We start from the raw sequence: 288,358 nt of genomic DNA, 5'->3' as shown, positions 1-288,358 counted from the left end.
ACGAGCAGCTTAACTTCTAAGTTTTTCGAAGAAAAATGAGATCGGCAGTGTTTTTGGAAATTTGGTCGTGTTTGGTCCTCTGTATCTTAGCAACGGATGAGATCTATGAGAAATGAGTCATTGTTTCATGATTATCAATTATTTTTGAGCATATACGTTAAGTTTCAAGTCTCTGCCTCAAAAAACGCTATTTTGGACTTTTGTCCGGCTTTTTCCGATTTCGGACCTCAGAGCATTGTTTCAAGTGCATGAAGAGGAAGTAGTTGCTAGGTGCAACGTAAGGACTGTAAGGTTGGTGGCCAAAGAGTTCCCAACGAAAATATTGAATTTTCTCATTGATTTTGACAGCCGTGTGAGCCGATGGCTTAGTCCAATTGGTTCGACTTTCAGGCGGCGAGCTTCTATGCAGAGGGGTTAAAAAAGCTAGTGCGGCGGTACGACAAATGCTTGGAAGTGAACGGCGATTGTGTAGAGAAGTAAATTAGGTTTGTAGACAACTAAAAGTGCCATTAAAGAAGTTTTTAAAAATCAAGATGGTATAAATATGAACAAATAGTCCTTTAAGTGATAAAAAAAATAAATACCTACATCTACAAATTAGATTTATTTGACTTAATATTTTAAAAAAAGTTCATTCCTTCCTTTTCAGGAGAAAACCAAACGATATACGAGTCATGTAGTAGCACGAAAGGTTTACTTTTATCAACAGAGAGATCTCCACTAAGTTAAAAGAGTCCTGCCACGAAATCAGTTTAAAATGAATACGTACGTAAGTAAAACGTGCTAAATGAATAAATGATATTTCTGACCAGTTACACTTTGAATAAAAGGTTGGAGTTTATCTTTGAGTTTTTAATGGGCTCATTAGAGTTTTAAAGGATACTAGAAGTTTTTTTTTTTTTTTTTAATTTCCATAGAATTTTTAATGAAATTACTTGATCTAAAATCCAACTGGTACCTCAAAAATACGTGAAAATATAAAATTAATATGTCGACGGTTGAAATCGTTTCATCAATTCACCAATTTCCCGATTATTCTCGGATATATTTGGTTCATTAATATTAAAAAACGCACCATGCATATTCCTGCTTCAGAAAATTTAACATTATATGACACTTAATTTGGAAGCTACGCGCAAATTTAAAGGGAATAAGAATGCCGAGGATAAAACTCTCCGAGGGCTCGTCTTTTCTTTCATTTCTTAGAGCATTATGTAACAATGAAGGAGCTTTTACGTAACACTGGAGATGGCATTACGTAACGATGAGTAAGTAAATTCAGCTGCGACACCATCGCTTTATGAAATATAATAGTTTGAAGACACGTTAAGGAAACTTAAGGAAAAATTCCCACTCCAATGGTAAAACAGAATGAGCCCACGATCCTTCTAGAAGACGATACTGCCAAATATTTCTCATGAACTCGAGATCCTAAAGGATCACATATCCTGGAAATTCAAGCATAAAATTTTTCATTCAACTAGTTTTCTCTAGTTTGCACAAAATCTGAATAACAAGAGCATACATATGGAACGCTTCAATTTTGCAACTTAACCATGTAATTATTTTGAGGAGTACGGCATGCCTTTTCCAAAATATTTCACATATATATAACCGTACGAACATTGCAAGGGAGAGAATAAAAACTGAGATGAACACTGGGGAAAATCTTCTGAGGGTAATCACCTAATCGCCAATTGAAAAGTAAAAGGCATTGAGTATATTTCACAGTTCACGAGTAGAGGGTCATAGGAGATATTAGGCCCAGAAGCCGCAGGCATCGAATTCTTAATGTCGCAGCACATATGTGCATCCCAATGAAGGGTAAAAGCTTTCTTGCTCGGATACATCTTTGGTGCCGAGCGAGTTGTCCCCAAATCAAAACATGCGAGGAAAAAATTGCAGTGGCCAATCACCTCACTGCCGATTAAAAACTAAAAGGCATTGGGTACATTTCACAGTTCACGAGAAGAGGGTAATTGCTGGAGGGATAATTAAAAAACGACATAAACGACAGGGTGATAAGCTAAGGGTCATCGTATCGCAGTGGAAAGCTACAGATAAAAAGTTGAGGCTTCACTCGCAATTCAATCACGTAAACGAACGGATAAACGACCCTTTTATGTCAAGGCCGAAGACATGCGCGGCGTGCCTGGGGGAACATCCGGATTCGGGGAAAAAACAATTTCCCACCCTCTGAGATGATTTCCAGTTCGGTGTTTGCGTAGCCCAGTCAGCGGGTTACGAGGCTATCGCTCGAACGCTCGTCGGAAAAGCGGAACTGCGCGGAACAAATGACACCGTGTGGCAAGGTCGTAGCGAGCGGGGGGAGTCTATGGGGTTCAACCCATTCACCCGAAAGTTTTGGGTAGCACAGTCTTAAGAGGAATCATCACTGCCACTACAAGTCTCATTTTGTTCTTTGTCGCGACGATTTTCTCCTTTAAAACAAGCTATAATCTGAAATGGTACGGTGGTATGATACTTGGAAGAAGCAATTTAAGAAGAAGCTTAAACGAAGTGGAGGTGTTCTTCGAGTAAGATAAGTAAATTTATTTGCAGTGTAATGTAATGTTTTTGCAACTGGACATTCATATTCAGACTAGTTTCAAAACTTCAGTTCACGAGGGCAGCATTGAGTTACCACGGTTTTGTTAATGCACGTCGGTTCTTACTTAGGTCAAATAATGGTACGGTATTTGGAGGTGACCGACAGCTATGATCATTTGCACCATCAGGGAAAGGTATGGAAGGAAGGGTGGAGAGAACCCTTCGTCGGATTTGCCTGCTCTTAACGAAAGGCGCCAAGGGGACCACGGTTTATTGTCCCATCCGACGGACGGAGTGTTGCGCTTGAAATATCCTCCACATATTACCCAAGCAGGGATTAGACAGTTTCTGAAAATTCTCTGCCTCCGCCAGGATTTGAACCCGAGCCCACAGGGTGGGAAACCAACTCATTCCCATCACCTGAAAATGTTCAGAACATGTACAGAAAATCTTCTTCAATATTCTCCGCTATTTCAAGTATTAAAATTTAACAACTGAGAAAATAATTAGGTCAATTTTTCAAATTTCAGATGAAGGTAAATTTTGACGAGGCTCTACTCTATGTAGGGCAGGGTGGTGTACCTAGGGCATAGTATACCTAGGAACATTTACAACTACCGGCAAGTTCTTTGACCTAGCGGCTTTAAACTAAGCTATTATGTGAAAGATGCGCTAGAGTACAAAACAGGTCAATTATGAGTCCATTTGGGTTATCCTTACAAAGAAGACGCTAGTTAGTTTTTTTCGCTGAAAAGTACACGTTTTTAGTTGCATATCCAAGTCTTTTACCGAAAATCGATCGCATCAACAGTGGTTACCGCAGCACAGGTGAAATTGACATATAATTGCGAGTGATATTAGCTACTTATTTGGTATTTTAGACGTGATATTAACCAGACAAATCAGCCGAAATTAAAAATGGCTACCTGCTGTACCAAGGAACACAAGCCCATGATGTACGTAGGAACATGTTCCTATGCTTGTGATTCTTGTAGTCAGCCGTAATTTATGGTATAATATTATAAAATTTACTTTTTTGTGTTACATTCATTACATAATTGGACTTAAGATAATGATATTACTTTTGGAGGGTTTAACTTAAGTTTATTTTTACTTGAAAGGAGTTATATTTTAAAATTGAGTTTTAACCTAAGCTACATTTATTTTCTTTATGTAACACTTTCATGTACTTTTAAATTTAATAAAAAACTACGTATTCATTTCCATTTTTCGCGTTTTTAATTACTGTTACCAAAAATATAACCTGTGTTCCCTGGTACGATAGGTAGTGTTCCTAGGTACATGAACATGATTTACCTAGGAACAATTACAAACATTATTAGAAGTTTAAATTAGATCCATTAATAGAAAACGTACAAGTCTAAAACTTAAAAATTATGTTAAGTAATCCTGATGGATTAAATTGTTACTATTAGACTGAATCTTAAGTAAATATAATTTGCTTTATCTAAAAAACTTGAAAAAGTGTTCCTTCGTACAACACTCTCCCCTACTTTAAAAATTTCAAAATGATAGCATTAGTTTTAAACAAGAATATCTTCGTTAAAAAAGGCCGATCATGAGTGAGAGTCCTTTTGACTAAATCTTCCTCAAATAAAGAGCCAAACCCGAAATGCACCACCATAACAAGTGAACATCCCCACCCCGCGTATTATCAGATTTCTGAGCATAGAATTGTATTATTAGGAATAGAGATTATCTAAAAAGGAATTGAAATCATAGCTTGATACTTCTCAGGCGTGATCTCTATTCAATGGTAATAAATTTTCACTCGAAATAAAAAATAACTTAACTATACGAATCGCCCAACCAGCCATTTTCTACGTTAAGGGAAGATAGAAGGGTCACATAAGACACGTAATAAGAGGTGTAGGGAGGCATTTGGAGGAGGCGACTAGCAGCTTATACCATTTTTTTCCTCCGGGAGAGGAAGGGTGAAGAAGAACCCGACGTCGGATTTCACCAGCCTGCTTCTAAAAACGGGCCACGACCTAACTTCTGATCCGAAAGTCGGAGGGCTACACTCAAGTACTCTCCACAAAGAATTCAAAGAAGCAACGGGCCAGGATTGAAGAAAGCAAATTGCCAGGATTTAATCCCGGCCCCCTAAACACTTCGGCCACCGCACTAACCCCGTCCACGTCACATGATAACGGACAGTAGCGGAACCAGAGAGTGTTAGAGAGGCTATAGCCCCTCCTCCCCACCTGCGGCATACAATTTATAACAGATAAAATGGTAATGGTCCATGGATAATACGTTATAAAAACGTAATGCATTATAGACACTTGCCATGAGGTTAAATTACAAAATATGTACATAAATATGTGTTTTAAAAACTGAATTCTTTGAAAAATTAGTGCTGAGACCATTGAAGTCTCGAGATTCTTTAAAAAATTTCGTAACCTCCAGGATCCCCACTGCTGCTGGGAGGTAACTCCCCAGTCTCCTCAAACCCCTCCCCCCCAAGACGCTTTACAATAGACAAGATTTTTAATACGGTTATCATTACGTTCGTTTCATTTTGTGTATTACGGAGCCTCAATCATTTTATTTCACATTAATAGCTTTCTATTAAAATAAATATAATATTTCGTACAATAATTGTTACATGTTGTTTTTAATCTGAAATATGAGAAGTCCGTTTGCCTGCCAGACCCTGATGCCCCTCCCCCCAGAAAAATCTGGATCCGCCCTTGATTCTAGCGGCGGAATTGAGAATCATACAATGTAATATTCGTGTGCAATGGTTTGAAGGCTTTACCGTGGTGTGGAATATGCGTCGCACTGAAAATAAAAAAAAGAGCGCCGATAACTTCGAAATGGACGAGACAGATGGGATGGGTGAGGTCGGTTGGCGGAGCTATTGGCCTTACGCAATGAAGAGAGGGGAGAGAAGAATCGAGAAAGAGTGATAAATGTGGCAGCGAACGCCAGGCCTAGGGTGAAGGGAATAGGACCATGATCTCCGTCAAGGACGATGCCTCCGGCGGGCGCGGGATGACACACGCTTCCATGATTGAGGTCCCCGAGCGGTGGCTGTGGAGAACGAACCCGCCGAAAGACCCGGCAATAAATTTGAAACTCAACCCCTCGACATTTCGCGTCAATTGATTTCATACCGACGTTTTGCAGGCGACGCAAAATATTCATTACGTCGCGAAATCCACTTGCGGCGGACGTTCAAATTTCCACTCGCAAATTATTACTCTTTAGAACTTTTTCATAACGAATTGCGTCATTTTCGTGGAGTTTTGGCCTATAAATTTTATCCACAGCACGTTTCGCTTAGTAAATGGAAACTTCATCAGATTAAACTGAAAGCAGTAGCGTGCATAAAACATGCATCTGGGTGGGGCATGAGGAGAGGCAAAAGTCAACATGAGACAAGAACAAGTAATTTTAAAATAAATGCAATCCATTATATTTTATATTCAATATATATGTGACATTATAAACGATAGCAAAGAAGGTAGACAGGGAATACTACTCTAGGCGGCTGGCGGTAAACGTCTTGAACGCTAAGAAATACCCTCATCTCGAGGGGGAGGGGAGGACCGGTCACCTGGAAACCCTCGCTAAAACACTCCCCTAAACGAGAGGCTTATAAATTATACATTCTTATACTAATTATTAATACTTGTAAACAGGAAAATAAATGAACAGAAAATTAAGCACACCAGTTTAGTTTTTATCGACCAAAGATCCATCAAAAAAGCCCAATCCGTTCAAATTTCCGAGTGGTCGAAATCTTTCCGATACTACCTGGAGTGCTGTATGGAGGGCACTTGGGGGCACCCCTTCCGTCAAATGGGACGTCTAGTCGTGGTCGACTTGGTGTCTTTCTGATAGGGCAGGCAAAAGCTAAGGGTTTCTCTTTCGAGTATTTTTTCCTTCACGGCGCAAGCTAATAGCCTCCTCCAAACACCAATACCATGTATCTCTTGTTCGACGGCTTAACCTCCCAACAACCTAAACTTGACGACTATTATTAAAGTACTGTACCGATTAAGGCAGGTTTTCATGGATTACTTAAGAATTATTCTATCAGTCTCCCCTTCATTCATAATAAGCCCTACTCCCTATCATTATATCTAAATTCCTATATTCTCTTCCTTCCTCTCCCTCCTTTACCCAAAATTCTACTCTTTCGGTTTTCAGCATCCCCTCCTCGCTCAGTACACGCTCCAATGGCTCTTTCTGCATGCATGCTCCAGCCATGTCTCCTCCGTATCTCGTCCAGAAGCTGTCTCTCCCTACCCACCATGCCCAGCACTTCGTCGCTCTTCCTTATTTCCGTCCACTTTAATATCCATTCTTCTCAACACCCACATCTCGAACGCCTCCATTTTTCTTTCGTACTCCTTCCTTTGTGTCCACGTTTCCGCACCGTAAAAGCGCTAAACTCAAGACCTGACGATTTACACCTCGAACATTGATTACACACCCCCGTCCACACACATTTTTTGCTTATTTCTATATAATACTTCTTTCAGCGGGTGGAAATCTTCGTCCATTATAATTGAATTTTGAATTCAATATCTAAATTGCTTTCGGGCTGCCGACTAGCTTCGTGGGCCAATTCAATTCAATGGTACACAGGGCCAATTCAATTCAATGGTACACAGGGCCAATTCAACTCAATCAAATTTCAATGGTACACTGTACGCCATCAATGCCACTGTTTATCCCCCTATCAGATCACCCCTGCAGATGGTGTCATTGAATTTTATATGCAGTAGAACCTCGTTTATCCGTACCTCAATGATCCAGCTCTCCGGTTTATCCAGATCAAAGATCTGAGACAATATTCTACGAAAAGTAACGTAAAATATCACACATTTCGATGAAAAAATAAAGAACAATCATAGTTGCAACATTTACAATGAAACTTAAATATGTACGTTAAGTAAAGACCTGATAATTCCAATTCATAATAAATTTGCGTTTTTGTATTGTGCTGTGTTTGTTTGATGTCAAATTGGGACCTGAGTTCCAGCCGGTCTGTTTTTGATGACTCACCGTGGGTCCGCGACTGCGCCGAGACTTCCTTGGAGCGGCAGCCTGACACTGCACCGGCTCTACTTTTGGTAGTCAATAATTACGCGATCGTACAGCGGCTAAACGTCCCACAAAATTAAAACAAGGAAAGATAGACAATTTTTTAAAACAAAAACTAAATATCATTTTTGTGTGCAGTTCATTGTGCAGTGAGTTGTGCTTATGATCGATATCATGATAAATAAGTAAGTAAGTGGGTAAGTTTTTCTATTACTGTACATTACTTCTTGTTTTATTTATAATCCTATAGCTAAATTCCAATTAATCTGGATAAATGACATTTTATTGTACAAAAGATTAGCTACAGAATACTACTTGTGGCAAGTAGAACTCTTCGCCACTTTTATTTAATTTTTAATTTAATGAATAACTTTCTTTTACTCTTGGGATCGCCCAAAACAATGGTTTTACCACTCAACACAATAATTTCAATAGTGCACTGTGTGCCATCAAACACCATCACTGGGCACCTCTCCAAATGCTGTGATTAAATTTCCCATGCATAGGCTTCTCAGGCTGGCGCAAGTTCTATTCCATACCGAAGAATAAAAACTAAGGCTACCCCTAAAAACTTGACAATTATCACGCAAAGAGTGGATCACCTTGCAACGGTTCGCATTTGGCAAGCATTATGGACCCTAGAGCAAAGGCGATTACATTATGGTCTAAGATAACTTCCTTCGTACAACAGCGATAGCGCCACAGGAAGTGGAACCAGAGCGTTTAGTGTGTAAATAAATGGTCGCGTTGCAGTCTATTTGGGACTCCTAGAAACTCTACTGCAGCTCATTTTAGATTGGAAAAATATTAGAATAGGAGCTATGTACACGGTAAGAGGTCGAAAGTAATCGATATCTGCCGAAAACCAAGGGAATGAAAAACAAAATACATATTCACTGGGCTTAAGTTACAGATTCTCTATCGTACGTACTACACAAATAAAAACTAACTTACTTCAGGCAACAGTCAAACTGAAAACTGAGCAACAATATTTACAACGAGCAAAAATTGAGAATAGATAAACTGAATGATTTCAACATTGTATGGCACATTTTCACACCCTATGAAAATAGCTGTTTATTTTTTCTACGTTGCCCACATCTTCGCTTCCTTTCAAATACCTAAATTTAAACATAAGGGGTTAAAATATTGATATCTATTTTATGAAATTCATTCTAAAATCACTGCAGAAATTATATTGTAGCAAAGTTTATAAAAAGATTACCATCACTGGTGGATTGATTGAGCTAGTAATGCCAATATAAAGTCCAAAAATTAGCAAAAATAAGTCCAAAAATTATTAAGCACCAAATCCATAATACAGCTAACACACGCCACACGAACAAAAACATACAACATCGAAAACAAGAAGGACCACCTCAACACAAATTGCTCCCTACGATAGCCTCGCATGAATAGCGAATACTAGGGGCAGATACTGAGAACTCTTATCTTAATGGCAACAATCTGAAGTTTTGACTTGCACAAACATCCACGGAAAGATAAGGAATTTGATTAAATAGACGGGAGAAATACATACCAATTGTGTCCCAGCGCGTCTTACGCTGTGGGAAGAAACTTATTCATAGCAGGCATTTCCTTATTATCGGCTGAAAAGCACAGGTTTCCACTCCACTCTTTGCCATCACACAGCCATTAGCATGGACTCGCACAATCCACAAGGAAATAAATTTTCAGAGAACGACACTGAAAAGTAGAATAGGTTCAAAATTTCAATTCAAGATAAATAGCTTAAAACATGGAGCCGATTAAAGACATTAAATTGACTTCAAAATTGAGCCTTCAGAAAATGATATTAGCGAAGAAAGACTACCTTGAACAGTAGATAAATTGAAGGAGCAATTGCTGCAGGCCATTAGAAATGGCAACTAAGGATATGCCATAAATATCTTGTAATGCTGGAAAGTAGTAAATACTCGCTAAGTGAAAAAATATTGATTATAGGAAAGATTGATTTCAAGCCTTACTTCCAAGTTGATCGCTCTCTAATACAATGGGCCCGTATAAAAAGCGAGTCCTGAGGTTACCTACTAACCGAGTATCTTTATTTGAAATGCAACAGAAGTTCCGGCAAGTGCATACACGCAGAAAAAGGCAAGATACTAGCCCATATGAATGACAAAACTACTTACCAATCATGTCCCAAAGCGCCATTTGCAGAGGCTGGTCTCAGGTTCATAGAATTAGTAATTCTGTGCACGCAGTCCAGAGGCTATAGGTGAAAGCGACGGGAGGCCAAGGATTTTGAGTATCTCAAAATTATCTGGATGCACCCTCTGCAACCAATTGCAAGCACTTGCACCTACCATAAACAAAACAAATTTTCAGGCAGAAAAATGAGACGCACAGCCTATACTTTTTTTTAAATACATGGAAAATCTATTGAAAATCAATAGAATAATGAATGAAATTTAAATAATAAATTTAATTTCAACAATAAAAATTCAAGCAGAAGAACTTTTGATGATTTATATTTTATGAAATGGGAACATAGTTAAGCATAATTGAAATCGTTGGCTTTCACAGCGACAGTTCTAAGCTCGGACCAAGAGGGGGCAAATGGAGAGGGTCTGAGGCGTACTCCCCAACCAGAGGGGGTTTTGGGGAGTTTTCCCAAGTATTTTACATTTTCAAGGCTCATAAACAGAGGTTTTAGGCTAAATAATGGTAAAATTTAAAGTAATTCTTATGGAAAAAATAGGCTGAGGGAATTCGTGCCTTATTGCAAAGCGCCCAGCCTTGGCGGTATTTCGGTAGTCCCAGATTACTGGCAATCTAATATTGGTCCCTCCTGCAGAGCTGCAAAATGGAAATACCAAGCACAATTCCATTTTTTCTTTCATTTTATTTCTTTTTTTACCACCTAAATTCCTAGAACTGATCACGATGGATTTTCCCACCCATCAACAAGAAAAAAATTCTAATTTTCCATATTCTTATACGTTTATTTTAGCTGCCAACCCCTACAGAGACATTTTCAGCACGAGGACACTTCCGAACCCGGCCAGCATATTTTTTCGGCCAATTTTTTATTCTCTTCTCCCTTAAATGAATGACTCTAAAGCCCAAAAAGCCTCAATTGAATCCGCCATGACCGTTGGAATTCAGCACTTAAAGATACGACGGTATCAGTTATTTCACACTCCTTACCCTTTTAATATGATCTCAATTGTTCACATGCAAGAACTCAGTCCCCGTAAACTCTACGTTGAGCAATAGCTTGTGGCATTTATAATAGAAAACTCACACGAATTTTAAGTTGTTTGAGATTAGCTCCCTGAAAAGGAGTAAAAATAAAGAGCTATAAAAACCAATGAAGCTATCGTTATCTCAAAATTACACCAAATGCGCCTGCAGCTACTTAATCTGAGAGATTTCTAAAGATATCTGAAAACTGCCGTTCCTTGAGAAGCATATGTTTGCGTTCCTGTGTCTAGATAATGGCAAATAATCTTGGCAATTTACATCCCATTAATTGAATGTCGACCATTTTCGATAGAAAACAGTCATTTTATAATTTTGCATCGAGTACAAACAACTTATGGCATAATTTTGTATCACCCCAGGGTGTGAGCTCTAACTTACTTCATTAATTACTTATTGTTGGAACGACGGCCACAGTAAATTTTAATTCAACTGAAAAATCCATCTCAAGTGTATCTGGCCAACAACATTCAGGAAGCCAGAGGAGGTAACGGCTGTTTATTGGAAAATGGTTTAAACTATGCATTTTGATTTGAAGGCATTTTGAAATAATAAAATACGTCTAAAATTTATTTTTGTCACAAAATAGAAAATACTTTTTAAAATATGTACTACCGATACAAAATATAAATTACAGAAGCATCGAAAATGCTTAGTTCAAATACATTTTTATTACTGCCCACCTCTCACCGGGCGCAAACGCACCGACCATTAACATATCGGTATTCATCCCTCACTACTCGCGGCCATTTATGAGAATTCAACATAAGACGATGGTGTGGCCCTCACGATCCATCAACATGGCAACAAAAGGAATAGCGAGGGCAGAACCCGTGAAATGAATCCCATATCAGCGCATAAGCCACGCTAAGCTGTGTTAACACTTCTTCGCCAGAATTTTGATCGATATGAGACACATTCAGCATGAATGGCACTTCTCTGGGCAATCTGGATTGCCACATACCACCCACGTAGATAAAATAAAAATTACACCGACAACACAACAGAAATACTAGCATAAATAACAATCATATAATTTTCGTCAAGATGCATTTCGAAATATATCTTATGCTATAAAACCCGAGATGCATTAACGATAAGCGAAAGTACTTCTGCAGTTCATTTGCAAGAGTTAAAAATTTTGTGACAGAAAAATAAATATTCCCTATCGTATACTAATTATACTTATTATTACTCTAATTGAAACACTGGTATGTCGTGATTCCACTTGAATTTGGAGTGGAACTGATATATTTTAAATAATTTTCAAAAACACATGGCTACGATATAAATTACTAAACTAACATTTGATGGAAAGTTCGAAATTTTACACATCGAAAAAATTTATAATGTAAAAAAAAGCCTTTGCTCACCTTTTTTATAATACCATACTTCGTAGACAACATCAACTGGCATTCCAGATAAGCGAGCCATCCTTCATCTCAAGTCGCAGCTCCACAATATCAAGGACGCGAGGTTCTTGCCCGACGCCCGTAGTGACCGCGGGGTTACACGCCTCCGAAAGGGACACATCGGGAGGCCTTGATATGTCACCGTATCACTTAATTCGTCACTTTCCTCGCAGATTTGCCCGCACTACCATTCCGCAGACATCTTCTCCTCGCACAAAAAATCAATTCACTTTCAGCGGAAGAGATCTCAATGGCATTCCAGGGATTGATACAATACCACGCATGCCATTAGCCGCACACCCACGCGGAAATGAATTTATGGTCGATGATAAAATCATTTTTACACTCCGATGTATATTTCCGTGCGCGGATTTCAGCAGATAAATTCAAATGAACCCCCTTGGTCTCTGGAATCTCAACAAACCCATTTGACAACGGATATAAAAGCGATAACATACGCACGGCAGATTTAACACCAGAACCTTAAAAATACCGATTAAAACCACTATTTAATGACAGCCCATTAGGCAATGAAAATTTTTGATGAACACACGCTAAATATTTACGATAAAACTTGATAGCACATTTATGCAACATTGCATGAATATTTTATGACCTATTTAAAATATTGTTACACTTTAAGTATTTTTAATGCCTAGTATCCACCTTTGATTGAGAATCTTTATGTTTTTTCTGCACAAGGAACTAAAAACGATCTTAAATTATCGCCACCCAAGAACAATATCAATAAGGTTAGCACTCTTCGCATTCATCGAAAATTCACTGGTGTCTCTCCCGGGTTTAGGTTTGAAGTTTAGGTCTGGTTAACATTTCAGAACGTTATTATCCCTTCACCGGAGCTAAAAACAAATTATTTTCGCATACTGAAATATTTTTTAAAACACTTTTAATAGAATGATAAAATCATACGTTTACGAAACTTTAACAAAGAGATTATGTTTAAGCTATGAGCTCCAGAAGAAAGTCAACAAACAAAAAATAATAATAATAACTCCATTCCTTTAAAATATGTCCTCACAACGGTGATTCTTCCCGATAAGATTTAGTATATTTTGGAAAATGGATAGAAATTGCTCGAAAGACCAAAAACGATTGGACCAAGAGATGAGAAAGATATGGACAAAAAATGTTAAGGTTTTCTTTTTTAATCGAGAATCGCAACAACTGCACAAAAAGAGACATTATTCTAGAATGATTTCCGTATTTACTAAGAAAAAACATAATACTCCATTTAAAGTGCAATTTAGTACCTAAATTCACTTTAAATCGAAATAGAGCTGTTTGTATGCAAATATAATGTAGTCTTTGTACGTTAAATGGGCGATGAGAAAAGTAAATTGGAAAACATAACGGCTTTATTTGAAAATGCAGCTCTCATTGTTCACATTGTATCCTTGCCGTACACTGCTTTCTACTCAAAATATTTAAGTAAATGAATTATACCTACTATGCATAGAAGTGTACCCATTCAATACAAAGTGTTCTGTGATTCGAATAATGCCAATTTACACTCCATAAAAAATGACAGGTCGTGAGTGCTATTCGTGATAACATATTCAAGAAAATAAAATTAAGACTATCTACACCCATGCTATTGATTATTAAGCCGTTTAAATTGTTAAAAGGAGAAAATGAATATCAAACTATTTTTAAACTTTTATTTTCCAATTGCAAAACGTGAAAAAAAGTCTCCAATAGGGAAGTGCACTAATTTTTTTTATTGCCGAATTTGAAAGTTTACCCTAAAAAAGAAACATTGGTATGGTCACTTTTATTTCCTGCATCTGGGGTATGCACTTTAAAACGTTTTAAAAGTCGGAAATTTTCATGTTGCGCTGAAACACAGTGCCTCCATCTTGATTGAGATGTGACGTCACAAGGCAGTAGTCACCAGTGGAGTATCGTTGTATTCCGTCGCCTTCTTTAGCAAGGCGAGAGTTTCCGGGATTCGGTGGAGTTTTCTTCCTAAAAATGTCGGCTAGTACGGAAAACATGAATTCAAGAAAGAATTATAAATGATTTTTTGTTCCAAATTGCATCTCGCCGTCGAAACGAAAGCCTGGAGAAGATATTCATTCCCGTGCCTAAAGCACAAGCCATTCGGAATAAACGGTTCAAGGCTACTCCTGACTCTTACCTATCGATGATATTTTGTTTTGAAGATCATTTAAAGGTATTGTAAGATCAAATTGATATTTATATTATAATAATTTACTTAATAGGTACCTCATTCATATCAGAAAGTGTGTTGAGTCAAAATATAGCATCTTCCGCGTAGACCTACGTAATGTATAAACTGAAAATAGTTTGGTTAAAGAATTATGGCGCGACTGTTATTTTACACGACCGGGCAAAATGCACACTTTGCCCATGATATGTGCATATATGATAACAAACGATTTTTGTTAAAGTTAATCTTTATTTGTTGAAATTAGTACATTTATAGGTGATACAGATATAAAGGTACACGGCAGGTCGCGCGGCGTAATTTATACTCAACTGGTGACGGGTTCCTCTTGCTGATCTAAAACATTAGCTACAATACCTCAAACTTTGAAAACTCGCTATATAGGTAGTCATAGTACATTGTAGGAATACACGAGACCATTCTAGCCCAGAATGTACGTATAAGGTTGAAATCCTTGGTTTTCAAAGATTGACGTATTTTATACGCCAGCGCGCCCGGGCCAGGGTTATCAACTTTCATTTCATCCTATTTGTTAATTGAAATTATATTTCGGAATGGTTCTTTTAGCACATAGGTACTGTGTAAGTAAACTCCCTTTGGAGTAATGTGAATAACAAGCGTTCGAGAGATATGGCATTTTATATTCGTTTTGTGTTCATATTAATTATGTATGTACGCATATTTTTGCTCGCCGCAAGCCTTTAATGGTATGTGCTCCTGCAAGAGTGGTTTTCATTTTTAATGTGGAAGTTGGTCAGTATAAGCAAAGAAAAAACTGTCATTTCAGCGCACGCCAACCCTTGTTGTCGTCTTATCTCCGCGTTTGAAATGACACTGCTTAAATACCTAAACGCCATTATGATGATAAAAAAATTGTCTCATGTCAATGATTGCTGCAATTAAAATTAATGATAAATCTGACGCCGTATGATCAAAATGAAAACAACAAAACATACTGCCATGACGAAGTCTCGAACTCCGGCCCTCAGGGCAGAAGTCGCTAACGCTACCACTACCCCACCTGACTATTTTGGACTTATATATTACTTGTGAAAAGTACCGCATGAAAATTAATTAATTACAGCCTAACTAAGGCCCATACAACGGAACCACTACAAGTTCAGAGATGTGTTCACCATTCCGAAGGCCATAAAAAAATACGCCATTGAAAAAGGCGTAGCAAGGTACGTGGTCTCCCCTTGTTAGCCTTAACGCCTCGCATTTCTATGGAGCGCTGAACCTGTCCTCCTTTTTAAAAAATTCAGTGACCATAAATACATCGAAGTTTGGTGTACCATTTATAAATCGTTGGAATTTTCCTTCTCCCAACCAAGATTAACTTTTCTTGAACCCATCCTGGACAGCGAACCACTCCAACAACCAGCCAGCACGGAAATAAGGCTAACATCCCATGATTCTAGTTGCGAAGGGCGAACGTTCCGGCCGGCGTGAATACATACGCAACGAATAAGTCTGAAATCTGAAATAGGTTTAGTAGTTTGACTCTGTTCTTACAAAAAAAGTTTTGGCATGATAAACGGCATTGTGCCAAAATGCACCCAGCGAAAAATAACTACCATCACCTATTTATTAAAGATTCAATGTGCTATTCGCACAACTCTTTCCAAACATAAAGTTGACACGTAAATGAATATTAATATATTACGCAATGATGAAGTCATGTACTGAAAAGAGAAGCAGCCACATATATATTCTAAAGATATTTTATGACAGCAAAAAACGGATATCTTCAAATTCAGTAATTTTTCTAAGCAATGATAGTAGTAGAACTAAACGGCGTAGAAGCTGCCTTCTGCTACTGCCTTGTGACGTCACGGCCAATATTCAACATGGACACCCGTTTTAGCGGCCTTTGAAATTTTCCATATTTCGGACGGTTATCTCGAATCAAGTATCGACTATAAGGATTTAAACTGTGGTTTTACGGCATTATATTATTCTGAACTCTAATTTAAAAAATGTCTTTGGCGCATTTGAAACACTAGTGTACTTCCCTATTGCAAGCCAGATTCCATAAATAAGAATCAATTCTTCTTCTTGAGGCAGCCTATCACCATTCAAATATCAGCTAATAGTCACATCACTATTAAATAATGAGCTTTTACTGTCTAAAACTACTGAAAACATGCTATACAATAATAAATTTGTTTCTGTAAATAAATGCCCCAAGTAAATGGTCTTATCTGTAAGTATTGCGGTTAGCTAAATATTAGACTAACGAGGTAATTACGAAAATAAACTTGGCTGTTTTTTCAAACTAAACCGGAGATGCATTTATACCATACCCACCTAGAAACACAGCCACCTCTCAAGGTGACTGTGTTTCCTTACACCCTTAAAATCCAAGATCTCTTATTGTTTAAAAAAATCAAACAGAATCGTAAACGAGGCATACAGTCTTAATTAAATTCCATCCAATAAAAACCTTGATTATTATTCACAAGCATTCACGAATCGTATGATAGCTAACTAGCCTGATGATAGCATGATATGCAGAAACCCGGGTCGTACCATTTGAAATGAAGGGCGGAATATAACAAAGTATTTTTATTTTTGACAAATAAAACTTTTTAATGGAATAAATACGTTTAAAAAATTTATTCCACAGCTACTATTTGACGAAATCAAAAACTGCACCAAAAAGATTAGCTATCCATTTTCTATTTCCATATAAGAATGGAAGTCCCTTTTAATCCCTTAAAGATCCCCTTTAAAGTACATCCGTCACACGTAAGATCGCGAAGATTATCGGCAATGGGTCAAATAAAGAACAGTACTTCCCACATTGAAAACAGTGCACATAGTACTGTAATCTGCCTGAAAAATAGAGAGGAAGGGTCTAGGGCGATAACCTACAGTCACTTTAATTTGATCCTCATGCAGCAACGTAATCTGGGAACAGAACGGTCCCAGATGAAAGCAAACGAGAATTTTTGCGTCCTTCGCAAACGTTAACCCGAAAGCAACCGAGAAAGACATGGGCAAGTAATAAAGGAGCCACAATTTTTTTAAGTACCTGTGGTCGCCCACCATTCCCTCGCCTCCTAACCTTCCCCCAGTAGCCTGTCAATCACTCCGCCAGACCAGCAAAGCAAACGATCCAAGTGGAATCAACCATTTGAGAGTGAAGGCCTGGCCTCAAGTGGATAATTTGGGTGGAAACGCGGCTCACATACACAACAAATGGCGCCCGTCGAGCTTCCCATGCATATGCTTCTTGCGCACACGGCCGACCATTCGTACTCGAATCTAAGCGACATAGCACTTTGTACACTTGCGTAATTTGCGGTCGACGTATCTCATTGTCAGTTGGAATATGTAGTTTCGCTTGCCCTAAATATTCATGCTAAGCTTCATAATTAATACTAGGTTGCGAACTAAGTTCCCGCCGTTTTTTTTCATGAACTAATCAATAATGTATTCTTTACAATGTTTATAATTTTTTTCGACGTTTTCAACACCTCGTTGGCAGAAATCATCTGTTTTAATGGCCTGCTTAATCGATGCATCAACACGTCCGAGTTAATGACGGTTTGCGTGAACGATGTTGGTGGACCGGAATGGAGCATGTACGAATGCATTAAACAAATTATAACCGGAATTAGTAAGCTCTGTGATTAAAACACGTTCTATTTTCTATAAATACATTCGCACAAGCTGGGTGTTTACACGGTGCACTTTCGTGTTCATTCACGCGATCATAAATTTAGACAGTAACACGTACGGGTTAATGTATCATGTAAACTGACCTTTAAACTCGCTCTTCAAAGAACCCGACTGGATGGCAAGAAGGAAAGTCTGTGTGGTCAAAAATTCCTTTTATGAATTCGGCAGACCAATTACGAACGGTTCTTTCATCGATAGCACCAACTCCAAACACAGCATAGATGCTGCGAGAAGCTTCTCCGGCCTTATAACTATGATTAAAAGGAATAGAGTCTTGAGCCGAAAATGCTTATTTTTCCCAACTTGACGTTCCATTTTAACGATGTGAAAAGTAACAGAAATTCATCTTTAAAAATATTCATCTGATAGATACACCACATAAAATAAAACTCTAGTCTCATTTATTCTGATTAAAGTATGGTCTTGCTTAATATTCATTTATATAGACTTCACTTTAAAGATAATAAGAAACACACCCGTTCCCTCTTGGAATGGAACAGTTAAAGAAATTTTAAGATTACAATATCTAGCTAAAATCCATGCCGTATTCATGACATTTGCTTATCTTTCACTCCCCAGAGATAGAAACAGACAATATCATTACAAATGACCGATATGCGTCCAGTAAAGTTGAATAGTAAATATTTTGCAGTAATATGGGGCCAAATTTGATTAAGAACTCAAACAAATCTGCATGTTCTGTGAGCGCAACGTTCAAACGGAAGAGATAACACTTCTAAAACGGGATTGTTTATTCAGACCCGAAATTCCTATTCATTAGATTGTAAATGGAAGGGGCAGGTCAGTTACAACGAAAAAAACCTTCTTGATCCAGCCTTTCTCTTATAAGTTTAACATAAAAAAAGCGAAATTTGCCGCCCAATTTTCATTAGTTGGTGACGTCATTACAGTTACGGTTCGTTCACTCGTTTACGTAGAAACCCTTACTGACGGAGGGAATCGCTCACAATACTATAAACAACAATGAATCATCAGTGTCCGATATGCGACGCCGAGGAACAATGTAGAAGTAATGATCCGCTCAGCATGAGTCAGTGACGTTATCAACTTATTTGCGACAGGGTTATTTTTTTCTTTAAAATTAAGTCTACAAAAATGAAAATCAAACAAGGCCACACTGTAATCAGAATGAAAGAGATTATAATTTTTAAAGTGATCTATTTATCATAAATTTCATAAAGAGCAGTCGATTTCCGCCGCGAATTGCTCGAGAAGATAGGAAACGGATCGAGAAACGGAAAATACGGATGTTGTTATATTTTAGTCTCTTAAATTATCGTTACTTTAAAAAAAAAAGGTAGTGAAAAAGCCACCATCCCTTTGCTGATATTTTGGTTATCAAGGTGTTCTGTCTGCTCCAGAATAACAAAAACGCGTTAGATGCCATAAATATCACTACAAACACTCCGTTTGTAACATGATGTTATATGGCGGCTCATTGAGTTAGTGAAGACCGAATCAAAAGTTAAAAGTGAGAAAAGTTTTAAACCTTTGCACACGCAGACAAATGACCAATTAACGGCATTAATTTTCCCCCACGTAAGGTTCTTTAGTTCCCCTTCAATTCGAATGGTGACTGATTTCAAAGGTCTAAAGACGCATCGAAAGATCTCAAAGTAATAAAGGGCTATGGCATTGTACTTTTATTGATAGAATTTTCAATTATAAAAGGGATTTTCACTGATCCAACTGCCATCATTTTGGAAAAAAGTAACAACCTGAAGTTTACCAAACTTTTATATGACTTGAGAGTAGATCGAGAGGCGCTTATTACACCGCATCAAAATTGAATAGGGTAGTTCATTAACACCCGAAAGTGCAATTCATTAAATGAATTAGGTGGAAGGTAAAGAGAAGTTACGAGGAAATACAAATCTTACCCGTTCAGCCATTTACTCTTAAGTTAAAGATGAGAAAACTCAAAAGTAGTTGCCCACTTTTCATGAGTTGGTGACGTTATTAGAGTTCTAGTTCATTTATTCGTTCCGAGAGAACCTTTTTTTTTTTGATGGACGGAATCGCTCACAGTAATGCAAACTACAATCAACCATATGAGGCCCATTCAAATGGTCAAGGAGTAGCGGAGAATCTGCCATCCGCTCGATATGAGTTCGTTACGTCGTCATATTCCCTGTGAATATGCTGAGGCCGTCAATTTTTCGTCGCGGATAGCTCGAGATGTAAGCGACGGAAAATATGATTCTGTTTTTACGTCCAACTCTATCACAATCGACAGACAAATAAATTTGATAATAAAGCCTATTACAAACATAAGTCTATTTGTAGTGGGATGTTTTAATTTTCCGTGGAAATGGCTACTTTCAGAAAAAAGATAAATTTTTCTAACACTTCGGAGGGATGCATGTTTTTCAAGTTCATTCATCGAATTTTCTCTACCGGGTGAGGTGGAACCGATTTCACCACAATTATTTATTCCATGAAAGTGCGATACTAATGCATTAGTCTCAAGATTACCAATGCTGACTAGGTTCTTTAAAAGTTTGTTCGAGCGACGATTACATTGTTAATCCCATTTCTAAAATCTGATATTTATTTTAATATAACCCTCAGAAACTATTAACGTTATTTTGAGACAATACCTTCTTGAGGACATACAAGGAAACAAAACTCTGACGTATTTTGAAAGGAAGATAACCCAACACACACCACTTAAAAACATACAAATGAACCCCTTAACACAAAGGCCCGTTTCACATGGACGCGGACGGTACGCGCTACGCGCGCGGGGCGCGGAGAGCGGTCGCCGCTGTTCACATCGGCGCGGACAAAATCTGTCCGCTTCCGGCACAATATCAGCTGATGCAGCTTGCCGAGGTAGAAGACCGCCATACTGACAAGTGCTTTTCAAGCAATTGCTGTATACCAGGTTAGAAAAAACGGAAGAAAGGTGCCCGTATTAGGAGGTTTAGGGTGCACCCTATTGCGGCACAAAAAAATTAAAAGCAACTTTCGAGACCACTTTTACTGAAGTTCGTCGTGATGAAATTTTTTCAATTATTTTCGTATGACCACTTTCACCATACATGGTGAAAAGACGCACTCGCACTGTTGCCTACAAGCTCGCTCTATTTCCAATGATAAATCTGCTTGGTCCACATCAGCGGTCCGCGGTCATGTGCAAGTACAAACCTGTCTCTGTGCCATGACCCTTACGCGCGCGGAGGGGCCACGCTGATGGCTCCTCCGCTTGCGGACAGTCCGTACTCATAGGTAAGCTTCCATTAACGTCAATCGAACCTTATCCGCGCGCGTAGCACTGACCGTCCGCGTCCATGTGGAACGGGCCTAAATTTTATTTTATTATGATTTTTTCCATTAAAAACCACAACCTTAGCGAGTGTAAGGTGCTGTCAAAGTGCTCAAATCCCACCGAAATTGTTGGGGGAGACATTTTTAAGCGTAAAATCGAACTCAATAACCCCCAGAATTGTAACCTTACACAAAAGAATTCCCGAGAAAAATTTTATTCTGACTGCATCACTGTAAGCAACCTACACATCTATGTACCATATATATTTCACATTACAAGCCATGTAGCCTTCGGCTACAAAACAATTAGAACTTATGCATTAAAAGAATGCTGACATCTGTGGACTAAAGTACGAACTACGAAAACCTATTGCCTCTCACCCTTCGGAATGAAATGCTGTCAAAGCAGCCTCTGACCAGTGACCCCACTGATAGCATATCTCGTTCTGAGAAAACACGCTGCACATGGGTCAAATTGGTCAATATATGATAAAATGTAGCTCCTCTTTAATGTTCAAACATTTCACGACGGAGGATGAAAGAGAAACGACCTTTATAACAGGACGAATGAGCTCACCGTCTTTATTGCTTTTGTTAAAACAAAAGTCGGCAGAGGCCAAATTTTCCACCGACACGATCACAGTCTGTTACCGTGGAACAACAACGAAAACATAATTTCCATTTTATTCATTTGAAGTTACGAGTTTACCATACTCCCTATCACAGAAAAAGGAAAAAATAATGAGGATCTTTATCATATCCTGAATGTGCGCAATTGACTTAAAACGTTTTATTACCTTTTTTCCTGATTATGCTTCCAAAGACAATAGAATATTTGATTGGAAAAATATGCATAACTGCGACCTGATTATGCAAGAAGTAAAAAAAGTATAATTTGATTAAAGGAGTGCAGAAATACTAATATTCAGGAGGAGCCAAAAATATGATAACTCCAGTTTGAGATTTCCAAAAGAATGAAAACGACTAAATATGTCGCACTTTCTCCGAGTACGGAAAATAATTGTTAATCGCAAAAAGTAAACGTAATAATACATACTAGGTAGCCCTTACGAAATTTATGCGCTTTCACGCTTTCAGGGAATAAGTGTGTAAAAGAAACGGTGTAATTTGGTTTTTCAAATGGAGAATGTGTTTCATAAAGTACTTTCTTTACACTAGTTTTCTTGCAAAAATATACAAAACATATGAATACAATACAGGAGGGAGAGTGGTACCGGCAGGAACAATAATTACGTCTGTTACTAAATAAAGACATGCATTTTACAGAACTTTTTAAAAGATAATGTTAGAAGTAATCATGTTGTCGGCTGCAACTTTTTGGCAATGAGTTTCTTTAACACAAACTTAGAATCCTCGAAGCACATGACACCACGATAAACAGGCCCCTCGGCGGAGCCGCATTTTTAAGGATATATGCTGATTTCGCCCACAAATTCCTCACTTTTTACGCGCGTAGTTCACGGCTGAGGGCAAAAACACGTAGGAACACCTCGTAAAAACAAGCCCGGTTGATTAAAAAAGAGTTGAAGATTAAATGTTGTAGAACACGGGCTGATGAGGTTGATAAATGTAGACGCCAGCAGCAGTGGTGTAGCGAGGGGGGTTCTGGTCCCCACTACCCCCCCCCCCCCCCGCCCCGAAATATAAAAACCCCAATTACTTTGCTTCATAAGAAAAGAAAACAAAATTTTATAAGATCATGAATTTACAAAATCCTTTGAAAATGAAGTATTTTCGACAGTGAAAAAAATTAGTTTAAAACCCTCTACTTAATACCATATTTTTCAAAAAATTCCCCCAAGATTTGGACCCCCTGAACTAAATTCCTTGCTACGCCACTGGTCAGCAGAGATGAATAGCGTAAAGAAGTAAAACAAACAACATTAAAATCTCAGAAACAAAACCATGAAAAATCGTCGTAAACAGTATGCGAAACTTAAAATCCGTCCATCGTGGCGGCATCAATTCCCAACTCACGATCTCAACTCCTTCCAACCTCTTCCATCTCCCTTCCCAACCAACACGCAACTGACACAGGCTCAAAGAATTCATTAATAATAACACATTTTGTAGTCCTCTAGCTTTTTTTAAAATTTCCTAATAGTTTAGCTGTCTTGCAGCATCATCAGGATACTACATGAAACTTTTTGGGGGATCCATTCAACAAGTAAAAGTTACACTGCATCATCTAAGTTGAGTGAAAAGAGAGTGGCATTTTTATAACATCACGATTCATGCAACACCCTGATGATGACGCCAGGTTGCGAAACGTGTAGGACATATGTAAAAATTGTAGAAGAATTTATAATATATTCTATTATGCGCGTTATTCATTTCTATGAAGTGAAGTCAGAAAATTCTTAAAGGCTAAGAGAAGTTCTCGGGAAACCTTACACACCCCATGGAAAGAAATGCCCTTTAAAAAATTATACATCATTTAGGTATAATAGGAGTTTCCAGAGAAGGATCTCTATTTCCAGTAACTCCATTCATTGTGGAGTTAGGAATCTGATTATTACTTTCTCTTTGACAGGATACCCTTAACTACAACACGTGCTCTAACCAATTGTCCTGGATGGATATCCTAGATCAGATAGATACAGGTCATGGTTCAATAATTTTCAACTACTGAATTAATACGATAAAAGAAGTCCAAGTGGTAGACTAGGATGAATAGAACATGGTTTATACGGTCACCAGTATCCCACAGAGGGACAGAAAATATATTAAATCCATTCCTTACAACAAGCAAACTATACTTTTTATATCCCTTACACCTAAAAACACCTACACCTGAGAAGAGGATGTGTTACATATGTTCGGCAGAATCCCACAGAAAGAAAGATAAAGAACATGAAAATCATTCAAAACCAAAAACATTACGCTATAAACCAACAATTTACAGTAGACTCTCGTTCATACGAACAACGTTATTACGAATTCCTCTTTTTTACGAAGTAAATCGTTGGTCCCGATGAAAAAGGTAATCCAATCTGTTCTAAGAGAAACGTCATTAGGAAATTTTCGCTATTGTGAAATTACGAACTTTAGCCACGGCCCCGGCCTTTGGAGTTGATCGATGCGACGTGGTGTAGCCTAAAGGAGCTCGCACTTTGAGTACAGTCTGAAAGAAGAATCAATTAATTCGTTATGCAGTCAGGAACTATTCAGCGTTTCGCCCGTTCTTCCTTTTCGCGGACAGAAATTTATTTCGGCTCCAGCCGCGTCGCCGGCGTGGGCAGATCAGTTCGTCACGATCGTGAGTTAACGCGTTGTAATGCAGTGTTGCATTCAGCAAGATACCACTCTTTTTTATGCCTCGATTAGGTTTATCATCTTACGAACAAGGTCTTGGAACGCAACTTGTTCGTATATGAAGGATTTACTCAATTTGTTCAACATTTAATCGCGTACATCATACACATGACGCCGAAGCTATTCCACAGCGCGACTATCAGTACGGGAGATTAAAGAGGCAAGGAATTTTGGGAAGGTATGTTTTTTTTTGCAATGATTCCTAAAAGAAACGCTCTTACAAAGCTCGTTATTATGAACCTCCGGCTTTTCGGGCGCCTCTTCGTAATAACGAGTTTATGAGTGAAAACTACGGTGATCCTTTAATGGATAGTAGTGATATTTTGAAAGGAATCTAGACGTAACAGCAAAAGGAGGAAGAAGCAATATACACACACATCTCATAAAAACATGAATATGTTGGAATGTAAGAAAAGCCACCAGAGGTGCAGACCTGAACACCTTTAGAGCAATTCCACATGACGGACACTTAAGATACTACATTGACTAATATGAACATGATTTGTGAATGAAAAACTTTGCTGTTTCTACAATTTGGAAATTTAGTTTCCTGACTAGTTTCGATACACTGTATCATATTCATAGGACTAGCTATGCAAGGACTAGCAAATATGATACAGTGTATCGAAACTAGTCAGGAAACTAAATTTCCAAATTGTAGAAACAGCAAAGTTTTTCATTCACAAATCAGTAAGATGGATTTCTACAACGTGAAGGCCTCTACTATTCAGTGCAATATGAACATGCTCAACAATCTGAATCTCAAGAATAATTCAACCTATTACTGACTTTGGCTGACAGTCAAGCCAAACGCACCACGTGGAACCCTTTTCAATTATGTCTGCATCGTTTAAGTGATACCAATTTGAGCTGTCTCCAATACAGCCAATCAATGGAACCCATGTCATAAGAGAGACAAGGGAAAAGCTGACCACCTATCAGCTCTGAGCCACTACATGGTCATCATTGAGTTCTCAAGACAAACTGAAATACTGATTTTCACTACTTAGCACAAAATCTGAGCCTATGAAAAGACTTTTTACTTTTAAGGCAATGAAACTATTATTATTTTGGGTAATGTACCATGTACATAATTCTAAAGCTTTTAACAGTGTCCATTCAGATGTTGTCAAAAGCAAAAAAGGTTCTATGTAGGTACTAGGAGTGTGTACACACATAAAAGTAGGCTTATCAACCTTTTTGTCTAAACTTCAAGCTCATTGTATGAAATCCACCTCAAGATTTTTTTCATTATTTTTCCATTACTCAGTCATTATTCAACTATTAAGCGGAATCACGATCCAACCCTCAAAGAACTGATTTTTCCCACCCATAGAATGAGAGACCACTTAAGATGTATCAACCCAACTCTTTTAATGTTTGATAGTCCTGTGTATCATGTGATCATCAGAGAAAATTCCCAGGATCTTGAAGAAACACATCATGGATTTGAGATTTAACTTTTTCATCAAGAGCAATAACTTTTTGCCTTGAACATAGGACCACATCTCATACAAGTTAGACGAAGGGATATACCAAATGCCATGATAATGTGAGACCTTAGACTATATTGGTGAAACTCACATACCTATGAGCATGTGAATAAAAGACCACAAAAAGACACCAATAATAATTCATTTTTTCTGCTATTTAGGAATAACCATGGAGTGAGCCAGGATATTATTATACTTTGGAAAGGAAAAACAATGTAAGCTAAGGAGAGTTGCCTCACAAATCAGTGAAACCTAAGAAACCAGTTAAAAACTTCAATATCAACTAAGCCTATCACCTCAGTAACAAGAAGATAAGAGTTCTGGTCCATTATTGCACAGTAGCAACACAGCCGTACTATAAAAAGGCAGAGGAAATTTATTCTTCTGACATTCCACCAGAAGGGAGAAGTCTTGTCAAGTAGAAGAGGCTTTCAGAAGTCTTGTTTCCCAAAATTAATTAACAATGTTGTAGAAACTGGAATCCTACAACAGTCATGCACTATTTCACTAAAACCAATGCAAGAATTTCACTTATAGCTCCTGATATTACCACATGAAATAGCAAAAAGGGTTTAAGACCTGAGAGTTGAGCGTATCATATGAACAAAGCTAGGACTAAAATATTCTCTATTATAAAAAAAGTGCAGCACTACTGAATACTAGCCTGCAACTTCACATTTTCAAAATAAAATAAAAAATTGAAAGTCAGTAAAATAAGCTATATTTCACAATTTCCATTCATTATAACAACACATACAGACAAGACACATTCTATCTGAATTAGACTTAAAATCATAAGATATTCTACATAGTTCAAAACATTTTCCTCCGGTAGAACTTGTGCTCTGGAGTTGGAGGTGAAGGTGGAGGACCCCACCGCTGTTTAGGATTTGTGAACAAATTTAAGAGAATAAGGCACCATATTAGTAAAAGATACCAGAAGATATAATAGGCAATTGCAAAACATAATTAGCATTGGAAACAATGCAAAATATGTTTGCGTTATTGATGGCAGGACAAAATATTGTTCAGATATTTACATTTCACATTATTTACAATATTATGTGCATTTCAACTAGAATGCTTCAAATAAAAATAATAATTGTTATAATTTGCACTGTCCACGTATATAAGAAATTGGCTACAGGACAAAAAGTGGTATTATTCACTGAAGGATGCAAATTGTATCACTTGAAATTAGATACTGTACATTTATTTTCTAATCAAAATACCGTGAAACACAATTGCCAAGAAAATTAATGAGAAAAGCATCTAACTCACATGGACTTCGATAATTGTTTCTACCATGAATCTAACAGAGAACAATGACCAAGAGCATACCACAAGGTGAAGTGTTTGCTTAAAAAAATCACTTAGAATCACAATGCAAAACATTTTGCCAAATATATCCTCATTAGTAGGTGAGAGTCAATCCTACAACTATAATGTGCATAGCAGAATGCCACCAAATCACTAATACGTGAGCCACTTTCTGACAAAAAATTAAGAGGTTATGACACCTTTCAAATATCTATCCCTAATATATGCTACTAGATCAATGCAAATGGATGTTAGGCAATAAGTGTAAATTATTTTTACCAGGCATTGAACATAAATCTTAACCAACCAAACCAACTTAAGGATTGCCTGATAGCAGCAAGCACATATTTAATTTGCTGATTGTATGTGTAAAAAGTTGTATGAGTGGCAAAAGAAACATGATGACTATCTTGATACGTAAAATTAAGTTGAGGATTAGAGACAGAGAACAATTCAATTCCAAATTGACCATTTTTTGGATGCTGCTCAACTTATCTTAAGATAAATATACATTTTTCACAGTAGCTAATATATGGTGCAAGTTGGTGTAGGAGGTTGAAGGGAATTGCTTAGAAAAAGATGGGGAAATAGGAGAGAAGGGGAAAGAGGAACATATGAAAAATATGATAAAAGACAGGGAAGGACAAGTTGTATGTACACCCATGACATTGCCCAGCGATGTACCAGGTGGTAATGTCAAGGTCAGGGAAAGCAGTGGGTGAAAAATCAGCATTGGAATTCAGGAGAAATAGGTCTTGCTAAAGAGGGAAGCAATACTAGCACAATAGTTGGTTCAAAATATCATGCTTTGGAACTGACTGAGGATGATATTTCTATTCCTTATTTCCAAGGAGAGAATCATACCTGAAAATTGAAGCAAATACATAGGGTATGCAACCTAAAAGGAAATTGATGACGAGAAGCATAAAAGAAAGCTCAATGAACGAGAAAGAACCAGAATACTTTTAGGGTTAAAAATTATAAACATTATTACTTTTTCAGAGACAGTAATTTAGAAAAACTATAGAAGAAATAGAGTGAAGAGCTGCATCAAACCAATCTCAGGATAGTTGATCAGTGATGATGATGATAGAAGAAATATCTGTATTGGTTAACGCTTTCTCATTCTCATCCACAATCTATCAGTCATTAAGAGCAAAGACAATTTTCATAATTTATACGCAGTACGCAAATATGTATTCACATGCACAATTTTACACCTATGGACATTAATATCTTACCTTAGCTGAGGTGATGGGTCTCCTGAGATCTCTTCTAGACACCACACTTGAATGATCTCTTGGGTCACAAGTAATGGCATCTAGTTCATCAAGAAGATCATTTGGATTATGTGAATTATCACTTGAATGTCCTATTTCTGCCTGAAAAAGAGTGAATAACAACCTTCATAGACTAAAGGCATTACACGGTTTTACCACCTATAGCAAAATGGGCAATACTATTGTCATGGAACTCTCACTATCTCATGTAGGTCACAGAAATCTTTATTTTATATGGTAATCACATAAAAATAATATGGATATTGAAAGTTTAAAATGGTCAAATTCTCTGACTTTATTATCTTCGGCAAAATTTCATGAAAAGAATTTTGGCTATGTGAGTGGTCTAATATGAGTGTCGAAACCAAGATAAATGTATGAATTACCTAATATCTAGAACAATAAAAACGACTAAAACACACCCCACTGGAGAGCGTCACCTGTGGCGAGTTGGGGGAACTAGAACCAGACTACTGTTCAGCGGAAGGAAGTGGTGGACAGGGGAGGTGTCGAGAGGAGAGGGGTGGTGGAGAAGAAGGAGTGTGTTCTTTTGATCTTCTTAGCAGCGAGGGTCTGGAGAGGTTACAAACAAGAGAGTTAAGGGAAAAACACGTTCAATCTGGCAATTTTGTGATTTCGTTGCTTTCAAGGCAAAAATGGGCGAGCTCAGTGATTTATGCAGACTTAAGCAGCTTCTTTCTCTTTTTGTGATGAAAAAATGTCTTTCAAATCTCACTTCTGTGTCACTGCACACTGTAATAAACATAACACCAACCAAATGCTGTAAAAGTACAATGCAACTGTGCGATACAAAAAAATTAACGTCCATGGTTGAGTGATGAGAATACATTGTAACCTATGCCATCAGAAAAATCACTTTAAAGCTTAGATATTTCTATTGTCCTTGCGTAACTTGATATTTTCTTTCAAAACAAATGATTGATGGTCTTCATAATATGAACCCTGTGTGACCTGAGATGTCTGGGGGCTGTTTGGTGGTGTCGGAGAGGAGGAAAGCATCACAGAGGTGGGCCAAGGGTTGATAGGAGGCGGATAGTGAATTTTAGGAAGAGTGCGACATATAAAATATCCTAAGGAACTGAAATTCCACCAATGGTAGTTCCATCTCTTGAGAAAGATTCACACTATGCGCCTGTCGTATTAAACCTAAAGCCACCAGACAAGTAAAAACGTCTGCACAAAGTTTCAATTCAACAGCTGTTTTATTATAACAGACATTGATTCCACTAGACTTAAAACATAATTAAATACTCGATGAAATAGCCAAAAACAATACTTACAATATCCATCATATACTGAAGTCCAGATACATCATGCTCAGTATTTATTACTGAAGGTATCCTCTGAAAGGGATTATTATTTTTTAATCTGATATCCAAGTCATCGTAAAGAAGATTAGTATTAACACTGGTGTGGGCACATTGATTTCCAGGAAATTCAAAATTTCCATCTCTCACTTTAAAAGCTTGAGGAGAATCAATGAAGCTTCTATTTGAGTGCTGATACAATAAATTGTCACCAATACTTTGGGATTGTGCACAACATTCATTAGGTTCTAAAGAATACTGTAACAGATCGCTCTTCTGTAAGTCATTCGAAAAATTTGATTCCCCTTGTGACTTACTCAGACTTGATCCATGGCTCTGACCTAAAAATATAAGGGTTCAATTGAAACAACACATACATTGATTCACACATTTAAAAATATATACTTGAACATCCTCTTATGATTTGACTTACCTGATCCATGACCACTGTCAAAAAAAGTTCTCTCTTTCTGCTTATTTGCCTGTTCAACTCTCTTGAGATATTCAATGGGATTTAGTATTGTCGTCTTAGGAGATAGAATACAGGGATAAGGAGAAAATTCATCTAAATCAAGCTGGTTCCTTATTGGAGACATCTCACTTTCCATGCCATTTCCCTGACTAACCACTGGTGATGTCCTTGACTGAGCTAAATCAATGAAATGTTTACAAATTTAGGGTGACTCTGGGCTAGTATTAGACTGTGTAATGAAAATATTATAATTTGGCACTTACATTATTAAATTTTGTTTAACCCAAGTTACGAGGGTTGTACCAAAAGTAAGGTTCCCATATTATTTACAAAGAGAAAACTTTGTTAACTGTTATTAATTTTCACATCGTTGATAAGCTTACACTTTTGCCTATTTTTCTACGTAGTTTCCATGTTCTTTGACACACTTTTGAAGACAATGCTCCAGCTTTTCTATCCCTAAGTTGAAGAAGGCTCCCACCAACCCGTGACGAAGCATGTGACCTCTGCTCTGACTTCATCTCCACTCATAAAGCGTTTGCCACCTTAGTGTTTTGTTTCGTGGCTGTAGTGAACATCCACATTTCGTCTCCCATGACGATTGAGTCCAACAACTTCTCCTTGCCTTCGTTGCCTCCCCCTACATATTGCTGAAGAAATTTGTGAGCACATTCAAGGCATTGCTCCTTATGTACGTCAGTGGGGGACCCAGTGAACATGCACTTTGCGATAACCCAACGTTTCTGTTAAAGCTCTTTCAATTGAGCCGTGGAAAGCTTCAGGAATGCATTCAACAAGTTTACGGACAGTGAACCTCCGATCTTTGAGCAGCTCACTGTTGATCTTCTGGACAATCACATCCGAAACCAGCAGTCTTCCACTCCATTCTTCATTGGAAACTTCCACATGACCCTCAGCAAAAGCCCAGCACCATTTGCGGACATGCTGAACGGACGCGCACTCTTCACCATAAACTTCAGTCAGTTGCCTATAATCTCTATAAGCGGTAACTTCCTTGCATGGAGAAATCCGATTACTGCTCCAACCTCACATTTGGCGGGAACGGGGATCAACACTTCCATTGTTGACAGTTACGAAGCCAATACTGACATAGTGAATCGCGGATGGGCGGACTCGAGAGTAGGGGAACCATTGCCCATGGCACTGTTGTGGGATTTAGCCTTGCACCTTCCCTCAACATAGTAGCTCCTTGGGAACCTTACTTTTGGTACAATCCTCATACAAAACTTACTGCTGAGGCATTAACAAAAATTTGAAAATTTACATTGTCACCTATGTGTTTGTTATTGTTTACACTACCTAAATGAATATGATTTATTGTTACTTCATTTATTCAATCAGCAGGAAATATAAATACATTATGACCCTGTTTTTGCATTTTCCTATGACCCCTCAATTAATAAAGATGGAGAATTTACCATACATAGGAAAGCACAAAAGGAATCACGACAAGTAGAACTTGCAAAAACAGCACAAAGGCTGAAATTTGACATGAAAATATCATTTGGGTTTACCAGTAATAATTAAACCCAGATCTACTGAGTGTCCGTCAGGTATTCAAACAGTTACACCACATAGCCAGTGGGGGATCTATTGGGGGGGGGGGGGGGGGTTTGGAGGCTACAGCCCCTCCTCTTGGGTACTCGATTTACTCCAAATAGAATTTTAATTTTGTTTGGACCACCGCTACTGCTGGGAGGTCAATCCCCACTTAGCCCCCCCTTTTCCCTATCCCAGATCTGCCATTGCACATAGCCATATTCTTCCAGGGAAAATTTCAGGTTTTGGGTTTACCAAACTAAGTGGACATGTCTCAAAGTGGCACTGTGGCACAGGAGATTGAGGAAATGCTTATGATGCAAATTTTGCAGAGAAAACTTAGTCAATATTCCACGACAGACATTCTTCAAGGTATTGCATTTGACAAGTAACTTTGGATAAAGTCATGCACATAGATACAAATTTGAAACAAGGATGAAATTTGCCATGAAAAAATCATTTGGCGTAGATGGGATTGAAACCACGAGAAGATGGCTAGGTGGAGTGACTGGTAGCATACCAGAACGGCATTTGGGAAATCTACATCGACTACTTACACTGGTTTGACCACGACTGACACCCCTGCATGTGATTGCATACAAATTACTGGTCAGATGTAGTGCTTTGGAAAAACAGTTAAAGAGGAAGAAACATTTTTTTTGTAATATTTTTATCCACATTTCATACTGAATCTATAACAATTTCTTTAGCAATTGAGACCTTAAATTATTGGTTGGTTGTAATATGTATTTCATACTGAGCTTCATATACATATCTTTTTGTCACATGCCATAAATGTATAAAATAGTTTCTTCAGTATCATATCTATTCATGGTGAACAAATAAATTATTACCACTTTTATAATAAAGAAATTTCCCCCAATAACTATGGAAACCAAAAACAATGCAATTATAAATTGTACATATATCCTCATGTAATCAGGAACTATAATGGGTTAAAATATTGATGCCCATATCTAAGATCAAGTAGTGAAAATAGGTATAAGCTGGACAACTCAGATTGTTATAAGCTTTTTGGTTAAATGGTAGCAACACCGAAACACTTTTCTTTACCATCAGCAAAATTCCCTTAAAATGACATATTATGTTTTCTTTACATACATGTAAGTCAATACATGAGGATATGCACGAATTGAATCTCCTCCTAAACCAATTGAACAATTTTGATGGAACCCAGAACACAAATTTGTAATGGTGCACATCATATCATACAGAGTCAAAAAAAAACCTTTCAAAGAGTTAGAATGTAATGTACAATCATCAGCATATTAATATACCCTACCCCATTACTGAATATGAATTTAGTGTTCAATCACTTTCTTGTTATGATCACGTATTTGTTTAACAGAAAATTGCCCAAAATATCTTAATGCAAAGAATACATATGTGCTTGCTTGGCAGTTGAAATGTAAGATAAAAAACTTGAATTCTCTCCCTACATAGAGGTATTTTTAATTATTAACTGAAAGTTGGTTTAGGGCACAGTATTGTTGTTTTGGATTCATATAGGACCAATTTACCTGGAAAACATCAACAAAAATCTGACATATGAGAAAATCCTACTTGACATACTTAAGGGCACTTCAAATTTTGTTAAACACACCTTAGTTTAGGTAAGGTCTACATGTTAATCAATTGGAGTAGAGTGATGAGTAGTATACCTACTTAATACATTAATCTTCAAAATTATTTTCTGGATAAAAATCCACCAACCTTGGGAATTTCCAACTTGGTGGATTTTAATTTATGTAATTGACAGCATTAGACATATTTCATCAAGCTACTTCCACCTAGTAAAATTCACTAAACTGAAAAAAAGAACTATTTTTTTGGCGACAATTTTCAAAATAATTACCATCAAATAGAGCCTTTACCTTCAAATGGCATTCTGCTTTCCTGAATGGCAGCATCAGAAGTACCAGATCGGTGGGTGTTTTTACTTTTTAGACCATAAACAGAGAAGAGAATAAAAATATCCAATCAATTTATGAAACCCAAATTAAAATTATTATATTTAGTAAAACTAACAAGAACTGATATGAATGCTTACAAAGTCTAGCCAACTGCAGAACTGATTGCACCCCAATGATAATAGCTACGTACTTACTCTACTCGGTAACCTCTAAAATGGAAGTCAGAGCAGATACAATAAAACAGACTCCACACTAGATGAAAATCTAAAAACTATTGTTAGCAAAACATGTGTGTAAAAAGTGTAAAATTCATCGCAGTAGAATATTACTTTTGTTATACTTTGGAAATACATTTCATAGCTATATTAATTTTCTGAGGGAGAATCTTCTGAAGGTCTGAGGAATATTGTACACCCCATCACCTCAAAAAGTAGTGAACTCAAAAAATGGCCTAAATCAACCCCAGTCAGTACATTCTCTTCATAAAGGGATATCCCAAGCCAACGAACAGCTGCTCTGGTTGAGGATTTTCATCCTGACAAACTCTGCAACCCACATAGCAGAAGTGTATTTCACTACAAACCGAAGAGCCATGCTAACATGTTTTATAATAAAAAACAGATTTGATTAATTTTTTCTCAATCCATAGCATTTGCTAATTGGTGGATTTCAATGGAGTATTTCCATTAATATTTGCTTACACTTATCTTTTCCTTTCCTTCCAAAACCAATACATAATTAAGAAGTCCTCTTGTCACATCTAAGCTTCAAACTTTGAAATATTTCATTCAAAAGGGGATGAGAGAAAAAGGAGAATGCAATACTGACTACATTGGTAACAGAAAATAAATAGAGTTGGGCATTTACAAAGAGGGAAGGGGACAATTATTATATTTCTTGAAGGATTTGTAAAGGACAATACGAGGAAGGACAATGCTAAAACTATAGATAGATAGATTAGAAGAGAATATATGTAGACCAAGGGTAAGGTGACACGCAGAGAAAGATAAACATTAAAATAATAAATAAAATATACCACACAATACCAAATAATGATGATGATGTAACTATGAATGTCTTATCATTTCTTAAATCTATTTAAAAGATAGGAAAAGGCAAATTGAGCATGTAAATGTGCAAATTAGCCATCAAAATCAATATTGAGGGGAAGGGGAAAAGGAAACTTCATATGCACTAATTGTAAGCCCAAATCTTACTGCTTTCAGCTCAGGTCATGCCATTACATGAAATGAATGAGAATAAAATTGAAAGAACCATGTACTCAGAAACATGATTTCTCAATGTCAACATTCAAAAGGTGGATGACCTTAGAAACTATGCATGTAAAAACATTTTAGTAAAATAACAGATAACAGATGAAATCAAGTTAGAACTTTAAAATTCCCTTGACTGGGTCTATTGTCGGAGGCATTCCCAGATACAGTAAAACCTCTTTACATCGTAATGGAGGGGACCAAAATTTGGGCAATTTGATGTATGGAGGTTCACTATAGAGAGGTTTTAGTGGTAGGCACCATTTTTTCATATCCTTGGGAAATGAAAGGTGCTACTGTCTTTAAAGCCATTATATTAATATATTTAAATATATAGGTATGCATAAATGAACATATATTTACAATTTAATGATTACACAAAGGTAAAAGTAAATTGTTCAAGAGGCCTTTTTAGAAAATAAACTAGTTAATGGGTTGGCTTAAAATTTTTTTCAAACTCTTTCGAAATAATGTTTTCAATTCCACGAGCACTTTTTAATGCCATTTTCACTGTAAATAAATCACTAGCTGTTTTCGTTAATGCCCTTTGACCTAAGAAATAATTCCCTGGTCTAAGGGTTGTAATTTACTACTACTGTTCGGAGGAAAGAACAATAGTTTTATATTTCTAGACATAATTTCTTCATCCTCGTATTAACTGCCTGAGTTTTTTTTAGTAGTGCATCCTTGCCAGTTTCTTCTGTTTTTCCTCGCTTGTTTAAAATAGATGTGAGGGTGAATGATGGTATTCCAAAGGTCACTGCCTTCTGCCTGTCCTCGTTGATGGCTAGGAAAATTGCTAATAATGTGGTAATGTCAAGCAGTCGCCTTCTTTTATTTCTCGAATCCATCATCAGCCTATGATTAATTAAGTAATTTTCATATTTTATGGCAAATAATTTAAAATACTCCTTATTATATCTTTTAGAATTGAATTATCATTCTTATAATATGTGACTTGTTAAAGATTATAAAAAAATAAACACATGACTACCGCAAAAAATAGACAAAAAATTAAGCGTAATTTTGAAAATTTTGTTGAATTCCCTCTCTCCAAAATACAATACACGTATCGTTCCGAAGAAAAACTCAGTCGAGGGCACACAGAAACGCTAGGTCTGCGAAACGACGTGGTTTCCCGGTGAGAATGCTGGGCGAACTACTTCAGAATGCGGCGGCGACGATAAAAAAATTTCATTGCCCTACCGCGTATCAGCTAATCAGCTGCCTCCTTCACCTAACACTGCCGCGCATGGATTGATGTTCGTTCAGTATTGCTAGAAATTGACGTCCCGGACTCCCGATGGAATAGTCAGATTTCGCGGCAAAAATACGCAGGCAAGACATATGACTGTCGCTAAGCGCAATAAATTTTAAACTACGATTGTTCACGAACGCATCGAAAAAATTACCAAGGCGGTAGTAAGAAAGTGCTACACCGGGAAATATGGGAATAAAATAATTGCGAAACTATTTGATTTATTTCAAGTCGCGGAAAATTCTTGAAATTTAGAAGCGGAAGTAGCAATGCGGTCGAGTAATTCTGACTCCATGGATGGGAGTGAAGATAGTTGAAATATTTCCGTCAGCAAGTGATTTTAGGCTGCGCTGGTCGCTTCTTTTATTAACTGAACATAGTATGGATAGTATGTAGGCACTACAAGAAAATAATGCCATCAGTAAAGTAAAGCGAATGCTATCGCGCGATTTTGACCGTGATTCGAGAGAAAACGATGTGTTCTGTCTTCATTTACCGTCACTTAATATTATTAGGATAGTTGGATGCCCTAACTAATGGTTAACGTGAACATTATTGAAGGTGTATAAGAAAAAAATAAGCGTGAAACATTTATCGCTGAAAATGTCATTCCATGTAGGTAATCGCGGCTGCATTGGGTGCTTTCCATTCATTGACACACGTCGACACAAGTCGACTTGCGTCGCAGTTTTCGTGTTCCATTCTGTGTGTGTCGCCCACTGTTGTGACACAAGTCAACAAACGGTAACTCACAGGAATAGGAGAGTTATAAACAGTTACCGCGAGGCGACACAAGTCGACGCGTGAGTCGCATGAATGGAAAGCACCCATTAATGGTCTCTAGTTGTCTCGGTATGATTTGCGGAGGTAGTTAGGCCGTCTCGGGGCTGTCTTGTTGGTACGATATATGGAGGTTTTACGAGATAAAGAGGTTCACTATAGAGAGGTTTGCCTACAAATTTACATGTAAATCGGACGGGACCAGAGGGTTGGTACGAAGTATGGAGGTTTAGGATGTAAAGAGGTTCACTACATAGAGGTTTTACTGTATTCATCTAATATAGTAAAAATTAAAAAAAAATTAATCTCAAAATCACAAGATAAGAGAGTTGCAGCAATTTCACCTTTAGACACTGGCCTTCATCAATACATAAGATGATTATAGAATAACCTTAGGTGTGTATGCACTTGTCAAGTAATAATGAAAATAAAAAGAAATCTCACTTTTGAATAATCATTGTCTTGATCTTCCCCCTAACTTCTTCGAGATAATCTGAAAAAACAGAATTAATAAATTAGACCCCAATATATGAATGATTTTCCATTCAGCAACAATAATACACACAATGCAGTTTTATATAAATGCTAGGGTTGTCACCATCCTGCCTGCTACCATAATCAATGTTACCTTATGCACAATCTTCCAATGATAACACATGGGCATAAATCATAGGAAAGACATTTCAACTAAAAAAAACACTGATCATTTCATTCATGCACAAACAATATTAAGTGTTGGTATAAGTACAGAGAAAAAGTAATTGGGCTCAATTACAGTTACTTCGAACAAATAGTAATCAATTATGGGAACAAATTACTGATTTTAAAAAGTGATCAGTAAAATTATGGTTACAATTACAATTACAGTTGAGGACCTCAAATCCGGAAAGTTTGGGACCAAAGGGTGTCCAGATTTCTGGTTCTTCCGGATTTCTGGGCTTCAGTACGCCGAAAAAGAGGTACACTTTTTTTTAAGAATTGTAATGCAATAAAACCATAACTCAGAAATTACACATGAGAGGGATTTCAACATAAATTAGCATAAACCTTCTAGAAGTATTTCAATTAATTCATACAACTTTGCTTTAAAATGATTGCGTGAGCACGCAGACTCAGCATTCCTTTTATTTCTGCATTCATTCACTGATTGAGGTCATAATGTACAGTTGTCACGCAAGACATGCCGCCGATGCTTGAATTAACCAGCACTCGTAAGCCAGCACCAAACATGCATCATTCAATGAATGGATCACCAATCAATCAATTATTGGCATAGCAAAGCTCATCTTCTGATTTCAGACATGTGGATGCTGCCGTACATCAGTCATAAACTGTGATATTCACTGTACACCTCGCAACTTAAGTACACAACCGATGGACAGCAAATACAGTCTCAATCCTCTCAGCTGTGTAAAAAGAGCAGAGGTGTAGCTACATGTGAATATGTGGACAGTCTGTCGAACAACCCCTAGGAAGAACCTTAGATGGATTCAAGTACACTACATTGAAGGAGGCAAAAAACTTGCCGAATAAGTCGTCAAATCGCGACCATAGGTTCCGCAGCATAAACTATATGTGCTTAATACTGGATGAGAACGAGCAATAAATACATCAGAGTAAATTACAAATAAATATTACATTTAATAATAAGTAATTGTTACAAGTAAAAATTACTGCATAAGTAATCATTACAAGTAATCCTATAACTTTTACTTGATTACTTGCTAACATTGTAAATACTTATGTAGTGCTGTGTACCATATTCTTATGTTGAGTTAATATTTGGTGTGCTAGGGTACTGGCTAAAGCACTATACATGGATGTTTCACATATTTCCCTAGTGTGTTGATAACCAAAGTGCAAGAGGCTGGACCCGTAAACTCTGTGATTGAGTATGGTCCTTCAAAAACTGGGAAGGAAGGTCATGGATCACCTCTTCCCCATTTCCGAATACCCTACATACACATATGAAAAACCTATCTGAAACCCGATACAGTAGACTCTCATTATAACGAAGTTCACGGGACCGAAAAAGCGAAGGTTCGTAATAACGTTTCTTTTAGGAATCGACGAAAAAAACAGTAAATAATACACGCGATTAAATTATGCGCAAATATGTAAAAAACAAGAAAATTCGTTTCCGTTTCTCAATAGAAGAATGCGGCATAACGTAATTGAGGGTTCATATATTCCCGAACACAGTCCGATATACGAGCTAGATGCGTTCTGAGACCTTGTTCGTAAGTTGATAAACCTACAGCCCGGCCGCCGAGGGTTGCCCGAAAACAGGCAAAATGGTCTAGTCCAGAGTAGGACGTAAGGTTGCCAGGTAAGAGAGCGAAACGCCTACGTCACTTGTAAACAAAAGGGATCCCTGAAGAAAGGAGATGGAAGGGACTATGAGCGTAGGACCCAAAGGATGAATCCTTTTTTTTTTTGGTGATTCGAAGAAAGGGCTTGTTTTGGTGGTTCAGGCTTATTTCGGTGCTCCATATGCGTGCGACGTTATATGACTAGGTGAGGGTGTGAGGTGCGTTTGGGGGACTGCGCAAAGCGTGGCTGCAAACCGTGCTGGAGCAGGCTTTTCCGCCCCTCCTTTTGTGCTATCATCGGACAACTCTCGCCGGCCAGATTGTATGTAAGGCATCTAGGAGTACAGTTATCCTGCAGAATGCAACACTGCATCACATTGTGCGCTAACTCACGATTGTGACGAACAGATCTAGCTGGGCGTACGACGCAGCCGGAGCCGAAAAAATCGCTATCCGCAGTAAGGAAGAACGGGCGAAACGCTGAACAGTTCCTAACTTCACACCGGATTCAATGATGTTTTGTACAGATTATGCCCAAAGTGCGAGTTACTCTACGTCACACCGCGCCGTATCGGCCAAATAGAAAGGCGTCAAATTCGAGATTTGAAATTTTTGAATTCCGGTATCTCTGAAAGTTTGTAAATCGAATGTGCGTAGGGAGAGCACTAACTGTAAGCCCAATTTACGAGTGGTTGTGAGTGTATTGGACTATTTGCTTCATAATAACGAGGACTTCGTAATGAAGTTGTTCGTATTAACGAGTCTACTGTACTGAATTTTCTCCCGGATTGCTTTCTATGGTCCTTCCCATTCTACAACACCCCTTTTTGAAGATGATTTTCTTAATTCATTCAAAAATATCCAGTCTTGGTTGTTTAGAATGCAAGGTATGGAGGATATTTTTCTTTGATATAATACCATGTAATACATGTACGTGCTTACTTCAATTCAAATGTTGTGCTTAAAATGTCTATATGTCAGCATGACCCTATGTAAATGATGGTAGCCAAAAAACAGGTTGTCCTTAATGGCTACCTAAAGTTACTCCGTTTTATGTAATTAATTCTATTCTGTACTTTTTATTTTTTGGAGTAATAAACAATTATTATTATTATTAGTTCTCTCCTTTTCTATATTGAACTTCACATTCCTTTCAATAATATTATATCTATGTCCACAACGTCATTATGCATTCTTCATCAGCTTTAATTATCTCCATTACTAATTTGTTTTCCCAAAGTTTATCTATGTTAACAATGCTTCTTTCCAATCTATGTGCAGGATTTTGCTCTCTTCTGCACAAAGTGCTTTTTCTCCAAAAGCATTCTTTTGATTTTCATATATCTCCAATTTTGTCCAGGTATTTTTAGCCAGTCTGTTGTATTGCCTGATGATGGTCTGCTGGTGTGATCAATTTCGATCTTAATTTCTTGGCATTCTATTTCCTCTGGAATGTCCTTCTCTCCCTCCAACAAGAAATCCTTTGGTGACTCGAGTACATTTAGCACCCTCTTGTCCACTCAATCTCTTCTTTTTTGTCCCTATTCTCCCCATCTTTGGCTTTGGGACTATGCATGTTCCTAGCCGCCCTTACTTTTCTGATTCCAATCTCCTGCTGTTCTCTAGCAACAGCGTGTTCACCAGCAGCTTTTGCTCTGGCCTAACTTCTACCCCTAGGCTGTTACATCCTCCTTTTCGGGTTCCCTGATGTTTGCCTCCCTCCTCTTCAGAAATAACTACAGGAATCACTTCCTTCTAAGGGATCATTGTGACATTTATAAAAGGATATTTTTTTAACATGAAAATTTCCAGGAATTCCACTTCCAAAAGGTAAAATGTGAAGTGATGCCACAAGAGGGTGGTCCTCACTTTTAAGTTTTCAAGTTTCTTTTGGGATGCCCCCCAGATTTTTTCCATTTGAAATAAATCGTGAAAATTATTTATGCCATCAGATACCGGGAAAACATGCTGCATCGCACTTAAATCATTTAATCTGATTTTGGAAAAAAATTTCAATTGAGAACTCAAATATCAGCACACACCTTTCCGGCTCATTTTTGGCTCACCCTAGCATGTATTCTAAGATTTATCAAGCAAAAAACAAGCATGTGAAAGTACAGTTGATGATTATAGCTAAATACATAAATTTTTTTATTTATTTATTTATTAAATTATTCAAACACAGCCAAAATGGCCTTTACATTGAATACAAAACATAAAATCTGCAGCTTTAACAAATGTAAACTATAAAAAAACTATAAAAAGGATATAAAAAGAAAAAAAAGGGATTCAGTAGATGGCTTTTCGAAGCTGCCTCTTGAATAATCTTATGGGCATTGAAAGATCCAGGGAAGGGTGAGTACTCAAAATGGCATTGAAGGAGGTAGGGAGTCTGTAAAAAAGTGATCTCTGAGAGAGAGAAAGACGGAATTTAGGTTGGTGTAGAAGGTGTTTATTACGGAAGGAGCGGGTGGGAATGTGGAGTGAAAAGAAAGGCATCATATCTGAGGATCGGAACTTGCCATTTAAGGCATTGTAAATGAAGGAAATATCATGGAAATTCCTACGGGAGGATAGTGGGACCAATGACAGGGCAGACATTACTTCAGAGCGAGAAGAATTACGGAGGTGGGGAACACGGTGTCGGACTACTGAAATAAAGAAATTAACTGGGCGTTCAAGAATTTTAAGGTTGGAAGGACTGGCAGTGGGGTAAATAACGGAGCAGTACTCGAGGATTGGGAGAACGCAACCGGTGAAAATAGCTCTCATGGCAATTGGATCGGTAACAGAAGTGAGTCGATAAAGAACTCCCACGACTGACATGGCCTTGGATTTCATTAGGTTGAGGTGCGGAAGAAAAGTTAGTATGGGGTCGAAAGTAACACCCAGGTCATTGATGGAGGAGGCAATTGGAACAATTTCATTAAAAATAGTATATTTATGAGGAGTGAGGGTGCGTTTTAAAGAAAAAGGTATGTATTTTGATTTACTTGTATTAATTTTGAGTTGCCACTGAAGGCACCAGGCCTCGAGGGAATGAAGGGAAGATTGCAAAGACTGAGAGTCAGAAGTATTCTCAACTCTTTTGAATATTTTGCAGTCGTCTGCAAAGAGGAGAATTCAGCATGAGTTAAAAAGTGCACAGCTCGTAATATCGTCAATGAAAAGGGAAAAGAGAAGAGGTCCGAGAACGCTGCCTTGGGAGACGCCTGAAAGGATGGGGATGCTCGGAGAAGACGCTCCGTCAAGAACAACTCGCTGAGTGCGGTCGGTTAGGAAATTCGATAGTATAGATAGGAAAGATCCGTGGATATTGTAGCGATGAGACAGTTTGTGGATAAGAAGGGTGTGATTGACGGAGTCGAAGGCTTTAGTAAAGTCAATGTAGCAAACGTCTAGTTGAGAAGAGGCTTCGAAAGCAGCGGTGATATGCTGATGTAGGATAGATAGGTTCGTAACAGTGGAGCTAGCAGGAAGGAAGCCATGCTGCTGGGGTGAGATGTAAGCGATAGTAAATGATAGAAGTCTGTCATGAATAACACGTTCAAATAAAATAGAAAGAATAGGGAGGATAGACACAGGACGATAGTTACTTACATCATCTTTTTTGCCGGATTTTAAAATGGGAGTAACAAGTGCTGTTTTCCAAGATGAAGGAAATGATCCCGCTGAAAAGAATCGGTTGAATAATTTACAGAGGGGGATGTGGAGAGTATCAGCTGTTCGGTGCAGAAAGAGTGATCCGAGGCCGTCGGCTCCAGTGGCTTTGTTGGGAGGCAAAGATTTAAGGAGGCGTAGAGTCTCCTCAGGCGTAATAGAGACCATGGTAAGTGAGTGAGAGCAAGCTGGATTAAGTGTTGGAAGTTCGAATTGTGGAGTGGGAGGGGTGAAGTTTGAGGAAAAGTATTTGTTAAAAGCCGAAGGTCGCTCAACCCCCGAGAAAGACCCTTTGTCTGATTTAACGATGGATGGTATTCGGGTTGATTTCCGTTTCGAGTTAAATAATGACCAGAAGCGTTTAGGGTTAGAAGCCATGTCATCTGTAATTGATTTGATGCTATTACTATAATCACGGCGTAAGAGATTCCGCGACACTCTACGAAGGGAAGAAAATGAGGCATATGTGTGAGGATTGGGAAAAGACTTCCAAAGCTTCCAAGCAGCTCTTTTGTTTTGAAGAACTCGGGAGGTTTCAGCTGTGAGCCACATGGGTTTTTTCTTCGATATTCTTCGGGAGGGAACGAAGTCATTGGTGACACCGTGCACAAAGTCATAAAACACTTCCGTAGCGTCATCCGGGGACCCGCTCTCCAGGAGACTCCAGGGCAGGAGGGAGAGGGTGTAGTTGATGGCTTCCCAGTCGGCCTTCTTCCAAGATTTCATTGACCGCGCTGGTGGCGAAGTTTGGGCAGAAGTGCGGTGGGGGAGGGATATGGGCAATGAGAACTCGAGCGAGGAGTGGTCGGAGTTGAAAATATTCCTGCATGTGGTGGGAGAGTTTACACTGAATGAGGAAAGGATGAGATCCAAGGTTGCCAAATTTCTGGTGGGGAAAGGGTTGCACTGGAAAAGGCCCATGCCGTCTAAAAAATGATCTATAAGAAACGTGCCATTGTAGTCGGCACTGATGCCGCTGGTCTGGGAATCCCATGTGATCGGGAAGTTGAAATCCCCAAGTAGGATTAGGTCACCAAGGGTGTGAACGCGGAGGACCGACTCAAGGCATGCCTCTAACACTGATATGTCACTTGATGGGGGACGATAGAAGCAGCCAATGAAGAGTTTTTTCTTCCGGATTCCACAACCATCCTCGAGCCGAATTTCTACCCACACTATTTCACACTCAGTTTCGAGATCGAAACGTCGAGTGGCCGGGATGGTGGAGTTAATCGCCAAAAGTACACCCCCACCGCAAGAGCTCCGATCACGTCGAAATAACTGGTGACTGTGTGCTAATTCCAGTTCACTATCGCCCACTCTATCGCTGAGCCAGGTTTCACACAGGGCTATCACGTCAAAAAAGCAGAGGTCGGAATAGTGGGAGGAAAGTATGGAGAGTTTGTTCTGAAGACTCCGAACGTTCTGGTAATATAATTGAATATCAGGGCCAGGGTTGAGGCTGACGTCCCCGGCTAAGAGAAGAAGCAGGGCGAGTAGGTTCCACACAGAGAATGACTTACTCGAGGCAGCCCGACGGGAGCGTCGTCTCAGCGGGCTGCCCAGCGGCTGCCGGCATAGTTGGAGATGGCGGACGTTGAAGCCACATGCGTAGAAAGCGTTGAAATGAAAATCACCATATCTGACACAGTTGTTGGAAAAACCAATCGTTTCGGAAATATACTGGAATGGGCTGCGTACACAAGACGATACACACACTGAGAGCACCACAACAGAGAGAATTACCACTGAAAACACCACTATTATATTAGACCTAGGAGTACGTGGGTGGATACCGGCGGCCATCTTGTTCCGGCTCCATTCTTAACAGGAACGAGATTAACTAGAATTCCAATGAAGCCTAATTTTGTAAAATGCCTGCACTGACTTATCAGTAATGAGTAACGGAACAGTATGTTTAATAGAAAGGTACTTCATTTCTATAATCAACTATCACAGAAAAAAGTAGAAGAGTCACCAGTAATTTTGGCACTAATTTACCTTTTCCAGGAAAGAGCAGAAGCTTTTTTGAGTTCAATGGTAAAATAGCAGCAGATGCAAATTTCTCATATTCAGCCTGAAAATGCAACATAATATGTACCATTAAATCAATGAAAGATACATAAAATCCATTATTCACACCAAATAAAAATTATATCATAAATAAGAAACAAACATTTACTTGTCTTAAAAAGAGAAAGATAACTGTAACATTTCCATCAAATAATACAGACCGTTACATTTAACATGCAGGCAAAACTGCCAATTCCAACTTCAAAATTCAACCATTTAAGGACATACACATGGGCTAGTTGATAGCATTAAACTAAAAAGTAAAGTTTAGTTGTCTTTAAAATGTCACCTTGAAGAGCACAAAAGGCACAAAAATTTCTTCATCATCATTATCACTGGTCAACAATCCTAAGATTGGTTTGATGCAGCTCTCCACTCAATTATCCAATCAGCTAATCTTTTTACGCATACATACTACTTCTCTTTCACATCCTTCTTAAACTGTTCCATATGCTTTGTTTGAGGTCTTTCTTTTTCCCTTTCTGACATCCACTTGTCCCTCGATGATTGTCTTCATCAGGCCATCAGGTCTCAAGATGTGGCCTATAAGGTTGTTCCATCTTCTAATTAAGGTTTTCATGAGGCTTCTCTTCTCTCCTACTCTTCTAATGACTTCCTCATTACTAACTCGGTCAATCCATTCGATCTTCATCATTCTTCGGTAGCACCACATTTCATAGGCCTCTATCCTTGCTCTCTCCACTGCTGTCATTGTCCATGCCTCACTTCCATATAGGAACATACTACAGTTGTAAGTTCTCATTAATTATTTCTTTACTTCCATATTTAAGTTTCCCATTGTAAGCAGGTTTCTCTTACCATGGAATGCTCTCTTTGCTTGGGCCATTCTGCTAGAAATTTCTTTCTTGCTTCTTCCATCGCTAGTTAACCTGCTTCCCAAACAACAGAATTAATTCATCTACACCAGTTTTTGCTTCCCTATTTAAATGTTAGCTTTTACTTCTTCTCTTCTACTGCATACAAATATCTATTTTTTTTTGTCTTTATTTTCAGTTGATATTTTCCCTCCCTTTATTAACCGAAATATTTTTCACATCCTTCATTGTTTCTGCTATGACAGCTATGCCATTGACAAATCTTAGCATGCTAATTATTTCTCCATTGATTTCACTCCCAAGGCCTTTTCTTTGATTTCATTAATGACTTTCCTGATGAAAACGTTGCAAAATATGGGTGACAAAACACAGCCTTGTCTAACTCCTTTCTTAATTCTTTCTTCTTCACTGCTGGGTCCTGCTTCTATCATTGCTACTTGGCTTTTGTATATACTGTGGATGATTCACCTACCATAGTAAAGAACTTCCATTTCTTTCAGGATTCCAAGCATTGTGTTCTAATCCACTTTGTCAAATGCCTTCTTTAAGTCCATTAACGCAACAAACATTGGCTTCTTTTCCATTCTCTTCTCTATGAGCAGCCTATGGGCCAATATTGCTTCCATAGTGCCTCTGCTTTTTCTGAATCTAAACTAGTCCTCATCCAAATACTCCTCTGCTCTTTGTTCCTTTGTTCTATAGTTGATCCTCATCAGTATCTTCGACGCCTATTTTGTCAGGCTTATGGCCCTAAAATCTTCACAGTTCTTCACTAAGTTTCTCTAAGAAATTGGGATTAGGTATAATGTTCCTCCCAAATTGCTTTGGTATCTCACCTGTCAAATATATTTCACTACAGTAGACTCTCGTTATTAAGAAGTTTACAGGACCAAAAAACCGAAGGTTAGTAATAACGAAGTTCATGTGAACATTTCTTTCAGGAATCGCAAAAAAACCTACTTTGTCAAAATTTCCCGTCTCTTTAATCTCTCATACTTATAGTCGCACTGCGGAATAGCTTCTGAGTTGTGTATATATGTGGTTGAACTACATGCAAATATATAAAAACAAGTAAATACGTTTGATTTCAACAATAGAACCATGCGATATAACGCATCCTTCCCAAATACACAAAGTCCTCAATACACGAACAAGATGCGTTCCTTGAGACCTTATTCATTAGTGAATAAACCTATGCAAGGCATCGAGGAGTACAGTTATCCTGCTGAATGCAACACTGTATAACAATTTGCGTTAACTCACTATTATGACGAACTGATCTGGTTGGGCGAAAGGAGCCGAAAAGCTGAACAGTTCCTGACTTCACAAAGGATGGATTTGTACTTCGTTCAGATTATGTCCAAAGTGCGAATTCCTCTATGCCAAACTGCACCGCATCAGCCAACTTGAAATGCGCCAAATTTGAAATTTCGGGCACGCTTGAATTCTTTGAATGTTTGTATCTCTGAAAGTTCATAAATCGAATCTTCGCAAGAAGAGGACTTCCTGCACGTTCAATTGATGAGCGGTAATGCGTGAGTCATCATTATTCCACAAGAAGATTGTTATATGATGTTGCGCGCATACTGAATTATCTCCTACTGAAGAAATAACCAAAATTGACGCTCTTGGGCACAATGCACGAGAAGAACTTAAACCTAGCGCAGTGATAATAACGTATCGTAGTTTATATCCACCTAAATGCCGTTGCTTATTCGTGGAAGTCCGTAATAAAATTCTTTTGTAACCGCCGCGTCCGTGACTGAGGTTCGTAATAGCGAAAATTTCGTAATAACGTTTCTTTTTCTATAGATTGGATTGGCCTTTTCATCGGGACCAAAGATTTGCTTCGTAATAAGGTTGTTCGTAATAACTAGGGTCTACTGTAATAATTTTGTACACCTGGTTCAACGTCCTTTCTCCTGATTTCTAATATGCTCAGCAGGAATGTAATCAATTCCAAGTGCTTTATTTATCTGCAGGTTTTTTACAGCCGCATCATATTCTGACCTTAATATTGGGGCTCCCAGTTCAGCTTCATCCACTTCCCTCCTGTTTTCGATAGGATTCATTCTTAGACTGCTACCTTTACACAAATCTTCTAGCTTTTCCTTCCATCTATTCCCTTTGTCTTCATTTTCAATCATTACTGCTCCATTTTTGTCCCTATGGGTATTACATAATACTCCCCTTTCTTTTAAGTGGTTCCTCACTATCCTGTAGATGGCCTCTATTTTTCCATGCACAAGATTGTTTTGTATGTCTTCACAGACATTTTTCACCCACTCTTCTGGAGCTTTCCTGGCCTTACGTTATATCTTGTTCCTTGTTCTCTTTTAAAAATTCTGCTCTTCTTCTGTTTCCGCAGTCTTGTATTTTCTTCTATCTTCAATGACATATAATACTTCTAACATGATCCACAGTTTTTTCATAATAACTTCTCTTTTACCAAGATCTTCTTCAGCTGCTGCCTGCACGCCACTTCTTATGGTTTTCCACTGATTTATTGGTTGCATCCTCCCCTATTCTTTTTTCTTCAGCTTCTTTAAAAGCCAGTTGATGCTTACCTCCCTTCAATTTGTCAACCTTCCATACATTTTTCACAGCTTTCTACAATGTTTTTAGTTTTGGCATTGGCATATCATCATAACTAAGTTATGGTCAATGTCAATATCTGCCCTGGGTAGCTTTCGCAGGCCTTCACCTGGTTCCTGAATCTTTGTTTCATTAAATAATGACATATGAAAAATAATTTTCCTTGACCAGTTGGTGTGCATATCTCTCAAACTCATATCAAATGCCATACCACTAATACTACTAAGGAGTTTTCTATCCCCAGTATATTTTTGCAGGATTTTGAGAAATCTGTCGGGGGGAAAGACATTTCCGCTTTAGGGGAATGCATCGTCAAGACATATGCCTTGCAGCTCAAATCGTAGACACATAGCACAAATTTTGGGGAATCTGAGTCCACCGTCATCTAAAAAAGGCAGGAGCCCTTCTTTACCTTTTCATTTAAGTCCTAACCCCATCCCCAGTACCACTGGGCAAGACAATACATTGAAAAAGGAGGTATACCAACACTTCAGCCACTACTACAAACACCTAATAATTCCCAAGGACCAAAGGCTTTCCCAATTTTTTCCAAGGCCACCAACCCATCAAGCAGACCCCCTCCCCCAATTCAACAATTAAATTATGAAAACTCCCAACAACGAAGTCTACACTTAGGTCCAAAACATACGAAGTGACCCTCTAGAATACTTTTATTCAAGTCATAATTTTTCCCGGTCCCAACAAATTCATTTTATGGAGGTTGTACTGCAGCACCGATACAAAAGAAAAGCAGAAAGCAAAGGTGAATATGGAAATTAAGGAGTTTCCTTTTCACCTTCAGATAGAACGAGCATCCGATATAGCAAGGTATTTTTCCAGGGATTTTAAGCACTTGTTAAAGTGAACTTCCACTGCACATATGTGTTATGTATTCTTCAAATTCTTTTTTTACCAAATAGAAACAGGATAGAAGGGTTACAGTATATATACCAATGTTGGAGGTGAGTATTTCATAGTGGAGCAACTAGGTGAGTCAGTTGATACAGTTGAAGCAGATGAGAGAGCGCATCCCTTTTTCTTCTCAGGCGATCTCTCTTTTATTGAGTCTGTTTCCATTTCTTCATGGCCAGAGGTAGTTGAATGCTTCAGCTTATCACAGAACATTCTGGAACTGGAAAGGAATTACCAGTCACATAAAAAGATAGATAATAAGACCTTGCCAACACTTGAAATTTGTCTCCTATAGATTTAAAATTTATTAATGAAAGCGGTATAAAATTTAGACAGACATATTGGACTAATTGAATGCGTATAAAAATATTTCAAAGCCAGTTCAAATGACAGCCCAACCTTCTCTATATTTTTCCAAAACTATGATCAGTAAATGACAACTGATGCATTCCTAGTCTACTAAGGAAAATTCAATTTACATAGTCCTAGCTATCTGACAATTATGCACTTGCAAAAAAAGCCTAATACAATGTCTGGCCATGACAAACCCCCTTTAAGGACAGGGGTAAAAAAAACATTTAAAAGTTAGACGCCAAGCTATTGCAAACAGGAAGAAGAGCATAGAGAGAACTGGAAAAATAAATGTGAAAAAAACATGGAAAACATCTTCATCAAGCAAAAAAAGCCATTTGAATGCAAGTTTCAATTGTGAGTCATAGTATCAGACCTCGTCTACTTCCATCAGCAGTGGCACAGCGAGGGGGGGGGTTTGGGGATAACACCCCCCCCCCCCCCCCCAGAGCTTGGAGAAAGTTTTAAGTTTAATACATTTTGCTTAATCAGATTGATATTAATAATACAATAGTGCAAGGATGATTAAAATATCCCTCAGAAAGCCGTAAAAGTCATTGTTTTGCATCATTTATCTTTATAATTCCTCAATTTATTAATCTTGCACCTACTACTTATCCTGGTGGGTATGCCATACCCACACACACCCCGGTGTTAGTTGCACCTAACCCCCCCCCCAGCATTAATTCCTAGCTGCGCCCCTGTCCATCAGCACCTTGATTTAGAATTTTTGTCTTATGGCTAACATCTCCCATCGGAGATGTATGTCCAATGTCTTATGGATTGCATATTATAATATCCGTCTTTTCAGCTTAAGCTTAATTACGTCCCATTCTAGACCAGGCATTAGAGAGCCAAATTTCACACATCGCTGACCAAGCCGTGAAGAGATTCCTTTACAGAAACTCCATAAGTAATTGTTTAAATTGAAAATATACCTAAGGACTGTCGACAAGAGGATGTTGAAAATGATTAATAGTCAAGTATTTCACCAGATTTAATGTCAACAATATTAATAAAATTATAAAATCTTACCTGGGAACATAAACCCAAATAATGTTGTAAAAAGCAAAACTAAATACTCAAAATTTCAAAATATTTCTAATTTGAAAATATCTAATAGTGTACTACCTGATAGGACCTGCTTTAGATAGGAACTCATAATCATTACCTAACAAGTCATACCTTGAGACCTTGTCCTTCTCTCTGTTATCCTGACTATCACCCCATGGAATATTCTCACAGGCGTGACTAGATTCCTCACACACTTCTACACTTTCTGTTCTGCTGCAACAGCCACGAGGAATGACATTACAGTCAATATTGCCATGCTTTTTGGACACATTTACATACTTCTCATCTTCAACAGGTACACCATTAGCCAACTGAATAATCCGATGAAGATCTTCATCCATGCGAGCTTTCTTCGTAGGTGAAAAACATAGTGCTGGAAAGATATAGGCGACGCTAGAAGTCAACTCACGAGGCAAAAATAGGTCATTCCGCAGATATCCACAAGGTACTAACCTCTATGAACGAACGAGGTACACTTCCCTTGATTGAATAGGCCAGGGCGTGTCTACAGGAAAGTAGGAAAGCAAATTTAAGATCCATAACCTAATGTGTATTACAGCTACGTACGGCTTTCAATAGAAACAAATATTTTAGTAAAAAAACATTTCTAGTCATACTCACAGTAATCCTTCCCTGGGTCAAGTGCTTCCTCGGAATTTGCCTTTCCTAAAGAAATTTTTTCGGTCATTAAAATGAAAACAGTACTTAAAACACAAAAGTTGTCTTATAAAATATCTACGCTTGAAGATGCTTACAAATGACTTTTCTGTATTACTTAAGCATGATAGCACACTTGCAGCGGCATGACGAGATGAATTTTTGGCCTGAACGAATAAGAGGAGGTTGAAAATATAATTCAAATTACACTTAAGTTAAATTTGGGAAATTAAGGCAATGAAATCTTGAACGTATACGTACAGGTGGCAGTTCCCTCTTGCTGTAGCACGTTTCTCTTCGATACTTTCTCCGGTGCTTCTTTGATCGAATATCTTCCATAGAAAATTAAATCTTCAAAATCCCGATGTATATGACGATATCTACGCGAATTTTCGACCGTACCTTATCATTGGCAACAAAGTAACTTGACCAGCACAAAGCCACCGAGATAAACACAAATCAAAGATGTGCCAGTTATTAATAAAAATAATGTAAAAAATAGCTCAGCTATTTAATGGCAAATATTTGGCCATCCTGTCTTACAAATTATTTAATATTAGTAAAACACGGAAGAGCATAAACAAAAGAAGACATCCACACCTCAAACTGCCGCCCAATATGGACGAATGGCCAACTTAACAAATTTCACGTTCAATAAATATGCACACTTCCATTTCATTTTATATGAATTCAACGGTTATAAAAAGATGAAATATAATAAAAAAAACGATTATTAACATGGTTACGGGCTTTTGATATTTAGCTTTCAAAATATAATCTGTTTCTGCAAACTTTCGTTGCAAATTTGTCATGTTCGTGACTGACACGAGGCAGTCGAGTCCTTTGGTCCATTGCAGACGAGCGTCCGCTATGGTCCGCTAGCATTCATGGGTTCATGGTCAACTTTGTTAGCTCGATAGCTAATTGTGGCTAATTGAGCATGGCGACAAGACCAACCGCTCCAACAGCATTTCATTTCACTGGTGTCATCACTCAACATCCAGTGCCGTCAATGGTACCCTCGGCATTTAAAATTTATAGGGTCTAACGATTCTACCCTTTGAAGGAAATAAAGAACCTTGGAAGGAAATAATGTGAGAGACGACGAGGCAAAGCGCCTTGTAAGTCTGTGCTTCCGTGGATTTGGCTTCGTTGCCTCTCATTCTTTGTGATTTGTTTTCATAGAGTCAGGAATGCTTTCCGCGCGGAGGCATTCTCAGTGCAGAGCTTTCACTCAGCTAGGAACATCTCACTTATGTTTCCTCAACTTGTTCCTGGGCCCAGTGGGATGCCAGACCCTTTTCTTAGTTAAGGATAAAAGTTAATTTTGGTCCCTTTTCATGCTTAAGATCCTCCATTTGCAAATAATTGAAAAACCTATGTATTTATCATTTCACTGCATTCACCAGCACCCAATGGATCCAGAGAGGAGAGAGGGAGGCCCTTGGGTACCAAATTTACACTGGTTTTATGGCAATGGACTCCCACTACTGGTGGGAGGTACCCCCGATACCTAGCCCCCCCTTGTCCCTATCCTGGATCCTCTACTGCCAGCACCTAATAGTGTTAAGCTATGCTAAAAATGGGGCTTGCTGTAAGATAAAGGTTGAGATTACCTTCAGCCGCAGTCTCAGATACGTTACAACAAACCAAGAATAAAGTCTTTCATCACATACAAGGCAGCGATAACTACCATAAGCTGGCACAGACCATCAAATTTCTCGTTGGCAGCTGGATACCATCCAGATGCAAAGAGTAAGTGTGCATCCTTTCTTATGGATGCCATCCATATACCCAACCATGGGAGCAGCCAAAAATTAAGACTAGGGGGGGTTTTAGGCACAACTAATACTTTGGGGTGTTGGGTACCCGCCAGGGTAAGTGGTAGTTGCAGGGGCCTTCCTCCAGAAAATTTTTAAGAGTAATGGTTCCAAATACATAGCAAGTTTTACGGCTTTATGAGGGATATTTGATTAATCCTAAGGCTTTTATGTAAGTAATACCAATCCATTAAGTAAAACGGATTAAATTTAAAAATTTCTCTGAGCTCTGGGGGGGGGGAAGGTTTTAACCCCCAAAACCCCCCTTCGCTGCGTCACTGTACCCGACTGCTGCCTAGAGGATGCGGAAGAGCGATACAACCGCGCATAGAGGGATGCGGGGAGGAATCTGGGCAGCTTTCGCATGTGCTGCCATGTAACGGCTAAAATCTGAACTTAGAATGGTATAGCTATCTATTGGAGTCAAAAACAAAGGCAGGGGTCAAATTCCAGGAGAGTAGAGGCCCATGAGTAAGCAGGGGTCAATACCGTGAGATAAGTAAAAATCGGTGCAAGGGTCAGAATTAAAAATGGTCACAATAAATCCAAAACTAACGGAACGATCAATCCACGAGTCTCCAACAATAAATCGAGGATGGAAAGATGGCTACCAAGCAAACGGCAAGTCCATGCCTACAACTGTAGCCAGTGGCAGTTCCGTATGTCTGTGAAAATCTTGTATACAGTGAATAGTTCTAAAAATAATAATTCTTAATATTTTATAATAATTAATGTGAGATTTTCAGATTTCAACATGAAAAGATGACAAAGGTGAACCTATCAAAAGATGGCAAAGAGGTATATATGTATATATAAAGGGATACCAAATACATGTATATAAAGGGATACTAAATACTTATATATAAAGGGATACCAAATACATATATATATAAAAAGGGATACCAAATACATATATATAAAGGAATATATATATGTATTTAGTACTTAACGCATCCTGTCACACATTGCATCCACTACACATGTAGTATGGGCTGTGCTGGCTGGGTACACATGGCTGTTCATTTGCTGGTTTAGAAAAATTTTATCTTGACATTTTGTTCATACTATAAGTGTTAATTGACTCAAGTGAAGGATTAAATGGCAGGGATTGATCAGGAATCAGGACAACTGGGTGGGGAGTCTGGCCCCTTACATCCCTGTCACCAGCGGCACAGCGAGGGGAGTTTCAGGGGATAAACCCCCCCCCAGAGCTCAGAGAAATTTTTAAGTGTAATCCATTTTACTTAATTGGATAAATATTACTATTAGAATACTGTTAGGATTATTCAAATATCCCTCAGAAAGCCATAAAACTCGCCTAATTTTAAAATATTTCAGGGGGAGGGCCCGCGCACCTTCCATTTACCCTGGCAGGTATTCTATACCCCCCAGACCCCTCAGTATTAGTTGCGCCTTAAAACCCCCCACTTGCCTTAATTCTTAGCTGTACCCCTGCCTATCACTGCCAGTATAAGCCATTGTTTAGATTCCGAGAGGAAATTATGACAATGCTTCCTCGTTACTTGTTTTGCTGTTAACCCCTTGTAGGGGGCTTCCCCACAATCAACAACTCCATAGCCAAGGCAGCATGCATTTGAGCCCAAGTTTCTAATGAGACCTAACACCCCTGACAAATTTTGAAACATAAAACGCCATTTTTATACCATAAGAATGAAAAGTTATCTAAATTGAGAAGTATCTCATAATTTTTTAAGGCATTTTGTTTAGAAAAACCTAAGAAATACTCTCACAAATTCAGCTAAACCTTTGAACTGCCACAGACCAAACAATTTTTAAAACACTCATTAGCCACATTAGCTAAACATACTAATTACATTCTCCTTTCAAGATATGTACCTTTTCATATTTTTCAAAAGATGCCTTCTTTCACAAAACGACAAAATCTTAACGAAAAAAGTGTAATTCACAGTACAGTAGGCTCCGCACACATTAAAATAGCACTTACTTATACACCAATGAAGTGTGTACCAACCATCACTTTATACTGTGAGATAAAATGGAATGGCTAAGGCAGACAAAGCCTTCTACTTATTCTTAATCCTATGTACTTTGTTCCAACCACCCAATGAGCCATTTGGTCTTAAATTAAAGGTTATTAATGGGTATTTCCAAGAGGAGTGTAAGAAAACAGAACGTTAAGGTACAAATTTGATATATTTATTTTATATAATATATATTTTTTCAATATACAAGAATTTTCTAACAAACAATGAAAAATGGGAATATAATTAACAATGGAAATGCAATTCACATCATCATAATTATACATCAGTCATAATTATAATTCAATATAATGCACATAAACTGAAAATACTTTAGTTTCCAATAAATTGAAAAAATAATAATTTGACTTTAAATACCAACAAATATATTTTCTATGATAATGGAATAATTTTTATAAGCCTTCATTGTAAACATTTAACTTATATGTACAACATTACAATATAATATATACAAGAAGTGGAGATCAGTTTTTATCGCTACTGATAACTTAATGCTCCTCTTTCAGCACAGCCAGGACATTTTTAAATAACTGAACCTGAGCCTATAATTAAAAGAAAACGTAGATAATGAAACAACTTACAATAACAATGCATTTATTATGCTACACACTTAATGGCATATCTACCTTCGCATGCTTGAGCTCCAATTCAGCCAGATCTACTAGATTCTTTCGGAATAATGCAACTCTTCTTGCTCTGAAGTCAGATAATTCTGAAATGGGATACATAAAAGAGTTCATTTTTGTTTCAATTTTTCAATAGAAGGAGTGCAATAAAATCTTGATAACATGAATTCAAAAGGATTGTAAAAATTACCACACTATCAATTCTGAATAAGATAATTTTGAGTAGATTTAGAGAAAGATAATGTGGACATCCTAACCAAGCCATTGAAGACCACATCCTTCCATGGTATTGGCCCTAAGAAAACTCCCAGGGGCTTCAACTGAGGGAGGGTGTTGAAGACAATTGAAGAATGTGGTCATGAGAACTGTTTATATTTATTTTGTGTTAACTGATAACTATTATGGTACAGAAATCTGACTATATCTTCATTGATTTTGTCTTTTAATAAAAAGAGGTAACTTTAACACCTTTTAACAATTCCCATCTATATTCTTGCATTTCATTAGACAGCTAAAAACAATGAGGATATTCAGGGTTTGCCCATCAGTAAACCACTGAACTGTACATAAAGATTCCTGGTATGTGTGTGAAATGAATTTTTCTTGAGATTTCGCTCACTTTAAAAACTCAATTGTCACCAATGCTTCGAAGAGCACATTGCTCAATGTCTTCAGGGCAGTTCTTAAGGTGATGAGCAACTCACCCTTCAAACGTTGGATTGTGGACATTGAGTTGTTCATCGTCTTCCAAACTGCTCTGAAGACGATGAGCAATGTGCTCTTCAAAACATTGATGACTATGGAGGTTTTAACCTGAATGAAATCCAGAGAAAAATTCATTATTCACTGAATTGTAAACAATGGAATGCTGATGTTTATCATATTTTCTGAATGTTAAAAAACCCTAACGTATTAATTTCTAATAAATCACATAATAATTTAATAAAAAATAGCAGAAATTACTAATAAGGGGTGTCCGAAAACCAGGTCTCAGATTTTAATCAAACTTGGTAATGTAGTAATATTAAGACCAATCGCCTCAAGATGATAATTGCTGATAATTTTCATATTTATCAACACTACTTAAGATTCGCTGTTTCATCTGTAACCATTTCTTTTTGGGTGCTACTTTTGATGACTTTTCCCAAACTTAGCTCTATAATTTGGATTTCTGCATCAGCTTGTTCCATCTGAAATTCCTTTAGAGCTGAATATGAATAAATCGGGGAGGTTTTTACCAAGTACCGGGTGAAACAAGTTTTACCAACCCTCGCTTATGTTTTTGGTTTTATGCTGCACTCTTTTCCATTAAAAAAAATACATCAGGGAAATATGCAATTAGGGAAAATGGTCATTTGAGTGAAATGCCTAGGAAAAAAAGTATTTAGTCAAAAGTCTATAAAGGAAAATGACCCTTGTGGAATTGGGATTGGGGAAAAATGTCTGGGAGTCAGGGAATTTATTCACACTACACTTAGTAGGACAGCAATGCATCTAAGTGCCATATCTACACTAGGGCGTACTTTATTTTCCAGCATAGAAAATTTTGAGCTCTGGCCCACCAATTTTGTGACAATGTCTTTAAAATATGCTTATGCAAGATTTTCATGAAATCGGAGTATTCCTATGTTGGCCGAATCGAACACAAAGTGGTGTGACAGACACACCCAGAAATATACTAAATCACACTTGGACCTGCTGGTGTAGGAAGTCTACTTGGCCATTATTCAGGTAGGTGTTTCATATATGTTACTGGGTAGCTAATACCATATAGTAAGAAGGAATTTTCTCTGTGTGGCATGTAACTAGATAATTTATTTAAGAGAGAGCTTAGTGACATGCAGTTGCCTGCATTGAGTTTTGGAGAGAATTAGCAGAATAGAAGAAAAATACTTTTCTGGGAGCAAAGTAAGTACATATTTGGAATTGCACTTCAATGAATAAAAAATTAGTGGTCTCCTCCAAGCCCCCAGGAGGATGCATTTAATTGAGATGCAGGAAATATAGGTAAACATGCCATAAACATTTAAGTGACATTATCTTTTTTCATAATATGTATTAGGGAGAAGAATCAAAAAGTGATGCATAGGTAGGTTTGAGAGCCCTCCAATTCATAAGCATGCAATGGACAAACCTAATACAATAGGTCGGCCCCTAACACCTCTCTGGCCAGCTCACCTACGGAGTTGACTTTCGGTAGTCCTTAGAGTATAGATTTAACTAATATTGTGAATAAGCAGTAAAATATACGAAACAAAATATTTTAATCCACATTCTCTCTTCATCCTTTGAACAATTGAACTTCTGAATAAACCATTCAAGTGTTCATTAGAAGTAAACAGGAGACTAGGCCACCAGCTGAAATAATTTTTTGGCGAATAAAGTGTAGAATGATTACATTTACATGTAAAGCTCACCTTCCTTTCCTTTTTGTGACATTTGTTCAAATTTCGCACATGCTTGCTGCTGAGCCAATTCCGCCTGAAACAGAAGGCGTAGAATGTTATTCATAGCTGGCAACTTTCTCAGCCAATTACATCTACTTTCTTGGAAGATAGAACTAAAAGGTGAAATAAAGCTTTGCAGTTGGTAATACATACTTGAAAGCTACCATGCAATTTCTAAATCTACAAATGCAAAATGCAAGTGAGTACTTACATCAGCCACTTCCAAGGCCTTTGAGGGTTGGCAAAAAACCACAAAATGTTAAAAATGACAAATGATTCATATTTAGCAATGGAAATGTGTTAATAGTGGAAAAAGCAACTAAAATATTTCTGCTTATAGCTAATTTCATTGATTCACAAGCTGAAGGATATGAAATTTGAATTGAAGCATTTTCCTAAGTCAGTGTGGAAAGAAAACTTACTACACCATGCTTCAGCAAGTGTCCAATGGGCTATCATTTACTACTTACAGCATGGACATCCTTGTTTTTTGTTCTTGCTTTCTCCAAATTTTTATTTGCATTTTCATAATTAGCCAAGCAACGCAATCTTCTATACAACAATTTCTTTGCAGCCATGGAATCTCTCATGTAATACCGAAGCGTATCAGATAATTTCAGATCTTCATCACTAGCTACTCTCCCTTCAAGATTCTGGAATAAAGGATGTTGAAATAACATTTAAACTCTACCAAATTATACATTAAAATGGGCTAATTGATTAAATTTCCAGGATATTTTGATCAAGGAGGATGTTTATATCCTGCCACTTAATCTGAATTGTATATAGCCTCATGCAAATATCTCTGGGGCATTTATGGTGGACTCTTGTTAACACACACACTATCTAATAATATTTTTCTCATCAGTAAGTTGATTTCCTCATATACAAGTCTTTGACTCAGGTTCGCATTACAATGCAATGTGAGCCTGATTTCCCTGAAAGATGTGACTCTCAATTTTTATGTAACTCTTCACATGGAAGGCGTAGCCTGTTTTCCAGGGTAACATGTAAAAACTTTCTCATCTACTCCATGAAGAGTCAACAGGAGTCAAAAGTAGACATCATACAATTCGTGAAGTAGGGTATTCAACTGGACTTTATGATAAAATTATAAGGGATAGTCAACAATATAATGCATTTAAGCAATGATAATTGAGGCAGTTCTAAAGTGCTTGCAAAATTAATACGAATGGCATCATAAAGGAACATTTATGACCTCTGCATGTAAGAATGCAAGCCATTCTCATCATAATGCAAAGAGCCACCTAAAAGGAAGAACTAGTTTTTTCCGCACCAGAATTTTATTATCAGGAGGTTTAACCGTGCATTTACAGGATGCACTACAAATCCCATTTGTAAAAATTGAATTTAATTGATTATGACTTCTGACAAGATACATACATAAAAGCCCCACAAGTGCTAACATCCACCAAATTTCAAATAATTAAACTACACTAGCATTAAATATTGACCTATTGCTGGTCTACTTAAATACAAAAAAGCTGTAATTAATAACTATGAAAATCGCTAGCTGAGAACTTACCCTAGCCTTTTCTAAGGTATCTGCTACTTTGGCAAGGAATTTTTCCAGTGGTCCTTTGTCAATCGTGGACAATAATATCAAACCTGATGAAATCTTAATATAACAGTCAGCAACATCTATAATGAAAATTGAGAAGACCTCAGACTTGAGAGAGAAATTTCACTTAACACTTAAGATAACCAGAAACTGATATTAAGGAGTTGGCCATAATGTTTATTCATTTATCCAGAGTTTTTCTGATTGAAGGAGGTTGCCATATTTTAAATGAAATACTCTTAGCATTTGATAATTAAGTACAAAAAAATCATTAATTTTTTTAATCACACCAAGCATGATGATTTATTAAAACATTCAGTTTGTATTTTGGAACTCCATTATCATGAAGTTGAGATTCATTAACAATAGATTTTCGACTTCAGTTGAGTTTGAGTCGATCATTGCTAAAATCTGGATTTTAAATTGTAGTCTGAAATTCAATGCTAAGCTTTATGTTTTTAAGAAAACTAAATTCATTTCTCCTCTCAGAGTAACATGTTTGCTGCAGAGCTGAATATCCCTTCCTAGGCAGTGGGACAAGGGCAGAGTATGGAAAGTTACAAAAAAATTAAATGGTTAAAGTTAATCTAGATAAAAAGTAACTAGATAAAATTAAAAGCTACCAAGCTGAAAAAGAAAGTTATTGAATTTAAAAATTAGTTTATTTCCTTCTCTTCTCATAAGTCTCAGCCAAAAAACAATGCACTATCCTTCCAGGACAAGGTCTTGGTATTGTTCCTAGTTTTTTGTCTGAGAGTGCATTCCGAAAGTCTTATGGATACTCCAATTAACCGTGCTGACAATGGGATGTTGCGGAGTGTGTAAACTGCCACATTTTACAGATACAATACTTTGACTTTACCCTATCCTCTCATCGCAAGCCAAGTTTTTGGTGACCCGCTCCTTCATTTTCAACACTCTGATATGAATAACACGATGTTGCTGAGGTGGCATTTGCGCCACAGCAAACATTGTGTTCAAGTAGTTTTGCGCGTTCTTGTCTGAGGATGCGTTCCAAAACTTTGGTGGCCAATTTACTCAACCCCTCTATTGTTTGGATGTGTTAGTCTGGGCCTATTCACTGCATACTAGTACAGATACCCTGCTATATTGTATTCTTAGACACCATTTCATTTTCATCTTTGCCAGTCAAACAAGCTTCATGTCAAAATTTTAACAGATTGACATTCACTAAAATTTAATGAATAAAATTAACTCAAGCTAGCTTTGAATCAGTTAATGAAAAATTTAAAGGAATAAAATTTGAATATTAACCATTATAAAGTAACAATTAAATTAAATAGGTAACTTAATTTTTAACAATTACTTGAAATCGCTATTTTTTTAAGGCATTCATCCTGACTATGATCACAGGCATACTCCATTCTGTGGATTGCGGTCCACCGAGTGGTTGAGGCCAGCAAGAAAACACAAAACCTGAACTCACCCAGTTCAGGCTCCTTGGCTGTCTGACAATGAGTTTGTGTCCGCAGACAACCGGATTAAGAAGGTGGCCGACCACAGCCTATCATAATTTCTAGCAGGCATTTAGCTTTCCAACTTAACCACCTCAAACAGCCTCTTTGGAAAGAAGGGTAGGGGCAGCAGTGGGTATAAGTGCCTGCAAAAGGGTTTTCCCAAGTGCTAAAGCTACTCTGCCATTGGACTCCTAGGAGGTCGCATGGCAGGCCACCTCATTTCCCCCCCTGACTGCCTGCATTCGGTCTCTGAGACAGTAATGCTTGTTAAAGACCTACAGAAATATTCGTAATATACCATGGGGAAAATATGGGTTATGCCCACTCTCTCTATCTCTTGCACACACTGACAAAGGCAGCCACGGAGAGATTCATGACTGCTTGCAGGCTTCTGCCGCTGGGTGACTCATTTTCATAACCCGAGGTAATTGTTAAAAGACATTTCTTTTCAACTTATCAACAGAGTCTATAAGTACATATATCTGCCAGTGGACATACAATAATGAACTTTAAGAGCACAGATAAGAAAATAATGACTTTTTACTTTTTTAACTACATAAGTTTAATATCCTGAAACTCTGTACGATTATTGTGAAAGCTTCTACCAACAACTGTGCAAAGGATATTTTGATATCTCAATCCACTAAGTTCCTATAGAGCCATAAATGCATTGCCTCTGTGCTGTAATCCCTAAAATGCACTACAATTCTGTTTCTGAGCACATAATGAAATAGTTATTGAAATAAAAATAAGATGCATGTCATCAGTTAAGGGAGAAATAAAATAGCTACAACATTACATACTTAGTTTTAAAATCAAATGAGTGGTCTTAGAGATACTGGTCTCCAAACTTGGGTTATAGGATTCACGATGCATAGTAGAGGTTGTGCAGCATGGGGACCTTCAGCCGATTGGAGCTGGTAAAGAGGATGTGGATGAACAAGGAGCAGCCACCGTCCAGGCCCACTGCAGGCATGGAGTACACTCGAGGCCCTCCTAGTATATTGCCTCAAGAATGTGGCATGGGCCCATTCCTCGGACTAGGGACTGCTAATTTCAGAGCTTTTGCAACCAGAGAGAGACTGTGGTCAGTTTTCAATGAAGCCACCTGGGAGCACCCGGGTGGAACCAATTTCTTTAATTCATTAGCATACTGAAACCTCCACTCATGGACACCTCTGACTTAAGGATAGTATGTATTCAATTCCCTGGCAGAAGGATATACATTTGTGTAAGGATAGAACCTCTATTATACTTACTCTCCCACTTACAGGCAGACACTTTAAGCCACAGTTTTAATATTAATGGAAACCATTGCTATGGGTTTTCTGACCGATCTCTAAAAAATAGAAAGTATTTTAAATAAAAGAATTTTATTAAGCTGGCTTAATTTGCTACACTATACTACTTTCAGGGTAATATTAAGCATAAAAATGAGGTCACCTCCAACTTACGGACGCCTTTCACTTACAGACACATTTTTGAGGACCGTTTGTGCCGGGAAATGATAGATTTCACTGTACAGTAAGTCCGTGACATACGAGCAAGATGCGTTCCGAGACCTAGCTCGTCCGTTGAATTTGCTAGTTAGTTAGCAAACCTAAGTAAGGCATCGAAAACGGTGTTTATCCTGCAGAATGCAACACTGCAGTGCAATTTTGCACTCCTCCTAGGTGAGCAACTGATCTAGCTATGCACGCAATGCAGCCAGTTCCAAACAAATTTCATAATCCACGGAAAGTAAGAACGGATGAAACAATGAACAGTGCCTGGTCACACAGCAGTTCCATGGATACTATGTTCAGCAGGGGCGCAGCTAAGAATTAAAGCTAGGGGGGGTTTTAGGCGCAAATAATACTTCGGGGTTTGGGGGTATTGCATACCCGCCAGGGTAAGCAGGAGTTGCGGTGTCGTCCTCCAGAAAAATTTCAAGAATAATGGTTCAAAATGGCGAGTATTACTGCTTTAAGAGGGATATTTGATTTATCCTAACACTATGCTATAAGTAATACTGATCCAATTACGTAAAATGGATTAAACTTAAAAATTTCTCTGAGCTCTGGGGGAGGTTTTAACCCCCAAAACGCTGCACCACTGATGTTCAGATAGTGCCCTAAGTGTTAGTTCTTCTATGCCATACTGCGTAGCAATGGCCAACTCCGAAGGCACCAAATTTGAAATTTTGGGAATTGAATTATTTGAATGTGTGCATCTCTGAATGTTCATAAGTAGAGGTCTTACCGCACTAAAATTCCACTCTGAAGAGGCATAAGAGAGTGGGGTCAAGTAATACACAATGTATGAATTTCACACAAAATTGCAAGTCTTCTCTGATCATATGTGGTGGGCCAAGCCACTGATGGTAGGCCAGTTTGTATGGCACTACCCAGTCACTAGCTGTGGGTAACACATTGTAGTGTGTTACACACAGCTACAGGGGGGAAATGTAGCACACTGGTGTGTCACACTTCCCTGAGTTAAATGACTTTTGTCTTGGACAACATGACCCATCAGTGGTTCTTAACTGGCGCTCGCATAGATTACCACATGAGTATAGGTAGACAAACCAAGTTTTATGCCTCTTAATTATTACCATACCTAATACCATAGCTATAAAAACTGATCCAGAGATAAATGACATGTATTGACTAGCAAATTAAAAAGATGCAGTGATTGTCCTTTTCTTAAAGGAGATAAATTATATAACCCCCTTCCTAGAAATATAAGGAATATTAATTACCTGGGTCTTTTAAAAATCAAATTGAAACACTTATTTCTCAGCAAAGTCTGCTATACTGTGGATGAGTTTGCTCTTTCTCTAACCAAAATGAATTATAAATTGAAAAAATAATGTAAAGCATCTTCAAGTTTGTATCATGCATATTGTAGTTTTTATAATATATTTCTTATTTTATGTTCAGGTGTGACTCCCTGGCAGACTATATCACGTACAGCTAACTTTTTGAGGCATGACATCCTAATTATCTCCGTGAAAAATGAAAAGAACTTAATAACTTTACTCACATAATACTTACTAATAAATTTAAAATAGCATGATGATATGATATGAGAACATATTTATACTCATGGCCATATGATATGGACTGATTGGCGCCATAAATTAAAAACAGCAATTGACTACATAGTGGGTGAGGGTAGGTGGGATGATTTTTATAAGAATCACAAAAGAACACTTGGGCTAATCTTACACACAAACTACACCAAAAATTTAAACAGTACCTATTAAAATTTTTGCGAAAATATATTAAAAATTTACCTTTGTGTTTCTTAGTCATTCGATCAGCCTTTGCAGTAGCATCTTTAAGATGGGAATGGTAATCGACCAAAAAGTTTTTCTGTTGCTCAAAAAATTTGTCTTCATCCTTCTGCGTTGTAGATAAAACAAATCCATCAGTGGAACTAGAAAATGATCTAACAAGTCCACCCAAAAATTCCATTTTGTTTTTTCCCCTAACACACAACTGAAAAATTGAACACAATAGGCGTGTTAAAATAAAGAAAATTGGTTAACAAGCAAATCCTCACCACATAATATCAAATTCTTACATCTTGGTCATACTCCAAGAAAACCCTAAACTTGTGATCATTCCTAAACACAGGATGATTGGCGAGACGGCATAGAAATACCTCGTGCATTGCAACTGTTTTCTTGAAAGTGGCCAGATATTCACTGTGAATAAAAAAATAATTTCACTTAAAAATAAAAATGAACTTCGATAAAAAATAACATGAAAATGAACTTTTCGTTCGTATTCCTTAGCACTAGAACATCTGAATTTGTCTGCCTACCTAAAAAGCCTAATTCCCTAGTTCCAGGAAAAACTTTACTAAAACTGTATTTTCTCTCTCCTAGTATTTGCTTTGGATCATTTAACTTTTTGCTCATTTGAAGATTTTTTTACAGTTAAAGTAAGTTAAATTGGTTTTCTGTCATTATTTATTATTTTTAATCTTTAAAAATTGCCAAATAAAATATTTAAACATTTACATTTAATCTGGGACGGAGGGTTAGCTACTCCATTCGTCAGAATTAAAATTCTATGAATTCATTCTCTGCAGAGCCTTTTGACAGGATATAACAGTTTTTAAGATAAATTGCCAATTATGATGTTTATATCATTAGATTTGTCAGATTTATGCATGGGGTGAACTAAATTCTAAAAATACATCAAAATTGCAATATATTATTTAAACATAACCACTTTTTAAAATAAAGGATCAATGCATCAACTCATGGGTTTCCCCAGCTTAGATCCATTCACTTACTTCAACATTTCACCATATTGTTCTCGAGATGATGACAGTTATGTGGGCATTACAGGGACTAAATCATCAGCTCATGAAGTCTACATAGTGCCATATTAGTGTAGAAAATATAAAAGTTATAAAAAATAAACATAAATTAAAGGAAATAATATCGGAGTGATGGTGCTTCAGAGAAGTTTTCCCAAGATTTATATCTATTGCATGTGGTCCTTTGTTTTTTTTTATTGGCCCACCTTGTCATTATTTTGCATGGTTCTTGCAGCACCACTAATTCTCGGTTTTAAAAACCAAAGCTTGTTTTTTTCTATATTTCTCTCCACTATTACTTATGAACTTTCCACACTTCACATGAAATTATATTAAGTAGGCACTAGCAGTAAATGCCACTGATGCTCCACCCAAGCAGTGATTATAGCATTTGCCAATGACTATACTTGGCAAACATAGCTGGCTGATATCCTTCAGTCAAACAATAATTATGCCAGTAACATTGAATGCAACTTTAATTTGCCAGTGAAAGCAACTTTCATTTGCCATGGAAAGCAGATACGTATATACTTAGTCAGTAGCGTAACTAGGAATATTTTTGGGGGGGGGGGGGGGGGGGAATGAGGGGTCGACTCCCCTCCGCCCCCAAGCAATCGGGGTTTGAGAAAATTTTTTGAAAAATGACATGCCTGGAAATGCACTCTACATCATTTTGGTACTTTAAATTTAACCTTAAGTAGATGCAGTTATTATACATCAAAACTAGGTAATAGTTTTATAATAACTTTTTTCTATGAGGCTTCGGGAGGGAGGGATCTATCCTCTCCCATACATATGCCACTGTACTTTGTCTGAAAAAGTAGTTTTAATTTTCCTCGACATTTTTTATAAATCGGTAACTGCACGTGTCACTGTTTCAAAGGTGACTTAGGAGCATCAAAATCTAACCAAATTTATTTTCTTTATTATTTATCTCACGATTCTATCAATGGCCCATTTTGCCTCTGGAATTCTTTGGATTAAAATATCCGCTGAAATTAATAAACATGACTCACGCTTCTAACTCCTGCTTCATTTTAGTAAATTCTTCCTTTGTCATGGTACCTTCACCCTCTCCCAGTTTCAGCAGTTTTTCCCTGGAGGCATCGAAGTCGGGTTTAGGAGGCGCCGGAGGTATCTATTAAACAAATCAGAGCACGGGGGTATGAGTCAATCGAAATTTACAAATTCTGAAATAAGTATTCACATCGCACAAAAATTTGGTGGAAATGGAAACATGCTTCTTTCGCATGATAAGACAAGACAACTTACGATGTAAGCAGCATAATCCTCGTTTTCCTCGAACCTATCCTGGAGCCAGACAAATTCTTCGTGTTGACGAACAACTTGCAATTCTGACTTTTTAAATTCAGGTAGTGTTGTCTGAAAATTCACATGGAAAAGTTGTAATAAGAACTATCGAGTAAGAAAATGCATCCCTTATTAACACCAATCCTACCTTAGTATGAACCGTAAATTTAACTTTGTCCTTCTCACTCAAAGCATCGGCTATGTCGACCACAAGTGAATTGTCGGTCAGGTCAACTGTCTCCGACCTTCCAGACTGTAAAGATAAAGATATGCAGGTAACGCAATGTAATTCAGGTGACATAAAACGAGATTGAGTTTCAAGCTTCGAAATAGTGTTGCTACCTTTCTGTTATCCTCGTTTAGAAGCTCAGGTCCATCGTCCAATCCGTCCTAAGTTCGAAAAATATCATTAATAGCATGCATTCGCTCCCAAAAGCTTTAAATACAACAGGAATACACACTCACCATCATGATTTAAACGGATTAGGTAACGAATAATCTTCAGCAATAAAATCACAGAGGTATTGCCACTAAAGCGAACTATAACTTTTCACTGATTATAGAAAATTACACCCTCTCCGGCTCTCAAGAAAACTGGAATGATGCGTTATGGGTTAGTTCTGGCAAAATGTATCAGTAAATGCCAACTCGTGCCCTCCCCCATAAAAAAGACATATGAGAAGCGTATTGAGATGATTCAGATCGAAGAGATAACGAGCAACGCCCATCTGTATTCACGTTAACATACTTTGGATGGCCTAAAATTATCAGAGGGTGACAATTCCAGGCTAAGATTATAAGAAATCCATATCAATATATGCTAAAATAAAGCAAAGTTGGAAATAATAAACGGAATTGTGGTCACATCTTTGGGACAATCGATTTAACGAAATCACCTCATCCGCTGCCTTTTGGCAATCAATTTGGTATTAAAAACGTAATTTACCGATTTAGAGTTTGAGACAGACGGTCAATTGCCAAGTATATATACTAGGGATACTAGGCATAAATATAATTCACGTTCTATTAATTGTAAACATCATCTCCCACGAACCAGCATGACCGAGCATGACCTGATATCGGTCATAGTTTGTGGAGTCAGTGCCTTGTAGGCCTACCGATTGTTTTTAAAATATCCATTAGGAAAAAAACAGACCGGACTAGTAATTCGCTCTCATTACCGTCTCTATAAATAGTGCGTGCAGTATGGTGTGCTACAAGAAGGTACTTTACGTCACTGCTTTCTTGAATTCCCTGAGGAAATCTACAATGGATTGATAAAAAAGATTGCCATTTACTGAAAAATCATACAGGAGACAGAAATATACTCTTCTTGCTTTGCTCTGCAAAAAAGACTATTATATTTCCCGACAGACCACTTGCCACGTTAGCCCACACTTCCTTTTCTTCAAAAGTTGGTAAGGATTTTGGATTAACTCTATGCATTTGGTATACTTACAAGTAGCGCTTTACGGCTACTTTCGTAAACGAAAGACATCTGATTCGAGAGTTCGTTCGATTTCGATCATTGCGATAGTGAACTCCTTCGATAGTTGAAACTTCAATAACATCAGAAAATCGGAAATCTGAGTTGAAACGATATTGGCAGGTGAAATACGTGACCAACAGTAATGTAGAAATGTGCCTATTTTAATTATTATTGCAAAATTACGCATGTAATGGCTCATGGAACGGGTATGCTATCTTCGGATATTAGTAGGAGAAATCCTCAGGATGAATACGAACTAATCCAGAGGATTGGGAGTGGAACGTACGGTGATGTTTACAAGGTTTGTTAAACTCACGTCGTAGCCAGTAAAATCAAGTTATTTTACTAGATAGTATGTTTAATATCATAATTAACTTACAGGCCAAAAGGATATCCAACAATGATTTAGCCGCCATCAAAGTTATCAAGCTAGAACCAGGTTGGTGTTTTCTTTATTGACGACCGAAGAATTGATTTTCTTATTGAGTGATCTTTTTTGGAAAATATGACTATTTGCATTCACAAACTCGGTATTGATTGTTTAAGGTGACGATTTTGCCATCATCCAGCAAGAGATATTGATGATGAAAGATTGCCGACATCCTAATATCATTGCTTACTATGGAAGTTATTTACGTCGTGACAAATTGTGGATATGTATGGAATATTGCGGTGGGGGTTCTCTGCAGGATATATACCACAGTAAGTATTTATTTTACCCGATTTAAGTGAATTAAGGATAGAGATTCTGGTATTTACGATTATTTTGTACAGTTACAGGTCCGCTGACCGAGCCACAAATTGCTTACATGTGCCGTGAAACATTATATGGATTAGCGTACCTTCACGGCATGGGTAAAATGCACAGGGATATTAAGGTAAGTTGTATATAAGCAATATTCCCAATTAAATATCTAAATTGTAATTATAAGCCGTAGTAAGTCTCTGCCATTGTAATTTGTATTGCCACCCGTCATTGTGCATTATTTGTGAAGCATTGAATTGCTTTTTTATTTCTCTCCCTTTCGATTCCCCCGATATAAGTGTTTTTAACGAGTGAGAATCAATTTTTCCCAAATTGTCAACGATTTGGTAATTAACTACATTGCCACATTTGAAGATTCTTGTACTTGATGTTGATGGTATACCTCGCATGTTGTGAAGTGTTATTGAAGGAATAATGTGAAAATTTAAAATCTGAAAGTAGTATTAATTTGTCCGTTTTAGTCCTCCCTTTTTAATTTACTTCGTTATTGAAACTATTTCAAGTTGTGCTTACCGTGTGTTCGATCCTTCTTTAGTGCTACTTTGTGTAGGTATGCCCTTATGCTCAACGTTTACTTTGCGATATTGTAGGTTTTAAGAGAGACGGCGATACTTAAGTCTGCTACTTTCATTTTTTGTGAATTCTCCTTATCGAAAATTGTTCCTCATATTTTTCGGAATTCAGAAGTACAGAAAGAGCTATGTTTTGATAAAGCTGTATCGTGTTACTCTTGCCAAGAAGATTATTTTCATTAGTTGTGATCGGTTTTAGTGTTAAAATTTTCTTACTTAGCTTAGAATAAATGCTGTCATTATGTGTCAAACTAGTCATGCGCTTCCAAATATGTAAATTTCATGAAATGAAATAGTTTGGAATGAATGGTTTGCAAGTACGCCAAATGTACGTATTAGACGGCTATAGTAGTTGTGACTTGCCTCGAATCTGAATTTCCTCTCTTTGAAAAGTTTTGTTGTGTTTGTAATGATGGTGTTTTGTAATTTGGGTGGATGCAGTTTCAAATCATTCTTAACTCGTGTTATCCTGAAGAATCATGTCTTATGAAAGCAAAGGCTTGTTTGAAGTAATGAAATTCGAAGGCAATAGCTACACTGATGAATCTATGACTGATAAAACGATCAGAAACCTGTTTGGGATCAATCAGATTAATGATCTCTAAAACCGTTATCTCAGGATACCCACTGGATCTGGAACACTGAAAATTAATTCTTAAAAGCATTTTAATTCACATTTTTTCAATGAAGCGAAGGAAAATCCAAATTAATAATACAAGGGAATATTTAAAGATATTATTCTTTTTCTTTGTTCACATAATGCATATTGGACTCCAAATAACACTGAAAATTTGGCAAAAAATTTGAAAAATGTGTTCATAGTATTTAAAAATTTAGGGTAGATGGGAATGGGTAGGGTAGAATTTAGTTAGGTAGGTAAGCCATAGGACCCCATAAAATTCCTTTGGGCATCCTAAAAACATAGTGTTCAACTGGACTCTATTCTTAGCTGATTTATTTAGTCGGGAAAGTGCTTTATGTGCTTCAGGATATTTTCACTTTTGCTGCAAAGAAGGAAGGCATATGGGAGACTTGGTCCCCAAAAAAATTAATTTATGGCTATGTTCTTGGTGATACAATTATAAACTGTTGATTTTGTTGAAATGACACATTGCAATATTTCCACTTATAGATTTATTTTACACTACGCATTTCGTCGTTACAACAACATTTTCAAGTGTCTTAATTTATTTTGAATCACATAATTGTTTGTACCTTAGAATGTAGGGAGGGATCATTTAAGTTACCATTTTCAGTTATATGTAATAAATAATAGCTTTAGCCATCATTTTCCATGTCATAAGGCCTATTGTGTTGTAATTGGTATCATCATTTCTGGAGATGCGATTCAATTACTTACTCTTTTCATTGATTTGTGACAAAACCATCTACAGTGTTACTGCTCTGAACTGGCTTTGGGGATTTAGTGTATCCAGGATGGAGATTGGTGTGTGCACAAATGATGGGAAAGGGATCATGGTTCCTGTCATGTCTTCTATTCCTGAATTAGTGTACTGTCATTTTATTAGTATTGAAAATCTTAATTAAGTCTCCTCTAGAGAAATTTTATGTTAGTATATGATGAAAAGGTTAATATTTAACCATCAAGAAAGAAATGTGTATGATTCAAGAGAATGCATACTTGGGATATTTTGGAGGTAATGCTTCAGTTATTCTAATTCAATGTGAAAGCCCTAGGTGAAAGAAACCCTGTGTGTCCTTACTATGTACACATATTGATTTCACAAGGAAAAGTATGCATACGAATGGACTTTCAGCCGAAACCACGTAAGGTGCATTATAATACTACATTACATGAAGGGTACAACTTTTCCTCTTACCACTCCATTTCTCCACTGTGTAGATTTTTTAGGCAACCCCATCATTCCTTTAACTGTTAATGTTGTTCATGTATAAGTGAAGTAGCCCTCAGTTAAATTTCAAAATCAAGAATATTTATACAGGTGATTCTGTTATCTGCCACTCTCGATGCATTTAAATGGGTTTAGAAACTTTATTAAACCCATTACTAAACCTCAGAATTAAATTAAACTTATTTTAAAGTCTACCATTTTTACAGAAACTGAGTTCCTTTCGCTTTAAAATAAGACCAGCAGGCAGATTATGCCAGAATTATTAGCCAAGTGATAATTTATTTTTATACAGCATGTGAGGGTAAATTTTCCTTTTTTTTGTAGTATTTGCAACCGTGCTGTATGAATTTTGTGTATAACTGAGGGCTAAAATTTTGTGTATGGGTACAATTTCATGTGCTGCAACTTCCTTCCAAATTTCAAGAAAATCTGAGATGGTCATGTTGGGAGCTGTGATGATTTGACATGGAATGACCCCAAGTACCATTCATGATGCTGATGGAAAACCAATCCAAATTTCACTTCACACAATCTCTTGCTAGTGTTGATGATAGATGAATTGCTGTGCACTCATCACCTTCCTGTGGACCGTTTTTCAAACCGATTAGAATGCACACTATGTGCAACATTTACTTCCATGGGCTCCGCCTATGCCTCCTCTATACAGTCCCCTTGGTCAAAGTTAATTCTACTGTAGACTAATTTTTGACCTGATTTACCTATAATGAACCCTGCAGCACTAGATTAGGTACTCTACATTTCCTTAAATTACAAGGTAATAGTGAATTTTACCCAGAAAGATTGTCTCGCTATATGATGTCATGTTTCGTTAGAGGTCACTTCACTGCTATTGGCTACTGAGTGAAGTGTGTGGTGAATATTTCTTGCAGTGTTTTCAATTCTAACATTAGGGTGAGAATGAAGCTTTAAGCATATTAACCTATCATTGAGATGTCATATTTTACGATTTTTGATGGATCACAATTTCTTGAGAATAGACAAAGTAAAGTGAATGGTGAAGAAAGGGAATGATAGAGTGCTAGACATGGTTGGTGATCAGAGGATATTTTAGAGAATGTGAGGTAATGGGGAAGATAGAAAATATGGTTTACTGATAGGGTGAAAGGGAATAGGTCGTTTTGTGTATTTAAAGGTGAATTTCAGTGTGGGAGGGAACAGATCCTCAGTTCATTATGCAACATTTATTTTGTGGGCAAGTTGCCATGTACGAGGGTTGCCCAGAAAGTAATGCACCATATTTGTTTTCTTCGACATTTACTCATTGCATATCATGAGAACTAAACAAACGAAAGAGTGATTTTTTCAACTACACATCCAATTTTTCCACGTAATCTCCGTCCTGTTCTATGGCCTTCCTCCAGTGCGAAATGAAGGCGTGCTTGCCCTGTTGGTTCCAATTCTTGTCCTGGTCCCCGATCGCTACAAATATTGGAGCGCCATCGAATCGCCTTCTGATGCCCTCGTACTCTGAGCCCAGCGACTAACTGTACTCCTATTGTACACCTACAGGAGACACTTAATAGACTTGGTACAAACATTTTTGCATATTCCCAAAAGTTTCTATCCTTACAGTGAGAAATTCAATGACGGCACAATGCTTACTGATATACCACTTACTGATTCCATTTTGAAATGGTCCTGCAGCTAAGATAAATGTAGCAAAAGCCAGAAATTTTGCATGTGCACCCATGAAACTTCAGATGATGCCTACGTGATGTTTTGTATTTGCTCAATTGTTGTCAGCTAAGAAAACTATTAAATTTTGAAAATTTGAGCTACAGTTTTGTGGGCCAGAAAGTTTGCACTTGGTGTGACAGCAAAAGTGTGATTTACATTTTTTATAATTCATCAGCATTGACCATAGAACTGAGTGGAGATGGCCATGAAAGTAAAAACCATATGTATTAAACTCTTATTCACATGTTTCCTTTCCATGTTGTACAGTTTTGCTAATCTGCTATTATTCCTTATGTAATTTTTACTCCAGGGAGCCAATATTTTACTGACAGAAGCCGGAGATGTTAAACTTGCTGACTTTGGCGTGTCTGCACAAATTACTGCCACCATCAACAAACGGAAATCATTCATCGGAACTCCCTACTGGATGGCTCCCGAGGTATCACGATTTATTTTTAATGGTCAACTGTTTTTTGTTCTTTCCTTTCTCTAAAGGTACTTTCTTTAAAGTATGGTTAGACTCTAAAGGCATATTTTTTGTAGTGGATTATTAATGGATTTTAAAGCAAAATGTGAGCTTAGATTTTTCTGTAAAAAATAGGGGTTCATTTGGAATAAAATGGTAATGAATTGTCTGATATTATATTTGAAATGTTGAAAATCAACTAATATGTGGTATACCTATAAAAATTTTAGCTACATCAATTGACTATGGACTCATCACTTAAGCCATTAGATTGTGTAAATGGTTCAAGGGTTGTATGAATTTAGTGTGAAAATACTTGATATTGATTTTATGGTTTACCCTTACAATAGATTTTTCCGTCATCTGAAGCCAAGGTATAACTAGTGACATTTGTCCTCCTGTCTTCTAGGTTGCTGCAGTTGAAAGGAAAGGTGGATACAATCAACTGTGCGATATATGGGCCGTGGGAGTCACTGCTATTGAGTTGGCTGAACTTCAGCCACCTATGTTTGACCTTCACCCAATGAGAGCTCTCTTCTTGATGTCTAAAAGTGGATTCAAGCCACCAGCATTAAAAGATCGGGACAAATGGTAAGATTGATTTATTGCTCTATATGTTTTAATTTAAAGTGATAAAAGTGGTGGAATGCAAGTGAGCATATATGTACATTTTGTGGTAATTGCTGTCTGAGAATTCCTAAAATTTGCACCTCATCGAAAAAAATTATAACAATTTAGTTTCATTTCTGTTAGGTTTTAACAACGTTTTTTAATGGTTTTAAACAATTTTTAATCATCAAAGTGGATACCCGGGTTGGTATTGTTAGAATTGAGAATAGAAGGGATTACACTACCAAATGTTATGTTTGATTTATTATGCAATAGGTGTGAAAAAGGCTCTCATCAAATTTTACCAATGAGTGCTGAATAATTTTGCCCCTAGAGTAGTTTGAAGTTTCAACTTGAATTCCGCGCCAAAAACTCATTTCTCGGGCGACACCATGTTGATGACGTGTGAACCTCATGATATCTGCATTGCTTGCATAAGGAGTGCATTGTTGTCTAAGTTAATTAGAGTATAAATGAGTAGTAGATAAAACGGAGAATTTTAAATGAGTGGAAGAAAACCTTACACACACTGTTGTGTGCAGAGATGTGAATCGACCTTTCGTTAAGCACCAAAAAAGTATTTTTTGTTATGCCAAATGACCCCGACCGAAGAAGGCGGTGGAACTATGCTGCACGTTGACAGCATATTCCTTCAGTAATAGGCTGTTATAGAATTTGTGAGGACCATTTCAATGTAAGTCACTTTGTGACGGAAACGGAATATGATACTTTGTAATTGCATTCTGCTTCATTGGATTTAATGATTATTTTGTGTGCATTTACTGCATATTTTCCCCGATTTTCACGCTTTGTTTCTATCTTGCGCATTAAAAGCCAACCACTGCAACGGAAAAGGTCTTCGACGTTGGCCCAAGGAAATGTTAAATAGTAGAAAGTAACGCATGAATACCTCAAATTTGTACTCTACGAAATACTACGATATCATAATACTCAAAAGAAAGGAAATAGGCGCAGTAAACACCGGGAGGCAATTGCAGGTTGATAGAAGCACCAATAGTAAATAATGAACACGTAACTTACCAGGTAACACGATAACTTTGCAGGTCGTACAACAAAACAGAGAAACTGGAGGCAAGTGTGCACTGAATGAACACTAGCAAATAGATTGAACTATCATTAATTGAAACAGAATAAGTGTCAAATAATACAGTGAAATGAGTGACTCCTTTCACCAGACTTTAAACTGTGGGTTGACACCAGCGCCGGGATTTATCCACTATTTACTGATGGGTTAACCACTCTCGCCAATCCCTAAAATGTAGCCATGGAGATAAAGGCTACCTAAACTCTTACCCTATTCCTAATTTTGAAAAGCCGCATTACTATTCATACGCTCTTATAAAGCAATGACAGCAAAATTACTATGATACAAGGCCTGTAAATAGGTAAAAAATGAGAGGATGAGCCAAAAAATTATACATACAGTCCCAGACTCTCAACCTGCATTACCCGAGCACCAAACGTTGGCCACTAGGCCACTGCAGTCACACAATAAGCATTATAGCTATTGAGGATGAAAACCGGTGCAAGTATGCTGTACATCTACACAAAATAATCATTACATACTACATAAATAGAAGCAGAATGATAAATTTACATTTATAAAGTAATTTATTCCTATCAGTGCATATATTTCCACTTACAAGTGGAATATTTGCGAAGTGGAGCCAACAACTATGAAAGGTGTGGAGGATACTAAATTTCCTGAAGAAGCGGTAGTGGTGCCACTAAATTTGTCCTAAGACTTTTGAAAGTGACTGTATGTGCAACTCTGACATAAATATTAGTGAACATATGGATATTTTAATGTAAATATCCCCGTCCCGGAGTTACTCTTTCATTCTGAGGACACTTGATTATCATTTTTTTAGTACAAAATTGACTTAAAGAATTGTTGGGAACATAGGTTGACCAAAGTGAGACCTCTGCTTAAACAAATGCTGTGCCAACAAAATTTGAATGCCAATCCTGAAAGAAATGGAGAAAACCCTGAATTTCTTCCCTTCAGACATCAAGAAAACCACTAGTAGGGGAAAGATATTGATTGTGATGATTTGTTCTTTTTTTTAATTTACATCACTAAAACGCTGTAACAACTAAAGGATTATATAATGGTATGTTCACAAATTGAAGCATTTGGATAATTTTCGTGATTACTCTTTCACTCAAAACTGTAAGCATTTCATCTCATAAAACTGTAATTTCAATGAAATGATTTGTTTTGAGACAAAAAATTATTCAGAGTTTCTGTTGATAATGTCAGTGAATTTCTGGAATCAGCCATAACAAAATTAATGCTTTGTTTCGCCATGATGGTAAACTTATGGCCACCATTTCAAGGAACCCATTGTGTGTACGACTTCTTCAAGCATTACTCATATGACATTCATGAGATTCTCACGTCACGCATCGTCAGCCAATAGAAATATGATTTGCGTCGTGGGCGTGGCCGAAGCTCCTTGCAGAATTTTAAAGCTACTTATTGCGGGTAAAAGTTGAATTTGAGCTCTGAAAAATGGTCTGTGTGTTTTTCATTTATATCTTTTTGGATTTAAATAACATAAACCAATTTTTAATCTTGAGTTTTCCCTCCTATTACTCTCCAGTATGGTATATCTTGGTTAAACCTCTTTCTTGGATTTATCATGAAAATAGAAGCTATTTTGCACAATTTATGGCTTGAATTGGTTATTTAATTATTCTTGAATCAAATATTTGAGCAATAGTGCTACAACGTGTTGGGCACTCAGGTGCAATTTTGTTATCATACACCTTTTGCAGTCCCCAGGGTAGGAAATAGGACACATCTTCGACATTGATGACATTAACTTAAGGAGAAGATGATTATGTTGTTTTTGTCTTCTTTAACGATAACATTCCTTTTTGAAGCGTATGTGTATCTGAATTGGGCTTACCACCAGTGTGTAGTGTAAACTAATTTAAGTTTAGTGCATGGTTACCCAATGAGAGTTATGCATTCCAGGTAACATTGGTGGCAAAATGAGCTTGTTTAATCCCTAGGGCAAAAATAAACACTTAATGTATTTATTCAATATGCATTTATCCATGGGCAGAAAGAAATGAGCACAAGAAAATTGGATGCTCTAGCACCACACTTGAAATAGGCCTTACCCGTTATGACGGACTCGTACTGTATGAGAAAAATGTCAACCCTTGACATTACTCTAAAGGGCATTACAAAAAACAATCAGAAAATTTGGACATTATTACTACATCCACCGCGGTTGTGGGCTTAAATGACACATAAAAAGAGGAATTTTTGTATTTTGTACAATCATGGATCTCTTCCAAAACAGCATATTTGGGAACAAATTTAGGGATAATGTACTTATGAAGGTTTCTTGGGCTTCAGTCAACTACATTAAATGTTGCTTTTTGCCTTGAAGATGTTGGCATCGACATAGTGCTGTACGCAAGATAACTTAATTTATACCAGGAAAGTATTAGATCATATAGAAAATATATTTCAGTGAACTAGTGTCTTACCTACTACCGTTTTCTCTGTGCATAAAATCCTGTCTCAGGATCTGCAAGCTATTTGGGACAGACATTGACGTGGTGTATTTATCATAATATATATCTTACTTACTAGCTTTCTTAGTTATTTTTCTTATTATTATTATTGTAAATGTTTTTGTAGCCTAGAATTCATTGCAATATCATTAATTTATTCTGCTTGCTCTTATTGATTATGGAATAGTGTGAAAATAGTTCTGTGTAGAGCCCAGTTTTTATTTTCTTTTTCCATTTCTTTTTAGGAGTCCTACATTTCACAACTTTGTCAAAGTAGCACTCACAAAAAATCCCAAAAAGAGGCCAACTGCTGAAAGGCTATTAATGGTAAGTACTTTATAATATTTTATTTTCGTTGGGTTGTGATGGGACAGAATACCTGCGCCTCTGCATTTACACTGCTAGGATGGATTTCTGTCTGATGTATACATTTTTATCTACCAAACGCCATTTCAGCGGCACGCCCATATGATACTCGGCTTCATCCAACTTCTTATTTTCAACAGGTAGCTCGCTTTACCCCCACTCCTACTGTCAAGTGCTAGCGGACAATCCGAGTCGTTTTGCAAAATACGCGCCGGATTTTATTCCTCCACCTCCACCAGATTTTCTTCTTCAATTATTTTCAGTCCATCTTTAGAAGTTCTCACGAGATAAGAAGATGAATTCGAATTGCTATCAGGGAGAAACCAAATATCTTGAGAAAATATCCAGTCGTCTGTGACTGTTACAGTAGAGATGTATAGCGAAACTTGTAAAATGTAACTTGATATGTGTTTTCAGAAAAAAATACCGCATCAACTTCCGAGAAGCTCAGCTGCGAGGATATCGAGTTTTGCCGAAATGCTAAGTCTCCATCGCATTTCTTCGACTTTCCAACATTTATTTCCTTGCATAAAATGCTCAAATAAAGTCAGAAATATGTCGTGTTTGGTCTTATTCTTTTTTAAATTACGCGCACATTACTAATATTTCAATCCAATAAAGGTGTAATATCAATTGCCGAAAGTCATTGTTAGACACCTTTTGGGATAGTGGATGACTCATGCAGCAGTTGACCTCCAGAAATGGGGAACTTCGGAGCAGGTAGGCAGAAAAAGGTTGGAGGGTGAGAAAAGAAGGGTGAGAAAAGAAGAAGTGAAACATGTTTTTATTGTTCTCGTGTAACTTGATATTTTTTTCGAAGCTAAGGTCTTTGTAATAGGATCCCTGCGCGAGCTGGGACCTTTTGTTTGATTTCGGAGAAGAGGAAAGCGTCAGAGTGGTTGAGGCGAGTGCTGAATGGAGGGGGATAGCGGATCGTGGGAAATGCCCTAATGTTGCTATCCCACGGCACTGAGTTTCTCCCTATGGTAGTTTCATCTCATGGGGAAGATTCAAACTAAGTGCCTGTCGTTATTAGCCATAAATGCCGAATGGTAAACACTTCCTCTCATTTTTGTCAAACGATGGATGGATGCGGGAAAATGGTCAGTGGGGGAGAAAGAGGGAAGGGTGAAACACGATTCTATTATTTTCCTGTAACTTGATATTTTCTTTTGAAGCTTTTGATTTATGGTCTTTGTAATACAAACCTTGCGCTAGCTAGGGCCTTTTGTTTGATTTCGAAGAGGAGCAAAGCTTTGGAGGAGGGGCCGAGGGCTGATGGATGGAGGGGGTAGCGGATTTTGGGAATTGTGCTACGTAGTTACTATCACACGGCACTGAGGTTCTCCTGGTGGGGGAAACCTGGGATTTTCGAATTTTTTCACCTGATCAATTTTGGTTCCCCACGTCGAACTCTTTTCACCGCTCTAACCCACAAATTTGATGTAGTTCGTCAACTTGCCTAAAACGGCGCTGCATGCACTGAAAGACTAGATTTCTCTACATTTTTCCGAGTCAACTACCAACGACTTGCGTGTGACAGTGTATGATGCAAAATTCAAAGTATTCGAGGTATTCGAGATAGTACCTTTAGCATAATTATTCGAGATCTGGAATATTGAATACTTTCTAGGGGGTATTCGAGTATTTGTGGATACTATTTGCACATCTCTACTTGAAATCATATGGAAGTAAAACAAACTGTTGGAAGTTATTGGTTATCACCTAAGAGCACAGTTGGTGACTCATGCTAGCAGTCTGGTAAATAAAATGGGAACAGGAGGGCAGGTAATGTGATAAGAGTGGTACGGGTGAGAAGGGGAGAGGCTCTTCCAAAAAAACTTCCTATTGTTCTCCAGTAACTTGAAAATTTCTCTCAATGTCAGTGTACCTTTCTTGAGCTAAGGAGCTCTGATACTGTTATACACTTTTTGGCCGAATAGGTGACTTATGTAGCCGTTGTCATCTCTGAACAGGGAGTTTTGAATCAAGTTTGCTAAACCAATTGGTGAGTAAGGGGGATGAGTGAAATACGTTTTTGTTGATCTTGTGTAATTTGATATTTTCTTTCAAAGCTTATGATTAATGGAATTCGCAACATGAACTCTGTCTTACCCATGACCTGCAGGGTTATTCCACTAATCGTATGGCCGGGCCATAAGTCGAAATCGACCATAACTACGGCCTCGAGACATACGTATGGCTTCGAGCGATTCTACTCTGAGCGAAAGGCCATAAGTCGGGCGGTAGCTATGGCCTAAAGGCCGTAATATTATGGCCTGCCTAGGAGGCGGTCATAACACGGGCCATACGAAATAACATTGCTCGCCTAAGGTGTTATAAAAGAAATTTACGAAGTGTCATCGATTACATAGCGATTGTTTCAAGAAATATATGAATATTGTGGGTGAGCACATACGGATTCAACGGGCATTGGCTAGATATATTTTAAAAAGACGTCGATTTCATAAGGAGGATACGGGATACGTGTAGGTAATCCGTTCGCATACGATGACGATATTTTCATTAACTATTTCCGTGCGTCAAAAGTTGTTACTTAATTTTTAAGTACATATAGCGGATGAGCTAAAAGTTCGCTTGTAGTTAAGAAGTTAGGAATACTTTAAACGGATGCTCTGCTAAAGTGAACGGAGGAACGGGCCCGTTCCTCTTCCCGGAGCCGGCTTTTATTTGCTTTCTGTGCTACATTTGCTAGCAGATTCCTTACTTGTTTCGAAAAGCTGTAGGTAGTTTGAAATATCCGCTATTAAATGTTTTATATTTTAAGATTCTCGTAGCATAACGGTTCATGAGGGAGGATATCTAAGAAACATAGGGCAAGAAATATTTTTTGGCAGTAAGGCAATCTTCAGTAAGTCGATGCGTAAAGGACAAATGTCGTCCACAAATCAAGGAAAGAATGATAGTCTCATATTGATGTTTTAACTTTATACAGCTACCGAAACATAAGCCTCTGATAATAAAATTAATGAAACTTAAAGTTTCAATTTCATGTTTAGATTTCGTGCATTGGCTGGATTTATAAGGCTTTTGGGGGCAAATGATAGCAGCCATGAGACAATAGTTACACCATTGGAAGGAGAGGAAGGAAAGAGGGGGTTAGAACTACAATAGGATGTCATGTTCTAACTCTATCCATTACATGCACAATTCACGAATATTATAACACTGCACGGTACAAATTTCTTCTGCTTCTTCTCGCCCGTGATTTGCGTTCTTCACTTGTTTTAAAGATCTTCAGCGTCTGCCGCTAGATTAGTGTTTAAAGAAAATCCAAATTTATCCTTTAATAAGAGTCCATTTCGGTTAAGGAACATGTAATTAATTTTTTATTCACGTTGGAACAAACTTCCTTCTCAAAAAAATGACTAGTATATAAAAAAGTGAACCAAACTTATAGTACCAATTATAATTCTCATACTCGCCTGCAGAAAGGGCGTTAAGACTTTTGGCCGGGCCATACGATATGGCCCCTCGAGAGTGGAATCGGTTTAGGCCGTAATTTCGGGTCAGACCATAAGAAACTTACAGCCGGCCATACGTATGGCCCCGTTTGGTAGAATAGCCCTGCTGGAGTGATTGGGGCCTATTGGGTGGTCTTGGAGGGTAGGAGGGCATCAGAGAGGTTGGCTGAGTGCTGATGGGAAGGGGACAGTGGATTTTGGGAAATGTGTGATGTAGTAACTATCCTATGGCGCTGAGCTTCTCCTGGTGATAGTTCAATATCTTGGGAAATATCCACTCAATGTGCCTGTAGTATCAAGACTTTGCATACTACTATTACAAGTATATTTCTGTTACTTTCTTCGGCGTCTACTCGGATGTTGGGGCTAATTTGATTTGATTGACTTACGTAGTTCATTCGATTTTGATCAGTGCTCATTGTTTCTTCACATGCTATATGTATGCAATCCCATTGTATTTGAAAGAAAATCACGTGTATATCTAAGGGAAAATGTAGTTGATAGAAGGAATGGAATTGATAGGTAAAATAGATTTGCAAGGTGAAACATGATTAGAAAAAGGATTGGTGGGAAATTTTATGTCCACCTTAGTGTAGTTATTTATTAGTTTACGGTAGCTATCTCTTGAAACTAAAAATGTATGTTGAGATTTATGTCATGTTGGCCTTTGAATGCTTTCATGTTTTATTTTCAATACTAAGGGACGTAAATAATTTGTATACGTATGTTCATTTTCTTTCAGCACCCATTTTTTCAAGGAGATTTGACCAAAAGACTGCCATTAGAATTGCTTCAAAAAGTTAGCAACCCTTCACATATGTTTGCTGATCTTGAACCTGATGAGGAAGGGGTAAGTTCTGTGCTTTATAATAATTTTATAAACCCTGTTAGTAAATCATTGTATTTTTTGCTACAATTGATATTTCTTTATGATTTTATTAACTTAAGATGTTCATGTTATCAGGTTCATCGTTAAAGGACATAATCAATAATCTGTGTCATAACTTTGTATTCACGTTATTAAATCATGGTTGTTTTGATGATATTATTGTTGCAATTTCCATCCTCTATGCAACATAATCTTGCACTCTAGGTGCTTCCTGCTTTAAGTATGTCAGTGTAGAGTAATGACTAATGTGAGAACTATCGTATTTTTGCTTGTCCATTTATTCTACTATTATTTATTAGTTCCAATATATTTTAAGCATTGCAAAATTATTTTTTTAAGATTTTTGATTTTAAGTTTTTATTCAAGTCATTTTACAATTATTTTCTGCAGAATGACATGGTTTATTTAAAATGCATTCAGGATTTTATTTAAAAAATGTATTATTGAATCATTTTTCCAATTGCTAGTAGCATATGGAATAGTGATGTTAGAATGTTAAAAAAAATTGTTTTAGAATGTTAAAGGATTTCATTTTAAAAAATGATTCTTCATTCTTTCATTGAAAATATCATTTTAATTATAAATTGTCGTGTTAATTGTTAGAGCGTAGTGATGTTTTACTCTTGCCTTTGTGTGTTCATTCTCCACCCACTCTATACTTCCCCTGCTGATTCCTCTGTATATGCCTTGTAGTTCCTAATTTAATTTTTTTCAATATCTTTTAATTAGGCTGTTCCCAATGTTCCCCAAAGGATAGCTTCCAAACATACTGCCCAGCACAGGCCAAGGTCTGCTCGAGAACCAAGCTGTAAGTAATACAGTAAAACCTCGATAATATGAAGTAGGATAGTAATAACAATAAGTTTTGATAATTTGTAGCAAATTTGTTTGTCCTGAAGAGAAGTCTATGCCAAAATTGATTTTTTCCTTTGGATCCTGTGAGAAAATAATATTCATTTATACAAACAGGGACAAAAAAAACTCTGCAGCTAAACTTTTTATGGCGTCATGTTTTTATAATTTTGTGCTCATAACAGTTTTTCATAATGGATGAGTACATTGAAAGGTGTATACAGTAGACTCTTGTTATTACAAAGTTCACGGGGCCAAAAAACCGGAGGTTTGTAATAACAAAGTTCATATGTACGTTTCCTTTCAGTTGGGGCTGGTCCGTCTAAGCTCAGGGTTCTTGGCAATTGCAAACCAGCCGATCTGGCAGGACCACCCATGATGTTTCCCCTTAATTAATATCTTCCACATAAAATTTATAATCTCCACAATATTTTTTATTAATGGCTGTGTAATGTTCTCTTTTTAGCCGAGAGTACAGATACTGACCAGACCTTGCAAAGGGATGCCGCTGCGGACCAGCAGTCACCTCATTATTCAGATGTATCTCAGGCTTGGGAAATCATGGATATAATAAACAATATAAAGGTATTGAAAAATTAATAATTGAATAAATTTAAAATAACTCAATATAAAGGTATTTGCATATAGTGATGGGCACTGTGAGTGAGTCAGTTCAAATGTGCAACTCAGCAGATAGAGCTGTGAGGCGATAGAGTCTTATTTGGTGAGTTGCCACTCCCTCCCCTACGCAGACCGCACACGACTCCCTCTGCACACTCTGTGCGGGTTGGAGTGGTGAGTGGTAGAAGTCAGCTCATGCGTACGCGTCAAGACTCCTGGTGCTCACGACTCCCTCAGTGCATTATGTGCACGTTGGAGTCATGTGCGGTTGGAGTCGGACTCCATGGGCACACGACTCCTTTCATGCACACTGTGCGTGCTGGAGTCGTGAGCGGTGGAAGTCAGACGTCAGGCGCTCACGACTCCTTCTACGAACATTTTCTGTGTGAGGGTCATCGCCTGTTTAGTGGGTCAAAAAGAGCACATGACACTTTTCACGGGTAGCCCACTGCTCACCTTTTCACGCCGATTGCAAAAATTCTGTTTACTGAACACTCAGTCAAAAGTGTTGAAGATGGCGAGATATCTTTGAGCTGGATCAGAAGTTCGATCACTGAAATCATTTGAGAAATCCATAGAGAGAAAATCACTCCCCTTGACAGGGATTCGAACCCAGATCCCCTGATTTCTGGTCGATTGGTTTAGCCAATTAAGCTTCCGAGGCATCTTTCCTCTCTCTGGAAATTTGTTTACTATAGAGGACAAGATGGTTTGGAGTGCTGAGCATATGATGCGATTGGCAGTCCAAGTTGTGCACATTGGACCACAGCTGAAGAGCAAAGCTGGATAGAAATCATGTGACACAATCCTTACTGTTATTCTAGGTCTAAGTTATCATGTAAAGATCTATTCTTAACTTAAGCAATTGTGCTAACATGTTAGAAGTGGCCTACGTTCGTTTGAGCAAATTTTGTGAGTCCATTGTTAGTAAGCCCTATGCTGAAGCTAGCCTCTGCTAACTTCTCGATCCTAGGCGTAGAACTTAGAGATTTCTTGATATTTTGTAGCATGGCATTATGAAATTGTCCCAATAATTTAAGGCAATCTATATTACATGCTTTACTATATCGCATGATATTGCAAAGCCCAGAAAAATTACTTCGACTAAGATGCAATCTTTAACCAGCTCGAGACTCATGTTTTTTTAGTGTATTAATTTTTAAATTGAACAGGAGTTGAGCAGTACTTTTATCTCTCTCCAATTTCGAAAAAGCCAAGACTTGCACTTGCCAATTTTTCTAAGCCCTTTTTTTTATATTCACTGCTGTGATGGCTGTACACTGGGTGATTAGTCAATAATTTATCATCAGAAAAGAAGCAGACATTTGATAAAATTCATTGTAATAGACTGTGATTCAAATAGACTGTGAAATTTGCAACTTTTTTCAGGTTTGCATTCTCACTATTACTGCTATTGTGTACTGATGGCTATTTTACAGGCGGCTGTAAATCGAAACTTTCCTTAAAATTTCAGATTTTGATGAAATGTGGTGGGATGCTGGTGTTAGGTAAAGAAAACTCATGTTAAATTTCCTGTATCATCATGCATATTGATCTGAGATATTGGGTTCCATAGTTTCCTGCCAACCTCTAATTTTCCTCCGACGTGCCCTTCTTATATCAGCCTATGGCAAGTTGACTGGTGGCAGCGATAGTTTGGGCAGTTTGGGGCTCTAAGCCCAATTTATTCTTCATAAAATAAATAAAAGGACCCTCTTCCAACGTCTGATCATGATGGTAAAAATTTCAGCCAAACTTCCAACAGCCAAAATTGACCACCTTTTTATGCTTATCACCTGATTTTCAGTTTGGCATAGTTACATGGTATAGGAATTGGAGTATTTTCTCTTATTTTTCCCAGTAAATCATTGGTGTTGTAACTTAGTTATGCTTACAATCATTCAGCTTTAAATTATTAATTTATATTCAGTGCTTTTGCTAACTGATAGAGACTATCTTGGGGTTGATGTAGTCCATGGGGCACAGAAGTCCCCTTCCCTAAATTATATGCTTATCATAACAGAGTAATAACTCATGAAAATCTTATTGTTATTTCCAGACTGTACATAGCTGTGATGGTAATCCAGAGTGGTTGAAGAAAAAATCATGTGAAGCACCATATGAAAAGTAAGTCTCATTTTTTTGTTTTGATCAGTTGTTTTTAATGTTATTAGATTTTCTCATTTCAAGTATATGTTCACTCTGTCACTTCCTCACTTCTGTTGGGTATTCTTTGCACCTGTTATTTTCCTTTGCTGACTGCAGCTTGATGCTGCACCGTTACTTCTGTGTTAGTCATTTTGGAAAATATTCCAGGGTAGTAAATTTTGAGCACACATTTAGGCAGGATGTCTCCTTCTCAGCCCTTTGTACATTCTATGCTTTTTAAAGCGCTTGGGCCTCCATGTAAATAGTGTGTGCACCATTTGAGAACATGAAATGCCTTCATCAGTTGACTGTTGCTATATTGTCTTGGTATCTATCATTTGCTGTGGTTGTCTTATGTTACCCTAGTGCTCAGGACTCTACAAATGGTGGTAATGCCCACTTAGATTTTCAAAAGGAGTGGGTAAAGAAGAAAATACCTCAACGTCGCCCTCTGACTGGCACCCAAGTGTTACGAATGCCTTTGAGGTAATGTGTTCTTCAGGATTGTGTTCCATTTTTACGTTCATTTTTGAGAGGCTCTTTCAAGTCAGTGACAGTTATTTCAATTCTTTTGGTGTTGTGGATAGCTTTTCTCCTACTTGATCCCCCTCTGACTCATCATCAGAAAATTCACCATTAACATTTTTAAGTTGCTGTTTCTTCAGATCTTATTCATCCACATTGTATTATTAACTGCTCCGTATTAAAACACATTAAATTGCATATGGTATGAGTGGTATTATTTTGGGGTTTATTTTATTTAATTGCATGTTACGTATTGAATTTTGATTATTAATGTAATTGTACCTTTTATTTTTTTTTCTTCTAAAGCTGTTTTCATGGTAGAAACTCGTTCAAATCTACTCCAGTGTACTGGAAAGTCAGTACTGCACATTAAACAGACATGTAAGAAACTTTTGTAGATTTCATTTATGGCATATGTTAATTATTGTGTGCATGGAACCTGTTGTGAAAAACATGTCCTAAATATGTGATGGTTCTTCTTGATTTCATTTTTAAATATGTGTTATAGGTAAATTAATAACTCCCTATAATTTAAATTTCTAATTGCCAGAGAAAAAATACATGGCTATTTAGTGAATGGATGTATTTCTTGGCTATTTGTGGCTGGATATTTTGTTGTAATTGGAAAGAATAATTATATTGATGTATGTATTTATTGAATGAGGAATTATGCATTTTACTGATATTTACTGTAGACTCTAGTTATTACGAAGTTCATGGGGCATGGGAAATGAAACCTTAAATTCTGAGCCTTAAATGGAGAAACATTATAAAAAATCTTTTTTATATTAGTCATCAAATACTCAGTAGCAATAATTACTAGATACTATCATACCTCCATCATTGAACTAACAGACACTAAACTAGTAAAATGGAGGCAGGAAATGAAGACTTGTTATTCTAAAAATTATTTTAAACTATTAAATATAAACAATTATTCATATTCTAAAGTAAATTAAATCAAGAGTTACAGTCCGTACCTCTGACTAGCTTCGTTAATAATCACTACATGCCAGCTTGGCTAATATGTGTTTCATGCATTCTTTAAGAAAGTCATAAAGTTCATGGTTAAATAAAAAACACAGTACTATTCCACAACCTTATATTTTTGCAGTCTACTAGTTTCAACGTTACAACGTCATTATCAAGACTAACTTGATAATGACGTTGTAACGTTGAAACTAGTAGACTGCAAAAATATAAGGTTGTGGAATAGTACTGTGTTTTTTATTTAACCATGAATATCTCATCGTTCCACCAAGTAACGCCTAAATCTGTTGATTATAAGTCATAAAGTGTTAACAAAAAACTATTACTGGCTGCTATACGTCGTTGATTTTGCCTGTTGCCCTTATATTTTAGCCACTTTTTTTACAAGTTTAAAGGTGACTTTTTAAAAACATTGCCTCTTGTGTTTATACCAAATAATCATTTTTTCAATCTTTGTTATTGCTTCATATCAAGCTCACTTTTTTCTTATACCACTTTCCATAGCTATATACAGTGGAACCTCGTTAAAGCGATTATGGGCTATAGCGACACCCCCGCTATTACGAGGGATAGCGGATGCACCGTCAATTGACCCTATAATAAGCGTGTTAAAAAATTCGTTTTTACGAGACCCTTTCGGTGTTGGCTCTCGCCATAGCGAGGGTTTCACCGCCGGAAGACTTTCATCAAGACTCCTTAACCTCTGTAATTGCTAGTGATCTGTTAGAAATGAAGTAAATGGAGTGCTCAGTCTCAAATTTATGTGGTAAACTGTCGTTCGATAAATATAATGATTGACGAAACAATGCTTTGCATGATTTTTATTCAGTGCGGCGCTTATAAATTGTTTGAATAGTTAGTCGTTATTTGAGTAAGGAAATTTAGTGATGCAAAAAAACATCGCCTTTCGCCTGGATTTATGCTTACGTTTATCGGATAGATGTTTATCTGTCGCCGCACCACTCCTGTTCCTGTATATCTGTTCGCAACAGGTATATTGGCTATTATTTGCTCCACCTCCGGTAAAGCGACAATTCGCTATAGCGAGTGTTTATTAGTGCACCGTGGGGTGTCGTTATATCGAGGTTGCACTGTATAGAAGTTGACACGGATTTGTAATGATTTGCGAGTCATCAATTGAAACATGTGCCGTTGTTTCCTGAAAATGTAATCAGAATCCATGATGGTCCAGTAGAGTCCAGTTGAAATGAAATGACCCATGATGAAACTTACGTGAAAATTTTTTTTTTTAATGGCGAAATCTAGTGGCTCGACCTTTGAGTCAGTGTACATAATTATAGTTTCCAGTCTTCATTACCTTTGTAAGATACTCCCTGTGAGTGATGCTTGCAGGGGTACTTCCCGGTCGCCGAAGTAAGATCATCTTCCCTCTCCCAAATTCTGCATTTGGCGTTGGAGAGTTTTGTGCTGAATGTTTGTTGGCACAAAAATGTTCTGTGTTGGTGAAATTAAATTGAATTCATTTATTTATGTAAAACCTATAAAAAAAGATGGTAATGCGTTGATTAGGCACATTTCTCCCATCTATACCATGGGCATTTCAGTGTGTAAAGAATACAGAATAAAAATAAACGAGTTTCTACTGTTTACACTCTTACATTCTTCTAGGAGAAGAAGCTTAAATGTTTGCATGAAGAAATAATCCTGTATGTCTCTTATTCATGTAGGAAGTTGTAAATAATCTACTGGATATTTAGCTGATTTTTGTTTCTTAATTGCATACCTCATGCATAATAATTAATCAAACCCTTGTTTGTGGCTGAATATGTTTGAAATTATTTTATATCAGCACAATTTTTAAAATGTCAACATCTTAGTGCATTTGGTTGTGTAATATAATGTGTTATGTGGATATATGAAAATGAACTTTGAATTTTTAATGTGATGTGTGTGTTTATAATAATTATTCTGATGCCATTCTAATTTTTCATTACTTTAGAGTATGTAATAGATATTTTAGAGTAAAATGGAATGTGCCTATATGAGTTCTTGATGCATTGAATTGTAGAACTCCTTTTGGAAACTGAAGTAATGTATGAAAATACGGAATGAACCTTCCTTGTTTCTATTCAAATCCTAATTTGGGAAAATATAGTACATTATAATTTTTCCATGATTTCTTTTATTTGAAGCAGTTCTTGATTTGACTGTTTTATTGATATACCTAAAGTCAGTAATTTTTTTGTTGATTTTGATCCTATTATATTCATGCATTCTTATTATTATATTATTTAGTATTTAAAAAATTTATTTTCAATCACACATTCTGGTTCATTTTTTACCTACAGGAGTCTATTGCAGTATATTGATGAAGAACTTGTTTTAAGGTAATTTGTCGTAGCATATCTTCTACCTTAATGAACACAGAGGTATGCATGTGTGGCTGTTAATAGACTGCAAGCTCGTAATAATTAGCTTTGGTCAAACCTAGGATGTATTTATTAATAATTTGCATGAATGCATGTTTAGACTAAGGAATTTCAAACTATCAGTAGTTGTGGAAATAATTGTCATTTTATCTCAGAAAAACATATTTAGCTCGAAATTTCATAACAGAGTTAGAAACAGTAATGATTAATTTCAATTAAATTAATTATTTGAACCTTTCTCTTATATTTTTCTTATCATTTTTCTGGATTAAATTCGAGCTATATCTTGGTAACAATGCAAGAATTCATTCATTTTTCCCAGTTTTTGTGACGAGCAGGATCCCAAAGCATAGAGAGTATCTTACTTTTGACTTTTTAAATCTTCCTGAAACTCTGAGTGGGATTTGTATGGTGTCAGGCTAAGTGACCTAGCCTTTGCAGAAATCTACTGAAACTAAGTGAACTCATACATTTCTCTCTGAAACTTTAAAAGACCGGATGATTTTGTGAACATCAGAGTAAAGGCATTTGTTGCCTCGTCAAAATAATTTTTATGACACTGAATTTTTGAAATTTACTTTTCGGATTGGAAATATATATATTATCCTACTATTCAGACTTATCAGCTAACATTTACATTATTTGTGTCTACATTTAGAAGGATATTTTTTTTTATATTTTATTCCATAGTGTTTCTCCCCCTTTCTTGTTTACTTGCAACTATTTTTTTTGTGAAATTGTTAATGCAGAGATAGCGGTCCTCAGTAGCATTGATGGAACAGCTTTGTCCTTCTATTCCTCAATATAATGAATTTATTTTATAGGTATTGTCCTATTCACGTCAAAGAAGTGCAATTATGTGAAAAGAAAAAGTCAAAAATATTTCATAATTTGTATTCTGCCGCATTATATATGTTAAAAGCAGTAAATCTAGATAATTTATGACCAATAGCTGAAGCATTTATGAATTTAAAATTTATTTAGAATTTTCCTTGCTCTTATTGAATAGCATGACAGGGAGGGCATGCTTACTAAGAAGTTCTTGAATTGGTGAAAGCCAAATCATGTTGTTTAAACTGGGCTCCTTCATACTTTCATATTTTGATCATGTGAAAATCGAACATAAGTTCGGAAATCTAGGCCAAGTCTCTCCGGGAAGATTCATGTCCGTGACTGCATTTAGGAAAAGTTGCCACGGAGGTAAAAGATTTTTTAATTTTTTCTATATCCCATCTCAAAAATATGAGAAAGATAGGCGTTTCACATTCGATACCAAAGTCTTGGTCATTCATTTGTGTTTATATTTTCTATGATTCTTCATCCCTACTCTTTTATTATCCATACTGTATTTCTCCGATTATACTCCCCCTCTGAATATAGCCCCCCCCCCCCCTAATTTTGAGGCTTCAGTTTCGGGAAAAGTAATAAAAATGCGTTTGAATATAGTCCCCCCCCTTTACTTTTACCATGGGCATTTTTGGAAAAAAAGGGGGGACCATATTCAGACATATACGGCAATTGAATCTAATTGTTTTTGTTATTATTAAGGTTAAGTGCTTGTATAGTTTCATTTGCTTTGTTAGCATGCTTAAGGAGACCAAAGGCAGGGTTCCCACTCAACCGTGAAAACCGTAAAACTGTGAATAAGCTGTGAATTTAGTCTTCCAGGAAAAAATCTGGAAAAAGCTGTGAATTTCATCATAAAACCTTTAAAAAGTCTGTCATACTTGATTACAGAACTACGATTGACAGATCAAAAGAAAAATCGATTTGTCGATTATGTTTCAAGGTCAGTCACGCGCAGACACTGTCCACACATTCATATGCACATGTGTATTCAAAGTGCAATTATTGGTCCGCATGCCATGATGACACATCATTGATCTTGAGTCTGTGATTGGAAGACCGGTAAACAAAGTGTTCGTTAACTCTGATGAAAAATCAGACACTTCTTAACTTCCCTACCACCCTGCTCCCTCCATTTTCCCACTCAAAAACCTTTTGCCTGAATGTTGATATTGATAGGTGACGTCATGAGATATAGAGACTCATTGCTGCATTTGCATTCATGGTGTCTGTTGCGATTGATAAATTTTTAGTTAAGGTGCGGCCGGTGATTATTACATCATCAATGTTTCTGCCCTAAAATGGCCTATCAACAGACCGTGAATTTGATGACATTTAGGGCCGTATTCTTAGTCGACCCTACATATCCGTCCCTACGTAACAAAAGGCCCCTACATGCGTTTCTCAGTCGACCCTACATAAGTGGTGGGGGGTAATTCCGTCGTCAAGTTCTCTGAGATGACGTAAATGAAGGCGCATCGCCAATTTTCCACTCTTCTGGTGGCGTAATGGGAACTAACTATGAAACTAAGAAAATACGTCTGATAATTTTCGGGCGTATTGTTAGGGCAACGGCTCAAAGTAAATAAACAATCGGTGTCGTCCGCCAGGTCGTGTCAGTACATTAATTATCGTTACAAATACTCTCATATCGAGCCAAAAGTAGAACCTTATTGTCTTTAAATTACTTCAAAAGGGGTATGTACAAGATAGTAATATGTACGGAGCATATATGATCATTGATGTGTGAACTTAGGTTGCATCACCAAGGTTCGATATTTGGCCGCCATGTTTTTGTAGTGTGTAGGGTTGGTTCAGGTACCCTACATCAAGTAGGGCTCGTTTAGTTCCAAAAACGGCCATATGTAGGGCTTGATTTGGCGTATGTAGGGCGAGATCGGTTTATGTAGGGGCTGATGACGTATCCAGGGTCAGTTGACCCTACAGGGTCGACTAAGAATACGACCATAAAAACCTGGAAAAAAACGTGAAATTTATACAGGGATCCTACTCAACCGTGAAAACCTTAAAACCATGAATAAGCCGTGAATTTTTTCTAGCAGTGAAAAACCTGGGAAATCCGTGAATTTCGCCACAAAACCTTAAAAATCTCTCAAACTTGATTGAAAAACTACGATTGACACATCAAAAGAAAAATCGATTTGTCGATCATGCTTCAAGGTCAGTTACTCGCAGACACTCTCCATGCATTTATCTACACATATGTATTCAAAGTGCAATTACTGGTCCCTGAGTCATGACGGCACATTGATCTTAAATATGTGATTGGAAGACTGTTAACCGGTAAAGTTTTCATTAACCCTGGCGAAAAATCAGACACTTACTCACTTCCCTGCCACCTTACTCCCTCCATTTTCCCAGTCACAACCTTTAGTTGGCCCTGAATTTTGCCAATGATAGGCGACGCCATTAGAGCACTTTCATTGCTGCATTTGCGTTCACGGCATCTGTCGCGTCTGTTAAGTTTTTAGTTCACGTGCAGCCGATGATTTTTATGTGATCAATATTTCTGACTAATGTGGCCAGGGCCGGCCCTAGCAGGTGCGGGGCTAGGGGCGAACCTTCAGTGCAGGGCCCTTCACTTAAAATATTAAACTCTATACCCCATCTACAAACTCGAGCATTTTGAATCCCTACCACTCTCTGGCTAAGTATGTGTTCCCTCCCAAATTCAGACTTCGTAATTATGCCGTTATGATACCATCACGCAGTTGAGTTCAAAATAGTATAATACAAATAAAGCGTCCGCTCTCACTCATGTCAAGTTCTCTCACTCGTTGTTATCACTCACACGACACAATACTGTACTGACAAACGCAATTGCACAATAAAAATTACTGCATTATTATTCCTTTTTCATTATATTATTTTTTGTCTAGCACGGACTTAACAATACAGTAATAGTTGAAATTGCGTTTTCAAAACTATCGTATATTTTAATTTTTTTTTCACGAACTCCCCCCAAAGCGGTCGCCCTGCTCTAAGGCCGGCCCTGAATTTGGCTCATCAACGGACCGTGAATTTGGAGACATTTAGACTGTGAAAACCTAGAAAAAACCATGAATTTTATAATTTAGTTAGAGTGGGAACCCTGAAAGGGCTGGTGCATATTGAAAGTTCTGGTTTCCTATGCTGAATATCCCAGTTGAAGTTGTAAACTTTGTAATAAAATATTTGTTTAAATCTTATCACCTTAGGGTTTAGTTTTATAATTCTTCTATTGCCAAATAGTGCTCAGCTTTATTTTAATTCTAGTTTCAGGATCTACCTCTTAAATTTTTGTTGCTTCATATTATGTATTATATGCAATGATTTTTTGGAATAGATATTACCTTGTGATTGCATGTCTTTACAGCCCATTTAGCTGTGTTATTCTATGATCAGCAGTTGCTTTGTATGTTACTCCTTACATTTGGATATTTTTTTGTGTTAGGCAGACCGATGGATATTACATTTGCATGGTAGAATTGATGATGAGGCAGTTGATTGATCTGTGACTCTGTGCTTTTGCATTGATATAATCTTATCTCCAATGATGTAAACATGGGATATGCGAGTAATCGGAAATTCAAGTCAAGTAATTGGTACCCGACTGGAGTGTTTCCATCACTATGGTGAATGTCAATTCGTGTCGAGTTGTTTCGATTTCCGAGCTGTGGATGCCAGTTGGCTCAGAAATCTGCTGACAGGAAGCTCTACCATCAAACTCATGCATATTAATGATCACATTTTTATTTGAGCTTTTTTGCTAAAATGAGGATACCTTGTTAGTCTTAATTTCATTGCCCAATTTTTCAATTTTCCGACTAAATCTTCTAACTTTGCTTAAGATAGGAGACAGGGATTATTCTGAACTTACCCATCTTCATGCTCGTATTACTGGAGTTTTTAAAATTCCATTTCTCTAGTCTCAACATAATTTGCTATTCAGTAACACAAGTTTTATTTTCAAATGTTATGGAGCCTCTTAATAATGGTTTAAAAAAATGCTATATACAGTAAAACCTCTTTACATCGTAATGGAGGGGACCAAATTTTGGGCAATTTGATGTATGGAGGTTCACTATAGAGAGGTTTTAGTGGTAGGCACCATTTTTTCATATCCTTGGGAAATGAAAGGTGCTACTGTCTTTTAAGCCATTATATTAATATATTTAAATATATAGGTATGCATAAGTGAACATATATTTACAATTTAATGGTTACACAAAGGTAAAAGTAAATTGTTCAAGAGGCTTTTTTAGAAAATAAATTAGTTAATGGATTTGCTTAAAATTTTTTTCAAACTCTTTCGAAATAATGTTTTCAATTCCACGAGCACTTTTTAATGCAATTTTCACTGTAAATAAATCACTGGCTGTTTTTGTTAATGCCTTTTGACCTAAGAAATAATTCCCTGGTCTAAGGGTTGTAATTTACTAATAGTGTTCGGAGGAAAGAACAATAGTTTTATATTTCGAAACATAATTTCTTCATCCTCGTATTTAACTGCCTAAGTTTATTTATTTGTGCAGCCTAGGTATACAGTTTCTTCTGTTTTTCCTCGGTTTTTTAAAATAGATGCGAGGGTGAATGATGGTATTCCAAAGGTCACTGCCTTCTGCCTGTCCTCGTTGATGGCTTGGAAAATTGCTAATTATGTGGTAAAGTCAAGCAGTCGCCTTCTTTTATTTCTCGAATCCATCATCAGCCTATGATTAATTAAGTAATTTTCATATTTTTTTCATATTTATGGCAAATAATTGAAAATATTCCTTATTATATCTTTTAGAATTGATTTATCATTCTTATAACATGTGACTTGTTAAAGATTATAAAAAAATAAATAAACACGTGACTACCGCAAAAAAATAGACAAAAAATTGAGCGTAATTTTGAAAATTTTGTTGAATTCCCTCTCTCCAAAATACAATGCACGTAGCGTTCCGAAGAAAAACTCTGTCGAGGGCACACAGAAACGCTAGGTCTGCCAAAGGACGTGATTTCCCGGTGAGAATGCTGGGCGAACCACTTCAGAATGCGGCGGCGACGGTAAAAAATTTCATTGCCCTAGCGCATATCAGCTAATTAGCTGCCTCCTTCACCTAAAACTGCCGCGCATGGATTGATGTTCGTTCAGTATTGCTAGAAATTGACGTCCCGGACTCCCGATGGAAGAGTCAGATTTCGCGGTATAAATACGCAGGCAAGACATATGACTGTCGCTAAGCGCAATAAATTTTAAACTACGATCGTTCACGAAAGCATCGAAAAAATTACCTAGGCAGTAGTAAGAAAGTGCTACACCGGGAAATATGGGAATAAAATAATTGCAAAACTGTATTTGATTTATTTTAAGTCGCGGAAAATTCATGAAATGTTTTCATTTCAGAAGCGGAAGTAGCAATGCGGTCGAGTAATTCTGTCTCCATGGATGGGAGTGAAGTTAGTTGAAATATTTCCGTCAGTATATAAGTGATTATAAGCTGCGCTGGTCGCCTCTTTTATTAACTGAACATAGTATGTAGGCACTTACAAGAAAATAAAGCCATCAGTAAAAGAAAGCGAGTGCTATCGCGCGATTTTGACCATGATTCGAGAGAAAACGATGTATTCTGTCTTCATTTACCGTCACTTAATATATGATTAGGGTAGTTGGATGCCCTACCTAATGGTGAACGTGAAAATTATTAAAGGTGTATAAGAAAAAAATAAGCGTGAAACATTTATCGCTGAAAATGTCATTCCATGTAGGTAATCGCGGCTGCAGCTGGTCTCTAGTTGTCTCGGTACGATTTGCGGAGGTAGTTAGGCCGCCTCGGGGCTGTCTTGTTGGTACGATGTATGGAGGTTTTACGAGATAAAGAGGTTCACTATATAGAGGTTTTCCTTTAAATTTACATGTAAATCTGACGGGACCAGAGGGTTGGTACGAAGTATGGAGGTTTACGATGTAAAGAGGTTCACTACATAGAGGTTTTACTGTATCTACCTTGATTATTTTACCTATTTATGTTTGTGATGAGAAATGAAGAATTTAGAGGTAGAATGAAAAAGTGCAGGTTCTGGGCATAAAAAAATATTTTAGCAAGTAAAACTACTGGAAATATTTTATGATGGAAATATTAAATGAGATTTTCAGAAAAAATTTAATGGATGAAGTATTGTTTGAAATCATTTTTTGATGGCATTAATGGTTTTCTGGTCATTGCTTGGCTTTTGAGGTTTTTTGGGGCATTTTTTCTGCTATAGGAAGGTTTTTTTCTTTACTTATAATAGATATTAAATATGCTACATTTAATTACTTATGAATGAAATTTCTACTTGCTTTATTGCTGAAATTTAAGTGGTAAAAAATGTGAATCATTTAATTGAATGAGATGTAGCTATTTCTAACTTTCAATTTGCATGCCATATAAGGAGTTTGGATGAAGTCTGGAATTTATCTAGAGTTTCCTGTGGTTTGTGTGAGAATCGCTCTTTGCTGTGGCTACAATATGTCCATCTGTATTATTTTTTTCCTAAAATGTCACAATTAGGGAAGCAACATTCAATCAAGTCTTAACTCTTACAAAAAAAGGTGTGAAAATAAAATTGGGTTGCATTCATACTTTCATTCACGTGTTACAATAATTTTTTATTCCTTTTGTATAGAAATTTCCAAATACATATAGGTATTTTTAAGATGATAACTTTAATGTGACCAGCTCATTTTTTCATTGGGGATAATGGCAATTGGAAAGATTGGTTTCAATTTTTTGTTCATTGAGGATATACCTCTTTTCATTTCGTTCGTTAGGTGATTAGATTGAATATGAGCATTGTAAACTTTGAAAACTCTCAATAGTAACATAAAAATGGATGCAAGTAGGTCTGAGTGGTGAATTAATTTGTGATTAAATATTTGTGTACAGTATGGTGATGAGAGGTATTTACAAAACTTTTCTACTTTGAGGCTTTGAGGGAGCTTTTTACTTGCACAGGCAGTGCATCAGTCATGATACATGCTGTTTCTTTATTTCTTAAACTTTATGAATGATATTATAACAAAGCAGTCTCTAAGCTTAAGGAATAAAGGTTGTTATAGTTTGGCAACCTTAATGCAGAAAACTTAATCAGGTTAATCAACGTTGAGTGAGCTTACATAATATTTCGATACCTCCACTGCAAAAATGCTCAAAAAATGCCCACTGAATCAAATCCGCTCATCTAGTGGCCCTAAAATACAAATCCGCTCAGCTGGCAGTGTCCAGAGTCTGCTGCAGTCAGGAGCTGAGCATAAATGCTCACCTCCAAGCTTGGAGAATAGGAGATGAGCATTTATGCTCGGGACACTGCCAGCTGAGCGGATTCGTATTATTGGGCTTCTAGATGAGCGGATTTGATTTGGTGGGCATATCAATTTTACTGCAGGAATGGTAGGTATAATGCATTTTTATTCATATTTAAAGTGCAGGACAAAGTTGCCAGTAGTTTCCATGGAGAATCTCACTTTGCCATAGCCACTGTCGGTTTTCGTTAATGTTGTTAATTTGTTTATAAAAAAATTAACTTTTTGCGTTAACTATGTTAAAAGCATTATTTTTCCATTGTCTATGTTTTTGATTCTGTGTACCATACTATGTATTTATTAGAATGGATAAGCATAAGTTCATGGTGATTACATCATCATCATTTAGTATTCCGTCTTTAATGCTCAGCTTCCAAAGTCCAAAACTCTTAACCAATATCTTGGTAGGTGAACACCTTTTCTCTTTCTTATTGATGATTGTCTTAGGCAGTTGAAAAACGAGTTTCTGATATATTTTCCATCCACTTTCCATCATTCCAACTTCTATTGGCATTTGGTTTTCCTGTCTTTTGATGTTTTTACAATTGCAATTAGTAGCAGCTCAACTTAATTATTCTAAATATTTATCCAATATGCCCTATCCTAGGCCTCTTCCTTGGTCTCTCCTCTCTTCTATCCATCTATCATTTGAACACTGGAACGATGGAATGAGCCAGTTGAATTCATTCCTTTACTATTTTCACCAATTTCCTTTTATGAATTTGGCCTTTTGTAACTCTTTATCCACTTCAAAGATCTTTAGGTCATTACAGTCAAGTATCTGCCGTGCAAATTTTTTTAGGAAATAGATGATATTTTGCCTAGAACGACGACATGCTGTAGCCAAAGTGGCTCAATCTGTACTTCTAGTGTTAAGTTTCCTTTAGCTCTTGTCTTCCTTCACTACTTCCTCAATTACTTTTTAAGTATCCAATTGTCCTATAAAAATTGGCCTGATACAGTTTTCCTTTCTCTCATGAATTGTTAGCAGGAGTGCTCCTTTCTCCCCAATTCTCTCTTCAGTGGCTATTGATTTCTCTCTGCGTCCACTCATTCCATTCTCTCCTGCCTCCACCATACTCTTATATCAATAGCATTTATTCTTTATATGTATGTTTCTTCCTCTCAGTACAGTAAGTCCTTGACACACAAACAAGATGCGTTGCGAGACCTTGTTCTTTTTATGAAAAACCCAAGCATGGCAACAAAAAGTGTAGTAATCCTGCATAATGCAACACTGCTTTACAATATAATGTTAACTTGCGATGGTGACAACTGATCTTGCTGTGCATGCGATACGACATGAGACGAAAAAAGTTTTCTGCCCGCAGGCAGGAAAAACGCTGAACAGTTCTTGACTTCACAGCAGTTAAATTGATACTTCTTTTAGACTGCTTAAAAAGTGAGTTCCACTTTGCCACACCGCTTTGCATCGGCCAACCTCAAAGGTGCCGAATTTTGAAATTTTTTGGCACGCTTCAATTTTTTGCATGTTTGTATCCCGTAAAGTTTGTAAGTCAAATGTTCGTAAGCAGAGGAATTACGGTATACATAATAAAATCAACAGATTTAGGCGTTACTTGGTGGAACGATGAGATATTCATGGTTAAATAAAAACACAGTACTATTCCACAACCTAGGTTGTGGAATAGTACTGTGTTTTTATTTAACCATGAATACTGTATACATGTTTTGCACTCCTGCAAAATAATAATCCACAATTGACATTTCACCAGATTTTTTTCCTCAGTTGCAGATTCTTGCCACTGCTGAACACATTTCTTTCTTTGCCAAAATGTTCATTTCCTGATTCTCTTCTGGACACAATTTCAACAATTTTTTTGTATACTAATACTCTGCAAATAATTCTGCCCTCTGATCTATTTTTCATTAATTTGTCGTAATATTTGTATTTGCTTCTTATTATTTATTCTAATTATTCTCTCTCATACACTTTGTTTTCCCAGAATTTTTTATTCTTTGTCTTTGATTCCTCTCCTCAATCTTGTCATAATTTCTTTAAGTATATGGTCTGGACTGTGAAGTACATAGAGATAAATATGTTCCTCTTGTCAGGGTCCCACCATGTCAGGGGTTATAGTAATACAGGAACACCAGAAGGAGATTATCAGAGATATATTCTCAAATATACAAGAAGACCAGTAGTTGACCACAATGTACCTGCTCTAATAACTCTAGTGAAAAATTATGGTGAAATCTGTCAGTGAATGGTCAATTTCCACCTACTTAAAAGTCAATCCATCTACAATGTGCCTTAACCAGTTACTGGTGAATGTGCAAATAAACTGATTAGCTCTCTTCTTGTGTCTTACCAATTAATTTGTTGTTTTTTTCTCAGTTTCATTAATAATTAAGCAGTAACTCGTGCAAAGTGACATGTAATTGATAGAATATGGCAGTGAGTGATGGAAATTGACCAGTTACTGATTGATTGCTCCATTCCTATTCCTGAAAACTGCCCAAGAAGCCAAGATAAGCAGAACGATTTAAACTTGCCAAAAACTCTCGCCTCGTGAGGAAAAATTTCAGAGAGTATTTGCATGTAAATCTGTTTGTATTAATCTCCATGAACTGGGTTTAATGGGTATTGTGGATGTATTCTAAATTTTCACAACCTACTACCCATCTGCAGCTTTCCATGTTACATTTCTTCTTTTCATGCAAAATTCATCCTATTTTTTTCCATATGGTATAAGTGTTCATTTATTTCTATGATGAATACTAAGTTCCCATTGTAATAGTGCGAAAAATCCACAGAGGAAAAATCATTCACCTTGACCGGGATTCGAACCCGGATCCCTCGATTTCCGGCCGAGTGCTTCAGCCAGTTAAGCTACCGAGGCGTCATTCTCCCCTGTGGATATTTGTGGACTATACCGGACAAGGTGGTATGGACTGCTGAGCATATGATGCGACTAGCAGTCCAGGTCGTGCGCATGGCGCCACAGCCGGAGAGCAAAGCCCGAACTTAGAACACTAGAGGTGTTCGCTCTGGACTTATTTCAAAAAGTCCACAAATATCCGCAGGGGAGAATGACGCCTCGGTAGCTTAACTGGCTAAAGCACTCGGCCGGAAATCGAGGGATCCGGGTTCAAATCCCGGTCATGGCAAATGATTTTTCCTCTGTGGATTTTTCGCACTATTTGTGCATTGCGGGTGACTCCGTAAAAAATTATCACCATGGCTAGTCCCGGTATACTTAAATATTCCCATTGTAAAATAAGTGTTAGGGCTGTCTTCTTATGTTACTTCATTTTATTTAAGCTGGAACTAGGGAAATGACCGCTTCTTAATGAATATTTTGTCTGTAATACACTTGCATGAAATATCTTCCCACTATTTTCTTTTACAATACTGTTACAATGCTGTAAATACTTCAATGTAAGATATTACGCTTATTGTTTGTAATTTATAAAATCTCATATGAATAAACTGTAAGTCTCATAGGAACTGCATAAAAATTACTAGCCAAATAGGAATAAGTAGGAATTGCCAGGAAGCCTTCTGAAAAGAGCGAGTGTATTATTTCCACATCAAAAATCTAATGCAAGCCATTGTAATACTCTCTTCTGTATCGATAACCTGGTTTCATGTGTAATTGTTTTAGGATATTTGAACTATTCCATGTTTTAATCCTTTTGATGGAAGTTTCTTTTTTAAATTCACAAAAAAATTTTGAATATGTATCAGTGTTGTTTCTTTCTCTTTAATTTTTGATTTGTTGTTTTTGACTGGAAAAAAACTTACCTAATGACTACTACTCTCAATCATATCCACAAATAAATATTATAAGTCATTTGTAATTATAAATTACTTGAAATGTGAATATGATTAATTAAGTGATAGCTTCATTTTTACTGGGGTAAATAACGATGGTTGTGTTATGGCATTCATTAATTTATGAAGTACTGATGCTATCAAGAAGTAGCATTGATGTGTTTCAGAAAAGAGGTCAAATACTTTTTTCAATGGACACATTTTGGATTTAAGTGCCTATTTTTTTAATAATTGAGGTTTGGGTGTTCAAATAGATTTTTTTCGACTTTGGTTGAATTTAATTGGCCCAAGATGCAATAATGTGACGAAATATTTTCAGCAATGCATTCTACCTTGAGAGGTGCTAAATTCCTCAAAAAAATCATTTGCTGAAAATTTGCACCTGGTGCTCCATTACTTCAGCTGCCAAAGGCATCTAATTTCCTCGTTGATAATTCTTAAAATAATGTATTTGGGGAAAGCCTTGGCATTTAAATAGCTGGCTTAAGCCTTGGGAATGTGGTTTTCTGCCTACAAGCATGCATCTTGTGTTATTGCTTGTTTGGCTATGTGTCCATGTTTGAGTCTTTGTCAAAGTAAATGATTTTTTACCTGTGAATTTCTTCTCATGTGCATTTGGGGGTGACTTTGTTAAGGTGCACCGTTGGCTAGCCCACGGTTGATTCCTTGAATAATTGTATCTGAAGTACAGCTCTGAAGGCATGTACTTGAAATAGACCCGTAATGGTTTTGGGCTGCTGGTTTTTTTTAAAACATAACACGGAGGTTATATTGCACAGTAAAGCTACAATGTGTACTCAGTTGACCATCAAGAGTTGTTGGCACTCCATATTCTTTCTTCCTCACCCCCAGGGGTAGCCGACATCGACACTTGGCTGATCAGGATCATGTTTATTCCCAACAGTAAGTAGTAAGACTGTGCAATTAACCATTGAGCAATGAGGGTGTGTATTCTCACTTCATAGATACTTTTAAGTTGGCTTGCCATATTGTTGTCTAGCTTCAGTGCAAGGGTGGATCCATTCCTAGCTATCTACTTCTACGTAAAAGAAATTTAATAGGGAGTCATCTGATCGAGGCATACCTTTCTGCTATAGTTAACTGCCAACTAATGAATCTTTTATCAACATCTCACATATTTGTGACATCAATCATGGTAGACCCACCCTTGACTGAAATTGAATGATATTTTTATACTACATGCCTTCCTTTTTTGTTTATAAATCAACTGACATTATAGGTGATTAACTCCTCTTTCTGGAACACACCTTGTTGTATGTACTGGGCTCCTTCCCTGCACCTTCATGTTTTTGTGGGCTGAGAATGTTGTTAAGAGTATTCGCCAAACTAGTTTTTGGTTACTATTTTTTTGTTTTTGTAGAGGTATGGTAGTGACTCACCTGACGTTCATGGTTCACTTTGCTAATTTGCCTTTTAGCTTTGGTGGTGGTTTTCTATTTTGTGGTAGTTGTGACTAATATTTGTCTATTTGTTTGTTCTAAAGAATATAATTAACATTTATAGTGAATGTTAACTTATGAGAGATAAAGAGACTTTTTAGTGTGGGAGGAAAAGGTTTCATGATAACAAAGCCTATTATTGCATTGGGAAATGAGTGTATATTTAAGTACTTAATTTCTCTGCTGGGAAGAGCCACTGTGAACAGCAAAAAATTAAGGATTAAATTCTTAGTCATTACTATACTCAAAGGCATTTGAATAGTTTTCTTTTTTTTTCAAATCTTCAATTAATGCATCAGAAAGTGGAGGAGTGCACAATTTTCCATTTTGAATGTACTAAAAGAACTTGATATTTTCTGCTATTTGATCACTTTTCAATTTCTATACTCACTTGTACAATATTTGCGAATGTGTGTTCATTAACTTCACAAATTTGTGTGTCTGTATTTTTTTATAATTGGTAGGTAAAGGTTCTGACAATTTCGATGTTAAAATGTTGACACTTATTACCTCATATCCTTTTCAGAGCCACATTACCTGTTGGTGAGTCTTCTAGTCCTACTAGTCATGATGGAGAATGTAATGTTCACCGGGGAATGAACTGTATCAGTCACATTTCAGGTAGGCATCATGATAGGCTGGCCTAGTATTTAGTAAATTGCTTAAGAATTATGAGTTTTGAGTCTTTGAGCTCTAGTTCATTTTTATGCATTTTGGCAGCCTCTTTGTGTTCTTTCAATAGCAAGAATTGTCTTTGAAACTCAGGCTTATAGCTGAATCTTCTAGTCATTTTCGTGCATTTGTTTCAGTTTAGATGTATTATTAATCTTTACGAAACAAATATTTTATCAATAGATTTTTTTATTTATAGCCATAGTCACATTTAACTGTTTATGGATGAAATTATTTTGGCCTTGAATCTGCTTTGATGTGGCTTTTTTGCTGTCATATCTTGAACATGAGAAAAATCATTCAAGCAGTATAAATGGTGTGTGAATTTACATTAATTTCATCTTCACATGCTAATTAAAGTGATGGCACTATAAAACATTTTTAAAGGAAATAGGTGGTTCATATTATTATCACTCATATCAGCATTATTGTATTAACTGTATTTTGGAATTAGGGAACTTATTAGATTTACACTTAATCTCAATGAGAAGAGGCTTTCCTTTTCCCTTGCATCAATAAGAAGAGTTTAGCATCTCAGTGGTTTTGAAGCCAATATACAGTGATCAGCTCAATAAGCACGCATACATGGGTATCTGTTTTTCTGTTAACACATACCTTGAAATGATGAAGTGAGAAAATGTGAGATAACTCGGGATCATGTTATTCAATGTCAAGCATTGGCCCAAGTGTATATTTCTATTGATATGCATGTAACTTCTTTTAGAAGTTACTTTAGGGGTAGTTGTAATAGTAATCAGTGGAGAGTGACACTTAATGCTCTATTTTGATGCCTCCAAATAGTGATTTTAAGGACAAGTATTTTAAATAGCAGTTTTGAATGCAAAAAGATTATAATTATAGATGTAACTTTTTAGTTGCATATTTTTAATGCTGACAGTTTTTAAATCAGGTCCACTTATTGCCTATTAAAACCAAGAATGTGAACCCACACAAAGAATGTTTTCATGTTTTACAGTACCTTAGCGTTTATTTAAAAAATTCTATTTCTCAGCGGGTAGCTTTCCTTTTAGATCTAATGATAGATGAGAGGAAAATTAGAGGACTTGTTTAATCATTTTGCTCAAGTTAGTTTTGACTCCTAAGTTTAGTGATATTAAGTTACAGGCAATAAGAAAGTGATCCAAATTGTTGTGCATTGTTGTACATTCTATTTTTGAATCGATACCTCCACTGCATAAACGCTCAACAATCGCCCATCGAATGAAATCCGCTCATCTATATAGCCCTTGTAGTACTAGATGAGCAGATTTGACTTGGTGGGCGATTGTTGAGCGTTTATGCAATGGAGGTATCGGAATGTAGTACTTAATTTTTCTAATGATTGAAGAGTAAATGATGTATATTATTTACATACTTCTCTGGAATGTGATGTTTTTGGTATTAAAAAAGCTGTCATACTGTAGTTGCTGAGAGGAAAAATCATTCTTAGATGTCTTATTTTTGGTTGCTGTTCTCAACCAAATCGGATGCCACCTTGGAGAGTGATAATTTTGAATATTTATATTGAATTTTGATAATTTCTTCAGTACAGTTCCATACCATATCACACAGCCAAAGGGTCAAATTATACTTTCGTTGTACTATTTATTTATTATTTTATACCTACTTTCCCCTCAGATTAAACGTGACCTAAAATGTGGCAGAGATAGGATGGGGCAGTCATACAGACTCAAGCTTGTCCTGACAAGTAGTAGTATATATCAAGCTTGTGACGAATTTGAAATATTCAGGTGATGTGGAGTAAACTTTCAACATAATGAGGCTAAAGAAGAAAGAACCATTTCTCATGAGTTAATTTGACTTGCCATGGATTTACCTATTGATCTGTCTTCAGATTTATTGGTGGAAACAATGTCGTTAAAATAGTAACCAGGTCCAAACCACATTAGGGTTATTATTCATCGGTAGTATTAATACCACCTACTTGGTTTTTAGAATTATTGACTTATATTTTGTGACTCCAGGGTGGTTTCAGGAGTTAGCAGAAATTGCGTAATTCCTAGGTTAATTGTAAAACTCTTTTAGGTTAGTATTCCATCTCAGTGAAGGCTCCAGATTTTGCCGATAGGAGATTATTTGATATATAGTGAAATCTATGCTCATAGTTCCTCCTATTATTGTACACCATTCATCATCATTCTTGATATCCTCATGGTCCTTCCAAAAATCATTCATCTAATACATGGATATCCCTTCGTACGGTACCCCTTAATATCATATAACCTCACCATTGGCACTGAAAATATTTCGATTGGTTACAAACCTGCACCCATCGAAAATGATACTTAGTGGTCTGCACTCATTTTCCTGTCATATTGTTTCTCCTCCTGTGACCATTGAAATCCGTCATTTTAACCTAGTCTAACTAATTATTGACAGCATTCAAATGAATTCTTTCACACTAACAAGCTATATGTGATCATTTAAATCTACATACTTCCATGATAGCCACCTCAATAGGTATATGGCAGGTGCTTAAACACCTGCTGTTAACCCTAAAAAATTTAGGTGTGCATTTTTAGGGAATTGACTACCTGAGTTTATGTTACTCTAATGACAGCGCTGGAATTTCCTCCTCGTTACCCCAGAGGCATTTGCAGGTTGGTAATAGTGGCGGTGCCTCTCCGTTTTCCTTCCCCTCTAAACCCATCCAGTTAAGGTACTGAGTCCCGGCCCCAGTGGCTGTAACCTCGTAAGGTTACAATGCAAGGTTACAGCCACTGTTGAGAACCAGCGGATGAGGACTCACCCTGGGTCCTCATCCGCTACATGAGTTTGACAATTCCTATCTTTTAGGCAAAATATATCTGTAATTTCATCACTTCTATCAGACGTGGAGGTATAATGAGGCTCTTAGATCTTTGTTGCTCATAAAGATTTCTTTTCTCGATTACTTAAAGTCTAAACTTAGCAGCCTTTGAGTCTCTAGCAGCTCCCCACTTAATTTAAGTAAAAACCAGTTCACTGCCCTTGTAGCAGTTTTTGATGAATCGTGTTGCTTTCCTTCTCATATTATTTAGTTTGTGGATCATATCTTTCCGTGTAATTTTCTAATTTGTTTTCAAAAGGGGCTGAGGAGAGGGTGAAGGTTTGAAAGAGGCAGTTTACAGTTCAATTTTTATGTTATTTCGTAACTTTTTGTTGGCCCTCAGTCGGAATCGAGTGATTAGCACATGTGGCCCAAAATGAAGCTAGATGTTGACACTTTCAGGTTTTGTCTGCACTGCAGAAAATGGTGAATTATGTCCTGCTGCAATCACTTGTCTCCAGTCAAGTTTTATTCCGAATATATTATTGCGGATCATATATTGATAATATATATTGTTAATATATTGCGGATTCAAATATGTTGTTCAAATGATGTAGATATTTAGGAAATTACGTCTTTGAAGCATAAGTTTCTACTTATTAATCATTTTGCCATTTGCTGTGGAGGGAATTAGTATTTTTTTCAATGTATTCAGCTATTTTCTAAGCTGGTGTTAATTGCGTGAACCCGAAGCTTAATATTCTCCCTGAAGTGTTATGCAGTTGCATGATTTATAAGTATTTCCTTTTATCATGTTCACCATTTGACCATCCATAACCCTATCGCTGTTAGGTGAATATCGGTGGGAATTCTGAAGCTTTTGTAAGAATGCATTTTGTGCAACTCTAGGGACCTGCAGTTTTTTATTTACGGTAATCATCAAAATAGTTCGGTGTACTTCACCTACTATTTCAGAATAAATGAAATTATTGCCACTACACTTTTCATTATCATCTACCCAGGTTTTTTTATTCTTCAGGATGTATCTACTAAATTGTATACATTTCACTTATAGTATTCTTATCAACTATAGGTGTAAAAAATATTGTGTATCTTTAGAGTTCTGGTCCAGGAATGAAGTTTAGAATGAAGTCAACATTTCGGCAAATTTATTTTTCATCATTAAGGCTAACAAAGCAAAAACCACTGGATTATACAATTAAATGTGTCTATCCAGAACAATTTGGATATCCTTCAATGCTTGATAATATAATTAAAAGAAAAACATAATTTGTTGTATTATCACTTTAATTAATAATTTTGTTAGCCTGTGGCTTTGAATTGTAAGCTGTGAAGATGTCATATAAATTTGCTCTACTGTTTACTCAGAAGTTAAGCTTCATTCCTGGACCTAAACTCCATAAAGATACACTATAATTGTATCCATTTCAGGTAGTAAGATTTCTCAAATACCATGTGGTGTATTACTTTTTCGCTCATTTGGTTAACTTTTCTGGGAAGATTTATCTTGAATAATAAGATGGTGAAAATGTAGGAATATATTATAAGGTTTTAAAATGGTCAGCTTGAATTGACTGGCAGCAGTTTTTGCACTAGCACTGAAAGCTGATAGAGAGTGGCCCACTGATTGTAAAAGGATTTCATACATTTGTAGGACTTCAATCCTAAGTGTTGTTGTGCAGTCCTATCCATCCATTTCTTCAGTATTTGCCACCTACACAAATTCTTTCCCTAATTCAGTTGACTCATAAGTTGAACTTCATTCCTGGACCTAAACTCCATAAAGATACACTATAATTTTATCCATTTCGTGTAATAGGATTTCACTGATGCCTAATTCCATTTGATGTACAGTAAAACCTCTTTACATCGTAATGAAGGGGACCAAAATTGGGCAATTTGATGAATGGAGGTTCACTATAGAGAGGTTTCAGTGATAGGCACCATTTTTTCATATCCTTCAGAAATGAGAGGCACTACTGTCTTTAAAATCATTATATTTTTGTCTTTTAACAAACATGCATGCATTAGTGAGCATATATTTATTATTAACAGAAAGCGAGCGCTATCGCATGACTTTTACCATGATTCGAGAGAAAACAATGTGATCTCTTTTAATTCAACAGTCAATTAAAATGATTAAGATAGTTGGATACCTTTTTTCTTATTTACTGTTAGGTATCCTCTCATATGGAAAAAATGGCCACAACTAATGATTAACGTGAAAATTACAGCTAATTGAAGGTGTATTAGAAAAAAAATAAGGGTGAAACATTTATTGTTGAAAATATCATTCCACGTATGTAATCGCAGCTGCATTAATGGTCTCTAGTTGTCTCTGTACAATTAGCGGTGGTAGTTAGGAGGTCTTGGGGGTATCTCCTTGGTATGATAAGTGGAGGTTTTACGATATAAAGAGGTTCACTACAAAGAGGTTTGCCTATAAATTTACATGTAAATCTGACGGGACTGTAAGGGTGGTATGAAGTAAGGAGGTTTATGATGTAAAGAGGTTCACTACATAGAGGTTTTACTATATTACTTTGTCTCACATTTGGTTAACTTTTTTGGGTATTGCATAGTGAAAAATATTGCATTTATTTAGTATAAGAAGGTGGTGTAAATGGAGGAACTTGTTATCGTGTATTAAAAAAAGTCAGCTGATAGCAGTTCTTGCAATAGCACTAAAAATCGAAAGATTTTTACCAATTAATCATGCATCTCGAAGACTTCCGGATGTTTTGGTCAACTATTACGATTATCCTAGTCTGATCGGTAAAGTGCCAAGGGGCACATGAATGTTTTCACACACTGTCCCCATATCTCCATTCTAAATCATGTAAAAGGGTTAATCAATGATAATTGCATCCCAGGTCAGGGAAATAGAAGCTCTCCATCACCACATGGTGGAGTGAGTGGAAGTGGAAGTCGTAGGCATAGCACAAGTGGTACGTCATTGGATGAAGCGCTCACAACATTGCTCACTGTGAATGGAGCAGAAGGGGATAGGAGTGGAGAGTCTGGGTCAGGAGTAGCCTTTCCAGGAGGTCTTCAACAGCCTTCAACAAGGCAACGTTCGCTCAGTGACAGTGGGCCAAATGACTTGAGGTCCAATGGTAATTTGGATAACCTATCATTTTCAGTGAGAAAAAATGTGCATGTGGATAATCGTGCATGTGACTGTGCTGTGCATGCTTTGGTACCAATTTGTTTCTGAGCTGCCTCAGCTATGTGCTTGCATCCATGTATGTCACCTGTGCTCCTGCATTTTGCTAGCATTCATGAGAGAGTAGGATATCATCAAGATTCGTTAACAGATTTTCCCATGTTTAATTGTTGTCATTCGCAAATGAGAACAACCCATGACTGGGTTGTTTTTCAAAAGAGATCAGTGAGAACAAGAAGAAGTATTGTTGGTATTCAATTTTAATATGTAGTATGCAACTTTTTGCATCTGCAAAATGAGTTTAACACGTAATGTTTAGCTAAATAATGTCCATTATTATTCCTATTAACTTCGAATGCTATCAATATGTTCACTATTTTTTCTCTCATTCTTACAGTAATGAGTTTTAATTGGGGAAAATGTTTTATTTTCTCTAAAAGTTGTTTGAAGAGGTTTTTATGTAGTCTGTTTTGTAAACTTTGTTGGCGTTATAGAAGAGGATATAATTTTTTTATTTTTAGGAATTTTATTACTAATTTTGCACCATAATATTGTTTCAAAAATGAGAAACAATTAAAAATTAATTCAAAATTTTCTGTAAAATGTTTCATAGAATTTAAATGCAGATATATCAAGTTTCACACCATAAGCTATGACGTGGGTAAATAGGAAAAAGTTCAAATTGTTACTTAATCACTTGCAAAAGTCTTTTCACTTAGATTTCTGGTTAGTTTCTGAAATATTTGTAAAAGTGATTTTTTTGGTTGCCTTTCTATACCCCATATTCAGCAGTGGAAGCAAGGTAGGTAGCTATTAGATACAATACAAACTGTAATTGATTTCAGCTGATGTCAATCAGTTGAGAGAGGCAGTGATAGAAACTCAGCATTATACAATGGAAACAAAAATTGGAACTGGGTGTGAATCAAGGTGAATTTATGTATTCATTTATCCATTGTATTTCAATAAAATGGAGCGCTTATTGTCTGATGATCAGTCCCCAAGTGTGTAGAAGTGTTTCCCCTCTTCCCGTTACTGTTCCTTTCTCCTCCCCATACCTGTAGGAAATTTTGTTCCAAGCCATCAGTAATGTTGAATACAACGAAACTAATTCTAAGGGAGCCTCACACATTGTTGAAGGTGATGAGCATAGGGAAAAATACGTAGTCACTAAATTCTAGGACGTTTTCATTAAAAAAGAAAGATTTAAAATTTTATAGGGTTTTGTTTTGTTTTTGTTAGGCTGTGAAGGACTCGTTCTCAATTTTTTGGTTGATTTTAATGGTGTGAAAAATGGAGAGATACATATTTTTTCAGTTTTTTAATTCATCATCTACTTGTCAAGCTATTAATGGTGAAAAAGTTATGGCCTAAATGGTATTGCAGATAAGTTTTCTCTTTAATCAATGTTGAGAAATAAACGGTAATGTAGATAAGTCAGACACTTTGCCCAATGGATCACCACTTCTCAGCTTCTCCTTGGCTTTGTCCATCAACATTGCATGGTTCATTGTTTACACTATTAAGACCTATGCTTTCCTTCATTGTGGTTCTGCTTGAGCAAGTTGAACCAGAACAAGCTAATGACATCACCAACTCAAGAAAATTGGGTGGCAACTAATACATTTTTTTATTTTAAAATTATGAGAGGACTAAATGGGGAAAATTTTCTTCATCTTAGCTTATCTTTCTCTTCTATCAGCCGAATAATTTCGTTGAATATCATTAGGGATTTTAAAATGCTCTTGGCATATTTCAGAAAAGTCATCTGTTTTGCGAGAATTTAATTTTGCGGTAGTGAGAATTTTCATACTTCGTAAAATTTTAAAGTCAAGTGGAACACATAGGGGATAGTTTAAGTGGTAAAAGAAACAAACAATGAGTTTGCCAGGTATTTATCTACATCTGTTTGGAGTTCACTGCGGTAAATGGGGGAGTGTAAAAGCAATATCATGGTAGGTGTTGCTTATTAGATTAGCATGTGTTGTGGTGAAGACAGTTGTGGAAGAATCACCAAGGAAATTTGAAATAACATATAAAAGACTATTTTGCAAAAATATTTGATAGGCTGAATGGTTGGGGGGTTTAAGATAGATGCCCTGTCATTTTAAACTTTCTTCATTCATCATTCCAATTCAGTATTCAACCTGTCTGTCACTGTTAGACATAGAACAAGAGCACTTTAGTTAATTACGAATGGTGGGCCATGGCTTAACTTTGGTGATCGTATGGGAATTGGGTGCCAATCAATGTGGCTGGAATCATGCCTCACTGTGCAGAAATAATGACAAAATATTGTTGTAGAAATGTGAAGAGCAAGTAGAAGTTTTGATTACGTGCATTTCCCAATTATTCATGCATCCTTTCCCCATCATTTGCTTAGTTTTGAGTTCATCCCAATTGTTAATTATGCTCTTTGCTGTTTATTGTTACATTGTGATGTAAACCCTCTTTCTCAGGGATGCATAATTAATCAGATTTTTAATTGTAAAGCTAATGCTCAGGGGTGCAGTTACTGTCAGGCCATTTTTATTGCTTGTCGTCCATAATAGCATAGCTTTTGTTTTACTGTGGCACTAACATATCTTGAAGAGCAGTCACAAATTCAAACTTTCTGAAGATTAGGTTGGTCAAAATATTCTTTATTGGGCTGTCCATATTATAAAATCGAATGTATAAAAGGATCTAACAATAAAACATTATTTTAATTCGATATTAAGGAGTATACATCTCCTTCCTGGTGTAGGGGAGTGTTAAGGGTTCTAGAGAAGCCTAACTGACACAGGGAAAATCTAAATTGGCAGCTCAATAGATGAATGGAAAATCCTTGATACATAATTGTATGAGTAAATTTCAGGTTATATCCTGGATTAATGGAAAGAAGAAACTGAATTACATATGTTTGAGAATTGCCAATCCATTATTTCTTATGCAGAGTACCGCTGCTATTTGATATGCAGATAGAGAATATAAAGATGGAAACAATGGCATACATACCTATGAAAAGGGACTTTTCTAGCCTTGTGCATGTAATTACTGTGGTACTCACCCGGAGAATGCCCTATGGGATACTAATATTTAAAGCTACTCTATCAAAGCGAATTACAATGCTTACGTTTTTAATCTAACTGCATTATTTTTGTCAATATGTATTGCCTCTGCAGAGGAAAAAAGCTTCACTCACTAAAGAGTGCACAACCTAGGTGTTTTTATTTTAGCCGTTCAAATTTCAATATTTTGCCCTGTCAGAGCTTTGAGACAAACTACTTACGATTAAATATGTATATTGAAAGAGAAGTTGCAAGCTCTTTAGCTATATTTCCTTTCCTGTTCCATTTTCATTCGTTACCTCACCTACTTGCTTAACTGATGAATCGGCCCTTGTTACCTCTTTATGTGTGAATGTAAAAATTAGTTGAACCAAGTATTGGACATTTTGTTTTTTGTTCTTTGTTGTATTTCCCATTAAAAGTGAATTCAGTAGAGATGAATGTATAATTGTTTTTATTCCAAGGAGAAGAAAGGGAAGGAGTGACGGCAGCTGCTCGATCAGCCGAAGATGAGGATAGATTGAGTGGTCGAGGTACACCTTCTGATGGTCCCGATCTTCTTTCCGACACCCCACCTGTGCCACCGAGGAGAAGAGAAAGAGGTGGCGTTGGCAGGAGGCACACACCCCCAAGGCCTGTCAGTAATGGCCTCCCACCTACTCCAAAGGTATTGCACCATTTTGTTACTTTTAATCCGTTGAGTGCCATGTAAAATTGCATCATTTCCTGCCCAAATTATTATATTGTCAAGACTGATCTTATAAATACTTGCCTTTTTGCCTTTGAAAGTGCCTGCATATTGCCCTAATCCTAATGCCAAAGTATAATAGCTTAATTTTGATATCTTGCCTTTCTTTCTATGGTGTATTTGTATTTCAACAGTCTTATGTCTTTTAAATGATGTGGCATCCCCTGGTGGGAGTGATGGGGAAGTGTATGCTTGGCTGCATGGGCCGGATGTATGATATCGTGTGATGTTGAATAAATATAGTTAAATCCGGAGACATCCACATGTTTTTTGGAACGTACCTACTGCAGATGAAAACGTAACCATTTCGTTAAAAAAATACTATTGTGAAAAAATTATATGACAGTTGGGATTATAACTCTTACAGGAACATATCCCAGAAACAAATGGTGTAGATTACTTAAATGGAAAGACTTATTTCCATTGTAAGATTTAATACATTTCCAACTTATAGATAAACTTCTCCTATTATTTTCATTTCCGCATGTTTTCTTTTTAATTGCTTCTCTCATTTTTTAAAGCTGGTGAAAATCAGTCCATAAGTTTTTAAAGAAACACTAGTACGAAAGTTAATATCCTTAGTTTTTGTTTAATATGTTGAGAGCTAAGTTGTCATTTCATGATATGCATTTAAGTAACAATCTCTGCCTTTAGCAATTGTGGAATAGCATCCAACAACTTGTCTTAGCATATGTCTATTTCCTTCATTTCTGTCTAATATATTTTCAGGTACATATGGGCGCTTGCTTCTCCAAAGTATTCAATGGCTGCCCCCTGCGAATACACTGCACAGCATCTTGGATTCATCCAGAGACAAGAGACGAGCACATTCTAATAGCTGCAGAGGAAGGCATTTATCATCTTAATCTCAATGAACTGCATGAGACAACTATTGACCAACTTTATCCTAGGCGAACACTGTGGATTTACGTCATCAAAGACATATTAATGTCGCTTTCAGGTGAGATGTGTTTAAAAAATAATGAATTCTCATGTAAATGTTTGTTTAGCATGCAAAACTGTGTTTTCCCATAGGATTAATTCCTTGTGGCATCATTTTTCTGCTGGCTAATGGCACCTTGTCCTGTGGGACCTTTAAAAATATCCACCTATAAAAATATCGATGATGCATGGGAAGCTTAGTTAAAGCAGGGTTGTTACAGCTCAGGGATATCATGTATTTGGAGAATTTAAAATGGGTAGGGAAATCGGGGAAAAGGCTATAGATCTTGTTCATGGGATGAGAGTTTTACTTTCAGAATTATTGACCTAGAGTTCCTTTTACTTTGAATACTGCTTGATTAAAATTGTATGGTATTAATTCAAAGAAGTCGCCATGATTGTTTGCAGAAAGTTTCAGAGAAATTAAAGAATTTCAAAAGAAATTCAGTATTTAGAATAACTGCCTCCATTTGCCCTTCAAACAAGGCAGATTTAGATGCTAGAGTCTGTAGGCTGTTAAAGTATTTTTTCAATAGATTTTTCCTCAATAGAATGTATGCACTGAAAGTGCATGCTGGAGTGACTCTGTGAGTGTACGCTGGTGTCTTGTACTGGATAGTGTCTATGGTTAACATTGTGGAGTTCCAATTTCTGGCCTTAGCCTAACATTGGCACTGGGCACACAAATATCTGCCTTATGGCATTTTATGTCTGGCAGCATAGAATATCTTGTCCACTATAAAGCCAACTAAACTGCAAAGGAAGAAGCCGAGTTGTTAATTGAAGTGGTAGAACACCAGGCGTGAATGCAGTACAGCTGGATTTGAATCCTGGAATATAATTTTTCCGTTGTGGAATATTCACACTTCAAGAATGAGGATGAAAAGTGGAGGGAAAATGTATTCCGATGGGCCATATATTCAAACTCTTACCACTTATTCCCTAGTATTCCGGAATATGTTTGGTATTTGGTGCCCCTGCTTATTTATTAAGAGTAATGATTTAATTTTAACTAATGTGCATTTTTTTTATGGAATTTTATTTGTTGTTTATTTCATCTCAAATGCTAAATAGTTCCAATTTTTGTCACAGGGAAAACTCCTCAGTTATACAGGCATGATCTTCCTGGATTAGTGGGGAAACAAAGTCATAGGTTTTCACTCCATGTAAATCGAATACCTGAAAGGTTGGTTCCGAGAAAATTTGCCTTGACCACCAAGGTTCCAGACACCAAGGGATGTTCCAAGGCTTGTGTTGGGCGTAATCCATACAATGGCTACAAGTACCTCTGTGGTGCCACTCCCCAAGGAATCTTTTTAATGCAGTGGTATGATCCACTGAATAAGTTTATGCTGCTCAAGGTATGGCCTTTTCTGTATACATATCTATTTTGCAAAATGTGAAGAAAAATATTTTCTACTTTATATGATAAGTGAATTTAATTTGCCAGCTAAAAGTGACCTACGGCCGTATTCTTAGATTTCCGCTAAAACACGCTAGTAGGGCAACTAACTTAGTCGGCTACTAAGACCTTTTAGTCGCCTACTAAGATATGGTATTCATGGATTCTATTAAGTGAGCTACTAAATTAGTATGCTATTAGCCAGCTCGGCAGCCGATACTCGGTAGCGATTTGGGTTCAACCCGCTGGGCTACGCTTGACAACACTGCATCTGACTCCTCCGCGGCGCAGAAAATTCGTAAAACTATCAAACAAAAGAAATTGATACAGCAAAATGCATTGAAATTTTTACTTCATAATGGATGATTCGATGTGATATCGCATTGCAGACATATTTTTTGATTGCTGTACACAAAAATTATGCAATACCATTGGGAAAGGGTAGGTTTATGAGTAATACCGAAGCATTTGTATGCTTTAGATGCAGTTATTGTTGTACAAACGGCCGTGTATTCATTGATCATTTACATTGCATATTTTTTGCACTTACGATATTTGTTTCCATTAGTGTATGCGTGATTAGTATTGAAAAGTATAACTAGCAACGTCAATATTATACACATTTGTATTCGGAAAGCAGAGATACACCTCAATATCGGAGTAGAAACGAAAAGCTTTGCAATGCAGAAATGAATCGTTAAGAAAATAGTGTTAAGATAAATGTGTGAATGATACACATTTATTACATTACAAACACCTACGTGCGAGCAATTAGTAACATATGTTTGCAACTCCTAAAACGTTAGTCAAGGAAACAACAATCTGCTTTGCAACATTTAAATATTTCAAATATTGACAGCGAGCGGAAATATACGGCATACAGTTTACTAGAGGTGGTTAATGTAAAAATAAAGCATAATTAACCTAACTTGTTTTACTTATTTATTGCTGATCATATCACAAATAGCACTACAACGCACACAACATTTCACTTCACATTTCACGAGCTGTCTTTATGACACTTATAATCCGTACATTCCGAATCAACTGGTTCGATGAAAAACTTGACTCATACTTACTTTAAAACACTATAATTAGTGATGGGTCGATTCCAAAATTTTATCGATTCCGATCCCGATTCCGATTCTGACATTTCGATTCCGATTCTACCGATACCGATTCCATCGATTCCGACGACATAGGCTCCAAGAAAAAGACCACTTATAACTACAAGGGAGAGCCCTGAGTAAAGTCATATTCACAGTTATAATTAAGATTAAATACTACTTGTATAAATCATGTAATATTTGGCCCTATCAAATTCTCAAGCAGAAAAACCTATTATTCCAGCCAGCAGGTTTTGACGTCTCCATGTTACAGTATTACTGCCTGCAGGAAATTGCCTTTTGCTACATAATTGTGTGACTGGGAAAGTACTTTCCTCCCAAAATTGCAAGTTATCGGAAACTTGAAGTATATCATCGATCTTCATGGATCTTGAATCCTCATGGAACTCAAGATGCCCAAGCAAATGGACTAAAGAACTTAGCTTTAGTTTTGTGGAGCCAAAAATATCCATACTTCTCACGTCGTTTAATCAACCTTAAAAACTCTTGTTTTTTGAAGTTCAAGAAAGAAACTAAATGCTACCAATGAATATCATATCGGACGGACGCAGCAATAAAAATGTCTAAAAGATGCCTTGTGATGTGAAAACTCTGCTTTCCGCGCGACTCACCTCTGCGAAGGTGGAGAGGGAAAAAGGGTATCGGTTGTTGCCTTTCGAGGAAACAGTTCATTTTCCTCTCTCTTAAGCATGCCGACTTAATCTCTTCACTTCACTTCAATACCCGAGCCATATTTCTTATGCGTGGGATGGTTCCGTAAAATATCCAATCCTTAGTATTTTCACTCGAGTAATGCGTTAAATGGTCTAGTCGATCTATACATAATCCTTTTTAACATCCTCAGTTTAATTTTTAAGTCAATGAAGACGATTATCCGGGCTTTAAATGACGATTTTCAAGACTTAAATTTTAAAAAAGCTTGAAAAATCGGCCTCAGTTACCGAGTTCCGCGGCGTGTAGCTCAGCCTTGGCGCGCGATTGAAAAATCACTCTATTTTCCTTTTTCGCATAAGTTTTTTTCCAAGATTTCTGCTTAGTACCCTTTAGAAATCTCTACTTTATATTGTGGTTCAAATTTTCCGAGTTATATTTTTCGTAAACGAAAGATAGTTTCTACTTTATGTCAAATTTCAAGTGAAAAACGGGTCAACCATTTCGCGTTGTAAACCAGACAGATGAAAGCCAAAATCCCCAAAAGTCATTGGAAGTATAGAAAAAGCACCAAGTGATAGAAATATTGCGTTTTTTTTCCATAAAAATCATATTAACGCAACACCACCTGGATAAATTTAAAAATTTTTGAGGATTAACGAGATCGCGTGTGGTTTTGAAAAGTTGGTCATGTTTGGGGCACTGCATCATCACTAAAGCGTCGTATTTAGGTAAAATGGCATTGAAGTATATATCTGGTAATGATTTATCAGTATTAATGCTAAGTTTCAAGTCTCTATCCCCAAAAAGGTGATTTTGGACTTTATTCCAGCTTTCTCCGATTTCGGACCGGTGTGCGCCGGGTCGGTAGACGATCGGACGCCGCGGCTGGCATAAAGATATTCGGCGCCCAAATCGACAACTATAGTGTATTCGGCAAGGTGAAACTACCAAGCTAAGGCATTGGAATGACTTATCGGATTTAAAATCAGTATTATTACATGAGTTTTATGATAGCGCTTCCTGTCGGCAGATTACTGAACCTACTACCCTCGAAAGCCATGTAACCGTAACTTACTCGACTCGACATTTGCAATGCTACTCGAAATACTCGAGTCGAGTACCAACTACTCGATTCTACTCGAACTTTCGAGTACTCGCAAATCCCTAGAAGATAATGTGTTTTGTTGTTACGATAACGTGGCGCGAAAATTCAAATGACTGTTGGAAACGCAGTCATATTTAAATTTGTGGTTTGAAATACTACTGGAATCGGAATCGATTTTTCACATTGGCAAGTACTCATTTTCGATTCCGATTCTTGGCCGAGAATCGAGGAATCGAAGAATCGAGGAATCGAACCGACCCATCACTAACTATAATGTAACTCTAGTAAAGCATGATAATTAGTTTTCCAATCACTCTGCACACACCAAAAGAATTTGCACTCGTTGACGTTCGAAAGAATTCTTCACATCTCACTTCCCACTCATCACTAATGATTTAGAATCAGTTGATGTTATTTCACATTACCATTACGTAGACAATGAAATAAATAGGCTGAAACAAATTTCTTAACCAGAAATTGTAACATCAACAAACTTCCAATCTCACTCTCCACTATCACTCGTACCGTAACCAAAACAAAAACAACAGCGCAACGAAATATGCAAAATGTAAACACTGGCGAAAGCTCACGATGAAGTGACTAGAATAAGTAATAATATCAAACACAACTTATAAGCGTACAAACGAATGAAAATTTATAAGCGTTTGCTGTATCTCTAAAGAACAACTGCTTCAAATATGAAACATATCCCCTTGGCAACAGCTAGTAGATACCTTTGATCGAAATGATTAAACCAGTATGCAAGAAATAAATAATTTTGTCGAAGCTCATACATTCACAAATCACTTCACTTGCCGCTTCACTCTATACTTCATCATCTATATGCAATCAATTCACTTAGGGGCGTATTGAATGCTCAAATTGTGTTCACTTACACTAGAGGCACAAGTTCACTGCAAGTCGTAGCTTCCTCGCAGCTACAAAAAACTTTCAATTCCTGTCAACAATTACACTACATACGTTGCCTGCCTTACTTGAAGAATGGATTCTCGTATTCCATTTTGGCACAAATGCGTAAAAACTCTATAACAGTATACAAATAAAACCGGAGTTCGATCATCCACAACGGTCCGCCATATTTAGTAGCTCCCTTAGACAAGGCCGGAGGGCGACTAAGAGCCAGCTACTAATATAGTAGCATCCTAAGCTTAGTAGCCCTTACTAACGATCTATGAATACCATTGTGCTAGTATGCTACTACTTAGAACGCTACTTAGGCGTTAGTAGCTTACTAAGGAAACTATGAATACGGCCGCTAGAGTTTTTGGTATTCACCACTCTTAAATCTTGAATACTTTTGCTGCAGTAATGGGTATCAATGTTTTGTGGAAAAATGTTGAAACCCAAGATAAATAAGTTGGTCCTTTGAGTATTTATTCCATGTTTATTTGAATTATGCTGCACAGATAAATTTTTTATCACTATCGTAGTGTTAATTTGAATACTATAGTCATCTTGTGGAATAAAATACTTGAATTTATCTTAATGCTGCTGCAAAAGAATTACTTAATATGAGAAGATTTTTTGAGAAGAGAGAATGCTCTTTGCTCTTGGGTTCCTTGCCATCAAAACTAGCATTGCTGATATAGAATTTTACTAGTGGAAGTGTTTTTTTTTTTTTAGAGATATTTCATTTCAAAAAGGGTAGGTGGCAGTAGTGCAAGTCTTGGAATATAGTGACTCGATTTGAGTAGGAACTGAATTTATCAACTGTGGAGTATAGTCTGAGCTATCTTTGGGACTCAAATGAGGTCTTATAATACCAGTGTGGTAACCGAGATTGAAAAGATCAAGGCTTGCATAATGTTGTGGAATACGACTCTTAGTACCTTGAAATTTTTGCTAATCAATAGTACCTCTGATCTTAGTTTCAGCAATAGAGTAAGGTTACAGCTAAACTAAAGTTTCTTAACTCAAGTAATTTACAATTTTAATATAATAGTCAATCCAATTGTTTATTTGGAGTATATAGTTGCACTTCATTGTATTTGTTTGATTTGATATCAGTTTTCAAGGATTTTTTTCTTTTTTTCAAAAGGATTTTCCATGTTTCAGATGTTTTTGCTTTTTTCTAAGGCAGCTACAGCCATTATTGTGACCCATGAGTAGGTATAGCATATATAGTAGAGATGTGCGAATAGTATCCGCGAATACTCGAATACCTCGAATATTAGAAAGTATTCGATATTCGAGGTTTCGAATAGTTATGCGAAAAGTACCCCCTCGAATACTTTGAATTTCGCGTCATACACTGTCGCATGCACGTCGTTGGTAGTTGACTCGGAAAAATGTAGAGAACTGTAGTCATTTAGTGCTCGCAGCGCCGTTTTACGCAAGTTGACGAATTACATCAAATTCGTGGATTTTAGCGGTGAAAAGAGTTCTACGAGGGGAACCGAAAATGGTCGGGTGAAAAAATCCGAAAATCCCCGATTCCCCCCACTAGGAGAACCTCAGTGCCGTGGGATAGCAACCTTAGGGCATTTCCCACGATCCGCTATCCCCCTCCATTCAGCACTCGCCTCACCCACTCTGACCCTTTCCTCTTCTCCGAAATCAAACAAAAGGTCCCAGCTCGCACAGGGATCGCATTAGGAAGACCCCTGCTTCGAAAAAAATATCGAGTTACGAGAACAATAAAAACATGTTTCACGCCCTCCCCCCTTTTCTCACCCACTGACCTTTTTCTGGCTACCTGCTTTGAAGTTCCCCATTTCTGGAGGTCGACTGCTGTGTGAGTACTGTGGGATACTTACATTAGCGCATTTCCCAAGATCCGGTATCCCTCTCCATTCAGCACTAGCTCCCCCCCCCTCTGAGGCTTTCCTCTTCTTCGAAATAAAAAAAGGTCACAGCTCGCGCAGGGATCATATTACGAAGACCTTAGCTTCGAAAAAATACCAAGTTACACGAGAACAATAGAAACGTGTTTCGGGCCCTCCCTTTTCTCCCCCACTGACCTTTTTTTTCCTACCAGCTTGGAAGTTCCCCATTTCTGTGGAGGTCAACCGCTGCATGAGTCACCTATTAGCACAAAAGGTGTCTAAGAATGACTTTCGTCAATTGATGTTACACCTTTATTGAATTGAAATATTAGTAATGTGCGCGTAATTTCAAAAAGAATAAGACCAAACACGACGTATTTCTGAGTTTATTTAAGCATTTTACGCAAAGAAATAAATGTCAAAATACGACGGAGACTTAGCATTCTGGCGAAACTCGATATGAGCAGCAGAGCTTCTCGGAAGTTGATGCGGTATTTTTTTCTGAAAGCATATATCAAGTTACAATTAATGAGTGGTGCTATAAGTCTTTATTGTTACAGTCCCAGACAAAGGGATATTTTCTCAGAATATTTGGTTTCTCCCTGATAGCAATTCCAATTCATCTTCTTATCTCGTGAGAACTCCCAAAGATGGACTGAAAATAATTGAAGAAAATCCGGTGGAATAGAGCTTGTATTTTGCAAAATGCCTCAGATTGTCAGCTAGCACTTGGCAGCAGAAGTGGGGGTAAAGCGATGTTAGTTGAATTAATGATATGCCCAATTGTTTCCATAATATTAAAATATTCTTTAATCAGCTAAATTCGTGTTCGAATCCTTTAAAGGGAATCAAAATTTCTCCCCAAAATCTTGTGTTGCCTGCTGCATAGGTAACCGAGTCAAACATTCCAGCATTCATCATTTAGTATTCGAGGTATTCGAATATTCGAATTCGATATTCGAATTCGAGAAATCTGCTATTTGACCCATCTCTAATATATAGAAAAATTATTTGCTGTTGTGGTAATGATGGATGGTTTTTTTATGTGCATTTAATGTATTCCTTTATTAATTACAGCACTTTGAGTGCAGTTTGCCCAATCCACTCACTGTCTTTGAGATGGTCCTCACCCCAGATGAAGGGGAGTATCCTTCTGTGTGTGTTGGAGTCAAGAGAGGCTACGAGCAAGAACGTAGGCTGAAGCTTGACTTAATCAATATTAACACTGCTCCTGTTACTGGTCCTGTCACCACTTCATCTTGGTTTCATACTAATGGGGGTAGTGGTTCAACAGATGCAGATCTAGATGATATGGATGGTACTGGTGAGTAAATTATTTCATTTGATTATTATTATTAAATTATTCTACTGATTAAGGTAGGTTTCCATGGAGTACTTAAGAAGTATTATGGAAGCCTCCCTTTCCTTCAAGCACTTCCCTCTTCAATTGATTATGTATTGTTAAAAATGCAGTAAATCCCTCATGTAAGGAATTTGTTGGGACCTGAATAATCATTTACTTCACTTTAGGGGGTTTCATTGTATGGAGGTGATATGTTGGTTGCATCCTCATGGGCATACAAGTATTCATTATATCCAAATGTTATTTTATGCAAGACAAGGAAATTTCTCAATCTTGTTTCATTTGCAACATAAACTTTTCCTATAGTGGTAGTAAAAATTTAAAATTTGCCATCAAATACCGGGGATATAATTGTGTCGTTGTCAATCTGCATATTTTCAAATGGAAATGATTGCTTTCCTCTTCTATTGAGATCTACGCTTCATTGGTAACTTTAGTTATAGTCTGAAATTAAACAACGGCCAAAATTAATGTCTGTGGATTATGAATTTTCTAAGTGCTCCATAATTTTGCTGGATATCTAGTCAATTTTATTTTTGAATCCAATAATTTAAGTCGTTTGCAAATAATTGCATCATACTAGCAGCTTTCTGCAGCAATTTGACTAGGGAGCCTGAAACTATATTACCCGTTAGAGTGACAAATTAAAACAAATTGTTGGAATCCAAATAGTAATAGAGGGACATCTCTATGTTAGTGACTGCTATTTATAAGATATTGTAATACAACGATGGAAGTTAGGTAACTTATGGCATAGTTTTCTAGGATATTTCCTAGAATTTGTAAGATATTTCTTTCTCATGAAGTTTGATGATGATAGTTACAGGTTGAGGTAACTAAAATCTTTAATAGAATTACTCCCTGTTCTTTATTATTTAGCTAATTGTGTGTTTTCTTTATTGCAGCGACAGTTTTGCCACGCCGAGAAAGTATTAATGTTGTCAATGTTACTCAACTTGACAAAGACTCCGTTTTGGTCTGTTATGACAGTGAGTATGCTCTTATGTGTGTTGTGGGATGTCAATATTCTTTTCCCCCTTGAAAAATAAAATATTTTCCTTTTATCTTTTCATTCAGTCTTGATTAATTAGTGCAAAATGGTATGAGCTTGATAGGGATTTGGGAATACATATTCAATAATTCTGAATGTTGTTTAGGTAGGGTGGTTATGAAGGACTCAAGATGTTAAAAATTGTATTATACACTCACTCTGCTTTTCTATTTTCTCATGTATTAATTCTTGATTAATACCTCAAGTAAAGGTATAAAATCTCCTACATAAGTGATGCCTAATTATCACTCATGTAATAGGGTGGTTTCCTATTATTTTTTTATTGCCTAAATCGAAAGATTATTACTCCTGTAGTACGTATTTCACGCTTTTAGATTTTTAAATGACGATATCTATTTTTCGCGATTAAATGAAAAGTGAAAATTTTCGAGCGTGCCAAAACGCGACGCGTAACTGTGGTAGCTGAGTACCTGCTGGCTGGTAGCGCTTGGCTTAAATAAGGATTATTAATACCTTATCAAATGAAGAAAACTTTCCGACCTTAGCCAGTTTTAATAAGTGATTATTAAGACATGTTTCCCTGAGCTCTGCGCCTCATGCATGTATTGGTAACCTCAGATAATGTATAACTCCTATCTTCTTGTGTAGAAACTAGGTCCCTGTGACGTCACGTGGAGTGGCATCGCATGGGTGCCAATCTGGCCCTTTTCAAATGAGGATAAAAATGGACCATTTCCATTCGTCTAAACCTGTATTTCTAAAACGAAATAATTTGTATATTATGAATACAGTAATGGTGGGTAACGAATCGCAATCAATGCCTTTCGTTTTCTTTGATGAAGGAAGCTACCCTATTAGAAAAGCATTTCATGTATGGCAACATATACCACAGTATAAGTGTTAGAATAATTAGCATATGAAGTTCATTTTTTACCTCCTCTAAACAGCTACTTCAGGCACATTCAGTTGTCAAATCAGATTGAATCTTACAAGGGGAGACCACGTACCTTGCATACCTTCTCATGCATGGGCATGAGAAAAAATTTTTATCATTACAACGGCGTTTAGGTATTTAAAGTAGTGTCATTTCGAACGCGGAAATATAAAGACTACACTTGCTGCCGTCCTCAAGAACATGTGGAAAATTGAACTGTGGGCATTAACAGTGGCTTTTTTTTCGAAGAAATTACATTTGTGGGTGATTCTCTTGTTATTATGCTGGAGGGCTGTGGAAGATTATGGGAAGCAGTGAGCACAAGACACATTTGGTGTAATTGTTGATTTTATTAAATAATCAACTTTTATTCCATCCTATTTGTTAATTGAATTAATATTTTGGAATAGCTCTTTTAGTATGTAGGTACTTGAAGTTAACTTTGGAGTAATGTGAATTACAAGTTTTCGAGAGATATGGTAATTTATATTTGTTTTGTCTTCTGATTTATCACATCTGCACGCATAGTGCTGCTCGCCGTGGGCCTTAAGGAGATGTGCTCTCGAAAGAGGTGGTTTTTATATTTAATCTGGAAGTTGATCAATCTAAGCAATACAAATAATTAACACTTTATCACACACCAAACCTTGCTTGTGTAGACCTCGTAATCTCCGCGCTCGAAATGACACTGCTTAAATACCTAAACGCCGTCATGATGATAAAAATTTTTTCTCGAGCCAGTGCTTGCTGCAATTAACATTAGTGTAAAACTTGTCGCCGTATCATCAAAATGAAAACTACAAAATATGTTGATGTGACAAGGTATCGAACCCGAGCCCCCCAGGTGAAAGCCGGACGCGCTATCCACTAGACCAACTGATATTGTTAGAGAGATAGCGATATTTTGGGATTACATAGTGCTTGTTAAAAATACCGCTTGGAAATTAATTAATTACAGCCAAACTAAGGCCCATTCAATGGAACCACTAACAGTTCAGAGATGTGTTTGCCATTCAGAATGCCATAAAAAAATAGGGCATTGAAAAAGGCGGAGCAAGGTACGTGGTCTCCCCTTGTTAGAATTTATCTCTTAAGCAAATTTATTGCTTTAGTTCAAAAACTAGACACAAATTTCAAAATATCCTTCCAATGAAACTTTAAGTTAGATATCTGAAGTCTACAATGACATAGTATTGCCATCATTTTTATGAATTAAATTTTATGTGTATTCCTTTTTTAGAATAGAAAATTCTTTTCATGAGAGATATTCGTAGGTTGTGGCAGGCAGGCGGCATGTCCTTGCCTGCCAAACTGAAAGTTATGGTTAAACCACCTGGGTAGTTTATGGTGATTGTCTTTTTTTTAAATCCTGATGCTAAGGCCTTTATGTGCTGTTTTCTGGGGTAATATGAAATTGATGGAATTAATAAAAAATCCTGTCCCCATCATTATTTCCGTTCAATGTTCACTTTTCATGAAATACTGTATGTTGACTTGTTTTGGATGTGTCATAATTTTATCATAAACGTGAGCTAAAGCACAAGAGACTCCCGAATATCCAGCTGCGGTTTATGTGGGTTGTAGATTATCCATGCATGATTTTCAATCTCTCTCAATTTTTCCCGCAATCGTTATAAAAAAAAATCTGATGCAAAATCATCAGAATTACAGCATTAATGCTAGAACACACCAGGCTTATTATTTCCGTTAGAATCCCCTTCGTAAAACGGAAGTGATCACGCGCTAGCTGCATTCACGGGAGCACTGTGTTCCTGTTTTCCAAGCCTCACAGTGCGCGACCTCGCTCCTTGATCACGGATACACGTCGTGCAGCAGTTGCAACCCGGGCAACTTGTGCGAGACGTGACTACGTGGCGTGGTGCCTGTCTGTGTAGTTTCCGCCGTCAAGCAGTGGTTTTGAAGCATTTGTGCAAACCACTTTTCCTTATCCGTGATCATACAGCCACGGATGTGTGGTTTTCGATACGAGGCCTTACATGGAGCGTTAATAATATGAGTACAACCATGTTATCACTGCTAAAAAGATCACAAACTGGCAAAGAAAGCTCTCATTGAGTCCGGGAAGCACTCTAAAATAACTGAATAACTGCATAAATAATAATATATTGTGTTACGTTAATTTTGAACATTACAAGACATTTAAGTAAAAGTTTGGATTATCCACGTTTTCAAATTATTTGTGCCGTCTCTCCCCATCATTAGCCAGGATAAAAGGGAGTGTATTGTACATATGTATTTTGTTACATATACAGTGTTGCCTTCTTTTTCATTTTCATATTGGATGTGAGATATATGCTGAAAATGTTTCATGTGGTAATGTAGTTGACCTGCTGATGTTTTTAGGGTTAAATGCACCTTGATGTTATAATGGAGCTGGCATTTTGCTCTGCTTTGTTAGAGATCTCTCCAGGTTAGCTCTCACCATCAATTCATGTGGGGGATGCAGAAGTTTTAACTGTCTAATGCAATTATATGATTGAGATTTTTGTACATGTGAATTCAATGCTTGCTTATTGATGCATTTTTACAATTTCAGGTGTTGTGAAAATTGTTAATATGCAAGGAAAGCCAAAAAGTACAAGGAAGCAGTTGTCAGAACTGAGGTTTGATTTTCAGATTGAATCAATTGGTAAGATTATAGGTTCAGACCACATCATCATCATCATTATAAACCTGTGTAATTCTATTACATTTTCATGCATCACCTCCACATCTCTGTTTCAGTCTGCCTTCCGGATAGTGTACTGGCTTTTCATAAGCATGGAGTACAGGGAAGGAGTTTTAAAAATGGAGAGGTCACCCAGGAAATTGTTGACAAAAGTCGAGTTTACAGACTACTGGGATCTGACAAGTAAGGTTTTAATTTATTGCAGATTGCAGATTTTATTTTATTGTGATACAGAGTGGTAATTAGCACCAAAAAAATCGTTGATGGTTGAGTGGTTTGTTAGTAATTTTGCAGTTAACTTTTCACATGCACTGTTGTTATTAGTGGTACAGAAAACTTTCGACATTCTGGCATCAAACTTCAGTAGCAGCCCTTTTGATCTAGTAGAGGGAAGTCCTGTTTGTTATTTTTGTTTGATCCTTTAGTTTTTCTTTAAATGATTGTTATGGAATGTTAATATTTTAATCTACCCTTAAAGGATTAATTTATATAATTCAAAGTATTTTATTTGGCGACTAACACTTATTGATTATTTTATTCCAACAAATTATTTTCTTAATATGTTAATAATATCAAATCATTCTTCAAAATTTCTGATTTTAATGCAAATTGAGCCAAATTAAAATTGTTCTTGTTGGTTACAACAAGAATATATACATAAAATTGTTCTTGTTGTAACCAACAAGAACAATTTTATTTTGTTAAAGTTACACACAGAGTTACACCAGATACCATCTTATTTCTGATTTTAATAAATCATACCATGGCTTTTCGTTTGAAAAAGGGTTAGTTTTATTTGGCGGAGAATGAATTTTTTGAATTTTGAAATGGTGAGTAGTTAAATATGAATTTAGGCCTAGTCTAGTGTGGAACTGTGTTTCAATAATATTTTTTGTTGTCATGTGGGAGCATTAAGTTTTCTTATTTGCGAGAAAAGTGTTTCTTCATTTATGAAATTTACATGTCTATGATATTATATCCTGCTTGAAGCATGATACAGCAGACTCCCGATTATCCGGGTGTGGCTTATCCATGTTGTGGATTATCCATGCACAAGTTCACACTCCTTTTATGTTTTCCACAGTATATGTAAAAAAATAAAATCAGACGAAAAAGCAGTAGGATATTTGCATTATAATGCATGGCTACACCTGGCCTATTATTTCCGTTAAAATTCCCATCATAAAATGGAATTATTTTATTAACTTGCTGACAAGGAATGATTCAAGTTCACTTGGACGTCTGATCTAGCATTGCAGACAACTATCAGCAGCGGGAAAAAAATCTCTTGAGTAATTTGAGGAGATTCTTTAATGGTAAACGAATCATAAATGAAGAAAAATGTTATCTACGGTCATCATATGTATATTTCATATTGCAATCGTGCAATTATTGCCCTGGACTCACATGCGGCTGAACACAGCCCAGAGGAACTGAACCCTAAATCTGCCTATTGTTTACTAATATGCTTGAATTGGGAGGGAAAAAAAATCAATTATGCAGCCTTCAACACTTCAACACAAAGCTTTCCTCAAGAAGCAAGTCTCGCTATAGTATATCCTGCATAACTAGACTGCTATGCACATGTTGCTGATCTTCTACGGCGTCAGCCACCTGGTGCCAGTCCGATAAGGTTAATGTCAGCCAATTGTAGAGCAATTATGCTTCCTGTCATTGACATTCGATCTAGCTCAGAGTGGTCACAATTAAACAAAAACTTGATGTCTTGCTAGAAAACTGACATCAATTTTGAAATCAGCATGTCTATTTTACACTAAACGAGCTCAAAAAATGAATCAACAGAAATAATTTAAAAATTGTTCCCCAGTGTAATTCAATGGGTTTGTTTACTCTGATCCAGAATTGCTATTTAATGCATGTTGTTTAATGAGTTTGATAGACCCATAGGAAAAATAAATGTTTAAAAAAGTGTTCTATATTCACTTACTCATAAAGTGGAAACATAATGTCACAGCTCAGCTGTTTAGCTGTTAAAAATAAACTTTTAAGTTCACTTATTAGATGAAAGTGAAACTTCCTGATTGTTGTCTATCAAAAAAGCAGCGTCAACAAATACCCTGAATGAAAACCTCGTGTCATCCAACCACTACATAGATATAATTTCTCCCCCCAAACTCAAGTGGTGGCCATTGTTGGGGAATATTTGTACTTGTAATGTGTAGGAAAGAAATATCTAATGACTATGTATTAGTCATCAATCATGCTTTATATGCTGGAATAAACAGTTTGAGTGAATGAAGGAAATGAAAATTTTTTTCATGGGAAAATCCAACTGTCTGAGTACATCTATTGAATAAATGCACCACTCTTTTCTTGTGAGGATTATGATCCAGCAGATCATCTTAATCCATAGCTTTTTGTGGTTTATGTGCAGAAGATAACATATGTTCAATTTAATTTTAATTTTACCTCTGGTCTGGAATAAGAATTTATCATTATACATAATTTGGTAAATCAATTTCCTCGCCATTACTAAGTATGATATTCCCATCAGAATTTAATTTGAGTTTCGAAGCCTTTGATGCTTTTCTCAGAGCTTATTATTGCATTTCTTCATTTTTTTCACCTGGATATGTCTTATTTCATGAAAAAAGTATCAGTTATTCTCATTAATATTTTCTAATTTTCCATTGAAGTTTTATTTGTTTATAAAATTATTTTCACTGTATAGTGACATCTACTTGTATCAGTTAGATTAGAAGATGATACCTGATGATGCCTCGATGAAGTGAAATTAGTTATATTATCAATTGAATTTTTTATATAAAATCATAAATTATAACTATGAATTGCAGATCTATTTCTTGAGGAAAATTAAGACAACTCTACTTAATAATTCATTTTATATTTTATCTCGGAACACGTGCATTTATCTGAAAAATGTGATAGAATACCTCACATCCATACTAAAATTCATTCCTTGTGTATGTAATAGGCACTCAAATATCATTTTGTACCCCTAAGGAACAGGGACTGTGGGTGGTTAACAGGTAGCCTATAGTGATATTTTTTTTCAAGTCACTAGCATCGGAAAACAATGTATTTCATTAAATCAGATGTTTATTTCATTTCAATAGTGTAGAAAATTATATACATCGTTGCATATGAAATGTTATTGAAACATGTTGAACTACATATATTGAAAAATGAGCCTTCCCTGTCCCTTGAGTATAGGTGCCCCTGGGCTAGTGGCATTCTCAGTAGGTGTATTGCGGGTAGTCGCCACAATGGAAAACATTTTTGTGGAAAGGGGGTTGAAGCCCTCAAAACTCTCTTTGCAAAGCTCTCATGTAGGTATAGGTGTGTAAGTATATCTCATGCTGGATATTAGGTAATTCTTCTAAGAACCCCACAATTTTACATTATGGGCAAAATGAAGATGCAGCTGTGAATACTTCCCAGCTACCACAGATTTGAACTTATCCTTGGAGAAATCAGATGTTGTGGGGATAAGCTTATCTTCCACGTTTATTATCCCTTTTTTCCCGTGATTTCAAGCATTTGGGGAGGGGTTTTCACAGTACCATATTGCCAAAATTGGCCGCATAGCGGCACTGACGTCCTCCATTACCGTTAATGCCATTAGTGGCTCCATTTTTAGATTTGTGTTGTTGTGTATAGTGTTTGTGAGTAAAAACAATACATCTATGCAGTAATAGTTAAAGTGATAATCCAACCTAAGCATCATTCTTGTGTCCCTAGGCTCTATGTGGGCTACGCCGGTACACACAGGTGTATTAAGATTTTTGGCGAGTAAAGCAAAACAATCCGGATTGCCATGGATATTAACGAAGGAATCATAGACAGTGCTGTGATTTTTAACGAATGCGAGGTATTAGTGATTGCAAATGTCAATTTCTATGGTACCTAACGGTAATGGATTACGAATTTGTGCTTTTAAAAACCATGCGTAAGGTACTTCACCAGTCTCTGCTATAATGTGATAAGGCTAGAATGGACTTTGGCAGTAAGATTTATGGTTTACCGATGAAGGTATGAAGATTGCTCCGTGTTCTAGTGCAATGTATATCGTTTGAAGATGAATTATTCATTAAATATATCGTTTTTAGAGCAATCGTTTTATTTTCGACCTTCTTCTATCAGATTTTTTGGTATGTACCTAAACTTGTGTGAATGCAGGGGCGGCTCCAGCCAGGGGGCGCGCGCCACCCCCTGGGCGGTGACTGACGGAATTTTTTTGCTGCTTGCAATCTCCTCTTACCTATGCCAGGAAAGGCGAGAATGAAATGATGGCTCGTCACCCATGCTACCAAGTATCAATTTGTGAAGCGAAAAATAAAAGTACAATGTTAACGGGATTAGATAATGAGATAACTTTTTTGAAAAAAAATTCCTGAATTTAATGACATGAAACCAATGAAAACTGCCATGGAACTTTATGCGTGCACATGATTGTATTTATAAATACTTGATAATAATCTCTATAATAACTTCTCAAAAATATTTTCCAAGATATTCAAATGAAATGTGGCAAATGATTTTACTGTCGACTTCAGTTGTATTTTCTTGATCAATCATACAGTAGTTCCTGAAATCCAAAAGTTAAATACTTATGGGTAAAATTGGAATTTAATATATTGAAGAGAAAACTTCATTTCGCCCACTAAGCACTTTTGTCAAGGGGTATAAAATGCGAACTCGCATCACGTACCGTAGACTACCCTCTGTTTATAAATGTTACGCTTATGTCTGCTTTTTCTCTCTCAATTTTTGATCTACAGGGATGGGGTTTGCTGCATTTGGTGTGGATTCTCTGTTTTCATGATTTGATCATAATTGAAAGTGCATAAATAATACATGAGTCGTAAATTATACTCACAATTTTCCCATAAGATTGCACAGCGTTTTTTTTATTTTCTCGCCCTATTTCCCTCAACTCTCCATCGAAATCTACGATTCGAACGTCTATTCAAAGCTTGTGTCTCCCGCTTGGAACGAAAAATATACAGATGATTTGAAATTCCACACGTAAATCAGAAATTACTTTTACAACTTTTTCCATAAAATAACACGGGCTTTTGCAATTTTCTCGGTGTATTTGGTGCAATTTGCTCATTAAAACCAAACAATTTGTACCAATTCCTTCATTCTTTCTCAACTAAAATGCCGAAACTCTTATATTATTTTGACGCTTGTATGCCACATCATGAGAGAGAGAGAGTGGGGGGAGGGGTAAGCAGCCATTCGCGCCCCCCCCTCAAGGAAATCTTGGAGCCGCCCCTGTGTGAATGTGTAACATAGTGTAAAAAACCTTATTGTGAAGGCTAATGCGGTGTTGACTTTCGATGGTGGGAGATTCAGTGCATTATATTTCATCATTTATGTTATTATATTGCAGTCTCCCATACAGCATCAAATATCTCAGAGGCATCTCACAAGACATGATCTTACATGCATAGGGACCTCTCTGAGTGGTCATATATGCCTCGTGAGATGTCTCTGGCATATTTGATGCTATATGGGATACTGCAATGTAATAAAATGCAGTGACGAAATATAATGCATTGAATCTTTCCTCATTGAAAGCCATTTATGCATTTACATTATTTTCACATAATTCTCATGAATCTCATGTGGTGGTGCAGCGATTGTTCGCGAAACAGCCACCATCTACAGGCAATTATGGCGTAAGGATAGGTGTATCTCCAACTATGCGGACATTCATCTCCAATTTATCCCCAAATACGACGTGGATTCTTCATACTTTATCTCTGCATCCAGATAGGTTTCGTCACGGCATATATGTATAATATCCTCGTATTTAGAGATAAGGCAAAATCTGTGCTAGCTGTGTTGTGAGCTGAGTCTGGATATACATAAATGAACATGAAGCTTTTCATTTGAAACCACTTTTAAATAACTTCTCTGATGTCAGCATTAATGAAAAGTAAGAGTGATATAATGTCTTGCTGCAAACAGAAAATCTATTCATAATCTAGCCAAAATTTATTCACCACCCCGATGTGTCTCTCTTGTATCAGGAAATAAAATATGCCCTTTCCAAACCTGACTTTTACCTGAATTATGATATGAAAATTACAAATATTTATACATTTCATGAATGTCCTTCAACCTGTGTATCACTGTCATGTTTGAACATTTTGTCTTTGAATTGTCATTAAAGTTACTTTGATAATTGTGAATGGGAAAGTAATTAATCGGGCTATTATTTCATTTGCTGTTGTTTATTTTAATTTACTATAAATAATTAAATTTTTGTGATCTTTCATGGTAGCATTCACATATTAATGATCTTTGTAATCCAATGAAGTGTTTATTGTCAAAACTGATTTAATTAGGAGTATTTGGCTTTTATTGCTACTATAAGCCGTAACCATTCCTTCTGTGTTGAAATTTTTCAAGGGTGGTTGTACTGGAAAGTCACCTTAGTCGAGCAGTACCAAGGGAAGGCACACTCACAGAAGATGGTGCTGACCTGTACATCCTCGCTGGACATGAAGCAAGCTATTAGTTGGTTCAATATTGGTAGTGTTGTAGATGAATCAAACTGATACATGCACATTGAACTTTTAGATGGCAGTGAAAAAATAAGTTAAATTACTTGGAATAAAGAATCAAAAGAAATTTGACATTTTGAGTAAGGTTGAATATTTTTGCACCTCGTAGATGAAACAACTGCCTTGTGATGAAAGTGGAGCCAAAGAATGTGGTAAAGTTGGACTGATTTACTAAGGAAATGAAGATGAGAATTTGTTTTCTTGCCATTTATATTTGGTAAGAATAACAATGTCATCTGAAATGTAAATATTTTGTACATAATGTTCGTATATATTATTCCTAAACTATGCTTTACTATTTGCCAAAAATAATGACATATCTCTTTAAATTTGGTGATGCCTCATTTTTTTAATTCCTATATAGATTAATTATAAATTATGTGCGTTATTTTATTCCCAATAAAATAAGTAACCAATGTCATTGTTAAACTTCCTCAACATGTGCTTAGGAGTGAAGATTTGTTTCCCAAATCTCTGTATTGCATTTTACCCCAAAAAGTTGTTGAAGTAAGTCTATAGGTAAAAATATGGCTATTAAGTGATATACTAAACATACAATTGAGAATGATTTAGTATAATAAGTGTATTACTATTGCCATTACTTCTTGAGGAGTCTTTCAATGTGATGTTGTAAGTGGTTCTACTAAATTGTTTTTTTGGGAATGGTGTAGATAAGTTGTACATATGTATATTTGAAAAGTGGAAACAAAAAGTCGGAGTTTTTTAAATAAGATATCTCTGTAGTATTAATCAGTAATGTCTTAATGTGACCTTTAGTTTAAATGTTGAGAGACTAAGTTTCCTATTGTTATGTCTTTTTAATGTATATTTAAATGGTAAAAAAGAGTATTTACGAATGTGTGTGGTGCTTTCTCATTATAAACAAATTTAAAATACCTCCAAATCCCAAAAGTGAATGTTAGTAATCTAACGCTGTTAAGGTACATTTTAGAGCATTTTAAAGACTATAATTTTCCCTGGTCTTCCAGTTGAATTGCGTTTTAAAATTTAATGTCTATTTAAAGTTAGTATTTTAACTTCTTTATGCCTCTATCATTCCTTGAAACAGGTCTTCTGAATTCTGACTTCATTGTCGTGTAAGGTTTGGTTGGTCGTAGATTTCATTTTAAGAATGAAAAATTGCTCAGATGTTGTCTTAACATTTTTGTGGTTGTTGATTGTATCCATTTGTTTATGTATTAACACCAAACTTTGAAAGAAACTTTTTATGCTCATTTACAAAAAGATATAAAATATCAAGTTCATGAAGTACAAAGTTGTTTTATTTCATTTATTTATACTAACCCATAAATCTCCTGAATAGTAATTTAGCAGCCCCTTCTGTGTGGGGAAACAGTTATTTAAATCGCGATCATCCTTAAAGTTTTATGGTATTAATTTCCTTCAGCCAAAAATAAGATTTATTTTTGAAATTAGAAAAACAGACTATATTGCAGGCGTCAACATATTGAAACGGGCTGAGTTTTTGCCGGAATTACTGAGGATTATGGGCTACAATAGTGTTATCTTGTCGCTGGTTGTCGTTTCTCCCCGTTTTTACATGCAAAAAATTAATACACTACGGAGAAAACGATAACAGTGTTATTTTGCGCGTATCCTCTGAACGTACGCGCCCGCGCTTAATTTTGAAGCGAGCGGGTTTCATACTGCACCCTGTCGAGGTCACTACTTATTGATCGTTAAGCTACGTTACCTTCAACCACAGGTATTCGTACGAACCGCCGTTTTGGCCCACAAGTCACAGCTCTGGGATGTGAATACGCATCATGAGAATGCCATGGTGGAGTATGATAATTTTGCTTCTTGTTGATCTATAAACTCGCCTTCATGTGTCTCTTTCGGGACGTGATGATTGGGGGAGTAGCAGGCTTGTTTTGATTCGTGACTATTCCCCCGAGCTTCGGGAAGGGAGTGTGAGAGGTGGGCTGTTAATTTTAGTAACAGCCGCGCAAGAGCTGATTCTTTACAGCTGGACAGCAGCGCTTGGATTTCGGCAGCCCGTTCGGCTGCGGTCGCTTAGTAGTGGTGTCACTTGGGCACGGCTAGGAACGAAACATCGATCCCGAAAACGATTGGAGTTATCTGTCGCAATTTCCACGCGCAGTGCAACGTTAACGCAGTCGATCAGCTGTGGCAAGGGGAAAATGACGTAAAATCAGTGGCTGGAGGAATCTCGGCTGTCGGGATTTTTGTACATAGTGTCTGTTTTTTTACCATTCGTGTCGGATAAGCTCAAAATCACGCCATGGCAGACAGCGAAGGAAGTTCCGAGCAGGATGATGTTTCATTCCTTCGAACGGTGAGTTAACTGTGTTTTAATTGTGGTCATAAATACATTTCTGTGTGTCCTTAAGTTATCACGGTTATATAAACTGCGCAGGCTAGTGCGGAATCATATTTTTCGTGTTAAAAAAATAGCATCCTTTTTCACCCTAGAAATTTTCACTGTCTATCATGCATGAAGTTTGCAAATCGAGTGTAATGGTATTTTTGCATTGATTTTGTGGCGAAGAGGCTCATCATGTTGCCAAATTTTGATCGGTAGAATTTCATTCGTGATGATAGCCTCCATCACCCTCTAGCTGGGGTGATACGGTGCGGCTATTTCTGCTAGTGGGCTCGCATCCAGCTCGGCTCTCGTCTGGGCTCTTGGACTTATTTTATGCCGATAGTCCCCGAGCAACATTCCGCGACAAAAATACCGGAAGTTGCTCGGCATGAGTTATACAACGCTAATGCCCCGAAAAATAATAAAATGCCTCAATAAATTCTGCCTCCATAAAACCAATATTTTCGTCTGTATTACTTCAAAGCACTATCAAAAATCATTTTTGTGAAGATTAAAAAAAAATATATGTATCCCCAACGAATTCCTCTCATTAAAGCCGATGCTCAAGGACGCAATTTGAGATGACCTTGACCTAATTGTTGGTAAATTTTCGTATGCATAAATGTGAGCGGAAAATGTCTATGGTGTATCAGTTACTAATTATTATTTTTTTTGTTTGGAAATTTATAGGAAGACATGGTGTGCCTTTCCTGCACTGCCACTGGTGAGAGAGTTTGTCTGGCTGCTGAAGGATTTGGTAACAGGCACTGCTTTTTGGAAAACATAGCGGATAAGGTAAACAACAGGGCCTCCTTTACGCATCCTCGCGGGTACTTTCAAGGTTCTACGGCACCCCATCCCGAGAACCTATTTTAAAGCCTATCGCTTGCTTCCCCCTTCTTCCCCCACTTTCTCCCTCTGCAGAATACCGCGCTCCTCTTCTCCTCCCCTTTTGGCAGGGGAAAGAGACTACTTGTTTGTCCATTTGACTGTCAAAATTTTATTATGCTGATCGCGATTCATTGCGGCGTGAATTTTATCGCTTAATCGGTGGATGGGCCGTTTTTTTAAATTGGGAAAAGCGAATATTAAATCCAGGATTCCCGCGTTTTTTCACTTTTGAAACTGGGGATAATTGCCAGAATTGAATTTATTTTTGACTCGAGGAGCATGATGAAACCGTTTTTCTCGAAAACGCGCGAAGGAATCCGTCCCGGCGTTTTTTTCTATCTTCATTTTACGAGTTCAAAAAGTTATGTAAGGCGATGTTTTGGCTAAAGGTGCCCTGAAATAATAATCTCAGAGCCCTGAATCAATCTCTGAACGTATGCGGCTGCTTGAATCGTTCAGATGTATTGATTTTACATGCTCTTAGACAGGCAATAAACAGTTTTAAGCTCAGTTTAGCCATTTTGAAGATAAAGTTCTTAGTCTCCTTCTTTCCAAAAGTTTATTGCCAAAGCAATGGCTATAATTTTAAATAAACTGGTCAATAATTTTTATTCTCATGTTTATTCTCTTTATTATGCTTATGATTAAATTTTGACACGTTTTTTTACATATATCTGCAGCTTTCATTAAGATTTTAAGAGACATTATTCTAGCATTTTTCCTTTCAAAAATTCTGACAGCCATGAAGTGGATTAATCATCTATATGTAACATAAAAAAAACTGAAGTTTGAGAGTGCAAGATTAGCCTGTAAGGGACAAATTGAGCTGGAGGATTGATCAAAATAGAAGGAAATGATTGATGGTTATTCCAGATTTGCTGGGAGAGGATTAGAGGAAAAGAAGACGGGCAAGGTCATTATTAGTGACTGTGAGGTACAGTACATTGTAGGATGGGGAAGGAAGTGAGGGTATGGATGATGGGTGTTGACATTAAGTAATGATAGGCTCAGCAGATGAGTAGGATGCCCAGAGTAGAGCATTGGGTGAGGATAATGCTTTTTTCTCATTTAAAATCATAATTGATGCCATATTTCCAACTTTGGGACTCACCTCTGCTAATGGTAAATTTCCAGGTCAGCACTGCTGTGAGGGTATAGTTCTAACAAACTATATTGGCCGAAAGCAAGGAGAGATTATTATTCCTAAATGATGTTTCTTTTGCTCAATTTTTTAATATTCTCCCTGTTCATCCAATTGTTTTTTTTTTTGAAAATCACTTTTTTTCTCTAAATCACCTGTCAATATCTTGATGAGCTCAAAAATGTGGTTCCTCTAACATTAATTCTGGAGACACTGAAGACTTCTTTTTGATTGATATACATGTTGAAAAGCTATCAAGGACTTGATCAATCATGCACATTTTCATGGAGAAAAACATGACATTGGGATCTCAATGCATTCCCTTTAACTGTGTGGGGTCATAGGCTCAAATGCACTGAACATTCTAGCCATAAACGTGCCATTTGTGCGAAAAAGGTGATATTTGGCTGTCTCAGTTATTGGTATCTTGGAAATGAGTGATCATTGGAGGTTCCAGGCTCTCACAAGTAGATATGAACCTCCATTCAAATGGGCAAATACTATTGACATGTTTGTAATACAGAGTAAATAGTAGTGTTAAAATAGTCTGTGGGCATAGTTTGAAGCCTTTATTATTTTATGAGCATTGTGGAGCTGATCGATATTCTATAGCTTTTCACTGCCAATGTGTGCTTTATCTATTATTCATGTTAAAAAAGTTTCTTTTTTATGAATTATTTGGAAGAATTCATCTGTTTTTTATCTGTAGTCTTACTTTGGGTATGTTTTTCGGAGTGCCTTGTGGAGACTCTGGGATAATGTGAAAGGGATCCGGTAGCATTGGGGTATTTTAGCATACCTTATGGGGTTGGGGGACCTAGGCACAAATAAACAAGAAATCCTGATAAAAAACAGGATTTTTATATAAAAAAGGTAGATATGAGTGTTTAGGAGTTGGGCGATTATTCTTGTAAAAGAGAAGTTTAAAAAAATTGAATTGGCCATTTGTTGTTTATAAGTTGTCTCCTTTTCAAAATGTATTTTAGTAATTTCCATTGCTAACGAAGTCATTCCAGATGAGAAGATAATTTTTGCAGTGTATGTTATGTTAGAGAAGTAAATTAGGGTTTTGGGTCAGAATATAAACTATGGTGCCACAGAAAATACTCATGTTTGTATTTCTGATTATTCAGCAGTGGCCTTCATTGAATCAATGCCTCAAACTAGAATTTTGTTTTAGATAGGTAGTAGAAGATCTTATCCCAGTGTAAGCTGCAGATATTTTAATTCTGCTGATTCAGGATGATGGTACCTTTCCATGGGCCATTTTGCACCATGAAGAGACTCAAAGGCAGAATTTTTTGAACCTGGGAACCTTCCATCTGTGACGTACACTATCTACTAATATATTCCCCAGAATGTTGGAGTAATCAGGAGGAATACAGAAAAGATAAAATGAAATCAGGATATTTAAGCATACCCTCTAATTTTTGTGGGGGCATAATTACAAATTAGCAGAATGTAATAAAAAACAAGATGATCAGCCAAAAATGGGAGATCTACTTATTTAATGGTGTTTAGGACATGGGTGTTAATTAATGCCAAAAAGAACTTCCTGCTGGCTATTTCCATTCTTAGATTCTAGCAAAGCATTTATCATGTATAAAATTGACTGTATAATAGGCTATAACTTCTATTGTGTTGGCATTGCCACTTGGCACAATTGAGAGAATATTCTTTGTGCATCCCATCCAGTTTGATCGATTTATGAGGCCTTCATGCCATTTCTTACCATGGTTTACATTAGCCGAGGTACAAATAACTTGGCATGATATTAATTGTCAATCATTGTTTGACTCTGCTGAAGACGTAGGGTTTGGTTTGTTTCTTGGCATAGGGTTGATCAAAATGAATGCAAAATGAGGATGTAGGTATATAAAGCTTATTTATCTCATATGAGCTTACTGCAATTACTCAATACAACTTGAAAACCTTGGTCATCAAGGGTTTAGTTTCTGCCTTTGTCAGTAAATGGTCAGGAGTATGTCCCTAGTAGTTTGCAAGATTGTATTTATCGGAGTTGCCCAATGTCATTAGTGCATTCCCCCACAAAAACAACAACTCCCGTGTGCTGGTATGTAATATGCTTGAACCCTTTTAGCAATCACCTCAAATAGTTGTTTTTTCTCCCCCTTAGGTTTTTGTTATGGTGCAACTTATGCTATCATCCCTCATTTTATGGATGATGTTAGGCAATATTGTTGAATTTTCCCTGAAAAGCCACCCCCCAGGTTATTAGGATTAAATTTTGGAAAAACTTAGTCCCTTTTGCATGAACTCAGTTTCCCTCACTAACCCTTATAGACTGTGGAAACGTTTTCATACGTTTTGTATGCATTTTGTATGCTGCAAAAAAATATTTTTAAAGGTTTGACCATTGCTCCATGGATGTACCCAGCACGGGGCAGGAGGGGGCAGCTGCTCCCCCTAGAAGCAAAAATCGCAAATGTCTTTAAGGAAAATAATATTTTTTCAAGCAAATAATTTTAGAAATTAATAAAGATCTAAAACTGTAACAGCTGTTACAGTTTCACTAAAATGCTGATTTCATTCACCTTTTCCATGCTTAAATCTTACCTACAACCTGAACAACCATGAACCATGGCTTGCCCCCCCCCCCCCCCCCAATTTTGATCCTAGGTATGCCCTTGCATTGCTCGGCTGCTTTCTTCAGTTTCCTAACTCTTTTATTGCTACCTGGGTTGAGCCCAAGTGCACTTTCCACCCTGTAGGGATTGCTATTTCAGCTTAACTCTCCCTGACCATCCCAAAAATACAAAACGTTTAAAAATGTTCATGCAGTGTTAGGGTTAATATTCTCCTGGAGATTTTGAGCAAAATATGTAGGACTATTTTCAGAATAATATGGTATCTATTTAGTTTTCCAAGTCACCTGAACATAATAATGAAAATACCATCTACACAAAACATCCTACACGAAGTTACAGTGGTAAAATGAGGAAGACATCGAGGGTACGCCCTTCTACAAACAAAAATCTTACCGAGTTATCAGTGGTATATTGAGTTCATAAACCTGATTGTTAAACTTAAAAAGGGAAGTACTAAGACACCAACTAAATATATTATACTTAACTATGCCTATGATTGTCCAATAATTCATTATTTCACCCTCATATGAAACAAGAAACCCGATTCAAATGCTGCGTCTATATATACATATATACAGAATGGTATAAGTTGGGGATTAGTAAATTTTTGAGCTTAATTAATGTTCATTGGTGTTCAATCAAAGTAGCTAAGATATATGGTGACATTTGATACTTGATTCCTTTTAACATATGTCATAATTAGTGTTGTTGATTCCTTATTTGCTTCTTCATATCATTGTATGATTTTATTGCATGCATTTCAGAATATACCTCCAGATTTATCACAATGTGTGTTTGTGATAGAGCAAGCACTTTCAGTCCGTGCCCTACAAGAATTAGTGACTGCAGCTGGATCGGAAACAGTAAGTTTTTTTATTTTGTGTCTTGATATTAGTATACTACTTCTTGGCCCATTAGGATATGGTGAATGAATCATATTTATAATTATCTTATTGGTTCATGGTTTTCATTGATAAATAGGTATATAAAAATTAGTGTTTTGCATAAGACCAGTTTCATCGATGGATAATGAACTTCTTCATATTTAGATCTGTAGAATAAGTGTTAGCCTTTCTTTATGCTCGTGCTAATGCTTATAATTTATCTCTAGGTGTAGTATATATTCAAGCACTCCACCTTCAATCTTTTTATTTTATTGGAGTATATGTCCCAGCAAAATTGTATTTGATCATCTGATTGTATCTCAACAAGTTAAGAGTGATGCTTCTTCTACCCCTAATTCCCTTCTGTCATATCTTGAGGATCACAGCATAGGAAATGGCTAGTGCTGATAGTTTTTTCTCTGACAAGGGAAGGCGTCCCAGTGTCAGCAACAGGCCACATCCAAACTTTGCAGTGTGATTGAGGATGAAATTTTGAGGGAGAAGGAATTTTGTTCAAGCATCCTACAAGCTTTTTGTTTTTGAGTAATTATTGTTTGAAAGTATAATTAATGCATATAAGATACAAGCAATGTGCGATACAACAAAACTAGCATATAATGGGCGCATGCCTTTATTTGCTCACACAGAGACTTCTTCTGTTTCTTAGCTCAAGGAAAAGTTGATATTAGGCTATATTGCAGTACTGTTGTATCGTGGATGATATGCATTTTATTATTACATTCTATCAATGATATCTTGAACACTAATTCTCATTGGATGCTTCAGAGAAAACACTAATCACTTAAAATTTCATTTATTATTGCTCTGATAAGTTTGAAAGCAATCTGGTGGTGACAATTGGGTACCTTTCCTATTGAGCATGATATCAGTTCACATCTGTACATGTTTGGTAGGTGGGATAGGTGATAGCTGTGGAATCACATCCAAATATGTAGTTACATGGTAATTGATTCATATTCTACTTATTGAAATCATGAATAGTAATCCCAGAGTTTTTGCATTTTTCATGAATTATTTACTACTGAGAACAAAAACACTTTATAATTGAAATGGTTTGAATTACATGCATTTGGTGAGTATAAAAAATTAATTTTTATATAAATGTTGCTTTTTGAGGATAAACTACTCATTTTAAGAATGATTTCTTCTAAGATCCATATTTTTCGTGGTATAAGCTATCAGTGGTTGTTCATATTTATATCTTCATCGAGTGTTTCTTCATGCAAACCTGTTGTGTGGCCTGAGAATTAGATATTTTTCTGAAATTGATGGGTTTGGAATTGAAGCTATAGAGTCATAATGGATTAAGTTTGAATGGACTCATCACCAATAAAAAGTGAGGATTGAAGTATTCAAGGAGAGCATGTGCCAATGATAGCTATGCTGCCTTGATATAAGGTATTATTTTAGTTCAAAATGATTTATCTTGATTTTGATGTGTGTTTGGTAAGATTGTTGATTGGACTTGTTCAGTATAATTCTTCATGCTTAGTTACTGGTAATAAAAATTAATTAGCTTTTAATTTAAATTTGCAACTTATTTTGGAGATGGTTGAATGTATTCATTAGTTTGCCATTCCTTAAGAAATAGGTTAATGGTCATTGCTTTATTGGCAAGTAATTAGTGTCTTTAACTATGCCAATATTTCATAGTTAATGTATGCATGGAAAAATTTGCTTCTGTGATTTAGGCAATTGAACTTCACAATTATATGAATACACTGTGGTGACTTCCACACTTTTAATTTTCCTATGAGCTGATAATTTCATGTAACTGCAATTATTTCCTTCACTAATTCTTTTCATCTCACAAGCAGCAGTCTTTCTATCCATTTTTTCTCAACAATGTTCGTCATCAGACCATCATGGCTCATGGTGCGGTCAAATTAGTTGTCTCATCATCTTCTCAGGGTTTTTATTTAGGAGACTTCTGATTTCTCCAACTCTTCTCAGGATATTCTCATCACTCACTAGATCAGTCCATTTTATCCTCAATACTCTTCAGTAGTGTTTCATTTTGAATATATAATGCATGTTGTCAATACATACAGTGAAACCTTGATTTTACATTCCCCCATTATACGTTTTCCCTGATTTTGCACAGTTTTTATCAGGTCCCCAACAATAGGGCCTTTAAAAAATGATACTCTATTTTACAATTTACTCAATTTTGCACTTTCTGTAAGTGGTCATTCCAAAAGTGTAAAATATAGGTTTCACAGTATATTTATTTTGTGCCTTTATTTCTTTATCTTCCTGCTGTGGGAAAAAAATGTTCACCTCTTGAATACTTCGCGTTGTTTTCAGCATCTGAGGGTAATTTAATTGGATTTACTAGGAGGGCTATTTATGTTGATAGACATGTCATGAAACTATAGATACACTGCTAACTAATGAAATCTAAGAAACTATTCATTTGTGGTTGACATAGACATTGGCAGCTGTTTAATTAAGATACATAGCTAACAGATGAATTAATATAATGTGCCATGACTCATGATGAAATTTGATGTGGAGGAAAATTAGGTTTCAGATTTTGTTTTTATCTGTATTTATAATTTTCATCCAATACATTTTTCTACTGGATAGATGGAAATATTTTTTAATTCTAGAATTTATGTGTTAATTCATCAATTTCATGTGTTTGTTGTATTTCTATAAGGTATTTTAGTGGGCAGTTTGTTAATAAGATTATCACAATAGCATATTAAAAGGTGGTTTTGCTGTTACCTGTACCATGTATGTATATTGCATGATTCAGCAAAGCTACTAGCAAAGGAGAGAATTATATGGCAGAATTTTCATTAGTGCCGATGATTTACATTTTAGTTTTTATCCTTATTCAAGCTTATTTTATGGATGAGTTTTCCTTTAGAATTTTTATGGATTTTTATTTTTATTGTCTCCAGTTTTAATGAGCTGTTCTGCTTGAAGCATTTTTTTTATCCTTCAATCATTATTTTCTTTGCAGGAGCAGGAATCACTAGTAAGTTGTGGATCAGGCTTCGTAGGTGACTTGAATTGTTTACATTGGGCATTTTATTTGATGATCTATAAGTATGTTTACAAATTTTCCAAAAAATGAAAACTTCAAATATTGCTAACATTTTAGGGGTTATTATGCACCATTAAAAATTTACCTGTTGGACGTTTTTGAAGTGTGATTTTTATAGCTTTGCGAATGACTCCTTCCAAGAATTATTTTGCTTCATAGTGAGCATCACTGATAACAAAAATAGCTCTTTTGATTATTATTTGTCAATTAAAATATATTGCATGGGTATTGCTCGTATGACTGCTGAAACCTGTAAAAATGTATGAAAAGCCGCAATTTAAAATTATGATGTATATATATTGTGCCTAAGATGGCATACCTCCAAGCCATCAGTCAATGTATATTTTTGTGGTCCATGTTGAAGTCTAACTAATTCATATTTTTGAATGCAATCATGAGGTGTTGATAACTGAGTTTGTCATGCCAATGATGACCAGTGACACCAACAGTCCTAACTCACTGTCCCTTCCTTATAGGCCTGGACATTTTGCTTCTTTAGCTTTATCAGCTTCAAATGTATTATGTAGTTTGGGCTTAGTGCAGTGATTGTGTAGGTAATTTCAATGATAATTATAAAAGTTACTGTAACATCATCAGGGCTGTACAAAGGTATATCAGGGCTGGTGATGTTAAGACATTTCTGTACTATTAATTTTTTTAGTACATGCATATTATAGTTTTTCATGTGTTGCTGAAGATAATGACATTAATTACTTACTAATCAGATAATATTAATGCAGGGTATTTATAGAATTTGAAATTGATTCCTCAGTAAATCCCAGAAATGTCACACCAGGCTTGATAATGTAAATAAGAGACTTAAGGGCTCATTTTAATAGCCTGATGGTCTATATCTTCCTTTCTATGGCCCTGATAACAGTGAAGGATTACCTGCGTCATTAGAGTAGAACATGACATTTTGCTTTTAACAGGAAAACTTGTACAGAAAAAATTGACAAAGTTCTTTGGCATTATTAACTGAATTCATCATTTTATTTCATTTTTGTTTTAACTAGTACTCTTTTGACTGTTGCACTCACAATATTACTAATGTTTGAACATGAATTTCACCAAATTATGTTATACCCTTAGGGAAAAGGCACTGGATCTGGGCACAGAACTTTGCTTTATGGCAATGCAGTACTCCTTCGGCACCAAAATAGCAATATGGTAAGCATATGTTTTCTTATTCTGTTGATTTGGATTAATTTCACACTTAAATGGGTGCTCATTTGCAGTCATTTGTTTTCATAAGGAATTTTATTTTCATGAGAAGAATTTATTTTTTAAGAAAATTGCATAAGAAATTGAAGTAAAATCATTACCTTGATTGTTATTCAGTTTGGTCTTCCAGTTTCCATTCAGGATTGAATGACCCAGCCATCATCAAATGGACCCAATTTATGAGGGAATGTAACCAAAAATGCTGTTTGTATCACCGGGAGATTTTTTGCATCATACTTATTTACTTAGTCTTGCAAAGCTAGGGTTTTAAATACCAGTTGAAAGTAATCATTTATTGCTTTATATTTCCTCTTTTGGTGTTTTTATTGTTGCAACTGTGTGTGTGACTGTGCACAAAGCCACATTTTTATTTTATGAAATGAGTATTTTGGATAAATGTTGTAGATTATGTGAACGGTATAACAGTAACAATCTTTCACACCTGCATCCCCAAATAGAGAAATACATTCACACATGTCAGTGATGCATCTCACGTCTGGGAAGATACCATGTCAACTGCTGTGATTTGGATTGGATAGGGCAACTACTGAAGCAGTGAAGAAATTAAAGAGTGTAACGAACCCCTATCAAATAAATTACTTTAAATTATTGGCACATGCATGCATATTCGATAGTTTTCTGGGTGTTATAACCACTGAAGACATTCACAGCCATTTGCAGCCCATTTACGGCCAACGTTGCGAAAACGCAACATTATTGAGAAATGCAAAAAAAATGTTTCAATTAAATTTTATTCATGTAGAATTTGCTTTTTTCGATAAAAATAAGTTTAAACTGATTTTTAATGAGATTATAATGACATTTATTAAGTATTTTGATATTTATAAAAATACTCAAAATGTGTCAATTTTTGAGTCTCCTGTTAAGCAAGATAAATAATTTTTCATAAGCGTAACTATTCCCTTTATTACGTTTTTATTACGGACAGTGAAAACAGCATATTCCTATGTGACAGCAATGTATTGTAATGCGGGTTGCATAACTGCATACAGATACCGGATTCGGCCAACGTTGCGAAAACGCAACATTTTTTTTTTTTACCATAAGCAAATTTTTTTGAAGGCCCATATTTTCAATTTACCTTATTTAGCATGTTATTAGGTAAAATGAAGAGAAAAAATTATATATTTTCAAGTATTTCTTTACTCGGCCGGTAATGGGTTAAGAAGGGTCTCGCTGATAATCGCGCACTCTCAGCACCAACCTTTTTCGACCCTTCCTAGCAGGGACTCCGCATTATCTCAGACTCAAAGGGTAGTTGGGCTCCCTCCTTTCGGAGTTTATAACCCTGCCAGTGGCATTGGTTTGCAGCCAATCATGCTTTGTTTTTATGAATTAGCAATATGAATAATTGTTGCTTGAACATAGATTGCAGACTTTGAATTGAATTCCTTGTTTTATTCTGGGATTTGCCAAATTTTGAGCGAAGCTCTACCATCAATATAAGCGCATTTAATGCAGCAACAAATTCCATGTTGATGTTTACTCAGAAATTGAGATATAAGTTAATATTTATCGTGGAATTTCATTAAAAAATTGTAACCGCTGCTCAAAAGACAAAGAATTCAATTCTTAGTTTATATTTTTTGAGAAAGGAACAAATATTAATTTTTAAAACTGACTGAGCAATTGAATGACCTTGCCTTATATTACCCCTCTTTGCGGTCCCTTACCGCAAAGAGGGGTAATATAAGGCAAGGGGTCCGGGTGCCTGCTCCCAGATTTCAAGGGTACAGCCTAAGTCCCACTTTGTTGGGTCCTGAAACTAAGACTTCGCGAACCCGCTACCTTCATAAAAGGGGGAGAGCAAGGAAACATATTATCGGCATTCGATCACTTGCGGAGAAAGATCGCCAACGAAAATTTGCAGCTTTCGTTTCCTGGGTCAAGAAACGTCCTGCTGCATATTTTCGTCATTAGTAGGGAAAGGGTTAATACATCTTATCATATCCTTAGTGTCAATTGTTCTATTATTTGGGATATACTCATTCAGAAATGATTGAAAATTGACTTATGAAGTCGAAGTTTATGCATTAACGCATTTATTCTTCATTCATCTTCATCCTAAATTAACTCTGTGAACTTGCAACAATTATCAAATAATTACACACTGCAATTAAAAATTGGAGGTGTGTTAGTTTAAGTTGAATCATTATTCTGGAAACATGTCTTCTGTTTAAGTACATGCTGTAATTCACATCTGCTACACAGTCCAAAGAAATAATCATTCCATCAACTTGAAATAGGAAATTCCACAGTTATAATCAACAGCCAATATATCTGATGATTTTGGGGACACATAAATCGAATGACTTTGATTATTGAAATTCATACATGTTCATAGATTTTTATGAAATGATCATTTTTTCAAATCACTTTTAGAGGGAGTCATATTTAAGGAATTGTATTTGTTTATTTGATACGGAGAGGAATTGCAGGGATGGTAGAAGAATTCCTATTTAAAAAGAGGGAAGCTTGTATGACTCATGTAGTTCTTGGGATAAAATTAAAGGCATGAGTGACAAGGATGCTAGTATCTCAGCCTTTCTCCTTATTCATCATTTTTATGCTTCCAGGCTTTGATCAGGATGTCAAATTTCAATCTTGGCCAAATTTCTCCTGAAATATTTGTATTTTGTATTTTTCTCCTGTATATTTGATTCTCAAAAAGCTCCAATGCTTATTTCTATAGATGAAAAAATTTAATTAAGACATGGGTTTCTCATCTTTCAGTGTTGTTGTAAAAAAGGCCTGTCTCTAGTTTTCATGTATTTATTGTCATTTCCATTTGTCCGTATGTAGTATCTTGCCTGCCTCTCAACAAGCTCTTCAAATGACAAGTTGTCCTTTGATGTTGGTCTGCAAGAACACTCTCAAGGTGAAGCATGTTGGTGGACTGTGCATCCAGCATCGAAACAGAGGTCTGAAGGAGAGAAGGTCCGAGTTGGTGATGATCTAATTCTAGTATCAGTTGCCACTGAGAGATATTTGGTGAGAACTTATTCTTTCTATTGTGATGACTGTTTTATAAATGTATTTTTTATTGGTTAGCTATCTTGAATGCGTCTCTGATATGCGTTCACTAATGGAAAAAAATTACATCACACTGTAAATAACTTTAACTGATCCTGAATACTTACTTTCTGGCTAAAATCGCAGATTGAAACTCCTAAAAATGATATTTTCTCATTTTTTTGTCATGCTTGTGAATCAAGAATTTATGCTTAGTTTTCTAATATGGGATAAGATATTGTAGCTCACTTTCCAGTTGGTTAACAGCAGTTTTTGAGATGAGAAATAATTTGAATGTTTGAATAAAAAAATCAGTGAAGTTTTTTTGATTCAAACATTTAATCCCATCCAGAGAGTAAAATCATAAATTTTATAAAATTATTTATGAAATTATTTATAGTTCAGACTAGAGTTTTCTACCTGCAAATTAGAGAAGGAATATAAGCATGGAAAAACTTACATAATTCATGTATGTACTGAATTGTGCTATGATTTTTTTTACAGCACACCACCAAAGAAAATGATCAATCAATTGTGAATGCCTCCTTCCATGTTACTCACTGGTCTGTACAGCCGTATGGAACTGGTATAAGTAAAATGAAATACGTAGGTATGTTCCTTATGAATTCATTTATGGCTGAAAAGTATGAATTGATGATGTAGCATTCTACTATCCTTTTTATGGGTAGTGAAATTGTAATAAAATACCTAAAAGTGAACTAAAACTGTATCTTTTCCTTTGATTAAGGTTACGTATTTGGAGGTGATGTTTTGAGATTTTTCCATGGTGGTGATGAGTGTCTAACAATACCTTCTACATGGAGTGATCAACCAGGCCAAAAGTACGATGGAATGAGAATATAAAGATACATTTTTGGCAGTACATCTTGATGATTGTCTTAATTTTTAACTTTTACACTCATTTTCAGCATTGTTATTTATGAGGGTGGCTCTGTGGTTAGCCAGGCAAGATCACTATGGAGGCTGGAGCTTGCTAGGACAAAATGGGCCGGTGGATTTATCAATTGGTATCATCCAATGCGAATTCGACATATCACCACTGGCCGTTATTTAGGGGTTAATGAAGCAAATGAACTTTATCTTGTGAGGAGGTTAGTGTGTTTCAAATCATTTTATTTAGTAAAGTCTAGTAAGAAATATCAAGATATCAGTTGGAAAATATCAGTAGAAATATTCTGTGTTCATTGTTCAGAGAATATTTCTGATTATATGTCATTTTGTAATTGATAAGTTACTTAATTTTTTTTCTGCTACATTTTGATGAATGTGAGATGTTTGATATGGAACATGCCAAAGTTCTTTTTTGTTGTCTGCCTACTTTAAATTTTACTACTGCTATAATATTGGAACTCAGTGGCAATTTGTTACTTTTTAATCACTTTTGGAAATTATTGTCTTCTGATAATAGTGCTAGTGCAGGTTTTGCTTTTGTTTTTACACTTATACAAGCATTCTATTATGTACTCTTATGCTATCTATGAATACAAATCATTTATTATTCCATGAATTCATGCAAAAATCAGTTTTTACGTGCAATTTTATGTTATGGTAACTTTAAATTATTATGTCATTTTACTCTGGCCTTTTTTCAAGTATTAGCTACCATGCAGGACCTGCATCCTTAGCCATCTTTGATCTTATTCAGCTATTCTTCCTTTCCATCAAGCAATTGAATTGCTATGTTTATTTCAATTCATATACATAGATGGAAACACAATGTTGTCCCATTTTAACATTTGAGTTCATATTAATTCATATTCAAGGTTGAATTAGGTTTAGAAGTGTTTTATTAAATCTGTCTTGTTTCCTAACTTTCCTTTAATTTGGTGGCAGGGATGATGCCACTACAGCATCATCTACATTTTGTCTGAGGCAAGAAAAGGATGACCAAAAAGTGGTGCTTGAAGACAAGGACTTAGAAGTGATTGGTGCTGCCATCATAAAATATGGTGACAGTACAGTCATTGTACAGCATTCAGAAACTGGGCTCTGGCTCTCCTATAAGGTGAGTGAATTAACACCCGGTATAGTAAACTCCTGATTATCCAGACTAATGATGGGATGAGGTGGCACTTAGAAAAGAAAAATAGTCCACTCTTTCATTTCTTTCATATAATTTTCATAATTTACCTAAATAAAACAATATAAAATTATTCAAGCATATAGCCTGATGTTTTAGATTCCTTCAAGGTCTCAATGAGAGCTTTCCTCTACTGAACCCAGCTCTTTTTGGTGGAAATAATGTCGTTGTACTTGTATTCATTGTACCCACTGCTCCATATACTACATCATACTGTCTACAAGGCAAGCACCTGGCTGATCACGAGTTACTCATTCATTCTCTATTCCCTTTGTCTCTGCTTCCACTGCCTTCTCTTCCACTTCTCTATTCCTCGCCTGTTTGACATTGACTGACTACGGTGTAAACATACCCAAGTGCTCACTATTCCATTCCTCTTCTGTTGGACCTTGACTGATCATGGTACTTGAGTGCTACAAAATCTCTGCTTCCCTTGGGCTGTATTCAACAGCATGCTAGGCGGTGGCAATTATAAAGCATTTGCGATATGAAAAATATATTTAAAGATCACAGAATTGAAGTAATCTTCTAATGTTAATGGAGTTTTTTCCATTACTAATTAATTTTCTTCTGCAAAACTAGGGCAGACGTTCAAGCAAACTTGAAACATTCCTTGTCAGTAAGCAAAGAAAATAATTAAATTTTACCAAGGGAAATCTTTTTGATATGATAAGCCTTGAGTATCCTTGGAGTAATCTTCTTATTTTCTTAAAATATGATATCCCTATTGTTTTCTGTCCAATTTTATTCTTTATAATGATTGCAGAATCGATAGAGGGTGAAATTAATGCTTGGATAATCTGCCCACAGATAATCAGGAGCGTAGTGTGCCTTTTTGCCAGTACAATGCTTTTTCTAGCTGGATTATTTGTTCCATCAGACCTTGAGTCTTAGCTACATGATCATGTTCAGCCAGGTAGTGTAGAGGAACCCTCATTTAATAGAATTCTCCGCTGAAAGTTGACTAAAAAGTGAAGGATTTTAACACCTTATGTGAAGCATTTTCATTCATCTTAATCTCCACATTTTTGATGCTGCAATTTTACCATCTCTTTTTTTTAGATTTTATTTTCTCTATTTTTTCTTCTCCTTACCTGCAATCAAGTTCCGTATATATCCTTAATGTAGAACGTTGTATTTTTGCAATCTGTAATATCTTACAGGGGTAGATCCAGGATTTTTTTCTGGGGTGAATGTGAATCTAAATAATCCAACTAGAAAAAGCATAGCACTGGCAAGAAGGTACACTAAGCTTCTGATTATCTGTGGGTGGATTATCCATGCATTAATTTCACCCTCTATCGATTCTGCAATCTTTATAAAAAATAAAATTGGATGGACAACAATAGGGATATCATATGTTAATGCAAGGATACGCAAGGCTTGTCATTCCAAAAAGATTTCCCTTGGTAAATTTTCTACCCAAGGGTTGGAGAGGTCTTCTCATATTTGAGATTAAAAATAAAATACAACTATTGTAGAAATTCTTTTTATTTTGATATAAAAGTCATTTATATTAAAATAAATGATTGAGGTTCCATAATCCAAAAAACAAAACGAACGTAATGATAACCATATTAAAAATCTTGTCTATTTTTTAAGCATCTGGGGGGGGGGGGTCACCTGCCCCCCTGAATCTGCCTATGATATCTTATATTAATATTAGAAGTGGTCCTCTTGCGTATTTAATTGTTTGAACTGAGCTAGGTGTTCAAATTAAATGCATTACCTCAGAGTTTCTGTTTTCCATATTTGCAAGCCAACCAAATTGACCTTTTGTTTACACTGTGTGACCCAATTTTTGTGAATTATGTTTTGATTTGGGCAATTAATCATTTGAATCTCTAAACTAATTTACAGTCGTATGAGACTAAGAAGAAGGGCGTTGGTAAAGTTGAGGAAAAGCAAGCCATCCTTCATGAGGAAGGAAAAATGGATGACGGTCTGGAATTCAGCAGGAGTCAAGAGGAAGAATCTCGTACTGCACGTGTCATCAGGAAATGTAGCTCATTGTTCAACAAGTTCATCAAGTGAGTTTTTTATATCCATCCCATCCATATATATTCCACTGTGTAAGTTAAATAAGCACTTCTCATTAAATCATTGCCATTTTTGTAATTATGGACAAAAACTTCAATTGCTCATAATTATCTTCTCTCTTATGCAGTTAAAGGAAAAGAAGGAGGTGAAATTACTTTATTGATAAGTATTTAGTTTTTCTATGATGAAATGTACAAATAATTCTACATAAATTTAATGCTGTATGACCTAGGTTGCAATGTGGCCACCCCCTTCACCCACACCTCAGACCGTTGGTTTTTTTGGAATTTTTTAAATGAATGTGTGTGTGACTATTTATTCTGTGTCTTCGATTAAATATACCAGATGATGGCATGCTATGTCTAAACCTATGTCGTACAGTATGAAATTTATGTGGAATTATTAAGTTTTTTACATTTCATTATGTTAAGTCAATTCCATGAAGTGAGGCCAACTAATTTTGCCTTACTAGATAGTTATGTCCCTAAAGATGAGGGCGAATTATGTTGGGATTAGAACATTCCCCCATATTGGTCATAATTGGTATAATGTTCCTTATCTTCCCAAATAATCTCTCCATAAATTTGTTCTCACTTGCAGTATACTTAATTAAGTACTATAAAATCAATTAAGTTTATAATAAATATGTAGTGAGAAAGCAATTGGCAGTGATATCACTTTTCGTTTCATATTACGTACTGTTGAAATCTATTTGCAAATTGGCTGCACTCAGTGATAATTTGAGATGGATCTTGGATTTGAAAATTGAATGTATCATATTGAATCAATGATTTTGATTATCCAGTGAATGTAATGGTTCAAAATTTGACCTATGATGGTTTTAATTGTTGATGGAGCAAGGATTTGCATTTGATGAGTTGAATCCTGGTGAACTTAGGAGTGAGATTTGACTAATCGCTGTTGATAAAAATTTTGGGTTTAGTATTTAGTTTTTTTTTGTGGAATTACTAAATCATGATTTTAAGAAATGTTTGAAATGGATTACTTAATAGTCTGGTGTGGTAGTTGATATTGAAATGTATTTAAGAGCTTCAATTGCCAATTTTCCCTCTGTTATCTCTTTTAATTACCAGAAAATGTGTAGCAAATGATGGAGGTTACTGCATTTCATTATAGACTCAAGAACTATTTCTTTTATGAAGATACTTATATGTACAGATATCTTTAGTGAAATATTTTTAGTTAGCCAGTATGTCCCATTGATGTCATCAAGTGGTCAATTTACATATACCCGTAACACTCATACATGCATTAAAATAATATGTCTTATTGATTAACAAATGCGTCCTAATAGTAAGTTATTTTAGTTCATATATAAATCATTTATTGAATGTTACAATGTCTTGCATATTATTGATTAGCATTCCATCACCTCATGTACAGTTTGAGGAATCTTTTCACTTCCTTGAGGTCGAGCACATGTTTGTAATATGATGTGTATCACACAAAGGGTGAATGCTGTTATAAAAAACTTAAAGATTATTATCTGCCATGTATGAATAAATTTTGAAAGAGATATTTAGTTTAGAAGTGAACATTGCATGTGTGTATTTCTCAAGTACTCTAAATTTTTCCTTGTGAAATTTTTCATTTGGCCAGCAAACGTGGAGCTCCGATGAAATATTATAAGTAAATATATTTTTATTCAAAATTTTAAATTATAAGCTACTTGAATAAGTTTCTATTTATGCTTTTCTGCTAGCTATAGTTATAGAAAATGACTATTTTGAGTAGTCTGGGCTCCTTGTCATTTTAGCATAGGTGGTAGATTTTCTGGTGTACCTGTTTGATTCTTATATTACTTATATTCTTTATATTTATAAAGCCCCATTTCTCTTTTCATCGGGAGGTAGACTTCTTGGTGGTTTCATATTCAATTCAACATTGCTAGATATTAAAATTTTGTTTAACTTTTTTACTTAATGATCGTTTTGTTAAAGAATTACTTGTAGCTAAGCTGTACAAGATACTGACAGGGTAATATTTCATTAGTTGGAAAGTAAGCTTTATCTGTAATTTTGATTGTATAGAATTAAAGTTTATTGCTGTTTTCTCTGGGAGAGAATATTTGCTTCTCTGTGTGTTTACGGAGAAGCTGTCAATGCACCATGGTTGGTAAATGATTTTTTTTCAATTTACAGTGGACTTGAAAAGCTACAGGTTAACAGGCGGCCATCTCTGTTTTTCCAAACGGTCAATTTAAATGAAATGGTTATGTGCTTAGAAGATCTGATCAACTATTTTGCTCAGCCTGAGGAGGACATGGGTAAGTTTAGTATCTGTCTCAAAACGTATTCTATTCATTATTCATAGTTTTTTTACTGGAGTTGAATTCAGCCCTGGAGTTAATTGTGAATTTTTTTATTGATCCACTTTTGTTGAAATTATACTTGATATCTAAATAGAGTTATATATTTGATTGAATGATAGAGTTATATAATTCATTGAATGGCAATGTGGCTCAGAGTTGTGGCATGTTAGTTTGAAGATAGTCTTTTGTTAGCCATTTTTTATAGTTTCCTTTTTATTAATTTTTTTTGGTCAATAATATTTCATGGATAGTTGATTTTTCATTGATATTTTTCCTAACGTTTGGCCTGGTTATTGATTGCAAGGTGCCTCATAGTGTCATGTGAACTAATCCTTTAGGGCTGCGAATGTGAAAAGATGTATATTTTTAAAGATAAAATGTGCTGTTTTTGTAAAGGATTGATAGCTATGATTCATTATTATAAATATCAATGAAAACTTATGAGCTTTATTTCTCATATTGTATCTGTTTTGTTCACAATTTCAGAACATGAGGAAAAACAAAATCGTCTCAGGGCCTTGAGAAATAGGCAAGACTTATTCCAAGAAGAAGGAATCTTAAATCTTATCCTTGAAGCCATTGATAAAATTAATGTGATTACATCACAAGGTTTCCTCGTCTCCCTGGCAGGTGATGAGTCTGGACAGAATTGGGATGTGATATCTGCGTATTTATATCAGCTTCTGGGTAAGAAACCTGTACTACTTTCATTTTTGCTTCTTATTCTCGAGTACTTTGAGTAAATATATTCTTTGTATTCTAATTTTTAGGTACAAAGGAAATTTAACATTAATTTTATCTGATTATCATTGATTTTCTATCCATATCAATAAACAATTGAATATCCAACAATCAAGATAGACAATTCGCATATTAGACACTAAAGAAATAAAATTCCTTGGTTTAACCTTAGCAGAAATCCTTGACTGGTCAAATTATGTTGAAACTGTGCCCAAGCAGTTACACTCACACATCATTTACTTATTAAAAAATTTATATGAAACAGTATCCCCCAATATTTTGCTTGTAGTAGGTATATAATGCATACATATGTTCTAGGATCAAATATGGTATCCTATTTTGGGGTACATCTTGTCACGGTGATAGAATTTTTAAACTACAGATATAGGGCAGCTGGAACAATTGCCAGAATCTCAAACAAAACTTCCTGCAAACCCTACTTTTAGAAATGTAACCTATTGACTCTTTCCTGTGTACTTATCTTAGAATCTATCATGTTTGCCAAATCCCATCCCAAATCATTTACCCTAAACAGTCAGGAACATATCATTACACACGTCAACATACCTATGTACATTACATACAAAAGTAATAACCATTGTCTCATCGATCACAGTCCATACCATACTATCATGTCTATTCACAATAAATTTCTGTCTGATTTAAAAAATATTAATAATTTAAATATCATCTAAGTCTAAGAGTAAAAACTACCTTTTGCAACACCCCTACTATTTATTAAAAGCATATTTATTGTAAGTGAACCATCTCTTTCAGCCATTGTTCATAACCCATTTTATCTCTTTTGTTCTACTGTAGTTTTTTATAAGAATATGTTTCATATTTTACATGTGAAGTATGTATCACTGTTATAGTTTGACTTGCCTTATGTTTGTAATGAAAACCAACGGGGCCGATAAATATTATTATTATTATTATGATAATTCATGGGCCTACCCATAGTTAACAATTAAATATAAATCATTAATGGCTCTTTTTCAAGTATTATATATTCAGTATATAGGGTCATAAAAATGTGACAGCCTTTGCTTGGATCTCCTTCTGGGAGCTTTCAGGTGTAACTTTAAAAGCAGTCTCTCTCACTTGTCTAGCATAAGATTTTATTTTTCATATTTGGTTTAAAATATTCTGCTGCTTTTTATTCAAAGGGTTGAGATTTAGCAGGCATTTTACATTGTTTATCATTCACTATATCCCAATAGTTTTGTCATTAAAAGTATTATAAGTAATAGTGCTTGACCAATTGCCACTCATGTTACTAAATTAGTGATATTGCATGTTAAATTACCCTCATCCTCATTTTTGAATTTTTTAAGAATTAAAATACCAAATACCATAAGTTGTACTGTCTTTTTGTGGAGATAATCTTCTTCTATGACATTAGTGACCTCTTTCTTGTGGGTTCAGAAAAGTTTTCATATAGTGAATCTTAAAGTGCAACTTGAATCTTTTTCTCCTGAAATAGTTAATTAAATAAACCTCCTCAGATACTGAGGATGGGTATAATCTTGCTGCTCTAACCCTGGATCTTCTTTTTCAGCTGCCATTATTAAAGGAAATCACACCAACTGTGCTCAGTTTGCTAATTCTAACCGCTTGAACTGGTTGTTCAGCCGGCTGGGATCACAGGCATCTGGAGAAGGCACAGGAATGTTGGATGTGTTGCATTGTGTGCTGATCGATTCTCCTGAGGCTCTGAACATGATGAGGGTATGGTTGTTTTCATTGTTAATATTGATAGTTCCTCATTTCAAAGTATTCATCACTTATGAATAAGATTTGTATAATAATAATCACGTAAGAATAAGTTTTGCACCACAAAAAATGCCTTCAATGGCCTCTTCATGGCTGCATATCTCTGAAAATTGTTCCCTTTATAGAGCATTGTATTTTATCGCCAAAATTCAGGTAATTATATCCTCTGTGCCATTTAGTTCATCTGTGACAACCTAGAAAGCCTATGCACGCTAAAAATTGGGTATAAAAATCTGTTAATTAAATTGATGAGATGCCAACAGTTGCTTCTCTTAAATGCTGTTTGGCCTTAGCTATTACTACCTGCCCTTGGATTAAACGTGATTGATATAAAAATATCCATAGCTGACTTTTGTCTTGGTTGTACTGAATGGGAACAATCTACAGCTTTTTTCAATCTGAAATCAAATCGTTGCAAAGTGTTAGTTCCTAACCCCAAGGATTTCATAGTTTGGATGTCTGATCTTGTGAAAATAGACTGAAGACTCATATTTGAATCATTTTCTCCTTGATATCTCTGATTTCTGACTTAATATTTAAGAAATTCAAAACTGGCAAAGAGGGTTTAATCTGAAAAGTAGAGAACTTATTTCAAATTATTATGGGAGCAATTAAACAGGATCATTCTCTTTATCTTCCTTAATTATTTGATTCCATCGTCAACTTTGTTATGTGAGAAAATATTGAAAGATTTCCAATCTTGGAATATGCTCATTGTAGACCTAATGTATGTATGTACCATTGCCACAGTATTGTTATTTCATTTGAACTCTATTTATCCTGCATTCAGAATATAAAATTGCATTACATAATATGATGATTTTTTTTTAGGATGAACATATTAAAGTCATCATATCTCTTTTGGAGAAACACGGAAGGGATCCAAAAGTTTTGGATGTGCTTTGCTCATTGTGTGTTGGTAATGGAGTTGCTGTCAGAAGCTCACAGAACAATATTTGTGACTTTTTACTGCCCGGGAAGAACCTTCTTCTTCAAACTCAACTTGTGGACCATGTTGCAAGGTTTGTGAATTAATTTTTTTAAGGTCTCTTCAAATCGTAAAAAAATATGTCTGATATTTAAAGAATTCTTAAAAATAGTTTCAAGACTTATTATATGCAATTAATTTGATCATAATTTTGGCACTGCTACAAGTGAATTATTTGTAAGTTGGGAAATATCTGTAATTTAAAAGCCGTGCTCATATTCTTGTAATAATATTCCCCAATCATCAGTAAAATCTGCAGTAAATACTTTCCATTAGTTTTTTCAGCTGTTTTAATTTTTAATAATATCTGAAATGCAGTTTTTTTATACCCAATGCAACATCTCTCAATAATATATCTGTAATTAGGTATTTTTAATGCTCTAAACATAACATTTATTCAATTGAATGAATCTGAAATTTTATTTTCAGTGTACGACCAAATATATTTGTTGGACGTGTGGAAGGCTCTGCTATTTATCAAAAGTGGTACTTTGAAGTAACGTTAGATCATATCGAACAAACAACGCATATGATGCCACATTTACGCATTGGATGGGCCAACACGGCTGGGTAAGCATTGAAATTAAAAAGATGAAAAATTTAGCCTTCATGAAATATTTCTTACGCTGTTGGTGTTATCCTCGTGCTAATTTGACTAGTAAGATGCTTGGTATGCAAAAACCTATTAGGATTTGGATTAATATTCAGGTTTGAAGGTATTTTAAATTCATCCACTTGCTAAAGAATATTAGATTTTACTTCTTCTGTTTCCTACGGGTTATGCATCACACATGACGTTTGTGTTTTGTAACGAAGTATAATTTACGTATTTTATTGCAATATGTGATTTCCTTCATTCCACAAAGTGATTCATTAGGATAAGAGGTGGGCAAAATACATTTGAATTTTCTTTTAAATGCAAAATACAATTTACTCCTAAAAATTGTACTTAATATACAAAATACTTTTTACTCTAGAAAATTGAATTGTCATTAGAAAAATAATTATAATTTCCAAATAATTTTTCAAATTATAAATTACAATCGACCTTTGGACTAAAATCTGATTTGATACTTTCCCTGAGAATTGTGTGGGTAAACTTTTCTCGGGATTCCTACTTGGTTAAAAACTCCATTTCTGCCGACGTTTCGAGTTATGACTCGGGGATCATACTCAGGATTCCTGAATGTCATTTAATTTGTTTTTTTTGTTACAACCGGCAGTTTCCTCTTCAAAATACTTGAATTCATTACATTAATTACTGGTTATCATTGTAATTAGAAGATTTTGTGAGGAGGTGAGATTATCCTACTTAATAAAAATACTTTGGTCTTAGGGCAGTAAGTAAAAATGTAAAAAAATGGCTAAAATTGTCTTACCACATCTCTGCTACTAGAAAAAATATTATGAAGATAACGGTTAAATTTAAGGCTTCCAAGGCTAATTTTTCCACAAATCAAAAATACCATCCACAAATCAAGAATAAATTACCCCAGTTGATGGTATCTTTAAAAAAATGAATTATCAATATGTAGTAGTATTTTTTCTCAAAAGTGCTTTTTCTATTTGCATATGAATACCATTGACATTTTTTTTCTCTTCCTTTTAGATATGTGCCTTACCCTGGTGGAGGAGAGAAATGGGGTGGAAATGGTGTTGGAGATGATCTCTATTCATTTGGTTATGATGGAGCAAGTTTGTGGACAGGTAATGGAAAAGTATTTAAAACTATTTTACTTGAAGGTTGTGCTATTCCTGGACAATGGGGTCAATTTTGTAGATTGTAAAACCATTTTTTTCAAAATTCCTTTGCAGCTAGTACTTTAAGTTTGTGGTTGGTATAGAAGCAAACTCCAGCTCTAGGCTACGTGTACTCAATATCCGCATCATTTCTGTATTCCTGACGTTTTTGACGTCTGACTATTTTGATAAGCAAAAACAGCAATTTTCCAGTTTCAAACACTCAGCCAATATTAAGCAAAATATGCTACTATTTTCTGTAAGGATGAGTCGGTTCTTAAATTTTTTCGGTTCTCGGTACCGGTCCGGTTCTCCTTCATCAGTTCTCGGTTCTTGATACTTGGTTCCAAGGATGAACTCTTATTATCTTAATCAATGGCAAATTTAAATGAACAACCACAAGAAGTGAATGAAATTAATTTCACTAATTGTAAATTTTTAAGATACTTATACTTTACTTGTATTGAATAACTAATATTGTGTTGTAAAAAATATTCCCTTTATGGAGAGTGCTTATTCAATCTAATGTTTTAAAATAGCCAAAGTTGCAAGGATATTTATGCAATATGATACACTTCAATTGCCTTACTCTTGATCCAATGTCAACTTTACAGTCAATTGATTAACTTTGGTCAAAATATGTTTTCAGGACCTCTAACTTTTAAATGTAAATGTAAAGTTGTGTAAATTATTTAATGAAAAATTGAATATTTTTGTCATGGGATATGTAATATGCATTATCCAATCCTATGCTTGTTATTTCTATTAACAGGGGGTCGAAACACTGTAGTTGGTCCATCATCCCCAGCTCCTAATGCAGCCTTGATCAAGAAGGGTGATGTTATTGGTTGTGCACTTGATTTAACCATTCCTGTTATTACTTTTACTTTTAATGGAAATAAAGTGAAAGGCTCTTTCCGCAACTTTAACTTGGATGGTATGTTTTTTCCTGTCATCAGCTGTTCCTCAAAACTCAGGTAAAGATATTCATTAATATTTTTTGTAGAATATGTGCAGAAAGTTTAATTTCATTGATTTAAAGTAAATATGGAGCTTGTGAAATGAGTGCTCTTCATAATAGCCATATTACACTTGAAACCTTACATATTTTTTAAAATGTGCGCTTCTTTTCTACTCAAGTGAAATGTTAAGTACCTCAATGATCTTATTAATCATGTTCAAACTGGAGTAAATACTCTTCATGTTTTTTTAGTTGCCGTTTCCTTCTTGGTGGAGATCATGGACGACTTAAATTTATGCCTCCTGAAGAGTTTTCACCTCTGGTTGAGAGCCTCTTGCCAAGTCAGATTCTTAGCCTGGATCCTTGCTTTTATTTTGGAAACCTAAACAAGTGTGTTCTTGCCGGTCCATGGCTAGTAGAAGATGACACTGCCTTCGTTCCAACCCCTGTGGACACCACAAATGTAAGGAATAAAGAATTAACTTAACCAATGCAGTATTAATCCAATAACTTGAGTATCATGCAGAATTACCAAGTTCATGTGAAAAATTTTCATGTACTTTACAGAGCTCTTCAGACCTCATAAAAATGCCTATTGAACCATTAATATTCCTAATCGTATGCTGAAAATTGTGCTTTTTGTAGAAAACATTCTTTTCATTCCAAATCTGCCTTTATTTGAGAAACTAAGTACAGTGAGTCCTCGTTTAACGTCACTTACCGTTCCTGAAAAATGTGACGATAAACGAAATGATGTTAATCGAAACATAATATCCCATAAGAAACAATGTAAAAAGTGAATATCGGCTCCTAGACCTCACCATTCCTACGCGAAAAAATTTTAGCGTATCATATATGGGGCATTTTTTACGATGGGAATGCCAAGCTATGGCATAAATACGAGTTCCTGTCTTCATCGACGACAATAGCAGCACTGACGTAAATCCTACTCTATTTTTGTATCTTCCCGCATTTGCATTTCGGCTTCGCTATGGTGTTCGCCCGGGCGAGCGCCGCCTGGGCATCATCATCACTGAAACATCGTTGCAGTTACAGGAACCAAAATTATTGTGAACACGGCGAAAAAAGTGACCACAAAAACTCCCGAGTTCTACACGGAAAAATTCCTTGAAATCACTTTTTAGGTTCCTAAAAACCAATATGTCAAGTAAAACCTTGCGCACCTACCTAAGAATTCATTTTGCAGAAAATTTGCTAAAACCGTAATCGCAATTAACAATAAACACACCGTTTTACATTTCGTTTACATTGACTGTATTACCGCCCACAAAACGAACAACCATCAACGCCCGCCGCTTCGCGTTTTTTTCTCGCGCGAAATTTAAAAGCCTTGACGTTATCGCGAAGCGAAGGTGCGATAAACGAATGACGGTCACAAATTTTTCGTGACGTTATCGCGAAATGATGTTAAATGGGGTGACGTAGAATTAGGACTCACTGTAAAAAACATTCAAATAGTAAAATTATTTTATCTGACGAAGATTTTATAAGAGTTACTCTGGGATATGTGGGCACTTAACTGAAAATTTAACACTGTAGCTACTACTGGCAATTGCTCTTTAAGGGTTGATGTGGTAGAAACTTGATTCTATGATTATTGCTCTATAAATTGTTGTTCTAAAATATATTATGAATAAATATACTGGTGTAAATTCAGTTCATTTTTTGACACATCAATATTCATTTCAGTAGTGTTTTCTTGAGGATAAATTTATATTAAAAATAGTTATCTTTTGCCAATGCTTTAGGTTATGTAGACTATCTTCACCAGGGCCAAAAAATATCCACTTTCATTATCATCTCAATATCGTAACCCCATAATTTTCTGTATAATCTCGTCCAATTTTTGAGGCTAAAATTTTTGATAAAATTAGTCGCACTTGAATGTAGTCCTTCCCATTATTTTTCTTGTGGGTATTTTTCCAAAATAGGAATTATAGAATTATATTCAAAGCTATGTATGCAAAGCTATATATGGTGTCGTGTATACCATTGGGTTATTGACAGTGCCCATTGCAATAGAGGGAACGAGATCATTTGATCTCTAATTTCAATGTGTTGTAAATATTTTTATAGCATTATATTGAGTTGCCCATCTTTTAATTACACTAATGACTTTTATTTCCTGTGGCTATAATTTAACTGCATGTTCAATTTTTTTCACTGGTCTACTTGCCTCTTGTAGATAACCTTGCCCAGTTACATCGAGAGTATTCGAGACCGACTTGCGGAGAATATTCATGAGATGTGGGCAATGAATAAGATTGAGGCTGGTTGGGCTTGGGGTGAGAGACGAGACGACGTGCGCAAGATCCACCCATGCCTCACTCAGTTCGAACGACTCCCTCCTGCGGAGAAACGATACGATTCACAGTTGGCTGTGCAAACCCTGAAGTGAGTATACTCATGTGTGTGTGCCATGACATGTGCTTTAACCCTGAGACGGCGGAGTTTTCGTCTTAGCATGACTGCAGGTACTGAGCCCCAAAATACTCTTCTGTATCGTGGTACAGAGCATTTTTGGAGGACATTCGTAAAGAGAGTTCTCATGGATAATCACACGCTTTCAGCTCCAACCTTTTTCAAGCCCTCCCAGCATGAGGGTAATTGTGCTCCCTCCTATCCGGGTTTATGGCCATACCTGTGGCATTGGTTCGCGGTCAACTTATGGATTGCTTATTTGTATTTGGCCTATGGATAATATTTGTGTGAACTGCAGACTTTGAATTGAATTCCTCATTTTTTTCTGAGGATTGTCAAATTTTAAATGAAGTTCTAAGGTCAATATTAAGGCATTAAATGCAGCAACAATTTCCATGTTGATGTTTGTACAGAACTCGAGATATAAGTTAATATTTATCGTAGAATTTTGTTTAAAAATTGTAAACGCTGCTCAAAAGGCAAATAATTCAATTCTTAGTTTATATTTCTTGATAAATGAACAAATATTTATTTCGAAGACTGACTGGATAAACAATTATGTGACCGCTGTCCCTTCCCGCTAAGAGGTGTAATGAAAGACCAGGGGTCAGGGTACCTGCTCCCGAACTCCGAAGGTGAAACCTAAACCCCGCGGCGTTGGGTTCCTAAACAAAGACGACGTAAACCCGTGACCGTCATAAAAGGGGGAGAGCTAGAAAACGTATATATGTGGCTTTCGTTTTCTTGCGTAGGAAAATCTCAGATGTAAATATACGGCTTTCGTCTCCCGGGTCAAGAAATGTCCACACGTATATTTACATCTTTTGTAGGGAAAAGGTTAAGTTATAAAGTACTTGAGAATACAGGGGCTTCAAGCTGTGTTGGCAATTTTTGATGGTGCATCATGGATGGTGCACAGCATAAAGTCATTTGTCTGAAAAAGTCCAGCACAGCTCATCTCTCTTCTGTTGTGACTCACCCTTACTTCCATGGTGACTCATTGCCTCCTCCACAATGATTCACTTCCCCCCTTTGACTGCGACTCACTGCCTCTCTCATGGCAACTTACCCCCCTCTTCAGTCGTAATTTGTCTTCCCTTTCATGGAAACTTGCCTCTTCCAGAGAAACACAGGATATTTTGAGCCAGTTATATTCCCCACAGGAATTTACTTAATGAAACTAATCAAAGGAGTAGCAATAAGTCTCTCGTGAGAGATTCAATAGATGTGTGGGGTGGTGTGAGGCTCAGATCTAAGGCAACTGTTTTAGGTGTACCATTTATTTGCCTACTGCATTAAAAGTATAGTGTAAGCAAAGGAATACTCTTTTGAAACAAAAGAATCACTGTTGGCCACAGTGAAAGCATGGAAGGGTAGCAGTGGAAAGAGAGATGGGGAAAAGGGCTATTTGTTGAGGGGGACAATCCCGGGGCCAGTTACTTTGATGCCTGATAGTCATCGCTGCCTTGTATTCGAATCAGCTTCATCCCTTATGGCTTGGTCAATGTCCAACTGGTTAATTAAAAATTCATTCACAGCTGTTCTCAGAGTCAACCTATGTATGTGTATATATCACTGAATGAAGAACATTATCACTGTGTATTTAGGAATTTTGTCCCATATTCCTAAAATACTGGCCATCGAAAGTGAATGAAGTTGCTTTTTTATGATAATCACTCACCTGCCTGGTAAAAAATGCACAAAATGCGCAATATGAACTCCCTTTTACAAACTTCCAATTAATAAACTAAAAGAATTTGGCTCCTTTCAGTTTTGTAAATTAGAGATAATATTGGACATTAAAATACCAAAGCAAACCCTTGGAGAGGGTTTACTGCCACAGAACCAAACTTTGAGGGACACTTGAGATCCCAGTTTGGCAGACTGTTGATGATGCTGGAAAATTTTGATAAGGTGCAGTTGATACGGAAAGCCTGGTCTAGATGAGGTTCCACAAGGGGTGGGTGAAGCATTGAGAAATCTTCATTAACCCATTCACATCCACATGCATACTGGTACGCGGCTTGAAGCTAGCCACAAACACCACAAGCGTACTGTTAGAATGCATAGTGATATCTTTCAGTTGATCCTGCTGCTATCTTACAAGTTTTTTTGTAAGTTTTTGGCCAGATAGTTTACCTGATAGTATCTGCGATCTGGTGACTATTTAGAAATGTTTTCCATTGTAAATCGCCTTAGAAATGTTTATACTTCAACCAAGTGTAAGAGCAGCTGAATCTTAACAACATATCAAAATTTGGTCACAATCAGTCAACAAAATATCTTATTTAAACCAACACTACAACTTTGTTAAAAGTCAGCGGTGTTTGAGGTTGATTTAAATCCCAGGGGATGGATACAAATGGGTTAAGTTGTGAGGAAATTTAGTGTCTTTAGCAGTTCTTTAGAGGTAACTTAATGTTCATTGAATGACTTAAACTTAAAGTACAGGGAAAATTTGGACAGGCTCTGTAAAACATTATTTCTAAGAATGAAGTCGGTTGATAAAGGTCTCTTGGTGTGCCATTTGGTTAATTGCTCTTTAACTTATGTTATGCCACCATCTCAAAATGCTTTTGCTTTAGGGTTGATGATATTTATTATTTTTTTGAATCTTTATTTGTTGTTGGATTACCATCAATAACTGTCCACCTTTACGGAAAGAAGGTCTTCATGCTTGCAGTAGCCTTCTATTTTTATATGGTTGTTTATGAAATGATAAGTGCATATGTATGATAATGCTCTGTGATGAAGTATGAAAGTAAAAGAGAGAGATATTTTGGACAATCGATTACATATGTAGAATTTCATTTAAAAAGCTGACATTTTTAAAATAATACACATTTTCTGTTTGAGAAGCAAAATAAGAGCATTAGTGTACATTGATAAATTGTACCAGAAAACTAAGCATTGCAAACATTTGTTTTCTTAATTCATATTAAAGACTGTTACGGTATCTTTTAATTTAATCAGTAGATATGCACTGGAATTAAATATTTATCTTATTTTTTCTTCCAGAACTGTATTAGCCCTCGGGTACTATATTACAATGGATAAACCTCCATCTCGTATTAAAACTGTTCGCCTGCCAAATGAGCCTTTTATGCAGGCTAATGGTTACAAGCCAGCTCCTTTGGATTTGTCAGCTATCACTTTCACACCAAAATTGGAAGAGCTGGTTGATCAACTTGCTGAGAATACTCACAATTTGTGGGCCAAAGAAAGAATTACTCAAGGATGGACTTATGGCCTTAATGAGGTACAAATATTTTGGAAAATGCTCATTTTATTTTAGAAGAAATTTCAGCCTCTGTGAGATCCAGGTATACCCTGAGATTTGAATAATTTTTATATTGTTTCTGTTGGCTAATTTACTTATTTTTTAGATGCAGAATGTCATAAATTTATTATGTAAATGTAATGTTTGTAAAAACGATCAGGCTTTCATCTGGATTAAGGATAGCATTATAAATATAGAATGACTTAAGTTTTTAAAGACAGGTTTTTTATTAGTCTTCCATTCTGGTGCTATCATAACTAGACATCAGAGGATCTTCAACATGCAATAATTGTAATGTGCATATTTTATTTGAAGTATTTTTTTCACCCAGCAGTCACATAACATTTAGTTTTAAAAAAATATTAGTTTCGCACAATGAATATTTGGGCTGCTATAAAAAGAATTTTTTGAAAGACATGTTATTAGATTTTAACTTTCATGGTTAACTACGTAAGTACAGTTATTTTGATACCAATTTTGGCGTACAAATTTGTCTTATGTTGACAATTTCAACGTTTTTGGAAAGCCAAATCATTGCGATTTCTGCTATAAGATTGTTCATTCTCTTTTTAATTAGGATCCCGATATGAAGAGAAGTCCTCATCTTGTTCCATACAGCAAAGTTGATGATGCAATCAAAAAAGCAAATAGAGACACCGCCAGTGAAACTGTGCGCACACTATTAGTTTATGGCTACAATTTGGATCCACCCACTGGAGAAGCTAATGAAGGTATGAGAAAGGGCTTTTAAAATCATGAAAGTTCATTTTCATTTTCTCATATTAACAAAAGTGATGAATTTTAGTAGTAAGTCACCCTTACCAGATTATTCTGCTAAGAATTTTCCTTTCAAATGCCTAGTATGCAGTGCTGGCTATTGAATACTAATTTTTTGTCAATTGGTGGCATTCATTTGAAACCTTAAACCCTAATTTCAAATCTTGAACCGTTGATTGGCTGATTTTCATGGTAACTATCTTTTGTTATCAATTTTTTTGAAGCTCTTCTTGCTGAAGCCGGCAAAAGTAAGCAGATTTCTTTCCGGACTTACAGAGTGGAAAAGAATTATGCTGTTAGTGGTGGAAAGTGGTAAGTGGTGGTTTTTAAAATTTGCTTCTTCTTACGATTATCTGTACACAATTATCAACCATTTACTGATTAAATTTGGATCATACAGGTACTTTGAATACGAGGTTCTAACCAATGGACCCATGAGAGTGGGATGGGCTAGAGCAGACTGCAGTCCTGGTAACCAGCTTGGAAGTGATGAAGATACCTGGGCTTTTGATGGATATAATGTAAGAATTTAGAATTGATATTATTCACCTGATGTTTATGTGATTATCTTTATTTTTTTCATAGGGATGATATTCTTTTCCGAACAATTTTCCTCATGTTAATGAAAAATACATTCACTTGTGTAAATGATTTAAATTATGCATTTCTTAAAGTTCATTTGATTTTCACAGCCTTACATAAATTGGATTCTATATTAAGTACTATGTTAAATTAGGAGCCTTATTTGGAGAGCGGTCCTCATCTTGTGATTGACCAACTACATATAATGTAAATCTGTGGCAACGGAAGTTCTTTATTTGGGCTAACAAGTTTCAATTTATCAATACTTTCTGAGGAAGAAACAGATGTAGGGAGAATGAAGTTGGTTTAAATAGAAAATTAATTCCAATAATACCAAAATATGGATGGCTTTGGATTTTAAATATTTTCTTGCATTTGATTGTCTTTAAATGTCATGATTGTCCTATTCTTACATTAGACTGTCTTCAAATATCATTATTGTCCTCCTATGTGTGTGAATACTTAGTGTAAAATCTGTATGTGGTGGTAGTTTTTTTTCTTAGTTGAATCCTAAAAATTCATCATGATTTAGTTTCTCAGCTGCTCTATTTCTAGTTCCAAACAATTCTTCACCACCTTCCTGTTGAGGACTTCAGTGGGAAAAAGGTAGCGTCAGTGAAAAATAATGGAATAATAGTTTCCTTTTGTAGGAATTAACTACATGGATGTCAATGTACTATTAGCATAATTACTCATTTTTCAGATTCCTTAACCCTTAACCGGTGACGTGAGGTCTGAGAGACCGTTGCATTTCTAAAATTATGAATATTTTCAAAATTACTGCTTCAAAATATCTATAATTCTCATTAGCTTCATAATTTTGTGTAATAAGGACATAAAACTCATAAAATTTTACTTTCTTATTATATATTTCTGTAAATTTGCTGCCGAATTCGATTGGTGGTCTGGGAGACCTCACATCACTAAATTGATAAATCGATGGACGTAATGCTGGTGGAAATGATTCAAAAAGTTGTTAAAAACTATTCATAGTGATTTATAATGAATAAGAATAATTAATAATTTGTAAGGAAGCAGTTTTAGTTGCAGAATGTGGATAAATAAGTTATTAATTTTTCTAAAATTCATTTCAGAAGAATAAATGACATTTCAAGTATTTTCTGAACTCGAACTCAAAACAAATGAAATCCGGTTTTATTGGAAATATCACCCATTTTTTAATGTAAATTTTAAGGTTTTCTTTATTATAAGTAATTTATTTTAAGATAATTTTAAGAACATCTTAGCATCAAGTGTTACTGCAAGAAGGAATAAAAAGGGCCTTGGAAACACTGAGAGTAAAACGTTGAAATGTTAGTGCCTTTAGCTCTACATCTGTCCAAAGCGTATTTTTGGCTATTTTTTTAAAGCAACCAGAAAACCATCGATTACTTAGTTTTTGAGGCAGTGCGAAAATCTACTATCAAATACAACTGATGGTGAAGGAGGGAGCATAGATGACAGAAGTGATGTAGTAAAAGGGTCTCCCTAGGTTAGGACAATTTTTTTATGGGAGAAATCACTGTAAGTGGTCATCAATTGAGCCAAAGAGGAAAATTTGTACACCCTCCCATAACATCATTTCTCCAAAACCTGGTTTGAAGGGTTACATTACATCACTAGGTAAGGATATTGATCCTCTTTATTATTGGTCTCAGATTTGTGATGAGCGAATGTTGCAAATAATTTTGCATTGGACAAACACGAAGCTTCAAGCAATAAGAGAGAAGTATAACAGGGACAGCAGACGGGAGCTACATAAACGTTGATTTGATGGAAGAAAAAGCCTTTCTTGGTCTTTTGGCTTATTCTGCAATTTTCAAATCTAATGCTGAAGATATTTGCTGCACATGGCACTGTCAGGAAAATTTTCCGATCAGTAATGTCAGAACAGTGGTGTACTTTACTTCTTACGAGTCTCCAATTTGATAACCCCGTGGATCAAATGACCCAATACAAAACTGACTCAGTGCTCCAAATTTTGCTCCAATTTTGCTCTCTGGTAAAAAACTCCCAATGCTGCTATTCATTGGGAACGGAAACTTGCATTGGTGAAATGTTAATTGCCTTCAGGTGCCGATGCCCTTTTGAAATGTATGTTCCTCACAAGACCTCCAAGTATGGTTTGAAAATAATGAATTTGACTGATGCCAAAAATATTTATCTGTTTAACGCATATTTGTATGCAGGAAAAGACACAAATGTGATTTAATTTCATTAAATCGGTAGCTGCAGATCTTGTTAGATGCCATATGGGTAGGAGAATGTCAAATCTTAGACTCCCGAGACAGGTAGGATTAATTATTGCATACATTTGCCGTGGAAGAGACTGAAGAAGTTGAAAGGTTCGAGAAGCAGACAACATATAGACTGTGCCCGCCATACAAAAAAAAACGGAAAACCTCTCTCTTATGTTTCCAATGCAAAAAGCCTGTATGTGTGCCGTTGTGAAAAATGTAATTATGATCGCCTACAGAATGCTTCAAGAAAAGGAATAAGCGGGGTAAATTTCTTATCATTTAGCCTTCCAACATTAGCATTTAAGGCCTTATTTTTAAATCTGATGAAATATTGATACTTAATTGCGATAATAATAACTCAAGTTGAACTTCGATAAAGTAACACAGCCTTGAGGATGGAAGACAAGTTGTCTTCCGAAACGTCGGCTTGCATAAAAGCTTTAACCTGGATGCAAACCCGAGAAATATTTGTCAGAATAACTCATGTATTTTTGACATCAGTTTTTTGATCCTATTTCAAATAGCAATTTTTACTGAAAAATTGGTTGGTATTGGGAGTGCATAAATTGAATATCAATTTTAAAATAGCTAAGCAGCTAAAGGAACATTAAAATAAGCAATAGAAATGACGTTGCAATATTTTATGAATTTTTGATTTATTCTCCTAGACCGCATGTCACTGGTAGTGTAACAAGAAGTGTATGTCACTGGCTAAGGGTTAAATCCAATTCCTCTATATAGCAGAGCTTCAATTATCCACTCAGGATTGAACATTCATTGGATAAATAATCTATCACTTCCTTAACAACTCCCTACAACTCTTATCTCGCTCTCCTCCTCCAATCATTCCTACCCGCCTTCACTTCACAAAACAATTAATTTATCAATGAAGAGGGCGCAAAAGTTGCAGAGAGCATATGACCCATAAACTACTATAGAAAATGCTAAGGAAATGATCCTGATTGAATTATCTCTCTTTCTGATCATTTTTTTGGGCTATCCCCTCCATTTCAATGGATGATCAAAGCTTTGCTGTATTGTATATATAGGATAAAAGTGTACATGCTATTTTTAAAATGTTTATGAAATATGTTTTTATGGGTGCAAATTATGGTAGCCTAATTTATTTTTTTCGAGTATTTTTTTAAAGAATAATATCTTCAGACACAAACATTCATAATGTAAAATGAGTTATTCTACACATGGCCATTTTATGTGATTAATTACTATTTTTTATTTATTTTGTTTTTAAAATCTACCATCAAATGAAAGGTGAAATACAGTTTGAGCATGACCCATGTTAATATTTTGGTATATATTTGCAAATTTAGGTTTGTTTTGATACCTGTTTATGTCCTTTCAGTATAAGTAAAAATTCTCTGTTCTCTTTGCCTCATACCTGCTGTAGTGTATTTTTTGCCAATCATTATTGATTATCAATATTGTGTTGATAATCAAGAATGTAATTGAAATATTAATCCAATTATTTTAAAAACCAATAGTTTATACTGTTTCCCATTTACAGATTACCACCTTGGATTTCATGCTAATCTAAGCAAAACAATTTTTTTTAAATAGGAGAACCTGACTGCAAAACTCAAGAGAGACATTCTCAACTCTGTTAATTTTGTAGCTTTTGATTTATGTTAATAATAATTTTATATTTATAGGTATGCCTCAAATTCCTGATGGTTTCTCATACGATTTATGTGTAAGAATATTAATGAGTCTTGATTTTATCTTTTATTTGTTTTCTCTAAGTGTTGTGAAACTCCAAATGCATCAAGACTTTGCATTTCATAATATTCTTTCTCAAACTCTCATTTGGCTTGCTGCAATGACTAGGGCACAAAATGTCATCTTGGGGTTGGGGAGTCCTTTGGTAAAAAGTGCCAAGTAGGAGACGTGGTGGGCTGTATGCTTGACTTACATGATAAAATGATCAGTAAGTACGAGCAGTGAAATGCAGTTATTTTATCCAACTGTGGCTTAAGTTCCATTTTTTATTGTTTAGTTAGCCCCACATTTTGACCTCCCCAACTGGCTGCCATTTCCTAATATTTCTATGTTCTTCTCTCTTGTTAAACTATGTTATTGTGTTTAACGCCAATTAATGGTGGGTGACTACTTATTTTATCCCTATCCAATTACACACCACTGTTTCATCGAAAACTCTGTGAAAATGTTTTACATGAAAGCGCTATCAAGGGCGTACAAAAGTGGCTCGCATATTATCACTAGGTTTATGGTAATGCTGCATCATCTCTTCTGGAGGTGAGGTGGAGAATATTGAGATTATCATCTGCGTAAGATTAGAATAGTTATTTGCTTTTTCGGCTGTGTCAGTAAGTGTATATTATTAATTTAACTGGAAAGATGTTGTTCAATCGTGTTTTATATATTGAATTTGGTCCAGCTCAATGATATATTTACTTCTTGTTGCTATCCCAAGTTCTGAAGATGTTTTCAGAAACTAATTTCAATAGATTTGCTTGTTATTTATATCCGATGCAGTACATTTGGACTAAAGAATTTTTATTTTAACATTTATATTTTGTAAACCAGGTTTTTGGTGAGTTCCAACTTCAGTTTAATTTTGTTTTTATTATGAAGTAAGTGATCATTTACGTGAAATTGTTATATTTTATGAACTATAGATTGTGTATCATGGCGTAGTTCTTGAAATTATTCTATTTTCTAGTTTGAGTTTAAGTGACATCTAATCATGATCTTATATTTTAAGTGGTGTTTTTATTGGTATTAGTGTAGTCTGTTGAGAGATAACTTAATAATATAGATTTTTTAGGACTTCTTGTTTGTATTTTTTTTTATCGTGGCCACATCTTTATATTAATTCAAGTAGTGGTGTGGTATATCATATTACTTTTCTTTAGTTTGTGAATAAGATAGAATTTTTTGGGGGGTGGATTTTGTTGTAAATATGAATTCATTTATCTCACCGAATTATGTATGCTGTTCAAGAATTTTTTAAATGTTTATTATAAACATTGCAATAAACTGGTGTACACTCAGTTTTGCTGGGAAATTTTAGGGATGGAATCACTGTGTAGGGGGAATACTGATAGGTGAAGAACATTAATTTATGTCTATTCATCTGGTCTATTCCTTTACTACTACTATAGCCTCTATGCTATCACTTCTGGCTAGCTGTGGCTATAATTAATTTTCACTTAGTTTTGTCTATATACAGGTCTGTAAGGACTGTTTGAAAGAAGGAGACTTATAGTTTTGTATTATTGCAATAAATCCCTCATAAATGCAGTTGATCATTTTTTTCTGATGAAATTGATCATATTTTTTATGCATTTTTAAAATTTATTGTGACTCATGTCTTTTGAACTAGAGAAATGAACATTTTCATTGTATTAATTCAAATCTGCCGTATTTAGAAGCTGTATTAGCTGTATTTTCTTGGGAAAGTATAATCTTATATATTTTTATTTCTTGCCGATAGAAATGGGTCATCAATCATCATTTAGAGTTAATATCCCTTCATTGAGTAGTCACTTTCATGTAAAACATTTGGAGTTGATTTCTACCTGCTTTGTCACACCTCCCATGAGTTCACATTAACGTTTCTTTCAACCCTTGTGTTGAACCCTAGTAACAGGAAGACCTTCCATTGTTTCTTTCTCTATGCCCTCAAAGGAAGAGAAAGTTTATTGTGGCACAGCTGAGACATTTGGCAAACAGTGGCAGGTTGGGGACATTGTGGGCGTGTTCCTCGACTTGATTGATCGGACCATCAGTAAGTCTTCGAGGAACGTTTAATTTGCGGTGTAAATTTTTCGGCAAATAGATTTCATGACAAGCATTAAAGCATGTTTTCAGGGCTATTATGGATAAATATTTGGCAGTACGCATTATTGTTGTTGGTTGCATTGGATTGAATAAATCCCCTCATTGGATGATAAAGTTTTTTATATTTCTAGTAGTTGACTGAAGTAACTCTGTTTTATTCTCTGGTATGAAACTTTTCGTAGAGTAATCTTTGTACCTAAACTCAATTCTCTGTATATATTTCCATACTGGATAGATCGTAAGCTTGACTCTGGAATGGTATAAACTGTGAAGGTAAAATTTTTTGTCTGGTTGTTGCCCTTCGTATCCTCTTTTGTGCTTAAATGTGCTTATTTGTGATTGTTGTCTGCTTTGAATGTAATATTTTTTATAATTTGTTGCCGTTATGTATGTGCTTTTATTTTGCTAAGTTTTTGAATGATTCATATTTACAAACTTTTTTTTATTAATTCCTTGTGAACAATATTTGTATATGTGATATTCGTTTATTTCACCATTGAACTGATAAAATTGTTTTTGTGAAAATGCAATTTGAATTTCCCTTGTAAATATTTATATCCTATTCAGTGTTGTTGGCCATTTAACAGGGCCATAAAATAAAACCTTTTGATAATGTATAACTGGTTTAAATGGGTTGGAAACTTTCATATACTCAAACGTTTTGTCTTGGAAATGAAAAGTGTTGTGAATGCATATGACAGCTAATGGGTAGTTTATTTTTATGATCCCTTTAGGGGAAACTAATGTAATCCAACCTAGTGTCTATCGCTAATTAAATTGTGTTCTTGTTTTATGAATGGGCTTGCTTCAGCTACTTAGTGGGTAGTAGATTTGATTGAGCATTCATTGAAAGAAATCTTGAATAACAATGCTTTTCAGTCAAGTCCTTTTTCCGTGGGCTTCAGTGATTGTTTGCTGATCAATTTTCCCTTTAAATACAGTAAATATATCATGTGACATTCATTAAATTTTTATTGATGAATGAGTTCAGACACTTTGATTCAGAGACTAATTGACGATTTGAAATGCAGGTTTCTCACTAAATGGTGAGCTTTTAATGGACGCTCTTGGTGGAGAGACCACTTTTGGTGATGTACAAGGAGATTCATTTGTACCAGCATTCACCCTGGGTGTTGGCCAGAAGGCTAGACTCACATTTGGCCAGGATGTCAATACTCTGAAATTTTTTACCACCTGTGGTTTGCAGGAAGGCTATGAACCATTTTGTGTGTAAGTAGCCTGGAATTTATGCATGAATTTAGTTTTCAATTTCATTTTTCTTATCAAATATGTACTCATTTTTTAAAAGTTGGAATGGAGTAATGTAGTGTTGGTCAAATACTAATATCACTTGTTAAGTTTCAACCAACATTTTGCTCTCAAATTTGAGCATCATTTGGGAATCAGTTTTAAAATGTTGCATTCAAGATGAATGCAAAATTGAAGCCCTACTGACACCCTTAGAACAAAACCTTGTTCGAAAGTTGACAAGTGATATTTATTATTTGACAACATGCCATGACTCAATCCAGAAAGTATGTATTTATTGAAAGAAGTGGTCAAGAATAAACAACTGACATATTATATTTGAATTACTGATTTGTGTTACATGTTTTTTAGAATAAATTTGATTTTTATTATGATCGAAGTAATATATTATTAATAAAATTACCAGGAATATGAAGAGGCCTGTCACCTACTGGTACACGAAAGATCAGCCTATATTTGAAAACACTGAAGACATGATTGATACAAGAATAGATGTCACTCGAATTCCAGCTGGTTCAGACACTCCTCCATGCCTGAAAATTAGTCACAATACCTTTGAGACAATGGAGAAGGCTAATTGGGAGTTCCTCAGACTCTCACTTCCTGTCATTTGCCAATCTTCGTTCATTGAGTGAGTATAATATATAATTATCTTTTATGCTGTGCTGAGTTTTAAATCGAAGAGCTGTCATGGAGATCCCTTCTAATTTCACAGTGAGTCAGAAAAAATGAGAAGATGGCAAGAAATCAAGATAAGACAGCATAGACTCATGTCAGAAACTGAGCAAGTTGCACCGGCTGCGCATATTGAGCAGATAATGAAGTCGGGCTTCACTATGAATGACATCAAAGGTACTAGTATTTCCAGATAGTCATGTAACTATTCATATTTCATGAAATGTGCAAATATTTTCAAATATCATGTGCTCACTCAAGAGGAAATAATGGTTTTGCTAGATATTTTTGACTGCTGTTGCCTCTGTAAATGAAAAACTTTGCAATTTTCCACAATAATGAAATGTAATTGAATAGAAATTTTTTAAATAATAATTTTGAATGAGTTATTTAAAATTACATGTATAAATTTTAAGATTTTGCATTCTTGTAATTATGATGTTGCTTTTTTTATCCCCTGATGTGCTAATAATCTCCTCCTGGTGTTTCTCTATGATCTGCAAATATGTATTTACTTGTAATTAAGAGGCTGGTAACCTTCCTCCAAGATTTAAAAATTGCCTTCCAGGGAGCAAGCCATGGAAAATACATCAAGCAAATGTCTTTTTAATATAATCGTTGTAAATTTCCCCTTTCAACTTTTTGTACAGTATTGTTTTAATGGTGATTTTTCAAATTATGTGCAGTAAATTTTAGGAAAAATATTGTGTATACATTGCAAAATAATGCATGTGCCGTTTATTTGAATCTGAGGTATGAACAAATCTGACTTTAAAAATTTTACTGGAACTTATTTCATCTGTAACCTGTAGATCACCTGTATTTTAGTTTTGAAGTTATGGGATAGCTATACTATACGTAGATGATAAGGAAATCCTTGATAAATAGAATTATGAATTGTTGTTGGTTTATATTTAAAAGGTATGCACTATTGTTAAAGGAGTATAAAGGTATAAATTACCAATTTTAATTATATATTTGTGATTAATTTTTCATCAATAGCCCTTTCTTTTCAATTAGTTTGTCTTTGTTGATGCTCAAGTTTTATGCATTAGTGTACATTTTGGTGTATTGCTCGGAAGTTAATCCAATTAAATTATGTTATCCCGTATTATTTTGTGTAGGACTGCACAGAGGTTATTCTGAAGATGGCGTTGAAGCAGATGATGTGATGAGTGGAGGAGGAATGGACATGAAGAAGCCGCAGCCCTCACGCCCTCCAAGGAAAGGCTCACTGAGCAAGACCCAGAGCTTTGAAAATGAAAATGTTCAAAATATGGTGAATGGCCATCCTGAGCCTAGTGAGTGCTTCCTCTACTTCGATTATAAATTATTACTCCTGGAAGAAATGTATGATATTCATTTGCACAAAAATTGTACATGCTTATGAATGATAATTAGATTCGGGGTCAATTTTGTGGGTGTCAGGAACTAACTGCAGTATAGGCTTGATTTTATTATTCAGACAAGCTTTAAAAGTGAAAAATTCTTGCAAATTAAAATACATATTCCAGTTTTACATGGATTCAAGTGATATTCTGTGTATAGAAGAACTGTCAGTGACACTTTCCTCTTAGTCTCTTCTTAGGTTTTCCTTTTTCTGGCTCATTGGAATTGGAATACATTGCGATATCTCTACATTAGTCTTTAGCAACTTGTTTTGAATTTCCAGTGCCCCTCACTAGTGGATTTAATTCTAATTTTTCTTTAAATGCCCTTAAAATTAGTGCACCCATATGGGCATGAAAGAGACTGAATAAAGCGTTTTCCATGTGCCTGTATGGACTTGTTACATGTTTCAAGGTTAATGATTTATAATTTTCCTCTATACCAAAAGTGAATGTGAAAAGGATTATTTAGAAGCTTCATCTATAATGGATAGGTGGAAAACTTATTTTCTTATGACCTTGGCATTTATTTTGCTACTTGTTTGTTATGTAAGGGTAAGCTAAGAAACTTTCCATCATAATTAATAAGAGATTCGGAGCAGTTTTGGCACATTCATTTTCATCAAGCTTTCATATTTCCTTTGAAGTTTGGAGTGAGGAAAAATTTGGGATAGGTACACTCGCATGTGCAGCATGTCTTTCTGTAAAAGAGTTTTCATAAATGAAGGATAAAATCAACATTGCGTGGGAATACATAAGTGTGTGTGAAGCTGCGAGAATTTACTCTCACCAAGAGCATGAAGTAATATTTATATGCCATTCTAAGATAGTTGTGATGTAAAAAATTAATTTTTTTTTTTAGGAAAAATGCACCGAGCTACAAGTGATATGGACTTAAATCTTATGGATGGGCAATTGGATCCAAACAAGGATGACAAGAAAAAGAGAGGACGCTCTCCATTCCGGTAAGTTTTCCCTATATTCTTGTTGTTTTTAGCTGGTCTTGTAGGTTTTTTTTGCATCTGCTACTTCTTTCCCTCATCTCTTACCTGGCATATCTCTGTCAAGTGCAATTATACAGGGTCTGGCGCAAAGGACAGTCAGTTTTTAAAAAAATCACGTAATTGGTAATATTTACTCAAAAACAAATTTAGTGATGGATTCAGGCTCACAGTGAAATAGCATATCTCAATTAAGTGTGGGAAATCATATAAGTTGTGGGATGACTGTTTTTGACGATGTATTGCTGGAGGCATTCTTGAAAGTTTGCAAAGACTCTTCAACATCATTCTCTCAACTTGGGCGACTTCTGTGCAAATTGTATCCTTCAACTCGTCCTGAGTTCAGGGCTTGTGCTCGTATACACAAGCCTTGAGATGTCCCCATAGGAAAAAATCAAAGATGGATAAATATGGGGGCTGAGGAGGCCAATGAACATCTCTAAACGTGGATGTAGGGCGACCACGTAAGAGAGGGTGAAAAACGTTCATCGTTGCTTGTTGTTAAAAGTGCTTAAAATAAAGAGTTAAATAAAGTTAAGAGTGTTAAAATAAAATCCTCACAATGAATACATTTTTATTAATTAAAAGTTTTTTTTGAAGAGGTGAGAATCGTGGAATAGTAGGCAGTTTGGATATTGAAAGGATGCATCTTATGATTTGAATGGGAGACTATGGAATTCCCTCTTATCTGGGTATTTTTTCCTGTGGGAGAGATATTCTCTTTGAGTAACACACATGATGTGTATAATAGTTTATCTGTGATGTGACACCCATTACACAATTTTTATATAACCTTTGCACCATGAAGGACATTGCTGTCAACAATGGCTACGAAGAAAAATTAGTGGACACCATTTTACGGCGAAAAGGAACTCAGATGGCAAGATGTCTAATATATAAAATGCATAATTCCCAGGAGGGATCTCCTAAATGGTGCCGGATTCCCTTCCTTGGGAATTTGTCATTGAGAGTGCAAAGACTACTTCCCAAAGAAAAAATAAGCCCAGCCTTTTATAACCGCACCACATTAAGGAGCATGCTGGGGTCACCAAAGGACAGGGATATCCCGGAGGAACGGAGCGGAGTATATCGCCTCAAATGCGCCGACTGTGACGCGATTTACATTGGCCAAACAGGGAGGAGTTTTTCCATCAGGGTGGCTGAGCACCAGATGTGTCATAGACAGGGGAAAGATTATTCACAATTTGCAAAACACCTTATCGACATGGGGCACAGTAGTGACTTCATCCCTACTATTCTACACTTTGAGAAGAAAGGACAGAGATTAGATACCTTGGAAGAGCTGGAAATTTCAATCCACAGGGACTCATTCCTGGTTAACGATCACCTTTACCCTTCTCGCTCCCCCTTCCTCTTTTTTCCCCCTTATTCATCCACCCCTCCACCCACCCCACCCACAGTGACGCCAAACCCAGCTCCAAACCCTACCTCCCCCTAACTAACGGCTCCTGGTAATTTCCCTACCCAACCTTCTGCTATATATACAGTCAATTTACCTGCATTTTTCACCTTGATAATGTTTCTCTGTAACGAAACCATGGTCGGTGTCAATAAATTATTATGTGGAAATAGCAAAGTTATCGATCCTTCTATTCCTGCAATTATGGATTTCCACCAAGTTACTCCCGCTACTATTAATTATATTAATTACAATTTTTATATTTTTTACAAGGTTCTTCTCACGAAAACGTGATGTCAGTGGTGAACGAGGAAAGAAGGCTCGCACTCCAGATCCTCAGTCTACTTTGATGGAAATGTCCCCCGACAGAGGGAAGCCCTTGGGCATGGGCCGCACTGGCAACCTTATTGTCAAAGGAGCTTCGGTACGGGTATCACAGGCAAGACACATACACACATTTTAGACGTTTGGTTTTCAAAATTTAACCAATGTGATTTGATTGGCCTTCAAAATTTCAGCTTCATAATAATTGCTATTGATCCTGAAATTTCATATTTCTTAGTGGAAGACTGTCAACTTTTCTCTTTGATAAGTTGATTTTCATCCATTCCAGAAATATGAATAGATATTCAGCTTCATGCATTTAACACAAATAACACACAATTACAATTAATAAAAGCAAGCATATGTATAAGTTACTTGATCAATCTAAGGTTTTCATATAACAAACTGCTTTGGTGTTTTATTTGAAAATTGAAGATTCTTAAAATTTAATTGTAATGCGGTAAGGTGGCTTCATCATGACAGAAATTGCCTTACACTCAGCCTGTGAATCTTAACAATAAGGGAATGTGGTGTTTCATAACAATAGTTATTGGTAATAAATTATTGAAACTTAATGTAACTTAATTGTTATTATTAATGAGTATGAGGTTTTTAATAATAATTCAGTTAAATTTTTACTTCGTTTATCATACTCTCACCAACTTGTATAATGTGGCTGTTATTTAGCCTTGTTTTTTGAAATGTTTTTAATTTTCCATTCCTTAGATAATGCAAAGGAGAATTAATACTGGTTGGGTTTATTGAAATATTTCAAAGACTTGAGTCATGCATATTTTAGTGAAATTTATTCAAGTCATTGCTGTGATTTCACTGTAATAAAAAAATGATGACTTAATTGTATAGAGCCTTGTTATACACCGGAGATATGTGGGTTGCGTTTTACAGGTGGCATAAAATATTTCAAGGTTCTCTTATTGTAAGGTGCGACTAACATATTATGGTAAAGCTTGCATGAGTCATTGGATACAACTATGAATATATGATTTATTATACTGCTCAATAATAGGATCAGTCCAACTGTGGATCCCAGATGGGTTGAAGAATTGAAAAAAATGTTATAATCACTGTGAACTATGACAGCCATTTTTGAAATGACTAAAAGTTTCGTATTAAATAACCAGGGAAACATTTTGTAAAGCTTAGGCCTTCCTTAGATGGAAGAAAGTTGAAATTCTGAGTGAATTATCTAGAAAAGAATCTTATGCTAATCTTTGGGTGGTGAGACATGGATGCCAAAGTGGTATACAAAGAAATCATTTTATCCGTAGACACTAGTGACGTCACTATGGTAAAGCCCATGTCTGGTTTAGCGCAGAATAACAATTATAATTGATATGATTAAGGTTCAGCCTGGAGAACTACGTGGAGTAATTGGTGAGAATTTTATGGCATTGATTTACATTTCATCCATACGATACCTGAAGATATTGAAGTATTAAAAAACATACTGTTATTATCTAAATGAAATAGAAATTTGTGATTTAAAGCACCAGTTCTTATACTGCTAGCCCATTTTCAGTGTAATTTTCAGAGACTGTCTCTTGGCTGTTTTCTGGAAGTTTAAAGTGAAAATATCCTTTAGCTGCTATGTAATGCCTGCTGCAAGTGAGTTCTATGCCATTTCAAATTTTATTTGGGGAAATGAAAAGAAATTAGAATCTTGCTGCACTCAGGTTTAGGTTAAAGAAGTTGAAGAATTACTATGCAAATATTTGTTTCTCCATGTACATAAATCTAAATTTTCTGTTGCTTTCAGCGATTTTTGGTGATGACAATTCACCCCTTTTTGCGTGTGTGTGGAAGTGAATTGTAATAATAATTTGGTCTCTCTTTAACTCATAAACAATATAAAGAGGGATTATGTTAACATTTGCTTCAGAGAGATTTGTTACTTCTTGAGTTTTCTTTAGACTAATATATGTGCTTTTAGTGGTATTTTGGCATCATTGTTCTCTCCTGCTTTGGTTGAAGATTTTAAGAACTCTTCTCTGATACTGGATTTTTATTTATGTTGTCAGACCGATCTTAAGCTGGTACCTCCATCAGTTCCCGAAAGATCGGCTGGGTCTCCTAAGCAGATGTCAGGAACTCAGTTGGGTGGGGCTCAAGTTGAGTGCATTGGGAATGAGGTAAGTAGTTAATGCTAGTATGTACGTATATGTTTTGCAAATATTCAATTGATACCATTTGTAGCTTTGGACGTGATCACATTCTGTCTCAGCTTGCACTGGATGACAAGTTCTACAGATTCCTGAAAGTATAATGCATGGAAACTACTTAAATGGAAAAATTTTAATGTGGAAACATTTATCAATGAATAATGGAGGGAAAATACTCTCGATTGTAGGTGTGGAAATATGCAAGATTTATCCACCCTTTTGTTCTGGTACTATTTCTGTTATTGACTTAAGGTCTGCTTATTATAGCCTTCCATTTCTCACTATTTAATGCATTTTCCTTTTCTTTCCTTTTTTCATGTTTCACTTACCCTGAATTCAAACCATATCTTGATAAGGAGAAATTATGAATACCAATTTAAATGTTGACATTAATTACTCAAGCTGTTTCTCTGTGCTCAAAGACCATTATCAGTAATATGAAATTCTACATCTTTTTTTAATTTATTTTATTGGAAATAAAGTTTTCTGTCATAAGTTATTAATATATATAAAATGTGTTATTCTCAGTTTAGTAGAAAGTTCAATTGAATTTTATGCATCTCAAATTCTTGAAAAATTATGTGTAAATTTTTCGTTGAATTTCATTGTATGTATAGGAAATGTCCTATACATACAATGATTAGAATGATTGATTCATGATGTATAGGTCTTTTGGAGGTTATATAATAATTATAATATGTGTGTTTTCACAGCCATCTTTTTTTCTGTTCATTGTATTGTTATATTTTCATTAAAATAGGGTTAATTTTTAAAACTTTTGTAGGTCTATGATGCTGACTGCCTCCGGCTGATTAATGAGTATTTCTATGGTGTGAGGATATTCCCTGGACAAGATCCAACTCATGTCTACCTTGGTTGGGTCACAACACAATACCATTTGCATGCCAAAGAATTCAACACCTCAAAGGTCCGCACTGCCTCTGTGGCTGTAATGGATGATTTTGGAAGAGTTATTGATGGGTATGTATGCATGAAAGTATCGGTGTGATGCACAAGTTTTCTGTTCTCTGAAATTTCTCTCTTGCAAAAATTTTAGCAAAAAATTTCACGTCACTTTTCAAGAGAATCAGTTTACTATGATGTAAAATGATGCCATAAACTTATCATATCTTTAAGTTTCTGGTTGATATATTTCTGTGGCCATTCTATTTAACAAGGTGTTGTTTGTCTAGTTTTGAAAACTATTACGTGGAAACTTAGATGGTTTTTGACTGGTTTCAATATTTTAACTATGTAAAAGTATTTAGAGCCTTGTTTATAGTTTCTTAGTTCTTACCACAGCAACAGGGATAAATCCAACCAAGGGACAGGGGTAGCAAGCCTCAGGTTTACCTTCTCCTACTTTGATTGGGTTATATTAGCCCTTTTTTCCAATAATTTGTGGTAAAATGGAGAAAAAATAACTCTTATAGTATTTTTGGCTTGACACATTTTTAGTGACCCGAAAGGTACTCTAAGAATGCCCTACCTCCTTAATCATTTGTTAAAACAAGCAATTGTCAAAATGGCCATCAACTTTTATAATGGTGCAATATTGGCTAGTTTCGATAATCAAGGTGAAATTGTCTTATTCTCCTATTCCCTGGCATATCATTGAAACTGCTTGTTCCTTCTCTCAGCACAAGTGATGACATATGCATAGAATATACTTTTCCACAGGGATGCTGTCTGTTGAGAGATATGATATCTGATGCCAATGGCAAATCCACCTTAGTATAAGATATCATATCCCTCAAGAGGAAGTATATCGATTGAATTGAAGTATATTACATCCATATGTTACCTCTTGTGCCCGCTGGGTCCCCAATTCAAGAGCTGGTTCCCTCCCCTGAAGAAAATCCTGTATCCACCCGTACTTCAATTTTAATTTTGCCATATTTCTATTGCTGCCACTTATGAATACCTTGTATTTCTTCTTCCCTACTTATTATTCCCTCAGTGTTGATCGCCACAGCTGTTACATGGTTCGAGCTGATGAACTTTACAATGAAGTCACTCAAGATGCTTCTGGTAAAGGTGCTTCTCAAGGAATGTTCGTGGGTTGCTTTGTTGACACAGCTACTGGCTGGGTTACATTCACCTGTGAAGGAAAGGAAACAAGACACCGCTACAAGGTAAATTTATCCGCTTCTTTTTATCATAATTTACTATGTAACCATTAATCATTTAGCATTATGACCATCATTCAACATGATTAAAAATTCTCCTCTTGAATGTCATGTGGTTTCTTTAGAATAATGAGTTATTTTAATTTTTATTCCATATTTTTCATTTTGAATAGGGTGGTTTATTAATTGGAAGGCTGAATAATTTTATAATTTAAGCATATTTTTCTTTTAGATGGAACCAGAGACGAAACTGTTTCCAGCAATTTTTGTTGAAGCAACAAGTAAAGAAATTCTTCAGATTGAGCTGGGACGCACTTCAACTACTCTTCCACTTTCTGCTGCTGTTCTCCAGAATTCTTCGAAGCATGTCATTCCTCAGGTATGAGAAGTGGAATACAATTGTAATGCAATTCAATTTAATTTCTTACCTTATATCTTACAAAGGAGAGTTGAGTGATGAGGAAATAGTTTCACTCTTGCTCTTTGTTAATACCTATTATTAGATGAAATAAATAGGAACAATATATTTGTCTAAAATGTTATTTTTTGTTTTGCTTTACCAACAGTGGTGTTTATTTGAACACTCATTGTTCCATTTTCATTTTTTCCATGAATTTTTTCAAAATTTCCACATGAATATATCTATAGTATTTTTTCTTTTTATTGCAGTTTCCTCCTAGGCTGAAAGTTCAGTGCTTAAAACCCAATCAGTGGGCACGTGTTCCAAATCAATCCCTTCAGGTTCATGCATTGAAGTTGTCCGACATCCGTGGTTGGAGTATGCTGTGTGAAGATCCTATCTCAATGTTAGCTCTACATTTACCGGAAGAAGATCGTTGCATAGATATATTGGAACTCATTGAAATGGAAAGGCTACTGAGGTGAATGTTGTCTATTACCTGTGATATTGCCATGTTTCTTGCTATTCATTTATGCTATGATCCCAGATGTATCTCCATTCTTTGCAAGCAATTTTTTACTATGATTTTATTTCAATTAATAGTATCAACTTTTATTCTGAAGAAAGATAATTTTTGAAATGTCAGTATAATAATTTCATCGTAATATTTTCATAATATCTGTTGTAAACAATTTTTTTTTTTTTTTTTAAGCCTTGAGGTAGAAAAGTGAAAGTCAATTTTACCCATGTCTTGTAGCCTGTTTTTAAGCTATTTTTATAATTTTTATAAGAATTTAGATTCATTAGCTGTCTGTGTTAATAACCATTTTGTAAGTCTGAGAAATTATCATTAAACATTTTAATTAGTTAAATTATTTTATGTGTCAAAGGTGTTTGTTTCTGTGGCAATAAATGTAATAACTTTGATAAAATTATAATGTTATATTATATATGTATTATATACCTTTGTTAAATTATAATTAACTGTTTAATTTGAAGGTTTCAAAGGCTAATTTATGCTATTTACATGTATTTATTTTACCAATAATAATTGCGTTTCTTTATTTTTTCAGTTTCCATGCGCATACTCTAACCTTGTATGCAGCTCTATGTTATCAGTCCAACTATCGGGCAGCTCATGCGTTGTGCTTGCATGTTGACCAAAAGCAGTTATTGTATGCTATTCGGTCAGAGTATATGTCGGGTCCTCTGCGCCAAGGATTTTATGACTTGCTGATTGCACTGCATATAGAATCCCATGCAACAACTATGTAAGTAAAATATTTCCTTTTTTATGACTATCTTGTAATTTACTTCATACGTTAGGTGGTACATTTCCTGGAGTTATACTAATTTTCAAATCATTTCTGTGCCAACAATTTGATTTTCATTACCTGTGAATATCTTATAACAAAGTAGTATAATTTAAATCCTTGGTTAGGAATCAAGAATGTGACTGAAAGGTCTTTTTATCCCTTTTTTTGGAGTAAAGGAGGGAGTAATTTAACTATGGATGCATTTAGCATAATGCTCTGTTGAAATGAATTAATTCTGGTTCTTCAGATTTTGTCATTATTCAGATGTGAGTTTGCATGTTTATATATTTTTGAAATTGCAGATAATGGTGCTCTTTTTTAATCACATATTCGTGAATATTTATTGTCAATGTAATTAGAATGTTACAATGTACTTGCTTTTGTGCTGCAAATTCTTAACACTTTGGTTCTTTATAAATAATTATCCCTATTTATTCTGTACCACTCCAGTTAAAATACAAAATCAATTAACGATCTTTCATTTATAGGGAGGTATGCAAAAATGAGTACCTTATTCCTTTGGGACCTGAATTGAGGGAACTGTATGAAAACCCAGAAATGTGCCACAGCCTGAGGTCTTTGAGGACAGAATCAGTCAGACCACAGATGAAGATGACTGATGTTGCGTAAGTAGTGATGGCCTTTTCGAAGGTTGATGTTACTCTTATAAAGGGATGCTTCAATTTAAGTAATATGCTGAGCAGAGGTGTCTAAAGCTTAAATTTTGGGGGGTAATTCAAGAGAGAACATGCAATTCAGCATCCATACCTTGAATTAAATGCTTAATGAAGAATTTGAGAGTTTCTGGGTAGCATATTTTGTAATTTATTATGAGTTGTTAGTTTGTTTCCTAATGAGTGCCTAAAGTTGGGACTAAGTTGGGCATGGCATCTATAAATTATGCATAGTTTCAAATGGGACTCGGCAAAAAAATATTTTTCTTGGCTTTGGGAGAGGAGTACATAATTCCTCCTACCTCTGGACTCATCATTGTGGCCAACTACTCTAAATCCTAACTAATGAATAATTTTACCCAGTTGTTTTTTTCTAAGGATGAGTCGGTTCTAAAAATTTTTTCAGTTCTTGGTACCGGTCCAGTTTTCCCTCATCGCTTCTCGATTCTCAATTCTTGGTTCCAAGGGTGAACTCTTATTATCTGAATTAATGGCAAATTTAAATGAACAACTACAAGAAGGGAATGAAAATAATTTCACTAAAGGTGTAAATTAGCAAGAAAGCTCTTTAAAAAAAACTTAAGATTGTCTCCATAATTTTATTTACCAAGTAAAAAACTTTAAATATTATTTTGTAAAAGAATGCATGATCAACCAATATGTCACATTACATCAGGCAGCCACAGGTTCTTTCTCCAGGTTTTTATTTAAAAAGTTCAAGATTTTTACCCTATCTGGGTCTAATCTATGTATTCTTTTTTGGCAGAAATATTGCCTGCAGTTCTGTATTCTGTGATGTAGCTTAAATTGCTACTTTAATGGACAATTTATCCTATTGCTTGACTGTCACAGTTCTTATAACCTCAACAATAAACTACTCAACAAGCCGATACAGCAATACCATGGATAAACTGAGTGACCGAGAGTTAACGCAAAATTGTAATGCAGTGTTACATTCTGCAGGATAACCACACTTTTCGATGCCTTTCTTAGGTTTATCAACTTACGAACAAGCTGTAGAATGAATCTTTCTCTTATGTGGAAGAATTACTGTATATGTACATAATTCAATCGTAAGACCACTTTCAGACGAAACAATTTTCTGGCAGCCGCTGTTCATGGCATGGCACATGATGTTGCAGAGATTTGTCTCGTCTGAAAGCCATCTGAATTTCAAGTGAACGGCGGCTAGCAAAAAGTCGTTTCGTCTGAAAGCGGCCTCAATGGACCATTGTTTGCATTTCACGCCGTAGATGGCGCATTGCCGGGCCTGATCAATGCGCCATCAACGGCGTGATTTGAAGACATCCGCAGAGACTTATGGTAAGCTGATAGAACTGCACTGTGTCATGGATGGCAGCAGGCGAAAAGTCTGCTCGTTTGAAGCGGCCTAAGCGGCCGCGGTTACAGAAATGTTAAAATGCTGGAGAGAGCAACAAACTGACAAACCCTTAAGTGCGCATTAAGTGAGCAACTCTCAAAAGAAAAAAATGTGGATGCCATCCAATCAGAAAGTAATACATGCATTTTTCAATCTTTTTTCTTCACTTCTTGGCCTGGAATACACTGCAGACCATTCCGGATTTGGGCGCCAAATTCAAATCCTTCCCACCGTCCCGAGCCGGTTCCAAAGTACTGACTTTATGAGATCGGTTCTCGATAATGGTTCCACAAGCCAAGAACCGGCAGTACTGAGAACTGGGTACCATAACCGACCCATCTCTAGTTTTATCAATTCTGTTACTTTAATTTGCATTACGTTGAAATAAATACATATTCATAACTTCAACAATAAGTAAACTGTCTGTCTGAATTTTGAGAAGTCCAGATTATTGGTTTTAATGTTCACGAATCACATCTTAACTGTTATTTATCTTATGCATGTAAGTAATAAGTATTTTCTATTGCAGTGAAGTTGTGGACAACATTCGCAGTCTGTATAGCCCGTTCTTCCCTCTGGATGTTGTTCGTGATTATGTTATGATGGCTCTTGATGAAGCAGTGGGCATCAACCAGGTTCACAATAGAGATCCAATTGGTGGTAGCAATGAAAATCTTTTCTTGTAAGTATTTTGTGTGTGTAGTTTAAACATGATAAGCTTTTAAACAATAAATAGTTATTGTACTTTTTCACAGGATTTATTCAAGACGACCGGTTTTGTAGCAGAGGCGACATCATCAGGTACAGAAATCGTTATTTTTACAGTTATTTTGTTGTTGTTTTTAAAAATAAATTTAAAAAAATAAACAACAACAAAATAACTGTAAAAATAACGATTTCTGTACCTGACGATGTCGCCTCTGCGACGAAACCGGTCGTCTTGAATAAATCGTGTGAAAAAATACCATAACTATTTATGAATTGGATGGATGAGGCAGATACTTTGTGGAGATCCATTATGAGATATGAAGTGAAACACTTTGCACTTTCCACATAAAAAATTTATTACACTAGAGTCGACAGAGTAGGTAAATTTCTTAATCACCTTGGCATCAAACCAGCCTTCCACATTAGAAAAAACCTAAAATATTTGCTTCCCAGTGTAAAAAACCGTGTGGATATCAGGGACCAAAGTGGAATTTATAGGCTAAAGTGTGGGGATTGTATGGCGTCATACATTGGACAGACGGGGAGAAGTCTGAAGGTCAGAGCAGAAGAGCATAAGAGGGACTTTGAAAACAGGGAAGGAAAATCCCAGTTCGCGGCTCACCTCCTAGAAGATGGACACCGGGCTGACTTCATCCCAGAAATGCTGCAACGGGTTAATAAAGGGAAAAAAATGGATATTTGGGAACAGTTGTACATCGTTTCTGCCATTAGTAGGAAAGATGTTATTACTAATGACCATGTTTTTCCCTTCCATTCTCCGATCCTTGACCTCCCTCAGCTAATCGGGGAAAAAACCCTCCGAGCACCTGAAAACAGTCACCTTCCCCCCCTCCCCTACCTCACCCCAGACCAACGGTCAGTTTAAAATTCCCGACCCTCCTTTCCACCCCACCTTCCACCCCCATTTCTCAAATGTGCGAGTGTGCAATTTGTGTATATATATTGGCATGGTTAATTTCTTGGTTTAGTCTTGATAATGCTGCAGTGCAGCGAAACATGTCGACTCTAGTGTAATAAAATTTTTTATGTGGAAAGTGTTTCACTTCATATCTCATAACTATTTATTGTTTACAGTGGATTTTCACAAAGTAAAGCCTGAAACAATTGAGTTTATGATAAGCTTTTATTTCATAATTAAGTCTGATAACATTTATGTATTCTTTTTATTCGATAACATTTGAACTTTTTAGAAGTGATCCTTCATTAACAAGCCTTCTATTACTGAATATTAACCCGGTAACGCCTGAATTAAAAAGTTTCTGAGATTTTTGTGGTAATCATGCATCTAAATGTCTACTAAATTCTGGGTCATTTGGTGCAAAATTTATAAAGGCGTAATAACGTAATAAAACCTTTGTATTAACAGTACATAAGGCGTAAGTAAAGAAAATCGAAATGCTTATTCTAAAAATTCCGTTTTTTTGGACTACTTGATAATTCTCAAATTTCAAACGGCTGTAAATGCCTTAATTACAGCTTTAAAATAGCAAACTTTTCGGAAAATGTCACTAAAAATATCCTTATCAATTCAAAACTCTCAAAAATCCTAATAAATTACGGTAAATGACAAAAAAGTTACGTTTAGCACTGCACTACCAGCTGGTACCATTTGGTACCGCTAGGCGTTAACGGGTTAATGTAAATATTGGTGTCTTAATTATGAGAACTTTTAAATTTCTCATGGTTCCATGAAATTATTATATTTCTACTTATGTTATCAGGCCTCTTCTGAAGTTGGTGGATCGACTTCTCCTTGTCGGCATGCTAAGGGATGAGGATGTTGAGAAACTGCTTATAATGGTTGATCCTGAAACTTGGGATCCATTGTTTGAGAAAGATGGAAAAGATGAGCATCGCAAAGGACTGCTCCAAATGAAGGTATGTACAAGTTTCCTGTATCTGTTTGAAGACATTGTTTAGAAATTTATTGGAATCAACATGTTTTAGACCAAGGGTTTTTATAGGCTTTGGAGAAATTGGGTTCCAAATGGGAGTCAAGCCATCAATTATAAAAATGGCATATGCATTATTTGATGTCTGGCTATTCCTATAAATTTCATACAATTTATACAGCCGGTTGCTAATAAAGTTTTCATGCAAATTCAGCTCTAGTCTTGGTATTGGGTTCAGCATTAGTAATTGTTTCTTGAAGGCCATATTTCAGTTGCACTTCATGAGATATCTGTCGTGTTTATGTTGTAGTATGGTTATCACATCTTAAAAATGGCATGATTCAATATTTGGGTTGATTACTCAGACCTAATATTTCATGTATTGATTACAAATCATTACAAAAGATATTGCTTAATGGAAAGAAAAAATAAGTACCCCTTCAATTTTCCCGTATAAATTTATCCCTTTCAGCCATTCTCATATAAGTTTATTTTAATGAAATTTTAAAAAAATGCTGCCCACTTTTTATAAGTTGGTGATGCCATTAGATTTCTACTTCATTTACTCGTTCTGGGAGAATCTTTCATTTAGGGAAAGGTTGTTCACAAGAGTGTAAAAAAAAATGAACTATGAGAGGATCACGCACAAGACCAAAAAATGGCTGAGATCAGTGACCCACTCAGCATGAGCTGGTGACATGATTGACTTATCTGCAAAAGGGTTTATTCCATGGATTCTTTAATTACACATGTGTAGTATGAGAAGTAGAGGAGGCTGCAGAATGGAAAAACAGAAAAATATGTCTTTTTTATTTTTCAAACTCAATCACATTCGACTGTAAAAATAAAAACAAAAACTAATTTTCATTGTCAAATTTCTATGCTAATAATCATTTTTGTTTGTCATCAGATGGCTGAGGGTGCCAAGCTTCAGATGTGCTATTTACTTCATCATCTGTGTGACATACAGCTGCGTCACCGAGTTGAGGCAACAGTTGCTTTCAGCCATGACTTTGTCGGTGAGGTTCAGAGTGATCAGCTCAGGAGGTATATTGAAATCAAGCAATCTGATCTACCGTCTGCAGTAGCTGCCAAGAAGACCAGAGAATTCAGGTGACAGTTAGATTTGATTAATACTTGGTGGAATCCTGAATATATTGGGCATGGAGGTAGATGCTTTCAGAACCTATTGTGATATATGTAATACATCTATTCTAGATGTCCTCCTAGAGAGCAAATGAATGCAATTCTTGGATTCAAGAACTTGGAAGAAGAAGATAAAGAAAATTGCCCCTGTGGAGATGAAATCAGAGAAATTTTGAATGGATTCCATGAGCAGCTTATGGCAAAGGTATGTGTCCTATTTTGTCTAATGCATGAAGAATAGTATGATACATCCTACAGTAATGTGTCATTGTGAAGGAGACTTGTGCCATTGATATTTTCAAGTCATACTTTGGATCAAACTCAGGGTTCAAATCGTGGAAGTATCAAGGACATTAGGTAATGGTCAGGGAAAAACTCAATAAGCGCAGCAAAAAGACGATAATCATTGTTGAATGCGCAGTGTTTCTGGGTTTGAGCAGCGAGGTGGGCATTTTCTTGATCTTCTGGCTGGGCAGAATGGTATAGTGCCAATTGGGTGCTTTACTTTATTTTTAGTACTACTTGACTTTTTTCAATTTTTACTTTGCTATACATTACCAAAAATTCCCAATGTATATACATATACAGCTTTGCCATTGAAGTCTGGGAAATTTAAAAAATTAGGACTGAAAATCAGGGAAAGGAAGAAAAATAGAAATTTGGTGTGAAACCTTAAACTACATCTTTTTTACCAAACTTTTGGTAACAGAAAAATGTCAGGGCCCATTTTCGGGTGAAATTTGTGGCCAATTACTGAACAGTTCCTTCTAGTGTGGATCTTTTATTATCCCTAATGACGCTGTTACATCGTTTTATGTGACATTTTTCTTTCTGTATCTGTGTGAGGGAGCCTTTAAAATTTTAGGATATCATTCATGGCAGTATGAATTTTTATGATCACCCTAGGTGTCTCTAAGTGCTTTGCAAGAATCAACTGAGGAAGGAGCAGAAGGTGAAGGAGGAGATGCTGACACCAAAAATGGTAAAGTTGGACCATTGCGCAAGCTTTATAACTTTATCAATGCTGTTAAAGAGATGGAAGAAGAACCTCAAGAGGTAGCAGAACCGGAGAAGAAGACTCCTGAGGGTTGGTATTAGTTGTTGCTTGAAACAAGGGCGTACCCAGGATCAAAACTAGGGGCAAGCCTTGATCATTCAAGTTGTAACATTTTATCATGGAAAAATTGAAGAATGCCAGGGCTTTTATTTGGCAAATTTGTAGGTTTGCGCTGAATTATTTACATAAAGCTTAATATACATTTTCAGAAACTAATTTTTTTTTATTTGCTCCCAAAACTTATGGGTAAGTTAAAGCATGACAGAGCTGAAAATAGTTACCTAAGCTACATGAAACACAAAAAATAAAAGGCATGAGTGTAAAAAACCCGACCGATAGATCAGACCTTGGCACTTTTTGCACATACCCCCGGGATGGGGGCCCGGGATGGATCGGCCCGCTGGCACTGTAAGGGTTAAACCAACATTTTAAGAAAATTTTAACAGCACTTTATTAGTTTCTTAAAGTATTTGCGTGATAAAAATTATTTTATTTACATGTCTTACACTAAAATCATTTTTCGTGGGTTTAAAGAAAATTTGTTGAAAACTTTCATTTCAATGCAGTCCTGATTTTCCTTTTAGAGTTTTGCGATTTTTGCTTCCGGGGTGTGTGTGGGGGGGGGGGGGGAAGGGGAGGGGGGAAAGTTCCCTCTCTTACCACCCGCTGGGTACGCCCATGGCTTGAAATCATTCCTTGAAGTTTCATAATCTAACTGTGTAATTAATACATGATTCATGGATGTACTATTTTTATCATGGAACCAGATATGATATGCAGTGAAAAATTGCTGACAGCATCTAACTGGGTATGCCCATGGCTTGAAATCATTCCTTGAAGTTTCATAATCTAACTGTGTAATCAATACATGATTCATGGATTTACTATTTTTATCATGGAACCAGATATGATATGCAGTGAAAAATTGCTGACAGCTTCTAACTGGGTATGCCCATGGCTTGAAATCATTCCTTGAAGTTTCATAATCTAACTGTGTAATCAATACATGATTCATGGATTTACTATTTTTATCATGGAACCAGATATGATATGCAGTGAAAAATTGCTGACAACTTCTAACTGCTCTGTGTAGATATTCATATTCCCAAAATCAAATCTCCCCATTGATTGGCCAATCATTAAAAAAAAATTATTTTTACTCAGTAACAACAAATATCAATTTTTACTTTGTGCCCCTTCCCCCAATTTGTTATTTTAATACTTTAAAACCATCTTTGGCAGTATTCTCGGACATTGATGAATCTTTAGTGGTATAGATTTCTGGATTTTTAAAGTCATTTTCCAAATTTTTACTGAATTTATATATTGAATATTTTGTAAAAAAAATCAGCTTATGTATGTAGTTAAACAATTTTGAAATTTCTAATGATTTTTGAGTATCTCAATTTTGAAGAAAATATTTGCATTTTAATTTTTAATTTTGTAAATCATTTCTTTAGAGGTGTTCAGGAAAGTTTTGATCAAGACCATTGTTAGATGGGCTGAGGAATCAATGATTGAGACTCCAAAACTTGTCCAAGAAATGTTCAGGTAAATATCATTGCTGGTTTATATATATAATCTAAGAGTTCTGATGATTAATGAAGGTGTTTTTAGTTGATAATTCTTTTTACAACACTTTTTTCCTTATATTTCAGCCTCTTGGTACGTCAGTATGACACAATTGGTGAACTTATTCGTGCCATGCAGAAAACTTATGTTATTGATAGCAAGACCAGGGATGATATGGCCCTAATGTGGGTTGGATTGTCCCAGATCCGTGCATTATTGCCTGTCCAGATGTCACAGGAAGAGGAAGGATTGATGAGGGAGCGCCTATGGTAATTTCCTGCAGCAGTAAATGTTTCATGTAGTATAACTAGGCTTAAGTGAGGGGTCTATCAGTTCAAACCAACCCCCCAGATATTTAAATGATATGATCTTATAAGTGTGACCCTTCCACATGACCCACCCCCCTAAAATATCCCCCTTCGAATAATGAAGCTGTGAAAATGTTTTTCTTGAAACAACCTTGTAATGTAAGAAAGAAACTTAGGTTTTCATGTTGCTAGTAGCCTCGTGGAAATCTAATTGTGAGTGGTCTAATAATATAATAAATCTTAAAATGAAATTGATATTCTTTCAAAAAATGGGTCGTTAAATTCCAATACTGAACTTGATTATGATAATCGATACCAATGTTTGTTTGAGTTTGGTGGATAAGTGTCCTCATTCATTGCTTTTTGTTTGATAGTTAATATGCTTGTTTTCCAGGAAACTAGTCAACACTCACACATTTTTCCAGCACCCTGATCAAATTAGGATTCTTTGTGTTCATGAAAACGTTATGGCAGTAATGATGAACACCCTTGGTCGACGAGCTCAAGCCCAATCAGATGCTCAGGTATAACATATATATATTCTCTCCCTTATTGTGATGGTTATAATACCTTATCTCTCTCTGTAATCTCTGTAATTTTGATACTTATGTTTAGAAACACATCTTTGAAAGCAGATCAAAGTTGGAGAATCAAGTTGTTATATAAAAAAACTCCTTGACTTACATAGAAATATACTTCTCAATTGAAATCATTAAATAGGTCCAGTTAATTTTGATAACCAGACATGTTAACCCATGTTTCTTTCATTGGATTAGATTGTTATCCAAACACAGAATTTGTGTCAAATGCTTTTGTAAGTTATCTGATGTTTCTTCTTCTGCTATGCATTCATGGAAGCTTTTAGATGATTGGAGGGATAATAATCAAAGAAGTATATTTAGCAATTTCCATTTAGAGCGTTAATTTGCATACTTTTTTCCCTGTAAAAATATGGGTTGATAAGAGTATCCAACACAAGAAATTATATTACATATTACTATACTGATACGTAGTGTTCAGATACAGTTTTTTTATTGCATGTTTCACTTTTAAAAAAAACAAAATCCTTGATATTTGCCTAGAATGAATTTTACATTTAGCATTTCTAAGGTTACCTTCAATTTAGAGATTAATTCTTTAAAACTCTTGATTCCAGCAAAATCCCACCCAAGCAACCACTGGTGAAGGCGGTGCAGGTACTGCTGCTGCCGAAGGTGGTGAAGCTGGACCTAAGAAAGTACGTTGTTGTTGCAACTTATGCATATATGTAGCTTATTCCTGCTCTTAGTTTTTAATTTAAACTAACTTTTGGCTGGATAAGTTTTCAGTTAGAGCTTTTTGAAGGCTTCAGAATTAAATTTATTCAAACTAGGTATAATTTCATGCAATTGCCAGTGAGAAGGATGTGAAGCCTAGAATGTTGTCTTCCTACAAATCCTTCCTATAGTTCAAATCCTGGTGGTGGCAGAGATTTTTGAGAGGAAGTCTCTCCCCTGATTTGGTGCAATGTGAAGAGCACTTCTAGTCCTGTAGTCATGCTGCTGGATGGTAGATTAAGCTGTGGTCCTCTAGGTACCTCTTCTCATGAGGGGGATAATGGGTTACCGACAAAAGGTCCTCAGCAGAATTCCTGGTGACAAAACCCCCGCCGACATATGGTCCGACGACAAAACCCCCTGAGGACATAAAGCCTGGCGACAAAACCCCCTAAGGACATAAGGCCCAGCGACAAAACCCCCTGAAGACATAAGGCACGGCAACAAAATCCCTTCAACAAAATCGCCGCAAAATCGATGACAAAATCGCCATGGGGACTTTTTCCCGGGCCTTTTGTTGCCGTGGGGATATTGTCTCGGCCTTTTTGTCGCCGCGGGAATTTTGTCCCGGGCGTTTTGTCTCTGGCCTTTTGTCACAGGGGATTTTAGGAGCAGGCCTTTTGACTGCGACCCGGGGCTAATACCAACACCATTTTTTTCCTTAACACATTCAATGCGGATGATATTTTCACCGAAACCTCCAGTGACGGATGGGTGATTTTCCTTCATAACGGTGGTCTTGGAGGTAATACAACAGAATTTGCAATTTTTTTTGTTTCTATTTCAAGCAATTTGTAAAAAACCCTAATGACATACATGTATGCCACCCGTCACCAGTAATTGACAATTCACGCAACCCGCATTACACACATGCAATTTTCCTTGTATGAAGAAGTGAACTTTTCATATTTCCGTTTATAATACTTCTTCTACCGTTGATTCCTTAGGTTAATGACGAAAATATCTTGGAATTAGTCTACGTGTATTTTTTTGTTTCAACGGCCGTAGATTTAATTTTTTCAAGTCACAGAAGTAGAACACACAATGAACGGCAAGAAAATTATAAATAAATTTATGGGATAAACATTTTTTTAAATCTATGTTACCTCAGAGTTATTGCAAAATTGAAACATTTCAATAAAAATTCTCACAAATGTTTATGATATAATTGAAAGCAAGGCCTTAGACAGAGCCCTGGTTGACCTTCACATTCTGGGCAAATCGTAGTCACTGTCCTACGGATGCCTTCACGGTTAGCGGAGAAATGAAGAGCCTGCATCATTCCTAAAAACCTATCACGGCACATTTTCTCCCGAATATCGCTACTCGCACTAATTCTGACCTCCAATCGTTAGAAATCGTGTTAACCCTAATTGCGCCCATGTGTGGAAGTTTCCAGTTCTCCCTGTCCAACGGCTTCCAATCCATTATGCCCTTAGTGAAGGCCCTTGGTGAAGGATTTTGGAGGAAAATGCTTTCTGCATTTTTCTCCGTCTATGAGAGGATTATTTCAAAGAAAATAGCATTTGCAAGTTGAAATAATCTCTGCGAGTGCCGCTGGTAGGGAGGGACTCCAACCTTGAGCCTTAATAATTATCCAGCAAAATAGTACAATTTGTGTAATGGAGTGTTGCATATGTGATTAATACCTTAGTTTTTATGAAAGTTAAGACTGTATCTGTACCTAACACTAGAATGTATTAATGACCTACAAAATGAAAACACCATAATGATCAGAGAACAAGTAATTGATGCGGAGCAATGACTGAGAAAATATGCCGTAACATTAGGAAAAAAACCCAAATTATGTAAAAAACGTAATTTGCGAAAATTATTTTAAAATTAATAATAAAGTATAAAATACGACCTTATGGACCGCATGGAAACATTTTGGAATAAAATAGTAAGTTTTTAGACGGGAATACACGTTATTAACAAAAACTAAGTCTGATAATAATTTTTGTGGTTGCACATAAGATATGAATAAATTAAAAAATAAGATAAAAATACTGTTTCAAGGGAATAAATAATGGTTAAATGCCGTAATGCTTAAAATACCTCTGAGTCTATTCTTTTCCGCAATTTCGTTTACAAAGCTAAGGAAACAAATAAACGAGTAAAAAAATACAGACCAATACTGTAGATAATGTAATGCAGTGGTGCATATGCCATTAATATGTTATTTTTTTATGAAAAGGAAGAAAATCTGCAACTAACCCAACACGTATGAATGACTCAGAAAATGAAATAAAATCGAAATGAATAGAGGATTGGTAATTGACCTAGGGAAACGAATGAGAAAATATGCCGTAAAAGTAGGAAAAAGACCCAAAAAAAAATCACCCAGGATAAACGTAATTTGCATTAATAAAAAATGTTCCTAGAAAAAGAAATTCAAATATAACATCATTAACTGAAGCACCGCACTAAGACCATTTTTTTATTATGTAGTGAGTATGAAACTGGGATAAATATCTTTAATAAAACAGTTTGTCTAATCATATTTTTTGTGATAGCACATAAAATATGAATAAATTAAAAATGAAGGTAAAAAAACAAATAAAAAAAAATAATCCATATGTAAGACATGATTATGATATTTACGATAAGAATGATGAAAAAAAGACGAAGGAAATGAAAAGAAAAATCTCAACCTGCCAAATTGTTCCAAAAATAGCACTAAAGTAAACAAAAAAACACTAAAAATGAAGGAACACGTAGAACTAGAAACGGACACTTCCGCAACGGTGTAAGGTCACTCCCGAACTGCGGGAGGGTGAAAAAGTAATGCTAGGCGCGCTCGGAGCACCCTAGTGACCAGCGGAAAAACGAACTCCCGAAGACATACATTTATATCATCCGCCTGAGTGGAAAAGCCCTCATGACATATATATATGTCATCCGCACTGAATGTGTTAATAGTACTTTTCAATTATTCCCTCCTAGTGCAAATGACCATACCTAATGGTTGCCCCCTTCGCAGGACATACTGTATGATTCACCAGCTAATCAGTATACTTTCCCATCAAAGTCTTTGAAATATTATGGTCTCTCATATTTGGTTTTGAATCCAGGGACTTAGAAAAAATATTGGGGGGGCCCAAACCGGGGATCTTGCCCCAGGAAATTTTATAAGTAGCGAGTTTTTTAAGCATTTTAGAAGAGTCATATGATCAATATTTGAACCCTGATTACTCAAATCTCGATATCTGGACACTCCGCAGAAAATCGACAAGCCTGACACATTTTTTCGTCTCACCTATAACCAATTTTTGAGGGGGCTCAGGCCCCCTCAGGCCCCATGGAGTCGGCACCACTGTTTGAATCCCAGCATTAGGCATTGCTTCTTTACTTGTAAATTCATCCATAATGATGGCTCATTGAAGAAAAAGCCTTCCCCCAATTATTAACCTTTTCGCGCCGAGCTTCTTCGCGGGAAGTTGCTTTTGGCTCTACGAAGGGTTTGAGATTTTCTTTTTCGCCCCGTACGGAGTTTTTTTTCGGCTCGGGACTGACCAGGTAGTCGCTTCCTCCCTTTCCTAGTGGGGATAATCCTCAACCCTTTTCCCCGAGAGCAGCCCATCCCGGCGTACTTTTGCGGTCAGTTAATTGTTACCAGTGCAATTTTAATTTTTTTAAATTGTTACTGTTGCATTAAATGTCAGTTCATCAATGTATTCCTATCATTTTGCAATGCCTGTAGAACTTTTAAACGAAGTTCTACGGTTATTTTTAGGGTTTTCAGCAAAACGGCATTATATCATAGACCAACAAATACTTTAAAGGGAATGAAATCTTTCACTGTTCCTAGCCTACTTCTAGGTATTTACATCCACTGAAACATCATTTGAAAAAAAATCCTTGCAGGAGGAGGAAGTGGAATGCATACAGAACATTTACGGTTAAATTTGAATACACGCCAAGAAAGTTTTGAAAAGAAAATGAGCTATTCCGAGAAGAGTGAGGTTATCACCTTCCACGTATATATTTCAGTAGGAGAATACTTACACCAATAGACTCTTGGGTCTTCCAGTTGGAGGATAATAAGTTTTTCCAAGAAAACATTAATGCGCTAATGTGTCCTGAACTAACTATGTGAGGTGCAACCTGACCAGAGATCCAAGATATGAGAGTAACTACCTGGGTAGAGCAGTTGTCTTTCCTGCAATGGTATGGAATGCTTCTCACAACATGTGTCTACGGAAAACATTCCTTATCATACATTATCGTACATTAAATTTACGAATTTTTAGGATATGCATTAATCAGTACAGTGAGTCCTCGTTCTACGTCACCCCGTTTAACGTCATTTCGCGATAACGTCACGAAAATTTTGAGACCGTCATTCGTTTATCGCACCTTTGCTTCGCGATAACGTCAGGTCTGGTCAGGCCTTTTAAATTTCGCGCGAGAAAAAATGCGAAGCGGCGGGCGTTGCAGGTTGTTCGTTTTGTGGGCGGTAATACAGTCAGTCTAAACGAAGTGTAAAACGGTGTGTTTATGGTCAATTTCGATTACGTTTATAGCAAATTTTCTGCTAAATGAATTCTTAGGTAGGTGCGCAAATGTTAAGTGCGTAAATGTCAAGTAAAGTTTTAGCAAATTTTACTTGACATAACGGTTTTCTGGAACCTGAAAAGTGATTTCTAGAAAATTTTCCGGGTAGAACTCGGAGTATTTGTCGTCACTTTTTCGCCATTTTCTCAATAATCTTGGTTCCTGTAACTGCGACGATGTTTCAGCAATGATGATGCCCAGGCGATGATGCCCACATGACCACCATAGCGAAGCCGAAAAAACAAACGCGGGAAGATACAAAAATGGAGAAGGATGTACGTCGCTGCTGGTATTGCCGTCAATGAAGACAGGGACTCGTGTTTATGCCATAGTTTGGCATTCCCATCGTAAGAAATGGCCCAAATACGATACGCTAAAATTTTTTCGCATAGGAATTGTGAGGTCTAGGAGCCGATATTCACTTTTTACATTGTTTCTTATGGGATATTGTGCTTCGATTAACGTCATTTCGTTTATCGTCACATTTTTCAGGACCGGTAAGTGACGTTAAACGAGGACTCACTGTATTTATAGCGAAATTAGGGAAATTGCATACTTTTTATAAACAGTATGCTGATATACTACAGTAAACACTTAGTACAGCAATATACTTTTTTCCGCTTAAAATTCAGTTTATACCCTAGAAAATGACTCCCAAAAGTCGCCCGAGTTTCGCGGGCTAAAAAATACCGCCCCCACTAATCTTTGGCTGTGACGTCATAGTTCAGTTCGAGTCCAAGATCCAAGCCCAGTAAGGGTGCCTTCATAGCTCGGCGTTGCGTACTTGGGGGCGGAGCTAACTCATCGCAGCAAGCTGGAGCCCTTCACAGCTCTGCGTTGCGAAAACAAATGAAAGGCAAAAGGCGTTGGCTCCTAAAAATCAGCCTGTGAGCATATCATCTTTTGATTTCGAACTAAACGCACAATACATATGTTGTTTTCTGCATGTTAACACAATTTCATTTCTTAAAATATTCTTCTTAACTATAAATAGCATTTGAAGTTATGTGAAGTGATGACCCTTGACTATGCATTATTATGACCTTTAAATTTTATTTCTTAACTCGGAATATTCGAAAAATAGCTAATTACATACATCAATGAACATGAATAACGTGGAATGTTATCAGGAATATTTATTAATGATAACTGTTGTTCAAACAGATTGTCCTAGTCACGTTATCTAAATAGCTCTAACCGAGTAGATTATGAGGGCACGATTATTAGATATCACTTGGAATTTAAGCGACCGTACTCACCAACAAGCACCTCTCACGCTGTATTTAGCTTGCGATACCATGTACGGATATCTGTTACGCTAATCTATGCTCCTCAGTGATTGTAATCTAATTTATGATTAACATTCGTCTTATGTTTAGGAAAGATACGAAATATCTAGGCTGAACACTTCAATATAGTAGTAAATAGTGAAATACACAGCATTTGCCACTCCCATTAGAGCTAATCTTGCATATTTGTATACCCAGAAACAAACACCAATTCGAAATCGTCGGCGTACTGCCGCCTTGACGCAGAGAAAATCCGACAGGTTCAGTTTTTCTGCGACGACGCAGCGAGCTGGAGACGTGACGTCATCAATTCTCAAAGACGGGCTCTGATTGGCTCGCTAGCCGCGGCGTCAACGCAACGCCGAACTGTGAAGGCCCCCTAACTGCAGGTTTGGAAGAGCCACGTTGCGTTTAAAGGAGAACATGGGTGAAATAAGGAAAAATTACAAGTGGTGCATTGTTCCTCTGTGCAATAACACCCCAGAAAAAAATTTCGTCTGCATTCCCACGGAGGAAATTAGAAGAAAAGCCTCGATGCATGCCGTCTGTCGGGATGAGCGTTTCGGAAAAATAAGAGTATGATAAACGGAATGATAAACCCGTGTGCTATTTGAGCGAAGATAACTTTAATATTAATAATATTTCCATATTTCATTGACTGAATAACTTGAAACATAGATTATTCGATAATTCGGCCGCCGTAGAATAAAAACTCAACTTCCGAACAAAAATCGAGATAGGTGTTTCTCGATGGTTACGATCGTTACGATGGACTCAAATTATTAAGGCACTTATCAAATTTCAGTTACGGAAGGACATAGAAAATTCCATGATGTTTAAAATCAAGGGAGGAAATATGAAAATATAGAGCAACGTTGATCCTCATGCATTCGAGTGCCAGCCAAGAAGACAGCGTTTTCTTCTACTGTCGGCGTCAAAATGATGTGCCGCTGTACTTGGCAAATTTATATCCTGGCTTCACTACATGCTATAATAATGAACTATACGTCATTTTAAAGGAAATTTTATCCTAAATTCTGATTTATTTTATTACAAAAAAATTGAAAAATGTAGACACGGTCAGCGCAATAAATGACTCCGCGCACCGAAAAATTAGCCGTTTTGTCAACTTCATGAACTTTGCAACTCAACCTAAGGAAAACTACTACGTTTACAGCATTCATCTTCCACATTAATTTACACTCATCAGTGCGGATTAATAAAATGGCTTTTGGGTATTTTTCGAACTTATATTTTGTTATAAATTAATGAAAATATTTAAACATTATTTTGTCCCATGGTTTACCCCGAAAGATAAAGGAAGTTGTAGATGGAAAAAGAATGGAATCCAGAGGTGGTCACAAAAAATGAATCGCAGCATTCTTTGATTTTATTCTACGCCGTTGCTTGCTTTTAAAAAAAAAAGTTGAGTCACAAGAGGAATGTTCCGCTGCCTTTGATTTGGAAACTATGGAGATAAGAATGGACATGTGTGGATCAGCAATTTCCATTTAGTTGGTTGTCAGGATAAACCAAGTGTAGTAAAATATCAGTTTCAGTAAAAACCTAATCAAGGTTTTATTCAGCAAGAATAACACAGTTTAAGTAAACAACTTAAGTGTTGCCACGACAAATACAATTATTAAAATTAAGATCAACAACATAGTATGTTTATACCACATTCACCCCCACTAAAAATCGATTAGTATCTGATGTAGTCATTTAGATAGGCTGGTAGCCTTCGCTGCCGTCCACGTGGAGAACCTTTCTGTGGAGATGGACTCTTGGGTTGTTCAGAGACACTCTTACTCGAATTAGGTATGCCCTTATCTTGCCCTGTCTCTTCATCGCATGAGGAGTTTTGTGATGTCAGTTCTCCGGAGTCAATAGATGGGCTCAAGGGAGGTCCGTCAAGCTTGACTGGGAAGTCCCCTCTTGGAGCCAAATGTCTAATGGAAACACTTGATTCTTGCCCATTGGGAAGCTTTACATATGCATAGTCTGGATTTGCCTCTATTAATTCGACTTCCTGAACAATCGGGTCATACTTGCTGTGCCGCAAATGGTTTTTCATTAAAACTTGACCTGGTTTAGTTAACCATGTAGGCAAGGAGCGACCATTGAAAGATCTTCTGGGATGAGTGAACATACGTTCATGTGGGGTAGCATTTGTTGAGGTGCACAACAGTGATCTAATAGAGTGAAGTGCTGACTGAAGCACTTCTTCCCATTGTTCTGTCTTTAACCCTTTTGACTTTAAGGTCAAAAGTACAGTCTTCCATTGTATCTTTCGACCTGACCATTTCCTTGGGGGCTGTAGGCAGTAGTTCTACTTGTAGCAACGCCTAAGGAGGTGAGAAATGATTTCAGTTCATGTGACATGAACGAAGCTCCTCTGTCGGAATGTATATAAGCTGGTGTACCAAAGAGCGAAAACACCATAGTCAATACTCTCACAACAGTAGATGCCGAAATATCTGTACAAGGAAATGCAAAAGGGAACCTTGAATATTCATCAACAATAGTCAGTAGAAAACGGTTCTTGGATGAGCTAGGTAAGGGTCCTTTGAAGTCTAAGCTTAATCTCTCAAATGGAGAAGTTGCCTTTATAAGCTGCCCTTCATTTCTACAGAATCGAGGTTTTAATTCATTGCAGCAGGTGCAAGAATTAATCACTCCTTTAATTTCTTCTAGTGTGTAGGGCAGGTTTTTAGCTCTAACCCAGTGGTGCATTCTTGTTACACCCGGATGACATAAAGCATCATGTAGTTCTTTGAGGTTCATTCTTCCCTCTAAGTAGGTACTTGCTGTAATCCTCGACATTGTGTCTGCAGTTGTGTTTTGGTTGCCTGGTCGGTAAATGATATCGAATTTGTAATTAGCTAATTCAAGTCGCCATCTCATAATTTTCTCATTCTTTATTTTACTTGAGTGATACTGATCAAACATGAAGGCAACAGACCTCTGGTCAGTGATGACCTCAAAATGTCTTCCGATAAGGTAGTGTCTCCAGTTCCTCAGTGATTCCACAATAGCATAAGCTTCCTTCTCAACAGAGGAATGTCTTTGCTCAGCTGCATTAAGTGTCCTAGAGAAAAAGGCAATGGGACGTTCGGCTTGACTCAGGGTGGCCCCAATGGCAAACTCTGAAGCGTCAGTTTCTACTCGAAAAGGTGTATTTTCTTCTATTGCAGAGAGTGATGCCTCTGCTACATCTTTCTTGAGTGAATTGAATGTTGTCACAGCTTCTTCAGACAGCGGGAATGGTCCTTTTACCAGAAAAGGGCGAATCTTCTCTGAAAATTTGGGAATCCATCGGCAATAGTGAGCAAACATACCTAAGGTTCTCTGAAGGGCTGGCATGTCATTTGGGACAGGTAGGTTCATCAAAGGTGCAAGCCTATCCGGATCAGGCTTTATAACTCTATCTTCGATCAGATATCCTAATATTTTCACAGATTTAGTTGAATATTTACATTTATCTTGGTTTAATGTCAGATTATACTTTTCTACTGCACCTAAAAATCTTTCCAAATTTTGGTCATGTTCCTGTTGGTCATGGCCGCAAACTGTTACATCATCTAGATAAGGAAAAGTACCTTTGAGCTTTTCTTCCTTGATAATTCTGTCAATGTTTCTCTGGAAAGCTGGGACACCGTTAGTTACCCCGAAAGGAATTCTGCGGAACTGGTAAAGTTTTCCAGCAGCTTCAAAAGCAGTATATGGCTTATCTGATTCTAGAATAGGTACTTGGTGATAGGCACTCTTGAGGTCAATGGTGCTGAATATCTTGTATTGTGATACATTCCGTACCAACTCCTCTATTCTTGGGAGAGGGTAGGCATCAAGCATTGTAAATTTATTAATAGTTTGTGAGTAGTCAACTACCATCCTAGGTTTATGATTTTCTCCCTTAACTACAAAAACTTGAGCACGCCATGGTGAGTTACTAGGTTCTATTACACCTTCTTTGAGCAATTTTTCCACTTCAGCAGCGATGAATATTTTGTCGGATTCTGTGTGACGTCTTGACTTAGTTATGACGGGTTTGCAGTCTGGTGTGAGATTGGCAAATAGCGATGCTGCTGGAACTCGAGCAGTAGCTAGTGAGCAGATTTTAAGAGGTGTTTGTTCTCCATGGAATTCTATTTCTACAGATGAGTGACTCTTCAGAAGATCGTGCCCAATCAGGAAGTCAGCACACAGATTTTTCATGATTAACACCTTAATATTTGCATATGTATAGGTCTGAATCTTCAAGGTCAGCGTACCACATCCAGTAACATCAGAACTCAAAGAAGAATTAGCCATGGTTATCTTACCGGAGTAAGGCTTAACGACTATTCCGCATCTCTCCACAAAACGTTCATTCAAGAAACTAAGAGAACTTCCAGTATCGATAAGTGCATTTAGTTCCACTCCATTGATCAATACCTTAGTCATGGATTTTTGAAGGCATAGAGGTGCTGTTACTGCAGAAGCCAAAAACGACGTAGAAGCTGTTGAATTTGTAGATGAATGTTTAAATCTTGATTTACATACTTTTTGGTAATGTCCTTTTTTTCCGCAACCTCTACAGATAATATCCTTTGCTGGGCAAGAGTCCCTTGGGTGCCGTTTGTTACCACAAAAGAAACATTTTTCAGATCGTACCAAAGCAGCTGATGTTGTTGTAGTATCTTCAGGGCTATCTTCTCTATGGTCAGCAGCAGCAACAGGAGTTGAATCTGCTGTATTCAGATAAGACGCTGAATGTAGCTCAGCCAGCTCAAGTGACCTAGCCTGGTCATGGGCCTTCTCTAATGTGACGTTGGTGTTTTCCAGTAATCTTTCTCGAATACGAGAGCTCTTGAGGCCTCGTATGAAAGAATCCCTTATGTACTCATCTTTATATTTATCAGCTGTTACTGCTTGAAATTCACAATCTTTGCTCATTTGTTTTAATACCTGGAGATATTCATCGACTGATTCACCCGTCTGCTGAGTTCTAGATGCTAGGCAGTGTCTTGCAAATATTTCATTTCGTTTTGTGATATATAATGAATCTAGTATTTTGATGGCATCTGAGTAGTTTTCTGAGTCACTAATATACCGAAAGACGTTAGCAGATACATAATTGCAGAGTAATTGCAGTTTACCATCTTCTGAAACCTTGTTCACTTGGCCCAGGAAATTAGCAAATGTTCTTTTCCAGTGTTTCCACTTCGATTCAGCACCCACATGTGAAGGGTCAGTATCAAATCTTTCTGGCTTTAAAAGCTGTTCCATCTTACTAAAGAATTCTTGCTGAATAAATTGTAGTAAAATATCAGTTTCAGTAAAAACCTAATCAAGGTTTTATTCAGCAAGAATAACACAGTTTAAGTAAACAACTTAAGTGTTGCCACGACAAATACAATTATTAAAATTAAGATCAACAACATAGTATGTTTATACCACACCAAGGATCCATTTAAAGGTTGTCAGGCCATCGTATAAAGATAGGACTGATGTGCAACACAGGGGAAATGGTGTGTTTGAGGGAAAGTCAAACCCAAAGTTGCCCAAAGAATGCGCAGTTTTATGTTGCTCTTTCCCCAGTTAAAACCAAATAGAAATTGGATTGGGATGATATTTTCACCACGGGTTCCAGTGATAGTGAGAGTGTAGGTGATCACGGTCATCGTCGAAAGTCATCCCTCTAGGATTTCCGATACGGAATTTTTAAGTGACAACCGATCGCAATGACGATGAGCTCGCTTTTAGAGAAGGTTTCAGATATATCGTGAGAAAAGCTCCCAAAATGTATGAAAGACTCAGTTTGGAAAACATGCACATTTTAATTCTAATTTAGGAAGTATTTCATTTCAAAAGTAACTTATTAACACCTGAAGACGTTGTGTTTATCATATTGATCGAAGTGCGATTGACAGATTCTTTCTGCAGAATAGGAAGTGGCTTCGGGGTTTTTAGTCACAAGATGGTAGATTGTGTTGGAAGTTCGTCTATATTATCGCTACTTAATTGAAACATTGATAGTCTGGCTTCCTCAGAGCTTCCTGTCGCCCTCCAGGCAAGGTATTTTTTAAGTTGAAAGTATCATCGACAGCTTCGAGGTGGAAATAAGTTCACCATAAGACTCTATCGGACTGCCAAAAGAATACACATTTCACATGAGTATACGCTTTCGCCAATATTATACGCAAGTCTCACTTTGTTATGAACTATAAAACATTACAGATGCACATCAGCTACCTTTTCATTTCTCGGCATCGACTTTCCGAGCCGACGAAGTCTACAGTTTCACTAAAATACCCTGTTATCATGATGGAATCAGTAACAGGAAGCTTGCTAGGATCAGCGTAAGAATAACCATATGCCTTCAACTTTACGCAATCTATCGCTTTCGATGGAGGAGAAATAGATCAAATAATAGCCCTGAAGTCACAATGAACAACTCCGATACGTCTGCACTTCAATAAATGAATCATAACCACGCCGTCGCATGTATCCATTATGCAACCTATACTATGGCCGTGCCGCCGTGCCTCGTACTGAACTATGACGTCACTTTTCTACCAGCCAATCATCGGGCGTTTTCGCTTCTCACTTGAATTTGAAAATTTTCGTGAACTTTGATGCATTAAATATCGCAAACCACGTCATAAAATAATAAAAAAAACTTTCACCGAGGTATGCAAACATATATTTTTATATAATTTTGGGGCTATTGATTATATCTTAAATATATGCAAGTTCCCTATTTTGGCTCACGACAAGGAACTGAGAGAATCATATTTTAATACATTACGAGGGCTTTTTTTCATACAAGTTAAATCGAATATTCTATCGAATTTCACCGCAAATGTACATCTAGAATGTAGCTAACAAAATAACGTATATTTTTAGATGTAAATCATTACAATATCGCTCCTACAAACTTGCTAGTGAGTAATAAAAATAACAATTAAACATCTAACCTTAGCGTCTCCAAAAATTGTTCTATGTGATGATCAACTCCGTTAATATGAACGCTAGAATTCCGTTTAAAATTTGGAACCAATCAGCAGAACATACAGAATTTAATTCCTCGCATTGATTTTCAATAAATGCAACATGAACGTTTTTAGTTATTTTAACTTATAAACAAATAAGTGACCATGAGCACCTTCCTTGAGTGGGTCACTAAGTGCCGGGATGGGCCGAGATAATCCCCACGCGGACAATAGGAAAGGGTCGGACCTCTCACGCCGAGAGACCCTAATGGCGGTTGGGACCCACTTGGCATGCTTGACCGCGAAATCGTGAAAACACGGCCTTTGGCCTTTTTCTTCGAAAACGTCAAGCCGTGATAATCCGGCCTTCCTTCTTTAGCATCAGAAGATTCAGGCCGTGAAATCACGCCCTACGTAGGGAAGAGGTTAAGCCCCTTGAGTTTTTCAAACTTGTGTATAGCTTCGTATTAGCATTCATATTTTGTCAGTTTTGCTCGAGATGTAAAACTATCTTTTTTTCTTTCATCAAATTGGCTAAAATGTTTTATGAGCTTCATTTCACTCTCAAGATGAAATTAAAGAATTCCATTTGATTTAATTTGAAATAAAAATTTCCTAGAAGAAAATCACTGCTGTTAAAATTATAATATTTGGTCTGAAAAAATAGTCTCCAGTTTTGTGAGGAAAATTCACTCATTACCAGTTTTTATTTTATTTTTATTTTTATTCTCAAACCACCGGATACAGCTCTTATTGGCCATTTTACACCGGGGTGTTCAACAAATATAACAAGTAAACATACACAAACAACCATGCCCTGGACTGGGGAAACCTACCCAGGCGGGACTCAAACCCGCGACCTCTTGTTTGGCAGGCGAGAACGTTACCCCGCTGCCACCGAGGCCGGCAAATCAAGCTTAGTACTGACTATGCAAAATTGATAGCTAGCTATCAATTTTGCATAGTCAGTACATATATATTTACCAATAATCGTGTTTCCTTTTGCCATGTTACTGTTATATTATTAAGAATGGTAGAATCACAAGTGGCAATTGGAGATTTTAAATATCCTTACATATGTCTTCATTGAGAATTAAGAAAATTAGGAAGACGCCCTTGATTATTTTCTCTATTAAATCAATTATAAATTATCTGGGTGGGATGTTAAACTTCAGAGATACGGTCATTTTGATACTCAATTTATTGTTTCCATAGAATTTAATGGATGTGATTTTATATAATTACAAAGCAATATTTAATGCTAAATGAAAAAAATGTTAAATATTGCCTGATATTATCACCATATGTAGGTGAGGACTCACTGTATTAGGTACCCCTTTGCACTGTATAAACAATTGCTATTTCAATATATGGTTCTCAAAATTAGCAGATATATTGCATCACCTCTTTTAAATTTTTATGTTTAAGAGTATGCTGGTGTATCAAATTTGAAAATCAATTCCTAATTCCAATCCTTGAAATCCAGTATTTTCCCAAATAATAACCTTGAAGTATTACATTTAATTCTCTTATGAAGGATTTACTGTTAACGAGGTGTATACTTAGAATAATTCTTAATATTATGTTTACAATTCTTATTCTTGCATTCTTTGAAGGAAGCAGTCATTATGCTTGGACGCAGAAAGCATCAGGTAACATTTAAGTGAAGTTTTGTGAAAGAGAGTGTTATCCTGTGTATCTAACTAGATGGACTATTTATTTTATCTTATAACATGCCTTTTATATTAATAATTTAAATTTCATCACTCTGCACTTTTCCTTTATGTTGTATAAAACCCAGTTTTTGTTTATTCATGAACAGTCAATTCTTTGGGGGAATAAAAATTTCTTAGTTCACCAGTATTAAGTTCAGTAGATGAAAGGTAAAAGTGTAACCATACAAGTTTTTCAAGTATACAAGAACCTTGTTATGGCTTAAGATTTACATAGTTTACTTGGTGATGAAAGTACAGTAGCTATCAATTTTTGTATATTTTTAGAGACAGTTTTTTAATCGTTAGTAGAGTTATGAGAAAGCAGGACTGTCTTTTCTAAGGAAATTGAATGCTATGTGAATTTATTTACATGACCAGTTTGGACCCATGTTTCTGCTTTGGGTTTTCTTTGAACCCATATTCTCTCTGTGTCATTGAAACATCATTTTTACATGTGAGAATCTGAAAGAAAAACTGTCCTTGAATCGTCGTATTCTTAGTTACCTAATATTTTTGGAAGTTGTTCATGATGGCCTAAAACTGGGTTTCATTGTATTTTTTCGAAACTGTAATTGTGCCTATCTTGTACTTGTATTCTCACGTTTTCTGCTGAAAAGGGCAGTTGACGTTAAGCACCAATTCTGTGGAAGTGAGTGGCCCCAGTTGTCTTATTTCCTGTTGACTGTAAAATTTATTCATGCTCATAAGTTATTTTTATGTCTTACTTTCTCACAAATACCACCTGTGTTACTTAATTTTATAACAGGTCAAAGTTTGATATGTTTTGCCCTCTATGGATATGATTAACTGTTCACAAGTATTCACTTTATTTGGCCACAATCTTGTTTGATCAATCTTAATCTCCCACTTTATGTTAGGCTATCAGTAATGGATATTTGAGAACAAACATGCAGGTGTAATTGAAGGAGAATGTTAAAAATTTTTGTTAGCACCCAGGATTATTTTAGAGATTTGTTTGCTACTTCTATTAAGAAAATGTCAATTGTAAATTCACATTCTAAAAACTTGTATATTTCACTTATTGTGTCTATTTGACTTTGCACTTATAGTGTAAAATACCTAAAGGAAGTTGTAGGAGAGAATGACAAAAGATTGGAAAAAATTGTTTTATTTTACAATTGTTCTACTATTTAATATTTATTTATATTATTTACGGTTGATGATGCTCAATGAAATATATTTTGGATATCCCTAAGGTTTTAATATCTTTTCTGTCAAAAAATCAAACTTGAACTTGACCGACCAGAACTTTCTAGTTCTCTGTCCAAAAAATAATTTGTGGAAATCAAATGAAATGCGTAGCAACATGCTGTGAATCATGAGACAAAGATGATGAACAGAACGCCAAAAAAAATCCATTTCGTACTAGTGGTGGGGAATAAGGGCATCATGAATTGTTTGCTGACAGCAAGCAGATCAATAGTGCAGAGTTCATTTTTTTTTATTCAGAGATAGTGTTCACATTAATAGTGACAACTTTTTTGCTAGATCTGCATCATAATGATTTTCAATCCATAGATATGTACATATCTTGACAATACGTTGTTACTAGAGATGGGTCGAATAGCAGATTTCTCGAATTCGAATATCGAATTCGAATATTAAATCATTGCTCGAATATTCGAATACCTCGAATCTCGAATACCTCGAATACTAAATGATGAATGCTGGAATGTTTGACTCGGTTGCCTATGCAGCAGGTAACACAAGATTTTGGGGAGTTATTTTGATTTCCTTTAAATGATTCGAACAGGAATTTAGCTGATTAATGAATATTTTAATTTTATGGAAACAATTTGGCGTATAATTAATTCAACTAACATCGCTTTACCCCCACTCCTGCTGCCAAGTGCTAGCTGACAAGCTGAGGCATTTTGCAAAATACAAGCTCTTTTCCACCGGATTTTCTTCAATTATTTTCAGTCCATCTTTGGGAATTCTCACGAGATAAGAAAATGAATTGGAATTGCTATCAGGGAGAAACCAAATATTCTGAGAAAATATCCCTTTGTCTGGGACTGTAACAATAAAGATTTATAGCACAATTCATAAATTGAAACTTGATATATGTTTTCGGAAAAAAATACCGCATCAACTTCCGAGAAGCTCTGCTGCTCATATCGAGTTTCGCCAGAATGCTAAGTCTCCGTCGTATTTTGACATTTATTTCTTTGCGTAAAATGCTTAAATAAACTCAGAAATACGTCGTGTTTGGTCTTATTCGTTTTGAAATTACGCGCACGTTACTAATATTTCAATTCAATAAAGGTGTGACATCAATTGACGAAAGTCATTCTTAGACACCGTTTGTGCTAATAGATGACTCATGCAGCGGTTGACCTCCACAGAAATGGGGAACTTCGAAGCTGGTAGGAAAAAAAAGGTCAGTGGGGGAGAAAAGGGAGGGCCCGAAACACGTTTCTATTGTTCTCGTGTAACTTGGTATTTTTTCGAAGCTAAGGTCTTCGTAATATGATCCCTGCGCGAGCTGTGACCTTTTTTTTATTTCGAAGAAGAGGAAAGCCTCAGAGGGGGGGCTAGTGCTGAATGGAGGGGGATACCGGATCTTGGGAAATGCGCTAATGTAAGTATCCCACGGTACTCACTCAGCAGTTGACCTCCAGAAATGGGGAACTTCGAAGCAGGTAGCCAGAAAAAGGTCAGTGGGTGAGAAAAGGGGGGAGGGCGTGAAACACGTTTTTATTGTTCTAGTAACTCGATATTTTTTTCGAAGCGAGGGTCTTCGTAATGCGATCCCTGCGCGAGCTTGGACCTTTTGTTTGATTTCGGAGAAGAGGAAAGCGTCAGAGTGGGTGAGGCGAGTGCTGAATGGAGGGGGATAGCGGATCGTGGGAAATGCCCTAAGGTTGCTATCCCACGGCACGGAGGTTCTCCTGGTGGGGGGAATCGGGGATTTTCGGATTTTTTCACCCGACCATTTTCGGTTCCCCTCGTCGAACTCTTTTCACCGCTAAAATCCACCAATTTGATGTAATTCGACAACGTGAGTATCACGGCGCTGCGAGCACTAAATGACTACAGTTCTCTACATTTTTCCGAGTCAACTACCAACGACGTGCGTGCGACAGTGTATGACGCGAAATTCAAAGTATTCGAGGTATTCGAGGCGGTACTTTTCGCATAACTATTCGAAACCTCGAATATCGAATACTTTCTAGTATTCGAGGTATTCGAGTATTCGCGGATACTATTCGCACATCTCTAGTTGTTACTTTACATAGAGACCTAAAGAAAGTAAGTGTAAAGATTGATGCAACAGGATTCCATGGTAGTACATTCAGTTCTTAAGTTACAGAACTGATGTGTATGTTGAAGCATAAGTAAAATAGTTAGCATATTTTTATGGCGCATATTGGCATTTGATAGCTTTAGGCTTAAGAGGAGCATTCTTATTTTATTGGGTCATTTTGAGCAAAGTTAATCCTGATTTCATTTCATGTTGATTTCCAGGACACATCCCATGAGATGGTTGTTGCTTGCTGTCGATTTTTGTGCTACTTCTGCAGAACATCACGTCAGAACCAAAAGGCCATGTTTGATCACTTAAGTTTCCTCCTTGAGAACTCAAATATTCTTCTCTCAAGGCCTTCATTGAGAGGTTCCACTCCTCTTGATGTTGCCTATTCATCTCTCATGGAAAATACAGAGCTGGCTCTTGCTCTCAGGTAAGTTGGTGCTAGTGTGATCCAACTGTGAATCTTCCGGGGGCAACTGCTCTATCCCACTCCTAAAACTTTCATTCAGAAAACTTTCTGCGTACAAGGGTAGCCTTTTAAGTGTCGGGAATGAAGAAAACTATAAGAGGTACAATAATGAAATCTTTTACATTGTTTTTCAAAGCACTCTCCATGATAGTCAATGCACTTTTGCATTCGATGGAACCAGTCGTTATAACATTTATTCCATACCGAAGTAGGGGTAGTCAAAATGGCTGTTTTGTAGGCATCAACTGTTTCTTCAGACGTCTGGAAGCCCTTTCCTCATAGCATATTCTTGATTCTGGGGAATGTGAAAAAATCATTGGGACTTAAGTCTAGGCTGTATGGAGGGTGATCAAGAATTTTGACGTTTTGCTGTTTCAAAAACGACTTTGTGACTCGAGCGGTGTGTGAGCTTGCATTGTCATGAGGGAGCGTAATCTGTCAATTTGGGTTATCTTTCCAAAGCTCGGCAATCACTTGCGGCAAGCAAATGGTCGTATACCATTGAGCATTAACTGTTCTTTGATCTTCAAGAGCGAAGGTTGCTACATGCCCTGATTTGGCTACAAATGATGCGACCATTTTCTTGGAAATGCAGCAAGAGCGAACAACTTCTTTCGGTTTGAGCTCACTTTGGAAGACCCATACTGAAGATTGGCGCTTTCATTCAGGCTCATAGCTATAGATCCATGATTCATCACCACTTATGATCTTGTGAACGTGCTTTAATGCACCTGAATTGAATCGTTGTAGAGTATTTCGACACCATTTGACTTGAGCTACTTTCTGTTCTTCTGTGTGGAGGTGTGGTATCCAGCAGGAAACCAATTTTTTAACCTCTAACTCTTCATGTAAGATCTTTTGAACTGTGGTCACTGAGATGTCCAGTGATGCCTGAATCTCACGGTATGTAACATGACGATCTTCCATAATCATGTTATGAATAGCATCCACTTTTTCTTGAGTGACTGCGATTTTTGGTTGCCCTTCACATGGTTCGTCAGGGAGGCTAGGGCGTCCTCGCTGAAACTCTGCATACCAGCGATAACCGGATGTCTTTCATGGTACTTCTTCACCAAAAACAACAAAAAGTTCAGTAATGCATTCTTGCTGGGTGAGGCTTCATCGAAATCATGACTTAATTCCATCTCGTACAGTGACCTTGGGAACTTTGACAAGCCACCATTCTTAAACCATCAGGTCGATCTTAATGAGACTTTGCATGGGCATTAACCAACCAAAAAAGTTGTTTATAAACACCATTTATAGTTGCTAAATAATAAGGAATGTTCTATTCCTGACAGTTAAAAGGCTACCCTCGTATCTTTACCTTCTAGCATAAATGTCTATGATGGACAGCCAAAATACTTTTTACTTAATGAATGGCAAGGAGTAATTTGTTTTAATTTCCCTTCTCCTCTTTGATAGGGAGCACTACCTCGAAAAGATTGCTGTGTATCTGTCTCGTTGTGGTCTTCAGTCAAATTCAGAGCTGATTGAGAAGGGTTACCCTGACTTGGGATGGGATCCAGTTGAAGGTGAAAGATACTTGGATTTCCTCCGCTTCTGTGTATGGGTTAATGGTAAGTTTGATTGTCATTAATTTGTGAATTTTTGTACTCAAGTAGAAGTCACTCGAGACAAAAATATATCAATACAAACCCAGGAGTCATAACCCAAATGATAGGAGATAAAACAGCAGGATGAATGGGATCCTGAAAGTGCTGGCATTTCTTTCTCTTTCATTCTCCTTAGAAAGCTGAGATGGGGGATGTTTTTATGAGAAATGTTACTTCAGAAAACATATTAAGCTGCTACAACTTTTAGCATTTAAGGTTGTTGAAATCATTCTTTACTTAGTGTATTTTTTATAAGCACTAAGATTGCAGAATTTTAATGGTGAACAGAAACTTTATGGTGAAAAACTTTTTCTTTTTTGTTGATCTTAAATAATATGTAAAGTGCCAAAATTGTCTCATTGTTTGGATTTTCAATCAATATTTCACTTACATTTTACGTAATACCAGTTACAGTCAAAGTAATTTATAATATTGATCCACATACTCTGCTGCTGGCTGAAGGATGAGAACTTGTCAATGAAAGTCATTTGTAGTTAGCATTGTTAATGCATACCGTTTTATCTGAATGTATTCCCCCCATTTTTTCAAAAGTACCCGTGGAAAAAGTGAAAGGGGTACTATATTGCTTTGCATTTTTGAAAATTTTTTCCCAAAACTGAAGCCTCAAAATTAGGGGAGGGGACTACATTCAGAGGGGGACTACATTCAGAGGGGGACTATATTGGGAGAAATACGGTATTTATGTTATTATGTTATGTTATGAAAATTTCCAAATATGGTTTTATTTATTTGTGAATTTTCAACAGAATAAAGATATACATAACTTGAATTATAAAATTAACTTCGGTACCTGTCTGTAGTCAAATTTTGTTGCTAGTATTAGAAAAAATTCTGCTAGCTATGTAAAACTTCCTGTCCTGAAGATGTCAAGAAATATTTTTTCTTGATTTGTATCTTCATGAGAGAGAAACGTCTTTCCCAATGATATCTGAACAACTATTTGCATTTTATATTTTGCAATTTTTATTGTTTGGAATAAGTGCAGTACATATTTGACTTGACAGGTGAAAGTGTGGAAGAAAATGCTAATTTAGTCATCCGACTTCTGATTCGTCGTCCTGAGTGTCTTGGTCCTGCTCTGAGGGGTGAAGGTGAAGGCTTGCTGAGGGCAATCATTGATGCCAACAAGGTAAATTATTCAGTTAGAAACTATTTTTAATGTTTTACTCACTTCCAATAGTTCTACATTATTCAGATGTATGTCTGTTGATGTTTGGTCACATATTGGCTTCACCTTGATGTTGTTCCCAATGCATGTAGAGTCTCAATTATTTTGCAATCCAAGTTATGATAGCACATTAGGATAAACATCTGTGTGTCTGTAGATATTCTAGATTTGGAAGCAAATTTCAAATTAGAAGAGATGAAAAACTCTTCTTGTAGCTCCAGTTTTGTGGTATTTATTCCATTCTGCCAAGCTTTTCAGAAGTTCTCCCCTAGAATTTTTTCTGAATCTGGTTCTGCTAATTATAAATTCTAACTGGATCATTGAAATATGTGGAATGCACTGGAGATCCCATTCCTATACCACTTAAAAGGGTTCTGTGACTGATTATCATTTCCTCCCCACACTAGCCTTTCCTCCTTCATCTGTTTTGCCGTGAAATGCAATTTGGCCTCCAAAGTCTCTGAGCTTCTCCCACACGTCCAATTTAAATTCTCATTCTAAAAAACAAAATTGGAAATAGAATTTCTCTTGCAAAAAGTAATGCAAAAATGTTTTGGATGGTAGTAGATTACAGCACTTACCAACTGTTGATGTAAAACCATTGACTGTTTCATGTTTAACTTCGTGAAACTTAATGGAATAAATTCATCATGCTTATGAAAAAATTGAAATTGTGACTTCAGGTATGAATTTCATATTTCACGTAATATTTCATGGCAAATGTAATTATTTTTGTGTGATTGCAAACTTCAGTATTTTATTGTATGACCACATTATAGGTGATAAATACCAGAGCATGAATTTGTAAATATTGTTGAATCGTACTTGAGGTTGGAGTGGAACTAAACTTTTCTACTTTCAAACTATGCATATCAATCATAATCAGATATGGAAGAGTCTGAATCATGTAACCATTTCATTGCAGATGTCAGAGCGTATTGCAGCTCAAAGGAAGGTTTTGGATGAAGCAGAAGGGCAAATGATGTTACCACCTGGTGTTGGCCTTGATCACCCTATGCCTGAAAGTGAAGATGATGAAGACTATATAGATACTGGAGCTGCCATCTTGAATTTCTACTGCACCCTAGTTGATTTATTGGGAAGGTGTGCTCCTGATGCCTCTGTCATTGCTCAGGTAAATATTCTCATATTTTGCAACCGATGTAAATCACACCATTATCTCATATCTTATTTATACATACATCTGTGTACAAGCCGACAAGCTGGCTCAATAGGGGTGTGGCAGGAAGTGTGTATCCAGTAGTTGTTTACCTGTAATAGAGTACGAAAACAGAAGATAAAATACTGTGTGTGCATTATGAGTGATTTGTCTGCCTTTATTCACTTTAACTCGGCATCTATTAAATTCATGCATTTTTGGGAAGAAAAACAAATCCCTATGCCTATATATTTGGAAAAATATCTCTCTTATTTTATTGGTCCAGTGGTACCTGTAACTAAAGTGAGGTTCTTAGATGATTTTCTCTTTGTTGCTCTGAAAGATATCTGTTAATATTTAAACATTTGCCTCTCTCAAAGTCTCCGGTGTCAATAATATCTGGATGCTTAATTTTCCCTCACTGTAACAGAATATTTTATTTTATTTTATTCTCAAACCACCGCATACAGCTCTTTTTGGCCATTTTACCCCGGGGTGTTCAACAAATGTAACAAGTAAACGTACACAAACGACCATGCCCTGGACCGGGGAAACCTTCCCAGGCGGGATTCGAACCCGCGACCTCTTGTTTGGCAGGCGAGAACGTTACCCCGCCGCCACCGAGGCCGGCAAAGATATTTCTAAGATATTTATTACTACCTAATAATTTTGAGTTATGTTTTAATTTTGATGCGTATTTTGATGAATTAATGAGATTTGTATTAATGATGTTTTGTATCAGAAAAAAGCATAAGGAGTATTATATGTAATGAATATGTTCCCGTACTCTAGGGTAAAAATGAATCTCTCCGGGCACGTGCAATCCTGCGATCCCTGGTGCCTCTGGAAGATCTTCATGGAGTCCTGAGTTTGAGGTTCACTCTGCAAAATCCTGCTGCTGGTGAGGAGCCGCCAAAGAGTGACATGCCATCCGGCCTTATTCCTGGGCACAAGCAAAGTGTAGTCTTATTCCTTGAAAGAGTTTATGGCATTGAAACTCAAGAGCTATTCTTTAAACTCCTTGAAGAAGCATTCCTACCTGACCTCAGGGCTGCTACAATGTTGGATAGGGTGAGTATGAAGAAATGGATTTTGAAAATACACCATTAATGTGCTCAATAACAATTATTAATTGCATAAAATCTAATTAGCTGGGTAATGTGCCTTGGTTTGTAATTTAATTGGGTAATTTAAAGAAGCGCTTCATTGGGAGTGTTTTTGGATCCAAAAACTTTTAAATTAAATTAATTTTAATTGTAATATGCATAAATGACGGATAAAGAATAGTAATCATTTTCAGTAATTCAGTTATAAAATTATAGCAAGTGCGTAGAAATCCTGATGTAGTTATGAATTGCTTTCCACTTGTCAGGATCAACAATAGAGTATGCGAAAGTTTTGATCATCTTCGTTTTCTGTTTTTTCACCCATTACCTTTCCACGGGACAGTCAAGAGTTCTGGAAGGTGAATCAAGGATGTTGTGTGGGTTGCCTATATTTAAGGATGATTTCTCACGTTCGCTTCAGGCCGTGGTACTTAGATCATGAACGTTTCTGATGGATTTTATGTGTTTTGATAATTTTCCCCAGTCAATGAAATTGAGTTATTTTTTCAATAATGAAGCTATAAAATTTTTAGATGAATAATGGTCGTTTTACACGAGGCAAGTAATTGTGCAATCTGACATATGTACGAAGGTGCAATCAAAATTGCATCATGTAAAGCAGTGAATTGCTAGAACACATGCGAGAATAAGTGGATGCGGAACGGCAAAATAGCCCTGCTCTAATTCCAAGCCCACTTTCTCGCAATTTCAACATGTTTTCAGTGCCTACCTGCACAATGGCATCCCCCATGTAAAACGGCCTGAAGGAAGGAAGGTCTCCTACGACTGACAAATCTCACCATTGCAAATGTTGTGACTCACTTCTAATTTTCCATTTTAGAAGCTGATAGAAAAGAAGCACCCTCATTGCTTTAGTAATTATTGAAGATGTTTGTAATTTATTTATTGGGTACTGAAATATTACAAAACGTAGTGTATCCTAATTTTTTGGCTGAAAAAAATGTGATGAATATCTTCAAAGGTTGTTTAAAAAAAATGAAATGATCTTCAGCCCTACTGGCTATGCAAATTTGTGGCTTGCTTTTTCTGGGATCATATATTTATGCTGTCTTGGTTGGCTAGGGTGAACCTAGATGTTTTTGTAACTTTCTAGTGATTTCATAAGTGAGGAAATATTTTCGACGAGATGGTGAGAATACATGGGCTGCTAGAAATGAAAAAAAGGGAGCTTAATATAATTGAGATATTTAGATATTGTGTAACGTATTTTTATATCTTGCTTTTTGAGTTGTAATAATAATATCATGCTTTCAGTTTTTGTAATTGTTATTTCTAATAATATCCCAATTTTCATTACGTACATAGACTGATGGTGTTGAATCTGATATGGGATTGGCTATGAACCGTTACATTGGAAACTCTATCCTACCACTCCTCATCAAGCATACCAACTTTTACAATGAAGCAGACAACTATGCCAGCTTGCTTGACGCAACACTTCATACTGTCTATCGCCTGTCTAAGAATCGTATGCTCACCAAGGGACAGAGAGAAGCTGTGTCTGACTTCTTGGTGGCTCTTACCAGGTAAATATGAGTCCTATGAAACTTACCATTATAATTAGTTGTTTCAGGCGTGACTTTATGGAATCTACTTAACGTAATGATAGGTAAATAAAACTTTGTAATTCAACGTAAATATTTAATGATCTGGTCTTTGAAGTGATCACCAGACAGGGCAGGTTGTAGTCTAGGTCGTACATTAAATATTTATGTGGATATTACTAAGTTTTCTTTACTTTTCATTACTGATATAAGATTCGGATTCTAAGTGTAAATCAAATGAAATGCTGTATTTTATTACTGAGATTATGTCTATCATGAATTTATTTTTAATTTTTTGCAGCCAAATGCAGCCAAGTATGCTTTTGAAACTTCTGAGAAAGCTGACTGTTGATGTATCAAATCTATCAGAATACACCACCGTTGCTCTCAGGGTAAGAGAGGCTCTTGATTAAATTTTTGTCTCTTGAAAAAGTAATCACTTCATTTTTCCCCATGGCTCACATTGTTTGTTTTATTGCAGCTGCTGACATTGCACTATGATAGATGTGCCAAGTACTATGGCTCAACATCTGGGCAAGGACAGTATGGAGCATCCAGCGATGAAGAGAAGAGGCTCACAATGGTTCTTTTCAGCAACATTTTCGACTCATTGTCCAAGATGGTAAGTTCCTTTTCAACTGTTGGTGTACTATTTAAATATGAAATTCTTTTTCCATAACTATGTGTTTTGCTACTTCCTTTTCTCTGTAAAAAAAATCTTCCTTGCTCTTCATTCCGATTTAAATTCAAATCAGTGAATTTTCTTTATTTTTAGTAAATTAAATTTATAACATTTAAATGGATTAAAAAAACAACATTCAATTACAAGTGAACTATTAATTATTTCCATTACAAAATAGATCAGGCATAGTTGTATCAAATATTAATGGCAATAACTAATGTTAAAGAGCAATTTTGGGACTCCACCAGCATTAATGTAGATCAATAAAAGACAATACAGCATTTGATCCAATATTTTTGGAAATGTTGAAGAGTTTAAATTTTATTTGATGATACCTTAACTGTGGAAAGGGGATAATTGTGTGTCGGGAATTACATCAGATTTCATTTTGAACCTTTCTTTGCATAGGATTACGATCCTGAGCTGTTTGGTAAAGCTTTGCCTTGCTTGACTGCAATTGGGTGTGCTCTTCCACCGGATTACTCACTGTCTAAGAATTATGATGATGAGTGGTATGGTGTTAAGACCACTACTGGACCTGGAGGACCTTACAATCCACAGCCAATAAACACTGCATCGTAAGAATTTTAGTTAATTCTCTGCCTCTGTGTACCCATGGCAAACTCTAGGCATATGAATTTATAGTTAGACTGCAAACATCATTCATTCTAACTCCATTGTCTTTTTAATTTCCAGAGTTACTCTTAACAACGATTTGAACAGCATTATTCAGAAGTTTTCTGAGCATTATCACGATGCATGGGCTAGCCGTAAGCTCGAAAATGGCTGGGTGTATGGTGAACAATGGTCTGACTCAAGCAAAAGTCATCCCAGGTTGAAGCCACCTAGCATGCTCACTGAATACGTAAGTATCAAATTTTCACCTTTAGTTTTTTATTGTATTGATACTCTTGTTGAAGACTCTAGTTTTTCAATCCTTATTGTTTTCTCAAAATTCTATTAATGTTGGCAGTTGGTCATAAGTTGAGTGGAAATTTTGTCAGAATGCAAAAAATAACTTTGACCCAAACATGTCCGTAAAATAAGTATTTGTCTATCATTTAATGCTGTTAAATGGTTAATTATTAATGTAAAACACATGGTATTCAAAGAGTTTGACAACTAAGAATTCTTGCCAACTAAATTTTGTTTTAATGATGACATTGTTAAAATTTAAATCCATTGCACACCTACATGAAAATTTTTACAGACTGAAAATCGGGGTGATGTCTGAAATTCGCCACTATTCCATCAGTTGGAATTCATTCTAGTGTCAATTGATGCTAATCTGACTACATCTGTGTTATAGTGACTGAGGGCTGACTTTTGCATGGCTAACCATGACTGATATATTGGACTTTAATTGATGGTAATCTGACATCAATACATGTCAAATGACTCAAAAATCTCCGTACAGGAATATAATTCTCATAGTGGACACTTCATTTTCTTTCTAGGTTTATGAGTAAAATTTTGAATCTTGGATGATTAAACGAAATTATTTCTCAATATGCTAGCTGACTTTAGAGCACATATTTATACATGTTCTTGACCTTGTGCCATAGTAAAGCATGTTGTTCAACAAGCTGAGTTACTTTTGATGTAAATGTTATAAAGTAAATTGCAATTGAAAAAAATTAAATGAAAAGCAAAATTGCTTTATCTTTTCCTCATTTAAATCCACTGAAAAGAACAAATCCATATTCTTGGGCTTTATAATGGGTAGCAAAACTTAAGCTATCATAGTGTTAATAATGGATTAATTCAACTATATTGATTAGGAGAAATATTTTATTTTATTTAATTGTGACTCTAGGAAAAAGAGCGTTATAAGGAACCAGTGAGGGAGTCATTGAAGGCATTGCTAGCTCTTGGTTGGAGTGTGGAACACTCTGAAGTGGATATTCCTTCAAATAACAGGAACTCTGGAAGAAGATCATCAAAGGTATGGTTATTTTTCTTACATTAATAGTACATTCTCCGGATTCGGTGTATTGGCATCTCTCTCCTAATGAATTATGTTAAATATCTCTCGTTTTTATTCTCAAAAAAATCAAGATTAAGTGAACAAAAGTAATGAGTCTATATGTGTTTCAGTAGAACCTTCTAACTCCTTAAATGATACAACTCATCATAACACTTAAGGATTATTTATTACCTTGCTATTTTACGTACCTCCAAATCAATTATGTACATGGATTTTTAAAAGGACTAATTGACTAGAATACCCACTGAAATTCCTTCAGTTTCACCACTGATAATTTTATTTGTAATGGGCTCTCACACCAATATTTTTTACTGCCAATGATGATGAAGGTGGAAAAATAGACTGACTGGTATGTTTGGCTGTTATCTAATTGTGTGTGGGAAATTAAAATTATTTCAATTGATTATGCAATTTTAAAACTGAATCAACGATTATATTAAATTATATTGTAGCTTTTTGTACTCATTTAAAATTTTGAAATTATGTTTACAGGAACTTTAGTGCCATATAATTCATTTGAGTCCTCTGGCCAGTCTTTAAAGTTAATTTTCACATCTCACATTCAAACTCTAGTTTTTCTACAGGAACAGCTACTGCATGGTTCGCATATCCTGATTCAAATTTCCTCATTTTTTTTAGCCTGGAGAAGGGTCTGCTACACCATTCAACTATCATCCCCACCCTGTGGATATGACCAACTTAACTCTGAGCAGAGAAATGCAGAACATGGCTGAGCGACTTGCAGAAAACTCTCATGACATCTGGGCTAAGAAGAAGAAAGAAGAGCTGGTGACTTGTGGTATGTTTCCCTGTCATTTGATGCTCTAGAGAGGTTGAACTTTACGGAGAATATGAAATCCTACTTGGTGCCATGATTATTTTGTACTGGTCTTTAATTACTATTACATTGAGACTCAATGTCTGGTCTCAGTGAATTTTCAAATGTGAATATTTTATTGTGACAGTAATTATCTGATGATTTGACCAATGTTAGATAGACCTTATTTGAGAAAAATGTGAAATTTGAGTACCTAATTTTGATCTATCTATCAAGTTTCAAAGGAACTAATTACCCCTGAATACAAGGCAACCAAAATAGCAACACCTTATATAGATAAATAAATTTATTCACATTTGAGTTTACATTCTGTTAAAATACGGAGCACTAAGTCATTTCATAATTACAAACTTTTGCCTTTTAAAAGATATTCTGTAAATGTGCGATTGTTAATAATTATTTTTCACTACTTGTATCTTAATATTACAAAATGGAATGAATGTAATGGGTGCTTTTAAAGGATCAAAATTAGAATATTTTTCTAAACAAATTTATGTTTTAACCATGTTTTTTATGTTTATCAAATATTTTCAGTCATGCTTGCTTTCATACTCTACTTATTCCATGGTATCTTCATCTAAGGAAAATATGTTTCTCTTTGGAGTTGCACATGTCTCATCATATGATAAAGACTTTTAATGGAGTTTCTTTCAACAGAGAGTCCTTTTAAAATTTAGCAAATATCTCTTAATGTTAAGGGAAATTTCTAGTTGAAATTTAAATGAATCGATGTTTCAACGTTATTTCTTTTGCATTTATTTTCTGTGTATTTTATTTTCCTCTTTTAGTATGAATATCACATAATAATAGTTTATTTATGGGAAAGAATTTCACTCTACAGTTGTGAATGAAAAATCCTTTTTCTAATTCCAGGAGGAGGAATCCATCCTCAACTGGTTCCATATGACCTCTTGACTGATAAGGAGAAGAGGAAGGATCGTGAGAGGTCTCAAGAGTTCTTGAAGTATTTGCAGTATCAAGGTTATAAACTACACAGGTATTCTGGCTTCAATTTCCCAACTCAAATATCATCCATACTAAATGATTGGTCAGATAATTAATATTAATCATAAAATTTTATTAAATGCTGTCTATTGCAGGCCTTCAAAAGCTGGATCTGATACGGAACAAGCTGCTGCAGGGGCATCAGTGGAGCTTCGTTTTGCTTACTCCCTGTTGGAAAAGTTGATTGCATACTTGGATACGGCTACAATCAACATGAAAATGTACAAGCCATCATCAACCTTCAGTCGTAGGAATAGCTTCAAGACCTCTACACGGGACATCAAATTCTTCTCTAAGGTAAATATTTTCTTTTTTGATCTTCAATGATTATTAGTGTCTAGTGGAAATCGGTACAAATGTTCTTTGGAAATCATTCAGTATTGAATACTATATAGATGCAGAAAATATGACTCTTTGATCAAATCGTTAACTGGACAGAATGCAATGAATTCCTGATTCTGTCAGATTGCTTAATTTTTGGATTCTAACTATGTCGTAAATTAAACTCTACCCGATTTTATTTATGAGACAGCATAGTATACAGTAAATTCATGAATGAAATGGATGTTTAAAATTTCTACTTTTGTTTTTATTAACCTTAGTTATTGACTGAAACAACAAGACTGATGAATTTGGAGCTGGAATTTTTAATTTTTAAAAATTTTTTTGTGATATAAAGGCAAAATATTATTAAAAATAGTGCAAATATTTATAAATACATGCAGAAACAAGTGGTTATATCAAAGTAACACTAATGGCTTCTTTCAGGTTGTGCTGCCTTTAATGGAAAAGTACTTCAGTACTCACAGAAACTACTTCATTGCTGTTGCAACTGCCACCAACAATGTTGGGGCTGCATCCCTTAAGGAGAAGGAAATGGTTGCCAGTCTGTTCTGCAAGCTTGCCAATTTATTAAGATCAAGATTAGCAGCCTTTGGCAGTGATGTCAGGATAACAGTCAGGTGTCTCCAAGTATTAGTGAAAGGCATTGATGCAAAGTAAGTGTGTTCAGATTTTAATGTGGCATTAATCGCAATACTTCTCCTTAATCCCGGAAGATACACTGTATGGAGGCATGGTATCATGGTACATATAAGTCTTTTTCATTATTACCCTTTTATTTCACTTCAGAAAGCTTTTTACCCACATTCCAGCTTTCGTTCTGAGGATTATCCTGACTTCAGAATTACCATTTACAGTTCCTGTGTTTATAATTCTGCAACTTTCACTTCAAAAGTCTCCTTTTGGAACTTCTTCATTTTGCTAATTCTTAGTGCACATAAGTTCTATATTTGCATTTTTACCTCAAGGTTATCCCATCTCCTGCCGGTTCGAAGTGATCTCTTGTGCCATGTTCCTTTTCCTGAAACTTTTCTCTTACTTGATTGATGTGCTCAGCCTGTTATGCCTCCCCCTTTTCTATTTGACTTATTTTTCTGTCCCAAAACAACTCCCTATGAATACTGAAAAAGTTTATAATGCTATTTCAGATCTCTCGTCAAGAATTGCCCTGAATTTATTCGAACTTCAATGCTTACATTCTTCAACAACACAGCTGAGGATTTGGGCCATACCATACTCAATTTACAGGAGGTAAGCATTTGTAGTTACTCATCACTTAATGAAGTACCATCACCTTATGATCACATATTTAAAATATTTTCCCTTTTAATTTCTAGGGTAAATACAGTCATTTGAGAGGGACGCATCTAAAAACCTCCACGTCTCTCTCGTACATAAATGGAGTCATTTTACCAGTATTGACTGCTCTGTTTGATCATCTGGCAGCGTGTGAATATGGCAGTGATCTCTTGTGTAAGTTTCCAGTCTAGTTCGTATTTGAAATCATTATTTCTTTGTGCACAAGGGATGAATATAGATAGAGTACACTAGTGGAATCTCAACTGATCGATTAAATTGGTCATTATTCTCTTCTTGTTGTTTTCATTAATGTTTTAATCCTGAATTTTTCAGTGGATGACATCCAGGTGGCATCATACAAAATGCTCAATAGCCTGTACACTTTGGGAATTGATGCCACTCTCACAAGAGATAGGTGAGAAACCTTATTATTCTAATTTTGGGATGTTGCTTTCCAAGCTTTAAATAGTTTTCTATCCACTTTCTTCAGTTTCTCTTTACTCCAACCCTTAAAGAATGCTTATAGTGAAGGGAGTGAATTTGTGTAATTAACTACTTTATGGATGAAGAAAACCATTTATTCTGTTGTGAGATATAGAGCATATGAAATTTGTGTGTTGAAATGTTGAAGATTTCTTGAAATCCTGGGAAAAATGTTCAGTCTCGATAATTCTCAATTACAGAGCTTTCTTGAAATGATTCCAAAGGAGGGGAAACATTTTGTTATTCCTCCAGCATAAGCCAATGGGGTGGAAATTTAATGAATGAGGGGAGTTTTTTCTTCTTTTTGAGCTCCATAAGCCTTTTTTATAGGTGGAGGATGGTATCCATTCGAATAACTAAGCTTACTTACTATTTGCCAACTGCTTTTCCTAATCATGAGTGTCTATATGCCATCCAGTTACCTTATTTATTCTATTGCAGACCTCCCTCAAATATGTTCTCTCCTCAGTTTTAAGAATTCAATGTTGAAATAAAATAAGCCATTTGCACTCTAATTTAGTCACCCATTACTTCTCCCTCTGAATCAGGCCAAAATGAGGGTGCAAAAATGAGAGGTGCAGAACTCAGTAGGCAACTCTATATTCTGGGAGCATTTTTAAGTGTATCCATTGTCTTTATTTGTTGTTGGTGCGAAGGCTTCCGTGGTGCGCTGGTAATGAAGGCTGCATTTTTTGGGTCTCTCCGCATCGTCATTGCGTTGGGGACAACAGTTTCTCCTGCATTCCAGCAGGCGTCTTCAGGTCGAAGTGATTATGCCGTATTTTGGCCGCTGTTATATAGGCAGCCCAGTGGTGTAGGGTCTCCCTGATTGGAAGGTGGAAGAGACTCTTTGCCCCATACCACTATGCTATTGGCCGCAAAGCAACCAATCAGGGAGAAGCTACACCACTGGGCTGCCTATATAACGGTGGCCAAAACACGGCATAATCATTTCGACCTGAAGACGCCTGCTGGAATGCAGGAGAAACTGTTGTCCTCAACGCAACTACGACGCAGTGAGACCCGAAAAATGCAGCCGTCTTTATTTGTTTCTCACATGTAGTAATTGACTTTGCTAAGGAAGTTCATACTTAAAATGCAATGCAGTTAGCTTCTAATTCATATTTTGTAATTCATCTTTGAAAAAAGATGCTAATTTTGGAAGCTTAAAATGCTAATTTCATACAGTTTTTATATTATTTTTGGAATTCATATTTTAGGCATTTCCTTTGCAAAAATGTGTTCACCGTAATTTTTATATTTCAATTTTCCAGGAAGTACCTGAAAACTGAAATTGAGAGACATCGTCCAGCACTTGGAAGCTGTCTCGGTGCTTTTGCTTCAACGTTCCCAGTTGCCTATCTTGAGCCACATCTCAACAAACATAATTTATTCTCTATTCATCACCGTCTTGCAGATCATTCATTGGAAGCTCAAGGTATCCATTTTTCACCGAAATAAATTGTATTTTTATTAGTTGCAGATAAATAAGGTTGAATAATTTTCATTTTATTGCCTTAAAAATACTCAGTTAACATTTTTTTGAATCTTATCTTTGCAAATGTACTCACATGTGTTTCTCCATTCCATTTTGGGTTGACTGAAGGAAAACAGAGGAGTGTTTCAAGTTAGGGAATATAATAAAATTTAAAGCATATCAGTGAAATTTATTCAATGTCAGCGAGTCTTCCACCTGTCAGAGAAAATTTGGATTACAATTAAGTTCAGTGCACTGGCCAATTACTGATACTCTCCAGCATAACGAAAATTTATACATATTTCTGTTCATTTTGTTTTCACTTTATAACTTTGATGGTAAATTTGATGGATAAAAGTAATGAGTGCGTTTTCCTATTTTTAATTTTCACTCTCTAACAATGCTGACTTGTGAGCAATTTTATTCAACAATTGAGCATGCGAGAGAAAAAAGGACAATTTTTGCCGGGGAATTTCTTTTCATCAATCAAGTGATAATAAAAAGCAGCCCATCTACCAAACTTGATTTGTTTCCATTGTCATAGTCTTATCCATCCATCTTTCTACAGTTGCCTACTTTTTCCATAATCTAAATTTCCTTGATGTAGTGATAGGAAGACATTAGATTCATTTGGGAAGATTTTTTAAAGTTTCTATTCTAATTATTTAACACAATTTCTCTTTCCATTTTTTTCTACAGATGTTATGGCAAAGATGGAATCCAGCATGCCAACATTGGAGGGTATTCTGACTGAAGTGGACCAGTTTGTGGAATCTGACAAAGTGTATACTGATATGCCACATGTGATAGATGTAATAATGCCAATGTTGTGTGCATACTTACCATTCTGGTGGTCCCAAGGTCCAGACAATGTCAGTCCAACTGGAGGGTGAGACTTACTTTATATTAATATCTAGCAATAACTTATTTATGTAGCTTTTTCTGTCAGTTGCTTAATTCTTCCAGTCAGGAAATGGTTAGTGCAGTAATTATTCTAATTTTATTAGAGATTGACTTAAAATATTTTTATCGCTATTTTTGATAAGTATTTTCTCTAATTCATGCAGAAATCATGTCACAATGGTCACAAGTGAACACATGAACCAATTGTTGAAGAGTGTTCTCAAGCTTATTAAGAAAAATATTGGTAATGACAATGCTCCATGGATGACGAGAATAGCTGGTAAGTAATTTAATCTTTATTATACAATATATCTTTCCCTGTCACCCTCTTAGGTAACTTGATATGTAATTAAAAAGAAGGATAAGTATTAAAACATAAAATGACACTTGGTTTGATAAAAATGGAGGCACAGCATGAAATGAAAAATTATCACTATGTCACTTGTTTTAGAGTGTTTTATCGAAGTATTCATGTTATGCATCATTGATTTGGAAAAATACAGTGTTGAGTTTTGCTTCTGTTTATTGGTTTTAATAAATACTGAGAGGAAGGGTAAGGTGCCGATTATTATGTATGAAAATCCCTGTAAATTTTGTGATTAAGAAAGTTAAATATGATGCATGAACTTTGTTAATTTTCTCTGTGCTATCTGGTTTAGCCCTTCTTCTATTATTATGAAGTATAACTGAAGCACTAAAAATGCAATCCTTTGAAGCATTTATGAATTAGGTGCTTAAGACAAGGAAATTTTTCAAAGTTAAGTTTAAGGCCTTGGCTAAGATCATTCTTGAGATTCAAACACTGATAATTTTTGTAGGCAGTGTGTTACAAGGAGTTAGTAATGAATTTAAATGAGTAAAATTTCACTCATCATTTTCTGTTATCTATTATCCTACAATGTAGATGTACGCTTTGCATTCTACTCTCATGCCATAAGGTTTACATATTTTTTCACTTATCCTCAGCCTTTTCATGAATATTAAATGCCACATTGTTTGTTATTCATCGTTGATCTGAATGATATTTCTTTTCTTGCAGCATACACCCAGCAAATCATTATTAACTCATCAGAAGAGTTGCTAAAGGATCCATTCCTGCCCCTTGCTGAACGAGTGAAGAAACGCACTGATAGCATGTTCCACAAAGAAGAGTCATTGAGAGGCTTCATCAAATCATCCACGGATGACACATCTCAGGTACTGTGCAGGGAATTGCCGTTTGTTATTTTAATGAGAATTCTTCAAGTTGCATGAGAAATGATGCTTATGGAAAAATTTCAATTTCAATTATTGTTCAGCATTAATAATTTCCTGAATAGACCGCAGTTTTAAGGCCAGGTGACATGATGCATGAACTTGTACCAATTAATATCTAAATGTATGAATGCGTGAATGAACAGGAAAATGCACCATGTAACCATCAAACTTGTAAACATGCATGAACGGAAAATAGAACCTGTTCTAATTTGGTTCATGCATTCATACATGTTCCGTTCTGGTCCTCCAAAATTGTTCATGCATTCACACATTAACTTGTGTATGTGAGTGTACTATGTAACCAGGCCTTAAGTACCTGCAAATTAATAAGATTATGAGTTTGGTTTGAATTTTTAATGGTTAAATCGAAAATAATGCAAAGCTTTCTCTTCTTCCAGGTTGAAACCCAGATTCAGGAAGATTGGCAACTTCTTGTCCGAGACATTTATGCATTTTACCCCTTACTTATTAAGTATGTTGATCTACAAAGGAATCACTGGCTGAGGCACAATGTGGTTGAGGCTGAAGAATTGTATAACTATGTTGCGGAGATATTCAACATTTGGTCGAAGTCTCAGGTAATGGAAGAGAATTAAAGATTGATCTTACTGATGCATTCCCAAAAATCATATCCTCTATGTTAGGACCCAATCTTGGCATAAAAATGACCTTTCAAATTTCATTTTACTCTTATTGTACTTTTTTAAAAAGATAAATGGAGATTTTGGCACATTTTTTGTGATGAAATTAACAATATGCACCCTAATCAGTGATTCTATAGTAACATCTAATCTGATTACAGTATAACCTCCTTTTAGCAAAATATTATGAAAGCATTATAATCAAGTATAGCCCCAGTCGTAGGCCCCTCCCATGCATAATACTTGGAAAAATACCTCCTGTATCAAATCTCTATAATTACAAAACCTCTCCATTGAAAAGTCCATGTGTGGGCTGCAGTTAGGGAAAAGACCTCTCCATAAAGCAAAATTTTTTCCGTTTGAAATTATTTTACCGTCTGTTTTTATTCAATTCCATTTCATCCATCTCATCCCTTCACAAATATCCCTACAGGACTTCAATGCCCGAGCTGGATTAGTAACTCAAATCTTCATTTTACAGCATCTGTCATGTTACTCATCCTGTAACAATGCAACCCTCAAATCACAACCACGTATACCCATGCCTCGCTTTGCACAAGGGATGAATGCGTTCCTTGGGGTCTTTTTGCTAATGGAACTTGTGTTATTAGAGACCATTTTAACATAGGGAAGATAGGGATGTATTCCCTGTAGCATTGGTGTTGAGTATTGAATTGCTTATAAATCATATATACATATTTCTATTAATAGTCTTAGAAAACCATATTTACCTTCTATGTCTGAATATACTCCCCCCTTTTTTCCAAAAATGTCCGTGATAAAAGTTTAGGGGGGGGACTATATTCAAACCCATTTTCAAAATTTTTTCCCGAAACTCAAGCCTCAAAATTAGGGGGGGGACTATATTCAGAGGGGGACTATATTCGGAGGAATACGCTATATAAACAATTATAGTTTAAAATATCTTAGCAGGCATGCATTCAAAAACTTTTTTCTCGTTAAAGAAAATTCGTACGTGCTTTTGAAATTCCCACCTTTCGAGCGGTGTCAAAGCAATCTCAGAGGATCGTAATGCATTGCCGGCAGTTGACAAATTTTCAAACTAGTCTAATAACAATAATTGTGTCACCCAGGCTCTTTTGTTGCTCATCCAAATGACAGGCAAGTGATGCTTTGAATACCATTTCATTGCTTGCAGAGTTTGTGAATGATAAATCATAACTGGCTTAAACTTGAAGTCCCCCAAGGCATTAGCAGCTACATGAAACAGTCTTTAAATGCCTTGAAACTTGACCCAGGTTTTTCATCCCTGAAAATGAACGAACAAGATTGCATTCTTTCCCAAAACAATCTCATCTTGACAACATTAAAAACTAATTGAGGGGGAAAGGAGCCACTTTCAATCACAGCTTGGAGTTCATCAGAAAATGTTGCGGCGACTGCACTATCAGCACTTGCAGATTCACCTGATATTTCAGCAATGAAAATACCTGCTCACCATTTGAAATTCTATGACCGACTGAAGCTTTCACTAAATGTTTCGGAGCGATTACCACCCTCCTCATCTATAAGAGATTCAAATAAAGCCACAGCTTTTGCACAAATAACTGCCTGAGATAAAGGAACATCATTTGGCCATTTGATATAAATCCAGGTGATTAGAAGTCTTTCCGTTTTTTCCAGCAATGGACTTTGCAGACATGTTAAGTTGGTGTGGGTGATGTCATTGATGTTTTAACTTAGTCTTCATTCAGAATAAGACGTCATGAGTTTAATATTTTGCACATTATTGCTCTCATGCTCTCAATTATCAAAGCAATTGATCACTTCAATTTTTCTTATTGGTTTATGCTTTATCTTGGTAAATTTTTTGTTTTTCTTACCCATTCCTATTTTTTGCCATTGTTCTCTTGGTTTCTTCTCTATATGGCTCTATCCAAATCACCTTCTACTGCTGAATAACTGCTGCACTGTATTCTTGAGATGCAGAGGGTCTCCGACTGCTGGAAGAGAATGAAGCCAATGTGTTTGAGACTCTCTATCGGATCCTTTTATATGTTGATGCTATTCATAAGCAACTTGGCCACCAATCTATTTCTTCCCCATGAATACCGATGACCTTGAAGGCATTAGGATGGACCCTCTCTGTGGAAGTCAATTCGCCAGATAACTTATGATGGCAAATATTACGTCACAAACAATATTGCTATCAAAAAACTCATTTCCACTAGCTCCAAACTTCATTAATAATATAAGTTGACTAATGTCATTCTGTTGAGGAGATCAGATAAATTACTTCGGTAGGTTGGCTATCTGTACCGCATGATGAGTAATTCATTTGGCCATTGCATAGCAATGGATTTCGACAAATATATAAACAAAGAAGAAGATTTGAGACAAGCAATGCTACTAATATGCGTAAAATCAGGAAAATTTTTGTGTACTTTGTGCAAGTTCACATTTTATTAAAAGAGTGTTAAGGTTATTTCATTAGGCTAAGCAGCGTTGGAATGTTTCCCTGGGGAATGAATTTAGGCTAAATCGAAATTGCATGAATCGAAATTGTGCTAAGCGAGGAATGGGTATCTTGATGCCATAAAATTGAGTCACCATTTTTCTGGTCCCTTTGAATAAATTATATGGAGGTTACTGTATATTTTTCTCACTTTCCTTGTGGTAGTCACTGGCAATATCTTGTCAAGTGCTTCCTCAAGTTTCATTACGTGGTACTGAATATTTTTGGTGCTTTGTTCTGTACTCCCCATTAGTATTTATCATTTAATTATTTTCCTTACAAATTGCTTCTTTTTCTTTTCTTGCAGTACTTCTTGCGAGAAGAACAAAACTTCATCTCTGTCAATGAAATAGATAATATGGTTCTAATCATGCCCACGTCTGCCACAAGGCGCACAGCAAGCTCCACAGAAGCTGGGGCTCCAGGAGGTAGTGGTAAGAAGAAGAAGAAGCATAGGGATAAGAAAAGGGATAAGGACAAGGAGGTACAGGCCAGTTTAATGGTGGCTTGCCTCAAGAGGCTGTTACCTGTTGGTCTGAACTTATTCGCTGGGCGAGAACAGGAGATGGTACAACACTGCAAAGACAAGTTCCTTAAGGTAAGTTTGATGAACCCTCATCCATCAACACATTGGTCTCTGTTCTAACTCATTCAGTGATTCAACCCAAAGGTTGGTTTGGAGAGGTGAGGATAGATCACACCCCAGAATAAGTCACAGGCATTTGAATATTACACATTAGGGTGGTCCTTCCTTTTAAATTTTAAAAATTTTTCCTATTGGCCGCGAGTTTATCCTCTTGCCAGATGCCTTGTATACATCGCGATCTCCAGCAAGCTAAGCCCCCTCAAAGGGCTTCTCAAAGCATACTCAAAGGCTGCCAACCACAAAAAAAATTTCCGTGAGCCAAAAACCAACCAAATATCATCTTTTACTCCACTACTACTACAATTTCCATGGAGTTCTTGAAGATTTCACTCCCCATACTTCCTTACAGGGGGAAAAATTGCACAACTTCTTTCCAAAATATTTACTTCATATCTGTGGAAGTCCATTTTATCTGTAATAACCATTATTATTCTGTCTGCTTCCATGTATTCAGAAGTTAAAGTCAACTTGATGGGGTTTTTGTTGTGACTTTGGTAAAAAATATTGTTGATACCAACCCAGTATAAGAGGAATGCCTCTTTCCGCCATGACCTTGTATAAATACTTTATTTTTTTGGCCTAAGGAAGCAGTGTGATTATGGCTTACTCTGTATAGGCTGCTATTATGAATGAATTTTAATACATTCTTTGCAGAAAATGGCTGAGTATGAAATTTTGGAATTCGCCAAGACTCAGTTAACCCTTCCTGACAAACTTGATCCAGCTGATGAGATGTCGTGGCAACACTATTTGTATTCAAAACTAGGATCAAAGAAGAGTACAGATCTACCAACATCTAATACTGGGACCACTACTGTAGCATCATCGGAAGGCAAGGGCCAGCAGCAAATTGATGAGGTTGTTGAAAGAATTGTGGCAATGGCTAAAGTTCTATATGGCCTTCATATGGTGAGTAATATTGGTCTCCTGATGTCATTTTAGACACATAAGTTATTAAATTTTACTAACTTAATGTTGTTTTCAGTGGAATAATGGAGGGAGTTAGTCTCTTGTTTTGAAGAATGTAAGTAGGTTATGTCTTGTAATTTTATCAAATTAAAGTCTAACATTAATTATGTATTTTTACAAAGATCTCCAATTGTATTTTCTTTAAAAAAATTTGTAATTTTGGAGCTTATTGCTTTGGCTTCCATTAGCTTTCTGGGCACTGCTAATTATCTTCTGTATTTATGTTTAATATGCCACTTCCAAACTTCAATTTATGATAGCTCCCCTTGATTTCCAATACTATCCTAGAGGTGAGCTTGGATAATGCTGACATATTATTTGACCAATGAAATGATGCATTTATAATGGTTGCATCTGTGAAGTATTTTGCAATGAATTAGAATTTATCCATTATTTGCTGCGCACAGTTTCTGTTAAGGAGAAAATGATTCTGATAAGTATAGGTGTGGAAGTCTGGCTTCTATTCATCCTGTTTTGATGACAATTTAGGATAGTAGTTTTGTGTGGTTCTTTGTTTTTCAGCTCTAACTTACGGAAAAAAATAAATATATGTTGTGGTACTGATTCAGTAGTCCTATTCACTCTTCTATAAAATGGCAAGAAGGGAAGATATCCCATTACTGTGGCAATTAATAATTATAAAGCTTTATAACCAAGATATGGGCTACGATTAAAATTAAAATGGTCATTCCAATGTAGAACTCTCACTCCATGCATTTGCTGCACATTCCTTTATTAGATAATTTCTCATTTTACTGCTCCTGCTAATTTTCATAGAAACAGGTAACTCATAATCACTGAAGCTAGCATTAGTTGTCTAGTTTCTGAACTCAGTCCAGAAAAGTTTATATCCAACTAAATGTAGAGTGTGGGAAGTGAACTTTTGTATCGATGAGATGATCCAGCCAGCCATTTGAATACTTAAGCATATTTCCCTGACATTTGCCTTTTCATCACTTATTTGCTAATCAGCCTGAAAACAATCCTCATCATTAAAGCAATTAAAGCGCAATCCCATGCCATGTAATAATTTTTCAAATCAGAATTAGCTTCACTTATTTATTTCCCATGATGTACTTACAAATTAGTTTTCCATTGGTATTGAAATTCCTCTATGTTACCAATGTATTGTGAGCTACTGTGTGTTTTATGTCCCTGAAGAGGCTTCAGTATTATATTATCTCTATCCATGGATAGTTGCTTTATAGTAGTCGTCTTGGCTATATGTTTGCAAACGTCAATGTTTTGTGTCATTTTGGAAAAATTGTAATGGCTACCGTCCTTTCACTTTATACACCATCATTTATGTTCAACGTTTAATGTCAACCATTCTTTGATATGAAGTATATTCATGTTTCATAATATAAAAAAATAAAATATAGAAATCCACTGGCAAAATAATATATGTCGTACATGCTTCCAAGCATAATTACATTCTATCAAAGATTTTTGACTGTTTTGTGTGAATTTTTGTGATGATTCAGTATGTTTATACACATGTTTTATGCTGGTTAATGGTCTCTTTTTACAAAATTACATATAATTGCTTTTTAAAAGTGATAGTTCAGATTTTATTTTCGAGTATTATAAATTTTTCATAATGTAATAGGATATTGGCTTTTTTTGGTGAGAGACTCAATAAAATATTTCCCATTTATAATTCAATGAGCTTTTTGTGCTGTATTATTGGTCCTTAAATGAGTTCAAGTTTAAATATAGGTTCATCTCACCATCATCATGAAGTGGTACTATTTGCATGACATTATTTTATTTTCATCTTTTTTTAAAAGTGGAAACTATCTCCATTTTTGTTCTGCAAACTTGACTTTTGTCTTTATAAGTATTCATTAGTCTGGATAAGAGAATTATTCCCCTCCTAACTTAGATTCAGTCATAAATAGGTAATTCCTGGAGTACAGTTATCGATTGCCACCCCCAATGTTTTAGTCTTTTAATTTTTATCATTACTGATAACTTTGACATAATAAGCTTACCAGTATACTTTAGGCATGACTTGGCATATGAGCATGAGAGATGCTTCTGATAATTTGCCTAATATGTAGTACCTTTGGCTTTGAATTTCATTTTTTGTGCCATAAATATTACGTACGTATAACTTAATGAGTGATAGAGGAGCATAAAAATATTAAGACAGCTTCATGGGAGACCAATGTAGGTATACTGTATTCTTGTTCAATTATTTTCCATGAGTTAATCACAATGGACCCCTATTCTTTTTCATCGTATATATATCTGTGTGTGAAGTGTCATTTTACATTTTATTCTGACATTTCCCATTTGCCCATAATTCAGTATTCACCATAAAAATGCATTTTTGTTCATCAATTGATTCATTCATTTTCATTTTTCATTAATGATCCCTTTTCATACTATCTTTAATGAACTGTGTGTCTGGACCTGTACCCCACAACAATACATTTCTCATCTGTTTTTAGAGGATTTGCATCAACTTCCTCGCTAATTTTCAAAGTTCCAGTATGTATCAGTAAAGCCATACTCAATATATTCTTGCAAGATGAAGACTGTAGATGGCATAGATTTATTTTTAGGACAGTCTATCTACTCAAGCAAAGTGGCTCTGTGTGTTACAAGCATTAATACACCAATTGTAGAGGCCTTTTGCATATCCAATTCCTTTAATTATTTTTAACATGCAATTGGGTTATGGACTTGAGAGCATCTCTATATACTGCTTCACTACACTTCAACTTATGAATCTGCATATGTGTTGGTAGGAGGAAAGAAATCTTTGAAAAATATTTTTTTTCTGACAATGATGGCAGTGAAGATGCCAATAATGAGTGCAAGGTAGATGTAACTAATGTTGGGAAAATATTAACAGTATCAGCATAGCAATGAGAGTTAGACAGGCTTTTTAGTGGTAAATTTTAAATTATTCTAGCCAAGCATTAGATCCTAACCCTTGGGTAAAATTAAGCCTCTTTGAGTCTTTTCTCTCAATACATATCTTAAGGTAGTTATGTAGGCTGCATATTATGTAGGAATCTGTGTGCTATAAGATGTATAAATGAAATTTTTTCTATTAGGTTGCCTCCTTAATTTGGGTTTTTCTGAACTACATGCATTTTCTTACACGTGCATTCATTTTCCTCAGCAAGCTTAGAAGAATGATATTATAGGAACCTGTGAGAAAGTTCTGTGCTTTTTTTATTATTCAGTGCATTTGTATCTCATCTTGAGGGGAACATGCACTGCCACTCTATAGGATTTCAAATCAAGTAGCCATCAGTTAGGAATATATATATATATATATATATTATTTTATTTTTCGTTTTTCTGTCAATTTCTAAGTTTTTTTGTGTGCCCACCCTAGGGCAAGAAGAAGTTCCTTTACATTATTTATAATGCTCGTGTGAGTTTATTTCAAACGTGTGTATATATATATATATATATATATTATATTATTAACCCACTAAATTCTCTTCTAGTCATGTGCCTTGATTTTTAATATCCTTTTTTATTTTAATTATACTTTTGATATTTTTTATACGCAAATATGACATTCTTATGATACCAAAATGTCATTTTATATTTTGAGCTTTGAATGAGAACTTTGGGCATGTAAATTTCCAAGACATGAAATTATGGCAACTTACTTGGCAGTTAAGGCTAATGATTATTATTTTAAAATAACCTTAGATAGGAGGAAATAGATTTTAGGGTTAGTAATTAGCTTTAACGTGTATGAGTACTTGCATCTTTTTAACTATTTTAAAAATGTTTAGTTGATAAACTATAGCTTAGAACTATGTTGGTATATTCAAAACCATGTGAAAGTTATGTTATGATTTAGATGCGCTCCTATCTTCCTAAGCTCATCTGCTAATGTAATCTTTTTGCAGTTGCAATTGGCATTTAACACCTAGTCAACCTGTAAAACATATGATACCGAATTAGAAGAGGAGGTGCTGTATGAGAATGTAAAACACACTCGTACACAACAGTAGTGAAATAGGTGCCAGTGGACGTACTCTCTTATAATAAATGTTGTATATAATGCTTGCCAGATCAAGAAATGGCCTGCTTTTCAAGAATTTTCTGTTTATGTGCTGGTTGTCTTTCTTGTCTCTCCTCTTATTAGGAATATCGTATTTGCACGAATCTAAGACCAATTTTTTTCCCCCATACTCCGGACAAAAAGAGGGCTCATCATACAGTTGGGTACAAAATTTTTTACTTCAATTGCAGGCGATATTATCAATTGCGTGTTGCATAATTTTTTGCAATCTCTATAATCTAAATTAGGGATACTTGAGTTTGCTACCAGATAGCTTTGCAATGAACAGCTTACAATAATGGCCACATCAATATTTAATTTCATGTTTATGTTTGAAGAAAAAACGTTTTTTGGCAGTTGGCAAAGATTTGGCTAGCGCCGATCGATCAGATGTTGGGTGTACTTTCATCATATCGGCAAGTTTTCCTGCTTCACCGTGGGCTTGGCTAAGAAAAGCACTCATTCTTTGATTTTCTCAGTGCTACCTTTCGTGATTTCATAGGGATAAAAAAAATTTTGAAATCTCAATTCCATTACTTCTTTTGACCATGATACCACCAGATATTGGCAAGCCATAACTTTTCTCGGCGATGAAAGATTTCAGAAAAGTGCATTTTGTCTTATTCTCCCAGGGCTCTTGAGGCTAGAAACTTGCTTAAACACTGAGGTGTTTCATATGTATTTATTTTAAATTAGCAATTGCTTTTCTGTGAGTGTACATACTACTATTCTGTGAGTGTACTACTCATAATTATTCTGCTATTAAACAAATTATTACACATGAAAACGAACATTGCAGAATGAATTGAGAACTATCTGGTTAAATAAGAGATGATTCACTAAGCGATCAATGTTTAGCCTGAAATATGAGCCTTGTCTTCTCATAAATAATCTTGCTTTAGAAGGACATCAGTCTTAAGTTTCAGTATAATAGCAAAAGTAGACCAGAAACTATAACTCCTTAAATTTATAATATAGTCTGATTCAGGGGGAAATTCGACGAGACAAGGGATTTAGATTAGTTATAAAAAGGAAATGATGCTTTTGACATGACTGTCAGCGTTAATTTTACAATTCTGGTGTGTGGAAGTGGTTCCAAAAGTTTATTGAGCAAAGTACTTCCTGAATAGAAATTCTTATTTTACTGAAGCAAAAGAATTGTCATATTGGCAACACCCATGCTTCAAACTCTTGCAAGCATTCCTTCGAAATCATTGGTTTTCAAAATGAAAATGTCAGAAATGGTTTCCATTCAAGTAGAGAAATATATTAATTATTATTTGAAAACCACAGAATAGCTTATAATCATGTCCACCAGCTGTAGTAAATACCTCAACATTGATATTCAGATTGACCAACAAGTCACTCATGTAGGTACTTCTGCTCCAAATAGGCATGGCTTCCTTAAAAAAAACAAAAAAAAAACAAAGGAAAGCTGAGATATAAGACACCGTATTATTTATCTTCCAGAGATTTGGAGGAAAACAGAAGGAACTATATTCAGAGATAATCAGTAATTATTTTTCAAAATTCTAAGTTTTCCTTAGTGAAATTCCAAAAATTGGGGTCGTCTTATTTTCATGCAAGTACGGTAATTTCCCTACCATCATTTGAATCTTCTCTTTCTTTTTTCCCAATTTTTTTAGATATTTTATCTCATACAATGAAGTAGGCCCATGTTAGTGGATGCCATTCAGTGTTTTTTTTGTGTTTGGGTTAGAATGTCCCTGTTAAAAACCAGCATAGATTAAAAATATTTTTTAATTCAGTGTTAGCACAATTATTGCCGGTGAATATCTAATGCACACTTATATGGTTAATGTTAATAAATTACATCTGTATGCTCAAAAAATGGAAAAGTTAAATTGAGGCATGCACCAGGAGTCTGACTAACCCCTTTTTATTATGAATTAAGGTACTAATTGCAACAGTTAAATTATCTAATTTAACCAAATACAGCATTTAAAACCCCATTTTCAGTGTTTCTTTAATTATGTTTTCTGCTGGCAATTCTTATTATTTGGATGGTTAAAGTCATTGTTTCATGTGATTAGATAATTGTTCTTCTCTCTTTGCTCATATTTGTTTTTAATGTCCTTTTATACATATATTTTGCTCGATTTGTCCTGGAAATATTCTTGATGAAAAATCAACTGACATGTGTCATTGACTATTAGTCACTCTAGTCATCCAAATAAATTCCAACCATACTATTCCATAAATTCACTGAAAATGAATCTCCTTTTTTATTATACAAAATGTATTTTTTTTCAATGATCCTAAGCATTTAAGTTTTTGTGCTTAGCTAGCTAATTCTCAATCCCTTTATATGCTTGGTGTACTATAAAAATAATTACCCTCCTATTCCTCAAGTTATCTGTGAAGGGACTAGAGAGTCCCAATTTCCATATTATTTCTTTTTAGCTTCGTAAATTCTGCACTTGTATGATTCCTCATTTTTATTTGTTTGTTTTTATTTTTATAGCTGTTGTAAATTATAGTTTTGTTTATTTCTGAATAGATTGACCACCCTCAACAGCAAAGTAAGGGAAGCTATCGCTCAGTTGTTTCCACGCAGAGGAAGCGAGCTGTGATCGCCTGTTTCCGCCAAACGTCACTGCATTCTCTTCCAAGGTATTAGATGAGAAAAAAAGTGTGGAATTTAGCTATCATACAATTCTCTTCTCTACCTTCGACTGCAACCTAATCCTTGTAATCCATGGGTAGTAACACAACCCTATGTGCACAACCCTGTAAATTATGTTCATGCAACATGTAGTGACTGTGGCGGAAAGTTGTAAGTGACATGATTTTCACATGGGTGTTTTTCCAATGTGAAGTTTTTGTTCTTGCTTTGCTTTACTTAGACACACAATTCAAATCATCATTAGAACACACGGTGGTGAAGAGATTAGGCTGTCCACGACATTTAGTTGGTAGGGAAGGTGACCTTATTATTCAACATTAATTTTATCCCTAAATGCATATGGTTTTTTTAGCGCAACTTTTATTCAATAAGGTGAGTTTACTTCTTAAAATTAGAAGAAAAACCAATGCTTTCTCATGGATTAAAATGAATACTGATATTGGAATTTCATGTCACTGACTTCACTTTCATTGTCTGCATGTGTAGGTGTATTTAATTAAAATGATCACTTGATTTTGATGATATTAACACACTGGCATGGCAATAGAGATGGTTGTTCTTCACCTCGAGTATTTCTGCACAGTTTGGAAGCATCTTATGTGGCATCACGTTAATTTTGTTCCCCCTGATTTGGAACGTTTTTGCTTCCAATTATTTCAGATCGCCATGAACTGTCTTGATGTTTGCGCTGTATCCTAGTGAACTAAATCACTTTCTACATGCTTTTTCCACTCCTCCTAATTTTTATAAGCTTCAAGTCTTTGTGAATACCTCACTTAAATTCATCAATCTTTTAGCATATTTTTTCATTCACATCTCATTTAATCTTCAGAATTTTCTGCTCTTTCTTTCAATGTTACTTCTTCATAGGGGAATTTATAGGTACAAAGATTCCATGGCTGCTCAGGGAAATGAAAAGGTTTTCTTTCACTTAAGTGATATATGATGCAATGCAATGTAATATATGCAGGAAACCATTATTGATGGGAAATGTTCCGCTAATGTTTTTGATTTGAGAATTTAAGTGTTTGTTGAAGGTTACATATGGTATTTGCTAAAATAGTTCCAAAATTTTATGTTGTCAACTCAGACAGTGCTTAAAGTTGTTCAGGCTGATGGTCATTATTTTTAATTTTATTCTAGGAAGTCTTAATGAGTAATTAGGAACTAATGATAAACATAAGATTTATTTTTTGAATGTGTGAACATTAACATTTTAACAAGGGAGCAATTTTAAATTGTTGATAACCTTTCAGAAATTTGTGCTTGGAACTTTATGAATATACATAACTACCATGAAATAACATTTATATATCCTTGACGTAGTTTCCAGATATCTGCTCAAAATAAGTAATAATTAATTGGATTTCAAGAGATAATCCTAATGAATACTATTTGAAATGCATTTTTTGTTTTCTGACATTATTAATTTCTGATTTAATTTTGCTCTCATTTCCTTCAAAAGCCTTTGTTTTGCTAGTGATTTTGTAAGTTTGATAGATAATTGTCCAAAATTATGATAATTTCTGTATTCATGGAGTATGCAATTGTTTGTATTTATAAATTTTAATTTAGTTTTACTACTATCAAAATAACCAGCTAATAAGCATGTTTTTAACTTCACCCATAACATCCTTTCTTGTGACTTAACTACCGACCTGAATGATTCCCTGGCCAACAATGGCATTGAATCGGTGGAACAGCAGGCAGGACGCCCATCGCCAGCCCGATCTGGCTGGAAGAGGGTTCTCTCTGCTGCTCGAAAAAGAGCAGCTATTGCTTGCCTTCGGAGTGAACCACTCTACTCTTTGAAGAGGTAAAGTTTAGGGGACAATTCAATACATGGAGCTTATTTCAAATATGAAACCTATTTTTATAATAAGACAATAAGGATTGAAGCCCTAAGCACAGGCATTCGACAAATATTTCTTCTGGGATTTGAAAATAAAAATGTCTCTCATCATCTGTTTGCGGCTGCTGAGTGGCAGGTTAAAATTTCACATTTTTTATGTATACATGAAAATTTTCACGCACATTCTTTTAATATTTTAATAAACGGCAAGCAATTGATATTGAGTTTGTAAAACTCTTCCATTGGGACTAAATTTACATGATTAACCTTTGTATTTAATAAGAAATTTGTGTTATGGTAGGCAGCCAATTGAAGTGCTGAGGAATTTGGACCTGAAAGTGTTTTTTTGAAGCATTTGATGAGAAGGCAGGGAAGTAGACGCAATCAGGTAAAACTAGCTAGCTCAAAGCTGTGCATAGTATGGCTTCTTGTAGACTTCTAAGAATTAACTTCTCTACTGCTAATTTTTTGTGTGATTTTCTTGTTAATCATAGTTGATAGCATGATGGTTTGCTGGAAAAAGTAATGGACTGCTCAGTCCATGTTTTATTTTCCTATAATTTGAATTAATCCTGAGTGATAATTTGTTTAATTGAAAGCTTTTACTTATGTATGAATTCCTTTCTCACTCTCAAGTCTTGCTGCTGTAGATAATGAAAATACAGTAATTGACTTATCATCTGAATAAATTGGCTTTAAAGACTCTTAATGTGAAATTTGTAAAGCTTGCTTATTCTTTGTTTCTCATTAGGTAGTCATTTTTTTCGAGCATAAAATCTGATACATCTTAAATTTACTTCAACCATATGTTGATTGACTGCCAATTGAAAATAAATGTACAGTTTGCTTATGCAGACCATTGCATTAGTCATAATGGATCACAGTGTGATGACTCCTCGCAATTTATAATTTTAGACATTTTAACAAGTCTTGTTTTTATAATGCAATTCCTCCAATCTATTTCAGGCATCGTGCAATTAACATCTTCCTTCGAACATATTATGAGCTGTGGCTTTCGGAAGAGAATGTTGGCCAAGAGATAATGATTGAGGACCTTACGGTTAGTAATGTAAAGGCTAGTTTTAGAAACAATATTATAGTAAAAATTATAAGTCAGGATCAACAAAATATGAGGTTTGTCCAAAAAGTATCTGGCCTGCATTCTTGTCTTTGCCCCAGATCGTTCAAGCTGCCTCTAAGGGGTATGAGTGTGACCATTAGTCTATCATGACTCCCTGAATGATTTAGTAATGGGTCGGACACCATCAACCACATATGCAACGTGTGTTTATGTCCAGTGTGTTTTTTCTGTTCGAGATGAAAGCCATTCCAAAGTCTGCATTTGAGAACTGCTATAAGATGTGTAAGGGTGTGTGTGGTTCAATCTAACGGGGACTACTTTTAATGATGCCACTGCTCAAATGACATAGAATAGCACCAATGCGGCGATATGAATGCAGGTCAGATACTTTTCAGACCGATCTCGTAATAAGCTTCACAGCTTCAGGGCTTTCATAAAAAAATAGCATGGACTGGACACTATCTATCATTCTTCTGCAGAACTATATCAGCAAGCTCCTGCAGATAAGGTATTGAATTTGAGCTAACAAGGAGACTTTGCCTAACTGATGTCAAGAAAGAAGATGAAACCTTTTTTATTTGAAAGTAGACACTTAGATAGGAATACAGTTGAAGGGTTTTGTCCAAATACGCCCGGGTTTAAGAGAAAAAAGCATTTTAAAATTGAAAAATATGGTCACGTTGAATTTAATTTTTAAAATTTCGCTCATTGTTCAAAAGCGATTTGGCCGAGTGGTAGCGTACCGCGCTTCTGATGTGAAAGACAATGGTTCGAGACTCGGTGAGAGTAAATTTTTTCCAGTCTGCCACCTCCTCCATTTTTTGTAATCCGTTCCATCCTCTTCTAATTTGTTCATTTAGGACGTTTTGCATTTTTTTTCACTTGACTTTTGTTTGAGAATAAGCCCTAAACTGACATTTTTGTCGCTAGCTAACCCTTACTTCGAATTATTCTTTCCGTGCCAAGATTCATGAAAGCAGGAGTGGTAAAACTGTGGTGCTGGCTTCGAAGTGAAGGAAACTCATTTCCAAAGCAAAAGATTTTCAACATATTGTCTCCGGAGAGTTTCCCCGGTTACATACGGGAGAAAGATATAAAATCAGGGGGAACGAAACTCGACAAGCTTGAAATGATCGACAGATGGGTATACGATCACTTTGTCGAACCCAGGAACAGCAATGAGCCGCTGATGACTCGGACTTTACAAGGATATGCTATTTATACGTGATTTCAGCACATATCTCCAGGATTTGAATTCCCTGCTGGTGCTTCATGGGTTGCATCTTTTAAGAAGAGACACCGAATCGTGCAACGTAAATTAACAAAATACGTATCAGCGGGCGAGCAAGCGTGTGCTGAAGAAATATTGCAATTGGCAATGACGTTTCAGAAGCAAACAAAAAGCCCAATCTCCAAATGTAATAGATTTCGTAATTAATACAGATCATACCGGGTGTCCGTAGAGGTGGATATAAAGAGAACGCCATCAAGAAAGAGAGAATATTGTTCAGGTTGCTCTTGGGAGCGTGATCAAAGTAATACACTCATATACAGCGCAGGAAAGCTGCTTCCTAAAGTTTTTATTGTGCTTATCAGAACCTGGAGGTGATTTTGGTCCGCAAGTGAGCGAAGAAACTGGAGAGTGGATTTTTTAATGTTTCTGTTGTGTATTCTAAATCTGGAAAACTTACGACTGGGTTGTATTTCAAATTAAAAAAAAATATTCTCCAGCCATGTGTTAAAAACAATACATTTTTATTGCTTATTGATTTGTGGGGGACAAAAAAATAGTGCCATTTATGATGAACTATTTATCGACGAGGAAGGAGAACCGATATACAGCGTAAAAACTATACCACCGAAGTGCACATCCGTAAGCCAACCGTGCGATGTATATTTTTACAGGAAAGTAAAGCAGTTTATTGCACGAAACCAGAACTGCACCTTCCTCCTTCAAGGGAAAAGAGAGATTTCCTCACGTGAGGATGGAATAAAAATCCATTCAATCGTGCATCATCAGTTGTCCTAACCAGCGTTCAATGATATGCTGAGGTATGCATGATATGCCTCGAAGTTAGTAGAGAATTGAATTGTTTAAAAAAGTTAAGGGGAATATGTTTCCTTGAAGATATAAAGAAATACAATGGCGTATGCTCAGGAAGCAGTTTTATAGAAAGAGCATGGTGCTTTTCAATTAATTGCTTTTCTTGTTTTACTTCAATTATCATCCAAATTACTGTAAAGAGGCGAAGTAATAAATGAAGAATGAAAAACTGGAGAAGGCAGTGGCAATTGCAGATTATTCAATTTTATATATTTGTGCTTTATATTATGGAGGTATATCCTCCAATTCATGGTCCTTTACGCGACAGAGATTTCTCGTGGGCATAAGATCTAATGAAAGCAAGAGAAAACCGAATAATATCGTGCTACGGGAAAAAGCAAAAGAAGTGTAGGAAAATAGGAGTCTGGCGAGGCCATGAAAAAAGAAAAGGGAAGGGACGAGCCGACAAGCCAAACTAAAAACAGTACTATCATATCGACATCGACCTCAACAGGTTCAGGCCATGAACCAATTTTTAGTTGGCCGAGTAGTATATTCCAGGTAATTAAAAGTTCACATGTAACGACAATTCGTTCCCCAGCTTATACAGCTTGTTTATAATCTCTAGGCACCTAAATACGCGGAAATAAGGACTCTGACAATGAGAGGAGAGTAAGTTTGTGGGAGGAAAGCATTCCTCGCACATCGATCGGTTAGGGCAAGATGAGTAGGGAATAATGGTCAGCAGGGTGCCCAAAAATGGCTTTATGGAGACTTACTATTCCAACGAAAAATATAGATGGTACTTCAACCTCCTATCCAGGTTACTATGTGTTGAAAAAACTTCGTTCTAATCGTCTAGCCCTTCAACTATTCACGTGTTGAGGACAAAATTTCTTCCTTCCTTTCCAAAATCCTATTCTACACAAAAATTTTAGCCTTTTAACTTTGAACTCGGTATCTCCGGTAAATCGAATTCGCTTGAATAGGTTCTTGGCAACGAAATACATGCGGCAAAAGTTATTCAGCATAATAAATTAAGTTATAAGGGTATTTCCTGACGATTACCAAGGTAAAAAAATAGATTACAGGAGAGCAACAACAGTCAGAAGAGCAATAGCGACGTTTAGCACTTGGAATACCTCAAATTGATCATACAGGTAGACGAGTGAAAATTGTTGTATATTCTAAATACTACAACAGCAGGAACCTGGGAGACTCTCCGGAGACAATATGTTGAAAATCTTTTGCTTTGGAAATGAGTTTCCTTCACTTCGAAGCCAGCACCACAGTTTTACCACTCCTGCTTTCATGAATCTTGGCACGGAAAGAATAATTCGAAGTAAGGGTTAGCTAGCGACAAAAATGTCAGTTTAGGGCTTATTCTCAAACAAAAGTCAAGTGAAAAAAAATGCAAAACGTCCTAAATGAACAAATTAGAAGAGGATGGAACGGATTACAAAAAATGGAGGAGGTGGCAGACTGGAAAAAATTTACTCTCACCGAGTCTCGAACCATTGTCTTTCACATCAGAAGCGCGGTACGCTACCACTCGGCCAAATCGCTTTTGAACAATGAGCGAAATTTTAAAAATTAAATTCAACGTGACCATATTTTTCAATTTTAAAATGCTTTTTTCTCTTAAACCCGGGCGTATTTGGACAAAACCCTTCAACTGTATTCCTATCTAAGTGTCTACTTTCAAATAAAAAAGGTTTCATCTTCTTTCTTGACATCAGTTAGGCAAAGTCTCCTTGTAAGCTGTTTTTCAGTTGCATCGATTTCTTTTCCAGAGTGTACTGCTAAATTTCACATCATATCCACGTGATTTTTCATTCGGAGGTATCGTTTGAAAAAATTCAATGTTTTTACTCTATCTAAGTCTAATCTATTCTTACTTTGACAGAAATATTGCCTACAGTGCTTAGGTAAATGCCGAGACGACATGCCAACATTTTTTAGCAAGGTGACGTGTTCCCCTTGGTTATTGGAAAGAGATATTAGTCGAATGAACAATACCCCTTAAATTTTTCTATAAAATTCAAATATTCCTGTGAACAGCTTAGTTCCTGCATGAACCCTTAAAAGAATATCACAAATACGCGCCAAAAGCCTGCGTTTCCTGCTGCATAGGCAACTCAGTCAAATATTCCTGCATTGATCGTTTTCCCGCATTCATCGATTTTTTTCGTCCATCCCCTTAAAAAATGATAGATCAAGGTGCCACTGTATTAGGATTATTTTTGTGAGCTTTGCATATGGAAAACTTATTTAAGAGTTAAATGTTAATTTTTGCAGCAATCATTTGAAGATGCTGAGTTGAAGAAAAAGGATGCAGAAGAAGAAGAAGGGAAACCTGATCCTTTGACTCAGCTGGTCACTACTTTTTGCCGTGGTGCCATGACAGAGAGGAGTGGTGCACTTCAGGAGGACCCTCTATACATGTCTTATGCTGAGATTGTGGCTAAGTAAGTAATAATAACATTATTGATACCTTAATAGGGTGGCCAAATAAAAACAATAAGGACTAATTGCTTATAACTACAGTTAACAATACACAACTAAAATTATAGAGTGGTAGCTTACAATAACAAGTGCTCTCATTATCTTGGTGTTCATTTGCTGTATCGGGTGAAAGGATGGGTGAAGGATGAAAACTAGGGCGGATCGGAAAAAGCTTTACTTTTTAAAAAGAAACCTGGCTCTGTGAAGAAAAACTGATTTCAAACAAGGCAAAAAAAATTTGAGACCTCAAATTGAACCCTGTGGGACACCAAAATTTTGCTTCTAGGTTTTTGCAATTTTTTTTTGAGGGAAGAAAGTTGTTATTTTGATGTTTTTTTTAGCCATACGTCGTTTAAATTTTCCATGAATTCTTCTGAGGAATAAGTTTTTGTTTGCAAAATTTTAAGTGGTTCTTTTGGCGGGGGTTTACCTAAAACTCTCTTCTCAACATTTCGGAGGGTTTGAACTTTTGGCCTCACTACAGCCTTGTTTGTGATGGCTTATTTTAGGCATAACTAAGTTTTTTTAACTATCAATGATTTTTAGATAAACTAAGTGATATAAATCAGTCATTTCACTTTTACTATTCATTGTTATTTTAAAATGAGGAAAATGCAAGTATGTTTTATGCTGCCAGCTCATGAAATTTTCATTTTTGCACCACTGGTGATGTGATTATTGCCCCGCTTTCCCTCAAGTTTATGTAATACATTTCTGGGTCCTTACTAATGTAAAAAAACTTGCCTTGTAGATCCTGTGGTGAAGAAGAGGAAGAAGGTGATGAAGAAGGGGGTGAAGAGGAAGGTGGTGCCTCCATCCATGTGAGATATTTACCTGACTTATCATGACTTAGTTTTCAATTTTGTGTGAGCTCGTAATACATATGAGATACAGGGTCCGCTAGTAAAACCAGACAATTGAAGGTGGCTTTAAGACTGAGTTGGGAAGTAGTGGGGGAAGGCTACTGATGTGTTACCAATTGTACAGTCTCTGATGAGGTTTTTGTGGTGTTTAGGTTCGCAATAGGGTATACTTCTGGGTTCTGTCCACGTTGTCATTTTGATGGCAACATTTCACGTACTGCGCTGTAGGTGTCCTCGAAACATCACCATCAAAACGACAATGCGGATGGAACCCAAAAGTCTAACCTACTGCAAATCATACAGTCTGCCATTTCAGTTGCCATGGATCGTTAGACTGGAGAGCATCGTGGCTTCACATGCTGAGCATTTAATCTAAATGATGAAAGCTTTGTGCAAACGTGATGACCTATTTGCCATTTTAACATTCCATTTGACTGGTCTGTTCTGAAAGTTTCTCAAACTGATCCACCCACAACCATCCAAGCTCTCAAACAAAGACTTGCAGACGAGATAGCAGAAAAACCTGTCAACATGTTACGAGAGGCTGTGCAAAATTTTCTAGCCAGGCTGCAAGAATGCTGTAACTACAATGGTGGACATTTATTGGATATTGTTTTCAGAAAATTTTTTTTCTCATTTTTACACAAAAGGGCTTTTTCTGTACATTCATTTAATTAGTAGGAAAAAATTTAAAAATATTTTTTTCAACAACCAATTTCTTTATTTAATCCTCCTGTTTCATTTGCGGACACTGTATAACACCGCTGCATCACAGTCTTTCTAGAAATCTGAGGTTTTCATCCCTGCATGGCATAGTTCATGGACTTCTCACCATCTCAAGGACTCATCTTTAAAATAATTTTGTAATAAATAACCCTAACCAATAACACTGGGATCTAAGAAACCTCTGTGCCACTTAATATCAGCAGTTTGGAGCTAATAGTATTTATTTTGGCATATTTCAACCAACTGAAATTGAAATGATTCAAATTTACTCAGTATGCATCCATTAATTTCCACGAAAGTAATCCTTTCTTGCATAAATTTTGATTAAAGGGGGTTAAATAAACAAAAATTCTTTTTAAAATCAGGAAGAATGTTTAGAACTTCGACATATAGTGAAGAATTGTATGAATTTTTTTTATGATTACTTATCAGAGATATTTCATTTTGTGATCTCCACATTCATAGTCTTGCCATGGCTTGAATTTTTTTTGTGATTAGTTTGAGTGAGCATTTGTATTCCTTGGAGTAGTATTGTGACAACTTAATAACTATTGAGATTTTTTCAAAACTAATGCATGTATCATCGTAGTTTAGTGTAGGATTTTTGATAACACCATAATTGTTTGCTAATTATTATTCAAATTTGCTAATGATTGATTTTTCCTTAATTCCCAAAGAGAACAATGGAGAAATTAGTGGTATGTACTGTCAAGCTTTCTTGTTGCTTCTTAATGTTTTCATATTATTGTAGCCTTAGCGATTTTACAATATGAATTGACTATTTTGCTACCATAATAATAATTATTTTCTTTCTGCAATTTTTTATTGCTCGTAAATTAGTGATTTCTTAAATAAAAAATAAAGTCAAGTACTGAAGGTGACGCTTATCCTTTAATGATCGAATGACTTTCCAGTTTTTAACTTTCTGGATGAAGTCAATCCTCATTTAAATAACGTCTTAATTTTATGTATTGAAATTACTTAAGGTATTTAAAATCAAAATCTTTTAAGAATTCCAGTAATTATGGTATATTCTTCTAATTTGAAAATAAACAACTATTGGAAATTTTAGGAACAAGAAATGGAGAAGCAAAAGTTGCTGTTCCATCAAGCAAGGTTGGCAAACAGAGGGGTGGCTGAAATGGTTCTCTTGCACATATCTGCCTGTAAAGGTGTTCCATCGGAAATGGTGATGAAAACGTTGCAGCTTGGCATTTCCATATTAAGAGGGGGCAACTCTGACATTCAGATGGTAAGTTTTTATTCTGAAATTTAGAGTTTATGGCAGAAGTATTTTTTATTGATCACTTGGGATAATATCATGCAATCAAGACATCTGTTTGTAGACAAAACCTATTGGTTTAGATAATTGAATTATTTAGTTACTATTGCATTGAATCATCCAATATTTCTGAACAATCATATGTAATTTAAGTGCACCATATTTTGTTATTGTCAAAGTGGTTTCATACTTTTGCAATTTGTCATTTATCCTCTAATTCCTTCAAGTTATGAAATACTGACTTTGAAAATATTATTAATTCATTTTGTAAGAACAGTTCTCATATTCATTGACTATGATCTGGATCATTCATGTGCGTTAATTATAGTGTTGTATTATTTTTTCTTAATCTATTTCAGGGTATGCTGAATCATCTTAAGGAGAAGAAGGATGTTGGCTTCTTTACATCTATTGCTGGTCTGATGAATTCTTGCAGGTAAATTTTATACTGCTCAATCTTTCATAGCCTTATTTAATTATTTGTGGATACATCATGTATCAATTTGTATTATTGTAGCAATTACTAATCATCATAGAACTTTGATATTTCTCGAAATGTCGAAGTAATAAATTACGAATTATTGGTGTACTTCACGTTAAAGTGAGGTCAATAAGTTTTTCTTCACAGTTAATATTTTACAGATTCATGCTAGATACTCAAAAATGTAAGACATTTTAAAAATAGCTAAGTACCTCTTTGCTTTGGATGAGATTTATATTATTTTCCAGCTCAGGAGAATAATTATCTTTAAAATTTCTTCTAATCTAAAAAATCTAAAAAAAAAGTGTTAACAACTCTTGAAATTATGAGTCACTGTTAGTGGGCTGCAGATAATATATGCATTCTAACATCACAATGCTACTGCGATTGCTGTAATTACAGTAGAAGTCTATACCATTGAATGTTGATGATTCCCAGAAAATTAATAGCCACATCCAAAAGTCAATAGATGATTCGTCATCTCTAGCTGCAATTCTAAATTTCATTTAGGTCAATTAGTAGCTCCATCCAATTTTTTAAATTCCTGTTGCTGGTCCTGATGCATATGTTTGTGTGAATCATTAATTTTTCTGAATGTCATGACATTCTGCCTCATTCTTTAATAAAACTGATTTTTTTCATTTGCTGCTTCCAGTGTATTAGATTTGGATGCATTTGAAAGGAACACAAAAGCTGAAGGTTTGGGTGTTGGATCAGATGGAGCGGCAGGAGAAAAAAATATGCATGATGCTGAGTTCACATGTGCTTTATTCCGTTTCATCCAGCTGACCTGTGAAGGTCACAATTTAGGTAAGACGGAAAAAAGTGATGTAATACACGCTGTGTTTTAAGTAATTCTCCCCCTCACTGTGGATTTTTAAATTCTTTTCAACCTCAAACTGTTTTTTGTTTTTCTATATTTATTTTAAATGATGCTTGAAGTGTGGATAGTAACTCATAGTTTTTATTTTCAATCAATTTTTCCTCCTAAAATTTATGTTACACCAGTTGCGGTGAAAATGAATGTGAATATTGATTGATGTATTTTGCCATTGGTGGAAGATTGGTCATGTCTCTCCATAGTTTAAGTGTTAAATAAAAGATGCTCACAAATTGAATTTCCTCTATTAATCTGAGCTTTAAAAGACGTCAAGTGTGTTTATATTATTTAGCAGCAGCAGCAGCATTATATTTAAGCGTAGAATTTATAGAGCCCTTGATAGGAAAATCTTAACTTTCTTATTCAAATAATAGGAATAATTCAAATACAGATTCGGATGTAAATTCAAGATATGTTATTAATGGTAATATCTCTAATTTTTCAGAGTGGCAGAACTACCTCAGGACTCAAGCTGGTAACACAACCACCGTTAACGTGGTCATCTGTACTGTTGATTATCTCCTTCGGCTACAGGTAATTGTCCTCATCTTTGGTTTTGTACTTGAATGTAATAATGATCGAAAATGTTGGAAATGATTTAAAGTTAGCTAAATAGTTTCTATGGAAAACATATCTATTGTTCATAGAGGAGGTACACGATCTGTGAGAAAACCCCTTTAAACTTTGTAAGATATTTTCCAACAATTTACAGGTCACTCAAGGTCTTTCCCGGGATCATGGCTTCTACTCAGGGTTTTATAAACTGATAATACTGGAGTAATGATCCAAAAATCATGCTTTAAGGCTTTTCAGGCAACCATCAGTCCTCTGCTTTACTTAGCATACAGGGTTACACATACATGCTCTCAAAAGCACATTTTTTGGGTTAGAGAAGTATTATTTGCCCCTGTTTGTGGATTTAATGTGTTCTAAAACTATTATTTGGACACTTTTTTCAATGTGATTAATGAAAAAGGTCAAAAATAGCTTTGACTGGTTTGGTGATGTCAGGGGCTTCCCTGTTGAAACGTTTCTTTAGCATCTTAAAAGTATTATTACCATAATAACTGTATTCTGATGTATTGCCATTGTTATATCTATACTCAAGCAAACACCTCAGAAAATCTGATGTGTCTATCACTCCTACTTATTTTTCAAGCAGGATTTTTAAGGACTTGTGGGATTTTCCTCTTGTATACTCAAAGACTATTTCCACTGATTTTCAGCCTCTTAAACTATTTTTTTTAGAATTTTAGCAAAATTTGGCCTCATATTTTTTTTGCTAAATAAACTTTTCTTTGAGTAAAAGCAATTTTAACAAATGTACTTTAAATATACCTATCCCAGCCAAGTTTTAGGTTGAAGCACCAATTGAGTATTTAAACCTTTTTTTGGTTTTTATTCTAATTTCTTCAATCGCTAAATTTGACATTAAATGATCTTTGTGATGATGAGGTTCATAGCCTTTGATTGTGAGGCTAATTTGTCAAAGCTTGTATTTCACTTTGTCTTTCATGAAAAAAAATTCTGGTCATATTTCACCAAGAGACTTAATGTAGTCTGTGTTACTTCAGTTTTTCTTTCAGTATGTTTTACTTTCCAGGATTCATTTTGAAGCACTCTTAAGACTGAACATTTTAATTCAATCCTATTGCAGGAGTCTATCATGGACTTTTACTGGCATTATTCTAGTAAGGAACTCATTGATCCTGCTGGTAAAGCCAATTTCTTCAAAGCAATCGGTGTCGCTAGCCAGGTCTTCAATACCCTCACTGAAGTCATTCAAGGTCCTTGCACTCAGAACCAGCAGGCCTTGGCTCATTCCAGGTATTTCAATGCTCTTTTATAATATAGCTCATAAAACTGTTTAGTAATTGGCCAAGTGACTTGAACACAAACTTGCATTTTTCCTGTTAATTTAGGTTGTGGGATGCTGTTGGTGGTTTCCTGTTTTTATTTTCGCACATGCAGGATAAACTGTCGAAGCACTCCAGCCAAGTTGATCTCCTGAAAGAATTGCTTAACCTGCAGAAGGATATGATCACCATGATGCTGTCTATGCTTGAAGGTGAGGCTTTCTCTTGTTAAAGTCAACATTGATTCAAATGGTATTTTGATATTTTCAAGGTTGCCACAGAAATCCATTTTCCTAAATTGATGTGCCTCTGGCAATATTAATTATTAGTTGATGTCCACATGTTTCTGGGTTTCGCCACGTGGATTTTCTTTGTGACGACAGTTTCTCCGGTATTCCAACCGGCGTCTTCAGGTCGATTTCCGGAACACCAGAGAAACTGTCGTCACAAAGAAAATCCATGCGGCGAAACCCAGAAACATGGAGACATCATCTAGACAATGCCGCGGAAAATTACGCATCAACATTAATTATTAGTTTTACCTTTTAATAATCATTACCTTTCTCAAGAGACTTAAAATCCTGTTTCACTGAGCTGGTGTCCCCCTACGGTAGCTCACGTTCTCTCTCTACCCTTAAGGGTCACCATTAGGCTGTTAATTGAAGCAGCACCTTTCTTATTTATCCCTATTCATTCCTCCCTCTCCTGAGGTACGGGGTGATTAAAGGGTTAGGTGGAAGAGGGGACTTCCTAGTCTCAACCTCGCTTGAATAAAGACATTTTATTATTATTATTATTATTAAGTCTTGGGCTTGCTTACCCTGCCTCATGAGTGTATCTTCTCAAGATCCTAGCCTGATCTCGATCCACCCATAAGATAAGAAACTAAGTCATGATAAATTACTATTGAATTTAAATACACCAAAGGGTGAAGTTCGCCATGAAAAAATATTTGACTTAGCCGGGATTCGAACCCGGATCTCCCGATTGCCGGTCAGGCGTGCTACCAGTTACACCACCAAGCCATCTTCTCAGAGCGAACTTCGGGATGGGTTTTACCGAACAAGATGTTGACGTCACAAGTCCACACTGTGGCACATGTGGCGATGGTCGTGCTTACCAAGCCACTGTCGGGGAGAAAAACCCTTATTTTCCGCTGGTCTGCGGCGACGATTTTCAAAGTACTAAAAAGCTCCTCATAAAATGATGTATCCATTGAGTTGTATAGACAACTATCCTGTGCAGAGAAATTTTCAGGTGGATGAATGAATGAAGAAGTGTATGGTGAGAGGTATAGACTCATTTATTAGAGCATATTATCCATGGTGGATCTGCAAAAGCTTTTGCTCTGTCATTCACAAATAAATATGTGCATAATTGAAGTATTGGCAATACATTGGCTAAAGAAGTTCCATTGGCTTATATCAATTTAGGAAAGTGGTTTCCATTAAGATCTCTGTTAAAGTAATTTGTAACATTGGTATTATGAATAGTTGTTGACTGCTGTTCTTCATATTATTGTATTTCAAATACTTATGAAAATTTGCTGCGCTTGTAATGGTATTATTTTATTGATATTGTTTGGTTTCTTCGTGATATTTTTTGCTTTTATTGAAGATGTAATATTTTGTGAGGCATTCTTTCAGCCAATTTTTTCTCTGGGGTACAATTTTTACCTCATAAAGTTTTGAAACAGCTGATTTGGAATGATACTCATCTGAACTTTAGCTTTCTCGCTCTCTAACATTTTTAAAAATGATCACCATGTAGGTAGTTTAGATGTGTACTTTCATTCACTTTAGTGCTATAATCTACCATTGATTATTTCTATGCAATATTTCATTTATAGATTACTTCTCTGCATTTTATATGTTCAGAGCCTTCAATACTGTGTCATTTTGAATATACTTGTACTGATTGCGATAAAAATTAGTTTTACATTCATGAAACTTGTTTAATGTATTATATTATGTACTATGCTAATCACAGTGTTGGAAGTTCTTAGCTTATTTTTCCCATCTCATTTATTCACCCTTCAAGGGTTTATTCTATCAAATTCAAGTTAAATTCAGCACAACTTTTCTCACTTTGAATTTTGTCTCCAATTTTTGACTTACATGCACATAAGTAAACTTAAACATCACTGAGGAACCTTTCATTGTAGCATGTAATTAAAATCACAGATTTGTATTATCTTGGATAGAGAAGTTTTAATCTATTTATGCATAATAGTGTATGTCCATCTCAATTACTCTTTCACTTGGCTTCACATTCATTTGTTGTGAAATCATCCCTTGAATTTAATTAATTCTCTCTCACACTGCATGTCTTCCTGTGGAATATAATGATTCAGAAAGAAAAGATGAGTTTTTATTTTATACTCCAAACAATAAGGGCCTTTCCAAATTATATATTAAGTTTGTAGGGTAGATTGCTTGTGATTTGTTTGCATGTAATGCTTGAAAAAGGTATATTCATGAAATCAGAATTGTTATGGATTCACACCAGAATTAAATTTTGGAATTACTATGCATTCCTGACAATATTAAGGGAAAAATGGTTATATATCGCCCATTTGCACCCTATTCCACCTATATTCCACATGACTCTAAATGTGGCAATTAAGCATGATGCCTGATTAAGTTATTAACTTATGACTTACAAGATACAATATGGCAAATGTGCCTTACGAGCTAATTCTTACAGCCGAAGTCAATGACCAGTGTGCACCAGTCATCATTTTAAGGAAGGAAAATTAATTCACTCATCCATTAACTCAGCGGTTCCCAAAGTGGGGGTCGCGACCCCCAAGGGGGTCGTATGCCGTTCGGAAAGGGGTCGCGAGATACTAATAATATGGTGAACAACGTACTTAAACTTGGACGACCATTTTTAGGGGGTCGCGGCTAAAAAGAATGAGCTAAAATGGGTCGCGGAAAGAAAAAGTTTGGGAACCGCTGCATTAACTCATCCTATTAGCTTTTTGTGCTACACATTTATGGCCTATTATTGTAGTGTTTTTATTTAGAGGATCCATTGAAGTGTCAGTTTTTTTTCATTTCAGAATTTCTGAGGAACTCTTTCCTATATTATCACTTGAGGGTTATTCTTATCTGTCCTCTGTAAAAATATTGATTCTTTGGTGGGCAAAATTAATGTTGAAATACATATATTTGAAGAACTCCCTAAAGTTGTGCCCGCAGCCTATTCTTTGCGTCTTCAGAACTTTCATGCAATCTGTTATACATACAGTATTCCTCGTGTTCGTATGAATAAAAAATAATTGGAGTGGCTTTCAATACTCAATCACCAGCTGCTATTGTCTAAGTATGTACTCAACTGTATTTGGAAAATTTTGAAATGCTGTTCCTATTTTCTGCTGAAAGAGGCAAAGCAGGTTATAGAGCTCTGTTCACCCGCAAGGCCAGTATGTGTTGCTGGTTGCCTGCCATGCAGGAATTATATCTTGCAAGGGGTTGCATGATGTCATCCAATTGATGAGAAATGGGAAAGCAAAGAGCTTACGGCAGTTTTAATACCGATAATCCTCAGAAAAGATGTCCATTACTATAAAATGTAGTCGCCTTGACTGAAAAAATAATAAATTGGATGTTTGTAAAAATTTCAAATCTGATAGGTGAAAATTCTGACTGGTAATATTGATCAATCTGTAATTTTGTCGAGACTGTTGTAAAGATACCTATTGGATTCTTGCTTGATATTACAGTTTGTTCTATCAACGTGCAATATCAGAGCTCTTGTATCAGCAATTGCTTGCATTTTTCGGGGACCTTAAACATAAACCACATCATCAATCCACATGCTTTAGAAATATTAGTATAAAATTTAACAAACACCCATTTAAGTCATTCAATAAATGTGAGCAGGAGGCATGGTGATGTTTGCAACTTATCAGCATACATTTTTCCTTCCGCACTGTTGTTACAGAAAAAATGTAAATTTTATGGCTTATACTATGACACGAGACAAAAAAGTTTTTTTGCTCTAGGAATGACTTTTAATTGTTGTTAGATTTCACAGATAAATAATTCAATGTCAAACTCTGTCCCTTTCAATTTATAGAAAATGTCAAATTATTTGATAGCCTGTTTTATGGGATTGGAAATTTTAGGAAAGTTATTAATTATTTGTTCTATGTTTTTATTGAATGAATTGCTTTGCTAGTTTTAAATTGTTTCTCATTTGGAAATCGTGCTTACTTTAGTGACTAGATGCTAAATTTCAATATATAGCCTTCATTTCCTGTAGATTGGTCACATTTTTACTACTCACTATTGTAGCTTAAATCCTGTCATTTGAAATAGATGGGACAGTAAACAAACTCTTTTATTATAAGAGCAATTGCTGGATTTTGGATTGGATGTCTAATGTATGTTAAAATGTGATGGCAGATTGCTTGTTCATATTAATCAATCACCTTGTAAATAATGCTGACTTGATGAATATACTTTTATGAAATGTGATGCCATGGGGATTGGATGTTCTTTATGAGTCTGATCACATTTTATAATTTTTACTGAGTAAACGTATCATGAATCGTGTCTTTTGATTTCACTTGTGTTAGTTAATGTAATTAATTTTGGAAAAAAATTGTTAATCATCAGGTAATGTTGTAAATGGGACCATTGGGAAACAGATGGTGGACACGCTGGTGGAGTCTGCATCTAATGTAGAGGTATGTAATTCTGCTTGTTGTAATTTAAAGGCTTACATTTATTTCTGTTGAAACTTGAATCATTTGAGTAATAATTTTGAATTTATTCTTATTCCAAGTTTTCATACATATTTGATTGAAAGAGTAAAGCATGTGTATATAGTATCTGAAGTCAATTGTGATTTTAATGTGACCTCCCATTTGATTACATTATTTAATTGATATATAAGAGAGATTTTCAACAATTATGTGTTCATGCTTGGTATATGGTGGCATGTCTTAAGCAGATCAGGCTACAATGGAGTTATTTCAATAAGTGAGCATGAAGCAAAAACTTAGAAGATTTTTCTAACCAAGATTTAAAATCTCAAAAATTTTGCTCATCCACCTTTCTCCTATCAATTCTCCTCTCAATGTTTCATTTCAAAGCTCAGATAATTCAATGGTAAATAATATTTGGGATTTATTGTTGCAATTCTTTTATCTTCGTGTGACTGTTGTTGTATAGTACATATCTCTCAACAAAAATGTCCATGATTGATTTTCATGTCTATTTTTGAATGCTTTTATATGTGTGATGTCTTTTATCTTTGCAATACTGATGCAAATATTTCTCTTTTCAGCTGATATTGAAATACTTCGACATGTTCCTCAAGTTGAAAGATTTAACATCATCACCAACCTTTCAGGTTTGTTATTTTGTATTTCATTGGCCTCAGTACTGTTTGGTTCATAATTTGAAATTATTTTTCATTTTATTTAATATTTGTACTCAAGTTGTTAACCATTAATTGTTTATCACTTCAGGAAATTGATGTAAACAAGGATGGTTGGGTCACTCCTAAAGATTTCAAGGAGAAAATGGAACAGCAGAAGAGTTACACTCCGTAAGTTAATTGGAATTTCAGAACATGCATGATAAATTTTGACACATTGGTTGTGTGTATACTTAATTGTCTTTCATTCACAGGGAGGAAATCAACTTCATGCTCATGTGTTGTGATACTAACCATGATGGCAAGATTGACTACAATGAGTTCACCGATCGCTTCCATAACCCAGCCAAGGAAATCGGTTTCAACCTTGCCCTGCTTCTGACAAATTTGTCAGAGCATATGCCAAATGAGCCAAGGTGCGTTATTGAATTATGTATTCAGCGTGCTATTTTTCGAATACTTCTTTTTGTAGGTAGAAATTGGATTATGTAACATCTGTATATACTTCCAATATTACTCTGCCTGTGGTAAAGTTGTGTTTGTAATGTTGAAAATGACATTGCGATTTTTAGTTCAATATGAGAAGTCGATAGTAAAAATGCTCTGGCTAATGTTCATTTGTATATTTTTTAGGCTTGATTATATGTTTTAAGTCATTAGAGATTATTATTGATTTTTAACATTAATGAAACCAATATTTTTTCTTTATTAATTGCACAAAAATTTGTTCCATTGCTGGATAACCTACTTTTGTTATCTTAATATAATCATCATTGAATATGCACAATATAATGTATTTTTATTTCATATGAATACTACTTGAGGAATAACTTGTCATTTTGCATTCTGTCATGCTATATGCTTGTGGTAATGCTTACACTTGACCTCAGCTTCAGAGATGTGTTTAAAAACATGCTACGATATGAACCTTTTAGATCCTGGCATTCCCATATGGGCTTGGGAAAATAGCACTACTAGATGATTGGGTTGCCAAAACAGGCATAAGAAATTTAGTGTTGGAATGAAACCCTATGGGGAAGCACATCTATTGAGCATTTAAATTTAAGAGCTAAAGGTTTAGTGAACATAAAGCTTTTTTTAACTAGTTAAATAACATTGTGAAAATAACATTTATTCATGTTTAAACTAATTCATTTTAGGAAACATTGAATACAGAAAGACTTGTGCTTAGCTATTATTATAACAGCTAAGCCTCAGAAATATCCACAATCTATGTTTTTTTTTACTTTTGTGCATAATTTGTGGATTTATTAATCACTTTTCACAATTAAAAAGGATGTTGGGTACAAATTACTGCAGAAGAATATTAAATGAAAAGTATTCATGTTACAGGTTAGCAAGGTTCTTGGAAACAGCTGGTAGTGTGCTCAACTACTTTGAACCTTTCTTGGGTCGTATTGAGATCTTGGGTGGCAGCAAGAAGATTGAACGAGTGTACTTTGAGATCAAGGAGTCAAATATTGAACAATGGGAGAAGCCTCAAATCAAGGCAAGTTTTGCATCATTGCTCTTCTTCATTGAGGTTTTTGTGAGTCATGTAATGCACTATACATCAAAAGTTTGACTATTTCAACTATCTACATTCAATCAAGGCATTAATCTGGTTGTTATAAGCAGGTGCTAGTACTAGTTAGCAAAGAAATTTACTACTTTCTCTGTGATTCTTCCTTATCTTCTCATGCAAAATATTATAACTTCTTACGTTAGCTTTATCCTGTAACAACCAAGGAAAAACAGAAAAAATGCCAAGATGAGTTTTAATGGGAAAAATCCTTGCAAATCATGTATTTATCTTTACAGCTGTACATTGTTCAAAATCTGTATTGTATCATTGATTGCAATTAACAGTTAATGGGAACCATGCATTTTTTAGGGATTCATAGTATTAATGTATTATATAAATGCATTTTTCTGGCTTTGATGATGCATGCAATAAAAGGGATGGTGAACAACAAAATGCATGTCGCATTTGTTGTTCATGGCGGATTTTGCGTTGAATAACACACATTCTTATTTGAGAAGGTTGACTTTAATCTAGACTTGCGAACACTCTTACATGTCATACACCATCATACATGACCGGGGAGAAGAACATAAAAAAAAGAAGAACGAAAATGCACCCCGGCGATTGGTCAAGATGATGTCACAGAAAACAAAAAAACAAACATTACAACACTCCCTCCTTTGCTGTGACATCATTTACACAATACAAACAATCATAAACAAAAAATGGTCCACACTAAAAAAAAAAATTCTTTCAATATTCCACTCATGAATATTGTTGTAACTTCATGACAAATTCATCTTTTCCCTGAATTTTTGCATCTTTGGTCCATTAGATGGCTTAGTGAATACATCTGCCACATTATCATTACTGCATATATATTCATATCTTAAAATACCCTTTACCCTCCTTTCTTCGCCCAGCAAACGTCCCTTCACCTTCCGCGTTGTTAGCTAAGGCTCTTGGAGAACATTTTGAATAAACACTTCGTATTCATCAAGTGGAAGTCCCGCTAACAGAAAATTAGCTACGACTTCATCATCGAACTCAATACCGCCTCTCTGCACTTTCTTATTCAGTCTTTGAATGGATGCTGCATATTCTTGCATGCTGATATCTTCGGTCTTGCTTACGTTGACCATCTCCTTCAGTGCGTACAAAGCATGGAACTTCGTAGACGTGACATGTATTTCTTCTAAAATCGCCCATGCTGCTTTCGCTCGGGTACAGTCCTCAATATCCAATAAAAAATCATCACCTACGGTTTTGTATAACACTGAGATAGCCTTTCGGTTAAGTCTTAATTGGTCAACGTTCAACTCCTCAATTTCGTCATATCCCGGCTCTATCGCAATCCAACAATTTTTATCAATTAAGTGCGCCTTCACACGCAACTTCCATGCGAAATAATTTCCATTAGACAATTTTGGAATAAAACTGTCGTTACGGTCCTCACTGTCCGCCATGATGACTAGTGAAAAAAAAACTCACAATCAGTCGCTCAGTCATATACTTCACGCGAATTCCTCAACCTTCAAAATGTATTTCAATCTACATTCTACTTGGTTGCCTGTCTGGGCCCATAACCTGTTGTTCATGGCGGATTTTGCGTTGAATAACACACATTCTTATTTGAGAAGGTTGACTTTAATCTAGACTTGCGAACACTCTTACATGTCATACACCATCATACATGACCGGGGAGAAGAACATAAAAAAAAGAAGAACGAAAATGCACCCCGGCGATTGGTCAAGATGATGTCACAGAAAACAAAAAAACAAACATTACAACAGCATTTTGTCTATTTTTTTTAACGGGAGTGTACTTTGAAGGTTTTTCTATCAAATGGAGAAGATGTTTATGCACTGAAATTCTATCCTTTATGAGATTTTTTAGAGAAGCTATTGTTTGTGCTAGAAATTTAGTGGCTAAGTAGATACTAGAGTGTCAGGTTGGGCTTTTAAACAAAAAACTTCATTTTTGTGCGTTACAAATGCATTGTCTCAAATTTGCCATAAAATGGTCTGCTTTACCTGAAATATTAGTATGAACTATCAATTATTTAAATAAATAGTCACTGTAATACATTAATCTTATTTTCCTGTTCTTCATGTGGTTTGATTGAAATATATAGCGTGGTGACTAATATGCCATATTTTTTCAGGAATCAAAGCGTGCTTTCTTCTATTCAATTGTAACTGAGGGTGGTGATAAGGAGAAGCTGGAGGCATTTGTGAACTTCTGTGAGGATGCTATTTTTGAAATGCAACATGCAAGTGGTTTGATGGCTGTGGAAGAAAGCTCTGGTGGAGGAAAAGCAAGAGAAGCATCCTATGCCTATTTGTCAGAGGATGATGAAGAAAGGTAATGCTGATACATAATTTCTGTTGGTTTCATCACACTGGTACAGCTATTTATTTTTCGATGATAATACAGTAAAACCTCACCTTAACGAACTCCCGCTAAACGAAGAACTCCGTTCAACGAACAAATGCTATTGGTCTGGCCAATTGCCTATGTAAACACAGTAGTGAAAAACCCCGATGAACGAACTCCTCTTTTACGAAAACTCCCGATCAACGAAATGAAATTTTGGCCCGATCGAGTAAAATTCACCTCCCAATAACCAATTTTTCCGGTTAAATTTTTATTTTCATATGAATAATTTAATATTCGTAGCGTTGGAGGGCAAATCAGAGACTTCCACTGAATAAGCCAATCAGAATCGTCGTTATTAACCGTAACCATAGCCTGCCGTCGTGTGTTTCCGCCGACCCCAACTCGCGGCTCGCGGCGAATTGCGAAAAATGTTAATGCTGACTTTCGTAAATAACTCAATGTCCCAATATTTACACGCTCAAAGATATGATATCTAGAGCTATGTACTTCGATCGCATTCTTTTGACGGTTGTTTAAGATACTTTACAGAATTACAACGCGTAAATTCCGAGAAGCATTTTTTTTTTCACTCGCCGCCATCTTGGATAACTTCTTTAACACATTCAGTGCGGATGACATATATATATGTCATGAGGGCTTTTCCACTCAGGCGGATGACATAAATGTATGTCTTCGGAAGTACGTTTTTCCGCTGGTCACTAGGGTGCTCCGAGCACGCCTAGCGTTACTTTTTCACCCTCCCGCAGTTCGGGATTGACCTTACACCATTGCGGAAGTGTCCGTTTCTAGTTCTACGTGTTCCTTCATTTTTAGTGTTTTTTTGTTTACTTTACTGCTGTTTTTGGAACAATTTGGCAGGTTGAGATTTTTCTTTTCATTTCCTTCGTCTCTTTTTCATCATTCTTATCGTAAATATCATAATCATGTCTTACATATGGATTATTCTTTTAAATTTGTTTTTTTACCTTCATTTTTAATTTATTCATATTTTACGTGCTATCACAAAAATTATGATTAGACTAACTTTTTTATTGAAGATAATTATCCCCGTTTCATACTCACTACATTATAAAAAAAATGATCTTAGTGCGGTGCTTCAGTTAATGATGTTATATTTGAATTTCTTTTGCTGGGAACATTTTTTTATTAATGCAAATTACGTTTATCCTGGGTGATTTTTTTTGGGTCTTTTTCCTACTTTTACTGCATATTTTCTCATTCGTTTCCCTAGGTCAATTACCAATCCTCTATTCATTTCTATTTTATTTCATTTTCTGAGTTATTCATACGTGTTGGGTTAGTTGCAGATTTTCTTCCTTTTCATAAAAAAATAACATATTAATGGTGTATGCAACACTGCATTACATTATCTACAGTATTGGTCTGTATTTTTTTACTTGTTTATTTGTTTCCTTAGCTTTGTAAACGAAATTGCGGAAAAGAATAGACTCAGAGGTATTTTAAGCATTACGGCATTTAACCATTATTTATTACCTTGAAATAGTATTTTTATCTTATTTTTTAATTTATTCATATCTTATGTACAACCACAAAAATTATTATCAGACTTAGTTTTTGTTAATAACGTGTATTCCCGTCTCAAAACTTACTATTTTATTCCAAAATGTTTCCATGTGGTCCAAAAGGTCGTATTTTATACTTTATTAATAATTTTAAAATAATTATTGCAAATTACGTTTTTTTACATAATTTGGGTTTTTTTCCTAATTTTACGGCATATTTTCTCAGTCATTGCTCCGCATCAATTACTTGTCCTCTGATCATTATGGTGTTTTCATTTTGTAGGTCATTAATACATTCTAGTGTTAGGTACAGATACAGTCTTAATTTTCATAAAAACTAAGGTATTAATCACATATGCAACACTCCATTACACAAATTGTACTATTTTGCTTGATAATTTTTAAGGCTCAAGGTTGAAGTCCCTCCCTACCAGCGGCACTCCCAGAGATTATTTCAACTTGCAAATGATATTTTCTTTGAAATAATCATCTCATAGACGGAGAAAAATGCTGTAAGCATTTTCCTCCAAAATCCTTCACCAAGGGCCTTCACTAAGGGCATAATGGATTGGAAGCTGTTAGACAGGGAGAACTGGAAACTTGGCTGGGCCTTCTTCTCCACATATGCGCAATTAGGGTTAACACGATTTTTAACGATTGGAGGTCAGAATTAGTGTGAGTACCGATATTCGGGAGAAAATGTGCCGTGATAGGTTTTTAGGAATGATGCAGGCTCTTCATTTCTCCGCTAACCGTGAAGGCATCCGAAGGACAGTGACTGCAATTTGCCCAGAATGTGAAGGTCAACCAGGGCTCTAAGGCCTTGCTTTCAAATATATCATTAACATTTGTGAGAATTTTTATTGAAATGTTTCAATTTTGCAATAACTCTGGGGTAACATAGATTTAAAAAAATGTTTATCCCATAAATTTATATTTTTCTTGCCGTTCATTGTGTGTTCTACTTCTGTGACTTGAAAAAATTAAATCTACGGCCGTTGAAACAAAAAAAATACACGTAAAGACTAATTCCAAGATATTTCCGCCATTAACCTAAGGAATCAATGGTAGAAGAAGTATTATAAACGGAAATATGAAAAGTTCACTCCTTCATACAAGGAAAATTGCATGTGTGTAATGCGGGTTGCGTGAATTGTCAATTACTGGTGACGGGTGGCATACATGTATGTCATTAGGGTTTTTTACTAATTGCTTGAAACAGAAACAAAAAAAATTGCAAATTCTGTTGTATTACTTCCAAGACCACCGTTATGAAGCAAAATCACCCATCCGTCACTGGAGGTTTCGGTGAAAATATCATCCGCATTGAATGTGTTAAAATTAAACTAAATTACGGAAGATACAATGTTTGCGCTAGAAGATGAAAGCCAAAATTTGCCTCTCTTAATTATCTTGAATATATGACTCAGTAGTTACTCTTGTTTCATTCACATTGTTTATTTCAATATCATCTAAAAAAATAGGAGAAACTTTTGCATTTGCCGCAATCTTGGATAAAAAATATTCGCACTTAAGAGATGAAAGCCAACATTACCCATTGATCTAGACGTTACTTGAATTGAGTGCTTTATACTAAAGGTCAGTCTCTGTCTGTCGGCGATTGTAGCGATGTCCTAACGTGATGTGAAGCGGTGTTGATTTTCTCCAGAGAAAAAGGTTTGCGACGGCCGTCAATTGTTGCATGAAGAAGACGACACAGTCTGACATGCCATGTTTAGACTGGGCCACTGGTGAGAGTGATGCCTCACCCCTGTGATAGCAGCAAAAATCCATGAATGACAGTGGGATTAATTCAGCGGTGGTTGGCGGGAGTTGATGCACTCATGGGGAAAGTAGATTTCTTCCTCGATCGCTGCACGGGCCCGAACATAGGACTAACAATTAAAAAAAGTGCGCGTTATTTTCTTCCCCCCAAATGCACCAGCTAAGTTGCGACCTTTCGACCGAGGGGTCATTTCTGCGGCAAAGCGGCATTACCGTAGGATTTTAGTGGAGTTTTTGGTTTGTCGAATGGATGTAAGGGATCGGCGAAATTGAAGAGGACCATTTTGCAGGTAATGCAGCGGCTTTGGACCAAGCTTGGAACCATGTCGCACCTGTCACCATATTTAGTTATTTTGCAAAAACCGGGTTTGCAGTCAACAGCATCATTATCGTGACTTATTTTACTTCAAGAACTCATGCATGAGGCCTTTCAAGCTGTTTTCTTACCGGGAGTTGTCAATCCGGTTCGCAGTCAACTGTGACCACGCGATGGAGAGTGATGACGAAAGCCGTGAATCCTGGCAGGGTCTGTCAAAAGTCATGAATATTGAAGGGTCGTTTGATGAGTTCACTAGAATAGACTCAAATTTCGTTATCCGCGAAGCCAGCGAACTGAGGGTTGCAGAATATAATTTCTCGAAAACTCATTTTTCAAAATCGTGACGTATTTTACTTCGAGAACTCCTGCATGAGGCCTTTCAAGATGTTTTCTTATCGGCAGTTGTCTATCCGGAATGCGATGGAAATGATGCTAGTACAATGAATTATTTACGAAGCCCGCGACCGCAAATATTGCTATTGAGTATTCTGGATTCCACTACTATAAAGAAATGCTGCCACCCACTGCACTTTAATGGGTTGATGAAAGTCGCACTCGCGCCGTTATGGTAGAGCGATCTTAATTTCATGATGAAGCTATAATTGGCGCTGCTACTTTAACTTTATATTAGTAATGGTTAAATCTATTGAATTCTTAATTTTTCAGTGTAAACTTTGCAAATACATGTACTCTATTTCAAATATTGAGAATAAAGGGATGGCCTCGCGCTCACTGCTACGTTGCATACATTTTTGAAAACCGATGAAAAAGCACGCGAAGTGATTGAATAATACGAACTGAGGCTTCCTAAATGTGGTCTATTGCCTGCGATTTGCATTGCAGCTGAAGAAATCAGCACTGTTTTGAAGTATGCGAAGGTAGAATGAAGATAACGTATGCAGACTTGCTTCAATTTCCGAGCCCCTAGGATGATGCAACGTGCGCATCACCTCCGGGGAACGAACTCCCGATCAACGAAACGGCAAAATTTCAGTCCCTTGAGTATTGTTTAAGAGAGTTTTTACTGTAGTATGATTTCTTAAAATTTGTATCATTTTTTTCTATCTTATTACTGCACTCCTGAGATTGGTATACTGTAGCCCTGTATTGTCTTCTCTCTTGTGTCTTTCTTTAATTGGCTCAAGTACTTATCACTTGGTCTGCTTTGGGGGACCTTGCCTTCAGTTTGGCCCTCCATGTTATTTTGATATTTCTCTGGCAATTACTGTGTCTTTGGTCGTGGCCTATCCTCTGGGTCATAGCAAGGGGTACATTCAGCATCAAAGTTTGGGGTAGGACAGGGGGAAATGGAATGCCCCTGGGAGAGAGGGGTTCTCTTCCTTATAAAATTTTTTTAAATACCCATTTTGGATGCATTTTTAGAGATCAACTAGTATTACCAGCAGTACATGGCTCTTCTATTTAGAGTAATTTTCCCAGATATTTCAGCTGCTGTTAATCAAGTCAATTGCATTTTAAAGAAAGGTCTCACATCTATCTCATAATGCAAATAAAAAAGTGTTCTTGCAATCAGGGGTGGATTCATCCTAAAATTTGATGGGAAGTGTCATGACCGGCTTAAGGGAATATGGAATACCCCCTGAGAGAGAGGGTCCCATTTAAAATATTTTTAAATACCCATTTTTTACTCAAATTGGAGACTAAAATTTCATTTTCATTCCTAATGACTGATGAAATTGAACAATTTTACACATTTAAGGATACAAAAATGATTAAGCTAATATAAATTAAATTCTTTAATAAAATTTGGGTGGGGAGTCATGACCCCTGTGACACCCCCTCCAAAATCCTCTCCTGGTCCTAGTCCAGTGTGTGGTCATCCTCAGGTCCTCTCCTCTTCACCCTTCCCTCTTATTCAACACCCACCACCAGCACCAGGTCTCAAAGGCTTCAAGTCTGTTGTGGTCAGATCTTCCATTGGCCCATATTCCTGATCCTTCAAGTACTATGTATTGCTCACACGAATGTTTACATTTGATTTTCATGATGATTTTTCTTCTCCCAATAAATATTCATTTTTGTTGCTCATGTATGTAATTTCTTATTTTATCAGAGCTTTGTCATTAATATATATGGATACAATTGCAGTATATTCTAAATAGCACAAATGTTTTTCCATCATAGGGCGGCCAGAGATCCAGTGAGACGAGGAATTCAGGCTGTGAAAGATACTGCCTACTTTATTTTGAGTATGCTGTCACCATCCAACATCAAGCATAAATTCCAAGAAATGCAGAAGATGTCATATTTAGAGCTCATCATTGGATTTTTCAAGCTAATATTTTATGCATTTTACTACTCTGGATTTGGAGTTTCGGTTGTCATCAAGTAAGTACAGAAACATGATATAATTATTCTTCTTTGTACATATATGCCATTAAAGGGCATTGTTGTCAATATTCTTCTATTCTCTTCTATTCACCCTGTCCTGAGTTTTTTTTCTTGAATTTCAAATTAATACCCCTGCTAATACGAGCTCTAGATTATAAATGAGAAAAAATGTTTTGAGTCTGTACATTCATTGGTGAATACGGCCTTAACATGGTGAAACTAATTTGGACAACAGAGTATTTTGGATGTGATAAAAAAGTATAATATTCTGGCAAGGTCTTACTAAAGACTGAGAGGGCATGCATTCATATAATTAGTGTAATCATGTATTTACTATTCAGGAAAAATACTATATTACATTTTCTTATTCATTGTGGAGTTACGCTAGAATAATGAATTTGTTATATGAAAATGAAGCTTGATTTATTTTATATCATTTCTAATATAATTTTTGGCCATTGTGCTCTTTTTAGACAATTTGCTGGTGTTATCTTGACTTTGATGAGAGGTCCTCAGCCTGAAGAGCCTGTGGTAGAACAGAAAGAGGAAGAGAGAATGGGTCCGCTAAGAGTATTACCAGCGTTACCTGCACCAGTGGATGACTCGGGTGGAACTGGCAAAGAATCTGGCCAGACTACTAGTCAGATGCAGGCCTTTGGGCTTGATATCACCAAGGAGGATGATGGACAGTAAGTGTTAATAATGGAACAATTCTACACCTATCTGTAAAATAATTTTTCCCCATACCAGTCCTAATCTCAAAAAAAATTATCCTACGATTCCCTGCTGAGGATTTAGGTGTGATGGTGTAGTTGAAGAAAGAAATGCCATGAAGAAAAATAGCAGAAAATTGTCTTTTTTAGTTCTAACTCCAGTGACTTTCTTGTTTTATCACTAGATTAGTTAACAGTAACCAGCTCACCCTCCACAATCTGAAATTTTTGTGAAAAAAATTAACCTTCTTCCCTTATCAATGCCTCTCACATAGATAGTAATTTTAAAACTATTTCCAGTTGGTTTTTTAAGTCTAATATACACTTATATATTAATGTATCCCAGGTATTACTTTTATTTTCATTTCTTGATAAATTCAGATTTTCCAAACTGAAAGCTATTTCATTGGGAATCATTTTTGACTCAGTTTAACATCTCATAAACTCTTAAGGTTTTGTAAAATATGAGCATTAAACATATGATAATGTCAGCTAACATATTTCATTTTGATCTACTTGTAATACTCAGAAATGATCTGGGTGAAACTCTCAAGTTATGCATCTAGAAGTCATTCCACTTTTTCACTATGAAGTTAGTGCTCTCGTCTGCATTGATTAGTGCCTTTTACGATTTTTCTTTTCGAATGTGCTATGATGTTGGGACAGCCGATGGACAGGAAATTTACATGAATATATCTACATGCAGCTGATGTGTGCTTTTCTCCCCATTAGGCTCCACCTGGCTCCGCATGAAAGCATTCCTCCCTCCCCGCAGTCCAGCTTAGAGGAAGGAGGCGAAACAACGCCTGAGGAAGGTGCGGAAGGCGAACAAAAGGGGGAAGGAGAAGGCGAGGGTAGCAGTCCTCTGTCCCTTGTCGACTTACTTGGGTAAGTGACAAATGAGGCATATTATTTATTCATCTGTTTCATCCCTCAGTTTTTATCAAGTAAAGTGAAACCCATCTCAACCATTTTAGTGCCAGCCTATTTTGCCTGCTATACTGAAAAATGCCTGGCCTTTTTTAGGCGAATTTATAGGTTTGCGCTTAAAAATTTACATAAATCCTAAAATGCAGTTTCCGAAGATAATTTTTATCATGTACTCTTCATAGTTACGGGTATGTAAAAGCATAATAGACACTAAAAAACAGTTTAAAAAGTTGCATGAAGCACAAAAAATTAAAGGTGGAGTGTAATAAAACGTGGCCGATAGATTGGCCCACTGGCACTATAAGGGTCTGTGAGCAACTGAACGGGTAAAGGAAGAGTGGCCACTTAAAGTGATCACCGAATGTAGGTTTTCAAGACTAAGTTATAATGAAATGAGCCATTGATTAATTTTCTACTTGAAGCATAAAAGTTAATGTGTGGATTTTTTAAGTTTTAATTTTATTCGTAAAAGCTATGATGTACCACGGGTATACATGAAGTAATACTGGTTTCAGGCTACAAGGAGCGGCTTAATTAAAAAAAAATCTATTTCTCAGTGAAGAGGGTATATCAGGAGATATGGATCTATCCCTTCCACGATGTTCCTAAGGCTGTATAAGTTTCATGGACAGAATGAGATTCCAAATAGGTATTGCAAAGACAGGGGTTGACTGCATAAGGATTGGTAGTTGGCTAAAGAAAATAAGGCTACTGGCGAGGTTGTCTCTAAAAAAAGCTTTAATTTTCATTGTTCATATGGGAAACAGATTCATTCCCATGGAAAAATAGCTGCTTTAGGGGCCTTTTGGGCTGATTTCATTGTAGTTGTATTTTGATTATCACTCAAATTAAACCACAGAAATACCAAATGATATAGATAGGTAATTTGTGATGGTAGTTTCAGTTACCAATGCATGAAATATGTTTTTTTCAACTGCTGAATGAAATCATATATTTTAGCAAATGAACAAGGATGAGCATGTACTCCTGTTTGACACTGGCATTGGCAGTATGTGTAACAGTGGCGCCGACTCCATGGGGCCTGAGGGGGCCCGAGCCCCCCCAAAAATTCGTTATGGGTGTGAGGAAAAAATGTGTCAGGCTTGTCGATTTTCCCCGTAGTGTCCAGATAGTGAGATTCGAGTGATCAGGGTTCTAATGTTGATCATATGACTCTTCTAAAATGCTTAAAAAACTTAAAATTCACAAGTTATAGAATTTACCGGGGCAAGGTCCCCGGTTTGGGCCCCCCCAATATTTTTTCTAAGTCGGCACCCCTGATGTGTAAGAATATCCTACGGGGCTGACAATTTACTTAACCAAACCAAACTGACATATATTTGAGTCAGTTTTTTAAAGTCTCATTTTGAAGTACTTTAAATTAATTTTGCGGCAATTGTAGAAAATCCATCATTGCAATGAAGAGGGGTATTATAGAACATTGAGTCTAATTTAAGAATTACCCAAGAAATCGGCTTTTATTCATTTATTAGTATCCTCCCTATAACAGAAGTAGACATCTTTTTGTATGGGAGCTCATTAGAGTATTTTTTGAAGCATTAGCTTTTTGCTTGATCCAACATTACCTAAGGAAATATTAGAACTGGGGCTTTGTGCCCTTTCATGTTTGTGTATTTGCTCATTAGTTTTCAAAATCAACTTTATGAACTAATTTTGCATTTGATCAAATAAAGACAATGCGTTTTTTACTTATTTCTGTATAGTAAATCAAATACCCTAAATAATTTCTTAACTCAGGAGATTCAGGAAATTAAAACTTAATTAACTGGTGCTAATTGTCATTAAATACTTAAAGATTATGGTTTTGTAATATATTTTTACATTTTATTTTATTAGTGGGGAAGCAGCTAAGAAACAGGCAGCTATGAATGCTGAAGCAGTAGCTCAACAACAAGCAGTAATGGCAGCTGTGGAAGCAGAATCAAAGCACGAAGTTGTGACAGAACCATCAGCAATCTCACAGGTTTGCTTTTTCACTTTTTTGTGTTTTCATAATTATTTTGCTTAGGGTTTTCAGTTGTATACTTCAGTCCAAAAATTTTGAAATGATCAGGAATGCATAAGAGAAATTATAAGCTTTTGATTGTCGTTAATTTTTCATAAATGTTTTCCATGTCTAACTGAATGTCCATTTTGCAATTCGTACACATTATTACCCCAGATTGACCTCTATTATTGCTTGTACAGAGGTCTTTTTGGTATTTTAGTATTAGCCTTTTATACAGATGTAATGAAAATCAATGAAAAAAATTAGCTAGAGCTGAGTGACCTTAGGAAGAGATTTTACTTATGAATGTTGCTGTTATAATGTCAATGCTCTTCACGGTTTATGAAAGCATGGCATTAATGGAATTAGATTAGGAGCATCAAGTTATCTATGTTCAGTTTCCAAATTTTAAGTGGCCTTTGTAGGAATAAAAAATTGCTAACTTTTTATCCACTATTTTCAGATCGACTTCAGTGAATATACCAAGAGAGCTGTCAGCTTTCTAGCAAGAAATTTCTACAATTTGAAATATGTTGCTCTTGTTTTGGCTTTCTGCATCAATTTCATCCTCCTCTTCTACAAGGTAAGAATACCGTATAAGCGCGTGTAAGAGGCGCACCTTTTTTCCCAGAAATTGCAGCCGAAAATGGGGGTGCGCCTCTTACACAAACTTCTTATCTTCCCCTCCCCCCTTCGCCGATCGCAAGTCCAATGGGAACTGAGTGGCCTTGGTTTTCAGCGTGAGTCAGTCATCTGAAACCCTGGGTCAAAATCAAACGGCAGGCAGGGGAGTTTCTTCCTTAGTGACGTATTTTTAAAATGCTCCTGTTTGCTTTTCTTGTAAGCATCGCGCCGTCACGTCGGTACCCCAGAGGTGAACATGGAACATTCATGGTGATTTGCTCCGGAGCGTGCGATAAATTTACTGCCACGAGTGGGCATCCCGCTGCATTTATACTGCATATAGTAATCGCTTACCAAACGTAGAGAAACGCATAGTTTTGAAGGACATACCTGGTTAACAGTCAACATCTGTCTTGCCGAGCAATTTCCATTACGCTGAGCACATGATTTTTCAAAATTCATCTTCAGAAGCTAATATGAGGATTTTTGCAACTGAAAATTATATCGGTGTCAAAACCTGCGGTTTTTAAAAATTCGAACGAGTGTGTTCATTATGGTGGATAGAAGAAATCGGAAATGCTAATAAGTGAAGAGCGCTGAAGGAGAGGTTGAGGGGAAGGATCGCGCTCCCTCCCCTCTGTATTTCAAGCTACGAGGCTATGAGCCGCTATGAGCGAAGGAGCAAGGGGAGAACACGACCGATCTTGCATGTGACGTTGTTGCCTTAAAAGCGAAGGGGCGAAGGTGCAGCAATGTGATATACGCAGTTTGCGTTGCCTGAAGTTTCCAGTCCAACTCGTCTTGTTTGAATGTGCTTATGCTACGCTTGTTTCTTCCGAAATTGGGCTGTTTGGACTATGTTGAATATTATTAGCCTTGTTTTAACTATAAATCTTTGTGTCAATCAATTAGAGCTCAAAAAACTTAAATGCCGTCAGATATATGTCGCTCATTCTGTAGGTCTCATTCTTTTTTGAACCTCGTGCGTGTCATACAATTGCTGAAAGATATCGAGATATCTTCGAGCTCAGTAGGTGACTCACCTAGTATTTGGCCTCCAGAAACTAGGAGAATTGAACCTGGTTGACCGAAAAAAGTCAGTTGGTGAGATGGGGTAGGGATGAAACACGTTTCCATTGTTCCCCTGTAACTTGATATTTTCCTATTTTCCTGTGGGGTCTCGGAAAGGAAAACAAACGGCAGAGGCATTAGCTGATAGAGGACCGAGTGTAGTTCCGTTAAATCTACGACGTGGTTATTATCCTACGGCGCTGAGATTGCCCCGATTGTTGTCCAATCTCTGGGGAAGGTTCATGCTATGTGCCTGTCGTGTTTTGACTTAAAATTTTCCACGGCTGCAATTCTGTGGCAATACTCGTGCGAGAGCTTCTAAACAAAATTGTTCCTGAGTAGGACTAGCATCGTAGAGCAACGGCATATGCGAAGAGAGGATTGGAACTCTTCCTACTCCCTCTTATGCTGCTATTACTGCCGCAGTTATCAAAATTTTCTCTGTCAATTAGCGTTGAAAGAGGAAATTTCGATAACTGTCGAAATTCCAGACATACATCTGCAACACCGCACGATAGGATAAAAAAATGCCGCAAAATATTTTTTCTTTATAGCTTCGATGCTCAAAATAGGGGTGCGCCTCTTACACGTGTGCGCCTCTTACACACGCTTATACGGTACTTTATGGCTGTACTTAACTGATTCAAACTTTGTTTCATTCCAGTATATCAGATTGGAACATGAATTCCTTTTTTATGGAATCTACTTTTGTCCAATTTGTTTGTTTAAATGTGATGGTTTACACATGGTACATTAATTGTTTAATCCATCAGGTAATCTTGATTAATCCATTCACTCCCAAAGATGTCGATTCTCTATTTTTGCTGTTAACAGCCAAATTAATGGTATTTCTGGGTAGGCAACTACCAAGAAATGTGGTAAGCCTGTGGGTTAAAAGATTTTTACGATTGGAAATAGTATTTAACAAGGAAGTGAATGTGAATAAAAACACCCTCTAGCCTATTAGAAAATTCCAAGAAATTGTATAATTGCAAGTTACTCTGCAATCAACATGAGTTTCATTTATGTTAACAGGTAGTACTTTTCCACAATATTTTAATGCCTACACGTTTTGGCTCACCGAGCCATCATCTGGTACAAGACAGCTCGAAGCCGAAACGTGTCATGTGCATGAAAATATTGTGGAAAAGTGCTACCATCTTTTATTTAAGTATGTTGAACTTCCACCATGTAATGCCTGCATCTGTTGATCATGTTGACAGAGTAATGTGCAATGTGTAGTTTCATAAGTGTGTTACATTCTATTTCTATTTTTCTCTCAGGTCACAACACTGGGTGAAGAAGACGATGATGGTGGCAATGGAAATGGAAATGGGCATGCAGATCTAATGGAAGAATTATCGTCCTCGATGGAAATAAATGCAACGAGTGGGGAAGAAGGAGGGGGCAGTGGAGGGAGCGGGGCTGCAAGTGGTGAAGATGGTAGCGGTGAGGATGAAGAAGATCCTATAGAGTTGGTCCACGTGGATGAAGATTTCTTCTACATGGAACATGTCATGCGGCTCATGGCACTGCTTCACTCACTTGTTTCCCTGGCTATGCTCATTGCATACTATCATCTAAAGGTAACTTTAACTTCAATAAATGAATTAGATTTCATGTAACTGGTGTTTAAATGTTCGAGTTATCAACTTTCTGGCTTTTCAGTATTGTGTGTAGTGTAATACCATTTCACTACACAATTTCACTTAGCGGTGATTGTGACTCATTGAAAAATGCTGGCTGACTCATGCTCTATATTTAAAAATGTGATGTTATCTATTACAGTGCTTCAGGAATATGAGTATTAAAATTAATGTAGTACAAATAGTATTCACCTATGTGTCATTGTCGAAAAATGTTGCCTGAATAATTCTCTTTACCTTTAAATTTACTTTAATAAAATTGATTATTTTGGTGATACTGTGAAGTTCTTTGTTTTAAGAATCTAATGTTGTTATTTCCTGACTAAGGTCCCCCTGGCAATATTCAAGCGAGAGAAGGAAATTGCGAGAAGGCTAGAGTTTGATGGCTTGTATATAGCTGAGCAACCAGAAGATGATGACATCAAATCCCACTGGGACAAACTTGTGATATCAGCAAAGTATGCATTTTTTCATTCCTATTTCATGCATTTAAAAAAATTATGTTATTTTCTTTATTGGCATATTTATTTATAGCTCTGACAATGGATTTACATTTTCTCCTTAATTCAAATTCCTTAGGTCATTCCCTGACAGTTATTGGGATAAATTTGTGAAGAAGAAGGTCAGGCAGAAATACAGTGAAACATATGACTTTGACTCAATCAGCAATTTGTTAGGCATGGAAAAGCCTACTTTTGGGTCACAAGAAGAAGATAAAGGAGGAATCATCAAATTGTAAGTAGTCTTCAAGGCGAGATAATTAGAGAAGTCTGATACCATACCATAATTAATATACATGTGATTATTTTAGAGATCAGATTATACCTTATTAGGCGTGAAAAATGATGGAGAACCTCTGTAGTAATCATGTAAAAGTATTCTATTGTTCTTTTGATGTGTGAAAAATTTATGTTTTCCATTTCGTGACAATGGTAAGGCTGCATTTCTAAATACATCACTGACTGCTAAAAGCTTAGTGTGCAAGGGTCATTTTCATGTAGATTGCTATTATGAATACATTTATTTTAATTTAATTTGGTATTTAATAAAAACTTTGAAAATTGGTACCATTATGATGTACAGTCAAACAGCTTTGTCCAAAAAATTTGCCGAATCTAATAATATTTTTTTACTTATTACAGCATAGTTAACTTTGACTGGAGGTATCAGATTTGGAAGGCTGGAGTGACAATTACTGACAATGTAAGTTTTCACTTAGGAATTGTTGTAAAAAACAAATAATATCTGTTTGCACTGTTTGTATATACATACATATGTACCTAGTTGATATGGGAAAAGGATCATGTGTCCCCCCCCCCCCCCAAATTTGTCAATTAAATTATTCACTTTCTTTTTCTTTCTTCATTTTCTTTTTTAATACACTTGCAAAAACAGTTTCATACTCAGTTTAAAACAACTTGAAAGAATGGACCTTTGTTAGAATTCAATGAAAATTGAATCATATTTGTCTGTTATGGTCTTGAGGTCTCTGTTAAGGTCTTGATTGTCATTAGATAATTTCTATTTCCAGGCTTTCCTGTACAGTCTTTGGTATTTTATATTCTCTATCCTGGGAAACTTCAACAACTTCTTCTTTGCTGCTCACTTGCTTGATGTTGCTGTTGGTTTCAAGACTTTGAGAACCATCTTGCAGTCCGTTACGCACAATGGAAAACAGGTTAGTCTTGGTGACATATCACAAATCTCCTAATTTTCCTATACAAATGTGTTGTATCAAAGTATTTAAACAATACTTTAATGCATGCATCATTTCTGGTAAGAATGTAATTATTAAGTACAATATTTTCATGCATTTGTGAAGATGTACAATTTTTTCACTATATCAATTTTGAAAGTACGTTGTTGATCATAAAGAAAATTTAATTTTAATTTGCCAGATTAATAATATCTTATGTTCTTTCTTTTCAGCTTGTTTTGACTGTGATGTTACTTACCATCATTGTGTATATATATACCGTTATAGCATTTAATTTCTTCCGTAAATTCTATATACAAGAAGAAGATGAAGAAGTTGATAAAAAGTGCCATAATATGTTAACGGTGAGTAAATGAATCATTGGTAATTAATTGCATAAAAAAAAACATTGGTGATGAATTCCATCCATACAACTTAACTTTGCAGTTGCTATTTGTCTGTGACGTTGAGCAGTCTAGATAGACCTTTAGGTTTAGATTATAATGTGGTTCTACACAATGTGGTTTCAGATAAACTGCATGCCTGCTATTTCTCTTCAATAAAATATGTACATATTTGTATTTTACTGAGCTTATATTTAACTTCATGATTCATTAAATTTTTTCAATCTTCTATTTAGGTTTACAGTATCATATCATATTTATCATTGCATAAGAGAAACTTAAAAAAAAAATTATATACACATGTTTCATATGTCTCCATGTTCCTGGGTTTCACCGCGTGGATTTTCTTTGTGACGACAGTTTTGCCGGTATTCCAACCGGCGTCTTCAGGTCGAAACTGTCGTCACAAAGAAAATCCACGCGGTGAAACCCAGGAACATGGAGACATCATCTAGACAACGCCGCGGAAAACTACGCATCAACATGTTTCATATGTCTGCAATATGTATTGTCTACTTGGATATTTTTTAAACTGATGGCACTTTTAAAGACCAATCTTGAGGAGTCACCTTTCAAGAATGTTTGCATAAAACAGTTGCCAGTGGTGTGGGTTGCATATAATATGAGATCATATGAATTAGGTCTTGTGGTCTTATTATCAATAACTAACACTTTGTTACTTCCATAATATATTTTTTAAATTCTGACCGGTGTCAGCTGTTACACCATCAGGGGCAGATCCAGGATTTCTTTCGGGGGGGGGGGGGGGGGTGGCACAAGCAAGGCCTCTGGGGGGGGAGGGGGCACAAGGATACCTCGTAATACTAAACAAACGCAATGATAATGGGACCGTATTAAAAATCTTACATGTTTTTTAAGGATCTGGTGAGGGGGGGGCACGTGCCCCCCCCCTCGATCCACCTATGTGCACCATTATCAAGTACAGAAAAGACGGCTGAAAATTAAATCGGTATTTTGAAAAATATATTGTGGAGGTAACAAAGTATGTTATTGATAATATGGAGCACTTCCACCACATACAAGCTTCAAGTTTCGATTTAATTTGAATTAGGTCTTACTTTAACCCCTTACATCTTCTCTACCAAATTTACTGTTTTGTCTGATGGAAGGTTTTTTCTAACGTTGAAAATGAAGTTCCAGTGGCTGTAACTGGCATAAATGTGAAACTATTTCTACTTACATATACTTGACTGATGAAGATTTAAGAAGAAGCGTTTAAAAACTTTGCGTTGATTAATTTGAGCATTCCTTCTTTGTGAAGGATGTTTATTATTATTTAGTACATGTATGAAAATATGGTGGAAGAGTGCAAATACTGCAATGCAATGAAATTTCCTCTTTCAGTGTTTCGTGTTTCACTTGTACAAAGGAGTCAGAGCTGGTGGTGGTATCGGTGATGAAATTGAACCTCCAGATGGTGATGACTATGAGGTGTACCGAATCATGTTTGACATCACCTTTTTCTTCTTTGTTATTGTCATCTTGTTGGCTATCATTCAAGGTAAATTCTAATTATGGAATGTATGAATTTATTAGGAAAATATGTTGAATGTATTTCCAAATATGTGTGATACCATGCCTATTTAAGCTTTTTTTTGTAAGCTAAGACCAAAATTGATATGCATGGGATCTAAACACCTTCGCTACTTTAACTAAATACATAATAATATTCTCCTCTTTAGTTACATTGCATAAAATGGTCAGAGGGTTTTCACATTTATGAAAAGTGATTGACATTTGGATAGTTTTGAAATATGGCTGATATATTTTGAATCCAATTGCACATGAATATTTTAGTTTCATATTGCTTGCATATATCACAAACTACCTAAGAAGCAGCACAAAATTTAAGAATTCTTAGTTAATCTTAAAGGAATTGTCTTGAAGTCTCAATGATTTTTGTTAGAACATGCTACTTTAAAATTGCTTAGTGTAAAGTATTGAATGGCCTAATTAACCTATCAATAATTCTCTCATTAAAAAGAATCAGAAGATATCATTTTCATTTATCTATATTCTTAGGATTTGGTAGCATTTTATTATCTGCCAGTATTTTTGTCTTTTGTCTGTTTTGTCGGTTGTTATCTTTTGGACCCGTGTGATTTCCACTCATTTAGATTGAAAACAAAGCCTTAAGCTATAATGTTTTCTCTAATTTCCATTTCAGCGCTATTCAATCTTGAAAAAACGGCATTGGAATGGATGTATTTGATTTGAATTTGTTGTATCCATTGTGGTGCCCAATAAGTTTTTCATTTTTACATGGCTCAAGCCGTTTATCATGAGTATATATGACAAATTTCTTTGTCTTGTATTCATAGGTTTGATTATTGATGCTTTTGGTGAGTTGAGAGATCAACTGGAGAGCGTCAAAGATGACATGGAGTCCAATTGCTTCATCTGCGGAATTGGAAAAGATTATTTTGATAAAGTTCCGCATGGGTTTGATACTCACGTACAACAAGAGCACAATCTTGCAAATTACATGTAAGTGAAAATTGTTTCCTATTCCGTGATTTTTGTTGAGCAGTTTTGAATTTTCCCCCTATACATCCTGAAATGGTTTCACTTTGCAAGGAATTGATGAGTAGAAAGAGTACTTGTTAAAAATCCCTTCCGCTAAACCAGGAGTAATTTTTTGAATTTCTATTAACATTTTATCTATACTTTCAGATTAATCATCTTCAATTGAAACTGGTTATTTACATGTTTCTTTGTGACTTGTATATTCTTTGTTTCTTTACCAGGTTTTTCCTCATGCATCTCATCAACAAGCCAGATACTGAATACACAGGTCAAGAAACCTATGTATGGAACATGTATCAACAACGTTGCTGGGACTTCTTCCCTGTTGGTGATTGTTTCAGAAAGCAATATGAAGATGAGTTAGGCGGTGGTGGAGGATAAATTGACTTTCATCGCTTATAATAAGTCCATTTTCATCTATATAAATAATTTATCATCTTCCTTTAATAACAATAATAAAACTTTATAAAATCATAAAAGAAATTTTCACACATAATTTATCACAGATGGTAATTTTGAAAAGTTTTATACCAGAGACTATCTTGTGTGAATAAATTTTTTGATAAAATGAAACATTTTCAGGTCTCAATATTCAGGTTTTATTCCAGGCCTGAAGATTGTATTGACTTAAGTGCTAAAGTTTTATGAACTTACAACTTGTATAAAAGCTTCTTTAAACACCAAAAACAAACTAGTTTCAAGAAGGAAAAGAACATTCGGTGATTTTTTTAAGGACTGTGCTTGTTCCAGTTTTATTTGAGATGTTATAATTTTTGTTATCTTTGTAATGATTCTTCGAGTGAAATGTATATGAGGTTGTTGATGGATACTGAGAAAATGTTTACCCTATAAAATGAATCCTCTTGTAATTTTTGAAAGATTAACTTTTACATTATGATAATGCCCCAGCGTTAACAGAGTTCCATTTGAAAGTCTTTCACTAAAGTTATCTATTGCCTCTGTTGAACAATCCTCACATTTATGACAATTGAATATTTGTAAGACTTGTGAGTCATAGCTATTACTCTATTAATAGTTACCTATTAAGCCAGTTGATGTTTTTATACTGTCTTTTGGACTTATCAGAGATAAACAGTGCCACTATATGTAATGGATTTTGGTCACTACATGCAATTCATAATATTGTTAATCAAAAAAATCTATTATGAAAAGGGCGCTACAATATTTTTACAAAGCATTAATTGTTGACTAAGATCAAAATCCATGCCATAAAATACAAATGGCAATTGTTTTTAATTGAAATAAATTCTCATTAAACAAAATCTGCCTTTTTATCCGTTATCAACCCAAATAAAAATGCTAGTGGAGCAAGCATCTGTGGAGTTTTTGTACTTCAAGTGCAATTTATAGATGACTCCATAAAGGTACATCTCTAGCCGATGCAGCGTTATTTCCCATAAATAATTCACAGAATTATTTTGAAGAGTGTCAGCTGACTTGCCTCAATTTTAATCCTGTTAGGACCTATATTACTTTAGCACTAATTTCAGATTCATACTTTTTTCCTAACTCATCATTCCTCTATGTTGTGAGCAAAACTATCACTGTTATGTTGGCATTCTGATTCAATGCTTCAGAAACTCTAGCGATTTTGTTCTCCTTGTTAAATACAGATGGGAAAATAGTACTGGTTTTGTATCAATAATAACCCAGTGAGAAATGGGTGGTGGAATCCACGTGGAACCCACGTGGAGAATTAATGTGGATACCACGTGTTTTTGGTCGTGGAATCAACGTGGAACCCACGTGGAAATTTGGTGGAAAAATTAAAACAGCAGTTGGTGCTGTCCTAAAACCATTAAAACCTCAACCACTCTATATCTAAACCTTCTATATATGTGTCTACGATTTTTCATGTGCTCTCATGGCTGCCTTTCCACGAATTATATAAAAATAGAATGTGCGATACATTTTCACATAACTAGCGTGGCTTCAGGTTGATAAATGACGCAATGTCACCAGAGAGTTAAGTTCCACAAATTAGAAATTCTGTTTAACATTTTATGATAATCACCACAAATCCACTTGAAATCAACGTGGATTCCACGTGGGTCCAACCACTACATGCCACCAAATATCCACCACTCAACGTGGATTCCACGTGGGTTCCACGTGGATTCCACCACCCATTTCTCACTGGGAAGCTGACAGGGAATATGTCCTTGATAATATCTGCTGCTATTCACAGGAAAATTTTTCTGTAGAATTTTTCACATCATCCTTTGATTTTATGAAAATGAGCTTGCTTTCCGTAAAGCTTTTGTATTGCGCCTTTGTTTTACATGTGCAAGCTGATTGTTGTGAAATGTTTCTACTAAAGCTTTTAAGTGAGCCACAGGCTTTATGTAAGGATACTTATTTCTGCAATTTCGAAAGTAGCTTGGTGATGAGATATTGAGCTCTAATGAATTAGGATGCAAGTTCAAATAATGGGAGTACATAATTTTAAGAACCAGTGCTGCCCCTAGAGGAGAATTGTGGAAAGTGGAGGAAATTGTTATACAAGGGCGTACCCAGGATCAAAACTGGGGGGGGGGGGGGGGGGGGGGCAAACCATGGTTGTTCAAGTTATAGGTAAGATTTAAGCATGGAAAAGGTGAATGAAACCAACATTTTAAGGAAACTGTAACAGTTCTTTATTAGTTTTTAAAATTATGTGCTTGAAAAAATATTATTTTCCTGATAGACATTCACGATTTTTGCCTCTGGGGGGGGGCCATAACC

At 36.0% G+C, this 288,358-nt stretch overlaps 4 protein-coding genes and 1 non-coding gene across 15 annotated transcripts; 2 read left to right on the top strand and 3 right to left on the bottom strand.

The window, feature by feature from the left end:
* Window positions 1-26,989: 26,989 nt before the first annotated feature.
* Window positions 26,990-52,627, bottom strand: LOC124167062. 2 transcript variants are annotated; one of them, XM_046544839.1, is made up of 13 exons: window positions 52,223-52,625; window positions 52,060-52,128; window positions 51,926-51,970; window positions 51,758-51,809; window positions 51,416-51,677; window positions 49,919-50,099; window positions 45,465-45,540; window positions 37,936-37,984; window positions 34,141-34,205; window positions 30,647-30,862; window positions 30,187-30,554; window positions 28,847-28,987; window positions 26,990-27,164 (listed from the first exon to the last, which is right to left on the bottom strand). In XM_046544839.1, the coding sequence occupies exons 1-13, from the start codon at window positions 52,298-52,300 to the stop codon at window positions 27,099-27,101; spliced, it is 1,668 nt and encodes a 555-aa protein (XP_046400795.1). In that variant the 5' UTR covers window positions 52,301-52,625; the 3' UTR covers window positions 26,990-27,098. The 2 variants fall into 2 exon arrangements, with proteins under 2 accessions (XP_046400795.1, XP_046400796.1); XM_046544840.1 differs by lacking the exon at window positions 52,060-52,128 and having other exon boundaries at window positions 52,223-52,627.
* A 3,310-nt stretch (window positions 52,628-55,937) lies between these two features.
* On the bottom strand, window positions 55,938-68,512 carry LOC124167286 (sorting nexin-6). Of its 2 annotated transcripts, XM_046545209.1 has the most exons (13): window positions 68,029-68,512; window positions 67,906-67,953; window positions 67,712-67,816; window positions 67,525-67,635; window positions 67,269-67,390; window positions 65,506-65,629; window positions 65,216-65,420; window positions 60,425-60,540; window positions 59,349-59,531; window positions 59,090-59,107; window positions 58,849-58,912; window positions 56,432-56,517; window positions 55,938-56,347 (listed from the first exon to the last, which is right to left on the bottom strand). In XM_046545209.1, the coding sequence occupies exons 1-13, from the start codon at window positions 68,032-68,034 to the stop codon at window positions 56,294-56,296; spliced, it is 1,242 nt and encodes a 413-aa protein (XP_046401165.1). In that variant the 5' UTR covers window positions 68,035-68,512; the 3' UTR covers window positions 55,938-56,293. The 2 variants fall into 2 exon arrangements, with proteins under 2 accessions (XP_046401165.1, XP_046401166.1); XM_046545210.1 differs by lacking the exon at window positions 59,090-59,107 and having other exon boundaries at window positions 68,029-68,499.
* A 613-nt stretch (window positions 68,513-69,125) lies between these two features.
* Window positions 69,126-136,566, top strand: LOC124167285 (mitogen-activated protein kinase kinase kinase kinase 5). 7 transcript variants are annotated; one of them, XM_046545202.1, is made up of 24 exons: window positions 69,126-69,353; window positions 69,434-69,491; window positions 69,599-69,754; window positions 69,827-69,930; window positions 74,273-74,401; window positions 74,838-75,019; window positions 78,838-78,919; window positions 83,186-83,293; window positions 84,062-84,140; window positions 84,651-84,769; window positions 86,865-86,932; window positions 87,320-87,439; window positions 90,778-90,816; window positions 103,686-103,736; window positions 104,820-104,914; window positions 110,630-110,872; window positions 114,437-114,639; window positions 115,450-115,681; window positions 116,755-117,023; window positions 123,814-124,060; window positions 125,005-125,088; window positions 128,603-128,695; window positions 128,791-128,917; window positions 135,140-136,566. In XM_046545202.1, exons 1-24 carry the CDS (start codon window positions 69,243-69,245, stop codon window positions 135,246-135,248), a joined length of 3,108 nt encoding a protein of 1,035 aa, XP_046401158.1. In that variant the 5' UTR covers window positions 69,126-69,242; the 3' UTR covers window positions 135,249-136,566. The 7 variants fall into 7 exon arrangements, with proteins under 7 accessions (XP_046401158.1, XP_046401160.1, XP_046401159.1 ...); XM_046545204.1 differs by lacking the exon at window positions 87,320-87,439; XM_046545203.1 differs by lacking the exon at window positions 103,686-103,736.
* Window positions 136,567-137,340: 774 nt separating this feature from the next.
* LOC124166576 (ryanodine receptor) lies at window positions 137,341-286,896 on the top strand. Of its 3 annotated transcripts, XM_046544142.1 has the most exons (103): window positions 137,341-137,614; window positions 138,335-138,439; window positions 143,050-143,148; window positions 146,162-146,176; window positions 147,338-147,415; window positions 150,293-150,481; window positions 151,007-151,112; window positions 151,251-151,344; window positions 151,432-151,614; window positions 152,357-152,528; window positions 154,464-154,633; window positions 156,806-156,930; window positions 157,462-157,662; window positions 159,278-159,447; window positions 160,324-160,514; window positions 160,910-161,050; window positions 162,090-162,187; window positions 162,993-163,197; window positions 163,434-163,644; window positions 165,388-165,596; window positions 168,642-168,882; window positions 169,481-169,634; window positions 169,905-169,992; window positions 170,081-170,201; window positions 176,172-176,271; window positions 177,356-177,554; window positions 178,000-178,224; window positions 178,309-178,445; window positions 179,393-179,569; window positions 180,519-180,621; window positions 182,351-182,516; window positions 184,441-184,551; window positions 185,366-185,562; window positions 186,542-186,716; window positions 186,943-187,089; window positions 187,380-187,591; window positions 188,184-188,381; window positions 188,915-189,052; window positions 191,011-191,163; window positions 192,932-193,088; window positions 194,013-194,215; window positions 194,321-194,453; window positions 195,155-195,335; window positions 196,766-196,856; window positions 196,964-197,146; window positions 197,580-197,709; window positions 198,342-198,422; window positions 212,938-212,973; window positions 216,529-216,743; window positions 218,208-218,362; window positions 219,424-219,548; window positions 220,513-220,722; window positions 221,539-221,817; window positions 223,179-223,399; window positions 223,719-223,809; window positions 223,899-224,039; window positions 224,508-224,677; window positions 224,796-224,964; window positions 225,916-226,044; window positions 226,726-226,885; window positions 227,798-227,921; window positions 228,025-228,226; window positions 228,698-228,927; window positions 229,420-229,522; window positions 229,609-229,744; window positions 229,904-229,985; window positions 231,328-231,491; window positions 232,230-232,419; window positions 232,598-232,713; window positions 233,473-233,630; window positions 234,089-234,268; window positions 237,115-237,405; window positions 238,108-238,362; window positions 244,983-245,095; window positions 247,927-248,020; window positions 252,384-252,553; window positions 253,342-253,411; window positions 255,252-255,431; window positions 255,821-255,897; window positions 256,598-256,752; window positions 257,268-257,356; window positions 258,480-258,649; window positions 258,745-258,890; window positions 263,304-263,374; window positions 263,977-264,042; window positions 264,161-264,240; window positions 264,324-264,485; window positions 265,423-265,579; window positions 267,760-267,959; window positions 273,768-273,971; window positions 274,448-274,663; window positions 275,420-275,575; window positions 277,475-277,601; window positions 278,089-278,208; window positions 280,604-280,906; window positions 281,294-281,424; window positions 281,546-281,701; window positions 282,109-282,169; window positions 282,498-282,644; window positions 282,896-283,027; window positions 284,432-284,588; window positions 285,409-285,574; window positions 285,835-286,896. In XM_046544142.1, the coding sequence occupies exons 1-103, from the start codon at window positions 137,561-137,563 to the stop codon at window positions 285,992-285,994; spliced, it is 15,585 nt and encodes a 5,194-aa protein (XP_046400098.1). In that variant the 5' UTR covers window positions 137,341-137,560; the 3' UTR covers window positions 285,995-286,896. The 3 variants fall into 3 exon arrangements, with proteins under 3 accessions (XP_046400098.1, XP_046400096.1, XP_046400097.1); XM_046544140.1 differs by lacking the exons at window positions 137,341-137,614; window positions 138,335-138,439; window positions 143,050-143,148; ... (15 more) ...; window positions 163,434-163,644; window positions 176,172-176,271 and adding an exon at window positions 174,348-174,447 and having other exon boundaries at window positions 165,400-165,596; window positions 182,351-182,501; XM_046544141.1 differs by lacking the exons at window positions 137,341-137,614; window positions 138,335-138,439; window positions 143,050-143,148; ... (16 more) ...; window positions 176,172-176,271; window positions 212,938-212,973 and adding an exon at window positions 174,348-174,447 and having other exon boundaries at window positions 165,400-165,596.
* Trnaa-ggc lies at window positions 259,632-259,703 on the bottom strand. Its single transcript has one exon. It is a non-coding gene; the product is annotated as a tRNA-Ala (tRNA).
* Window positions 286,897-288,358: the final 1,462 nt, after the last annotated feature.

This window comes from Ischnura elegans, chromosome 10, assembly GCF_921293095.1.
Source record: "Ischnura elegans chromosome 10, ioIscEleg1.1, whole genome shotgun sequence".
NCBI classification, from domain to species: domain Eukaryota; kingdom Metazoa; phylum Arthropoda; class Insecta; order Odonata; family Coenagrionidae; genus Ischnura; species Ischnura elegans.
This window is presented reverse-complemented; position numbering and strand designations above follow the sequence as displayed.

Coding starts and splice junctions, on each gene's coding strand:
- LOC124167285 (XM_046545202.1), top strand. CDS start 69,243: ATGGCTCATGGAACGGGTATGCTATCTTCGGATATTAGTAGGAGAAAT. Junction 90,817..103,685: donor GATGAAGAACTTGTTTTAAG/GTAATTTGTCGT, acceptor CCTCACCCCCAG/GGGTAGCCGACATCGACACT. Junction 115,682..116,754: donor CATATTAATGTCGCTTTCAG/GTGAGATGTGTT, acceptor TTTTTGTCACAG/GGAAAACTCCTCAGTTATAC.
- LOC124166576 (XM_046544142.1), top strand. CDS start 137,561: ATGGCAGACAGCGAAGGAAGTTCCGAGCAGGATGATGTTTCATTCCTT. Junction 218,363..219,423: donor CTTCTGTGTATGGGTTAATG/GTAAGTTTGATT, acceptor TTGACTTGACAG/GTGAAAGTGTGGAAGAAAAT. Junction 282,645..282,895: donor TTACGCACAATGGAAAACAG/GTTAGTCTTGGT, acceptor CTTTCTTTTCAG/CTTGTTTTGACTGTGATGTT.
- LOC124167062 (XM_046544839.1), bottom strand. CDS start 52,300: ATGGAAGATATTCGATCAAAGAAGCACCGGAGAAAGTATCGAAGAGAA. Junction 37,985..45,464: donor TCTGCTCTTTCCTGGAAAAG/GTAAATTAGTGC, acceptor CTGTTTTTTCAG/ATTATCTCGAAGAAGTTAGG. Junction 30,863..34,140: donor AAGCAGAATGCCATTTGAAG/GTAAAGGCTCTA, acceptor TCATTGATTTAG/CTCAGTCAAGGACATCACCA.
- LOC124167286 (XM_046545209.1), bottom strand. Junction 67,636..67,711: donor AATTTACGGTTCATACTAAG/GTAGGATTGGTG, acceptor GTGAATTTTCAG/ACAACACTACCTGAATTTAA. Junction 60,541..65,215: donor AATGACTAAGAAACACAAAG/GTAAATTTTTAA, acceptor TTTTCATTATAG/ATGTTGCTGACTGTTATATT.